Source organism: Chionomys nivalis, chromosome 24, assembly GCF_950005125.1.
Source record: "Chionomys nivalis chromosome 24, mChiNiv1.1, whole genome shotgun sequence".
In the NCBI taxonomy this organism is placed as follows: Eukaryota; Metazoa; Chordata; class Mammalia; order Rodentia; family Cricetidae; genus Chionomys; species Chionomys nivalis.
In genome coordinates, this window is record NC_080109.1 from 23238228 (window position 1) to 23467035 (window position 228808).

Sequence of the window (228808 nt, forward strand, 5' to 3'; positions counted from 1 at the left end):
AAAGCCTGGTCTATCAAGGTGAGGCAAGACCAAGCCCTTCCCCCTGCATCAAGGCTAAACACGGCATCACACCACAGGGAATAGGTTCCAAAAGGCCAGCTCATGCAGCACAGATAGATGCCAGGTCCCACTGCCAGCACCATCCACAAACAGACCAAGCCACACGATTGCCACCCATGTGCAGAGGTCCTAGGTCCATCAGGTGCATGTGTACCAGCTGTCCAGCCAGAGTCTGTGGGCTACCACTACCCTGGGCGAGCTGTCTCTGTGGGTTTCCCATTATGCTCCTGACCACCCTTGCTCATATAATTATTCCTCCCTCTCTTTGACTGGACTCCCAGAGCTCAGCCCGGTGCTTGGCTATGGTTCTCTGCATCTGCTTCCATCAGTTACTGGATGAAGGTTCTATGATGACAGTTAGGGTAGTCATCAATCTGGTTACAGAAGGCCAATTCAGGCACCCTCTTTACTATTACTAGGAATCTTGGCTTGGGTCTTCCTTCTGGATTCCTGGGAATTTCCCTAGCACCAGGTTTCTCCTTAATCCCATAATGGCTCCCTCTGTTAAGATATCTCTTTCATTGCTCTCCCTTTCTGCCCCTCCCCCAACTCAACCATCCCATTCCCTCACCTTCTCATCCCCCATCCACTAGAAGATCTTATCTATTTACCCTTCCTAGGGCAATCCATGCATCCCTCTTAGGGTCCTCCCTATGATCTCACTTCTCTGGGACTATGTATTGCAGTCTGGCTATCCTTTGCTTTACAACTAAAACCTACTTATGAGTAAGTGCATACCGTGTTTGTCTTTCTAAATCTGGGTTACTTCACTCAGGTTTTTTTTTTCTACTTCCATCCATTTATCTGCAAATTTTATGATGTTATAATTTTTTCTTTTTTTTAAAAAAATACCAATTCAAATTCCCACTCCCTCTCCTTCTCCCATTCCCTCCATACACCCTCTCACCCCAACCCATCTAATCCTAAGAGAGGGTAAGGCACTTTGCTTTGTGGAAGGTCCAAGTTCCTCCCTACTACATCTAGGCTGAGCAAGGCATAATTTTTTAGAGCTGAGTAATATTCCATTGTGTAAATGTACCACATTTTCTTTATCCATTCTTAAGTTGAGGGGCATCTAGGTTGTTTCCAGGTTCTGGCTATTATGAATAATGCTGCTATAAACATGGTTGAGTGTTATTATGGTATGATTGTGTATTCTTTGGGTATATGCCCAAGAGTGGTATTGCTGGGTCTTGAGATAGATCGATCCCAAATTTTCTGAGAAATTATCATGCTGATTTCCAAAGTGACTGTACAAGTTTGAACCCCCACCATCAGTGGAGGAGTGTTCCCCTCACTCCACATCCTCTCCATCATAAGGTGTCATCGGTATTTTTGCTCTTAACCATTCTGACAGGTGTAAGATGGTATCTCAGAGTCGTTTTAATTTGCATTTCCCTCATGACTAAGGATGTTGAGCAATTTCTTAAATGTTTTTTTGACCATTTGAGATTCTTCTGTTGAGAATTCTCTGTTTAGATATGTATCCCATTTTTAATTGGATTTTTGGTACTTTAATGTCTAGGCTGTAGAGTTCTTTATTTATTTTAGAGATCAGCCCACTGTCAGATGTAGGGTTGGTAAAGACCTTTTCCCATTCTGTAGGCTGCTGTTTTGTCTTATTGACCATGTCCTCTGCCTTACAGAAGCTTTTCATTTTCAGGAGGTCCCATTTATTGATTGTTGCTCTCAGTGTCTGTGCTACTGGTGTTATATTTACGAAGTGGTCTCCTGTGCCAATGCAGTCAAGATTACTTTCCACTTTCTCTTCTGTCAGGTTCAGTGTAATTGGATTTATGTTGAGGTCGTTGATACACTTGGACATGAGTTTTGTGCATGACAATACATATGAATCTATTTGCATTCTTCTACATGTCAACATCCAATTATGCCAAAACCATTTGTTGAAGATGCTTTCTTTTTCCACTATACACTTTTGGCTTCTTTGTCAAAAATCAGGTGTTCATAGATGTGTGGATTAATGTCGGGGTGTTTGATTTGATTCTATTGATCCAGATGTCTGTTTTTTATGCCGATTACAAGCTGTTTTTTATTACTACGACTCTATAATAGAGCTTCAAGTCAGCAATGGGGATACCTCCAGAAGTTTCTCCATTCTATAAGATTGTTTTAGCTCTCCTGGGTTTTTTTGTTTTTCCATATGAAGTTAAGTATTGTTCTTTTGAGGTCTGTGGAGAATTATGTTCAAATTTTGATGGGGATTGCATTGAATCTGCAGATTGCTTTTGGTAGTATTGCCATTTTTACTATGTTGATCCTACCTGTCCAAGAGTGTATTTTGCCATTTTCTGATATCTTCTTTAATTTCTTTCTTTAAAAATTTAAAGTTCTTCTCATATAGGTTTTCCACTTGTTTGGTTAGAGTTAGCTCAAGATATTTTATGTTGTTTGTGCTATTGTGAAGGGTGATATTTCTCTGATTTTTTTCTCATCCAAATTATTATTTGTATATGAGAGTCACTGAGTTTTTTTGGGGGGGGGGTTAGTCTTTTATCTTGCCACATTACTGAAGGTGTTTATTAGCTGTAGGAGTTCTCTGGTAGAATTTGGGTGGTCACTTCTGTATACTATCATAACATCTACAAATAGCAAAAGTTTGGTTTCTTTCCAGTTTGCATACCCTTGGTCTTTTTTTGCTGTCTTATTGCTCTAGCTAGAACTTCAAGAACTATGTTGAATAGATACCGAGAGAGTGGGCAGCCTTGTCTTGTTCCTGGTATTAGTGGAATCCCTTTGAGTTTCTCTCCATTTAATTTGATATTGGCTTTTGGCTTGCTGTATATTGCTTTTATTACGTTTAGATATGTTCCTTGTATGCCTTATTTCTCTAAGACTTTTATCTTGAAGAGGTGTTGGATCTTATCAATGACTTTTTCAGCATCTAATGAGATGATCATGTAGGGGCTTTTTCTTTCAGTTTGTTTATATGGTAGATTACATAGACAGATTTCTGTATGTTTAACCAACACTGCATCTCTGGGAATGAAGCCTACTTGATAATGGTAGATGATTTTTTGATGTGTTCTTAGACTCAGTTTGCCAGTATTTCATTGAATATTTTTGCATCATTGTTCATGAGGGAGATTGGTCTTTAATTCTCTTTCTTTGTTGCATCTTTGTGTGGTTTGGGTATCAGGGCAATGGTGACCTCATAAAAAGAGTCTGGCAATGTTTCTTCTATTATCTAGAACAATATGAGGAGTACTGATATTAACTCTTCTTTGGGTTCTGGTAGTATTCTGAAGAATAAAACCATCTGGCCCTGGGCGGTTTTTGATTGGGAGACTTTTAATGACTGTTTCTATTTCCTTAAGGGTTATATATATAGTCAGGGTCTCTCCTAAACCCTGAGCTTTCCAATTCAGTGAGGCTGTGTAAAAGTGGCTCTAGTGATCTTCCTTATTTTTGCCTCCCCAACACTAGGATTACCACACCTGCCTGGTGTTTTAATGGCTTCTAGGGATCTGAACCCAGGTCCTCATGTGAGAATGGTCAGTGCTTTACTGACAGCTATCTCCTTGGCCTCTACATTTCTTTTTTCTGAATTACAAGTTCTGTGCTGAATATGCCCAAGTGTTGTCAAAGCCCTTCAACTCAGTACACACAATACACAAGCATCAAGATTGAGTCTATGGTATAATTCTGCAGTTCAGTTCTGTAAAGATGCCATACAGGCTTAAGGCATGGAACCCAATAAGATCGTGTGTATGTATATGTATGTATATATGTATATATATATGTGTGTGTGTGTGTGTGTGTGTATGGCAGACAGCAATAAAGGAGCAAATAGTGTAAGACACCTGTAAACCTCTGGCTTATATATACAAGTGCATATACTACACACACACACGTGCACACGCACATGCACACACAGAGGACAAAATTTGAACTTGAGGACTACATTATTCATCTTGCAATAGATTAGAAAAATAACGTTGACATTGCCAATGGCAAAGCTGAGCTGGGAGTTCCGGGAGGAAAGATCACTGTCCCATCCAGCAAGTTCTTTCCTCAGGAGCAGCAGTGGGCATCAGTAAATGGTGGCTCCTCCTAACCTGCTGGTGATAATAGTCATGATGTCTGCAGATTGGCCAAAAGTACAAATGCATTCAAAGCTAAAGTTATCAAACTAGATTATCATGACTAATAATCATAATAATGACTATCATGATTATTATAATTAGTTCAGTCACTGATTTCATGAAACTTATCCAAGTGTAGTGGCTTAGTGATATATAAAGGGATAGCCACTGAGAAAACAGTGTCAGAGATTTAGAAGAAACCCAAGAAATAACAAGCTAATTTTTCAGAATTTGACTATCTCCCAGAAGTATATAAAATACTTCCCTTGACAGGGAAATTAGTAAAAGCCATGGGTTGGATATATTTTAACACCATCTCCACATGGTCCAGTGGAACTGGAACTGGGCAAGGCCTTCTAGAAAGGGATGTGATAAGAAACCTCAAGCTATTGTGGGGGTCTAGGCTGTTTGGATGCTCACCTTACTAGATTTGGAAGGAGGTGGGAGGTCCTTGGACTTCCCACAGGGCAGGGAACCCTGACTGCTCTTCAGGCTGATGAGGGAAGGGGACTTGATTGGGGGAGGGGGAGGGAAATGGGAGGCAGTGGCAGGGAGGAGGCAGAAATCTTTAATAAATAAATAAATTAATTAAATTAAAAAAAAAAAAGAAACCTCAAGCTATTTTATCACAGGCTCAAGCCCTGATGATCCTCTATTTTGCATTTGACTGAGCACTGAGAGGCTTCTTCAGTAAGGAACCACCCCAGAATTCCATGGCCTAGCTTTACCCTGTGAATTAGCAAATGGACACCAACTGCTTGCATCTCCCCAGCTTCAGGCTGCTAGTTTACTAGAAATAATGTAGGAAGTCCTACAGCGAAGTTGCTGAGACTGACTGGCATCCTCAACAGACAAGTTGGAGTAACTTGGAAAATACTGTATTTAACTGATATTTGTTTATTCTTTTAACATCATCCAGAACTGTTTTCCTTACCAAGAGTAACAGTATTCCTGAAGGTCTGTTTGCTGGATGCTAACTAACTTAGCTTCAAATTTCAAAATCGCAATTCTTCACTGAATTATGGCCAAGGGCAACATAAGGCTAAGTGGATGATCTTTGGAAAAAATAATTGGTATGAAATGCAAAAACAACCATTTGATATTCCTGGATATTTCTTCAAGAGTAAATAACAAGTGAAAATATTTAATCTAATTACAAAATCTTGATATGAATACTTTCGCATTTGAGTCATGGCTGTCTCCAACACTCCACTCTTACTCTAGTTCCAGCTGATCAGAGAATGACTCCAGGGGACACAGGCAAGAAGATGGTGTCTCCTGCTCTCCTCAGCCTCTAGACTAAGGCTGTAATTTCACCTTTCAAAGAACAGGCAACTAGGGCACCAAGTTTTATAAGCAGAGACTGCTTGTTCCATTTCCCAGCTGCCCAGACCTGAATAATAACACAGAAACCATATTAATTACATCATTGCTTGGCCTATTAGCACTGGCTTCTTATTGGCTGCTCTTACATCTTAAATTAACCCATTTCTATTCATTTCTGTGTCACCACAAAGCTTATGGTTTACTGATAAGGTTCTCCTGTGTCTGTCAGCTACATGGCATCTCTTTGACTCTGCCTACTTTCTCTCTATATCTCTGTTCAGATTTCCTACTTGGCTTTATTCTACCCTGCCATAGGCCCAAAGCAGCTTCTTTATTAACCTTTGGTAATAAAACATATTCACAGCATACAGAGGGGAATCCCACATCAATTCTTTAGCACAACCTCATATTGTAAAACCTCTGTTCCAAGCAGGAGTACCAGTGGGAGCCGGGATGCCTTTCCCCATCATCCCATCTCACTTTTGCAGGGTGAGAGCTGAGGCCCATGTTCTGTAAGCTGAGCACCGATGGTCTCAACTATGGCCTGCTCATGGGAACAGTTTCTCCATCAGTGAGGCAAGCCAACACAGCAAAATGATGGCTGTATTAATAGAGATGGGGTGATACATGGTTAGTTTTGAGGTGCTATCCCACTCCCTACTCTGGTACAGGAGCTCTGAGTCCTCCCAGGTCAAGACACACAGAATAAGAATGAAGATGTCGACAGTTCTGTATGAACATGGATTTGTTGTCTGGTATTGTGAAGAGTGATGCTGATATTGGGACAAATAACTTAGAGGTGGCTCCATGTCGCTCGCTCCATGATTGCAGAGCATCCAAGGGACAAAAGGAGTTGGTTGGGATCAGGGTCAGTCTTGATGTAATTTTTTAAAAAGTTACTCCTAATTGCCTGCAAGGCTGTGTGAGTGCTCTTGTCTGTACGAACTCAGGAATCAATTAAAGGACTAGTGGAGATTACATCTATCAGCAAAAGGAGTTGAGCTTTATAAAGCAAAAGGTTTAATACAATGTCTGATCAAATGCTGCTTGAAAATAGGCTTCTCTGACCCAGAGGACCTTCTAGGGGTAAGGCTTCAAAAGAAAACCACAATGCCTTTCCAGTGTACCCGGGTGTGAATGGGTAAGCAACAGCATGCCCCTATGCAGAGAGCTAGAAAGAGAAAGGATCCAGCCCTAGATGGGTGAAGAATGCAACTATCAATTCCCATAAATGTGGAAATGCTCTTCAAACCACACACACAAGAAATCTGTGCCGACAGACTGAGAGCTGCCTGGAAAAGGCTTCCCCACAGGTTGGGCAAAAAAAAACAGCTTTGTGAAGACTTAGAGGGGATCCCTAGGAAACAGAGAAACAGGTGAAAATCAGAAAATACCTGAGCAAGACATCAGAGGCAGAATCCTTCACAGACTTAGAAATGGCACAGATCAATACCGTGATAATAGATTAGCTAAATGCCTAGTATTTAATAAAAACGAGCAGGTACGCAGAGAAAAAGCATATAACTCCTACACAGAAAAGGCAGAAAAATATTTCTGAATAGAATAAAAGCAGCTATCAAATATGATCCAAGAATGGAAGGGAATCATGGTGAAAGGAGAAAGGAAGGTCTAATAATGAGGGTTCAACAAAGAGAGTATTAATACAGACATGAGCGTGGTCAGCTTTATTTGTGTTGACACGACTAGGCTAGGTGATGCCTAGGTAGCTCAAGATGCATTAGTCCTGGGCATGTATTTTGGAGGAGATTATCACGTGGAACATGACCGTGAAGGAAGACTCCCTCACTAGTGTGGGTGGACATCATCCATCCTACAGAGGACGGATAGGATGGAGAGGCAGAGAAAGTTGCTTTGCCCTATCTTGCCTTTTCCTTCTTAAGACATTGCACCCATGGTTCTCTGGCCTTTGGTTGAAGACCAGAACTCTACCCTGGGCCTTTGTGCAGGTGGCAGATCTTAGGGCTTCCCAGCCCTAAGTGTGAGTGTGAGCTGAACCTTTTCATAGTCACAGATCCCTACGGATTCTGTTTATCTGGAGTGTCTGAATTCTCTCTCTCTCTCTCTCTCTCTCTCTCTCTCTCTCTCTCTCTCTCTCTCTCTCTCTCTCTCTCTCACACACACACACACACACACACACACACACCAGAGCATCCATTTGTTCAGAAAGAACTAAGAGGAAATTCTGATATTGAAAAGCACAAATGGGGATTGGATAAACAGTTTAGTATTTAAGAGTATTTATTGCTTTTGCAGAGTTCCTGCAAATCACAGCTCAGAACTATGTACAAATCTAGTTCCAGGAGATTTAAAGTCTTCTTATGACCTTCAAAGTCTTCTTGTGACCTCTGCCAGCCCCGGGCATTAATATACAGTGATACACACACACACACACACACACACACACACACACACACACACTCATATACAGGAAAACACTCATACATATAAAACAAATCGTTTTTTGAAAATGAGAGTACAAACGTGGAGCAATGGGACATGATTCATTGGTGAAGTTTTGCTGAGTATATACGAGTCCCTGAATTTGATTTCTAAGACCACGTTCTGACTATACCTATCTATGTATCTATCTATCTATCTATGGAGAAAGCATGAATGTTTACTTTAGGAATTCAATCATATATATGAGGTAGAGAATGGACCATCAAAGTTGGAGAGAAGTCAACAGAAATAGTGAACTCTGAAGACTAGCAAGGCTGTAGAAGAATGAGGACGAGAAGACCAGCCTCACAGAAATCTAACTGTTAAACACAAGCGTGGTAGAGATATCAGAGGGAGAGGGGAAAGAGAAAGGAAGAGAGGAGAGCACAGACTCATTCCTCAGGGGCTGGCACTGCTTACTCCACCCTGTGCCTCCTATCACGCTGGCTTTCCTGTCCCAGCACACAATCTTTGCACTCACTGTGCCTGCTTTTGGGTGTCCCCTCACATCCATCCAGCAAATATATATCCATGCTTGTTAACGAGAAAGTTTTTATCAATATATGTTACCAAGTAGTCAGTACCTTCTGTGTCATTTCATCTAGTTGTGAACAAACACATTAAACAGCTACGTTTGATGGGGTTAAGTTGGGCACTAAGGGTGGTGATGTAGCCTGAGACTCCCAAGCCTCCTGCCCGAGCTGAATTCAGCCTTGGGGCTTGGAAAATTATTTCTTATGGTTCCTAAAGTCATGTTTAACTTTTTTTTTTTTTTTGGTTTTTCGAGACAGGGTTTCTCTGTGGTTTTGGAGCCTGTCCTGGAACTAGCTCTTGTAGACCAGGCTGGTCTCGAACTCACAGAGATCCGCCTGCCTCTGCCTCTCAAGTGCTGGGATTAAAGGCGTGCGCCACCACTGCCCGGCTAAAGTCATGTTTAAAAATTCTTGACCGATTTCTGTGTGTGCTCCTGCACACGTGCGCGATTATAAAACATCCGACAAGCATTTGATTCAATGACTGTTTTTCTTTAATAAGAACAAAGATCGAGTGAGACTGCCCTACACAGCCCTGCCTCACAGACCCAATGGGAGGACTGCTCCCTCCTCTCCTCCTCAGGCCACCGAGCAAGCATCTGTGGTCAAAGCTGGACTTGTGGACATGGCTGTCTCCACACCAGGCAGAACTCTGGTTTGTAGCCTAGTGTGTCCTCCCACAAAGCACAATTGGATGGGTCATGTCCCTTCGAAAGAGGATACTAGAGAACAGGAAGAAGAAAGGGAAAAGGAGGGATGGGGCTGATAGGAAAGGGAGAGAAGGAGAAGAAGGGGGAATTTGAGTATAGCATCTTTCAAAAGATATGCTATGTTGTTCTTTATTTAATGAACACTATTAACTGAGATTTTCTGTTTTGTTGGAACTTTTGGTAGTGACCAGTTGAACCCCCACACAACATGTTATACACAGAAATCATTAAAATACAACCATCTAATTATTTTGTGGGGTCAAACATATTTTTTTCACTTAGTTCTTTCTTCCACACATTTTAGCCATTTATTTTAAAAAGCTAACTAAATAGCTCAAAAAAAAATTCCTAGAGACAGGAAAAAACAGACAAAAAACAAGATCCTAAAATGTCTGCCTCTCTATTGGGTCATATTCAGAGAAAAGAAGAGAAGGAATTCTTGAAACTTTTCTTGGTGGCCAGGACTCCCTGGGAATGGCTGACTGGAACATCTGCCTGTCACATCTAGAGGCAGAGAAGGGCTGGGCCTGGCATTAGCCATTAGCTCTTTGATCTCAAAAGCAATGAATATTCCTGGGTTGTGCTGAATGTGGTTTGTCTACATTCTAGAACATTCTACCATGTAACCGCAGTGGGAACTTTTTGTGTGGCTGGTTCTTGGACAGTGTGTAGGGTTTCTCTTCCAATTTCCTGTTCATCTGTCCTGCAGCTGCTCCTGTGTACAGAGCCCTTCCTCCAGATCCTGACTGGATGCAGTTAGGTCTGAGCTATTGCTTATTCACATGGGAGATGCAGGCAAGATGGTACATTGTCATAAGATGATGATGGGAGATGGTACATAAGGAGATAGGTGTTACACAGTCCTTCACTAAATAAGAGTGTAAGGTGTCTAGACTTTCAGTATCCCTGACAGGACAAGTCCAGAACACTTCCTAGGCTTTAGCCTGCTCTCCAAGGAAGCCAGGTGCATCAGAAGCAGAATGGGCAACAGCACAGATAACCAAATAAGACTCTTAACCTATGGCAGAGGGGGTCTTAAGGTTGAGGATGTAGCTCAGAGTAACACTACATACCCATTCCTGAAGCTCTGGATTCAGTACCCCCATACTGACCACTCCCCTTATTACCAAGAAAGGTCAAAACAGAGCATTAGAACTCTATAATGTTAAAGTATTAAATAAGAATGGCATCATTCAATGAGCACTCGGTATGTGGCACATATTGTGTTGAGGGTGTCCCTTGGGTAAGAACTATCATTTTCTAAAAGATGAGGGTAAGTTACCAGGTGGCAGCCCTTGTCCAGGCAGGAATGGGACCCCACCCTAAGCCTGGTTTACACGGACAGATGCAGTTAATATTCTGTGGCTTTAAACTCCAAGCTGAAACAGAGTTCCAAACGGAACAAGAACAAAAGAATGATTTCATCCTAAAAGGAGCCAACCAAGCCAAATAAAAGAAAGGTCAGTGCTGTCCTGCACAGTTCACCAAGAGGGCAAGCGGGTCAAAGAAGAAGGTTCTACAGAAATGGCACACAGAGCCAGCCCTAACCTGGTGCCACATCCCAAACCACAAAGGAGCAAACAGACCAGACAGATTTGCAGGCCCTCGTGGATGTGTAGGAAGCAGAATCGAGCACTCAGCTTTGTATTATTGGTTTGCCTTTGTGACTCACGCTAGTAAAATTGTCATTCCATTCTCTGAGCCTTCTGGTGTTACTTTGCCCTGAGAAAATCCACACAGAGACTGGAGCTTTGTGTCAGAATTTCCAGCAAGCCACTGGCTTCTGCTCTCAGCCTCACGGTGCTAGTATCCGTGTATACGTTCCATTATTACCTCCAAATTCAGTTCTGAAGCTTAGCTCACATCTAGTCCATATTTTATCGCCATCTTTGTAAGAATCAGCTGTTTAGAATGATCCCTTCTCTGCCATCCCTTCCTGTCTCAGCTGGATTGCAAAGGGGGGCAGTGGTATTTACGTACTGACTTCTATTATACTCATTACTGACTTGCTACCCTTTCTGAAAATGTATTTAGTTAATTGGGTCTTCAGGTAAAATTGTAGAAAATATCAATTTCCTTTGCTTTGCAATCTTATTGTATGAAACGAGGACTCTGAGCAGCCTCACCCCGTTTGCTCTCAATAGTTCTGTTCCCCTGAGAATCCTTAGTTCTCCTGAGAGTATGGGATCCTAGAGCGAACCCAAGAGTCTCGCGGTCTGAACTACATCCCGGAGGCCTCCAAATCATACCTGATAAGGTGGATATTTGGATTATTTTGGTGGGGGGCAATGGGGTTGGCTCCGGACTGCTTTTCTCAGCCTACGTCCCCACCAAACTCACCTTACGTTTCTGTGTTACTTCTCCATACCAACATGGTGTGAAACACCCACAAGATCATATTAATTTTCCAGAAAGGCCAACTGAGTAAGGTTTCATTCTTTTTATTTGGAAGTAGATTTATAAGGAGAGCTATCTTGTGAATCTGAGGTTTCCTGGAGAAGCGTTGAGTGGGAACACCGTGGGAATATTTACATAGTGAATGTACTAGAGGAGCATATTCTTTGCTTTATTACCCTGGAAGGAAAGAGCAGTCTCCTCTCAACCATTGTTCACGGAGCTCTACACATGTGCCATTCTATGTGTTCAGACAAACACACACATATGCAGAAACACACATACACACACACAAGCGCACATGCACACACATAGAGGCACACACATACATAAACACTACATGTGTTAGTGAATAGGACTGAAAGGGAATTGTATCTTTTCCTTCAAGAAAGAAAAAAGAAACTACCTGTTTATTTTTAAAAAGATACTTTTATTTTGTGTATGTGTGTGTTCCTAGATGTTTGGTATGTGTAAGAAGGGCCCTATGAGGTCAGAAGGAAGAATTGAGTCACCTGGAAGTGGAGTTACAGTGGATATGAGTCTCCATATGGCTTCCGGGAACTGAGCACAGGTCCTCTGCAAGGGCGGCCAGTGCTCTCGACACCTTGGTGACTTCTCCAGTCTTAATTACCTGCTTTCTATTCTTTCCCTTGGAAACGATAGTCCATCAGTACGTAAATTATCTCTCCCACTGCCCCCGAGACATCGTGAAATAAAATCATAAAAGAAACCCAATCCTTGCAATTTAAGCAAACCTATTTCTAGTGTGGGTTTGCTGGAGCAAACTGGCAAATACTCTCAGTGCTTTGTAGTATTTTCCCACGCTGAATCAGCTCAGGGCATTGCCTCCAACTTAGGCTGTGGGCAATCCTCCTGCTGTTATTTTCTAGATTTTTTCATGCCACCTTGACTCCTGCTACACCTTCCTTAGAAGACCCCGAGGAAGGGGCAAGGAGACTTTTTCTAGACATGATACACGCAGCAGCAGCAGCAGCAGCAGCAGCAGCAGCAGCAGCAGCAGCAGCAGCAGCAGCAGCAGCAGCAGCAGCTTTCTGTCTTCATTCTTGCCCTGAACGTTGTTTTTACTTTCCAAAGGTTGTTAGGAGCCATCAGACGAGGAGGGTTTAGGATTTATGTTTCAAAGGTCATAAAGTATGTATCTTCTGTGTGTATTCAGTTTGAGTAATCAAGTGTCTTGTCATATCATTTAAATGTCTGTCCAAGCAGATGCAACCAGAAAGCTGGTTTTTGTTGCAATAGGAAACAAAATACATGCATGTGGCTGAGATTCCTCAGACAAAACACAGCCATAACTCACTCAGGCATGAAGCAGAAACTGAAGGCTGGGATATGGGCCAACAGAGTAAAGGAGACAGTACATAAGCCTTGTCCTTGTAACTATAAGGACCAAGTATGGAAATGAATATTTTGCAAGTTAGCATTTGTGACTTTGTTCAAGGAAGGCTCTATTAGGAAGCCATCTGGACTGAGGTGAGGGGGAGGCAGGTGTGCTTTCTAAGGCTGAAATGGGACCTATTTCTTTAATGTCTGTAAGCTGTGACCTTAATCATGCACGGAGTCCAGTAAGACCAAGAGAGGTGGAGAAGGACAGGCATGCATGTGCACAATAAAAAAAAAGGTCCTGGCGACTGAAGGAACATAGATAGGATGGCAGAGAACAAAGTCACAGCCAGACCAGTCAGGAGAGACAACTGGGTTCCTGATGACAGCCACGCTTCACCAATGTATGGTTAGAGGAGAAATGAACAGGCAGAAAGATGAGTCTGGAAGATGTAGGGATGGGATATACCTTCAAAGAATATAAAATATGACACTTAAATTCATGTAGTTATAGATATACGCAGGTATCGCATACACGACTACATGCAAATCCTTGTCAATCTTTGTAATCTTTATTTTTTGAGATGGTAACTTCATGGTCGATATACACTCATCAGATGGAACTGCTCCAACAAATGGCCTCAAATATTAGCAACGAATCTTTGATTGGCATAAAAAATGTCAGCTAGAGTGTTTCATTAGTAACATAAGTGGCTTTCAAAATTAATGAGTTGACTCTGGTCCATTATGCAGACACTCATGGGACTGCGTGAATAGATTTTGAGAATCTGAGGAGCCAGAAGCCTCTCACCTCCAGGAGGGATAATTCAAACCTAGAATCATCTGTTTTGCAACTTCACAGAAGGCTTGAGACCGGATGGACTGAATGTCCCTGCTTGAAAGCACTGCTTTCACCCTGAGTGCCTTCTGAAGGCTTGAGTACTCATCAATGGAGCTGACCACAGGGCAGCTTTTGTACTTCTCTCCAGACAATGACTGTCCAAGACAGAATCAGGTTGAAGGCTGCCTTCAGTTGTAACCGCCCAGCAAGTGGCAGATTTGTGATGGTGGTGCTTATGATTTTTTACCTTTTCTGAGCCTCCTAGCAATGGGTAACAGGTCCAACAAGAACCTGAAGTTGAGTTTAGTTTGGATCAATTATAATCACTGAATGAAAGTCATATAAATATGTGAGAACCAGGGAAGCGCTAAGGATAACGGGTTTCTGGTGTTAGTAACATCTTCCACAGAAGTGTGATAGACTGACAAGGAACTGGAGACACCTGGTTTAGATGTGAAATGATGGATTGGGTTTAGAAGCTGTGTGTGAGTTTGCGAGGTCTAGATGCTACATTTGTGCTTCAGGAGGCTTTGGTAAAGGATGTCATCAAGGGCCATGACCTCTACGAGACTGTCTAGGTAATGAGTGATGGAGAAAGGACCTAAATGCTGTGGGATGTCAGTGCTCAGTACTGGAGCACACAAGTCAATCATGAGTATGATGTTATTTTAGTATTTATATAGATTTTTAAAAATTTAAGGTCTAACACCAAAAGTCCTTGTCAGGTTAGTTGTCTTTATTGGGGACACTTGATGTACAAACTGAGATGGAGAAGTTCTGAGGGGTGCACTAGGGGAACCCCTGGGTGGTGAAATGGGGTCACAGGACACTGTGCATGAGAGAAGAGTTGCATTGCTGCTATTCAGAGGGAAGAAGAACGCAGAGTAGTTAGCTCAGTGTCGCGGTGAGGTCAGGAAAGGGGTTCCGTCTGTTCATCTATGCTCGTTCAGGGTGTTGCGCTGTAACTGAAGTGGCCGAAGGTGCCACGAAAAGCATCTCCCCCGAGAATATGCATAAAGTTGCAAGCTAGTTTTGAACATGAGTTGTGTTTATTTTTCATAGATGTTGAGGGATAAGAATAACTCTCACATTATAACCAAGTTATACATTTTGATGACCGTATGGCATTATTTTAGAATAACTATGTTTTAATTAATAAAATTTGTTTATTGATAGTTTCATGCGTGTATCTAATGAATTCCACACTCTCATTCCTCCACCCTCTCCCATCTCCCTCCCACCCTTGCCACTCTTCTTCCTCCCTACAAGTCCCTTTTCCACATTCATGTCACTTTTTTGGTTTGACCCCTGAGTTTAACCAAGGTAGTCCCTGCAACCATGGTCACAAAACTACCCATGGAAGCTGGTGGGCTCACATATGGGCGTATCACTGATGATAGTGACTCTCTAGCCCACACACCCATCAACAATCAATAGTTCCCCCAGGGAAGGGTAACTCAGCAGCCCCTCCCCATTCACAACAAACTGCCATCCAGTCTTGTGCAAGCCCAGTGAAGATAACCAGAATGGCTATGACTTCACGGTTGTGAAGGCTACGGAATGCTCCAAAGATAGTGTTGTACAGCTTGTCTCCCTGTCATTTGGCTCAAATGTTCTCCCTGCCCTCTCTTCGGCAATGTCCCTCGTGTCTTAGAGGGGGTGGTATAGATGTCCTTAATCATGCACGGAGTCCAGTGACACCAAGAGAGGCGGGGAAAGAAGCTCAGCATTTGGTTATTTATTCTCTGAACCTCGAGCAACTGCAGATCTCTGCACTCATCCCAGTCTACTGCAAAGAGAAACTTCAAGGCTGAACGTAGCTTTTATCTATGGCTATAAACGTAATTATTTAGAAAGCAGTTTGGTACCATGTCAAAATTAGCAAAACCATAGTACTCCACCTCCTCTCTTAGGTCTATATCATCTTGGTTGCTAGGCACAACTGTATAGTAAGACCCTCTTGCTGAAGATACCACACACTTGGTGGGAGGACATAAAAGAAACCATGCTGGACCTGGCCTGGAAGCTTCCTTCCTGCTGACCAATGTACACAGTCTGAAAAGTGCTACGTAGGCTGCTGGGAGAGAAAAGACATTTGCTGCCTATGTGTCTGGGAGCTATGAGAACTACATAACAACACAGTGTGCTGTTTCTTCAGCAATAGAGTCTTAATGTATCATTCTGGGGGGGACATCCAAGAGCATAACCATAGCCTGTGTTGTTTTGGAGGCCGCTGGGACCTTTCTGGTCAATACTCCCAGGGAGGTTATCTCGTAATCCTTGGCATCATGCTTGGAGCCATGCATCCTTCTTTAGCATTAGTCAAAATTCTGGGGCCCAGATTAAAGAAGCCATACTATAATGACAATAATAAAAAGTGTATGTATCATGCTTATCATATGTTAAGTGCCATAAAGAGTTCTCCATTGATTGTTTTATATTATCCCCCTCTTAAAACTTTATTAGGAAAATAATATTAGAGCCTAGCCTGGTGGCCCAGGCTTGTAATTCCAGGTAATAAAGAGGTTGAGGCAGGAGAATTGTGTAGGAGCCCACTCCTACAAGGTCAGCTAGGGTTCTTGGAGAGGGGATCCTCAAGGCCAAAGAAAAGTCAAAAGAAACAGAAGACAGGATAGAATAGGGAGGTCTGTCTGGTCATGCTGAAGCAGCCAAACAGTCCAGAGTTTATTTCAGAACTTGCTTCTTTACAAAAGCACAACAAAGCACAGCACTGATGGTCAGTATCTAACCACAAGACCATCCCTGTCCTTGACTGAGCAGCCTCCTCTCCAACACATGCTTGCTGCTCGGAAGCAGCCTTACTTTCTATCTTGATGTTCCTGAGGTTTGTCATCAGCAGTATACTGTCTACTAGACAGAGTGTTCTTTTCTCACAGGCTAAATCAGAAGTCTCTCACAACCCTCAAGTTTATAAGAAAAAGTAGAGCAGGCAAGCTTGAACTCAAATGACTTCTTTAAGTCAGAAATGACTCCAGATGGAAACTGAGTCACACATAGGCTCCCACAGAATCGCCAGTTCGTGGCCACCCTAGGCAACTTAGTGTAACTGTGTTTCAAAATAAAATAAATGTAGAAGTTAGTGGTTTAGGTCTTTAGTAGAGTGTCTAGGATGTAGAAGGCCCTAGAGTCAATCTTCAGTACTAGAAAAAAAGGAGGGGATGGGAAGGAGGGAGGGAGGGAGGACAGAAGGGAGGAAGGGAGGAAGGGAGGAAGGGAGGAAGGGAGGAAGGGAGGAAGGGAGGAAGGGAGGAAGGGAGGAAGGAAGGAAGGAAGGAAGGAAGGAAGGAAGGAAGGAAGGAAGGAAGGAAGGAAGGAAGGAAGGACTTACTGTTCAGAATCTACAAATGAAGGAACCAGGATCAAGAAGCTTGTTCAAGCTTGCAGAGATGTTAAACAAGGCAGTGAAGACTCAAGTTCACCCGTTCTGAAGCTGAAGACCTCACTTGTATATGAGTTCATGGCTGATAACCTAACATATCCTATACATGGCTTTCTTTTGATATTGGACTCAACCCAGAGGTTCCCTTAAACACTTAAAAATGTTTTTCAGTAGAGTGTTTTGGAAGCTAATTCCTTCTTAACCTGCCTCAAGCAATTCTGACTCATCCCAGATAAATACAAGAAAACAGCCTGTTACAAGAATCCCTCCTTGGTAAAGCTTATTTCTACACATACTATAAGATGAACATGTATTACAAATATTATTAATATTTTTATTACTGATATCCTGGTCTAATATATTCCCTCTTAAAGATCTATTTTTATTTTATGTGTGTATGTATGTATGTGTGCCATGAACATGAAGCAGCCCACGGAGACCACAAGGTGTTGGATCCCTTGGAACTGGAGTTAACAAATGGTTGTGAGTGGCTGTGTGGTTGCTGGAAACCAAACCTGGGTCCTCTGCAAAAGCAACAAACGCTCTTGGAAGACACTTTTTAAGCTGTCTCTTTAGGCTCATTCACTCCTCTCCCCCATCCGTTTCTATGATAATTTTGTAATTATTCTGCAATTTCATTTCTGTCCCATCACATTCCTAAAACTCTTCTCAAGCAGTTGCTTGCTTTCTCTTTGGCAATTAATTAACTACGATAAACCTCCCCTCACGCACTTGCTATGATCACATCGTAGGTGTTACAGCCTTTTAATCTTCTCTTCCCTGCTATTGGCGTGGTATCATATCTTTTAGATTTCTTCTATGGTCCCCGATGGCTCCTTCAGCAAAGATGCCCATGGTATTTGTTTCAGTGATACCCTAAGGCTTCATCCGCATTTGCTTCATATTTTCTCCAGTCACAGGAATCCAGTGTGTCTCCTGGACTTCAGGCCTTGGTGTTCAACTGTTCCATGGGCCCTGTACCTGCTACCCTGCAGGTTCCACACCCAAGCACCTGAGTACCTGCTCCCTGTCCTCCCTTGCTCATTTCCTCCTCCCCTGCCTCCAGCAGTCTACTGAAAACACACAGGTGATTTAGAGCCCTCCCTCTCTGCTTCAAACCCTTCTACCTCTCCCACGGTCAATGTCAAATTGTATTTCTCACAGCATGGCACACAAAGCCCTTCCCACCCTTCTCCAGCCTCCTCTCTCTCCACACCTACTGTCCCATTACTGTAGCCATTCTAGATGGTTCTTTGTACTCGTAAACTCTAAGCTGCCCCTACCTCTCTTCTCATTAGAGTTCATTGCACAATAATGTGCAGATTTCAGGAGCTCAAATTCATGTGCTTTGGCAGGTGTGCGTACTGCCTCCCAAACAATATACAGAGTATTTCTGTCATTTAGGAAGTTTCCCATGTCCTCAACCCTGATACCCTGTTCTCCTTTCCATAGAAGGTAGAACCAGTTGTCATCTTTTGGTGTTTACCAATTTCATTTTTATTTATTTGTGTGTGTGTGTGAGTGTGAGTATGCACATACATACCATTACCTGAACAGGACAGAAGAGAGTGTCAGATCACATGTCCCTAGAGTTACAGGCAGTGTGAGCTGCCCAGTGTGGGTGCTGGGACTAGAACGCCAGTCCTTTGTAAGAGTAGCAAGTGCTTTAAACCACCCGGTCATCTCACCAGCTCCTGTTTGCTTGTATTTTTGAGACAAAATCTTGTATCTCAAGCTGGTTTTGAATTTCCTATATAGTCTTGAATTTCTGATCTCCTGTAACTATGTCCCCAAAGCTGAAATTACAGCTGTCACTACTCAACTTACCACTGTTTATTATTTTTTCCAGAATATTTCACAATTGTCCTATTTTATTTTTATTACTTTTCTCACAATATACACACGGATCACATTCACCTCTCTTCACCCTCTCTTCTGCCCCTGATGACCCCCTCCTTCCCAGTTAGCTCCCCTCTAACCTTCACGATCTTCTTTGAATGTGTGACCCAGTGAGTTTAACTGGGGTTGCTCGAATGACTGAGGGTCGGGGCTTATTCAGTGAGTGTCTCTCCATTCCCAGCTATGGTTGTAATTTCTGTCCGCATATAACCTTGTGTGTCTGCTATCTCTGATTCCATCATAATGTCTGTGAGCTTGAAACAGATTGCTTTATATACCAGGAGTTAACTCTCTCGTTGCTGAGTGCCGTGCTGCTGTTAATACACCATGTTGTGTTCATGCACTGGTAGACATTTGAGTTGATACCAGCTTAGGGCAAAACTGAATCACAATCTTTTACAGTTATTTTGTGGTCATAGTTTTTCTTTTTTCCCCCAGAGTACAGACACCCAAGAAGATATATATATATATATATATATTACTGTGGCTGACATAGTAGAAATTTGCCTACTGTTGTTTATCTATGACTCCACCCCACAACATTTAGAGTTGTCGCTATTCTTCCTTCTACTCAACGAGTATGTGTCATGTGATTCCATGGTGGTTCCGAGTCCATTTTCTTGTCATCCAACTTTGCTGAATAGCTTTTAATTGTTTAGAAATAACTTATTCAACGTTTTACTCTTTTAAAATACTAAATTTTAAAAATCACTCACTGCGATAGTTGTGATATATTCCGTTTGTAAGGTCTTTTATCAGACATGTAGCATTTCCCCGCCTTTGCCTTACCCTCTCGTTTTCTTTATGTTGGTTTGTAAAGATGATTTTTTTTTTGTTTGAAAATAAGTGTGCATACCTAATACTTTTGTGTGCTAAAGAGCGAGCCAGACACTGGGGATTGAACCTCTAGGGTGGTGTGTGCTAGATTTTGGACTGCAGAGTGTGTGTGCCAGGCAAGTGTTGAACCACTGAGATAACAGGTCCAGGCCCAATGTGCAAAATTTAGCTTTTGTTGGGTTTATTTTGTTTATTGCTATTATTGTTCGGGTGAGTGCCAGCATGCGTACGTAAGTCTGAGGACAACTTTTAGGAGCCAATTCTCTCTCATGGTTCCTGGGGACCAAACTGAAACAGCCAGGGCTTGTGTGGTAAGTGTTTTACCTGCTGGGCTCTCTCACAGGTGATGAGAGAGAGCAGTAAGAAACGGCCAAAATGGACGCTTCATTAGGAAAAGGTTTTTGCAGTGGATAAGAGAGAGAAGACATCCAGAGGCATCTGGAAGAGTCTAGAACAGAGAAAGAAACAGAGTGGGCATGGCCAGGGCGAGCCAAGTAGGGTGTGGGAAGATCACAGGGTGGAGGATGAGTAGCGGGGGTGGAGAAGGGCCAGGAGGCTGATGTGGAGTTTAAAATGCATAATGCTATTCAGGTTAAGTTGATAAATGTGTGCGCACTACAGAAAACGGTTCTAGGCATATATGGTAGGAATGCTCCATTTCTAAATACAATGTGTATGCAATTTTAAAACTGAATGGATTTGCTTTTTCCTGAAAATCAAGCCAAGCTAAAGTTTATTCAGAGAGGAACATTTTACTAAAGCGTAAGTGAAAACCCCCGGGGCAGGCAAGCTGCAAGTAAATCTCGGCAGCTGCCTGGAGGAGGAAAGCAGAAAAGCACCTGCAGGGTGGGAGAGGGGTGGGGCAGCCGAATGGTGGATCGGCATCCCCATGGTGAGGGTGGTGCTTTAGAGATATGCCACAATAATTAACCCATTATCTGGCATGCAACCTTTGCTCCTAAAGGGCTGGTTCTCTTAGGAAGACATTAATAAAGCCAAACCTTTCTCTTGCTGGGGGCCACTGTAGGGGACAGGTGCTGCTCAAGTGACCTGTGCTGGCGCAGGAGTCCAAAAGACACACAGCACCCTGTGGTCAGTGGGAAGCAGCCTATGGTACACCACTTGTGATGGTCCAGTCCATCTTGTAGTCCTGGATCATGTTGGAGCACGCTCTGTCTTCCCATGACATACCTCACAGTCCTGAAACTCTAAGAATCCATCACGTTTGAACTAAAAATGATCTGAAGGTGTCTTACCTTTCATGTGCTTATAAGACCTGGCCTTAGATGAAAACAATCTTATTAACGGGGTTGCCCACCGTGGTAGACAGGCTTTAAGAAAAGAAGGCTCCATGACTCGGTGAGCTATTGATCAAAGAGAGTTTATTCACAGAGCTTTTCAGATACAAACAAAATAGTACTTTTTTTCCCCTTTACAAAATGAATAGTGAAGTAATTGTGGTACAGCACAGTAGAATAATGGGCAAAAGAAAACAAGATCCAATAACTGGAGAGAGGCCTGCCTTCGCTCTCATACCTGCAACTGAATTCTCACCTACAGTGGACAAAAGCTGTCCTGTTTTTTTTTTTTTTTTTTTTTTTTTCCACAAGGGTACTGCAGCAGAAGCTAATCAGATCACTACCGTGTGTCTTTGAATAGCATTGAAATACAAAGGCTTACCCCTAAAGATCTGCAGAAACACTGCAGATGCGCGGCTGGCATAAAGCGTTTATGCGGTATATCAAAAATACTGCTAGAGTGGCTTGTTGGTCCATGGACTAGGCTTAATGTATGCTTTTATAAAGTGATGCTACTGTACCGATGTATATTTAAAAAGCCAGGAGCAATGATGCACAGCTGACCCCCTGTGCTGTGGTGTGATGACATGTGTATGCGCGTGCCTATGTGTGTGTGTGCATATGTGGATGACGTGTGCGTATGTATGCATGTGCTTTTATGTGCTTTCAGGCTCAGTCCTCATCTTCAGGGAATGTCTGCAGGGTACTTAACCCTGCTTTCTAAGATAATACTCTTTCTATTAGCCCTTTGGACTCCCCTAGTCCTCGTCTTTTTGAAGGAGAACAAAAATGAGATCCTCGTTTGCATATATAGATTTGCTGTGTGTGTGATATACATTAACAATACTCTGTGGAATAGAAACACCCAATGTCCTGCAGTGTTTTTAGCCTTTGGTCCATTTTCCTTCACGGTCCCATATTCTCCATGCTTCTGACAACTTCCCCACCACCCTCCCTTCCTATAGAACGTTCCAGATTCAGTCAAATTGCATTATATTGACATTGTACTGGCTAGAACCACTATTCCATCTTGTGAAAGTAGCTGATGCTTTGGCCCCTTCAGTCCCCCGTGGTCCATCCTCTCCTCCGCTTGCTCCCGACGGCCTGGTCTCAGTAGGGGTAGTGCTTCTGCTTCTTGCCTGAGAAGCAAGCCAGCCACGTGCACAGCAGCATGGCGGTCGCAGCACCTGCACCAGTGCAGTAGTAGGCCCAGCCGATTTCACACTTGCCTGGGGACAAAAGAAAAGCAGACAAGGATGAGTATGACTTGGAGGAGGCGTGGTTTACATCTTCCAGTGTGCCCACCATGGGAATGAAGAATGAAAGAATGACTGTGTGCATCTCCACAGGTCCCGGGTCTCTGTCTCATGTCAGCTATGAGAACCAGAGAATCTTTATGCCCTTCTAGGCATGTCCACACTCATGGCTGCAGCAAAGGAGGAATGGCAACCACAAGGACATGAAAGATGATGACTATATCTGTTCTCACCTTTGTGCCAGACTTGCATGCATGTTAAGGCAAAAAAGGACAAAATACAGGAACAGTCCTCCTACAGAGGGGACCCGTTTGAGGGACAACAGTGCAGGGGACACTTTGACACATGTGGAATGTGTCAAGTGGCCTGTACTCTATGATGTAAACTGGAGAACAAGACCTCCCAGCTTGTCCTGGGGCTGAAATCCACTTTCAATTCAAAGACCATTTAATAAAGAACACAATGACCAGGTCCAAACAGGTCCTAACTGCCCAGAGTAATGACCCACTTGAAACTAGAAAAATGTTGATTTTTTTTTCCCCCATATGCTCGCTCATTGGGTTGATTCTTCTAACAGTACTGGGAGGTGGGATGTTGCTCACAAGGAAATTTACTGAACTAGGTGTGTCCTTTAAGTTCATATAATTATTCAGAAATGGGGGCAGGGTTCAAACCAGTAACAATCAAAGTCTTTCATTCTAAATTGTCTGTCCGGGTTGGTGGAGTGGGGCTCTATGTTCCTGAACTTTGGCGAAGGGCTATTCATAGAACAGTCTTAGTCTGTAGGCCCTAATGTCACTCAGCTCAGAGCCTTTCTAGTTTAGTCTCCATGGTGCTGGAGGTGTGAGGTGCCATGTCTGGCTATCTTGTTTTGCAGTGACATCCGAGTTACTCTTTTTATATGCATGGCTCATGAGCCCTCTGTCTATTCCATCGGTTTCTGCCCTTTTAGTTCTTAGTTCCAGTTATTCCTGTTTAGAACCCATTTTTTTCTGCATTTTTTTGTGGGGGACAGTGTTGGGGTGGACTCCAGAGCCTTGCGCATGCTAGACAAGTACTGAGCTGCATAGCCGGAACACTAACCCTTCTTTCCTCTCATTTTATCATCTTCCAACAGCAGCCGGTTTCTTCCTGTCTTTTATTCTTGCTTACATGTTATGTTAGACACCAACACACCTGTATCTAACAGGGACTGAATGTACCAACCACAGAAAACCATGCCTCCTTTTTTCTCTAAGTTAGTCATTTTTTGCTTTGTTCATTTGTAAGATAATAACAATAATGATAATACTCACTACCAAAATATCAAGAGTGTAGATCTATCAGGATACCTGAACTATTTTAACTAGACCTTTTCAGTTGCATGTTTAACGTGCTCCACATACAGACACAGCTGTGCGAGCTACTGGCTTGTATTGGCACTGCAAATAGAGGTGTGGTAATGAACAAAGGCAGAGATCACCCCCATTTCTTGAAACTTCCATTCTAGAGAGAGACTGAATTGAATATGCATACATAGATGGCATTTTAAGCTATAGAAAGTTCTAGGGAGGAAACAAAGACAGGAGGCATCAAGAGCGGCACAGCTGGCTGGAGAGCCTGCACACCGTAGAAGCAGTCTCGGACATGACCCGGGCACACAGATGACACCACACTATCCAATCCCTGTCTCTAGTGCCATCCTTGATTTCCTCCTTCTCCATCCAAAGATGATGGAAGAACAGTAACCATGTAGTTATTACTTTTGCACAAAATCATTACACATTCGTTCTTCATGGGAATAAATAATAATGTGTTTGGTCCTCAGAGGAATGCAACACACAGGGTACCTAGGTATCATTCAGGCAGGAAACCAAGGTCAAGAAAAGCTGGATGACGACACAGCTAGAGGCTCCCTGTTTGCCTCTGTATAAACGCACACTTCTGGTTCTATATGGCTGAGGCACCCAGCCTTGAATGCCAGAGGGCTTCCCTGCCTCTCCCTCTCCACTACAAATTGACCAACAGTAGAACAGTTGAGAATGAGAGGCAAAGTGAAAGAAAACCAGAAAGGAAGGAAGCAAAGCTGACAGGCATCCAGGCTCCCGAAGAGCGAGTCTGGCGGTATAACTCTAGTCCAGTTTTGGCACTGGACTTTAAAGGGAAGTTTTCTAATCCCATTTCCAACGTTGCTGCCTCCCACAGGCTGTGCTGCATTTAACAAAATAATAGATTCGGAAGGATCACGTCTCCAGCTCAGGGTGTGTCCCCAGGCACAATGACCTCCCCAATACTAGTCAACTGGAGAAGTGTTTTTCAAGGATGACAGCATTCCTGTTTCATGGCCACATTTGCTGACAAGCACAAGCTGTGAGTCTTGGGAACCATCATCACTGTGAATTATTCGTTAGCCGAATTAAATACATCTAGAAGGACGAATTAGCAGGCAGCTAAGAGTAGCCAGTGGCTTAGAACCTTTCAAAGAGTCAGCAAAATGTGTGGTCTCTCTGTCCCACACAGGGCTCATAACGTGGAAGGCCACCCGTCGCTCATTATTAACAGATATTGACCTACGCACAGCCCCCTGACCTAATGCAGAAGGCAGAGTATATTAATTATTGGACACATTCTCAAGAAAGAGTAGCTGTCCTGGATAATTGCTGGAGAATGTACGTGTCGCTGTAGCTGAGTCTCTTAAAGATGATAAAAAGAGCTACGGAAGGGCCGGCAATCACAGAGCCAAGGTGAGAGGGATATCACCTGCACCATTTACTGCAGGGGTGTCAGAAGTTTCAAGTCTAGGGGTCCTTAACTCTCAAGTCTAGGGGTCCTTAACTGTGGAGAGCTGCAGCTGATGACCCTGTGCTCTACCCAGCCCTCTGGGTCCCTTTTCTGGCTCTGGGCATTAGTCACAGCTTCTGTTTGTATTTTTGTGAGGGACCCACAGTTGTGAGCCTGTTCCACCTTGACTGGAGGTCAGAGAGTTGGAACTTATTTTTGCTTTTTCAAAGTTGATGACAGCGGGTGTGGCTATGAGAGATTCTGACCCAGGGTGTGGTTAATAAGTATTTGGGGTATAGGGTGGATCCGCTCCGCCTGGACCAAAGGTTGGAGAATTCAAGTCTATTCCTTATATCATGATAATGAAGGCTGTTGCATCCCCCCTCTCCTTTTGGAGTGAAGTATATAGGCGTGTAGAAAACAAACGAGGTGAGTTCAGTATTCATTAAATATCCCTCCCGATGCTGTTCTGTGTCTCTGTCTCTCATTTCTCTCATATCTCTGTTCCTTTTGCTTAATAATTCTAATCCTCACATTCCTACCCTGTAACATACTAGTCATGTTGAAGCTTGTCTTCAACAATATTTGACCTCTAACAGTTTATACTGCAGCTCTCTCCCCTCGCAGGGTCCATGAGAGATTAGAGACAACTTTCCTCCCCTTTGATAGCTATAGTTCCCTCTGGCATGGCTGTAGTTGATGGTAGACTTAGGACTGGTGTGCCATTGTCAACACTGATGGCTTCTTTCCTCCTACGTGGACATATTCTGCAGCATAAAGAAGCTTCCAGATCATCTGAGAGTTCAGGCTGGTCCTACATTAAGCTGTCCCGCGGCTTGGTGTTTGCTACCTTGATGTCTGTTGAAGGAGGCCACTTGTTTGTTTCCCGGCCGCCCGGCAGCTCAGACCAGAAATAGTCACACAGAAACTACATTATTTAAAACACTACTTGGCCCATTAGCTCTAGCTTCTTATTGGCTAACTCATATATTAATTTAACCCATTTCTATTAATCTGTGTGTTACTACGAGGCTGTGGCTTACTGGGTAAAGTTCAGGCGTTTGTCTTCTGCAACGCTTACATGGCTTCTCTCTTATTTTCGAGACAGGGTTTCTCCGTAGCTTTTGGTTCATGGCTTCTCTCTTACTCCACCCTTCTTTCTCCCAGCATTCAGTTTGGTTTTCCCCACCTACCTAAGTTCTGCCCTATCAACAGGCCGAGGCACTTTCTTTATTTACCAATGGTATTTCTACACACACACACAGGGGAATCTCACATCAGATGTCTTCCTTCCTTCCTGGTTTCTCCTAGGTACATTTCATGTGTGTGCACATGTGTGTTCATGTGTATCGGTATAGGTATGTGTATATGGAAGCCAAAGGTCAGCCTTAATACTCTTGAGGAGCTGTCTACCTTGTTTGTGAAGGTGGGCTCTCTCATTTGCCTGGATCTCACAAGGAGGCAGGGAGGGTTCATCAGCAGCCCCAGAGGGATCTGTGTGGCTCTACCAGGGCAGGCCCTTCACATGGTTTCTGGTTCTCATACTTGCACGGCGAGCACTACTGACAACCATCTTCCCAGGCCACCTTGACACATTCCCTTGAACACAACTTTCATTTAAAGGTCTGCTCTGATGACCTAGATCCAAGACAGCCATGGGTGAAGCAGGCTTTTCTCATCTGACTTTATCAGAGACCCGTGAAGTGTCTTCAGTTGTTGAAGGTTTGCCTTCCTTACTCACCATGCACCCACTCGCATCTTGCCATCTTTGAAAGACTAAGGAGAGAATATCGGGAGTGGGGCTATGGAGAGTACAGTATCTGTCTGCATTACCAGCTTCCTGGGGCAAACACTGTTCTTTGTTTTGGCCTGTGTGTACTTACCATTGCCGTATCTTAAAACCTACAGTCAACCCAGGAGACCAGGTGGATGAATAGTGGGTGGACACTAAATAAAGATTCTCAAAGTGTTTGAGGATGTAAGAAAATATGTCCCCTGACTAACCACATGCCATACAATTTCCGTGATTAAAATTCAGCAACTGGCTAAGAGTCAGTATGAACATCTTAAATTGTTTGCTTTAAAAAAAAAATCCCATTATTTCAGACACAAAGAACTCCATTGACTCACAAAATCTCGTTAAGCTGGCCTCAAACATATACATATGTGCACATGCATGAACATATTCATGCATGGATGCATGCAAGCACTTGCAAGTGTTTGTGAATACTATATGGATACATGTCTGTACACACGTACATGAATGTATATGTTCTCACACACTTTTTGAGAAGCAAACCATAGCCTGGATCAGACATGAGCCCATCTGAAGAAATGCTAACAGGTCAACCCCTGATTTGTTTGCCTCTATGGGTGTGTGCAGTCCTGAGGAGGCCAGAACAGGGTGCTCGATGCCTCGGAACTAGAGTTACAGGCAGTTGTGAGCTACAAGCGCTCTCAACCACTGAAGAGTTTCTCCACCCCCAATTGGGGAATTCTTGACCCTTCCTCTATAGTGATCTATTTCTCCCTGGCTTGCCCTTCCCGTCTTCATGTTTCTGCCCTTTTCAGCTTTCAGCACCTCATTCATTGATCCAACAGATGTTTATTGAGCGATGGCTGTTTCAAGTCGGGTGCTGTGGACTTGGCTGACTATGGTGAATACAACCTCTGCTTTCAGAGAAGTGGCCGCCTAGTCTAGAAGACAGCCATTAAATAGGACTCACACAATTACATAATGGCAACTGTGAGATGGGCTTGGAGAAACACTCCAGGATGCTGAGACAGCAAAGCTGGGGACACCTGCAGAGCGTGGTCAGTGAGCTGAAGGGGTGCATGGCCTAACTCAGAAGTGACATTGAAGCAGAGCTCTGGCAGCTGAGGAAGGGCACACCAGGCACACATGAGGCCAGAGAAGAGTATATGCATGAATTAGGTTGTCACAGAGAAATGGGGATAGAGTTAGGGCTTGCGAACACATTATTCAACATGACGTATGGGTACCACGTGCTTGCACAACTACCAGGGACGGGCAAGAGGAGAGCTTCACTCTCACCCAGTGCGCCTCTGAATTTTTACTTCTGCTATAAGACAGATACATGAGATACTCTACGTTCATAAAATAACCCTGATTCTCCAATTATTTTTAAAAACTGGCCAGGAACTGGAAATATCATGGTAAATACTACTACACAGTCTCCTGAAGCCTGCTTTCTGTTGGATGTTCACATCAGTTAAAAACATATACATACATATAGAACATGCCTCCTATAAGAAATATGCCAGCTCCTCAAAGTAGCCTCAAACGTACACAGAAATGCACACAGGTATGTGTGTACATGCATATATATACACACATGCACCCACATAGCCACGGACCCCTTTGGTGAAGCAAGATCAGCCTGAGGTGTCAAGACTTAGGCCTGTCTGAGGAGATTGAAGTACGAGTTTCCCTAGGCATTCTCAATTCTTGATTCTTTCTCATAGTGGCAAACTAGACCTAGGAGGACATTTTTTGTTGTTGTTATTACCTCACGAAAAGCTGAATGCAGAGGTGAACTGTCTGAACTGATGGGACTGGATCTGCTGGCCAGAGACGTGACACTACAGTCCAGACCTCTTCAAAGGAAAAGAAAAGCAGAAGAATCTACTCTGAACTCGGTTTCCTGCCTAGAACCCAACACTCGATACTAGAGACGCAAAAATTAGCAACGTGTCTTACAGCTGCAGAATTAAAAACGTCTTCCAGGATACATTAGGCCACTAGCAAAGAGGAGGTCTCTACATTCCTATGTTTTAAAGAGCAAGATATGCTATGAGTTGTAAAGGAGCTAAATTAAACCAGGAAACAGGGGCCCCTCTCTCTTGGCCTCCCCCCTCCTCGTGTCAAGGCAATAATGCTTGTTATTATAAAGCAAACAGAAAGCATTTTACCAGAGGGCGAGTTTGGTCTGTGATCTTTCAGGAAATTAGAGAGGCAAATCTGTTTAAACTTTCCCTTCTGCACCCCGTGACGCTTCGTCAAACAGGACTCCAAGCCTGCCTGCTTGGCAAATTGCTGCTTTCAACATCGGGGAATACTCTTCTTGACAGCTAAAATAGAGGTTAATGGGACAGAGAGCCGTGCACCACAGCCACCTGCCAAGTCCGCAGACAAAGGCTCCCTGGCAGTATTCCAGGGCCGTACCCGGTGGCGGGGTGCAGGGTGAAGTGAGGTGTGGCTGGCTTTTGAGGGTGATTCAATTTAGTTTTATTGTGCTGCTTTTGGAAGTAATAAGAGACAAGGGAGGGATGAAAAGGACCCTACAGCAGATCCAACTCACTGATGCTCCCCCTGCCCCCCATCTTCTTGTCTTTGACCTTGTAATAGAACCTCCAGTTTTTCATTAATTAGTTCAATTCATATTTCATACTCTAGATGTGATTGCACTGGCCTGCTTCTTTCTCTACGCTGGTGCTCAATACCATACACAATGCCTGGACCCCCAAAGGCAATCGATACCCATTTGTGCCATGAGTGGATATCAGACCTTATGCCAGAACTGTAAATAGAAATTCAACATTTATAATTTTTTAATAGCTGTCAGCTGAAGACTGCAAGGAAGGGGTTCAGTGGGGAGGGGCCCTTCATTTAATTGCTTTTTCGCAAGATTTTTTTAGGAAATTAGAGATACAAATCCATTTGTATCTTCTTGATTCCTCAACTCGATTCTCGCTTTTCAGAAGTATCTAGCTCCCCAGAGGATGAGTAATTTGTCCCATAGCTCTAGTAAACATCAAACTTGATCATGAACTTCCTCTTGGGTTCAGCTATTGTATAAGGAAGGTCTAGGTTGACTCTACTTTTCTTGTGAGATACAGATGCTTCATTGGAACCTATGTGGCAGAGGGAAAATGTCATATTTTCTCTTACTCTTTGATTTTTAAAGTCTTTTTAGAAGATTCTCCCCTGTCCACTTTGACTGTTTCTAGTTACACGAAGGATCTGCCTTTTGAAGATTTAGCACCTGGTCACCGAGCCAGTCACAAGGCGCTGGGCACTCTCTCGGCAACCTGTTGTAGGGAGGTACCGTACTAGCTTTCCTTGGGGAGACATCAGTGGCTGTTCCTGCTGTGATCTGTGAGTCTATTCCTAAATAAACAACCCTTTATTATACCAGTTCTGAGCTAGTGTGGGATTTCTTTTTAGCATTCGTCTTCTCATTAGCATACCAATATATAAATGTAAAGTTTAGATAAGGAAGAAGCAGGCATGTCTGACCTTATTCTTTCTGCTGTACAAAGAACAAAGGCAAGAAAGCAAAGGATCAATAGAAAGAGGAAAAAATTCTATAGACTTAAATACCACAGAAAGTCAGGCCCTTCCTACAGCTTCATAGTCTGACCCTTATGTATGTTAACCAAAGCATAAGGCTATTGTCTACAGAATAATGTCAAAACCAAAGTTAAGCAAATTTCAATAAGCAAATAAGATACAGATGCATATACACACACATACACACACAAAATGGAGGGGCATGCTTCCAAGTCTATGGAAACAGAAATTAATAATATGGTTGGGAGGATAGTTCCATCCGTAAAGAGCCTGCCACACAAATACTAGATCTGAGTTCAGCTCTCCAGCATACACCTAAAAGCATTGTGTGCTCGTGACCCCAGGTTTGGGGTTAGAGCAGGGGAGTGTAGACAGGCAGATCACTGGAGTTCACTGCCCAGCAGGTCCAGCCAAATCTAGTACCAGGTTCAGGGAGAGACCCTTCTCCCCAGATAGGTGGAGAGTTATTGAGGAAGATATCTGATATCACTCTCTGTCCGCCACACATGCTTGCACGTGCGCACACACACATACACACATACATATACACATTAATAAACGTGAATGGTATGCAAAATGAAAAACTGATATCATGACCACTCCCTCTCCAAAGTGGAAGGTCAAATCTGAGGACTTAGAGTACTTGGGTGGCAGGCATAACCTACTATTAAACAACCGCTATAGCCTATTGATCCTTCTTATTCTAAAACTTTCTGAATCAAAATATTGATCTTCTTTTATGGTCCACCTGCAAGTGTGGCAGTGTAGGAGCGAGACCACGGGGCAGCTCTGCAGTCTGGGCACTCTGACTGCATCCTACTAAGGGAGTCACAGCTAACTATGCCAACTGAGCAAACAGCCTACAAATTAAGTCACTGACAATTAAGAAGACATGCTCCCTTTAGTCCTGTGATCGGTTGTGAATCGACAGGTAAATTAGACATGTGTGCAGGCTCTCAGTGTGCAGGGAGAAGGGGACAGAGTGTCAATCCAGACCCCTGGGAGGAGCCATGAAGTGTGCCAGGGCAACACTCGGGGGCACAGGTGGCCCATATTCCTCAACAAACATCTCCAATCCTGAAAGATGAAGTAGGTTTATACTCCGCGTGGGAGACGCTTTCCACAGAATGAAAGGAGTTTTTCTAGCTGATATAGTTGAAAGATGAGGAAATGGTAAGCTCCACAGAGAATGACTACAGGGCTTTTAGTGCCACCAAAGAGGTCCCCAGGCAGGAGTGCCAATGCTTCAGGCAAGACAGGAAAGCAGGAGGAAGGAGGGAGGGTGTTGTGAAGGTGCTGAACCTGAATGCAACAGAGCTTCCTTTCAATTCAGGACTCGCCCAGAACCAGGGCGTCTTTCCTCTGTTTTCCTGGCCTTTGTCTTCCCTCGCCTCTGCCACCGAGGGAGTGTATCACAGGGTCATAGACTTCGGCACTGGAGGAATTTTTTAAAAGAATGGCACAGGTCAAGATTGGTGATCTTATTCGGAAAAGGGCCTGACAGTAAATATTTTAGTTAAAAAGCAATCACAGATACCAACTATGTCAGTGAGCATTGCTGCCTGCCAATGAAATCTAATTTACAGAAACATGGAGAGCAAATTTGGCTCATAGCTTGCCAGCCCTGGATCTGGGCCATCTCCTGTGTTTTATACACGAACATAGTTGTCCAGGACACTGGTGACTGTCCCAGATCTCTCAGAAGTGGTCTCCTCAGCATGCCACTGGTCTGCTGGATTTGTTTATGATATATAACGTCCTGATTCACATACAAAAGAAGGCTAGTGTTGCTGCCAATCACAGCCACTCAATGTTGACTCTTTGCCTATATACTATATACAACCTGTAATGACCTGCTGTGTCCGTTACTATTCTCTTGTCTATGACAGACTACCTGACCAAGGAGATGTAGAGGAAGGAGAATCATGTGGGCTCCTAGTTTTAGGATTGTTCAGCCCAATGGGTGGGGACGGTGTGGCTGAGCAGTGCCTTGGCAGACTGAGCCTATAGCAGAGCTGCTTAAGGGGGCCAGAAAAGGAAGGTGAGACAAAGAAACTAGAATTAGGGTGGGCTGTAACTTCAAAGGCCTGCCTTCAGCAACCTATCCATGCCAGCTGGCCAGGCCCCACCTCCTAAAGGTCTCTGAACCCTCTCAAAACAGCACATAGTCTAAGAATGTGTTCCAACACACGAGCTTGGGTTGGGTGACGTGGGACATTTAACAGAATCATGACACCGGCCTTCTTTTTTAAAAAGAAAGAATTATTTTTATTTTATGTGTGTGGGTTTTGCCTGCATGTATATACGGGCATCACATGTAGGCGATTACTACCGAGGCCAGAAAAGGGCATTGGTTCCCTGGAACTGGAGTTACAGAAGATTGTGAGCTACCACATGGGAGCTGAGAGCTGAACTTGGGTCCTCTGTAAGAGCAGCAGGCATTCCTTCTTTCTTGGACACCTTCATTCTTTAATTTCACATGCTCAAAGAAAAAGCATAGAGTTGTTTAAGAAAAATAAAGCAGGGTCATATTTCATCAGCAAACTACCACACCTGGGCACATCATCAGGTCTTTAGGATCGACTGATTTTAGAATCACAGGTTTGACTTGGCTGAAAACCAAAGTACTCTTCCCTGCAGCATGGTATCTACAGTGTGCAAACGTGTACACACATGTGTTCACAATGTTCCTGGTTCTTATCCCCCTCAGAGTGAGCTAGCATATCTATGTACAATGGAGCGGGTATTAAAAGTCGTCTGGAGATGAAATAAAATATAGAGGAAAATATAGGGAGGCTATATGAAAATACTGCAGTGTTTTTAATAGGGATCTGGACAGACTTTGAGACTGGTGTCTTCAGGGAACCCTGGAATCATTCCTTCTTTGAGTGCTAAAGACGACTATGTGTCAAGCCAACATAAATTACTTATAGTCTTATGTGGCGGTGTGAAAGAAAATGGCCCCCAAAGGGAGTGGCACTATTAAGACGTGTGGCTTTGTTGGAGTAGTTGTATTCTCGTTAGAGGAAGAATGTCACTGTGGAGGTAGGCTTTGGGGTCTCATATATGCTCAAGATACTGTCCAATGTCTCAGAGCACTTCTTGTTACTTGTGAGTCAAGCTGAAAGAACTCTCAGCTCCTTCTCCAGCACCATGTCTGCCTGCACGCTGTTGTGTTTTCCACCATGACAATAATGGACTGAACCTCTGAACGTAAGTGAGCCACCACAATGAAATGCTTTCCTTTATAAGAGTTGTCACGGTCATAGTATCTCTTCACAGCAATAGAAACCCTAACTAAAACAGCTTACTTGAAGAGTAACGGGTGGAGGGAGGTTACAGGCAGGAGTGTGGATGGTCTCAAAGGGGCCACGCTAGACGGTCTGAACCCAGCAGAGACGCTAGCTCCTTTTTAGCTAAGTGAATGAAAATTCCTGGGGAAAAGTTGTTTCTGAAAAGGCATGACTAGTTAGAAGAAGAAACAGTGGTGTGGGAAGACTGGAAGGTTGCAGGACCAGAGGCTACTTGCCTAGCTTGGGCTATATTTAAGGCCTCTGAGGAGCCATTCCTGGCCTACATCTATCTGTGTTGTGACTAATATCCATTGACTAATAGACAGAACCCTTTAGGAATCTGCTAACATAGCAGATGATGAACTTCCACCAACCCAAAAGTCAAGAATGTCATCAGAGAGCAAATTGCTTTATTCATAACTTTCTGTGTTCTGCAGTTTAAAGCTTCATGAAACTGCTTCCACATGTGAGTATGGAACCTGGAGTGACCTAGCTGTGTATTTTCCAGGCCTCAGTCACTCAAATTTGGCTGTAGAATAAACTATCCCTCATTGCCTTATGACCTGAGAACCGCGCGTTTGTATCAACAGCTGCTCAGTTGGAGCTCCTCCTGGGCCTTCCCAGTCAATATACTCTAGCCTCTCACTGAGGCCGTGTGCACTTAGGGAAGCAGTACATACATATGGTTTGGAGGAGTGGCTTGACACTCTAGTAAAAATGCTATGACCATTCCAGCTCCTCCTTCTAGGAGGCAACATTAGCAATCAACAGATCTAGCTGTGGTAATCCTCCATAACATGGAGACGGTGGTGGCATTTTGGCTCGGGAGAGAGTTGTGCACAACAAGAAGTAAACCATGAGTGGGAGGCAGATACTGATAGAACAAAAGGAGCAAGGAACACTGTGAGGATGGTCTAGCACCCGGGTGACCAGGTGATGCTGAGGGCATGGCTGCACAGAGAGATGCTACTCAATCCATCAAACGTCTCCGACCCCTGAGGTTTCCACTTTCACATCGCAACACGCCTATTCATTTTTCCTTGGTGTCAGATCGACCCAGGGCCCTTCCTCCACACTTTACACTGAACGCAGGTTCTGCATCCCTCCGTCCTGGCATGGCAGGAAGACACACATAACCACCAGATGGAAGTTAAAGATGCTTTTACCCACCCAACCTTCTCTCGGTCCATATGCCAAAGAACTCCAAACACCAGGTTCCTTTAAAAATACAGTGACATTAGGACGGGTGAAATGGCTCCCACAATCCCCAGACACATCTATTGATATACGTCTTTGCACCGTCTGTGTGAAAAGCAGTTTCCCCTTTGTCATATCGATTAGCTGAGTATCTGGCAGCCCAGGCACTATTAGTCTTTACCCCTTAACACTGAAGTCAACTTAAAAGCTTTACTAGAGATATCTACCGTTTGGGAGACACTGTCGCATGAACAGAGGTGGCCTTTGTGGCCACACCATGAAGCGACACAGAAATGGATCATCTTTGGGGATGACTAAAATAACCAGCAAGGCTTTATCCAGTTTACTGACCAAAGACCACCAAGGTCATCGTTAGTTTCTGTCCGGGGCTGCTTTTAATAAAGACAAAGACTTCCTGGGAAACTCGGCTCTTTGGTTTCTGGGTGGCCCTAAAGAAAGAGTCAAAACCCCAAGTCTGTCTCCCAGTGCTGTTGCTCGGTGAGGTCCAGGGCAGTTTTGTCCCAGCCCATGTGGAGATGGACAGCATTCAACTGTGATGGTGTTGGTCCCTCACTCCGTCTGATACTGTCACATTTCCACTGAACACCGAGCAGAGTCTGCACACTCTCTGCTGGCCCTGAGCTATATGGAACCCTGTGGCTGTAGGCAGGACTTTGACGCTGGTTAGCTGGTCCTCTCTGGGAGTTTTTCCTCAACAGTCTCACCATGCTTGGAAGGAAAGTCAAAGAAATATAGTTAAGCCAAATCTAGTCAGGCCCAATCTTCTGATTCCTTCTGGTAAATTCCAATACCCTCTGTAAAATTATGACAGATGGTGAGTGGTGAGACACTTTTTCGAAGACCTCACTTCCAAGATATAAATAAAAGCAAGCCTCATATCAAATCCCAGTGTACACATACTTATTCAACAAACAGTTATCAGAAAGCAGGAACGAAACAACTCAAGGCATGGTGCCATGTGTTTGTAACACCAGGGTTTGGAAGGCAGAAAGGCAGGAAGATCCCAGGTTCAAAGCCAGCCTGTGCTACACAGACTGTGAATCCAAACAAACCAAAGAAAACAAAAGATACACACAAGTCTCGCTTATCAAACTGTTTTTCTCTCTGTGTGTGGACCACCAATGTGTGAAGAGACCACTACAGGCAAATGCTGCAGGCTCAAGCAGGGCTATGTTGCCCTTGGCAATGCCCACTTATACATCCTTCAAGCCAAAGACTAAAACTGATCCTTTGAGAATGATCCGATGGTGGATACAATTCTAAGCACAAGGCCAAACCTGACTCCATCACTAAACATGGACCAGTTATCAGAGTACTCCTGTGTGTTCCCTGGTAAGGAAACTGCCTTCTACAAAGTCCTCCAAATATTCCATTGTTTCTTGCTTCCCTTGAGAATGGCGGAGAGTCCCAGCTTCATTTGCCACAAACCAGAGATGATGCCTTGGAGCAGGAAGTTTCCATTTGAGCCTGTTTCCCCACTGTAGCTACATGTGTTGGGGTTTGGACTGCTCAGAACCTAGGCCATACGGGCTGATAAATCTTTAAACATCACACATGGTTGCAATAATGGTCTGTTCCTAGATGGATGCTAGCATCCTCTCAAGAAAGGATGGGGAGATTCTCTGTGATCGTAGGCAGCGTTCACTCTCAAGTATCTTTAACATCAGTGAAAGTTCATTTGAAAAGATCCAGTGTGCTAGTTAAGAAGACACAAATTTCAGCAATCAAAACCCATCTCTGGCAACTGCTGTGCTCATTAATAAAGCTTCTGGCGTTAATGAGATCTGTATGACAGCAGTACTTACACTGCAGTGTAGACGAGGCCCTTGAGCTGGGTTTTCTCTGTGTAGCAAAGTGATGCCACTGTCTACGCAGAGGTGTTTTGAAGTATTAGAACAGTATTGTAAAAGGAGGCTAACAGCAAAGGAGTTATCCTACTTGTGAGCTATCATATTACACCAACATGGGGACAATATTACAGCATAGCAAGCACAATGAGCTTCATGTTTTCTCTTGCCTCCTACAGCCCACTAAGACTGAAACTCAGTAGTGCAGACAGATACAGCCAGCACAGTGGGTTTGTGTCACGACGGAGAAGCTCCAGGCTTAGGAAAACCAAACCTTCTATATTGAGCTGCAAGAAAACATGCCTAACTTTTACCCCAGAGGGAAATCATTTTATTATATGGGCATATGACAGCCTCCCCTGTGATGTCTCCTAAGTCTGTTGACTATAAAGATATATGAGTTACCATTCAGTTGCTGTGATGAAAAAGCACAGCCAAAGCAGCTTAAGGAAGAAAGGGTTTGTTTTGGCTTATGGTCTCAGAGTGATTGAGTCCACCATAGTGGGGAGGGCATGATGACAATGCGGCAGCAGGCATGGGAAGCCGGGGATCACATTTTCATCTGCACACAGGAAGGAGAGAGGATAGAAGGCGGGTGAGGTTATAAGCCCACCTCGAGTGATATACTTTCCCCGACGAGTCTCCATCTCCAATGGTTACAGAAACTCCCTAAAAAGTGCCACCAACTGGGGACTAAATGCTCAAATATGTGACCATAAAGGGGACATTATTCAATCAAATCACCACAGCAGACGTCTTTGAGATGGCAGTCAAGAATAAAGTGCCTCAACTCACAAGTCAGGAGAAACATGGAAACACTGTGGTACCCAAGGGGCTAGGTCCAGGCTGTGGAAATAAACTGGACCAGATCTAAGTGGACATATAGTCTACTCACTGGGAAGACAGGTCACATTTTCATAGATGGGACTTAAGATCAGAACTGGACATGAGCTGTGTCTGCACAATGCATACTGTAAGTAAGGATGTTTTCCCTCACAGCAGTCCTTGCAAGCACTTTCACAGACCATGAATCAGGTCCAATTCCAGTCTTCCTGGGGAGACCTGTGGCTCCTGAGAAGTCTTAAGTTTCGAGTTCAGGTCATTACACTTTCTGAGGTCCGATATCCAATGCTGTTTGCCAGAAGTGATAAACCTTCAGAGATCAAGACTGCCTTTGGCCAAAGTGTAAAGTTATGATACTCTCTTGAAATTAAGTTCATGAATAAATTTTTAAAAGCACATAACACATAAAAATCACACAAAACTTCAGGAGTTTTCTGAAACCTATGTAAATGAACTGTGGCCTCTTGTTGTCTAGAGGCCTCAAGCTGAACTCCACCTATGGGTCAAACCCTCCTACAACACTGAACTCATCCGTAGCACCACGGATTGGGATATCCAGCTGTTCAGCCCAATGAGTGCATTCAACACACAATAAATAAATGAATGTAGAAAATAGCATTTTAAAGAAACAGAGTACATAGGAACAGAAACAAGGTGATATTCCTATAACACTCAATTCTAAAACGATTTATGATGATGAGAAAAGATATTATTGAAACGATAGGACAAGGATGAGGAACACAATTGATAAACAGCAATCAATAAAGATGACAGTGTGTGATAAAAGCAGAACAAGGTAACAACAAAACCAGAAAGAACAGTGGGATTCCTTTAACCTCTGATATGTTTCTGTGGTTCATTATTTCTTGCCACTTGAAGAAGGTCAAGTTCTGAGAGATAACCCAAACCTCAAAAATACTGCCCCCTGGACCAGTTCAATTTAAAATGTTTTTTGAGCAAACTTTAATATCCAAGCAGAAGACAGAAGGAAGCCATCAATGAGATAAAAAAAAAAAATCAGGGCAGCACTGTTCAGTTTCCATAGGTGCTGCTTAAGGAGTCTGGAAAGGGTGCACCCCCAGCAGGTGCCACAGGAAATGAAGACCTTTGGAATAGGGATTAGCGTAATCCAAGCACCTGTTTGGTGACAGGACTTCAAAACATCTTCCTTCAAGCCGGGCGGTGGTGGCGCACGCCTTTTCGCAGCACTCGGGAGGCAGAGGCAGGCGGATCTCTGTGAGTTCGAGACCAGCCTGGTCTACAAGAGCTAGTTCCAGGACAGGCTCCAAAGTCACAGAAAAACCCTGTCTCAAAAAACCGAAAAAAAAAAAAAAAAAAAAAAAAAAAAAAAAAACTTCCTTCACACCGATTTGCTAAAAAATTTTCTTTCTTTTTTTTCCAATTGCTGAATTTCATTGCCAGAAATTGCTGCAAGGAACTGGGTGAAGCTTTAAAAAGAGCCACAGTCTTCCAGCCCAGAGAAGGCTGCAACAAGAAAAAAATTAATTTTTCAAAACCGATTACCTGGGTCTTTAAATTATGACTGTGATCTTGACTTCCCTCTGAGTAGTGACTGAGCCTAAATCCCTCAGGGAGTCATGCTCTAACTCTTACCTGTGTGTCAGATACCAGAATCTATAGAAGCAGGATGAATGCTAACAGCTTTTGTAGCTGGCCAAAATTAGCAGGCAGCTGTCCCCACCTCCCACGTATACTTCTTAAGTGCTTCCTTTCCCCGGTTCCTTTTCCTGCTTTGAGCATGACGGACATATGGCACATGGGATATTTCCTTATCTACATGTGGCATAGCTTGCGACCTTGAACATGCATGTCTGCACTTGCAGGTGAGATGAACTTGCAAAGGTGTGTTTAGGGAACCAGACAGGAGTAGGTACACACTGTACAAAGTGCAGCAACTTTTCTTTCTAGAGAGACTAGAGGCATTTACTAAGTGATTGCTTGAAGTGGCAATGTCCCCACGCTAATTTCATGACCATGGGAACCACTGTCCTTCATATTATTCAAAAGATAACTTGCAAATTATAAGTTATAATTTGCACGCTGCATGAATGTTCCAGAAATAAATCTGTAGATCTTCCCTTTTCTAAGGCGTATGCAGAGGTCACCAGGAAGCATGAATAACCAGAGAGCTGGTAGGTTGTTGTTGGTTTTTGTTTGTTTTGTCTTGGTGATGACTGAGTGCTTTGCCCAATCAGGTATCACTGGCCTGAGTTCTCCAAAATTCCTTGGAACACACAGTTTAGGTCTCAGTTGAACTCCCAGCAGCTACCTGATTTCATGCTAATATTCTCTTGCACTGGAGCCTTTGTTGAGAGAATCCAGGCCCATGAAGGAACCCCTAGATGGCATCCAGTAACTTGGTCTTAAGATTCAAAAGTTTGGGGACAGGTCCAGTGAATAGCCCACGTACAGCACATAAATGGGGTGCCAACAGAGGCCAGAAGAGGTCGTCAGAATGCTCAGAGCTGGAGTTACAGGCAGCTACGACTCACTAAATGTGGGTGCTGGGAAACAAACTCCAGGCCTCTGCAAGAGCATTAGAAACTGTGAACCACTGAGCCGTCTCTCCAGCCTTTCTGGCTAAATCCTGACGTGTGTTCAGATCTTACCAGTCGCTAGCCTCACAAAATAGCCATCTCACAAAGGGGTTATACCTTTATTTTCCATGCCCAGTGCATTGGATGAGAGGAGTCTCCTGCTAAACTGAGGGATGGGGAGCTCATTCTACTTGGGAGAAGAAAAATACGAAAACAGAAACAAAACAACAATGAGAAAACAACCAACACCCGACTGCAGCAAGACAGTCAGAAGCAGGAGCAGCTGCATACGAAGCAGCCAGGACAGCCTCAAAATTGTAGGAGCCTTATGAATATAGTCAAAATGATATGTGTCATAGTAAATGTCACAGAGGCCAATAGAGTTGTTTCTGTCATTGTCTCTACTCATGGAGGTTTCTGTATATCAGCCAGAAAACAGGCTGCCAGGAATACCAGGCTGGGAAAAGCTCAAAACTGTTTAAGAGAGGATTGAAGAGGCGGGTGTAGGAGGAAGTGTTTTCTCCTCATCTTTACCCAACTGTCCTTAATATAACTTGCAAGTTATCTTTTGCATAATAAGTTGTAATTTGTAGATCAAGTGCGGTTAGATTTAAGGATGGAACGCATGACTCAGGGGTCAGACATCATCGGAAGGAGACATGTTTAGAGGCATGTCTTTAAATGGCAGCAGGAAGGGTTTTTCCTTGGCTTGAAAATGCAAAGACAGACCCTCATCTTCTCACTGCTAGGATGCTGGAGTTTAGTCCATGGTGCTGTTCCTAGGACACCAGCTGCACAATTTCAAGATATGATGAAAGCAATAATTACTCAAATTTACTTGGCAAATTAGCAAGACAAATTAATTGAAATGTTACTTTTTATCATAAGGATATAATTATAAAAGTCTTCGATGGCTAAAGACTCTGAGGCATGAATTAAATCAATTGGCCAACCTGATTATGGAGACCGTATGTTTAATACAAAAAAAAGGAAGACTAACGACTGATTGAAAACACACATTAAAAATGGCCTTGGTGCCATTTTTTTTTTAAGATGCCAGCACTCAGGAGGCAGAAGCAGGCAGATCCCCGAGTTCAAGGTCAGCCTGGTCTACAGAGCGAGTTCCAGGACAGCCTAGCTACACAAGAGTGAGCCCACGGCTCACACTCCCTGGAGAGCCAGGACCCAGAGTCCTAGGATGGACCAAACACGACTGGAAAAATAAACGTCAACGTGATAATGCCTAATGATATTCTGCTGTACTTATAGATTGCTGCTCAGCCCAGTAGTCATCAGAGAGGCTTCATCCAGCAACTGATGGAAACAGATGCAGAGACCCACAACCAAACATTAGGCTAAGCTCAGAGAAGCTAAGAGAGGAAGGAAGGATTGCAGGAGCCAGATGGGTCAAGGACTCCACAAGAAAAGCCACAGAATCAACTAACCTGGGATGATAGGGATTCACACAGACGGAACCGACAGCCAGGGAGGCAGAATGGGAACGACGTAAGCCCTCTGCATACACGTGACAGTCATATGCTTGATCCTCTTGTGGAACTCCGAACAGCGGGAGCAGTCTCTGACTCCTTTAAGGAATTTTGGGACCCTATTCCTTATACTGGGCCGTCTTACTACAACTTGATATGCCATATTTTGTTGATCTTCATGAGAATAGAAACAAAGAGGAAGAGTGAATGGGGGTGGCGGTGGGGGGTAGCAGGAGGGACAGGGAGGAGAGGAAAGGAAACTGTAGTCAGGATATAAATAAATAAATAAATAGGCCTTATCCACGTTGCAAATCTCTACCAAATGGAAATCTTGAATTCTATGTAATATGCACTCCGTTAGAAACCACGGAGGCTGCAGGGTGGGGAAGATGCACCTAGCTACAAGTGGAGAGCAACCGAACCTGTGCATGAGCACAGTCATGAAGGGGTCTTCACACACATGCAGAATCCCACACACACATCCCATCTGAGGAGTGACGGCTCACTGCTCCTGCTGTGGGATTCTCTGACAGACTCTTCCCTCCAGCTCCCTCTGCTGCGATGGGTTTCCTGCCCGCCAGGAGCATCCATCTGCGGTTGGTGATCACACATATGCCCTGCTGCAGCTCTGCCCCCCCCCTTGTGCTCCATACCCCACAGAGAAACTGCTCTGCCCTCCTTGCAATTTCCTTGATTATTTTGTTTGCCTGAGAAGTCCCCAGAGATGTTTTCAGCATGTATAACAAGTAATAAATATATGATTTTGAACAAAGTAATCAGAATATAAATGCTCGAGAGCAGGGTCATTCTATTTTCTTTGAGTCTGAAATATAAATCAAAGTGCTGGCAAACAGTAGGGTATTAATGACTTTTCATTAGACAAATAAATGTATGAACATGTGTATGTATGTATGTACGTACACATGCACATATGTACACCATCATACATGATGACTAGCCGAATACAGCCCCATACTGTCCTCCTTCTAGGAAGCAGTGATTAAGCCCTTTTTCTAGAAAGGATGGCACAAACTTACCCAAGTCAAACTGGCCAGAAATGTAACCACAAGTCTGCCGGACTTCCTCGCTGTCCCAGCCCAAGGGGTAGAGGGCACAGCCAGAGCCAATCAACAAGCCTGTGGAGAGGTAAAACAAGAAGACTTTACAAACCAAAACTGAGAACATGACAGGCCACGGTGCCTGCCCTTTGAAAACATTGTGTTAAATTCCTTTAAGCAATCTCAAGTCAGTTAGATTCCAAAAACAATACCGAGTCTGCTTAAAATAATAGTGAAAATAGACACAACTCAATTTGTTTCCAACTTTGCCTTTTAAATGCACTAAAAACCTTGGAAATCCTGTTAAGGAAATAAAATCAAGACTCTCTTAATCCCACTCACCAAAAGCCAACCAATTCCATTAATCCCATGGAGAATTCATTCCAGAGCAAGAGACGTTACTAGGTTATACTTCATAATTCATCGAAGTTTGTTTCCAATATAAGAACCAACACCAAAGGTTGCCCTGTTGTGAAATTTCAGCAGGAGCAGAAGAAACAAGAACCATGTCAGCCCATCCCTTGAGCCTGTGAACTGTACTGTCTGCTCTTGCTATGCTGAAACTCACCCAGCATCCACACAGCTCAGGAATATTCTAGAAGGCAGATGCATGAACGTCTAAATCCTCTTCACACACATGTAAAACCAAAGTGTCTGAGAATTAGACGGAAGAAAGTGGCTTCATTTTAATATAAATCCGCTATCTTGGCAGCAGCCAGTGCTAACTGCTTTCTGTGCATCTTAAATTCTATGTATGGGTTTACAAGAACCTGATAGGGATTGAAGCCCATGCCACTGGATTCTGTGAGCTAATCTGAAAGTAAGATATGGTCACACCAATCTGTGAGTATCATTACCACTCACGATGCAGATACGCTGAGACAGCAGCACCGACCGAGCCACTGTCTGATGGGTGAGAATGTCAGTTATCAGCCCCGCATGGGAACACCCTTCAATACAGTAACACGGATGAGAAACGCCCTAACAGGAGAGCTTTGTCACTGACATATCGAATGCTTTCTGTATCCAGCCTTTCTCTAGCCAGCCTTTGTTCTGCTTTGCACCCCAGAGAGTGGCAGTGAGGGGTAAAACCATATGCCCCTATCAGTCATCTAGGGCAGAACGGGTCGTGCCCTCCCTAAACACTGATAAGCTACGAAGAGAGTCTCCTCAGTGAGATCCTCATCTCCTGCCCTGGTGCTCCTCCATGTGATCGGAGGGTCTGATCTGAGAGTTCAGGATCCTCAGAATAAATCACTGACTGCAGGTGGACCTGACTGCAGTGCAGAATTGGGAGTCAGGTTCTGGCTGGGACGCCATCCACAAAACAGTAAGGCAGGGTTTGCTGACTGGGCAAGTGCCCACTGGTCAGTTTCCTCAGGCTTTTCCCATTGGGGAAGTTTTTTTCTGAGCTAGGATTCCCCACCATTAGATAAAAAGATGTTGACGATGTCAGAGTTTATTTAATATGTATGGGATTAAATTTGCATAATCTATGTAAGAGCATTACACGATACTTAGTTCTTAGTAGGTAACACCCGTTTTTGAGATTTTGTTAGTAATTTTTTTTTTTTTTTGAGACAGGGTTTCTCTGTAGTTTTGGAGCTTGCCCTGGAACTAGCTCTTGTAGTGATTTTTAAAGGGTAACAAATACAGAAATGTTTGGGATAGAATTTGTTCAAGTGCCAAATTAAAACAAAAAGTGGTAATACGTAAGCCATCAACAGCTTTCCTGTCTAATTTGGAAAGAAATATTCTAATTTACTAATCATGAAGTCCCAAAAGTACCTTCTTGGTCCCGCAGTACTCTCTAGCTGGGCTTGGGCCCTGAACAGGAAGGAGCTGACCCATGCTAAGTTACACAGGCAGGAAGGAGAGCAGCAATTCCCTAGAGTAAAAAACACTTGGGAATCAGTTCCTTTGCAAAATCCGGGGTTATCTTTGTGAAACCACGAAAAGCCGACTCAGCCATGTAAATTAACAACAATTTTATACACAGGAAACTCGCACTGTGTATGTGAAGTTTAGGTAAACTTCCTACCTCTAAGCTTCTGGCCCTGAGCGGGACCCTTAGAAAGCAACTACAAACACATGCTCACGTTTAAAAATTAGCTGTTTCGTGGAGTGGACAAGTTCATGTGAATTTTTCTATTAATCTTTACGGAGACTGTGTTTTGTCATCTACTACTGTCTGCTCGTGGGAAGGACACTAAAGATTCTGAGAAACATTTCTAGAAGACAAGTGTATGTACCTTTAGGGGGCTAACTGGTGGCCGCACGTTTTAGGATCTGCAGGTGAACATCAACGGTCAGTAAATGTCTGTGTTAGCGGGTGAGAACCAAGAACAGTCAGGAAATCAGTTCCACTTCACAATGAGGGACCCTGGCGACTCCATCAAAGCCGGCACCTTATTAGTATTGCAACACATATCAAACATGGCGAGTATCAGACTGGAGACTCAGAAAACTTCAGGTCGTATCAGACAACGCTTATCTCCTAGTCAAGGAAAATGTTATCGAATTTGGCACCTGTGTCCCAAGCCAGGTCCAGCCACCCATTCCCAACAAACCAATTAGAACAGCCAAATTAATTATGGAAAGAAGAAAAATAAGATTTATTCAGTGTGGTCACACTGGAAGAGAGAGAGATAAGGACTCACTGCCATTTTAGACATCCCGAGGAAAGACTGAGGTTTAAGCAGTGGGCCATGGATGAGTACATTTAAGGGGTATGATCAGGCGTGATGCTGCCCGCTATTAACTCATCACTGCCTGGCTCCAGTCTTGTTCCACGAGGGGGTGTGACAAATTGTTAGAGCTATGTGACATCTCTTTTTGGAAGCCAAGTTCCTCCTTTGGTGCGGCCATTTCCTCCTGCCAGCATCAGATTCCGATTCCCATTAATTTGGGATCTGTTGTTTCCATAGCCTGATAGGTTGAGAGCCATAAGTGTCTCTTTAGAATAGCTTTGCTTCTGCCGCACCCATTACAGACGGGTGGGGCGCCAAAGAGTTGCCGTACTGCACAGTACAAATATTGACCATTTTCATAGCTTTGGAAAACTCCAGTGGAGAGTTCTGCTCTAAGGACAAACTTCAAGAGGGTGCCGGCTTTCCAGACTCATACCCAGGGCCTGGTATTCTTTTGCAATAATTAAAGTTCACGCCTGCTCTTCAGTCTTCTTTCTCCGACTCTAAAACCTGTTCTCTAAACCGTCCTGCTAGCCGGAGCTTTGTGTCACGGTCTGTCTGGGAGACATTTCTGTGTGGAACTCAGAAGATGAGACTGGAGTAACCTGGTACTTGCTACAAGTCTTTCTGCAGATAGCAGACTTGAGATCTGGGGAGGACCTTCCAGACATCCATCCCCTCCACATTACCTAGAAAAAGTGGTCGGACATCAGTTTCTTTTGATCCCTGGACTTCTGGTTTCTGGAATTCCTCAAGTCAGCTCTTCCGACCTTCACTTTCCCAGACCTTCCAGCAAGCCTGCAAAACTTCAAGTCTAGAGGCGTTCTACTCAAGGGACCTAGTGCGGTCAAGTCCCGGGCTGGTCCCATGTGTCACTCATATAAGATACGGGATATAAATTTTTTCTATTCTTTCATACTGCTCAAATATTATGCATATATTTAATTAAACATCACCTTGAAACAGGTGTAAGCTAATTTTTAATGCTCTGGGTGGTAAGGGCAGATATGTATGTATGTATGTATGTGGGTGTATATAAATACATATATGTGTGTGTGTGTACACATACATCAGAAGGGTTAGCCTTTAGCCATTTCTGTGACATCCTCTCAGGCTAAGGAATTTAACACGCTAATTAACCTCTCTAGAAGTATGGGTGTCTTGAGTGGGTGCCTCAAATGCCAACTCACTGCCCTTAAGGTACGGATGGGAGTTAACACGCATTTTATGATCTCCACTGAATGTACTGTATTGTAAAAGGAAAGTCATTAAATGCGAAAGTGAGAACATCTTTCTGAATGAAAGGACTTGCCCCCATCCTGCTGCAGCCCTGCCACACCTCAGTCCGTGGTATAGCACCATTTGGAAGTCCATGACTTACTCTCCACGTAGGCCTTACACTACACACGGCAGTGGAGGTCACAGGAGCTGAGGTACCCACTCAAGTGGCGTCTCAGTGATCCAATAAGTCTGGGCCGTTCCGGCTGCTTACTCTGTTCATCAGGAATAAATGGCTCCAGAGACCCTCTCGCTTCAAACTTTAATATTATTTATAGAGATTTTCTTTATTGTAGTTATAGACCTTGTTACCATCCAGGCTTCATTTTAATTAAGTTCCTTTGCCAGTGCATCAAAAAAAAAATCATGAAAAAGCCACATGATAACACGTTTTTGCAGAAAACTGTGCAGTCAGGAGAGAAAGTGAAGAAGGGTGCTGGCTGGGGGGGGGGGGCAGCCTGAAGGATGTACTGATGGAGGTGAGATTCTGGGAAGGTGTGAGATTCAGGCTCACTTGGGATTAAGGAAGAATCTATTTTTGCAATCTGGGAGACTCTGTGACTTTTACAAGGTCACAAGTAAATCACAAATTGCCAATTAGAAGACTCTCTCCTTTCCACCTCTCCTCACCCCTGCAAGCCACTGTCGGGGGCGAGAGCGACACATCACCAATAAGGACATTTTGTAGATTGAGGGGAGATGTTGCCTTCTAAAAGAGAATAAAAAAAGAAACTTGGTGACTCAGTAATCCTTCAATTTAACAAGTTCACTTTAGTAATATGTTGCTGATTAGGCCTTCCATCCTGACTACCTAGGGCCCGAGGCTCATTCTGCTCAAGAACAACGAAACTGTCTGAAGAGCCACGTCAGGGGGCTGATCTTTCTGAAGAAGCCAATGTTCACGGGGAAAAGACCTCTGTCTGATAAATGCAAAGAGGCAGATGCTCCAGAGCCGTGCTCGGTAAAGTTAAGTCTACTTTCAGGGCTGGGGAGATGGCTCAGTGAGTGGGTAAATGCTCTTGTTGCTCTTGCAGAGGACCTGGTCTTGGTTCCCAGCACCTACATGGTGGCCCAGATCCATGTACAACTCCAGTTCCAGGGGATCTAATACCCTTTTCTGGTCTCTCTGGGCATTATACACACATGTAGGCAAAAACACTCATTCACGTAGAATAAATATATATATATATATATATATATCAACTAATAAAGATTTAAAGAGTCTATTGTTTAGCTCAGTGAGTCCCTCAGCATGGATACTTCATCCATTCTCATACTCCTACAGGAGACTTTCTACCAGTTCTTTCTAGTGTCCAGAAAAGACTAGCAATGTCTGCCAAAATATTATTTCTTAGCGTTTGAATGGGAAGCCTAACCGCTGAAGAGTTCAGAGGTTCGAGAACAGACCTGGGGCTGGGAATTTTCCTTTCTGTAAAACTCTTTCCTTTCAAACTCAGCACTGAGCACTTGGCCTGCAGAATATTAACATAACAATTCAACTCCTGCCAAGAAAGCAGAACAAACCCCCAGTCAGCCAGAGCCAACTGCTCTCCCCAGGTGGGAAGGACCGAGTCCTCCTGCTAAGCTCATAAAGCCTTATATTTTTTTCCAGATGACTCTTGAAATTCAAGTTTTTGATGCGTTCTCTTTTTCCACGACTATTGAGCCATTTTTTTCATCACTTTTTTTAAATAGTGTGACTTTTCCCACCCATCACCCCTTCAGTGGTCACATTCGCCTTTTTCCCATCAATTCATCTTTTATGTTTTTTTTTGGAGACTTTAATCCATCCTCCAGCCCCTTTATCTCCCTTTCTGTGGCAAGCACTGAGGGAAAGTGTTCTCTTTACTGTTCTCATGAAGGCTGCTCCATCTTACAGCTGGTTATCTGGACTTTCCTTTGGAGTGGGTTGGCAAGCTTCCATCTCATTGCCTCCATATGCTAACTGGTGTAGGAGATAGTCTCCATTTCCACACTCGATAAGGACACCTTACGAAATATAACAGGATAAAGAGCCAAGGAGAGGAAGCCCCTGCAAGTGCTGGTATTATAACTCTTCAGACCCCAAAATGCGGTTAAAAGCAAATGCTATACTGTGTAGCGCGGAGGGTTGGTTAGGCTCCAGGAAGCTGTGTTCTGAGTCCTGACGTGATATTGAAGTTTAAATGGATGGCTAAGCATATGCACATGTAAGTGGCCATGGTCAAGTTGCGCTCCCGTCCGCCATTGACCCGCCGTTATCTGGGCTTCAGTCTCACCCTGTGAGGTGGTGTGACAGGTTGTTAGAGCTGTGTCACATCTCTTTCTGGGGGGACAATTCCATTCCTCCTCCTCTGCTGGTACTCTCCTAGGATCCGATTCCGGGAGAAATTCCCATTCCTTCCGGGTCTGTGGTAAGATTGAGAGACACATATGTCTTTTTGGAATATCTTCATTTCTACCAGGCCAGTTTGGTTTTCATGCCTTAAGTTCATGCTCAAACTCCATCATGAAAATACCTGCTGTTTAGGTTTAGAGATGAAGGCATTTAGACTCCCCAGGCCACGCAGCGATGAGCTACATGAGTCACCCCTCCCAGGAGCTCCCGCATGCACGAAGGCTTATTTGAGGTTGCATTGTCTTGCAGTTATTTCTGTATTATATCTCTTGTATATGCGATTACTTCCATTCAATGCACTCATTCACAATATTTGTTAAATAGTCAGTCACTGTAGTATTATTTGGCATTTTTAGAAGCCTTGGGAAATTATGTAACAGTTCATAATTAACAAATAACACGAGACATATTATTGCCTCTATTTAATACAAAAGCTTATCAAAACAGGCCTGTACTTCCAAACGCGCCGCAGCGTTTCCAGGAGACACATTCAGCATTCTGAGTACTGTGTGATCGCTCCCAACCTCTATCTTCCAGAGACCCCACCAAGAGCCACATGCTCTCTGACCCACCCTCAACACATCTGCACTTGTAATAGCCCTGTTAACCTGAGCCAGTTAGCTGCCTGCAATCAAAGACCAGGGACAGGGCCCTCCGAAACCTGCCAATCTCTGCCTTGCTGGGTGCCAATGACACTGGCATGAATTCTAAGGCACAGAGGGTCTCTGTCTAGAAAGTGCACCTGCAGGCATCACGGTCAGCAACGGCCTCTCTGCTCTCACAAGTAACTGCCCAGCGCTGCGATACGAAGTAAAACCTGGTCATTTCTATATGGACAATGGTGTTTTATGGAATCACAGGCAGATTCTTGTCTTTGCTTAATCATCCTGCAGATGACTTCGGGTTTTCTTAAACTGTTTTTCAAAATAGTCTGTCAACCCTCATTTCTTTTTCTTTTCCAGCTCATGGGACAAAAGACACAAAAGACAGATACAGTGTATTAGGCCCCAGAAGGGCTTCCTGGCTCACAGAAAACCTCACAAACTAATTTCAGCCATGAGTGGCTTGTCATCTTTTCTCTTTCTCGGGTCTCAGGCAATTGTTACAGCTGATCATATCCCACCACTCGCATGCGACAGCTCTCAGGCAAATGCACCGGCATGAAGGCCTCATCTTCCCAGCCCAGGGGCACAAAATTTGGCAGCCCCATCACTTTGGTTCTTCAGGGTGCCTGGTTTTCTCGTCTGTAAAGTGAGGGAAATACCTTCTCCCTGGGCTCCTGCAAGGGTTAAAGGTGATGGTGTTTGTGGAGAAGCGGCAAAGCACTTCAGATCGAGGGCCAGTGAGAGGTCTTCGCTGGAATCCTTCTATCTGGTGCCACAGGCAGGAGGTGGAGGGCGATGCGCTTTCATAGAAGTCGGCAGTGTACTGATGGTGTCCTTTTCTCTCCAGGAAGCATCTCTTCATAGATGGGAAAGTAAGGAGGGCCCTAGGAAGAGGATTCCTACAACTTTGAGCACTGAACTCTTGACCTAGATGTCATTATCAACCACACATACCTCAGTTAGTGCAAATGGCATCTTCGTAGCCTGACAACCCTCCCCTGTGAGCAGAGGCCGAACACCCTGATGTTTTTCCTTTTGGCTTATTTTTTTTTTCTTGCTACTGTTTTACTTTTAGAGGCACCGTTTGTATGAGCCAAGTAGAGCCAGAACTAATGAAGTGGAGACATCCACGTGCCATCCGCCACAGGGATGACCAGAAGCAGAGGCGGTGCACGGCTGCGGCTGCTTGACACGCTTGGTTCATGGTTTTCACGATGAGTCTTCTGGACAACGCTCAACACGCCCAATGCTGCATTCACACCTCTGAGACAAAAGCGAGGGTCATTTTCACTGACCCAACGGTGTCCCTCATCTGTGTCAGAAGTCAAAGCAAAGTCGCAGCAGCTTTGAATTTCCAGAGTGGGGAAGAATACTGCCCAGCACTGTGTGCACGGGAGTCAGCTTTGGGTGGGGGGTGCCGGTTAAAACGCAGTTTCTGCTTGGCAGCTCCTGCTGAGGCTGAGACCGCTGACTTGGGCGCACATGGATCAGCCAGGGCCTTTCAAGGTTGTTCTGCCGGGTCTGAATCTGATACCTCCCTAATTAGCTACGTGACCCTGAGGCTTTGACCTCCCTGAGCTCAGACTTTCATGCGCCAAGTAGGGCTAATAATTTCTCTCTCTTAGCACGGTGCCTAAATCTGCAGCATTAATGTCAGAAATAAACTAAAGACAGTGTCTCATTTGGAGCATGGCGTACACCAGTGCCTTGGTAGGAACATTGTATTTGAAGTGACTGTGTCGATGATCGTGCCTCCACAGGAGAGGTGCAAGCATTTCAGCTCATACCCGTCAATATCAGTTCCTTCAGGAGCAGCTACTGAACTATAGGTGTTTGTGAGTTGAAAATGAGCACGTAGCAAGCACAGAACCTCTTCACAAGCAGAAATGCTCTATCACTCACTTATGTCGTCACAATAGACACAGTTTCTAGATCCCAACCTATGTCTGTAGCTAGGAATTGTTGCACCCCATCTAACATGGATCATGAAAAGTTTGCAGCACTTAGGAGCATTGGAGGCAATGCATGGCTAGTGTCTACTTGCCGACCATCATGGGTATAAGATTGATAAAGCTTTAGAATTTGCTTACTTGTTTGTTTATTGCCTACCAAGTCATTTTGCCATTTCTCTATGGATCTGGATAATCCATACCTTTTGAGGGGGTTGGGTGGGTAAGACTATATATTACAATAGATACCAAGCCTCAACTAATATATTTCTTGCCATCTCTGATACCCCACCATCTTGCAGTATGCAAAAAAGTTTGTCATTATCCATATACCATCTTCTAACCTTTGACCCAGAAGGGGCTGAAACTGGGACCCACCAACTTTGGAAAGTGATTTAGGCACAAATCTCAAGCAAGGACACTTCTAACCTTTTCACATTTCTCAAACAACTCTCCTGCAAACTAAAATAGAAACAGCTGGCTTTGGCTCTCTGACCCAGAAATACCAACGGGAGCCCATTGAGACACTTCAGAAAGCCCAGAATGACAGCAGAGCCCAGCAGAGCTGCTCACTTTTAAGTACAAGTATTCTCCCTTAAGGTTCATGCTGCTTTGTGCAAAAGGAATTATCCTCAAAATGATAAAACAACAACACCAAAAACAAAAACCCCACTACCACCACCAAAAATATCCTCAAACAACCATCGAGTTTTTCTTCCATCCTTCCTTCCTTCTTTCTTTCTTTCTTTCTTTCTTTCTTTCTTTCTTTCTTTCTTTCTTTCTTTCTTTCTTTCTTTCTGTTTTTGTAAAGCAGGGCTGGGTTTTAACAATAGCCTTTCAGAAACTAAACAAAAACAAAAGCTGAACTCTTAAGTACACTTCAGACTCTGGGCTTCACTCTCTCCTTGCTTGGCAAATGCCGATTTGATTCCAGCAAGGTTCCTGGCAGTGTGTGCTCAGCCTCAGAAACCGTTTCCAGTGGAAAAACTGTCGGGACAAAGGCTTTGCAGCCTGACAACCTTGCATTCAAATATTTGGTCTGCTGCTTGCTAGATACTGGCTGAGCAAGTCTTAAACATGAGCTCAGGGAGTTTCTTCAGAAAATGGATGCACCAATGCCTCGTATAGTCACTGTGAGGGCTAGATAAAATGTCTAAAGCCCTGGCATACTACAAGACATACAGTTCCCATCTCTTGACATTCTGAGAAAGTGGAAGGAGCACTGGGCTGTGAAGACTGAGTTTTATTTGTACAACAGTGGCTATACAAAAGGGAAGTGCACTACCTTCGGGGTACATTGTCTTATAGAACAGGTTGGCAAACGCTGGTATTCAAGGGCAGATAATACCGTGTGTCTGCTCTCACAGACGGCACAGCTCAGCATCATGAAACACAATGCTGTCCCCAGCCCCTCCCAGCCTGATAAGCATCCAGATCTTTGCTTTGATTTCCGATAAACAACCAGTTCAGTTTCCTTGGCCAGGGGCTCCCCTCTGAGCGTGGGAAGCAGCCTCACTCATGTCTGACGTACTCATCTTGAATCTTCCCAGGATCCCTGGGGGAACTGACACCAGGGACCTCGGTGGTGGGATCGAGGGCCAGACAGTGCACAGACTGTAACTATATAACGGGACAGTTCTTGTCACAGTGCCTCTTGTAAGAACTGGGGCAGATTTAGGATTTGTGTCCTGTTTGAATGGAAATAGACATAAGACCTAGAAGCTCTGATTCTTAGCAGGACATACAAAGTATGTTGTCCTGATAATACACAGAGGACTCGTGGACCCTGTGCCCTCTGAAAAGTGCCAACTGGCTTGGGAACCAGTGGATTTGAGTAATCAAGTTCCCTAGGAAGAAAGGAGAAGTGGGGGTGTGCGCTACAGACAAGAAGACATGGATTGAACCCTATGTGGCTGCAATAAGCATTATTTCATCAACTATTATCTAAGGGTGAATGAAGGGGGCGTGGCCAGATTTTATTTCAAAGAGATCCTGAGCTGAAAGATAATGGGGTACGGGAGGGCTGTTAGCTGTGGAATCTGAGGGCCAGGGGTGTGACCAGGATCTTAGACTTATCAATGCTTTGAGTCTCAAGATTGCTCTCAAGGCCAGGGGGATAGGCTGCCTGGACCACTTGGAGCTGGCGTGACATCAGAGCAATGTATGTGCATGCAATTGCACAGCACGTACTAGATGCACCGCAGCTGGTTGCCTGTCATGTTTGCATGGGGCAAGGGAGAGGAAAATCTATTAGTATAGCACTCAGGAGAGGACCAACAAGTGAAGGAAAATACCTCCCCTTTCCTGGATCTTTTCTTTTCAGTCATGGCAACTGAACCCTGAGCCTTGTGCACGCCACACAGTGTTTTACCAATGCCCTCACTCCAGTCTTGATACCCTAACAGCACAAAATCCCCAAACACAGCAGAGGAATCGGTACAAGGATCTACTAAGGGGGTGCCAGTCCCTGAGATACTTGTTTGAGTTTTCTGGAATCTGAATTCCATGGCAGAAGCTTGTTTCAGTTTTGACATGACCTTGAGCCTGAAGAGCAAAACTCCCTCCTCACTACCCACGCATCAAGTGCCACAATGTTACAGCTCCGAGGTCTCCATCAGGTCCATTTTTCTCCATCAGGTCCATTTTCTCCACCAAGCCAAGAATTAAGGTCAGGAAAGAAACCTCAGACTCAGCAATTAGAAACAGCTAACAAACTTGATTACATAGTAGCCAGGACTGCATAAGCCATATAAGGCATTTATAACAGATTTCAGCTTAAAATATTTCACCATCAATATCTGTGTCTATTCTTGTCACCCATGGACTATCAGAAAATCTGAGCAACCCACAAAACCACTGCTGTGCACCATCAGTAAGGCACATGGGTGGTCAACACAATCAAATACTTTAAACACTCAGAACACACACGTATGTGCGCGCGCGCACACACACACGCATACACCTGCTTATAAGACTTCTGAAAGTAAGAGCCCCATCTGTCTTCCTCAGGTCCTTTAAAAATACACTATCAGTACCACGAAGACACAGCACAGCCATCTGGAAGAGCTGAGAGTCAGCAACTGGGAAGAAATATCTTTCGGGACCTCTAGAGTGATTTTTCTTCTGTTTTCTTTCCCTCCTGAAATGTCAAGAGTGACTGGAGCTCTCAACTTTCCATCTGAGATCTTATGATCAGTCCTAAGTAAGTTTTAAAAGTGATTTGAGAATTTTGTTTCCATTGGGTTCAATTTTTTAAACTTTAATAGAATTTTTCTTAGTTAACACACTGCCTTTAGTAATTTTTGAATATTTTAATATAAAATGTATATTAAGAATGTATGTGTGTCTCCCAAGTAGATCCCAGTGAGGAAAAAAAAAAAAAACACAATTTAAATCCTGTGACAGGCAGTCACAATGAAACTGCTCATAACTTTAAAAACATTATCCTAAACTGCATAATCCAATAATACTAGGAACAAACTTTAAAATGAGTAAATGCCACACTTGAAGAACTGACAGAAAGCAGAACTAGAACCAAGACTTACAAACATTTCTTTTTTTTATTTTATATGCATGAGTGTTTGCTTGCATACATATATGTGCACTCCTTGCATGCCTGGTGCCTTCTGGAGGCCAGAAGAGTGTGAAACTGGAGTTACAGATGTGAACAAACACATCTGGACTGGAAACTGGACTTCGATCCTCTGCAACAGCAGCCAGTGCTCTTAGCTGCTGAGCCATCATCTCTCCAGCCCCAGAATCAATCAGGAGCCCCAAATCTAAACATCTAAATATGAATTTTACACAGAGAAAAACCTAAACACCAGATACAGGCTTAAGATTCAAACATATGTGTGTGTGTGTGTATGTGTGTGTATATATATGTGTGTGTGTGTGTGTTTCATGGTATGAATATGTATATGTATATATATATATATGTATTCACACATGTAATACATCAAAGAGGAAGGAAACAGTTCATTTTTTGATAAGAATGGCAGTGTCCATCAGAAAATTAGTGGGTTTCAATATGCAGATTTCGTGGGTAAAAGGAATATGTCCCAGGCTGGAAGTTCACACAACCAAACAGAGCAAGTTGGGAGCCAAAGGAGTATAGGAAAATAGCAGCCAAATGGCACAGATGGGGGGGAGGGGGGTTGGTCAGTAACATTTACAGAGTTCATTCATTCTGAGCCAGAAAAGTTGGCTGCCACTTAGTAGGCAGAGGGACACTGTACTATCTATCAAGGTGACTATAACAAACTACTACTGACTAGATGGCTTCAACAACAGAATTTTATTTTCTTATAATTCTAGATGCTAAGAGTCAGAGATGAAAGTGTAGACAGGCTGGTTTCTTCTGAGGCCTGTTTCTGTCGCGCCATCTTGCCTCGTCCTCTCATGGAGTTCCCGTGTTACAAAGGCAGCAGATGGGCTAGGTCTCACCTTAGTGACTTCATTTTCTTCATGGCTGTTTTATGGGCTTACGTATAAATGCGGGCATACCCTAAGATACTGAGAATTAGAATTACAACATGTAAATTTTGGGGTGCATAATGCAGCTCCAAACAATTCAGTTTGGGGATTAAATTCCCAAATGCAAGAGCTGAAAGGAATCCTCAAAATGATCTAATAGTTCTTTTTAAAGTTTGCCACCAAAATATTACTAAAGAAAAAGAGAATGAACCATTTGTTTTTCTTATATCTATTGGGAAATCATAGGGAAATTTCTTATCTCACAACAGAAATTTTTTAAATATATAAAAATACTTTCCCCCAAATGTTAAATTTGATATCCCAGTAAGATATTTTGGGTTCAGTGAGATATTATTGCTTCCTGTATATGAAACACCCCACCTGCTTTTCTATAATTATATACGTTATGTTTGATGTTAGTAAAAGGATGCTAAGCTTCAACCTGAAGGGATTAAATGACAGTCTCCAATCACAGGCAGTAAAAAACAAAACAACAGCAGGAGCAGTAATAACAATGAAACACATCAAAAGCAGAGTGAACTCATATTCTTTCTCCAAAGCTTGTGTTTTGTGACGTCACGATGTCACAGAGAAAAGACAGAAGCAGCCGGTGTGACTGGCACAGGCCACATCCTACTTAAAGAGATTTAAAGTCACACATGGCTACCCCAAAGGCCCAGACAACCTCATGGGCACACCAGCTGGCCAGTCAGCACCCCACTGCAAGACCTTAGAGAGAGCCCTCCCCAGGTGTGGCAAGGTGGCTCAGTCTAGGTTTCCTCCAGCCGAGGTGTTCTCAATGGTACATCCCCACATCTCATTCATGAATGGACAAGAGCACCTGAGAGAAATGCCCCTGCCTCTGAGGAGAACCCAGAAGCTGCTAATCAGAGCCTCTGTCAAGTGAGCTGTGTACTGTACAGGGCTTCACGGGAGGCATAAAACGAGAGATTGCCGCAGCGAGTTGATCTCCCTTTCTCTGCTGTTTCTGGCAGTGGTAGTACAGTCAAGCAGGCTGAGTCAAAACAATTTTCTAAAAATATGGATCAGCCGAGACCACTTAAAGCCTCGTTTTAAGGAGTTACTGTTAGGACTCCCCCATGGGATCTTTCGTGGACTCCTTCCCGGAGTCTTCTCCTGCAGGATCTAAGAATATGAATGATACCATTCTTTTTCCCTGCCTTCCCATGACTGATAAATGAGCCTGCGCTTTTGTTCCCCTCAGGAACTTGCGCGGTTCCCCTAAGGGCCTCATCGCTGGATGAACACAGCACAGAGCTCCAGCGAGGCTCTTCCTGAGGAGCAACTGCTTTTGTTGGCAGACTTGCCTGCTGTCACCCAACAAACAGGACGGCTGTGAACTTCATTCTTTCTAAGAATGAGGTTCCAACTCCCTCAGCTGTCACGCAAGGAGTGAGGTAGGGTCTACAGGGCGGGCTGTGTGTCACAGCCCTGTGTGAATGGTAGATGGTAGAGATGAGGGGATGTACCCCAGTGGCAGAGAGCTTGTCTAGCACACATGACCCCCCGAGATTGGTCCTCAACTCTCAATCTGTATTTCTCTTCTCACCAAGAGAAAGGGACGTAGAGGAAGGAGAACAGAATTCTGCTGCCCCATTGGAAGAACTGGGGGTTCTTGAAAAGCACATATTGGTTGGAATTCATAGGGGGATGGATGGAGGAAGGAAATAGAGTTGCTGTAGGTGTCATTTGTTAAGACGACATCATACAGGAGGAAATGAACCCTTAGTATAGCATGAACAATGTCCCGATACCAAAGCAGTCAGATGGGAAGACAGAAACAGAGGAAGATGGAGGTAGTTTAAAGTCATGCCTACAGAAGAAGCCAGACGAAGCGCATCTCTAGACTGGGCAGAGGCATGTGCCTCTCCAGTCTGTTTTTAGACTCTGAGATTCCAGAACTGCAAGGGAACTCATTTCCCCTGTTTGAGGCCACAGAGTTGGTAGTCCTGTCTTACACAAGCCTTGGGAAATCTAAACACTTCCTGGAAAATACAATCTTCACTCATTGCTTAATACATTCCTTCTCTTAGGTGAAAAGTTAATACATCAAATTGAAAGATTAAAAAAAAAAATGAAAACCATCTTCTAAGTTTACCAAATCCTGATCCTCATGCCCAACCCTACCCACCCCGTATGCAAACACCACAGCCAAGAGGGATATATGGAATCTCTCGTTTCCCTAAGCACAGTTCAAAGAGGCAGCCTGTCCTCAAACACCACATAGCACTGTAAATCTCCTTACCACCAGGTCAAAGAGGGAATGTCAAGCTGGGATGTTCATCTTGACCGGCTGAAAGAAGCATAATTTACACACAAGACACCGCTAACCATGCGTGCCTGACGTGAGATACAAACGGCAGTGCCATAATTTATATTTAAATGGCTCTTTTCACCAAAGAGCTTGAAGCAATTTATGGACTTTTACTTAATTAATCCTTGCAAGCCATGCATGGCGAAGGGGAAGTAAGGTCATACACCCCTCTTTCTTCTGGCACCTCAAGGTTTGGCTGTTTGTTCTTCTCTTTCTTCTTGTTTGCAGGATTGTTTGAGTATCCCCTTTCCCAATACACATTTTCATTTGCAGAGTTGGTATTTACATTTCCATTCAACTGTTTCTGGGAGTTCCTGGTTGGTAGAAGAAAACTGTCTTCATCTATTCCTCCTTCGGGGACATTGGCGCTTCTCCAGAAAGGCCCTGTGCACTTTGAAATGGCATTAACATGTTTTTAAGGTGGAGGCAGTCTCTCAGATACTACACTCTTTGATCAGCCTTCAGAACGGTTGCCCTCCAAGAACTGATTGATGGAACCAGTGGTGAAGAAATGGAGGAGAAGACTCTGGTCCCGGCCCGAGGATGTTGGGAAACAGCGAGCTCTTGGCTCTGAGCTGGGAGGCTCTTCTTTGTATTTACTGAACGGCAAGAACTGTTCCAATAAGGTGCAAACACCACAGCATTCATCCTGCCTCAGGTTTAGGGCTCTTCTGCTAGGCAGAGCAGAGAAAACACTTCCGTGGTGGCTGGCTTGCATTTGGATGGCTCTGCGGAGCTGGCATATCTCACCAGGCTTGGTGACCTTCATAGCACTAGTTCACCATCCTGAATACTTTTCAGTGAGCGACTTTACCGAGCACCACTATACCGTGATCCAGTCTAACACTTCTGGTGATGTTGGGCATCACACTCAGGATCTCAAACATGCTAGGACAGGCCTCTATGAGGGAGCTCCTACTCTCCAGGTCTACCGTTCTTACAGGCAACTAGCATGTCTATGACCAGCCAACCCACCAATATAATAAGGGCCGTAGGAACCCAATTTTTTAAAACCCTGTGGTTACTCAGAAACTATAAGAATTTCAACAATGGCCTTTCGAAATTTCAACACAAAGAAGTTTTTGTAAGCAAAAAGAAGTTAATCCTCAATCTGATTTACTCTATTTGTATTAAAGTTAAGATTTTATGTATTATTTTTAGCTGTCCTGTTGTCAGCAACATTACAGAAACAATAATCTAAAATGCTATATATATATGGATATATATATATATATATATATATATATATATCCTCAAAATGGTCTGAAGGGATCAGGGAAAAATTAAGTTTAGTTTTTCTTGTTAAACATTAGGCCTGAAACAAGCAAGGAAAAGCTATTAGCTATTAGCATTTACTACAAGAAGAAAGTGATTACTGACAAAGAGACAAAGCTGGGAGGGGTGAGCAGGTCACTGTAAACTGCCATCAAAGCTCATGCAGGTAGCTGGAATTTTGGATATCAAAACTGGGAAAACAGAACAGGAGTTTGTGGAAGAAAGAACAGGGATGCTTGCGTTGCTATTATTCTGTGAAGAAAGCAAAGAGATTGGAAGGTAAAATTGTGGCCACTGGTACTGCCTAATGCATCAAGTGCATTGTGAGCTAAGCATAAAGTATATTTTGACCCGAGAAAGCAAATCCATGGTGAGGCAGAAATGACAAATAGCCACATTTGCGAAAGAGAACAACAGTGGGCCTCTGAGCATGATTCTTTTTAGTATTTTCTATTAACCTGTAATAATAATAATAACTGAGTTAAATCCAAACGTGAATTCCTAGGATATACGTTTTTGGAGTTTTAGTCATGCCAAGCAAGGGTCACAGGTTCCGTATCTCGGTGTGATTCGCGACTACCATGCTGGACATTACAGACACAGCACATGCCCGTCACTTATGCCCAGCAGCGTTGGAAAGCAATGCTCCTGACTGCACACTATTCGTGCTTTTCAGATCACCACAAGGCTGGCACTGGAGCTCTGGAGTACCTGCCAGCATGCTCCGGTTTATCCCAAACTTTCTTCCTTTCCTTTCTTGACTGTGTGCCAATTTCATCTCTATCCAAGCTTAACCACTACAGAAACAAACACCGAGGATTATAGAACATGGTCATTTCAATGTATCCTTAATATGCAGAAAGCTGACTTCAGCTATTCTTCATTCATTGAGCTCTTCGAGAGACTATGCGATAACATGAATCCCTCACTGAGCTCCTGTCTCACCCTTGTGCTGAGTATAAGTGCACACATTTACAGGAGATATGCTGGGATTCTAGGGAAGCACATGCAGCCTGTCCCCGCCCCCATTACTTCAACTTTACAGCATTTGCTTGGCTTTTGGAAATGGGCACCCAGCCGGCAGCGTCACTTACTTGAGCCCTCTCCAATAAGCAACAACAAAAACAGAGGCTAGACAGGAAGAAGGAAGTACCATTGCTTGTCTCGCCTTTCTTGGGAGAATTTGCTCTTTTCGCATAAGAGGGGGAACACTTCAGCTTCATGATGACACCGGGGAGGGAATCATCAGAGGCAGAGATGGCTTCACTATCCCTTCTGGTTGGATGCAGTGAGGTGCATAGAGAGGCCAGTTTCCATTTGCATCCGCGCTCTCTGGAAGTGATGATCAGGTTGGTGCTGAGGCAGAAAGAAAGTCAGCAATATGAAGGTCTATGAGCTTTGGCGCATCATTTGCTGAGCCTTCTTCTTCAGTTACCATGAGCGTCTCTCCTTGGCCACTCTCACAGCTTCCCGGCTGGTTGAAATGGTCACCACCACAAGTCATTAGCTTTCATGTATATATCATGTGACTAATGACTAACCCAAAGAGTGAGAGTGTGAAATTTAAGATGTTAGGGTTACATGCTTTATATCCAGTCTCTTGATGCTATTTTGAAGTATACTGAAGGGTAGTATCCTTTAAATTAAGGAACATCAGTCAATAAACCCAAGAAATAGAGAGTAGGCAGAGTCAAAGAGTCGTCATGTAGCTGCCGAGGGAGACAGATGCCCCAGAAACTTAACAGTAGGCCACAGCCTCATAGTAATACACAGATTAACAGAAATGGTTAATTCAATATGTAAGAGCTAGCAAGGAATATGACTAAGCTATTGGCCAAATAGTGTTGTAATTAATGTAGCTTCTGTGTAATTATTCGGGTCTGGGCAGTTAAGAAACAAACAAGTAATTTCCACCTATAAATACACTTCAAAAAATCAATCCAAAGCAGTAAAGGAATTGAATAACAGATCACTGAGACTGTAAGTGTTTTAGTATAGACTATCCAAAATGGAAGCCAGTAACTCTATTGGTACTTGGCTATTAAACATTGGAAATGCGCTTATTAAAATTTGAATGAATTTAAATTCAAGGAATTCATAGGGAAAATTTATATAAAATGCAAAGTTAATCTTTTAAATATTAATTACAGGTGAAAATGACATTTTTAATATATTGGGTTACCAAATGTTATTACAGTTAGTTTCACTTTTCTCTTTGCTTTTTGAAATATAGCAGCTAGAGAATCTTAAATGTCATATATGCAGCCCACAAGATTCTATTGACAAAACCTATAAGCACCAGGATTAGCCTGTCTGTAATGCCAAGGTGTTTGAAAATGCTGACTCATGAAAAACAACCCCCAAACCTACCTGCAGTAAAGGCAAAAGGATCCTTTGGCCAACAAAAGCAGAAGCCTGCTTGAAACGGAAGTCAACATTGCAAATATCTCTGCTACTAAGAGTTCCATAAAGAGCTAGCCAGCACCCAAAGCTGCAATATCAAAAAGAAATAAGACACAGATCTCGAAATTCATGCTTTGGCTTTCGAACTAGCAGTGAGAGGGTCAGGACTGACTCCCACTGCACAGAAACCTTCACTGATTTTTCTCTTGATCGAAGATGGTAATGGAAAACAGCAAGCCAAAGGTCCTGGGGAGAAATTCCCCAGCAAGACATACAAAGGCCCAGAGGGTTAGCAAGATAATTTAATAACCACATCAAGAGTTTTCAGACTGGCTTTTAAATCTCCAGCTGTCGAACAATAAGGGAAAACAGCAATCAACACATCGTGTGAGAAACAGCAGAAACAGCTTTTCCCAAGTGGCAATTCGAGTCACCAGAGAGCTAGGCAATGAAGCCATCGACCAGGCTTGCTAAGGGAACATCCCAGCAATCCCTCCCTCACTTCCTCTCTTCCCTATCGAGTCTCTTCGTATAGACAGGAAGCAAAGTCACTGTCTGTCATCCTGGCTCCTTTCAAACCTATCCAAGCTCAGAGATATCCATTAGTTCCTTGATGCCAAGTCTGATCTATGTGATCCATTACACATACCAGTTGGTTTAAACTTTCTTGCCCTGAAACTTTTTTGTCCTTCATAGCTACCACACTATGAAGGACGCCAGGCCGGGGTAAGAAGGTCACAGCCAGAGACGTACTCCAGAGCAGCCACAGCAAACTCTTCTCTGTCTACCTATCAATCAAGAGCAGAAACTGGGCCAAAAGCAAACAAACATCAAGAGGTTTTATTGGTGAAAGTCATGTTCTGTTAACTAGCATGATAATTGCAAAGCCAGGATCTCATTAGGTGGCATTTACGATATGCAAAATATACGCACGAAGAAAATGCTAGACATACCCTACCATTGTCTGCGGGTGTAAAGATCCAGCAAGGCCTGTGCCCTATACTTCTTGGAGAAATGGTGTTTGTGCTTGATCCCTAGAGCTGGATCTGGGCCCAGCCATGGGTTTGGGATGATTTCTGGCTTTCATTGCCAAGTAGAAGACTTGGACTCCTGCCTGGCGAATGCTGCTGCTTTTGCCTCAACTGAACTTCTCACAAGGCAAGGTTGCCGTACCTACAAATACAGATAGCCGAAACCGTTATCTAACTAGATGGACAGACGGCAAGTTCTGTTCTGTGCTTGCAGGGGTCCAGGCTTCTCTTAAATAAGCATGTGATGGAAGTGTTTGAAATGTGAAGGTTTTAGGACCTGGTGACCAGCTGGTCATAGAGTGGCCTTCTCCGAACTCCTTTCAATGTCCTGCAGTGGGTCAGTCTCCCGTGCTGCGCATGACCAGGGTGCCTTAGGCCAGGGAACCATAGTTCCAGCCTCCATTTGGATGCCACAGAGCTTCCTTCATCCCCTGGGTGTATAAAATCCTTTCAACTTCAAGGAGCCTGTGACATTCCCGCTGCCTTCTTCACCGCGTCAATCAATTCTGATTCACATTTTAGGTGTCAGCCGATGGCCCCAGCTCTTAAACCTCACTGTACCTACCTCTGACTCCCCGAGATTCTGAAACCCCTACCGTCCAGGGTATGCTCCATGCAAATCCACAGTTAAGACAGTTAGAACATCTGGGGGTGGAAGGCCAGCATGAGTTTTATTTGTTTGTTTTTTGTTTGTTGGTTTGTTTGTTTTTTAATGATTTCCTAGGGGCCAACAAGATGACTCAGTGGGTGACAGTGATTGCTAGCAAGCCTGATCCTTTGAGATTGATCCCTGAAACCACATGGAAAGAGAGCCAACTCCTGTAAGTGGTCTCTGATTTCTACACATATGTGTGGCACAGGGCACACGTGTGCGAGTCACACACACACACACACACGAATGAATGAATAAACAAATGTAAAAATTTTAAAAGAGTTCCTAATTGTACAGTTTCCATTGTGCAACAAAATCTGGGAGCCACCATCTTCATTGCCATTTTTTTTGCAGCAAAGACTTCACAAATAAATTTAGGTTTCTCTGTGCCCACAGAAGTCAGAAGAGGGCATCAATCACATCCTCTGAAACCAAGGATGGTTGTGAGCTGCCAAGTAGGTGCTGGGCAATGAACTCTGGTCCTCCACAAGTGCAGTCAGTATTCTTAACCATCTCTCCATCCCCCCCCCCCCCGTCCCCTGGCAACCCCCACGCACCCCTTAGACTTCACTTCACTCTCAGCAAATCTGCCTGAACGTTGTGCTTCTTGCCTAAGTCACTGGCCTTTTGCTTCCCCAAGTCAGCAAAGCAGAATCACCTGCAGCATATAAAGAAATGGCTCCTGCTCTGAACTGCCTGTCATCCTGTTTGATTTCTATCAAGCATTTGCGGTGGTGTTTAAATGATCAGCCTGCTCTTGGAAGTATTTACTCTCTTCCCAGCCTGCCTTGCCACTCAAATCCCTGGCCGCGCAAACATTTTCGGGGCTCTCCATCCTATCAACTGGGCCTGCGCCTGGCATGAGCAGGAGAAGCTAGGATGGTAGGCATACCTGCCAACGCTGAGGCAGTCACACCAACCAACCGACAGAAGGAAGCTCCAGGGCACATTCGTCTTCCCACTACAAACAGGTGCAGCAAATTAAGGTAATGTTCCCAGGCCACAACAGAGAAACAGGAGGAATAAATTCCAAAGAGCTCCAGGGTGAAAGGAGTCGCATGATAAAGGTGCTAATGAAGGGCAGGCGAGATTAGTCTTAGCTGCTGGAGGGCAGCAACAGCCCCTTTCCCTAGAAATCTGACTTAATGGCTGGGCTCACACTATTAAAGCGAAGGAAGGAATTTGTCTGGTTTTCGCCAATGGGAGACATTAAAGTAGCCCCGTGGGTGTGACTGACATGGATTTATGACTCGGTGTGGTAACCGAGTGAATGGAAGCTACAATTAGTGATTCACGTTGTATTTTCTCGCCTCGGTCTGGCTCAGCCCTGTGCCTTCCAAAGCAAGACTGACAGTCTTTCCCAGCCAGGGCTTGACACTGTCTGGCTGTGGCCTTTCTTTTTCAATCGGGAAGGCACTGTCTGGGGGAAGACTTGTGCCCCAGCAGAATGGAGATGTGGGGTTTTGTGCACGGCGAAAACTTCTCAAGAGTTGCTGTTTTTCAAATGAAGTTTCACATTCTAACTTTCAAAACTGTTACGATCCTCTTTTGCAGTTTGGCAAGGGTCAACAGGTCCCTTTGGGTCATCTCTGTTTAACAGCTGGCTACATTTCTTAATTTTACCAAACTCCTCAACCATTTTAAAACTGCATCGACATTTACTGTTTCATTTCCCAATCTCCTCAGTTGCTTCAATTCGAACAAACCCCATTATAAAAATAAATAATTCTTAAAAAGATACAACAAATTCAAGTTTAAAAACAGTAAATCTTAGGTTCTCAAATGGTCCCATGTTGTTTATAAATTTATTAGGATTTCAACTTCCAATGCACTGTGCATAAGATCAAAGTACATTATATACACATATAAAAATGTCCTGATGAGACTCATTATTTTGTACGACTAATGAAAACCTCTCAAAATTTTTCTTTAAATTAAAAAATGTTTTTATTGAAGAGGCTGCTGGGATCTAGCACTGTCACTGCTAAGGGCAGATGTTTGAGAGTCAGGTCAGTCCCCACATGAAAATAAACCAAAGTATCCTTTTAATGTAACTGAGAATTTCATGTCTGTAAGAATCAGATACCCACTTAAAATTTAATCACAACGCTCGGCAAAGACACTCAAAACTTCAGATGTCATGGGGATTAATTTATATAAAAGTATTTGATCAACTAGAATAGTTTTCTGACGTATTTGTACTTTAATCCGATAGAAGTGAATCAATCATGTAAGTATTTGTGATCATGTAGACAAGGGACTGAGGTCGTCGTCTGCTGGGGAGGCTGGACACCACCTGGAGATCTTAGCACACAGGGAAATTCAGAGATGAGAAGTGACTCTCACTAATGTCCTCAGCATCACTGGTACCCTTCCCTGAGCCACTGGACCAACACAGCTCCCAGGGCTTCCCCACAGCATGGTCCTGGCCAGGCTGCGTGACTAACTTGCTTCTACTAACAGAATTTTGCAGCCCACAATGAGGCTCTTAGCCATTTCCCTTCACTGCGTCAATTGCATGCATTTGCATCCATTTGTGATGCACACAACCACTGGATCTCACAGACTCCTCTCTCCCCTTTCCTCTGGTGTCTACTGACCAAGCAGTGAAGGATTTTCCTAATCTCTCAGTGTTGCTGTAGCTCCTCTGCCTGAGAACAATTCCTGGAGACTAAGGCTTCCCAACCGTGTCCCTCCACTAACCCCTTCTTCCGGCCACATCCCCGTGTGAAGCTCGCGCTGATGCTAGCTGAGGCATTTACCAACAGCAAGCAGTTTTCCAGTTTGCAGAGTTTTCGCTGTAAATATTTTCACTAACTTTTCTTGACCTCCAGGTCAAGTGCCAAACAAACCAAAGGCCACAGAGCTCAGAAAATGGAAACCGGAAGAATTAGGCCATGCCATCAAAACTTGGTATTTGCTAAAGAAGATGACTTTGGAAGGTGTCCACCTTGCACTGGGGAAAGAATCCAGGACACAAACAGGAGGCAGCGGTGATGTGCTTGGAAAGCAAGCTTTTCCACATAAGAAAGGTTTGCATAAAAGCTGCTGCGCTGTACCACCCACCAAGGAATTACAGACAGAGCCTGTAAGAGCATCCGTCTATTTTGGCCCATGACAATCGAATGCACACACAGCTGATCAAGTTTTTCTTTAGGCACTTATTATGAAGTTGATTTATTTACTTGACAATTAGTGACTGTTTAATTAAAGAAGCAAGTGCTAACATTAGATAAACAGCACATTCCCTTGGGAAGAAACAGGGACCCTTCCTCTTCTGAGAGGTCCTGGTGTTCAGGACCTGTGGAGGACACACGGCGCTGCGCTCTGCTGCCCACCGCCTCACACTCCACAGCTGCGACAGCGACCACTCGCCGGTCTTAATTAAAGGAGTAAACACACATCCATAAAAGCACCACAAACATTTGAATAAAGGATTCAATTATGTTAAGAAACAGCCATGCTTTAGATGAGCAAAGTAACAGCACGAGTACATAAATTACAGTTGCTATTTTGTTTGTGACAGTATCTTGGTGGTCTAACTTATTAGGCTTTAGCTAAATGTGTTAAAGCAGGCAGAGCAGTAACCAAATTGTGTGGCCGGAAGGCAGGGAATTATTGTATAGTAATGAAGATATTATTTCACGTTCAAATAAAAATATAAAAAACCAGTGTCACAAAGTTCCCGGTATAATCACTTTAATTAAGCACAATTCATTTGATCCTTACCCAGACCTTCTAAGATTACTGCATGCACACAGCCAATTATAAATATCAAGAGAAATCCCCATTCTCATTACAAGAAACTAAAGCAACTAATAATTCATGTCCTCATGATCTGGATCCATTCGATCTTGAGTATGGTGCATGCCTCTGTTTTTACCAAACACACAATACACATCTCTTTCTTTGCTCAGGAAAATAGGGAGAGGGAAGCTGGAGAGATGGCTCAGTGGTTAAGTGCACTTTATGCTCTTGCAGAGGACCAGGTTCAGTTCCCAGCACCTGGTTGTGATCTGCCATGTGGGTGCTGAGAACCAAACCTGGGTCTTCTATAAAAGCAAAAAAAAAAAAAAAAAAATGCTTTTAACCACAGAGTCATCTCTCCAGCCCCCATTTAGGGAAATTTTTAATAGTAATGGAATGGGTAAAGAGGTTTGTATTCTTAGTAGTTTTGTTTAACTGGCTAATCTGGTCACCTAAAAGAAAATAAAAATTCCCCCCTAGTTTTTCTATGTTCTATCCAAGCCAAGAGAATGTCTTGTAAGGAGATATCACACCGTGGAAGGAGCAGCCTGCTGTTCATTGCACATGGTGGGAACGTGGCTGCCTTAGAGGCCAAACTGAAATTCACTAAGATATGATGAAGGTTGGGCATCCCTAGGAGCATAGGCACATCCTTGGACCATGCTGGATTTCTGACTCCAAGGGTATAGTTAGCAGCTCACCCTGAGTGGTAACTCTATTTTCTACAGTAATTATTCTATTATTTACATAAAATTTACTAGGAAGTCTTCAAGTAACAGGAAAATAATGTTTAAAATTGCTACTTGGTTATTAGAAAAGAGATAATATAGGGAAGAAAGGGAGAAATTAATTCAAAAGAATTTGTTCTATAATAGGCCCCATCCAGTTTCAGCCTCTTTCAGAGAAAAGAATAATTCAATAACATTTATAGATATTGGTCCAAGTTCTAGGGGCCTTATTATTTTTGTTCTGGACACAATAATTCTGTGCTACATCTTGCTTAACATGAAATGTCAGAGAAGTATTTTAAAAAGAAAGTTTTAATTTAAGCTAAAATTTCTTAAAAGAGTAACTAGCCCCTAGAAGACACTGCTGAGGCATTTATGTGGTAGAATTTTCTATCTGAATTATACATCACATTTTGGATAACAAGGACATCATCTGAAGAGGGGAAAAGGCGTTCTAACTGCGATTTAAGGGGGGGGGGAGCCAAGAACAAAAACTCTTTCACAACAGCTCAAAAATCCAGAGACCAAATTTATTCATTCATTTGGCTTTCAGTAGGCAACTGCTTTGTCCTTGCCGTATTATGCAAGCCCACTTTAAAAAAGAGCAGAACACAGAGGACTGAAAATTCTATTCCCATTGCCATGGTGAAAACAGGGCAGCTAGGACAGCAAGCCCCTCCGCCCACTCCCCACACGAGTCGGGTGGTCTCCTGTATTCTTTTGTAACCCCACCACTGAGCTTGAAAACAATATTAGAAACTAGATATGAGCCCTCTGTCTAGGATCTAAAAAGATGCTTCAGATACCAATTCAAGAGCTAGAAAGGAAAGCAGATCATGAGAGTAGAGAAGAGATCTTAAGGCGCACACGTGTGTGTGTGTGTGTGTGTGTGTGTGTGTGTGTTTGAATGCATGCTTTTCACATGAAAGCAGAGGGGGGCATATTGGGAGGGGGAATAGGCCAGAGGGGGATGAAAGGGGCATGGGAGAGGGCAGTGAGTGAGGGAAGTCAGATCAGAGCAAAGGATAATGACTCATAGGCATAAAATGTCATGGTGTAACCCAACATTTTGTAGGATAACTTCAAAAAGGAGAACCTTTTAAAATCCAAGTATTATTTCATGGAAACAGCTCCTCTTTCTCTCCACTCAACAGACAAGGATATAAAACTAACAAAAAATCATGGAGACAAATAGAAAATTTCCAGGACCACAACCCCCACCCAACATGTTAGTCAGACTCGCAATAACTATTCCCACATCTTGGGAAGGGTTGGCTCCTTCCAGAAGAATCTAAACAAAAAATTTTAATGCAAAACCACCCAAAGGAAAGATGATCAGTCTTCCATAGTTACAAGAGGAGTTCCTCAAGCAAAGTCTATGGAAATGTTACCATTTCCCTACTTCCATTTCGAAGGGCTGTTAAGATCAGGGGATCATTGCCACATATCTATCTTTTCAGCGGGAAAGACAATGACATTACAACTTCTGATGGCTAAGCTCAGTGGCTTGCTTACCAATCAGCATTCTATACTATGAGGAATTACATGTCAGATCACCATAGTGAGTGAGCATGTGGGTCAAGAGATATTTGAATGGAGGGTTGAATTTACTGCCTATAATATGGTGGCAGGATACATACATGTGGCTAGTCTGATTATAACCTGGGAGTGGTTTTCCTAACTAAAACACACTTCAACTTCAGCTAGGCAGAATTCCATTAGAAAGCCACATCCCAAATGGCTATTGCAGACGGACTGCAGTTATTTTTATCTCTGTTGCCCTGGAAATTTTTATAAGTGGAGAAATGGAATAAGGATGAGGTGTTGCAAGATAATTTTTTAATGCTCAAGATATTTGCATGAACTAGAACCTAAAGATGTTTCTTGTTCTTCCGTAATATATGCAAGGTATCAAGAGGAACCCAGTGAGCTATGGAGGGTGCACCCTTGGAAACAATTCCTGAGATTGATTCTAAAGTAGTGATGCATTTAGACATGATTCAAGGGACTTCAGGCGCCAGAATGCATCTCTAGGGTTTAGTGACATCCCAAGGCTGCTGTGGGTCTCAGAGTGATGTCCGTCCCCAGATCTCAGGAAGGTGACCACGACCACTGGGGCTGTGAACTAGTTAATGATCTGAGGGCACTTCTGTGCTCCAGCAGTCCTCCCTTTTCTCAAAAAAGGGCAGACACGAAAGTCAATTTCATCTTCAAAGACGCATCCCGGAAATTTGCTTCCCAGTTGTTCCTCAGTCTGATGAGGGGAGTAACTGAAGTTTGGTTCAGTGATACAAGAGGGACGGCCATTCACATGGCGACAGGTGCATTGACCTCCTGAGCCACCTCACTTGCTCAGTTCTATGTGTTGTGTACTGTTTTGGATTGCTGCTTACTCCTGGGTCTGTTACATTATTGGCTTCCTTTTATCTTTTTGGGAATCCCAGTGACACCACAATGGTGACCAAAAGTAGGGATTGTTGAGCATTTCCCATGTGTGTCAGACCTGTCCTCAGAGCTTTATACCTTAATCCACTTTCCCTGCAGCGGGGTGTCCCTTTGTCCCCATTTAAAGAGATAAGGGAACTTAAGAACAAAGGCTAAACTTTCATCCAAAGTAAACAAACTATAAGAAGTAACACAGAGCCTGAACCCAGGCTGTCTAGCACCTATACACACTATTGCAACTGTGTCATTATGTCGTCCACCTGTCACCAAAGAGTGAGTGATGAACAGACTTGAGCTTACCCCTAGGAAGTTTACAAAATCACATGCCAGTCAAAGTGATACTGTATACACCACTAAGCGGAAACAACACTAAGGCCTTTGAAAAAAGAAAGAAACACTAACTAACAAAAGATGTGAAATAACTTATGCAGAAACATAAGTTAATCATTGTAATTCAATTGAGCATTCCTTTACTGAGAACAATTTCATGCCAAGTCTTCAGAAACTCCACATGCAAATAGTAACTGTAATATGTAAGCACGGCGCCACACACGCAGGGAAAGATGTTGGCTTTAAAGCAGGGAAATAAATTTGAGTATTCATAAACTATGTTTCTATTTAAACTTCAAACAGGAGCTGGATTTTTCTGAAGCAAGCATATTTCAAGCGAGTTTTTTTTGCTGTCCCTTTGGCTAGTAAGTGAGCATGCATTTGCGTTTGTACCAGTGATTTTAATCTGGCACAAACACCGCCATAAGCATCCATAAGGGCAGGGCTCAGCATGTTCTTAAGTCAGATGCACGTGTGACCTTTACACAGATTAAAAAAAAACAAATTGTGACCAGTGCCCAGCAGCCATCCTTCAGCTCCCTTTGAATCAGGTCCCCTTCCCCAGGGTGACTCCTCTGCCATCTGCCCGTCTTTGTTCTTACACAAGCGGAGAAGAAATCACCCACTTTATCAGTGCCAAATGTGATTATTATTGGCTTGTTTTCATTGTATCACAGCATTCTTTTGTAAGAATATGCCAGGGTCTATCAGATGTTAGCCACAGTTCAGTGGCAGTTTGACATAGAAACTGATTTTGTCATTTTCCTCAAAGCTGAGCTACATCTGAAGGTCTTCATGGTAAATTTTGGTTAGAAGGTGGGCTACCTAGGCTCTCCTGCATATAGCTACATGAGTCCCCCCAGGAATCTCCTTGGGTCACTTATTCTCCCTATTTCTGGCTCATACTAACAAATTTTAGCGATAATGCTTCAGGTTCCTATTGCTGTGGGTTCAGTTTTGACCTCTTGTGTTAAAACGCGCTGTGAATGCCTGGCATATGAAACTTTGGCAGAAAAGATAATCCCGCCAAGTATCTATTTTATCCATGCCTAGCCACGTAAATGCATAGTAGTGATTAAAGTCTCCGTACCTATTGGCATTTAAACCCTTGAGAGTACTAGAAAGATGGAAGGAAATTAAACAGAGAAAATTAGCATGTTCACTCAGTTAAAAACATAAATAATTCACCAGAACCAGGTCAAATCAATGTCTTTGTGAAGCTACGGGGCCCTGGGTAAAATCCACGGGCCAAGATGGTCCTTTTCCTTGAGAACATAATTCAAAGTATCCCTTCGATGAGTCCGGTCGCTCCTTTCCTAACCTGAATGCCGAATGTAGCAGATGGCCCGTGCATTTGGTGGAGTCCACATTCCTCAGCCCCAGGGGCAGGCCAGCTTGGCTTGTGCGGGACCTTTTTTTTTTTTTTTTTTTTGGTAATAGTAACCCATGATAGAAACATCTGGGAAAATACCATGACTGAGCTGGTGGGATCAAAGACCAAAGTGAAACGGCCAATTTTGAATTTTTGGAGACTAATATAGACTAAAGAATGCAGATGGGCATATATCCCGCCAGGCTTAGGAATACTTGTCTATCACTATACAGCTTCACCAGATAGCGGAAGGAAAAAGAGATCAGCAGCACTGAGGAGAAGTCAAGTTTATGTATACACAAATATGCACATATCTGGACCCTTAAATGTGTTTTCAACATGTTAACAGTGTGAGCCTCTCAGGCAAAGGGCGATTTGCCCATCAGAGTCCCTCTGCGTCATATGTAATAATCATGGAGACAGAAAGGATTCAAATGGAAGGAGACCAAGCACAGTGTTTGCAGGGAGCAAACAAAGGCAGAGGACTGGGCACCCAGAAGCTGCAGCGAGAGCGGGAAGTCAGGTACGAACTGAACCACAGAGAAGGTTCTCTGACTTGGACAAAGGTCACACCCTTGAGGAACACCCAGGGGAGCTGGGCGTATTCTTTATGTTCATCCATGTAGCCCAGGATCTAGAACAACACGGGGAACAGTGTCAGAGACTGGCACCTGATGGTTGGAGAAAACTATAAAACAGTGAGGGCCTTAGTCTCCCGCCTTATGGAGTGCTACAATGAGACTTACAACTTGCATTTAAAAGGACAGGGGATCAAAGGTCCCCCTTTTTTCCCCATGTAGACTCTTGAATATTTGGGCAATAAAATCACATGTTTGCTGCTGGAGAGAAACAGAATCGGATTTACCTACTTGATGCACGAATGCATTATTTAGTTCTAAGGGAGGAGATAAAGTGCTGGCTTTGTTTTGCAGTTTATGCGAACATAAATCAAACACAGGGAAGTGGTAAAGTCACTGCGCAGCTTTTTAAACTTTTGCAGCTCTGCTCTAAGAGGTGAAAGAAATAATTTATACACGGCTGGCAACTCAGACACCCCTCCAAGAGCAGCTTGCTAGCCCTGATGCCTACTTTCATCTTCTTGCCTGCCCGGGACAGCCACATGGATTTGTCACGGGCGTTCAATGATGGTGTCATACATGGTCACACAAGGTGGCTTTCTCCAGCATGAATGCAGCTTTGTTTTAAAGTACCGCCACATGAAGGCTGTGACGAGTTTAGAAATTCCCAATGACGGAGAGAGATGTCGAACTCCGGGAAGAAGAAAAGGTAGACGAAACCATGACGCTTTTATTACATGTCTCATGGAAGACCCTTCTCGCCAGTGGGCCGTCCATGCTGCTACATGCTAAGCTTGAGACGGTCACCACATCCTGGCTACTCTGGCTTTTGGCCCCAGGTGCTGTTGGAAGACATGGTACAAAATCCTTGAGAAGCCTCTAGTGCCTGACCCAAGAGCTATGGATTGACCAGGCCAAATGCCGTCATAGCAGTTCTTAGTAGAATACAAGCCTACAACAGCTCCAACAAACCCACCAGACACCTCCATTCCTCAAAGCTGGAAGTGGAAGCCAAGGTGGGAGTTTTTCTTTTTGAAGATGCATTTTTGCATTTTCCTCTAGGGTGTCACCAACAGCCTTTAACTCTCTTCCCTCTCAAAAGAGCAAAAAGAAGGGAAAGAAGACATATCCGATCACTGCCCGCCTTCTGCAAGATTCTCCCTCATTCTGAAAAAGTTCATTAGCTGAACAAACCATTCACCCAGACCTCATCTGTAGTCGTCCATCCCCGCCCTTCCCCCTCCTTCCTTTTTAAGCTTTCAGTATAGAATTAAATCTTTGTGATATTCAGCACATTAAGGAACCCTCACACAGCTAGGCCTGGGGCCCTGGCAGGACTGACTTTGTGGGCTGCATTCCAGTTCAGTGAGGTGGCAACAAGGAGGCCCTCCAACACAGGCCCTGTGTCTGCCTGTGAGTCACACCACAGACATGCCCAAGAAATGAAGAGAAGAGCAAAGAGGCACAGGGCTAGGGGTCCCCAAGTTGCCGTCAATCAAGATCTGGGGCATTCTGAGGAGAAAGACAGTAGTCTGCAATGCCACAGCCTCTCTGTGAGCAGAGCTGTGCCAAGAGAACGGACCAGAGGAAGGACATTTCACAGCATCTTACGAGATGGTCTCGAACTCAAACACTATGGACTCAGTCCCTCAGCCCCTCAGTCCCTCACCACACCCCTGTCCTGGAAGAATAAATGAACGAATGGGTGAATGGCAGAATGAACGAGAGGATAAAAGAAACAAGGCCCCCCCTTTTTTTTTTTTACTATAGCCAATCATACCTAGATTTTTTTTTTAAGGGATCTGAAAAAAGGCTGCAATTATATTTAACTCTTCACTTAAAAGTTCATTTACACACATAAGTCTACATAGAGAGCACAGTAGATTCAGAGTGAATTCATTATACACAGAAGTCCACACAGAAAGCACAGTAGATGCGGAGGTAAATAATTGGTTGGCTGGCAATATGCTCTGATATATACAAGAATATTTTAAGGAAAAGAGAACAGAACTTTTTATTTATTTTCTTAGGGGCCAGGGAACTAATACCCGCAACATAGCAGGTCATTTTTCCATTGAGAACCACCCTCGTGTTTTAGAAGAACTACATTCATTTTACATTTTATGAGGAATCTACGTACAACCCACTCAGCAGCTGGGGCAGTAGACACGATTAAAGCCAAGGCAGAAGCCTTGCCAGTCAGACTGTGTGCCACTAGGGCCATCATCATGCCTCAGCTGAGAGACACCTGTGAGGCCCCTCATTAGGGCGGGAGCCTTGCAGCCCCAAGCCGCGCTCTACCCCCTACAGTTACAAAAGGAAAGGCTCAATTTGGTGACAGCAAACTCTCCGTATTGTCATTTTTTTTTTGTTAATGGCTGGAGAGATGGCTCAGCAGCTAAGAGCACTGACGGCTCCTGCAGAGGACCCAGGTTTGGTTCCCAGCGCCCACATGGTTGCTCACCACCACCCGTGACTCAAAATAAATAACAAACAGGCTTTCTACTCCATGAGTGGCTATTCATTCTGTGGCCAGGAAGAATTGTGTTAGTCTTTTGAAATTACTAAAATGCTTCAACTTCTACTATAACCCGCTATACTCCTAATTATGGAAACTAGTTCCTACTTCCTTCTAAATAGCATTCTTTAATCACTGTAATTACTGCACATGCTCATCCCCAACAAAAATTACGGTTCATAAAATATTTTCCTATTTTTTCCCTGAAAGGGTCTTTTCCTAAGGTAAATCTTAGGAAATTCAGGTTGGCACTTAACATTTTTTTCTAGAAATACTTTAAAAGTTCAAGTAAAAACACTGAGCATGATACTTTTCAGTAATGTGACTAAAGGCACAAGAAGACTTTGGAGAAGACAGCTTGGGAGCCCAGAGATCCAGAAGATCTGACTCACCAGCCCCATGTCCTACCTGGTCCCCTGACTGTCATGTCTCATACAGGCCTTGTTAGGCAGCCTCCCTCACTGGACCCAGGATCTGAGATAATTAGCCTACGAGGGAAAGGTTGTTAAGATGGGACCCACGGTCTCTGCTTCTCGCTGGAGGCAAGGCCTATGATGGAGGGAACAGGGGAAGGAATGAAACTGCTCATCTCATAGCCTGGAGCAAGAAAGACTAGGGACTCACAGTCTCCTGTTAGGGAGAGCCCTAATTATGGGAAGACTTCTCGTTAGGTCCCACGCTCTCCCAGTAATGTCAACCCGGTGAGCAAGGCTGCTACACACAGGCCTGTGGAGAGGATGGAGCCCCACTTACAGCCCACCAACAGCTGCCCTTCTCCCACCACGTGTTTTCGACTGGAGCACACAGCAGCCGTAGAAGTAAAACTTATTTTCCAGAGATTTTTAGGATTCTACTTTCCATGAACATCCAAGGAACTTATACTTCAATTTGAACTCCTTAAGCAGGTTTGCTTAAGAAAGCGCTGACGCTTTGTGTCTTCCTTTTCCAAGTAGCCGTCAATATTGCCAGCGTTATGAGGAAAGCCTTAAGTGGGCATTTAAAATAACCATGGGCAGAATTGTGGCCACTAGATAGCAGTCCAGGAAATGAAGAAGGAGTTAGATGAGGGATTACTAAAAATAGCCCAATATGAGGAATTCCTTCTGGCTTCCTGTATCAGATAGGGTTAAGTACTGGCTGTAACAACCTAGGACCCATTTCGCCATCCCTATGAGGCTATGCTAATTCCCAGCACCACAGGAATGGTTACTGTTGGAGGACATGGCAGTAATTTTTAACCTTAATTTGACCAATGTAAATTGTATATGTATCCTCAATTATCCTACCATATCCAATCCACACATAAATGTTATGTCTCAATAAAAATTTTAAGCCAAAGGACTGTTAAAGAAATTCCTCCTCATCTGCCAGAAACCACCACAGCAGCGGTAACAGCAAAATCACAAGTTATCACAGCTGAGTGTTTCCTGAGTTCCTCAGGATGGGCCTTGAGGGTACCAAGGTTGCGGATCCCTGAGACTCTCGGGCACAAAATCAATACCTCAAGACTTTAAGTAGGGAAAGGGCTTATTCTCAGGGAGCTCTCAAAAGAATGTTGCAGGAGCTTGAACAGATTACATTTCATTGAATGTGAGAGACCCTTGGGGTAGATGAGCAGCAAGGCGAGAAAGAGGATCTTCTGGGGAAGGCCTTGCAAACCACAAGCAAGACACAAACGGTTGCAAATTCTCCCGCCTCTCTTTGCCCCTCATCCTTTCCATTTGTTTTCTTACACGGGAAATTATTTGCCCTGGGAAGATATCTCTTTATTCCTACAGCGGAATCTCACAAGTAGCAATATCATGTGACGTTTTTATTTTCCTCCCAACTAGGAAAGAGTTCTGTGATGCAATTGAAAAGGCTCTGGGCTTCATCATTTCTGCTTGCCAAGGAGGCGCATTTTTATTCCTGGTGGTCACACTATCTAATAACTGTCTATCAGGTCAGACTGACAGACGGGCAAACAGAAAAAGTATGGACCTATCAGTATGTTTGCCCAATATTCTATTTGTCCCCCAAGGACAGGCTGTCAATCACAGAGCTCAAAAAACTAAAATTAAAAGCTTAGCTGGCTAAATTGCTCAGTTTGGGAAACCTTAGGCTGAAAAACACGCTTCAAGGTACGACGGTATTCTTATATCATGATACTCACTTTGTTTAAATTCCTGTTATAAACAATGCTTCCTTGCAAATACTTTACAAAATACAAATGATAATTTAACTTGCGGAGAAGATTACTAAATACTGAATCCCATACCTTAATACCATGGGCTCACGGTACCCTAACGGCACACAGCCTGCAGTGAGCAGCAGCGTCTAGCATTCTAACCATGCCTACATAAGAAATCATTTCAAAACCATTTTCAATATCATTTAGATTTCACTGACAAGGTGTTGTTGCATTTTTTGTTTGAAGAAGTATAACAATCAGATGTTTCATTCTAAACATCATCATTTCCAAATGAAGAAGAGTCACGTGGCATGCTTTCCTGTCAACAGAATCCACGTTCGACCCCACTGTAAACAACGAGGTCATTAATGGAAGCTTCCAGCTGTTGGTGTGTCCCCCACCCAGTGCAGCCCAGCAAGGAGAGCATTTCCAAAGAATAGGGAAAGGCGGAAATGGTCTCAGCTGACATAGTCTGAAGGCTGACTGTACATTTCAACCCTCTCACATAACACATTTGAATGCCTGGAACCTGGCAAAACAGACACATGGAAAAGCAACCAGATGCAGGGAAACACAGAGAGGAGCCTGGCAGCCTTCTCGCTACAATACTGCAGTAAAGCTAAGTCTCGGCTGAACGCGAATGCCTGGATTAGAGGTTTTGCTGTCACTTTATTAAGAGATTGTATATTAAACACTTACCCAGACTCTAGTTCCCCCTGCAGTAGCACATGCATTAAGATGAAAACAGGACCACAATTATGAGAAAAGACACAATAAAGTGAAAATCTTTTAATGGATGTTTCAATGAATATTTGAAAAATTAGATTTCCTCTTTAGAATCAACATCACTAATGATGAGAGAGAAGAATGTTTTTCTTCTGCTTTGTTGTGGTTTTTTAATGGTGTATAGGGTATGCACATTGTGTGTGTACGTATGTGTGCTTGCACACGTGCACGAATGTGTGCTGTATGTACTTGTTAGTCTGCATGCAGGTGCACACATACGTGTGTGTGTGTGTGTGTGTGTGTGTGTATAGAGGCTAGGGGTCAAATCCAGTGTTTTTCCTTGACCGCTCTCTGCCTTTGTTTTCTCAGACAGGGTCTTTTACCAACTGGCTGGCCAATGTGCTCCAGAGATCTGCCTGTCTCTGCTCCTTTCCAAAGAACAGAGGTTGCAGACAGCTACCATCACACAGGGCGCATACGTGGGTGCAGGGATCCAAACGCAGGTCCTCACGCTTACACAACAAACACCTGGCTGACTAAGACAGGGCCTGGCTTCTAGCTCTGGCTCCTTTGCTACTATGTAGGCCCATTTAGCTCAGACCGGTAGCAATCCTCCTGCCTCAGCATCCCGAGTGCTGCAATACAGGCATCTGCCACTGAGGCCAGGAAGAATAAAATTATAAGAAGGCATAAATAAGGAAACTTGCACAAATGATAAACACTGAGGGTGGGAAATAAATCACAGTTATCAGCAAGCGACTTGGGTATCACATTGAGACTCCTAGCGCCGGTGATGAAATCCCATCACACTGCATGAATGCGGAGACCAAGGCTGGCGAGCGGGGCACACTGCCAAGTGGGCTAAAGAAAACTTATCACCTGATTATGTGCCACTCTGTATTCACATAAATAGTTGCAAGATAACATCCAATTTAATATCATGGAGATTTTTATGAAGCTGAAATGGTGTGGCTCCAATTTTTCAGGCTAATGAAAATAGCTGGGTATAATTTCAGAGATCTGGAACCTGTGTGACTATCATGTCTTAGAGGGCATTATAAATTCCCAGAACACTTCTGAGAACTCAGAAGTAACAGAGGAGAATCTCTCAGCTGATTTGAATACTGGAACCCTGGCTTTACTCTTTGTGCTCCTAAGTCGCTGTAGACAGATTTACTAGGGAGGATCGACACACAGCAAAACACACAGGTTTACAGCGTATAATCTTGTAACTTTAGGCAGATATACACCCGTGAAAGCAATCAAGGCCGCAATCAAGACAGTGAGCATGTCCTGCCGCTTCTCCAAAGTTCTTTGTCTCTACCTGTAACCCATCTCCTTCCCCTGCCAGAATCCCTTACTGTGTCTGCACCTTTCTTCCTCCCTATCCCCTTCCCACCCCTAGCCCAACTCACCCCTACCCCTGACCCACGCTTCTCCCCCTCCCAAACCTCTCCATCCTCCATGAACAAACACTGGTATGTTTCCAATCATTACACACTAGTTTGTATCCTGGAGTCGAGAGAGGAGAGAGTGCCAATGAAGCAATGCAGTACATAATGCTGGCCCTCCATCACAGAGCCAGTTACCTTGGAAGTTCCCCAGCTTGCGTATGTCAAGAGTTCATTCAGCCATAACTCGGTAAAAGCCCAAGATATGGCTATGCCAGAACTGGCTCATGCATTCGTCTGCCGCTAGCACGCATCAGGTTTTAGCTATCATGAACAAAGTCGCAATAAATGTTTGTATATAAATCTACACACGGGCAGATATTTTCTTTATTATGGGACTACACCCAGAATTTCTAGCATGAAATTGTACTTAATTGCATGGTGCTTAACTTCTGGATTGCATGGTATTTAACTTCTGAGGTTAGTCCAAAACTGCTTTCCAAAGGGGCTTTACCACTTTGAGAACAGACTTCAAGAAGATCTTCTAAGACTCACAAAAATGCTCTTCACAACCCCTCACACACACACACTCACACACACACACACAAAAAAAAAACAAACCCTGGGGAAAAAAGAAATTAGATGTAACTTTCAGTTAAATATAGTGGTTTTCAAAGTGAGGTCCGGGGAGAAACTTACTTTCATAATTACCATAGAGGGTTGATCCTATTTTTCACTACCCTGACATCCTGGGTAGTGCCAAGATCCTCTCTTATTAGGAGTCTCCCGCCTCCTCCGTGCGTGCAGAGAACCAAAGAAAATGCAATGACTTAAGAAAACCCTCATGAAACATATAAAACTATACTTATCAGTGTCAACCCTGAAATATGTCTGTTTTTTGTTTTGTTTTGGTTTTTTTGAGACAGGGTTTCTCTGTAGCTTTGGAACCTGTCCTGGAACTCACTCTTGTAGACCAGACTAGCCTCTAACTTGCAGAGATCCGCCTGTCTCTGCCTCCTGAATTGATGGAGGAAGGTCATTTGTCAATAAACAAACTGCCTTGGCCCATTTGATAGGCTACCCCTTAGGTGGGTGGAGTAGACAGAATAGAATGCTGGGAGGAAGAGGAAGTGAGCTCAGATGCAAGGCAGCTCCTCTCAGAGACAGATGCCATGCTCTCTTCTCCAGAGCAGACACGATGAAGCTCTGACCCAGGATGGACGTAGGCTAGAATCTTCCCGGTAAGCGCACCTTGGGGTGCTACATACATGAACAGAAATGGGCCAAGCAGTGTTTAAAAGAATAGAGTTTGTGTGTCTTTATTTTGGGGTATAAGCTAGCCAGGCAACCATGAGCCGGGCTGTGGGAAGAGGCCCGCAGCTCCCTACTACAGATGGCGCCCAACGTGGGGCACTGAATCTACAGAAAGCTTGAGAAAGCTTGGGAAAGAATAGAGTAAAGCATGTTTTCTTGGTAGCAGCAATTTCTTGGGTCTGCTCTGCTTGCTAGATGCAAGCAAGTACTCTCATCTAAGAGAGGCTTCCTGACTCAGCTTCAGCTGTGAGACCTTGCAGCTCATTTAAGAGGTCCTGCCACGAAATACTTAAAACGGTGTTGGTGAAAAGCTGAAGGCATGCTTTTCGGTTTTCAGCCATAGCAGGAAAAAAATTGTGCTGTTTTAAAATGCCGGCTTTCTGGGCCATCCTGCCAGGGCAAACTCTGACTGTTTGAGGCAGGAGGGCTGACTACAGAGAGAGGACTTGAATGTTGTCTGTGGATATAGTATTGCAGCTTGTTTGCTGGCAAGGACCTTGAAACGCCACAGAGTTGTGGTGATAAACATGGCTACAGCCGGTACCTCAGCCATGAGGCTGGAAAGCTGAGGAATGTGCTGGATCCAGCCGTCAAAGCCACGGCTTTCGTCCTACTGATATTGCTTGGTAAATTAAAGACTCATGTGGTCAGAAAAAGAGAGATATACAGTAAAGAGAGATTCAAAGACAAAGAAAATTTCTAAATTGTTTACAGTGTGTTAAAAGTATATGCAGGCTAAAAGTTCTTAAAAAAATAAGGAAGAAAGCAGTTGGGTGTGGTAGTACACACCTTTAATCCCAACACTTAGGAGACAGAGGGAGATTGACCTCTGTGACTTCAAGGTGTGGTAGCACAGGCCTTTAATCCCAATGCCTGGGAGGCAGAGACAGAGAGATCTCTGAGAGTTCAAGGACAGCCTGGTCTAAAGAGTTATTCCAGGACAAAGATATACAGAAAATATAAAACAAAAGTAAAAATAAACAAAATAGAGTTAAAATAAAGCCGCACAAAGATGGAAAGTACACAGAAAATCTTGATACTGTATGTTATTATGCTCTCTTTGAATTGTTTGAATGCTGAGGAAAGAGCAACATCTGCTAAAAGATATTTGTTTATAAATGCTGCTGAACTAATCCAAGATAGATATTTTCAAAATACCTTGACTTCAGAATTTGGATCTAAGGATATGATACTTTGGAAAAGAGTTTCTTCTTTTGTTTTCACAGAAGATGAGACTCTTTGGATTGCTTCTTCGATCCCAATATGGTATGATAGACCACGTCCTCCTGAAGGGTTGCTGTGAACACCTTCAAAAAATTACTTTGCTCAACTGCCGACTGAGAGGAACCTAGCACACAGGTTATACCATGAAAGACCTGATTAACAGCGCCCCCATTCAGCAGGAAGCAGTTTGGAGAGAAAAAACTGCGCCCATGTTCCCATATATTGTTTATAAATGTTCTTTTACATTTAAAGGGGGAGATAATATAGATGTGAATAATTTGCATTGATATGAATCTTGGTTTACTGATATTAATTTAAGGTCAATTTTATTATATGTATATGTATTTCTGATATTGATTAAGGTATTGTGATTGTGTAGTTCACTTAAAAATGTAATGTCTATAGGTTGTTAATGGATAATTATCAATAATAGTCAAGTTTGTAGTCATGTTAGTTAGATTTTCTAGATGTGCATGGATATATTTCAGATAGGCATTCATCATATCTTTCAAAGGCTAGAGAATATGGTATTTTAAGTGTTTTAATAACTTAGGGTTTTTCATGACAATGAGACACTCTGCTCCTGGCAGCACCAATCTACTTCAAGAAGAAGATGGGCATCGAAGAGGATCCTTATGGAGTTTGATAGCCATTTGGGCAAGAAACTGCTCTTGCCTGGACTATTTTATAAACTGGACACAAAGAACCCGCAGAGAGAGGACTGCTGAACTTGCCTAAAGGTGAGATGATCTTTCGGGGTTCCTGATTCATGAAAGAGTCTGCGAGACATTCTGCAGGACACAGCAGATAGTGACTGAACTGCCTTTAAATTTCCTGCTTCATGGAAACGTCTCTGGATACTATGTACCTTTAGGCCGAAGATGGATGCCCCAACGGTACAGAGGAACTTTGGGTGACTGTCCAGGCAGTGAGATGTCTCTGTCATTTCTAGAGTTTAGAAGTTGCTTACTTTTTGTTTGCTTAGGTAATATTGTATTCTTCTGGAGTCTTTGATGGAGTTGAATAATAGATAGATAGTTATAGTTATAGTTTTCCTTAGTTATGATAAAGATAAAATAGATGTAAATATTGTAATTTTTACTTGATAACTGTTTTGTTATATGTAATTTTGCTATGTTAATGTTAAAGCCTTCCTTTTTTTTTTTTGTTTAAACAGAAAAAAGGGAAGTGATGGAGGAAGGTCATTTGTCAATAAACAAACTGCCTTGGCCCATTTGATAGGCTACCCCTTAGGTGGGTGGAGTAGACAGAATAGAATGCTGGGAGGAAGAGGAAGTGAGCTCAGATGCAAGGCAGCTCCTCTCAGAGACAGATGCCATGCTCTCTTCTCCAGAGCAGACACGATGAAGCTCTGACCCAGGATGGACGTAGGCTAGAATCTTCCCGGTAAGCGCACCTTGGGGTGCTACATACATGAACAGAAATGGGCCAAGCAGTGTTTAAAAGAATAGAGTTTGTGTGTCTTTATTTTGGGGCATAAGCTAGCCAGGCAACCATGAGCCGGGCTGTGGGAAGAGGCCCGCAGCTCCCTACTACACTGAATGCTGGAATTAAAGGCAAGTGCCACCACCGCCCGGCGAAATATGTCTGTTTAAAACGTTCCGATAGAATGGGAACTTTGCATTTTTCCTCTTAGGATGAGGCAGCTGTGCCATGAGCTTTGCCTGTCTTGTTGCTTTCTGCCGTCCAGTTTCCGCCCACAGAACATCTTTTTCCTTTGAGGAGCACACATAATGTGTTGTTGTTCAGACCTGAGCATTCGGCAAACACTTCCTCTAAAGTGAGGAAAAGTGGGCACAGGGCTGACAGCTGTTTGTTGCCGAGAATAAAATCAGAGTTTTCAAGCAAAAACTGAGATTTTTCTATACACTGTGTTTGGCCACTAATCTATCCTGAAGGCTGCTATGAAGAGGTTATCAGTGGTACTGATAAACATAATTTTGTGTTATGAAGTGACATGTGTCAATACTGGGAAACTTGATACCATTCAGTAAATCAAGACTTTCCCAGGTGACTGACACATGGCATTATAAAACCACAGGTGGGTAAAGCTTCCTCCTGAAGGTGAGTTGGGCCGTCTGTTCTTGGTGCCATACACAGTACATGCCCTGTGTATTACCACAACTGGAGGAAACAGACCACGGGTGCATCGTTCATCAAACTTTAAGGGAGAACCACCTGTCGAATTTTCCAGTGGTATCATTAGTGTTGAATTATTTGAAAGTATTATTAAAATCTGCAATTTCAGATATGTGTAAGGTCTTATTTCCCTCATCTAGAATGAGGTAAGATTTCAAGAAAAGGGACATTATCTGTCATGTGAGTGGTACTACCCTTCATTGCATGATGGCATAGAAAGGAGAGATATTAGACAGATGTGATAGATATATACATAATAGATAGATAAATAATAGATAATTGATAGATGATAGATGATTGGTGGAAGATAATTAGATATACAGATAGATAGATAGATAGATAGATAGATAGATAGATAGATAGATAGATAATAGGTAGATAGATGACAGGTAATAGTGAAATTTTATTTTGTCAGCTTTTTTTTAAAAGTAAGCAGGCTATAACATACATATGCCTGAGTTTTTCAAAGTCTTCAATAATTTCTAAGTATACAAAACAGTCGTGAACACAAACTGTTTGGAAACCCAGTGATATACAAAACCTTATGTAGTTAAATATCCTGAGAAATATTTCCAGGAATATCTCAAAAATTAATAGAAAAAAAAAAAAAAGACTGAGGAGAGACGTCTGATGTTCACAGGATCTGCAAAGTTGCGAAGTCAGACGTAATGTTATTTCTGGCATTTCGTTACAGTTTTATAAAATGAGCCCAGCTTGTTGAAATCAACAGACGAACTTCGGAAGTGCGTCAGTCAGAGGTGAGCGAGGGGAGAAACTGTTATGTATGTCCACTGCATTGTCAGTTGATTCCTGCCACTCTTCTCTCCCTGCCAAAGCGTCTCAACATGCCCATGTCTGCTCCACAGCCCTGCCTCCGGTTCAAGGCTTCCGAGCATCATCTGACAGAAAAGGCATTGGCTCTCCGCAAGCATTTAGCAATTATTTATTAGCGGGCACGGCAATGTTCCGCTTTGCAAAAATCACATCTGTAGCTGGTTACACATCAAATTAAGTTGATTCTTGCCATTTCCTGTGTGAGTCTGGATTTTCAGTATCCCTACTGCACAGCCAGCGAGAGCTGTGACATGTCGCCATGTGGAGAGTGACAGATTAGAATAACTTGTATTCTAGAAGCACACAGACAGGGACCGTCTGGTGTGTAAGCTATCAGTGTGCAACAGACCTGGGGTATAATCCACAGCTAAATGCCTGCACGTGCTGCTGCAGGACATTTAAATCATCACTTCATCAACGAAGCGTAATTGGGAAAAGTCCATCAAACACCTCCCTTGACTCTTAGCATATCACGTAAGAGCCAAAGGACTCTTCTGTAAAGATGGATTTAGTTCTGGAAGGAAACTGCACCCTGCTTCTCCTATGGTCATACCTACATCCTCAGCCCCACCAAGTTCACAACCAAGCCTGCATCCCCAGGCGCCTCCATTCCCAGGTGACCTGCATGCCCAGCCCTGTTTCTCTCCTTCTTAGTTACTGACAGTTTTTAGGATCTTCATCTGTCCCCTTGTGTTGATGATTTGCATATCTCTATTTGTATGTAGACTGCATGATGTCAGAACTCCACAATGAGAGGAACAGGTACATGAGCTTTAGTGGCCTGCAGAGAGGACTGATAGACAGGCGTTAATGAAGATCTACTGGAAAATAACTACTATTACAAACTTCACAACTTGGGATGAGTCTCTGACTCAATACTAACAGAATCACTGGGAGAGTACAGTCCTGCTACCAGTGAACAGATTTCCAATAAACTTCTGTTAGCAAATATTTTTGGGAATCCCTGCTAAGTAGAGGATTTCAAATGCCAAACAGGGGCTTGTGGGGACTGAGGGCTTGCTGTTGATAATTTATTTAACGGCTCTTTTCAAGTAATTATTCAAGCATCCATTAAGCAGGCTATTCCGTGTGGCCCACATCCTTGCTGCAGAATAAATCGAACCCAAACCAGTAGTTGCGAGAGACCAACCTTCTGCAAACGGCAGCTCAGAATCTCTCAGGTAGATGTGCCACCTTAAAGGTCATCAAAGTTTGCTTGAGATGGAAATAGCCTCTCCGAGCTACATCTTCAAAGATGACGAGGAACTGAAGAGAAGCTTTCTGCTCCCTCCCTCCCCCGGCACCTTAAGTCTAACAGATGGATCTTCGTAATTAGCGCCGCATTTGCATTTTTCTCTCCACAAGATGAGCTAATAATTTTAGAAGGAGGATTTAAAAGCACCAATCCATCATATTTTTATTGATCTTATTTATAATTTGTATGCCAGGCCTTTTTTTTTTTATGGTGCCTATTACTACCACGCCTTTCTGAGGAGAGGAACAAACTTACAAATGAGGAGACCAGGGCCAGAGTGACTCAGGGACACTGGTGTGAAAATGAGTTCAGGACAAGGACTAACTGGATGGCCCCCATGATATGGAAGACACATGGACACCCCAATACACCTCGGGGCCCATCGGGGCACTATCCTCCAATCTAACAGGCCCGCGTATCTTCTGTGCACTTATCTGTGAGGGTCTCGTCTTCTCTTCATGCCAGGTGACTCCCCGAATCGCCCTCTCCTGGTGTGTGACTGGAGGGGGCAGCCGCATGATACAGAACAACGAGAGGGCTAAGCAGCCAGCTCTGACAGAGCACAGAGGGGTGAGGATATCTGCATGCTGAGCATGGGGACCCGCCCCAGGGCTGGCCAATGCTGATCAATGCTGAGCACGGGGATCAGTTCCCAGAACTGGTCAATGCTGAGCATGGGGACCCAGCCCCAGGGCTGGTCAGTTAAACACAAGGATCGACTCCATCCTGGGTTGGACACGTGCCAGCATTCTCTTCAGCTGTTACAGTGTCCTCGTGAGCTGACAACATCTTCATTTGGCAGACTGACACTGAGACTTAACCAGTGAATTGTTTCACTTAGAGAATTCTAATAAAGTGGTAAAGCCAGAGTTTTCAGGCAGGTTCCATCCAATGGCAAACTTCTCTAACCTTAGAAGCACGCCATTCTGACTGGTTATACACAGTGATTTTGCTCTGGTAATGGCTTGGCTTTAATTCACCCCCCACTCTGTTCTCTACCTTTAATCATGTAACATTACAAGTCACCTGAATTGGGATGAGGGCTTCATCAATGACTGTCTACAGAGGAAGCTCACTCTTGACCTTGGGCTCTCTGGTGCTGACTTCTAACTACTTGTTAATTAACTACAGACTATCAGAGCAGCTAATCAGACTCAGAACCCTTTAAGCCACAAGTCTGAGTCAGCCCATTCTCAGTGCACACTTATAACGCCGGTTTGACCGCTCCACGATTTGAGCACCAGAGCCGTGCGTTCTCTATCCTATATGCCACAGTCACACGCATACATGATCCCTTTCTCTCCCCCTTTCTTTCTATTTCTTCTTTTCTGTCTGTTTCAAAATGATTAGTTTACAGAGTATGGGAAGAGCCATGATTAAAATGCCACACATAATCTTTTTTTTTTTTTTATCACAGTAATACAGCTTGTACCTGTTACATAGTGGCGGGGAAGTCATGGAAATAACTCATTGTATCTAGGAATACTTAAAAGAATCTGCGCTTTAAAAAAAGCATCAAACAAACAATTGACTTTCTACCAGACTTATAAAGCTTCTGGGATCACTGAGACAGACAGTATCCCATGAGCAATGAGTGTCCTGAGTGGAAGACAGCCCTGCTGCACTTAGATACGGCATGGCCAACTACCACACTTAGATATGGTATGGTCAATTACCACAGTTAGATACGGTATGGTCAAACCCATATCCCTAACTTGGGGCCCAGACCCCATGGCTCTTCAACAACACCAAGCATATTCTCCACACCAGGCCCAGCATCATCCACCCGCTTCTCACCCCAGTTGAGTAATTCCAGGCCCGAGTTCTTAAAGTCAGAACAAAGAAGCAAGAGGAGGGAGAGTCTGTCCTTCACAAAGACTGGTGCTCTGGGCATTGCTCTTCTCACCCTCTGAGAACTATTAATGCTTTCCAACAGGATGGAAAATAAGAGACACAAAGGTAAGGAGGGAGATGGGGTATTGCTTAAGAATATCGTCGGAGATAAAGCAGTCCATCTTGAAGGAAACTGGTTGAAGACACAGGATGTTCTAAGGGAGGTGAAACACTTCATCCTACAGGAAAGCTCCTTAAGTTCAGGAGGTAAACAACTCAAAACCTTCAGGAAGTCCCTAAAACTGACAAGACTCACTAGCCCCTTCCCTCCCCAGCATATATAAGCAGAAAGGAGGGCAGAGTGAAACTCATAGACAAGCCCAGCTGCCCAGAAGAGGTGCAAGCCAGGATAGCTTCCTGAAATGGGCAGAGACCTTCCTGTGACTGGCAGAGACCATCTGAGCTACCTGAAAGACTCTGCAACTTAGCAGAAAGCTGTGCAGAGCACATTCCAGGATTGCAGATTTCGAGAGCTGCCCCCCTTGCTGGGTGGGCTTTGATGACTCAGCTGCCTTGAGTCATTTCTGTTCCATAATAAGACTCTGGTTTGGTCACCAAATTGGACCTCAGTGGGATCCTTATTTTGGTCTGTCCTAGGTTCCCTACTGGGGTGAGTGCATGTTTGACTCACCTGTCCAAAGAATAGTGTCACATGACAGGAAGTGTGTGGGGGGGAGTACAGAGGCCATTCTTTTGTTCCTTATTCCTCGAACTGTACCGCCTCACAGAACTTCCTGTATCCATCCTAATTTCTTAAATCAAAATACTCACACCACCTTACTCTAAATCCCTCGTCTTCATTATAGTAAGATGCATGCCAGATGATCAGACTTGTGACAGTCATCTCCACACCTCTTTTTCTTTTTTTCCACACCTCAAGAGAAGCAGAGGACACAGAACCCACAGCTCTGGAATTTCAGGAAGGGCATACTTTGTGGGTTGCATTTAATATACAAGCCAGACTCCTTTTTTTTTTTTTTAAAAAAAAAAAATCTTATTTTACATACCATTTCCAGTTCCCTCTCCCTCTCGATCTCCAGTTCTCCCCACTTCCTCCCCACTCCACCCCCCATTCACTCCTCAGAGAGGATGAGGCCTCCCATGGGGAGTCAACAAAGTCTGTCACATCACGTGAGTCAGGGCCAAGGCCCTCCCCCCTGTATCTAGGCTGAGCAAGGTATCCCTCCATAGGGAATGGGCTCCAAAGAGCCAGTTCATACACTAGGGATAAATACTGGTTCCACCACTAGTGGCCCCACAAATTGTCTATGCTATACAACTGTCACCCACATTCAGAGGGCCTAGTTCGGTCTTATGCAGGTTCCCCAGCTGTCAGTCCAGAGTCAGTGAGTTTCGACTTGCTCAGGTCAGCTGTTTCTGTGGGTTTCCCCACCATGGTCTTGACCCCTTTGCTCATATTATCACTCCTCCCTCTCTATGACTGGACTCCAGGAGTTCAGCCAGTGCTTAACTGTAGATCTCTGCCTTTGACAAACCAGACTCTTTATGGAAATAACATTCTCCAAATTACAAAGCTACACAGGGCTCTTATTTAGGGCACATCTTGAGTTAAACAGGTTGACCTGTGGGCACTCCATCCTGAATATCATCCAGTATGGTCTTTAGTTTCAAGCAAATGCATCTTGAAGCTCCACCCACTCCTTTTGTGGGAGCATTGCTGTACCGAGGTTCATGCATGTACTCGTGAAGTGGAAGGACAGGGAACTGTGAAAAACAGAAGCACAGACTCCGAGACAGAAGGAGCATTGCTATTTAAAGAATCTGGCTCGTTAGATGTTTTCTATAATTATGAAAAGCGAGACCAGGCATTAGACACCATGGAAATTATTGTTCTTCCGAGTATCTCTGCTTTCATTATCTATAAGCAAAGTACAATAAAATGGTTAAAATTACTATGATTATGTCTGGTAGGAGCTAAGATTTAAGCTATGTGAAAGGGGGCTGGCTATGGCAGCATCTGCAATCACAGCTGCTTGGGAAACTACGTGGGGTGTTTTGAATTTGAGGTCAGTGTGGACAACATGGACAGACCCTGCTTCAGAAAGAAAAAAAATATAAACATGAGAGATGGTCACTAAGACACAGTTATAGTTATTTTTAGTTGAATTTTAAATTGTTCAAGATATAATTCATAACACTAAATCCAGAAAAGTGAAATATTTTGTTTGTTTTTAGACAGTAATCCAGCAAGATTGCTAGAGATACTTAAAATGCCTTTAACAGAAATGACTTACTGAAAAACGTATAATGAATTGAATATTTTTTGCAAGGCAAAAAATAAGAGTAAATTTTTGTTAGCAGGGAAAGAACTGATAGGGTTAGATTTTCAGAGAAGTCAGAATGAGAGGGGCATCTTGGCCAAGAAGCTGGACACACATGGCAGGGACAGGCACATTCTGTGAGAAGCTGGCCCCAATGGGGGCACAGCTCCTTAAACTGACCTAATCAGGTACACATACAAAGGGACCCATGTTCCTAGTCTGCAGTTTTCGTAGAATCAAAGGAGGTCTGTGCAGCTCCCATGGGGACACAGCTTTCAAGACCCCTTTATATCTGTGTCCTTCACGTGTATAGAACTAGAAGCCAGCTAGAATGAATGAGCAGCTATGTTACCTTACTGTGTTTCCGATAGCTGCAACGAAATGTCTATGAAGTTCATATATGCTTGAAATATGCTTTAGCGGGAGGCCAAGGAAACTCACATGCAATTCTAAGGCAGGCAAAGTACAAGTTTTACTTATAGAGTTATAAAGATTTAGAGTTGTAATAACTTTATTAATGTAAAATGGGCCAGAGTAGAAATGAACGTACTATTAATAACTGCTGGAAAGTAGTGTTGAAAGGGAAAAATATCGAGGCCAAAGTCATTTTTCTGTAATTACATACAAATGTTGATTTATGACTTCCCTTTTAAAATATTGTGACATGAAAAATTAACATTCCCCTCAAAATCTATCTAGAAACAAGCCTAGATATATGCAACACACTGTCGTGCCTTTGATTTCTATGATGAGATTTTCCAAGGATGGAGGATTACATATATAATAAACAAATTTCTATAAGCAGTGAATATTTTATTAAGAAAGGCAACAATGGATCCTATAAAGAAACTTAAATGGAATTATGTTCACCTAAAATCCATAACACTGTCCGGCTCACTGCCAAGTCGCCCAAGGTCAATGGTTAAAGTGCTCTGATGGAGGAGGAGGAGGAGAAGAAAGAAGAAGAAGAAGAAGAAGAAGAAGAAGAAGAAGAAGAAGAAGAAGAAGAAGAAGAAGAAGAAGAAGAAGAAGAAATAATTTCAGACTAAAATTGAAAAATTAGGTCATTCGCACCAGCTTTGCATCAGACTGGCCACTGTGGGTTCTGTATTGTGATGTCTCACGAATTTCTAGCTATCAGTTTTGTATGTTCCGAACACAATTTAGAAACAAGCTGGTGACACTGGAGCCGAGCAATCAGAGTCTTCACGGTGTCTTCAGGGGGAGATCCTTACCACCAACCTCAAATGTTATTTCCTCTTAGGCCTTGTCTAAAAACGTGGCAAACTTGCTGGCCTTATGTTAAGTCCAAGGAATTCCAGAAGCCATGAGAAAATGAGTTTAAGGCCTGACAGAGAGCCTACGAGAAAAAAAAAATGATGGCCAGCAACAGTAGAGAAAATTGAAATGAACAATAACTTGAAGACTATAATGCTCCAACAAGCCAGCATCAAGGCCCAACAACACAGAAGAATGCAGGGAAACCAGGTTAGAAGGTTGGGAGAGAACTGATACCTAGTCTTTAAAAAAGTATTTTATTAGCTGGGCACTGGTAATGCATGACTTTAATTCCGGCACTCAGGAGGCAGAGACAGGTGGATCTCTGAGTTATAGGCCAACCTGGTATACAAAGCAAGTTCCAGGACAGCCAGAGCTATACAGAGAAACCCTGTCTTGAGGGGAAAAAAAGGAATAGAGAAGAAAGAAAAAAATATATTACAGTGTGTGCTTGTGCGTGTACATGTATGTGTGCCACAGCACACACGCAGAGACCAGAGGACAATTTGGAGGAGTTGGATCTTTCCTTTTCACTACATGTGCCCTGGCGGTGAAATTTAAGTCCTTAGATTTGGCAGCAAGTACCTTTACCTGCTGAGCTCTCTCTAGGCCCCTCAAACCTAGTTGCATGTTAGACTTATTCTGTTCACTGCGCTCAGCTTCTTATGGATTTTTAAAAGGCATCCATTTGAAAGGTTCAGAAGAGTATTCATAAGTGTGATGGTTAATCTCCACTGTCAACTTGACAGAGTCTAGATCCCCTTAGGAGACATGTTTCTGGGAATGTCTGGGGGTGTTCTACAGAGAGGCTAGCAGAGGAGACAAGACCCACTGAATGTGCTTAGTATCAACACACATGCCAGGATCCCAGACTAAACAAAGCGGAGATGGGAAGAGCCAACAGCAGGCGTGCTCATTGTCCCTGACTGTGGCTATGGTGTGATCAGCTACTGCATTTTGATACTGTCATTCCTTCACCACTGTCACAGATAGCATCCCTCAAACTTAAGAAACCAGAATGGCCCCATCCCCCTTAAGTCACTGTTGGCCAGCAATGGAGAAAGGAACCAGTAAGGTAGGTGTGTGTGTGCATGTGCCTAAGTGTGAGCTAGCTGTATATACAGATGCATGAAAAAAACCCTTACATATCTACACTTCTAGCTATAGAGGCATTCTTGGAGTCAAAGAACTTGAAGATAATTTTGCCTGTACTCAAGAGTGCTGGCTAGCACACTCAGTGAGAGTCAGTGGTGGCTTCTGGATCTCAACCAAGAAGGACTGGCTTTTGTCAGGTTTAAGCTAAGCAGATGTTCTTCTGTTGGTCCAGACGTGTTAAACATTAGTCTTTATAGGTGACCGTAGCTAATCTTATATACTTCAAAACATCATGGGCCATCTTAAGATTTGTGTCTTTTCCTGTGTTGTATTTTACTGCACCTAAATATAAAAATTCTATTAGATTATAAATATATAATAATTGTATAGTAAGGACTCAGTCGTGGCATGAAAATTATGATTAATGTTCTAATGGAAACCAGAGTGAGAAAAAAATGCTGACATTTGAAATGGAATACATTAAGGCCCTCGACCTTACAAACTCACTGTGGAATGTTCGTTCCCAATCCACTGAACACTGGGCAGCATTTTCCTTCCACCTCTCAGGAGACAGCAGGGCATCAAAGCTAGGTGCTGGCTCATAGGTCTCCCAGGAAGTACAATAAAGCAGATGTGGAAGTGAGTGTTTTCTCCCAGGCATGAGATCCACTTTGTTTGGCAAGGAGCAAGAGGTAGTTAATTAAATTTGTGAGTCAATGGAAGAAATTATTAAGCCTGTTCATATTTCTTGCAAAATAAAGCTTAATCAACTGTTCTATTTTTTTCCCATGGTGACTAAGAACACTGGGGATTAGCAATGGACAAAAGGAAAACAGCAACTGGCATTATGACTTCTTTGTAAGGAAATTCCTCTTGTAGGCGAGTGTGAGGCTCTGTTTAAGAAGGTTGGGGTTAGTTACTGATAATCTCTCCTAGGAACCAGTGTGGAATCTTTTACATGACCTCACTAAAGAAACCAACTCACAACAAAAGCCACGAGCGAATATGCACAGTATCTTGCACCGATGGAAGGAGATTGCTTTGCTTGTCTGCATGTAGTCAGAAGATGAAAGAGGCAAACTCCGAAGCACACCAAGGCTGTTTATGGCCCACCATTATATTAGAACCATTTTGAATTCAAGTTCTATTAGCATATGGCTTGGCTACTGATAGTTTCCTTCCAGCAATGCTCGCAAAGTAAGGGTTAGCCAAGTGAGGTTCATTTTCTTATTTTCTCAGCTAACACCCTTCACTAATATTCCAAAAGACTACAACATATTCAGACCACATCTTCTAATTATTGGGAGTAAGATTCTATCTTGGCATGGCACAAAACTGTAGAAAACAGAAATGAAAGGCTACGGAGGAGATCAGTGGATTTGTGCACGGCTGTTTTGAGAACCGGCGGGCTGGAGAAACGTTCTTTGGACAAGGGCCATGAACAGAGTGAACATGGACCTCACGGTGCCCTGAGAGGATCCTGGCTTGTTAAAGGAACAGAATGTTTCTATAGAAAATGTCTAATGTACAGCTCTATCGAGTTAAAAAAGAAAAGAACATAAGACAGCTTAAAAGAGGTCGGTAGAACGACACCAGCTGATCCCATCCTTGTTGGGCTACAGAGGGACAGGAGGGTAACACATGGGATACCTGAGGTTTAATCTAGATTAAAGCTTCATGGGAAAAGAAAAACGGCAAAGAAACTTGCCTGAAAAGCCATTCTCGGCCCTCAAAAGTCACAGAGTATTCACAGAACTGAACAAATAAGGCTTGCCCATCAAAGAGAAACGCTTGCACATAAACCAGCTGAGCCTGGGTAGCCCAGTTCGGAAGTGCAGCCTTTGGCTTAGACAAGAAGAAGGAAGTTACACACTTGATGACAGCTGTCGCTCTCACAGCAAAGTTCCAAGACTCTGAAGATCAGTAGCGGGGCAATGAGCCTGTACTTCTCTGCCTGTGGGGTCTCATCTTTGTTACAGTGGGAGGTGACAGAAGACTGTGCACAGACACCAATATGGATCGAATTATGTTGACAACGGATGATGGACACTTCACACACCTCTGCCATCCGCTGCCTCTTTTAAATCTCTCCTTCAAACACTGAGGTTTGAATACCACAGACATGGGTCAAGGCCAAGGAAGCTTAGTAGGACCAGTACCAATTGGCAAATATAGAGGTCAAAGCACACATAGCATTAAGTGTATTGACTAGGACAGCTAGTCGATAAAGGGCCATCCTATTGTAGGATGCCTATGCCTTGCCTAGCTGGGCTGTTCTCTGTTCTACTGGTCCACCCTAGGCTTTTTCCATCTAGTGCCCTTCTCTTGGGAGGTTGACAGCATTGCTACGCTACAAAAAAGTAATACATGGGTATGGCAGGGGCAGCCTGTGACAAACTGAGATGCCAGGGATAAAGAGTCTCCCTGGAACCCTGACCTTCCCAGGCTTTTTACAGACTGCAGCCTGCTGACTTCACTCAACTATGTATACCAGACAGAAAAACATAAAGCTGTTCTTATTTTAGCCTTACCCTGGGAGTTGAGTCTTTTTTTCTTTCATTAAAAAGAATCCATTTCTACCAACTTTTCTCGAAAAACAGAATCCAAGTGGGCACGGTGATTCTAACTTGAACAAGACTACTTTGTTCAACTAAAATATCAAAGCTGCATATCACTGAATATGCATGCAGAAAAAAAATAGGCAAATTAAGGAAGGTTAAATAGGCCACATCAATTTTAGGTTTATGCAATGTTTGTAGTTTTATTGTAAATAAGTCTGGAGTACAGAATGATTCACATTTAAATCCATGCCTTTCATCTTTAAAAAAAAATACAGAGTCCTTTATCTTAAAAAAGCAAAGAAATTTCGGGTATCATTTTTATGGTGCTCAATTTTTAAAAAATCTTATAGTAATAATATTTGATTTTCATTAAGTAATTGGAAATTGGGAATCTAAGTTACCTCTGCTGTGGACTCGAAACTGGTATTTGAAGAAGTGAAAATCAAGCATGCATCGGATAATGAACTCAGTTTCTAACTCACTGGTAATGACCTTACGCGAAGTGAGTTCCTTCTCTCTGCCAGGGCAGATGAACCTTCATTCAGTCTTCAACCCCCGGGACTACAGAACACAGACTAACCACCAAGACATATTTAGCACGGCTAGATATAGACCCTGCAAGTAAACCATGATATGACTGAAGAAAAAAAAAAATCCAACTTCCTTTTTAGTAACCAGACCATCAACTATGAGATAACTGGAGGAGGAGACTGAGTTCAAGGTCAGGCCTAGGAGTTTTGGGGGTCCATATGTGTTGCCTGAATGTAGTTCTCTTGGGTTCTTTTCCTTTATCCCTCAAGCAAATGCAATAGATTTCATAAATATTCACTGTGTTGAATGGTACAGTCTACATCCTTGGTTATGATTTTAGAGACGCTTAAGTTGGGAAACTAAGGAACATTTGCCCTCAAACCACCATATTGTAACTTTAAAAATTATTATTATTGCTTATGTGTATCTGTTCGAGGTATAGGCACACGGGTATGAGGGTGCCCAGGCTGTGCGTGTGGGTGAAGGCCAGACGATCATGGGTGTCCTGCTCTATCACTGTCTAACTTATTCTTTGAGATGGGGTCTCCTGATGAACCTGGAGCCTAGCTGGCAGTCAGTAAGCCCCAGTAATGGTCTCTGCCCCTCCCAGCGCTTGAGTACACACACGTGCACAGTACAGTCACACACACTTTTCTTGTTGGTGGAAAACTGAACTCAGGTCCTTCTGATTTGCAGCAAGTGCTCTTACCCACTGAGCCCTCTTTCCATTCCTCCTCACGATAGCTTCTAATGGGTCTTCGCTGTAATTATCTTATCTCTGAAGGGCAAGCTGAAGAGCTAGCAAAAGGAGACTAGGATTATTGGATGCAGTAGTTTTAGTATTTCAGAAACACCATTTGTTTTAGGTGGGGCTCTCATTTCCTTTCTCAGTAACATGGCCTTCAGGATTGTAATCAAGGGACTTTAGAGACGATTCAATGGTTAAGAGCACTCGATGCTCTTGTAGAAGATGCAAGTTCAAGTCCCAGCACCCATAAGGTGGGTCACATTGCCTGGAACTACAGTTCCAGAGGATCCAAGGCCTCTTCCGGCCTCTGCCTGCACACAGTGCACGTACGTACGTGTAGGCAAAACAGTCACACACCTTTTTGTTTTGGTTTGGTTTTTATTTGTTTTGTTTCATTTTTGGTTTTTGATTTTTTGCTGTTTGTTTGGTTTTTTTTTTTTTTTTTTTTGAGACTGGGTCTCCCTGCAAAGCCCTGGCTGTTCAGGAACTCACTCTGTAGACTGGGCTAGCCTTGAACTCAGAGATCCACCTGCCCAAGTGCTGGGATTAAAAATGTGGGCCACCATGCCCGGTTAAAATAAATCTTAAAAAAAGAAAGCAATGAATTATAATCAAGAACTACTCAAGTAAGAGTTGGCTTTACTTAAAGTGCAAACTCAAATCCTACTTTAAAATTCCATCTTAACATTACCAAACAACACGTAATAACTGGCATTTGTAGGGCGAATGAATGTATAATTATATATGTTCATCGCTTTTAGTTTCCAGTGATACTATTTTAAAAGATAGAATATTTTCACCTAATAGGTCACAATGTACATAATTGCTGGCATTTTGACTCATTTGGAAAAATAATGTTCTAGTATTTTTATCCAGTGTTCGTTACTTCTCTCTGTGTATTTTCACTTTGAAGAAGTTGCTAATAGGAGTCAAGAGGTTTTCAGTTGTTTCATGTCTAAACCATTGAATAAAATGTGTTGAGCACCCAGCATGCACGGCACAGGCCCCCTGGAATGGCTGCAAATGTCAGCAGCAGCAGCAGCAGCAGCAGCTCCCCAGAGCTGCAATCTGGGCTAGTCATTGAAGAACACAGGATGTGGGCTGGTCTCCACAGCACACTCTGAACCAACTCAACATAAAAACAATCCCTCTTCCCACACATACAAAGTGGCTTTTCCAGAGATCAGTAATGCTTACAATGTAAGAATGCTTATATTGTTTTAATAACACATTATTTTTATCTTTTTTTTTATCCAAAAAGAATGACCCAAATCCTAAATTTCCAGAAGTTTCATTATTTCTAGAAAAAGCAGACATGCTTAGCCCAGCAGCAAGCCTGGGGAAGAAAGATGGTTTATGGGAATAATAACCTGGTTTTATTTCACTGGGGAAAAGCTTTGAAGTCTCCTGTTACTTTTTGAGGTTACTGTAATGTATTTATCAAACTTTAGAAGCAGCTACTTCATTGGCTCTAATCATCACTGGCAGTGTGAGAGATGAGAGAAAAACACAACTTTCTAAAACTTAGAACTATCCATCCATAAACAGAATACACTCAAAAAATAAAGAAATTGTTGAAAATTCATAGCATTTCTGATGATCTCTAGCATTTATAGAAACACAGCCACTTGGCCCTGAAACCCACATCACGATTCCCTAAACACTCAAGATGAAACACAGTCACACTGATTCTTAGATGATTGACTTTAAGGTTGAAGGTTATAAAAGCTGCAGAGTGTCCCCCAGGCACTCAGCAATGCAAGAAGAGGCCAAGAGCCACCAAGGGATGGACACATGCTTCCTGAGGGCGTCCACCCTCGGTGACATATCTCGAGTCACATCTAGACAAGTGTCAATTTCCTCAAATTGCTCAGTAACCAATCCCAGCCAAACCTTCTTGGATAACTTTCTGAATGGGAGAACTAGAGGTCCATTCCTGCGTGTCCAGACTTCAGACTACAAAGAAGATGCCTACTTATGATTTCACCCCATTCTTGCCTCTGTAGAAGGCTGACACCACAAGACAGATGTGAAAATGAACAGGCAACAAAGAAGGCATCCCAGATATTTCCTTTCCTAAAAGCATCTCAATGACTGTGGTGGTTTGGATAGGAACGGCCCCCATCGACTCACCTTGGCCATAGGGAGTAACACTATTAGAAAGTGTGACCTTGTTAAAGTAGGTGTGGCTATGTGTACCACTAGGGGGTGGGCTTTGAGGTCCCAGAAGCCTCAAACTACACCCAGTGTGGCATTCTCTTTCTACTGCCTGCAGATCCAGATATAGAACTCAGCTCCTTCTCTAGCATCAAGTCTGCCTGCATGCCACCATGCTTCCTACCAAGACAATAATGAACTAAAATCTAAACTGTAAGCCAGCCCCAGTTAAGTGTTTTCCTTTATAAGAGTTGCTGAGGTCATGACGTCTCTTCACAGCAATAGAACACTGGCTAAGACAAACATTAGTGTATTAATGAAAACACCAGCCTCAGAACCTCAGGCAAGACAAGAGGTACAAAGGTCTGAAAGAATCCTAGTGTTTCTTAAACACTAGTAACTTTTTAAATTACTGAATTTTATATCTGCATCTCAAGAGTAAATTTAGAAATAACAGCAATCCTAGGAGCTTCTTCCAGAAGCAGAAAGAGAGGGAAGATACACAGCTCATGTTTGGAGTACATCACAAAGAACAGCCTCAAAGGTCGGAGGCCTCAGATACCAATAAACACAAAAAATTGAAAATGAAACCTTAACAAGTTAAGGTCAGCACCATATAATTGGGAAAACATTCTGTACAATTCTGTACACGACAACTCAGTACTTTGCTGCTATTTTACTTCTGCTGTCAAGGTAGTCCAGTGGGAAACAGGTCAGACATCTCAATAAATGGGCCTGGATCAACCACACCAGAACACAAACGAACAAATATAACTCATACTATGGTCAAAGATGTATTCTAAGTGGATTAGGGATCTCCATGTAAGAATGAAACTATAATAGAAATACCCGTGCTGTTTGGTTAGACATGGATTGCTTAGGCACAAATTATCAAAGAAAGAATTGTTTGAGTAGGCTTAATCCAAATGAAAAAGTTTTTATATTGAAAGACAGCTGGGAAAACAAGAGCTTACTCAGCAGATTTGTAGGGATATTTATGGTGTGGTGCCCCATATAGAGCTTAAATTCCCAGTGTATATGGAAGTCTTACAACGCAGGGAACGAAAACAAATAAGGAGAGAGATGTCCAAATAGGGCCATCAGATGGGCCCTGGAGACACAGAAAGAAGTTCAACCCTACTGGTTAGGAGGGAAGCAGAAGCCAAAGTCACTTGGTGTGGGCGGTCCTTCTATCTATGTGTTGCTTTTATTGGTTAATGAGTAAAGAAAACTGGCCTATAGCATGGGAGGAGGAAGAAGGCAGAGTTAGAAGAAGCCATGGATCCACAGCCTAAGACAGACGCTGGGAACTTTAGCTGGTAAGCCACAGCCATGTGGCGATATATATATTAATAGAAATGGGTTAGATTAATAGAATAGTGAGCCAATAAGAAGTTAGAGCTAATGGGCCAAGCAGTAATTTAATGAATACAGTTTTCTGTGTGATTACTTCGGGTCTAACCTAGCCGAATGGCCGGGAACCAACAAGCAGCTCCTTCCTCCAACAGCCACTGCCACGCAGTTACAGGCAGATTATATTTCACGAAGCCTGGCAGTGTAGGTTCTGGGAAGGACTTGGGGTACGCAACACTCTTAGACATTTCTGATGCGGATGTAAAATTATAAGCTTATTTCAGAAATGGGAATGGTAAATTCTTATAAAATTATAGATACAACCCAGAGATTCATCCTTAAGAATTTACTCAAGGAAGGTAAAAAGCTTACATTTGCATAAAGAGAAAACCACAAGATAAAATGAACACAAAGGGGCTGGAGAGATGGCTCAGAGGTTCAGAGCACTGGCTGCTCTTCCAGAGGTCTTGAGTTCAATTCCCAGCAACCACATGGTGGCTCACAACCATCTGTAATGAGATCTGGCACTGTCTCCTGGAAAGTGTATATATAATAAATAAAATTTTAAAAGATGCACACAAAAGAGAAAATGTGACAGGGTGACCTAGCACGAGGGAGGTGACTCATCTAGTGAGCATTGCACGCTTTGGTAGATCTCAAGTCACACCATAATCTGAGTGCATCCCATTGCATCAAATAATGCCTTAGTGATTCAAAGTCCAGTTCAACAAAGACCCCTCTTTAGTCAGTGCTTATGGGTATAGAAAATAGGAAAGTACTATAGACTAGCAGTTAGGAGCAGGAGGCTAGTAATCAGAAGTTCAGACTCCGAAACGGAAAATTTAAGACAGACATACCACCTTCATACACTGTGAGCTTTTATCTTACAGAAAAGTGTTCACCAAGAGAAAAACTAAAATCAGTGGTAGTGGCTGTTGCTGTGTACACCCAACTGAATAACACAGAAACAGCGAGTCCTGCCACAGAGTCCTCGTGACGGTCTGCATCTGTAATCTTTGGAGAAAGCGAAAGAGCAGGAGGGAGCAGGATGGGAGAAAGACATCAACAGAGAAAAAGAAAGGGGTGCCAACTAGGAAAACAGATTCCATGATCTGTAGAGAAAATATCTGGCACAAAGAGTTTCCAGGACTGAGCGAGCAAGTGGAAATACTGAAAGAAAATACAAGGGTTTGAGAAAGGACGCGAGGGCCAGGGGGAGAGAAGGCAAAGCCAAGACGAGCCAACAGAAAGGAAAGAAATGAAGAAAGCAAACCAGATTGAAAGTCAAGAGGGTGAAGACATCTATGTTTGGATGCAAATGTGAGATATGAAAAATGCCTGCAGATTGTGTCCCTGTAAAAATAAAAAGGACATACCAAAGAAGTAACACGAAGAATTTTTTTTCAGATGTTTTCAGTATAATTTTGTGCCATCTATGAAATGTAGCCTTTGGAAGATTTTTTAAAAGATCATTTAGCTGTCTTAAACACAAACAAAAAAAAAATACAATAACAACGAAAGCAGCTTGAGTCATGGTTTCCTTCCAAGGGCTTTAAATTTTAATAATTTTTTTCAAGAATTTTAAAAACGTTTGCAAATGACGTTGCGCTAAAAAGCAGAGAAAGAGCAGGAGGAAGCCAGCTGGTGGCCCCGTCTGTGCTCCAGTCCTCCTGCTGTTAGGAACCCCACGATGGGTGCACACTGGAAGGTGTGTGCTACAGAAACACTCGCCAGCTTCCTTCTCTCCCTCTCAGATCTTCCTATTTTTCTTCCTTCCCATAATCCTCTTCATCACCTCCCTTCTCCTCCCCTCATCCCCTGTCTCTTTGTTCCAACAGATGATGCCTGCATAGGCCAGGCTGAGTGCTCCGCTGCTGCCAAGGACACAAACCACAATCCGCTCAGCGCTGCACAGGACGTGGACTTGCTGGAAGCCGGCTCGAACATCCGCTGCTTTGACGTAAGAGAGAAGTAAGTATTGAACATTCTGTCCTAAATATTAATCCTCTCAGAGATAAAAGCATGCTTTTCTTTCCTACGGGAACTTCAGTCTTTTTGTACACATTTCTCGAGTTTCAAGCTCTTATTTATCTCCACACATCCTAAATGACATGTCTTCCATTTCAGTTTGGAAGTTTCAAACTCATCCTGACAAGAGAGCCTGGGGGTCCTTTTGTACTCGAGGCTGTAAACACAATCACGAGAATTTAAGGGCAATCATTCCTGACATCAACAAAAGCCCCACAGCCTAACTATAGATGCTTTCAGAAAAGCACACTTCTACAAACAATGTGATGTATGAGAAATCACTTAACGTGGGTTTGAAAATATCCTAATTGGTGTTGGCATCACAGCGCCCTTTTATTTTTCCTAGATGCCTATCATCAGAAAGAACATGGAATAAGATTGTTTTAACATAATAAATACTGTATCTTTACATATCTTAATCTCTTCTCTTAACTTTACGCCATTCAACTCATCCCTTGAGGATCGGCAGAAGTTTCTATTTTTGTCCTGTGGCCAGTGGCTCTCTGCCAATTAGCAGGTGTTCAATGAAAACTTCATATAAGATACACGGGGAGTCACGCGATATACTTACAACAGCTGCTAACCTTAAGAAATAGCAAAGCTCTTTGTACAACTCGAGGTCCATGGACTCACGGTTGCTTAGCTAAAGGGAGGCCATGGAGACTCCTCTGAGTGAAAGAAAAAGAAACTCCAACCTTTCTCCTGTGGGGTCTGCCCTAGAAGCCTGGGCTCAGTTTTAAGAGGAGACACCGCAGTTGGATCCACAGAAACAGGATAAGCAGCTTGTCTAAGATGCTCAGCCTCTCTCCCAGTGGTTCCTGATTCTACATAGGAACTGACTCTCTCAAATCACTTAGCCCAGAGGCTGAGGGAGCATCTGTGGGTAACCAGTGAACAGAGTTTGGTGATAATAAGGTTGTGACTACTGGTACTTTCTGGAGTAGGGGCCTGAGAAGTGACCTCCTGACGCATGTCTGCGGAGAGTCCTACAAGTAGATGTCTGATCTCTCAGATGCCCATGAGGAGACACGACTCCGTGTGTGAGCCTGCCACTTTAAAGCAAGGTGACCTCTTACCTGGATACCACACAGGGTATGCGTTTAAAGCTATTTGTGTAAGGCCAAGGGACAAGAATGATTTCATAATCCACAGCCCATCTGCAGAACCTAAACACTGTCCCAAGTCTCTAGCCCTGATGGGCCTGGAGGAGCAGGCCTGTAACCCAGTAAGGATGAAGCAGGAGGATTGAAAGTTTGACACCACCCTGGGCTCCACAGAGAGGCCCTGTCTCACAGCAAACAACAATGTAACAAAGTCACTGTGTCTTAAGTAAGTTTTTTCCTATGCTGTGACGTCATCAAGAGATTTCCATCCTCTTCAGAGTCAGCCTGATTACTGGTAGGTACTCAGGGTAGGAGAGAGTAGATCTGACTCCAACTGATGCAAGAAAAGGGAGAGAGAGGGGTGTGGCAGAGGGGTGTGGCTAACTCCTGGGCTTTCACAGGCTTCAGGAGTTCTATCTAGTGCTTTATTCTAAGAGAGGGTGATCTTTTTAGGAAGTTAGGCTGACTGCATGGGATTTGGGTCCCTAGAAGCATTGCTCGGGAGGAGGATTCCTGTACTGGGGTCTGAGAGAAGGCTGACTAAAGAGCCTGGCTGGTTCCAGGGCTTCCTCCTTAGGGATACCACCCTCCACCAGACCCGAGGCCAAACGAATAAAGGATGGATCTTGGACTTCCCATCTCCAAAACTGAGCTAAATGAGTCTCCCTTTTTTGTACTTCCCAGCCTCGCTACTGTGTTACAGCAACAGAGAAGCAAACAACAACCAGACAATCAAAACTAACAACTGCAGAAACCAAGATAAAAATCTACTTAGAAACTTGCTGCTGGAGCATTTGCCCCTAAGCAAGGCCTCAGCTCTGCTTACAATGATTGTGCTCTTTCCTAAACTGACTACAAGGTTTTGCCAGCCATTCATTATTGCTTTTCAGACACTCCACCATAGATAGATTTGAAATGAGAAAAGAAGCCTCATGGCTGGCTCCTAGGAGACAGAGAAGTCAGTAAGCGCCTATCTCGGTCCACAGCTGGACAGAGGTGCAGCTGACTACAGTGAGCCTCCTTCCTCAGTCAATGAAAAAGCGCCTTGAGAGGTCTATGCTATCTCTCTAGCTCTCTGTGGATGAGAGTGGACCCTCAGTGACTGATTTTCCTTCGTTATCTTTTCTCTTCAGAAAGCCTGGGGATTGGGGATGGCAGTATCTTAACACCATCATTACAGGGAGAAGAGGTGGCTCAACATTTAGCTTCAGACCCCAGGCCCCCAGAGGCTTATATATCCATACTATTAAGTTAGGCCCTGAACCTCCAAAGCCCTATTCCCTCAGCAGGGCTGCTTTTAGAGTATGCCATAATCCCTATGCTTTGGTGATTGTTTTGTTTAACGTGTGTGCTACTGTGTACCCCATATCAAGTCTCTGGGAATGTTTAGCAAACTCCAGATGTTTGGCTTTTGCTCTCAGACACATCATTGTCAAACGTTTTAATGTCACTCCCCTCTGTAAACATTCCTGAATTCCACCATCCAAAGACTTTCAGGGAAAGCGAACTAGCCCTATTAGGTAACAAATAAATGTGACATACTGTGTTGTGCACTTTCTATTACAGCCGCTGCAAAATAGAGAGTAGATATTGCTGTCAAGAGTTTCTATATAAAGACATAAATTCAGACAAGCCACAAGCTAGCTCTGTAGAAGCAGTCTTTCTCTACAGCACCCGCAAATAGTGAAAAAAAAAAACTCCAGAAAACAGGTGTTATCATTATTGTCAACGCACACTGATAGACTTCCAAGAGTGATAGGCTCTAAGGACTCGTTTATGACAACCGCACGCAGTCCCATCAGCACATGCTCACTGCAGTTCATGCATTGATGTGCCTGGTACGAATCTGACCAAGAAATTACAACCTTGTATGACCCCCAGTCTCCTATTCTATCAAGCCTATAGTCATCCCTCAACTATAAAATCCCCTTTCTCACAGCGAGTTCACACACTTAAACAGCTTGGCTATAAGGATAAAATTAGTAGAAAGGCATCAGTAGCCGGCTCGGTAGAGTACTTGCCATCCTAAGACTAGTCAACACAGCCGAGGCATAGCCTGTACAAAATGCTCTTGTCCTCTCCCAATTTCCATACTAACACACACATTGCATACCCACATTTATTGAGCAGGGATAAAGGTCGTGTTTCACATTGCCTTACCCTCTAAGTAAATGTCAGCAGCAGTTCATGAATCAAATTCCCTTGTAGAGACACCCTGCTGTTGGATTGTTGGCAAAGGTTTCTGTCCTGCCTGGACCTGCAACTGTTCCATCCCAAAGAAACACACAGAGGTCTACATTAATCATAAAATGGTTGGCCTATTAGCTCAGGCTTCTTATCAACTCTTATAACTTACATTAACTCATTATTGTTGTCTGGGTACCTTTTATCAGCGAGGCATTTTTATCTTGCTTCCTCTGCATCTGGGTGACAAATTCAGACTGAGTCTTTCCTCTTCCTAGAATTTTGTTCTCATCGCCCTGCCTCTACTTCCTGCTGGGTCGCCCGCCTATACTTCCTGCCTTGCTACTGGCCAATCAACATTTTATTAAAACAATACAATATAAGTGACAGGGTAAAAGACCATTGTCCCACAGCATTGAATAAATGTCTGAATACTTCTGCTAGGAATTTTCAACCAAGCAAATTAGGATAGAGAAGAGAAAGGAGGTGTGGCTTCTCATAGTTCTTTGGTGTAGAAATTCTCTTGAAGCAACTGATATATTAAGGATCTGTTGTACTATACCCAAAACATATGTAAGTAAACAAATCCTGTCATGGATTGTAGATATGACACTGTGTTCAATCTGATCTTCCTAACCATTAACCTACATGCTTTCCAGATATGCAAACTGATACAGCATCATCTGCTGATGCTAACTAAATGCAAAGGCCTTCCTTTTGATGAGAAAATTCTGTTGGCATTGGCAAGGCTCTGCTGGAAGTGGTACTTGCACCACATGCTCTACAGAGTTAATCCTGCCAGGCACAGAGAGAGCCCTGAACTGGGCACATGCTCAGAAAGGTGAATCTTCCGAGATGGAACAGATCATCCATCAGGACTCAAAGGAGTGATGCAGTTAAAGAGTCTCCAGTTCAACACAGCAACACCGGTGAGAAAAAGAGGCTTACAGCAAACTGGAAGGGTTATTTTGGTGCCAATTAGCTCTGTCCGGTGGTAAACCTGACATATATCAGCGAATTGACAGGCTGATGCTAGGAAACTCACAAAGGTTAATCACCATTGCACATTTACCCTACCTACACCCATGAGATAAAAATAGCAAGCTGGAGATGGAGGCTGATTGAAACTGAAGGTAAACCCATAATCATAATGGTTGCTAAGGTCTGCACATATTGAATTTATAGTGATCTATAGTCATTGGGTCTCTGTGAGAGAATGCATGGAGAACATGTGGACTATGACTAAGCTGCTCTTATACACACAGACATACAATATATGTAATTTATACATACCCAATCTAAATTCTTTTTATTCCATAAGCCTATTAATTAATAGAGACGTAGCTAAATATGGTTTTTATTAGTATATTATTTGGCAAACTCAATGTAAATAAATTCAAATACCAGGAAAAATATGTATTTTCTCTTGGACCTCACCTCATGTCTCCTTTAAAATTTATTTTTATGTGTATAGATGTTTTGCCGGCATGGGTGCCTGTGTACATAGATACACATGCATGCCTGGTGAGACTGAAGGCCAGAAGGAGTCAGATCCCCTGGAACTGGAGTTACAGATAGTGGTGAACTGCCACATGGGTGCTGGGACTTGAATCCAGATCCTCTGAAAGAGCAACCAGAGGACTTAACTCCTGAGCCATCTCTCCAGCCCTCAGACTTCATATCTTAATTTGGGGTGTAAATATCTGGACAGTATGGAAAATAAAGCATGTGACTTATCTCAGAAAACTTGCTTCCATCCTTAAGCAATGACATACATGCAAGAAATTGTGCCCTTTGCTGGTATTCAGTGATTAGCCTGCTCTAAGGTCTCAGGCTCACGCACCAAAGGAGCCTTTCAGGCTGCTGTATTTGACCTGGGAATTACTGTCTTGAAACAGGGGCTCTCATTAGCTATCAAAGAATGAAGACTCAATGATCTTCAGGGATAGTTGCTGTCAAACATCATAAATCAAAGACCACTATTGATTAACTAATTTAAGCAGTATAAGCAGACTTTGTTGCTATGGCAATAACAGCAGTTAAAAATGTGATCCCCCAAGAGATTTCTGATTCTCACAGGATTTCACGCAAGGCAGAAACACACAGAGAAAACCTCCACTCAGTTACAAACTGTAGCTATAAAATAATAATTCTTTGCAAAGTTATTATCACCCCAAAAATGCTTTTACTGATGCCAGTTCTTAAGGTGACCTGAAAGAAATTGTCACATTAACAAGACATTCAGCAGGGCAACTTCTACACAGAACATGGGGTGGAGCTCAAAAATCTAATCTGTGAAGCCCAGAGAGCTGACTCCCTGATTTAGCAACTTCTCAAAATTTTCCAAATTTTACCTTACCACTACCCAATTAGTTAACGAAAAGTGTCTTGCTGTTCGCACATCATATCCCACCAAACTGCCGTCTGTGGCCTGGGATCCCAATTCCAGGAGGAAAAGTTGGAGGTAGTGCACAGAATGACACAGAGAGAGTCACTCGGAAAGGAAAAACTGGAAAATGACTTAATAATTCTTTTCTGGACATAGCTGAAGCTTCCACCTGTCAGAAGAGCAACAAGAAAACACCCCAGTCTGTGTCCCACACTGGCTTGCAGCTGCAGAATTTCCATGTGACCTCAGAGGGCAGAATGGGGTCCATTATAATGACCCCAGTTTTGAATCAACTGTATCAAGACAAGGAGGGAGCTCCTAGTCTGAGTGAGAGGGCAGCAATGACCGACTGAGGTGTGTGTTTGTAGCCATCCCCCTGTGATGCAGTGTTGGCTTGTCATGGGACCCTGTGCACACATCCCAAGTGTCTTGCTTCTGGGTTGAGTGCTCATGGTCTTCCCTGGAGCATTGCTCTCTCTCTACCTTTTGGGGAAATGTTCCTTTCTGAAGACCCATCTTTGAGCATGGAGAGCTCAGTGATGGGGAAACCTACTCTTTACATTCTTCAGCTCCATCTCTATTTTGAGGAGGAGAGATGTGGAGACACAGTTCAGTGATATTTAAAATGTGCAGCTGATTTTCTAAAATCCTGTTAATATTTGGTCATATGGAACACTTAGGCTTAGCATTACAGGCAGAAGATGCCTCCTTAGCCACATCTCTACTGAATATCAACATAAATGAGTTGAAGAATGCTAGTTGTCCCCTGGACAGAGTGTTGTATATGTGAAAAAACCATGGCTGTTTGGAGATGGAAGTTCCTGTCCTGTAGCCATTCTGTCCCAAAGAAATAGACACTTATATTAATTATAAGCTCTTTGGCCTATTAGCTCAGGCTTATTAACTATTATTAACTATCTCTTACAAATTAAATTAATCCATAATTCCTGTCTATGTTTAGCCACATGACTTGGTAACTTTTCTCAGTAAGGCATCCTCATCTTGCCTTGTCTATGTCTGGCTGGTGATTGATTCTCTGCCTTTCCTCTTCCCAGAATTCTTAGTCTGGTTGCCCTGCCTATACTTCTTGCCTGGTTACTGGCCAATCAGCATTTTACTAAACTAATACAAGTGACAAATCTTTACAGTGTACAAGAGCATTATCCTACAACAGATGTTGCTGTCAGGCTGTGATAACTGTCTTTCCTGAATGAGAACAAAGGGACTGGTTTTATCTCTCACACTCTGGTGACCGGCCAGATAATCTGATACTGAACATTTTCTGGGAGGGAAGGAAGGAAGGAAGGAAACAAGAGGGAGGGAAGGAGGAGAAGAGAAACAGAGTCAGACAGAGAGACTGGTTGAATTTTGTAACTGAGTCACGAACCATGAAATTCTTTGACATTTTAGTCAAGCATATCATACCTCTATGATACTCTTCATCTTTGACTACGTTCCAAAAATAGTGTCATGATTTGTACTATAAAAGCCCATCAAGACATAGTCAGAAGGACTAGCTGAAAATATTTCCTGATTAGAAACATCCAGCCACCTCATTATGCTGTCATTACCAATCACTCGCAACTTCCCTATCTGTAATAAAAAATCTCAGAGGAAGCTGAACTGAATTGTTTTTCCCTCATCAAAAACTCAACCCTGGTTTTACAAGGGAAGCAATGCCATGACTAGTTTGTAGGTTTCACATTTATACGGATCCAAAAGTGCTCAAATTAAAAAAAAAAGTGTGTAATGGGCTCAGATTCCAATATTCCATAAAGAAAATGCCTCTACATGAATTATTTCCCAGAGAAGGAATATTTTAGTCAACTTAATATACCTCAGAATGATCATTCCTATTGATATCCTAGGAGAAAAGCCCTCCCCATGAGATTTTAACTTTAAATTTCTATAGTAAGACATTTCTTTCTTTTTTTTACTTAATTCATTTATTTTCATTTATGTTTATGTTTGTACCTGCTAGTCTATATATCCACCAATTGCTCTTGGGTATCAGAAGAGGGAATTGGATCACCTGGAACTAGAGTTACAGACAGTTGTGAGCCACCATGTAGGTGCTGGGGACCAAACCCAGGTCCTCTGGAAGAGCAGCCAGTGCTCCTAACTGCCTATCCAGCTGGAAGACAGTTCTTAACTCGTGACAGGAAGTCTATCCTCAAAGTTCTTCCAGTCAGACTGGCCTCTCTAGCAGATTCTTGCCCCTTCTTCCCACCCCCCTCATGCCCTCCACCTTGCAACACACTGTCTTCTTCAACAACAGCTCAGAAGGCAGTGTTTCAAACACTCTTGAGATTCAGGCCCTTGTGGAAATTTTGTTTATGGCTCCTTTGTCACAAGGAACCAGTGATTATTGCTCTCCCTCTTAATCCATCCAGCTCTTGGTCCCTTGGTGCCTTTCTTTCTTTTCCTAACTTGGTTTCACGCCTACAAAATCTGGAAGATAAGGGATTCCCAGTGTGTCTCTTCCTGAGATGAGCTCTACATCACCAGTCTGCTCAAGCAACAAAGTTTTGCTGTCTTGCTCTTCTTGAGTCAAGTAATCAGGTGACATAGTCAAGGCCAAAACTAAGCCACGGGAAAATCATCAGAAATATATAAAATACTATTTAATGAAGATGCAATCGGTTAATAGAATGGATCACTAGTGAACATCGGTAGGTTTGACTGCATAGGCCCCATCTCTCTCCTTGTCAAAGTAAAGCATAGTATTATGGGATAACTCAGTAAGTTCAGCTGAATGTCTCTGAGGGTTTGAGGCCAGCCTGGACTCCATAGTGAATTCCAAGTTAGCTAAGGCTCTATAGTGAGACCCTGTTTCTAAAATAAATGCTTAAATAAATAAGAAATACAGGGTCAAAATAGGTTAGCTAGAATGAAAAAGTCCTTTGATAAAACAGAGGCCACATGCAGTCTCCATGGCTCCTATTATCCTAGAGCCATGTTGATAGCTTTGGCTTGTGCTGTCCTCTGTGCTAAGGCAGAGAGCTGTGTTGAAGTCCGTGGGTATGTATTGCCAACAGAAACCATGCTGAGGTCCGTGGAATATGCTGACACTGGAGACCATGTGGATGAAGTCTATGATCTGCACTCTGCTGACTATAAAGGACAAACAAGCCTCCTTTGCATAGGTATCAAAGACTGTAAACTTACAACTGAGAAAGAGGGACATGGAAGCCTTCTGCGACAACCCCTACCCTCACCGCATCTCACTGAAAAATAAAACACTAAATAAAAATTTTAAGAACTCTTAAAAATTGTGGTAAGGTAGAATCTGAAGTGTAGGTCTCCACTTCTGGTGGGTGGGGGAAGGACTCAGTTTTCTTTAAGGGTTTGTCTGTCCACCAGGAATTTGATTATACTCCTGAGTTTTCCAGTGAGTATATGGGCAACACAAATTAGACTCTTCTTCTTCCTCTTCCTCCTCCTTTTTTCTCTTCTTCTTCATCATTGGCATGTCATCATCTTCGTCATCTTCTTTATAATCTTCTTGGTCTTTTCTAGGGGTAAGATCACTAGGGTGGGGGAGAAGACATGGGAGGACTGGGAAATAAGTATAATCAGGGTACACAATGTGAAATTCCTAATGGATCAATAAACAAATTATGTTGGAAAAAACTAAGTAAGATACCGCTCCTTTAATACCTTTCCTCTATCAGTTATAATATTGCATACTGGGTATGTTCAAAGACATGACAAAAACGGCCTTTGAGATGGCTCAGTTAATGAAGTGCTTGCCACAGTACATGAGGACCTAAGTTCCATCCCTGGTACCTGTGTAAAAAGAGGGGCACAGCGCATGCATCTGTGATCCCAAAGCTAGGTAGGCAGAGACAGAAGGATCCCCACAGATTACCGACCAGCTAGTGCAGGTGGAATTTTCTGTCCCAACGGGTCCTGAAGCCATTCAGTCCCCAAAAACCATTGAGGCTTCTTATATTATACCTGTTTGTCGTAGTAGCTCAGGATTATTATTATTTACTAGCTCTTACAACTTAAATTAACCCATAATTCTTGACCATGTGGCTTGGTGCCTTTTATCAGTAAGGCATTCTCATCTTGCTTCCTCTGTGTCTGGCTGGTAACTGACTCTGACTTTTTTCTTCCCAGAATTGTCTTAGTCTGATTAATCCACCTATACTTCCTGCCTGGCTACTGGCCAATCAGCGTTTTATTAAACTAATAGGAGTAACAAATCTTTACCGTGTACAAGAGCATTATCACATAGCAAGCTAGTCTAGAAAAAAAATCAATGAGCTTCAAGCTCAGTGGAAGACCCTGTCTCAAAACACTAAGATAGGGAACCATTGAGGAAGATACTCAAAATTGACCTCTGTGACCAATGTGTGTACAGTCCTCAGTACACACAAGTTCATATACACATAAACATGTATACATACATACATATACTCTAATACATAAAATTAAAAGAATGAAGATAAGGAAAAGAATACCATCCACTATGCTGAATTTGTTAAGAACTTATCAAGGTTAGAAGAAGGAGCTCCACTCCCATTTTGGTAACATTAACAATTTATCTTCAGTTCATCTGCCGTTTCTTCATGCAGTGTATCCTCTCCTATGTGGTAATGAGGCATCAGTTGCAAAGATCCAAATTAAAAGGGAAAGTTCTCTGTGACAAACATAGACTTTGAAAAAAAATCTTCATCAATCAAAATGAAATTCTCTTTTCTTTTGGGATAAAATAGATTATAACTTATCCACATACACATGTTCCTAACCTAACACGCAGAAGAACTGGCGCTCCTATAAATTGGTTGTCCATGATATATGGATCCATTATTCACAATAAATTGCTAATCCTATAGATAAACATGTCAAGCTATGGAGAAGATTCTTTCTGCATCTACAAACTTGGTAAACTTGGAAGTTAACTTTAAGGGGACAGTGAATGGTTCTTAAAAAAACGTTGATTTAAAACAGATTTCATAGGGACCCAGATCTATAAGGTGATGCTTATAGATCATGTTCACATTTGCCCACCTCAACAAGCAGAGCTCTACTCTAGCCACTATGAGCCACAAAGTTAAACGCAAAGGATGCTTCTGAAAGAACATAGAGGCGGGTCAGAGAGGCGGCCAAGCAACAACTCCCAGCATGCAATATGACAGGCATGGCAGTGGGCGCAACAGGGTTACCCAGGTTATCTGGGAAGGGTTTTCTTGGAGCAAAAGATGCCTGTGACGAATTTTCAAAGACTGAAGGATGCAGACAGCCTGGCAAGAAGGGGACATGAATTTCTATCATTTGTACTTTTGTGCCTTGAACACAGTTGAGGTTGGCCATCCTCTCTGTCTTTCCTGCCACCGCTTCATATCAGACCCCAATATCTACCCTGGAGGCCTGGAGGTGCTATGAAGACTTGATGCCTTTTGAAGGTGGATTTGAGAGGTTCATTCCCTTTTGACAAGAGAGTCCCCACGACTGAACAGTCCTTTAACTAAACACAGTTCATCCAGGAAGTCCTGAAAAATTGATCATCATATAGGCTTTGATTCTCTCTTCAGGCCTCTACCTCCCAGCCCCAACTCAAATCCTCTGCATACAGTCCTTTCAGATCTACTGACTTGCTGACTTGGCCTTAAGCTATATATTATTACTTATGCATGTACAGTTTTTATGTGCACTGTAACAGCAAGACCCAAGATGGCCAGCTGATTTGTGTGCACCAGACATTATTCTTATAAACGTAAAGCTTTAAGCCAACCTAACCATGGTTGTCATCCCCACTCATTGTCATCCTTCAAAGTCCAAAGTTTGAAGTTTCAAAGAGAAAGGAAGTGACTTTAGACCGCTGCAGGGATACAGATGTGTGGCCTGGGCTGAAGGGTGGTGGCAGAGATTCCCATAGAGCCTTCTTCTCAAGCAAGTTCTAAGATGGTCTCTGTTCTCTTTGTAGTCGTGATCCATAATGCAAAGGGCTTGATGACACTCCCCTGCCCCATTTGAATAGGTACACATTAAGAATTACAGGTATCTAGGGAAATGGCCACTTATTACAAACTAAGAACAGGAAAATAAAGACCTCTTTCTCAAACATACAAATAACACACACACACACACACACACCAGGTTTTTATTAACCATCAAATATTCTAGGCTGCAGTGTGTGCTGCACTGAGCTCACGAGGTTCTCCAGAGTGAGAGAATGAAAGCCAGCCACAAAAAAGATCATCATATCAGTCTTGGTAACTCTTCACTATCAACCTAAATGGATTTAGAATCTCCCAGGAGACACCTCTCTGCGCATCTGTGAGGTTATCTGGAGAGGTTTAACCAAGGAGAGAAGACCTAACCTGAACATGGGTGGCATCATCTCATGGGATAGAGCCCAAGATTGGAAAAAAAAAAAACTGTACAAAAGAGAGCCTGAGCTAAGCCCTAATGCTTTCGAACAACAGGTACAGTATAACCAGCTGCCTCCCTCTCCCGCTACCGTCCTTTCCTTCCAGGACAGACTGTAGCTTCTCAAACTGTGAGTCAAACCCTTTGCTCCTTGGAGTTGCCTCTGTCAAGTATTTTGCCATAGCAACAAGAAAACAATAATTAATCCAACTCTCAAGTTCAGTTAATTAAATTACTGATCCTGACTGTCAAGCCCACCAACACTTTATTTCATCCCTGAGGACTCAGTCCCCTCTGACAGTGTTTGCTCAGGTCCTGCTTGGATCATTTTTTTAAAGGATCCACTACAACACACCCACATCCAACAATAAAATAACTTTTCCACGGGTATGGGTAGAAAGCACAGATAGGGAAACATTCGTTATTTAAAACATATTAGTGCCAAACACTGGTCCAGGAGAGGTGAAAATGGTTTGCCAAAAGAACATTTCAAATGGCTGAGTGGCCCAAGTGAGGGTGGCCCAGAACAAGAAAGAACATTTCTGTGGCTTGCAAAAATGGCAGGTAACCTTGCTGCCTGTGACTGAAAACTTACACCAACTCCCCCAGAGAAAGATTTATAATCAAACAATGTGCAGCATGGAGTCTTGGGAAAGAGCAATATACTTAAATCAATTTAAAACTGAATGAAACGATCACTATGATGTTGGGGTCACCTTTATTCTTTCTGGAGGACTACAGAGGACATGATGTCTGATTTCTCTCTGCTTGCTCCTGCAGAAAAATAGACAAATGAGGAAGAACTTTCCAGAACTAGATGGTCATTCTGTAAGCTTCTAGTTACACAAAATGTCCTCACCATGTCGTGGTTGAGACTGGAACAAGTTACCTATGTAAACACGCAGCCATTGGTCCCAGAGCAACAGCAGACACTTTTAGCTCCTGAATAAGATTGCAATTGAAACACCAGGAGAATTCTGCCTCAAAGCCTCTGTTTCGAGGTACGTTGTGGAGATGCCTCCTTCGAGACACAGTAGGGAACATTCTATACCTTGCAGTTTGTGGGAATGAAATACGAAAAGGGTTATGTTGTATTACTGCAGAGAGAAAGGAACCATAGGCCTGTGGTAATGATCCAGCTTCGCTATTTTGTAGGTCTATTTAAATGACCTCACAACTAATTTTCCAGGTTCATTAAGAACTGTATTTATCTTCTCATTGTCTTTGATCTCACTCAAGATCACTTTTCACGAGAAGAAACTTGGCATGATGAATTGGTAGCGGCTTTTTATAACTGTGTTTGGCTTCTAATTCATAATTTAAAATGCAGTATTATAGCTTTCCCTCCAATTGCTTAAGCCGGCGCTCTTTTCATCCAGAAAACAGTACTTCTTTCTTTTCTTTCTCACCCTCCTAGAATCAAACTATTAAGATACGGTGACTTTTCCAAAGCATTCTTAGGTTTGTTTAACACCACTCGACACAGAGGCTAAGTTGGCCCTGAACAAAACGCCTACTGAGCTGGGTCACTTGAGGCCTTGAGATAAGTATTAGTCAGAGAACACTGCAAGGTGATGTCCCTGCTCACACGGAGCTGTGGACAGGTGACAGGGACAGGGACTTGCTCAAACAGCAGCACATTTCTCCTGACACAGAGTGTAGAAACAGCGGGTGGGAAGGAGAGGCCGGAGAGCCTGCAAGGCGCAGATGAGGGCCTCCTGCACGCCCAGGGAAGAACTGATCCTTGAGAGAATGAATTCACTGTACAGCTCACTGCTCCTCACATTTTGCATTGACCTTATTAAAAATAGAGCTGTCAGAGAGACCCGTATACAATATATCTCAGATGTGACCCAGAAATCTGGGCTTCCAATGTGCTTTGCGTCTGACCCTGATCCAAATGGTCCCAGGATTCTGCTCAGAGAACTACACAGCAGATGGGATGGGTGGGTAGTAGGGGTGGGGTGACATATCAGGCAGAAAGGACCATCTGTGAGATGAGAAGTAGGGCACACATGCACAGAATGTCTGGGAAGCCAGAGTGAAGAAGTCAGCCGCCTGGATAGCCACCCGCTCATGGACGCCACGTGCGGGCGCTTGAATACAATCCTAAGCAATGCAGGGGTAAATGAGAAATAAGATCGCATGTGGCTAATAACCTTTTACCATTTATTTTAGCTGATCTACAAAGATGTAAACACTTAGCCGATATGTCTACGATCCCAGCATTCAGGAGAGTGAGGCAAGTGGATCACAGTTTTCAGGCCAGCTTAGACTACATAGAAAAACAGCAAGATTCTTATCTCAAAACAAAGGGGGAAAAACCCAAGCAATTGATATAAAAACTGAAAGCAAGCCACCGTAAAAATGTCCTTATCCACGGGGCCCCAAATGATGGTTTGATATAAGCATGGATCCCTTAATGGTTAAGTCAAGGTAAACATAGCTAAAACCTCAGACTACTATCACATATGGTGAAAACATTCAAAATACTTACTTATAATCTTATGAAATGTAGATTATTATTATCTGTATTGCCCAGATGTGCACTTACACATTGGTACCACTTACTGCTAACTGTAGCTTGGTACCTGAAGACCAGCCTTGCCCTCTCCTCCCGTCTCTGCTCTTCCCAGCCCTTGCTGATCCCTCTACCGTGTTTCTTCTTGGATGAAGTCAAGTCTTTTAGGTACCAAATATGAATGAGATTGCTTATTGCAACTGGCTGTGTCATGTAACATAGAGATCTGCAGGCATACCCACTACCCACTCTGTCACGGATGACAGAAATTTACTCTTTTTAGTGCTGAATAGTATTCCATGCTGTATGTACACTACTGTTCATAGTCAAAAGGATGTACTTTGGGTGTCTATATTGTCAGTATATCTGGCTCTATTGCATAAATGTCAATCTTACTGGCCGAGGATGTACTTAAGCATTCTTTTTCTGAGTGTGTCAATGGGTGTGTGTTTCCAGGTCAGATTAGCATTTGAACTCTTGGGTTTAGAGCAGAAGACCCTCCTAGTGTGAGCAAGCATGCTACCATCCTGGACAGATGGAAGAGGAACTCACAGCCTCACTTCGAGCTGCCTGCTGCAGCATGAGTGTGTGCTGCCCTGGGACCTGTTTTTTACACCATGGCTCCATGAGTCCTTAGGCTCCGGAGAGGAGTAGGCGTGGAGTAGATCTATGCTCATCTACATGGGGGACTGCGGTACTTCTCGGTCCTACAATAGTGCGAGACCGTTATTCATATAACAGAGACCCAATAGATGGCATCTCTATCTGCATTAATAGATGATAGGCAGATAGATAGATGACAGATTTTTTTTATGTGCATACATTATATATAGAGAGAACAATCCAATATCTGGGATTATTATTGAATTTTATTTTATTGCTATATCGCTTTTTGTTTTCAAATGTTTTGTATTATGAACATATATTCATAATTTGAACACTGTTTATTGAATGAAACTTACAGTCATACTGGAAACACATCTGAAAACTGTGGAAATATTTGAACACCCACTGGAAGGTGGGATGATTTTGGTGGCGTCACCTCTGCCCTGTTCCAGTCCTCAAGCTGTCTGTGTGACCTTGCTTTCCGCCTTTCTCTTGGGGTTACATTTGGGGCAGAGAACTGAGAAACTGCTCTAGCTGTTGTGACTTTGGAGCTCAACCAGAACATGAAACCTTTCTGTGCCCCTAACTCATGTCTAACATTAAAATCCTTTTTACACACACACACACACACACACACACACACACACACCTACCTCCAAACCCCTGTCTTCCTGGTTACATTTTTTAAAAATTTTTTTCTTTAAAAGTATTCTTTTTCACTTTACATACCAACCACAGATCACCCTCCTTCCCCTCCTCCTGCTCCCTCTCTTACATTCCCCCCACCTAACCCCCCATTCACTCTTCAGAAGGAGTAAGACTTCCCATGGGAAGTCAGCAAAGTCTGGCATTTCAAGTTGAGGCAGGACCAAGCCTCTCTCCCTTGTATCTAGGCTGAACAAGGTATTCCTCCATAGGGAATGGGCTCCAAAAAGCCAGTTCATGCAATAGGGATAAATCCTGGTCCTACTGGCAGCGTTAACTTTTTTTTTTTTTTTTTTTTTTTTTTTTTTTTTTTTTTTTTAGGAAACTGCATCTCATCCAATTCTGCCTCAGGCAAAGGCATTTGATGACATCATCGTATAGATCCCATTTCCTTTTTTTTTTTTTTTTTTTTTTTTTTTAAAAGAAGGAATACTGATGCAGTTTTCCTCTTTGGTTTCAGAATCCAAGTGGACCCAATTTAGTAGTTTACAGAAGCATCAAAAAATCAATGAGCAGAGAAAGAAGATGGAGACGCCAATGTAAATAGCTATTGAGCGAGAAACGGGAAGTGATTACAATATTCACCCGGCACATCGGGTCTTCTCTTTAATATTATAGGACAGACTTCAGGTAGCTTTAAAATCTTACATCCCAGATTACTGAGTCACAAGAAATATCACTGCCCTCTTTAGTTAAATGACTGGGTTTTTGTTGTTTTGTTTTGTTTTCATTTAAAACCATTCACTGGAAAGAAGACCAATATAAAATTGGCTGTTTTAGAATGTGGTTTCTTTGTGGTCGTTAACTATGGGATTTCATCAGAGATATGGTTTCAGCATCACTTCCATGCCCACAATCCCCATCCTTTTTGCCAACCCAAGCCTGTTCACCAAGCTGCAGATTCATCTAACCTATTGCGGCCTAAGCCTTTCACATAAGAAACAACACGATTCCAGCTCACGTATTCCTCGTGTGAGTATAGCGGGTGCTTCCCTCTTAGCGGCTAACCCAGTCTGACTCCACCACCACACACTGGTTTCAGCTCTTGTGCTGATATCTTAGTTGATATCACTTGTTTGCTATAATTGTTAGAAGAAATCTGATGAGAAAAACACTTTCTTCACTCAATCCCCATTTATAGGCAATATTGATGCTACCAGGGAAATCAAGTATGGACAGAATTTTTTTTTTTTTTTTTTTTTGGTTTTTCGACACAGGGTTTCTCTGTAGCTTTGGTGCCCATCCCGGAACTAGCTCTTATAGACCAGACTGGCCTCGAACTCCCAGAGATCCGCCTGCCTCTGCCTCCCGAGTGCTGGGATTAAAGGCGTGCGCCACCACCGCCCGGCATATGGACAGAAATTAAAGATCCATCTCTGCTGCCCCCATTTCCTCTCCATGTCTTTCTCTCCCCTCATGAACAAGACGATGATGTAGTTTTCTTTGTGAACCCCTATTCATTAATTCAGACTACCTTTAACAAAAGTGGGTGTTTCCAGACTGGACCTAAACGACATTTGCAATCAGCCATTCTCAGGGTCATCTTTCATTATATGCAGAGGGTCTCATGTCGGGGAAAGGGGAGAATACCAAACTGAAAAGGTTACAGCCTCTGTGTGGTAGGCACGTTCCCTCCTAGAGAGACTCATACATCTGCCTGCCTTCCACTGCCACGGCCTTCAGGATGACTGATGGACTTCCTCCCTTCCCTTGTTTAGCCCGAGGGTACTCACTGATATTTACAACGACAAACAAATGACCAAACACAGCCACTCGCCTCTGTAGACAAGTCACAATTATCCATTTAGAAACCTCTGGCATTTCGCATGGCCTCTTTCCCATTCCTGAAATGTTTGTGATGATACCTTGTGTGCTTCAGGCTCCCTCTCCCTCTTTGTCAGTGATGACTATGGGGATACAAACCATGTTTGCTATCAGATTAGGCAAAACATGAAGGATGATGAATCATCGAAAAAGATTACGTGGCATATGAATACAAACAGAGATGTTTCTAGATGCATCCCACAATCTTTATTATCAGTATCACCATTCTCTAATAGAACAATGCCTTGGGGATATTTTAATACCTTCCAGAAATGTCATTTGTAAGTCAGATTCAAAGAATAAGGTTCAGGCACTTTTTTTTTTTTTTTAAAAAAAAAAGAAGGTATTCTAAAATTACTTAATTCCAAAAGGGTTCAGTGGGAAGCCTTCCTTTTCCTAGCTCATAGCCAGCTTCTAGTCATTAATTGCACACGTTACGACTGGCCCCACAGGTCAATGGGGCAGAATAGAGAGAAGATAAAAACAAGCCTGTTTTGCTGCTTGCTAGGTTTCCAGCAAATGCATGATCAGAGTAGAAAACAGAACAATGGAGCATTCTCGGTGCCTTTCAATGAAGAACCTTGGACTCTGAACTATTTCTGTGTTCCTTCTCACGGCATACACAAGAGCTAGTCACTATGGAGGTGGCTATGAACATGAGGACATGCTTAGGAACGGGAGGGAGTCAGGACAGAACTTAAAGCAATTATGTAAGAGTCCAAATTTTAAAATCTAGAAATTGTAGCTGGGTGTGGTGGTGCACGCCTTTAATCCCAGCGTTCAGGAGGCAGAGGCAGACAGATTTCTGTGTGTTCAAAGCCAGTCTGGTCTACAAAGTGAGTTCCAGAACAGCTGGGGTTGTTACCCTGTCTCAGAAATAAAAAAGAAAATCTAGAGATTACAATGAAGGAAATTGACTTGACTTTGGTGGTCCGTAGCATTTATACCTACCCCAGGGATGGGCATTTAGAACTAACTTACTGTTAGAATGATGGCCAGCATGATGGTGGCAGTGGTGATGGTGGCGGTGGTGGTGATGATGATGATGGTGGCGGCGGTGGTGATGATGATGATGGTGGCGGCGGTGGTGATGATGATGATGGTGATGATGATGATGATGACAGGGATTTCCTGATCCTGTTCTAAGCTCTAGGCTATGTGAAATACAGTGTTTCTAATCCTTGCAACAAATGCCAAGGTAAGTATTACCCTTCCTGTTTTGCTGAGAAGAAAATTTGCACTCAGGGATGAACAACCTGCTCAAGGTTGTAAAGACTATTGGGTCCACAAGAGCTGGAACCAAATCTTGCCCTGGCTGACCCCTTACACTAATCACCTATGCTTGGTGCAACCTCTCCAGGTCTCAATCTCTCAGTGAAACTGGAAATATTCATTGCCAGGTGGGTGTGGGCTGTTTCTGGGAGAAAGCGCAAGACTTCCATGTCTTTATACTACTCCACTGTGGCTTGAGAAACACTTTAGACAGTCTCCCTTTAGGTAGAGAATGTCCACCTGCTATAGTGCTTTCTAGTTCCCACCGAAGGCCTACCCGAGGCAAGACAGTTGCTCTTAGGAGAGTAGAATGTTTGCTGTCAACAGTATAGATCAGATCAGCTAAATGCATTTCAACCCTATGCAATTGTGTTTAGGCAGGGGGTAGATATACACAGTCTTCGCAGACATCTTGGAGGCAGACTCAAACTATTGCCAGCCTAATGGGCACTGGAGTAGGGGTATAAACCATATCATTTAAAGAGGTTTACTAATAAGTAAGTAAGAGTATGTGTATTCTTTCCAGATACAGAGTTGCCAATAAGAGAGGCATTGCAATCAGTTCCTCCGGAGGGAAGGTACAATCTTGCCAGCATTAAAAGTAGAAGCCTCCTTGAGTCCCTATGATAGACTAAAACAAAATGCTAGCATATTAAGGCAGCATCCTTGCTGGGATTTTCTGCCTCAGTCATTCCAAATGAGGGGTAGCCCTAAATCAAAGCCTGGAATTGTGCCTTTGTTTACTTTTTTAAATCTACAAAAATAAAATATGTGAATGTCCTTATTTCATCCAATCGTACTTAATGAGCACACGACAGAGACCAGAGGACAAATTCCACTATCCTTTGAGGCTCTGGCATATCATGCTGTGTCAAAGCTCAACTTCATGAATAGAAATAAAGAAGTCATTAGTACAGGAGATGGGCGCTGCTTCTCAAATGAAGGACAATACTGGACGCTTGCAGACTGTCACAAACACAAGGGTGCACTCTGGGAGGCAGCTTGGTAAAAGTGCTCAATGGGCCAACCAGGCAAAGCTGTGCTTATCTTGTACTGTTCAAGACAGCGCAGGAGGACTAGATTCTCCAAATCTCAAAATTAATGACACCTTCTTCCTCTTTTCTTCCTTCTCTTCTTCTTCTTCCTTCTCTTCATCTTCTTCCTTTTCTTCTTCCTTTTCTTCTTCCTTTTCTTCATCTTTGTCTTCTTACTTTATAGTTAGATTAAAAAACGGCAAGAAAAAAAGAAGAGCTGAAGCAATAACTCAGCAGTTAAGAGCACAGGCTGCTCTTGCAGAGGACCTGAATTCAGTTTCCAGAACCTCTATGGTGGCAATATCACCTGTAACTTCGGTTCCTGTGGATCCAATGCCCTCTTCTAACCTCTATGGGTTCAGGCACACATGTGTTGCCTAAACATTCAAACAGGCAAACACTCATACATATAAAATAAAATAACGCTAAAAACAGAAAAGCACAAAAGAACATCTTCCTCATGTTTAGTACACAGAACAGTGCTTCCGGCCTGGGGTGCTTTCATTTTTCAGACTGAACCACTGATCCTCTAAATGACCTTAAGCAAAGCACTTAACTCTCCTGCATTTTCATATGTCCGACTGTACAACAAGACAATGACTGTAAGGTTTTATGCCTATAAACCTCACTGAAGTGTTTTATGAATTAATCATAGTCTCGGAAAGTGCTTCTATGTTTTAAAAGCTTTTAACGACAGTTAACAAAATCCCACACTGATATAATCTACATGGTCCACAGAGTTACATCCTGGACTGTGAGTGATAAAGTACATTTGGGTTATTTGTGGGCAAGGCCTTCCTTGTGACATTTGAAGAAATACATTGCTTAATTGATTTTGCTATTTATTCTAGTGAAGAAAAGGGAAAAGTCCAGCTAAAAATCTTATTCAGTACTATGGTTGAATGCACCTACCTCCCAGTTAGTGTAGACGATTCTATCTTCCAAATTGTGGTAACTTGGTGGATGACCAGCATAAGGGTTTTACTGATGAGTAGATTAGTACTCAGGGAAGCAAAACTCAAGGAAATTCTGCTGTGGAACAATCTTTGTTTCCTATAAATATGTATTGGTCTCATTGTTAATTAAAAGCTGATTGGCCAATGGTTAGGCAGGATTTTCAGGGCAGAAAGAATGCTGGGAAGAAGGAGGGGGAGTCAGAGGAATCACCAGAGAAACAGAGAGGAAACAGGGGTGCAAAATGGAAGAGAGGCAATGCCACATGGCAGAATGTAGATTAAAAGAAATTGGTTAAGTCATAGGAGTTAGATAGTAATAAGCCTGAGCTATTGACAGAGGATTTATAATTCACATTAAGTCTCCATGTTGGTTATTTGGGAACTGGTGGGTGGGAAGGAAAACTCTGCCTACAAAACTCCTTTATTTTTCCAATAATACAATGTTCTAAGAAGGTGCAGTCATTGGGAACCAAGCTCCACCAGACTCTATGACATACAGGGTCTTGATGTGGGGCTTTGTAGACTCTAGGACCACCAGAGATAAACATTTAGAGTAACTTTATTTCAGAAACCAATTCATGGAGAACCATGAGGTGTCTATGATCAGCCTTCAGCAGTTCTTAGGCTAACTCTGAAGATGGGGCTGTATGACTGGCAAGGTGATTTCCACCCTGTCCCAGAAGTCTGTTCCTTTCCTGAAACCACCGTTCATGATGCCTCTCCCCTCAGTCTCCAACATCTTCAGTCCTTTGCTTCCAGCAGAGATGCAAAGCTTTGGGATGACTTTAGACAAGCTCTCCTAGCCACATAAATGGAATCTTAACTACACACTGAAGGCATGATCGCACCCTTTTCAATCACACAATACATAGTTCGCTGCAATGTACTTTATGTCGGCATTTGTCCCTATAGACTCATTCTAGGCGTCAAACCATGACTCCCATTACCTGAGTGGTAACACAAAGGCAGTTCTCTCAGGTTCCTGGTCATGCAGTGAATGGTGCTGATCCATGTTAAAGCAATCTTAGATATTTATCACAGCTCAAGCTCCAAACAAGGCACAGGCGCACGTCAGATGCCACACGCGTGGGTCTGTAGGCACTCTTTGTGGTCTGTGTCCTTTACCAGGAAACTGGAAGGGATGAACAGAAAGGACCACAGTAGAAGTGTGTGCTGTTTCCATGGCTTCTTTTCCTTCCTGTGTTCGCTCCATCTCTGTACAGAGTCAAAGATTTGTGCCTGCAGCCTCCTGTAAGAACAGGCCTGCCTGCAAATTGTTCAGTCCCGATATAGTTGTTGCTGCACCATGTTCTGTGACATCTCATTAAGTAGTTGCTTAATGTCCACATCCAAACAGGTGCACAAAGGTCCTTAGTAGAGCCTGAGTTCCGGCCATGGGTAGGTCTAAGACCTTTGAGGCAAAGCTGCTGGCGGAATTCCTCTGCAAGGCTGATGATTTCTTCTCTTTGTAGAACTGAGAAGTCTCTTAACACAGCGCTAGCCTGGAGGCCAGGTGGCCTTAGGGCAAGCAAGATACTTCAGTTTATGAAGCAGTGTGTCCTCAGAAACACTGTTTTCATGATCTGTCAGTGTATACACAGAGCTTTCATACAGGTCAAAGCAGTGAAGACGTGTGCAGCCGCTTCCCGACTGACCAATTCCGAGCTTGCTATACGACATTCAGACACCTGGGGTTTAGAGACCCACAGCAGCAAGAGTCCATATCAACAATAAAAGCAGCAGACATGAAATCAAAAGCAAGCACCATCGAAATCAAACACAAATGTCTTTCTTCATTTGTAGCTGAAACCTGGAGAGAGGTGGCATCCGCCAACAACAGAGAAAAGTGTGAGCCTCTGATGGTTCGGGTACCCCCTCTACTTCTCTTCTCCTTCCCTGATCATGACCAGGGTCAAGACTTGGAAAAGTTACACTGAGTAAAATAAACAGGCCTTTAGAAGACATGCCCCAAAGAGGGACAATCCTAATTTCACAGTGACAAGGACATTCGAAAAGGATCCCTCTTTGATAGTGCTAGCTGACCTGACAGCATCTAGAGCCACCTGAGAGAAGGGTCTCTGGCTTGCCGGTATGGGATCATCTTGCGCCTGACTGGTGTGGGAAGACTCATCATGAGTAGGCATTGGATAGAGTTGAGCGGCAGCAGCATCCTGTCAATCTTCCTTCTCTTCTGTCTGGTGCTGATGCAATGACCAGCTGCATCCAGCACCAGCAGTTTTGACTCCCCTGCTACCACGGACTGTACCTTGAAATATGAGTTGAAATAAACCCTTCCTTCCTTCAGTTGCTTCCAGCAGAGAATCTCATCACATGATCAGAGAAACAGGACTGGGACAGTCTACTTCCACTCAGAAAAGCGGTCGTGTGGGGTACAACGGATGCCCATTACCGGGGTGTTCTGAGAACAAGTCAGCCCTTGCTAAGGCTGTATGTACTCAGAGCTACACCTGTGGCTGTGTAATTAGCTGTGCAGCTAAGCATCTGCCATAAAACCACAGCTCCAATCAATACGCGAGCTGGTAACGAGCCCAATTAAAACAATAAGGCCACAAGCCAAAGAAGCTGTGAGGATGTATGCACTCTGAAGAGTAAAGCTGAGGAGGACAGCTGCTAAGATATGGCTTTTCTTTAGCCACTCTTCCTCGTTTGGCTCGGAGCTTTTCTCTTGTCATGTTAATTCTCTTCCATATTTAGTGAACTGCGATTTTCTTGGGAGTCCTCCTAGAGGATCGGTGTTATATCCTGGCGCTTCCAATCATACCAGGCAGGTGGGCAAGATAACAGCCCTCTAAAATGGACAATCAACTACAATCCCGCTGGAAAGGGGCTGACTCCGCTGTGCAGTCAGCTCCAGCAGCGCAATAAAAAGAATATGACCACGGCCTCTAGATTTGGTCAGCAACAACTTGTGAGTCCAATCACATGTATAAACCCTGCCAGGGTGTTAGACATAGCAAGGAAACAGGATATACAAGGTAAATAAAACACAGCATGGTGGACAATAAAGCCTTGTAGGTACAGATTTGGAGTCATCAGCAGAAAGAAGAAAAGAGGATTTACTTATTTTTACTTTATGTATGTTTTTTTTTTTTGCCTGCATGTTTGTATGCATGTCACATGTGTGTAGTGTCCAGGAAGGCCAGAAGAGGGCATCAGATCTGGAACTGGAGTTACAAAATGGTTGTGAGCTGTGGTGTGGGGGCTGAGAACCTATCCCATATCCCCTACCAGAGCAACCAGTGCTCGTGATAGCTGAGCCAAGTCTCCAGCCCCTTTATTAAATGATTTATAATGGTCAATTTTTACGCCCAAATTTAAACACAAGGACAGGAAGCTAGGAAAGGTGCAAAATATGACTAATACTTGCCCTTAGCTAATAAATTATAATTTTGTTTGCTTTTACCTCTTAATCTTTCCACATATTAAGAGTTTGGTAAAAGTCACATTTTCTGTTAGTGAATTTACTCTTAACAGAGTGTTCTGGTCGAGAACACAGGGTCCTTGAGAAAGATATCACAACCCATGGTAATCTCCAGTAACTCATGACTATTCAGGACACTGTGAACACAGTTTTTCACTGATCTACAGAAATCAGAAAAAAATTAAGTTAAAAAATTAATTACCACACAATATATTAGATTTCCTGATAGCATTTTCAAACAAAACTTGTTTTCATCTATTCTCCTCCTCTGCTTTCTCCCTCCTGCCCCTCCCTGCCTCATGCTCTTCCACCCCCAGTACCTCCTTCCCGACAAGATTGATTTCTAAGCAAAGGAAAACTTCGTGGAGATCAGGGACACAGGACATAATTCCATCCCTTTTCTGAGAAGGTGCGAGGACTCGGTGACCCAACTCTAAACCTTAGACATCAAAGGGCTGTCTTAACTTCAGTGGATTCACCTTGAAAAGATGTATTTGTTTTGTTAGTATGTCAAAGTGGCTTAGTCCCTTTGTGTCGGGGATCCTGTCAAGGGTCCCCCACGACATCTTTCCGACACTCTGAGCAGGTGTTGCTTGTGTCCAGCATTGACTCTGTGCACAGGAAGGAAGCGCCATGGCCCCTAGATCCGCAGCTGTGCTTGCAAGACAAAGGCTGGTGGGGGCACGGTTTTAGCATCGCCTCCTTCGCAGCTCCCATCATTCAGCTCATTCCCTCATTTTCCACCCTGAGTTCCCACTCTAGGAGAAGCCATACTGAGGGCTGGCATTTTCCTCACTGTTGAAGACGGCAGAGGTAACTTCTGCCACATGAGAGTCCTCCAGTCAGGTTCCAGGCCTGGCTCTTACATCCTTCATCTCTACACAGCTGCACTGTGCTCTGAATATGACTTCCATACTCTGATTATAGCCTATAGCTTGATTTTAGGCACATGATTTTGGTGTAGTGGGGGTGGGGTGGGGGAAGCCTCCAAATAATATTAGTATTTTTAAATATCCATACAGAGCCTGTAGGACGGACGGCGCAACAGGTAAAGCTACTCGCTGCCAAGCCTGAAGACCTGAGTTTGATCCCCAGGACCCACAAAGTGGCAGGAGAAAACTGACTCCCACGAATTATCCTGTGACTTCCACATGCACACGTACGCACATCCTCACATACTAAAGGAAGAAATAAAAGTAATCTTAAAAACCCAGGGAAACATCTTTCCATGGCTATAGTTCAATAACCATAGATTCATTAGTATATTTAATTGGAATTAAGTTCAACAGTTATTTATGACTTAATTTCAATAAAATGAGCTACATTTAGCTGCACGTCTGTACTCAGGGGAGAGCAGAGCAAAGCTGCCAAAAGAAATGTTTCCCTGACTGAGACCATGAGTGTTCCACGTCTAATTAATTAGCTAGCTCAGAATTTTCCATTTCTACTGACAGTTCGCTCGTGTTATTGGTCACAGCGCCGAAAAGAGCATTCTAACTATGCACGGTGGTGGCCCTGCACTTACTGGGTCAGACTTGGCGCCTCCTTACAACACGAAAGCTCTCCCTGCTCTCCACAGTTGTGTCCACCAGCAGAGTGATGGAAGTACTACTCAATCACTGTAGAAGCCAGGCCTTCCGAAACAGACGTGTGTCACACGGGGAAAAGTCCATGTTCTAAGGAGACATACCAGGTAGCGCCTCTAGGCTTTGCAGTACGCCTCATATATCCCAGCCTGATGGGATCACTCGGATTTCAGGCATCTGTCTTCAAGAACCTCTTTGCTAGGTTACACTCCAGTTTTCCTCCTCTTTCACCACGGCCTGTGATTACACGGAGCGGGAGTCGGTGAGTGATGTCAGTCAAGTACGGAATTTAGCTTTGATTCACTTGGCCATACCTTTCCTTTGTACTGCATTGGACACTTCTGCAATCATTCACTGGGTGGCCGTAGTAGATCAGCGATATGTGTGGGAAAGTATTGCACCCACTTTGTAGAGGAGGAGGGGAAAGACAAGAGCGGTGCTACCACAGGAGAAGAAATTCAGTTAATACACATGCAGACACCTTCTTCCTGTGACTACACTGGCTAAAACAGGCACCTTTCAGCGCCTGGGGGAGGGGCTGGCTCCAGATCCCCTAGGTACCCAAGTCCTGAACTATCTAAATACCTCCCATAACGGTACAATGCTTGCATAGAGCCTATGCACACCCCCATATACTTTGAATTATTTCTAAATAATAATAGCTAATAAAACATATACATGCAAACCATTGTGAAACTACCTATTGCCTTGGGAATAATGACAAAGATTATTTATACATGTGTAGCAATTTGGAGGAGGAATGTCTTTGTGGTTGTTTGAATCCACAAATACAGAACCCGTGGCTATGGAAGGGGCCAGCTGTACTGCTAGGATCAATATTTATTAAATGTCTTCTAAGTGTCGGTACCTAGCTTGAGGCTGAGAATATGAGAAACTGGGGACATAACTAAATGATTGGGGTGGGGTGGGGTAATTCGTTAGGTCGTGCTTCTGGGAAGCCTGTGTTGGGACCACTGTGGGATCACAGCAAGGCCATGGGAGGGCTTCCGGCTTTAGACCTGGGACTCACCTGTCTCAACTGATAACAAGGTGACCTTGGGAGACATTTCACCTCTCTGTGCTTCGGCTTCTTCAAGTTAAACCAAAATAATAAAATGAGATATTGGCTATAAAGGTCTGGTACTAACTAATGGTCCCCCTTTGGAAAAAGATTTGTAAAGAAGGAAGAGGGGAAGCCAGTCAGCTCCATCGCTTAGGTCTACATACGCTGCAACTGGAATTTCTAAATCACAGAAATCACTTCTCCAAATCGGGAATGTCCGGGGTCGGGTGAATTTGTGAGCTGGTGAGGACCCAGCTTCTGACCATGTCTTCCCATGTAGAAGAGACACGGCAGCCTTCTGGGCCTCTTTAATAAAGCATTAGTTTCTATGAACTAGTCACCCCCAGCACCCTTTTCTACCCCACCCCCCAGAGGGGCTCAGATTTCAACAGTGCAACACTTGCAATTTTGATGAGGCCAATGTAATGAACTACGATGTTTTCGATCCCGAAGGAAGCTCTTTCAAAACTCAGTACTTCAGACATCCGGGAACTCTCTGACATTTATACATCTCAAAATCAGAAAGGGGTGCCAGAAGGAGACTGAACAGACCTGACCAAGTAACTCATCAGAATAGAAATATAGATAGGGGGAAAAAAAAGCACAATTTCAAGAGTGACCAGACCAAAAATAGTCACCTCAGGATGGCAGGCAATCTGTCACCAGCGAAAAGACTAATTCCGTCCCATTTGAGAAAATGCTCGCTCTATGACCACCAGAAAAATCCAGGGGTTGCCTGTGCCAGAGACAGTTCCAATGACCAGCTGGGAGGAAAGAGCCATCATCACTTCCCACAAAACCCTAGGTGTTGCCCTGTTGCCAGAGAAGAGCCCAGTACTGGCAGCCTCCCTGGTGTGTGGGCTGCAGGTGGCTCCATGAAACCTCTGTGTTAAAATCGCAGCACCGGGCTAGCCAAAGGGCAGAAGCCCATCCCGCACTAAGTGCCGGCTGTGCACTGGATGGAACCAGAAAAAGAAATTTCAACCACGACTGTCAGGAGCGGCACGGTTGCAGCGGCAAATCTCTTCGCTCTGTATTTCGGAATCTTCTAATGGGTTTTAAGCCATGCCCCCACTTACTGCAGCTGTCACGAGCATCAGACAGGGGCACAGAGTCAGATTTTATGGTAATGTTTAGCAAAAAGTGAACGGAAAACCAGGCAATCGCAGAACCACCAGGGTTTTAGTTTTAGACTCAGACCCAGATGGGAAGGTCAAGGCGAGAGAAGTCTGAAGGAACACAGCTTCTCTGCACAGGATTCCAACTTTACCATCTACAGTGAAGGAACGAAGAGAGTTAGGAGACCTTACCCAACTGTCAGCACAGAAACAGGAGGACCAAGGTCCTGAGAACAAAGTATGTATTAAAGAAAAAAGGAAAAAAAAAAAAAAAAAAAAAAAACACTTTGGGGGAAGCTGGAGAGATGGCTCCGGAGAGGGGCATTTGCAGCCTCATAGAAGACCCAGGCTTATTTCCCAGCACCCAGTGATGCCTCCCAGCCAGCCTTAATGCCAGCTCCAGGGACACCCTCTTCTAGGCTCCAAAGCTACCATCCGTGCATGCAAAATATTCATACCCCCAAAATAAAAACAAATGAAATCGTAATCTTTTTTTTTTATAAAAAAAAATTCAAAAATTACTAGAACATACTTCTCTTGAACAGTAGGAAATCCGTTTTTCCTTTGTACCACCCTGGAGGAAGATTACTTTGTAACTAATGAATTTGTAATGTTAATAATGTTTCAATCAGTAAGAAGCCTTCTTGCTTTGATTTCGTATTTAATCTCCTGAATTATGACAGCAAACCCAAAGACAGGGGCAGCCCCCCCAGCTGTTTAAATCGGGGCTTACTTCCTCCACTCTCTTTAGTGCCGAGAGTGCCAGAGATGACAGTAATGGTATTATCTGATTTGATTTGAGTGGCAATCTTTTCAATTTAATAACTCTGGTGTCAGCTTCTCTTGTCATGTTGCCAGGCCTCATTCCCACTTCTCCCATGATTAATACTCTAATGAAGACACTCTCTAATGTTAGTGCTAGCACACACTCCTGAGACTCTGCTCTTCTAGGCTGGAACTGGAGCCTCAGTAGTGAAGACCATGATAGCCACGCCCACCTAGAACATCTGCCAATCATGAGACTGAAACTCACTAGTTAGTTCTTTAGCACTATGTAGCACATTTAGCGATTTAGTTCCATTCTTTTCCTCTCTCTCCTCTCCTTTCCTCCTCTCCCCTCTCCTCCCCTCCCCTCCCTCTCTTTTATCCCCAGCTATTCCAGATGAGGTAAGTGTCTGATTTCTAGTTCAGACGTCTAGAACACAAGCAGTTTGTACAAGATCAGTTATTCTGTGTCCATCTCAGAACCGCCTGGGGCTCACTTGTTTCCTGGTCAGCTGATGCATGAAACATTTATTCGGCTTTGTGGATGCTAAGCAAAGCCTGGCTAATTAAGAGTTAAGACTGCCCTGCCTGTTAAAGTGTTTTCAGTGACTTACATATTTTCAGATTACATATCGAGTAGCAGAGGTGCCTATTTATTTCAAAGATTAAAATCAGTCAGTAGAGAAGAGCCCAAAGAACCAGAACATGCTGGGAAGTGTATAACAGCTCTACAGTTGAAGCGGACAGCAACACTGGGTAAAAGTGCATGAGCCCCCAGACATCTAACCCAAAAAGGTAACAAAAAGGTGCAGGCAGTTCTCTGTGATAAAAATTCAAGAACAAAGGATTCATGAGTGAATCCCACATCTCTGGCCACTGCCACCCTCGTTTTTTCTCCCATCTCTCCCATGACTGTGGGGTCCCACTCAACCTCGCCACGGCTCTAACAGCACCACTTAGCCCCTCTCCTGTGCTCCAGGTGTGACAGGAAGCTGGGTGTTTCTCCTACTCCTGTGCAAGGTCACAGGTGTTATTTTTTACAACGCGGTTGCGGTAGTTTGAATATAATTGGTCCCCATAAGCTCACAGGGAGTGGCACTAATAGGAGGCGTGGCTTTGTTGGAGTCCATATGGCCTTGTTGGAAGTGCGTCACTGTGAAAGGGGCTTGAGGTCTCATATATACTCTAGTCATACCTAGTATATCAGTTCATTTCGTGTGGCCTGCAGGTCAAGATGTAGGACTCTCAGCTTCAGCAATCATGTCTGCCTGCAGGCTGCCAGGTCACCCCCATGATGATAATGGACTAAATCTCTGAAACTGTAAGCTGCCCCATTAAGTGCTTTCCTTTATAAGAGTTGCTGTGGTCATGGTGTCTCTTCACAGCAATTGAAACCCCAAGATAGTGGTCAAAGATGGGTAGCTTGTAGGCATCAGATCTCACTCTTGAGATCAAACATAAGCCATAAGCAAGTTGAGGGGAGGAGAAGCCCGCTGGTATCTTCAGAGGCTTTAGTCCAATGGTGAAAATGGTGTAGGGTCACACAAGTAGCAGCCATAAGGATACAGGAAGGAGTCACAGCAAGATACAGCTCTAAGAACTTTCCCCAGTTTCTTCCCAACTTGGCCTCACACCTTCCCACTTCCCAGTAATGGCATCATTTTACCAATATATTGGCTAGGTCTATGGACTTGGAATCCAATCACCTGTCCAAAGCCAATCAGCTTGAAGCAGAAGCCCGTGTGGCTCTGAAGGAACATTATATGATCACACACTACCAGACTCCATCAGTCTGTTCCCAGGTCACCGTGGTTTCCTTACAGGCCTTCCTGAGTCCTTGCCTCCTGTCACGGTCATTCCAGAGGACACACTTGAAAGTTCAGCTATCTTGGACCACGTTCCTAGAATCCAAGTCCAGGTTATATGAAACCAGGGCACGGCCACCCCCAGTCGTGAGCTATCATTAGCCCCATCTGCCATCCTTCTTCAGAAGGGATGAAGACCAGGTCCAGCCTGTTGGCAACCACAGGCTCAATCCTAGCATGTCGCTGGAACTTCTGAGGACTCCGAGTAGATCAGAAGCATAGTGCCTCAGAAATGCTACATCCCTGAAGAGGGGTTAGCCCAGAGACGGCAAGAAAGAACTGACCTCGCTGGAGCTCCTGGATCCAGCTGTCCTGCAGCCCGTCTACCCTTGACATGACATGAGCCAATAGTCTTTTTTCATTTTCCAACTTTGAATTCGGTTTCTGTCCCTTGTGGCTGAGCCATCGCGGTGGATACAGATGTGCATTTTTTTCTGATATGCCAATCCAACTACAGAAACATTTTAAAGAATTTTGTCCTGCTCCAGATGCTAGCAGGCTTTTGTACAAAATCCAGAGCATTTCTTTCTTTCTAAACCCCCTTTCTTTCAATTCATTCCTTTAACCTTCAGACAAAGCAGTTGCTCCCTGGCTTGACCTTCGGGTCATGCCTTGGCATGTTTCCCCAAAGTTCTTTTCTGGGTCTCTTCCTAAGGCCCTTTTGCAGCACCCAGTGCAGCTCTCAAAACATACCTCAGTCCTTCACTCTGGCTCCTGTCAGCACGCGTTCATTTGCCGCATTCTTTTCTGTGCACCCAATGATGGATTAATGCAAGTGCCGCTTCCTCCAGTAAATGGGAATTTCCTAGGGAAAGGACTTTGTGCTGTATAATCAGTATTCTTAAACCCTTTGAATGTGTGCTTTTATTTTTAATAACTGGGAAGATTCTGTGCCAGTTTTAATATGATCTGAAGCTGTAGAAACAAATACTCTGATTAAAATTCAGCCTAATATTTATTATAATATTAATTTGTTTGTAAGCTGGGAGAATTCTGGATTGTGGTCCCTCAGATCAATGGTTCTTGGATATGAGAGAGTATCAGAATCACCCACAATGCTTGGGAAAATGCAGATGTCGGGGCAATACCCACAGAGCTAGTGTTTCGGCAGATCTAAAGTGGGGCTAGGGAATGAACTTCCAGCACATTCCAAACGGATTCCGGTGCACACACTGTCACTGTAGCTATCTTTTCTCCTATCTGCATTAAGTGTCTTCTTAAAATATTTAAAGTCAAGATGCAGAACATCACAGAGCTGTCCTCAGCTCTGACTATGGGAAGCTGTGAGTCACACCGAAGAAGTTGTCACGCCAGTTCCACTCCGTTATTGGGTGTCCTTGACCAGGCTGGGGCGGAGGGGGAGTTCAGAGGTAGAATACTTGCCTAACATATATTAGACACTGGCTTTGACCCCAAGCTCCAGCACCAAGAAGGAGAGACAAGGTTTTGAAACACTTTGTGTTTCTTCATGTGAAGCATGAAGCAGCAGCAGGACCGAAGTCATTGTGAGGGCTTCTCACAATGTAGCAGGTGGTAAGAGCCCTGTCAGTTCCCCAGGACTGCTGGTATCAACACTGCCAACAATGCTGTTGGCAAGGGGGAATCCATGCCAGAGGGAGCACTCATTCCCATGTCTTCTGATTGCCAGTCCAGAGTTCCTATAGCTCAGCTCCGGCACCTCTTGTGTGTGCCCGCCTTCCCTTACCGTATGAGACTCTATGTCTGCTTCCATGTTCTGTTGCAGTCAAATTCTGAGGAGCAAGAATGCTTCTTCTTGTTTCTGAGAACCTGTTTTCCCCTCTGCTTTCTGAATTCAACTTTCAAAAAGCTTGTGCATTAGAAGTAATTAAGTACTAGGCTGAAAGTCGTCCCAATCTGTCTCCCCCTAGGAGTTCTTAAAGTTTTCCTACTAAATAGATTGAAGCTTCCTGTAGGGCAGTGTGTATTTGTGGCATTTTATGATCTGGAGGGCTAGAGAAGAAGTAGAAATATAAGAAACATAAGGAGGGTGAAAGAGGAGAAAGAAAGGGGCGGGAAAGGGGGAGGGGAAAGAGGAGGAGGAACAGGAGGAGATTCCCTAGTTTCTCTTGCCATTTGCCCCATCAAACCACAGGCCTGACCCCTTGATGTTGGCCATGGAAATGCTGAGAAGGTGTCAGCTATGTGTCCAAACTCTTGACAATGGGCTGGGCGGGGAAGCAGAATGCTAAGAGGCAGAGCCAAGAGTCAGACAATTAACATTTTTTCCATGCCTCGCTATAATTAGCTGGATCAAAGGGGACCTGGGTTTACAGATTTCATCAAGTCAATGACTCTCAGAACAGACAGCAAACTGCCCAGTGGGCCTGGAGGACACCTAACAGTTCTCAGGCAGAACTGGTTTCTAGTAGGACACTCTTACGGGAATCTATTCTAGACTGTTCCTAGACTGCTCTGAAGTGCTAGGTGTGAAACCACTCTTACTTTCTGAGTTGGATCTATTTACCATGCAATCAGGCACACCGGTCCCAGATGTTTTCACACGGCCTTATGAGGTGGGCACTGAGGCTCCAGGTTAAGTAACTGTCACTGCTCTGTCGAGAGCATCCCATCAGCCTATAGGAGAAATCGAAGATTTCTGCGCTATTGATAGCCTCAGGGTCAGCCTTTCTAGTTTGCTGCATATGGTATGATTCACGCGGCCCATCTGGATAGAGAAACACTCCTCCCCCATTCATAAGACTGTTAGCCCTGACTGGAGGTGCGGTGGGAAGGTGACCTCTCATGTAGTATAGATGGTATAGACAAAAGATTGGCAGCTGACGGGGGGGAGTAAAGGAGGTAAGGGGGTGGATGGGGGCACTCTTGCACCCCATATTGTAGAAAGCAATCAGCACATGTATGTTATTAACAGATTGGTGTGTATGCACTGTTCACGGCTTGCTTATGCTGAGAAAACTCGACTCCAGATGGCCCTAGAGGTTGCTCTCAGCAGACAGTAAACAGACAGTGTTTAAAGAAGTTCCTGAGCTTAAATGTACAGAGACTGAGTGAGACAGCAGTGAAAGAGATAAGAACAAAAGAGGCTCAGACAACAAAAGACTCAGAAGTGTGGCTGAGCACCTGACTAGAGAGTGAGACTGAGCTCTGGAACGATCTGTCTCTCACTCTCTCACTCATCCTCTCCAAACATGCAGGCTGTAGAACAAAGCAAGGGCTCTCTCTCTCTCTCTCTCTCTCTCTCTCTCTCTCTCTCTCTCTCTCTCTCTCTCTCTCTCCATCTCTCTATCTCTTTCACTGTGTAAAATTACTGGGTTCTCAGATCACTAAATAAAGTACAACTTAAAGGTTCAGTTCCTAAGGGCTGCAAAGTTAGCTCTATGCTCTTGCAGAAGACCTGGGTTCAGTTCCCAACATCCACGTGGTGCTTCACAGCTGTCTGTAACTCCAGTTTCAGGGGTTCTGGTGCCCTCTTCTGGCTCCATGGGTACTGCATGCACATAGGTGTGTGTGTGTGTGTGTGTGTGTGTGTGTGTGTGTGTGTGTACATACAGGCAAACAAATAAATCTTAAATAAAAGCAAAGGTCCGATCCTGATGAGCAGCTCTGTGTTCTAGCTACACACCTTCCTCACTAGCTTGTTGTTAGGAGGTAGCAGTGATTGAATTTAGATTTTTCAAATGTTACTACGAATAAGAATGTCCACAGCGGTTCTTAAGGACACACATGGCCAGAGTAAAGCTGGGAAATGGGATCTCCAACAAGTTCTACGGGATTCTGATTCCAAGTTTGTAGACCAGTTCCAAAAACTAGGAGGCCATGTGTAGTGCTTCCTGTTTACTCCCAACACATTAAAAAGAGAAATTGCAGTTCACCCAGGTTTTAAAGCACTCCTGGCCTCATGGCATTGTCTAGTCCCCCACCCTACTGTGCAGGGACTCAGGTGCATTGTCTGTCACCACAGTCCACACATGAATCTTCAGTCTAGAAACCAGTGATTCCCAGCTGTGCTCAACCTAGCAGCCAGGATGCTCACTAGTAAAGTACTGTGCCCTGGCCGACTCTCACCGCTTGGGAGCATCAATCATTCTTCTTCAGATGCCCCAAACTTTCTGCCTGTCTCAATAATTTAAGAGTCTCAACCTGCCTGAGTCCTCTGCCTAGAACCCTCTTTCATCAGTCATCCTGGCAACTCCCCTGCCTCTTATCTGTGCTCAGACCATAGCTCCAGCCGCCTACCCTAACTATACTTAAGATTACAATCAACCTGACCACCGTAAACTCCTAATTCACTTTCTCTTCACTTTTGCTTAACAAACCACAGAATTTAGTTACTAGGTTTATTTATTATTTATCTTCTTCCATAAGAGAGCAGGCTCCAGGAGATCAGGGGCTTTGTCTACTATTGGAGCAGTGTTTGGTGGTGCTCAATAAATGTATGTTGAATGAAGACATATAACTGAACCAGTAGCAATACCTAACCTTAACATGTCAAGAACAAGTATCAGTGTATATGGTATTATTTGCCCACTTCAATTCTGGTTTACATTATTAAAGTGTTGGGAGCAATTAAATAACTGGTGGCGTACAGATAAAAGAGCTAGTGACCACTGGGTACCTGTCAGTAACCATCAGGTTGATTTCCCACAATGTATATTTTAGATTGTGTGTGTGTGTGTGTGTGTTATGCCTACATATATGTTTGTGTACCATGTGCACAGAAAGAATAGAAAAGAACATTGGATCCCTGAGAATTGGGGTTACAGATGTTTGTAAGCCTCCATGAGAGTGATGGGAACTGAACTCTGGAAGCCAATGCTCCTGCCTGCTGAGCCATCTCTCCAGCACCCCCACAATGCATCTTTTTTAGCAGACTAATACAAAAAGTATCCTGTAAACATCCTTGAAGAGATTTTGGGTCAGGAGATTCTCGCATGGCCTGGCATCCAAGTCCCTAAGGAGACTGAAGAAGGAGGGTTGCGTGTTTGAGGCCAGCCTGGGCTAGGGCCAGCTTAAGACCAACCTGGCAACGTTTTGAAACAGGAAGTAACCATGCAGCTCGGCACTAGGACACACCTGGCTTGTATGAAGCCCCAGATTTATTCCAGGGAGGGAGGGAGGACAGAGAGAAGGATTGGGTGAGGGGAAGAAGGGAGGTCCTTCAGGAGGCTTACAACAAGGCGGGACAGACCATAGCAAAATAAGAAAGATGACAAAGAGATACAGTTACAAGTTTGACTTACAATTCCTTTGGGAAAAGATTAGCATTGGTGAACACAGCAAAGTTGTGATAAAGATGGGAGTCTAGAACCACAATGCATCACTTTCCCACCAGGGCCACGGACATATTTCACTTATGTTCACTTAGTTAGAGCAGAGAATGTGTTCAAGTGTAGCTTAATCACCATGTTTCGGAGACTTGCCTTTTGGCACTGCAGGTTTTATTTTTGGATTAATAAAGTCAGGATCTATCCGAGACCTATCATCATCACTACTGGCCTACTATTTGCAGTTTCAGCCTAGGAGATCTTACATCCTCTGTCTTCTTTCATCTCTATTTGCCTTCACGGCTCACAACTTAGACAGTCAGCATTTCCTAGGGGGAGCAGCTCACGGGAGCTCCTGTAACAATGTTACCATAAGCTGCACAATTTGAAGAGTTAAGATTTATCTTCTTACGATTCTGGAGCCTGAAAGATTAATATGGTGGAGTAGGAAGGGGTGGCTTCTGCTGAGCTGCACTCGGAGGCTTGCAGAGTCTCCTCACACAGACTCCATAACATTTGGGGTTCTAATCTCTCCCCCTCGCCTGCGAGCACCAGCCATGCTACATTAGATGCCGCTCTAAAACTTTCAGCAGAATGTAATCACAGCTTCCAAGACTTTCTCCAGATAAAATTACATTCCACGATCTTAGAGGGTAATTCTGCAACACATGAATGGGGGTACTGCTCATAATGCTAATTTTAGTATTTAGAGCTTACTTGGAGATTACCATAATCCCTTTACATATTTATCTGCTATCATCTATGCAGACAAAACGCCAAGAGAAAAAAAATACACAATTTCCTAATGAATGGATGTATGACCTTCCTTGAACAAAGAGAAATGAACTAGCCAATTACAGAAGTGAAATCATTAAATTAATGGCCACTAAAATCTTTACTTGCTGTTATCAGAATAAACTCTTATATTTCCCTCCATATTCAGCTTTCCCTCCTGTGTCTCTTGTTCTCCCTCAGTTTGCCCAGACTTGCCTTTTTCTTCCTTCGCATTCTCCTATGGGCACTGGCACAAATTAAAGTAAGAAAGGAAAGGAGGGGGTTTCATTAACCAATAGAACAGGAAACACGAAGTCAAACAAATGGTTTAAAACCAACCTTCTGATGACATCAGCAGGGAGCTATCTCAGGAATTGCCGCTATTTCCACATCTGATGGGACAGAACCTTCTATGAATGCAGTTGGGAGAAGAATTATGATGGAATTCAGAGTATGATTGGTGTCAGGCCTCAGCCAAGTCATTCACTGAGCGAGCTTCCTATACACAAGGAGTGAGGCCAAATCCTCAAGATTTAGACAGAAAGTATTGAAAGGAGTGAGGAGCAGCTCACATGCAGTTGAAGTTTAGCAGAGAGGAGCAAACTGCCTGCAGAGGCTGAAGAGCTTCCAGGCCGAAGGTGAGTTGCTTTATCCTAGGCTACATAATGTCCAACTGTATCAAATGTTGCAAGGCTTTTCCTAACAGAAAAAACAGAATCAAGCAGGTGCTCCTGGTCGCTGCACCTTCTCTTAGCTCCTTTGTCAAGTTCTTAACAACAGTGAGAGTCACAGTGGTACTGAGCCACAAACACCATGATTTAAGACGGGAGCCCCAGGATCAGAGAGCAGCAGGAACAGGACTGAGAAGGGAGGAGAAAACATTTGTCAAAGTTGAATTCCATCTGATTTCATGCGATGCTGAGCAGTGGGAACCCAAATCACCTACCTTGCTACCCAGCCACGCCAGGCTGAGGGAGCCGCAGCGAGGCAACACCTCGCGAGCAGTCATTTATTTCATTTTGTTTTATTTTTCGCCTGTCACTCCGAAATTAATAAGGGCCACCACTGTTCACCGTCTTATTCAACAGAACTCCATCATTCTGCCAGGCCCTTAAGCAGTAAGCACAGGGATGAAAGTGGAGGTGGGGGAGGGGCGGGTGGCATGGACCGAAGGAGGCAGAGCCAGGAGCGGGGAGGAAAGACGTGGAAAAATAATGTGAGATCGTACATATTATCTGAAGGCGAGGCAGCCGTGTAATTATAAAGCTAGCTGTTCTCTCACTTGACAACACAAGAAAAGGAGGTGAGGAGCGGCTTCTAAATGAAACATGACATCCCTTATTAAAGTCTGATTTAGATTTTAAATGGCTTAATGCTTGGCGCCTCCTTCCCTGCGCTGGGCTCGCCAAGAAGTAGATGTCTAATGGAAACAGAAACTGCAATTTTTTTTTTTGAACAATGCATGCACTTTTCAAATAATTCTCTATATAAACATTTTTCATGCTTGGAAGAGATTTTCTTTAATTATCCAGCCAATGGTCGCCTACCTTTTGGTAAATAGGAACATATTCCAACACATATGGTATGCTTCGTGTTTAAAAATAACGCGGGCGTAATATGTGCAATGCATCAAGAATTTACTGCCTGGTTTCGCTTCATTTCCTTGCTCGCTGTTGGGGGTAGCCCACGGAAACTGCCTGTCCTTACAAGTAATGCTCAGTGGCCCATATTAAATTGCACCATTGCATGCTGGGACCTGCAGACTGCAAACCGAATGGCAGCTGCCGTGCATTTCTGTTCCACTTAGAAGTCTGGCAAGTTTCGTTCTCCTCCAGTCCACAGAAAAGCCTCTTCTCTCCAGTGTGCGGGCCATGCTAACATCTACCTCAAAGGGCTCCAGACATTTCTCCTCAGTGTGGGAAAGAAATGCTAGGACCTTGGCAGTGTCTCTTGTGAGATGTCATCAGTAACAGCCACAATAATGACCCTAAGTGTTGAGCATTTTAGACAATAAACATTTAACATATATTATCTATCTCTATATACAATGACAATGTTCTACATACATTATCTCTCTATAAAGTGGATAGAAGTAGCTTCATCTCATAAACGGTAATGCTGAGCTCTGAGGTGCTGCAGAGTGTACCACAGGTACCCAGCAAGTAAGTAGAGATTGTCAATCTCAATCCAGGTCTCTGAATTCAAGCACAGCCCTTTCCTTTCATCCGCGGTCCCTTTTTCTCTCATTAGAAAGAAAAGGAAATACTATTTTTGCCTGAATTTTAGTTCAATTCTGGAGCCAGAATTTTTTAAGACCAAGTTTCCCTCGATCAGGAACTAACTTTGTGTCTTTCTATGTCTGTTTTATTTTCAGAAAGGTTCTCTCAATGGAGCCCTGGCTGGCCTCAGTCTCATGATCCTCTTGCCTCAACCTCAAATACTGGAACACCAGCTGGAGGAGATTTTACCTTGCGTTGTAGAATACAAACACACACAGAATTTTCCTCAGGAAGCACCCTTGATAGCATTAGGAAGTCCCTCCCATCATTCATTCATAGTTTTGGAATTTTCTGGAAGCTGTATTTCTCACCATGACAGTCCAGATCTAATAAAAAAAAGCCTTAATAATTAGTGACTCTCGGGTCTCCCTGAGGCCACCTACTAGCTAGCACCCATGGTTTTCTGATTCTGAAGTGAGGTGGGCAATTAAAAGTTTATTTTTTAATTGGAAGATTTTTTGTAAGTAATTAAGTCCTAAATATTTATTTACGGTTTCAAATTTTCCTAATAACTTACTTCAGCATGCTTAAAGTCATGCGAATATGTGTGTGTGCTTCTTTGTGTGTTTTGCCTGCACGTATGTCTGTGCACCACACACATGCCTGTCACCTGTGGACATCAGAAGAGAACATTAGATCCCTTGGAACTGGAGTTGCAGACAGTTGTGAGCTGCTATGTGGATGCTGGGAATCGAACCCCTGGTCCTTTGGAAGAGCAGCCAGTGCTCTAAACCATGGATCCGTCTCCCCAGACCCGTGCTTAAAGTCTCAAGGATGAGCATCTTTATGATGCCTCTATGTTCACCCTACTTATACAGTTGTATGTGTATGCAGCATCTGTGTCTTCTTGACCCAAAACCAAGGCATACCCCTCAAGAGTATGTAAAATATGTAAAATATAATGTCGTTTCTTGGCTACCAGTTGTAAAATGGACTAAATCAACCCTCTAATATTCTGCTCTGCACAGTTGTTTTGGAAAATATTCTTATCTTTAGATTACTCTTCAGTTCTAAGGGGGCCTGTCATGTCTGGAATCTGGCAGAAGATGAGATGGGGGCCCAGGCTCTCCCTGGCACCTTCATTCTACAGACTGTTCCCAACCCTTACTGGATGGGATGCCAGCAGCGTCTAAAGGCCTGGGTGGCAGCTGCCCTGTCCTTTGACTTCTCTAGTTCAGGCAGCCAGAAAGACCAGCTATATCAAGACTTAACGCCAAGATGACCCGAGCATCTGTAAAGAAACACTCCCAGCATCTGCTGATCATGTAACTTGCTCGTCTCTCACCCCAGTTCCCACTCTTTGGGAATGTCTAAAAGTGTTTTCTGAATAACAATGGATAACCTTAATTACCCTTTGTTGTGAGCTCCCCTATACATGTGCACACACACCCAAGGTGGACCGCCAGCTCTCATACACACATGCACACACATAGAACTGTCCAAGAAGAGCACTGTTATTTGCCTCAGCCGTGCGTTGTGTTGCTGTGTCAAATCGCTGAGAAAAATGGGTATTTAGCTGATGGTCAATGACTGACTTCATTGCTATGGACCTGAGATGAAACTGAGATGAACAGTGGGAAGCATGTGAGACAGAAGGCTGCTGAGCTCACGGTGGGCACCCCTGCCAGAGAGGCAGGAATCAGGACAAGATGCATCCTTCAAAGCCACCTGCAATGACTCCCTCCAATCAGGCCCCACCTCCTGAGAGCTCATTCAGTATGAGAACTGGATTAAGACATTGGTGGAGTTAGTGCTTCCGTAATCCAATTGCTTCTCAGTGATTGGATCCATTAGCTGGAGACTATGCCTTCAATACATGAACCTTTTAGGGGACCATTCATACATGTGCCATAACTTGTTTCTTATAGCATTGCATGGACTTTTGTGCTAACCACCTGTGTTATCAGTCCTTGTCACTGATGCCCCATATCTGTGTATCATCTATACTCGCTTTTGCCTGGGGCTTTTGTTTTCGTTCTTTATCTTCCCATGGCCTTCTAAACTGAATTACTTTCTCAGGATAATGTACCACAAATCTTGAGAGCTAAACACATTAAAAAAAAAAATAAAATGTTCTCTGTGTGTGTGTGTGTTCTCGTCAAGTGTTTAGTAAAGTTAAGTTAAGGGAAAGAGGGAAAATAAATGCAGGCTGGAGAGGCTGAAGCAGGGGCAGGAAGCTTGTGAGTCTGTGGCCAGCCTAGGATACACAATGAATTGTAGACCAGTCCGACTACACAGCTGTGGTTCAACAGGCTGTGAGGCAAGAGGAAGAAAAACAGAGTAGACAACATGCGTCTCTTGACTAATTACAAAGAACGTTGCAAGTCAGATTTTCCAAGCAAAATTGAAAGATGCCTTGAAGGATAACATTTGGACCTTGGTGACATTCAGGGGCTGCCACCTCCTTTGCCATTCTAAAGATAGTTTTAGAGAGACAGAGACAGACAGACAGACAGAGAGAGAGAGAGAGAGAGAGAGAGAGAGAGAGATAGCGCTGGAACTCACCTTAGGCTCAGACTTTACAGCCAGATATTTGAAATTCAATAATTAACCTTTCTAAGATCTGCACTAACATTTATGGTCTCCATCTCATCAAAAGCTGAGTGAGAGGGTATAAGAGAATTTGAGACAGGTTTCAGAAGATCCACACCCTGGCCCTGCCTCAGGCAGGGTTAATTTAAATATTCAGATCAATGTAGCAGGGTTCTTCCCTTCATATATAAAGAAAATAGATGGTTTTGAAGGCTCTTGAAACTCTATCTAGCTTCTGGTAATCCTTTCTTAGTTCCTTGCCTAGGAAGGAGCCAGAAGGGTGGAGAAGCAAAGCCACAAATGGAAAAGCTCTAACTGCCAGGGCTATTTCTGAAAGCAGAGAAGGACAATCCTAACCATTCCCTGTACCTGAAGCTCAGAAGTCTATTTTCTTGGACCCTGGTTGATCTACACTGCAGAGAGAAGAAGTTACCCTCAAATGCACAGGGCACCACGTGTGCGCCTGCCCTGTGAAGCAAGCTGTTAGTCTCACTTAGATACAAAGGAAACTTTGTAGCAGTCTCAAGAACACCAGGCTAGGTGCAAAAAATAAGATTTAGCAAAGAAACGGCAGCCCCACAGCCTGCCTGTACCGCTCATCAGCTCATCCTTATTCAGTCAAGGTTAACTGGGTGCCGAGGGATGAGACAGAAAGAAAAGGCACCTGCCACCCTCAAGAGCACTCAAAAAACAGGGGCAGGGAAGGGGCAGTAAATTGCAGAATTAAAATGTAAATGCATTTCTGAGCTTGCACAGGAAGGGAAAGGTATACTCCCAAAGCTGAAGGAGTCAGGCAAGGACACGTTGATTGATGTAAACTTTTTAACTCCAACCCTCCAGAATTCCGAGGAAAATGACAAAGCGCCCACGATCAGAAACTGCTACTGCCCATGTAATGTCACATAGCAGAAAAAAAAAAAAAAAGCTCAAAGAACCTGTAAGAGCCCTTGAGCTTTCTAGGCATTTACAGGAATAGATCAAATCGATAAATAGCAACCAGCTCAAACCCACATACTCTTTAGAAGCATCTGCTCCCTCACTGCTCGCCTGGTCCTCTTTGATCCTGATGAGACCCGAATCCCCTCTAAGTGGAGTACCTCTGACAGCTCTGTCCATTTGACCCAGTGAAGAACCTCATTCTGCTTTACACTTAATGCTATTTCTGACAAAATGCTTTCCCTATTACTTCCACTCACATAGCTATGTCAGTGTCGCCTTCAAGAAGCGACATGTCCGCGAACTTCCACACCTACTACAAGTTTGCTATTCTTCTACCAAGGATTGAGATTTTTTTTTCTCCAGGAATAAAAAGAAAAAGCCCAAAGCACAGAGCCATAAATCAGCCGCAGGAAACACGGTCATGCATTTTACAGCGTATGATCCAAACACACGCGGTGCCAAATTGGCCTTTAGTCGCTCAAACTGACAGGAATGGTGCCTGGGCTGACACTGTATTTTACCATTTGCCCTTCTGGCAAGATAAAGGCCATCCCTTTCTCCTTCCTGGGGATTTCTCTTTCTTGTAACAGCTCACTAAATGCTGGCCTTTGTTTGAGAATCTTTTTAAGGCATCCTTTGAAATCACACCTTTCCCCTCTGCTGGCCCACATGGCAGCCCTGTGCTGAGCTAGGTGATGAACTGGCTCACTGAGGTCTCTGTGTTAACTTTGCCAGCATCTTCCCAGTCACACTGATAGGCGAGTGGTGATGAGGGAAGGGAGGAAGAGACATTGTGAAAAGAAAGACTTAAAATAAATAGCATTTTTCACTAAAGGGGAAACCAAGATTTTTTTTTTCAATGTCTTCATAAAACAAAAGTAATTTACTATGAGGGGAACAGTTTCCCTAGGGTGACAAAAAATAAAAATATAGTCTGAGTATGGTTTTAGATGATTTCATTCCTCAAAAGTTATATAATTACAGTATACCTGTCATTATGTTCACAGCATGTAACTTACTTTCATCAATTAAATTAGAGTCAAGGAATCTTCTAGGTGTTTTGCATTCTAGCAAATTCTAGACCAGTCAAGAAGAAGAGGGCAAATTACAGGGTCCGGTTGTCTAATGCTTCTGGAATCATCTCTTAGCTGGATTCCTGTGAGCTCCGTGTTTATATCTGTGGACGATGCCCTTCCCCGGTATTAACATAACAGCTATGCCACACTTCCAGCAGGCTTGGGAAATGAATGCAGAATATGTGTGTCCTGGCAGACTTCATGCCCCTGGAATGAAGAAATTCATTCGCAGGCCTCCCCACCTTCTACCATGCCAGCTTCAAATACCAGACACTGTATGACTTATCATTCAACTCCCTGCAAGGGCCCAAGCAGCTCCTTGTTGGTTTTGCTGGCAAGGGTTAACAAGTCCCTTGAGATACCCCCCTTCCAGCATACCAGAAATTATCATAATTGATCTCTATATGTTTCTCATTTTCCAGATAAAAGATAATTCATGGGCCTACAGATTTCCCATCAACCCCACTGGGTGCTGAGAGCCCTTGAACAGCCAGTTCACAAGCTGAGCAACACGGATGCAGAGGTTCTAATTAACAGACAGACGAATGCATAATGCCGGAATCAACAGGGACTAAGGGAAAACTCATCTGAGTGCAGACATTAACACGCTAGCCGACCTTGGCCAAGGCACTTGACCTCGCTAAGCCTCAATTCCCTCGCCCAGTAAAATTGGATAAAAAGGAAAACCTTGATGAAAATTGGATGTTGAATTTAATTGACTGTGATGAGCCTACCTAAGTAATTTACAATCCCAGAGACAACAGTCAAAACACAGAGCAAACCCCCGAAGTGCCAGCACAGAGGGGGAGCCGTTTCAATGCTGCTGTCCAACCTAGCACGCCAAACCTCTTCTGTCAGCCCATGCGCTATCATATTAATTTAATTCATACCACAGGACGGTAATTTTTGTCTTTTATATTGGAAATAAGAATATGCCTGGCGTTTTAGAAGATTTGTTTTTGTTTTTGTTTTTTTTTTAAACCTCTCATCTCCCTACATGGTTCCCAAACAAACACTTTCTGGAAAAGGACTTAAAGGAACCCTACCATGATGGCAAAGCGAAAGGCTTGCCAACTGCTCTAAAAGAAAAACTCCAAAGACAAACACGGTAGACGGTAGGGGGGTAATGAGAACATTTACACTTCTAAATTATATCATTAGTTCCAGCCTACCCAAGACTGCTTAAAATGCAGTTTGCTGATTGGAAAGGAAACAATGAAGAACGAAGAGAATAGGAGATAACACTTGTAACCCCCTCCCCATGGCATATATGCAGGCTAGAAGCACGTTAGATTTTTCAGGTTGGGGGCAGTCAGATGAAACACGTACTTTCCTCCTCTGGTTTTAAAAATAGATACAGGATCCTAGCTCCTCTGCTTTATATCCAAGGTTGGAGATAAAGCTCAAGGCCTTTGGCATCATCTTTTATTAGCATCATCACTACCAAAGACCCCGAGTATAGCACCTGCAGCTCCAGCCAGACATTTCCCCTCCTGTTCTAGACACAGCTCTCTATTCCCCTCCATTATCTGTTGGCAGTTGTCTGAGGCGCTTTCAGTCTGTGCTCATACATGGTCCTGGGGACCTTATTAAAATGTTCTTTGGCTGTGGGTGGTCTAGAGAGGGAAAGTGGATTACATGGTCAACATTTCCACTTTTCCAGCATCCTCTATATTCACCTCCTGCATTGCCAAGTCTGTCTCACTCTCTTTACCTCCAAACGCTGAACCAGTCTCTTGGCTGGACTTCTAGTCTCTGTGGCACCCTTCCTGTCTTCCTACGCATCCTTTCCCCCCAAGGCAAGCTTCTTAAAAGAAAAATCTACCAGCATTCCTCCCTCCTTCGGGGGCTTCTTCAACATTCACAGTAAAGTTGAAATGTTTTAGGGTCATGGAATTCAAAGGCCTCCATGTTTTACATTATTCAGTAAATTCTCATTATCTGTTCGTTGACTTCAGCTGCACTGAAAGTTGTAATTAATAGTAATACTGGAGTACTTAATACTTCTTTTCTAAGTTACTGCAACACTGAAGTATAGATATTTCCAATTTTCTGGTAAACAATTCAAGATCCAAGATATCTTTTTGAAAAATTGTTTGCAAATAATATATCTTACAACAATCCATATGGTCAGCCAACATGTTTTGAATGTATAACAGAAGCTTTTTATTTAAATTAGCCCTTATAGAAATATTTTTAAATCATAAGAGTATGATATTGCATAGATACATACACACACACATATATATATCACTTCATTACCTTCATATTCTCTGCTTTCTTTCCTAAGATTTTCTGACAGCTCACACTGACCAACCTGTAAGAAATCTCAGGATTGATAGTGCCTCTCCAGGTAACTTGTTTCATGCTCGAATCCTCTTATGGCTTTTTGATATTCAAAGTAACTGGAGAGAGAAAGGGTTTTTTTTTTTTTTTTTTTTTTTAAAGCCAGATGCTCAGAAACACCACCGGTAACTTAGGAATCAAAACAGATGTGTCCTTACAGCTGGGTAGTGCTAAGTCACATCTCACCCTAGACAAGATGCCCAGAACACAAGCAGATCCATGTTTATTTGGTGTCAGAATGAGAACAAAATCGATAGACCAGACATGAAGCTGAGGCTGCTTGGAAAGTCGGAGCCTAAATATGGTAGAAGCTTTAAAACTTCTGAAGCATCCCAAGAGTTCCTTCATTGGCTCTGTCTTCATGCCATCCAGACTAGCCAACTTTTGCATAAATGGAAGCTATGTTTACACAAAGAACCAAGCAGAGGTAAGCATGGTATAATGTCCACAGTTAAAGAGAAGCTGGGTCTGCGGTTCAGACTGACTTTCTCTGCTGCTTCTCCAGGTTTTCCAACGATACCTGCAGCTTTATGCATTACACGGCTTGTGATACAACTGATAGAGGTGGCTTAAAAGATTCATTCATAACTTTGGGTTCTATCCTAGTAACAGATGCTCATTAACCGATATAACACAGCAGGCAAAAGTACTTCAACTGTATGTTAGTTATTATATTATTGCCCTAACAGCATTTCTATATACCTTAGGGATAAGAGTTAACATAAAAATAGAACCCTATAAGAACGCAAAAATATAAAATGTTAGATATGCCAGTAGCTACAAAGCCAGTTTCTCAACAGCACTTCCTGGTCGCCAAGAAGTAAAAACAGCTACCCCAAACCAAAATACTACTGAAACAGTGTTTAAAATATTTTTTTAAAAAAAATTAAAAATAAAGCCAGACAGCTCGCCCTTATTCAGTCAGCTTTTAGAGAGCCCTAAGCGTTCCATCATGAGTTAGGACTTTTTGCTTTGTTTTATCTTTGATTTTGTTTTCTGAGACAGGGTTTCTCTATATAACAGTCCTGGCTGAACTGGAACTCACTCTGTAGACCAGGCTGACCTTGAACTCAGAGATCCATCTGCCTCTGCCTCTTCCTCCCAAGCACTGGGTCACCCAGCAGATTTAGAACTTTCTCATTCATATTCAACTTAGTCTTTTCTCTTAGGGTGACAAGATTTGCCAAGTCAATGCATTTCATGTATATTGAGACATTGGTCAACAAGGGCCAAATGACAGAAAAATAGTACTCAAAGCATTTTAAATAGAGAACACTAGCCAGCTCCAATTCCTGCCAAGCAGTAACAAAATCAGCCTACTCAAAAGAACTATTTTAACAAAAACAAACATCTCTGAAAACTGGCAACACTCTAGCAAAATGAGAAATATTTTCATTAAAATAACTCTTTGTACTCTGGTGCCTCAAGACCAGAAATTATAAACCTGTCTACAGAAACATGACACTGTAAATACCACAAAATTGACAAGCCTAATCCAAATAGAAATTTACTTGGGGAATTTGATAAGGGCAGAACCGCTATGATGCCTTTCTCCTTTAAAGAGTTGCTAATGTGTTTGACCTTAGTTTGACTTTTGAACACATCAGTTTTTCAAGAGAGCTAGAAGAAAGTACTTCTTCAAATTACTGATGGGGTTAATTAGCATCACAGTCTTAGCGGGGGCTGAGGGCTAGGAGACTTTCAGGGATGACTGGAGAGTCCTTTTCATCTTGCCCTCCAGAGTGCGGGTGAGCCAAATAGTGATTACACTGAGGAATTTTCTCATTTCATAACTTTAATAACAAAATATTCACTGAGCATTCATATATATGCATATGAATATACATGGTTTATATAGTGCTAGTGTATACACACATTGTAAGGTTTAACAAGACATATGAACTGTGTCAATAAAGCTGAGAATAGAAATTCTGCTGCTCTATCTTTACTCCTCTGGCTATCAGTGAGCCCCATGCATAATACCACCTTTTTCAAAAGTGCAAGATGGGGGAATCTCCTAGGTTTCTGAAGGGTAAAGAAAGTGATACTGGTTGTTTTTTAACAGAGAGCAAAAGGTAATTTGAACTAAGAAAGACTACAAGTGAAAGAGCTGGGTGGTGGTGGCGCTCGCCTTTAATCCCAGAATTTGGGAGGCAGAGGCAGGAGGATCTCTGTGAGTTCGAGACCAGCCTGGTCTACAAGAGCTAGTTCCAGGACAGGCTCCAAAGCTACAAGAAACTTTGCCTGAGACACACACACACACATACACACAAGACTACAAGTGAGTCATAAGTAGCATGGCTTTGGAGAATTGGCCGCCAAGATGCCAGCACCCAGCATGACTTGAAAGCAAACGCCCATGGTCAAACTCTATATAATCCTGGAATGGTGTCTACAAAGATACCAGCTTCTACAGCATCTGTCTTAAGTCTCTCCTGTAGCTAACATAGTTCAGACTCAGTTTCTAGGGGTAGCACTGCTGGGGGTGGTAGGAGTTTTAACAGATAGGGCCTCCTGGGAGATTCTCCATGTTATTGGATGGCATATTCTCAAGGAGGATTGTGGAGCCCAGCTCCTCTCTCCTTTCTTCTTTCCTGATCATGAGGTGGGTTTTGCATGGGTCCACCATGAAGAGGTGCTTCATCACAGGCTCCAAATCAGCGACCACACCCATCTATGGACTGGCACTTCTGAACTATGAGCCAAATATGTGTGTGTGTGTGTGTGTGTGTGTGTATCTCCTTCTCTTTATAAGTTAATTGACTCAAGTACTCTGCCACAGCAGTAGACAGCTGATCATACTATTGTTTTCTTCTTTTACCAGCTGTCTTACCTTTATAGGACTAAGGGAGCATAAGCTCCCTGCATCCTTTCAGACAGACCATTTAGATCAATCAGAGACAAAAAGCCCTTGCTCTCAGCTTCAATCAATACTTCTTCCAAGTTTGAAGTAAAGATCGCCTATTTTTAAATCACATACTACCCAGGGCTACACGGTACAATATCTATGTGATCCATTTCTCTTGAATTGAATTTTAGCAAGGAGGACTTCAGAGTACCCTAAAATATCAAAGGTACATAAAACCAAGTTGTACTGCTAGCCTGCAATCTTCTGCACATGTGTTTCATGTGCATTCTGTGTAGCAGAAAGGATTATAAGAGGTTAAAATGAGGATTCGATGTCTCTACAATATCTGAAGATTCTCTTGCTTCATTATTGGGTTCGTGTTATTTGACTAATAGAAGATAGAGGATCTAACACATCAGAGGGCGTATTCACAAAATGTGCTGTGTGTCAGGTCTGTCCTATATACACATGTTTGTTTGTGGACCACATCTACAGGGACCACAACAAACTGGCTGTTTCTCTCACATCATAAAGACGTGGTTATCATAAAAGGTCTTTGTCATCTAGATATTAGCAATACACCTTACTGTGCCCACTGTAGAGAAGTTGACAGTCTTGATTAGTGACTTGTTGGCTCATAACTTTGTTTTTTCAAAGGGTGGAAAAAAGCAAAAGAAACCTTGTGATTTGAGGTCTATTCTAATCAACCAAAAAGTATAGACTAATTAATGAAGGAAATGGTAATGGAATCACGAAAAGTAGGAGGAGGTCACTATTCTCTTTTACAACTTCCTTCCCTGTTTCTTGACCATTATATTGACTTTCTGTTTGCTTCCCTCACAACTACCAATTCATCCCAACCCCTCTGCACATACATGTGTATACACACACACAGAGAGAGAAATTTATAGCAAATTTGCAACCACTATACGTAAGAAAACCTCATATAGCAACCTACACTTATTGTGATAAGTAGGAAATAGGAAACAGTCACCTTGATATGAAGGAATGGAAACTCTGTGTTCCTGCTCCTGCCTTGACAAATACTTTTTATTAATAAATTATAAGCAGAGATGTCATGACTATTTCTCAAATACTGAAGAACACAAACCTGTAAGCACAGTGGCAAACTGAAAACATGATAAAAAATTAGCTTGAAAGAATGGGTTATAATCCACATAATTCAACTATTATATGACTTGGTATCTGGCATTAGCAACCATAGAATATAGGATAATGGAAATTCAATTTCAGGAGAGGGTTGCAGAAAAATAAAAGCCTACTGTGACCCTTAATGAATCCATGATGTTGGACAGTTTATATACTTATTTGGGGATTTTATTTCCTCCTCTACTTAATCTTATATTTTAAAACCAATACATATATAAATGTGTCTGCTATGTAGAAACTAAGTGTCCCCTAGTAGCCTTTATGTATTACTATGACAAGGATCTAGTAGTCTAGAAACTAGGTAGACATCAATGCTCTGGGACAATGATCTTGTACTTTGTAAAGATTTGTTACTTGTATTTTAATAAAGTAACAAGTGGTTAAGAGCTGATTGGCCAGTAGCCAGACATGAAGTAGAGGTAGGGCAGCAAGAACTGGAGAATTCTGGAAAGAGGAAAGACACAGTCTGAAGTCGTGGCCCAGCCGTAGAGGAAGCAAGATGAGAATGCCTCATTGATAAAGGTTAACATGTGGCTAACACAGACAAGAATTATGGGTTAATTTAAGATGTAAAAATTAGTTAATAAGAAGCTGAGCTAATAGTCTAACCAGTTTATGATTAATGTAGACCTTGATATGTTTCTTTGGGACTGAAAGGCTGTGGGACCAGGCAGGACAGAAACCTCTGCCAACTCACCAACAGAGTCACATGACAACTGAAATGGAAAGGAAGACCCAGATTCTAAGAGGATTGACTCAATTGGACTTTTTATTGGTAAAGAACTTTACCAATAGAGTTGAATTATGGAGAACATTCTAGAAAGACTTAAAAATTAAATGTTAGGGGGCTGGAGAGATGGCTCAGTGGTTAAGAGCATTGTCTGCTCTTCCAAAGGTCCTGAGTTCAATTCCTGGCAACCACATGGTGGCTCACAACCATCTGTAATGAAGTCTGGTGCCCTCTTCTGGCCTGCAGACATACACACAGACAGAATATTATATACATAATAAATAAATTTAAAAAATTAAAAATTAAAAAAATAAAAAAATTAAATGTTAAAGGTCTAAGGTTTACTTGAGGTCTGTAGTTTACTTTTGTATCATTTTATAATCTACTTTGTTTGTTGCCTAAATAGATACACTAACACAATATGCATTTACTTTACAAAAGATGAAATATAAACAAACGCTCCAGATTCTAGGCTGGCACTAAAATAAGTTAGAGTGTGACAGAAGGGAGATTTTTCTTTTCTTTTTGAAATTTTTGATTTGTTGACACAGAGACTCACTTTGTAGACCTGGCTACATATGTAGATCAGGAAGGCTTCAGACTTGCCATTATTCCCTTACCTCAGTCTACGGAGCGTGGTGACACCAGGCATGGGTCACTACTTGTCACTTTAAAAAGGGCTTAAATGGAGTAGAGAGGGCAAGCTACAGGAGGAAGGGAAGAAGAAGGGGGAAGGGGAGAGATGGGAAATAGAGAGAGAGAGAAGGCAATAGAATGGAAAGACTTTCTAGGCAAATTGGATAAATGTCAAAGGAGGATTACCATGATCTTAACACTGACAAGGACTGTTGAGACAGTTATATTATGGAGGCACAGGAGAAGATAGCATGAGTACAGGAAAAAGCCATGTCAAGCGGAGGTCAATGACAAGAGTTGAAATATAGCAGGCTGTGCTCTTTGGATGTAAAGAAGCTAATAGCCATCTGGAATACAAAATGGCAGCTTAGCTAATGGGCAGGAAGAAGCTCCAGGGCTGTTGCCGTCTTGAGAATGAGATACAACTGACCCTTGCTGCGTGGGACTTGGTTCTAGCACACCACTCATTTACCAAATCCACAGGTAGAAAGTCCCTTTCATAAGAGGGACGGCATGTTCCATCCCCCACGGGAATCTGCACATACGTTTAACATCTCTAGACTACTTACAATACTATATACTGTGTAAAGGCTACATGGATTGAGGTGACTCAGCTTAGGAAACAATGACAAGGAAAAGCTGTCTCATGTTAAGAGCTGATAGAATATTTTTCTGGATATTTTTGATGTGTAGTTAATCTAACGATGAAGAACCTGGATATAGAAAGGGTGGTCTGCATCCAACAGATGTCAAGAATGCAGAGGGGTGGGGAGAAGAGAGAGAGTATATAAGAGAGAGACAAAGTAGGGGAGTCAGAAAGAAATGCTGAGAAAGCTTGGGTTTGCCTCAACATAAACATGATTGAATCAGAGATTTTATTTTCTTTTTAAAACTTTTTGGTTTTGTTTTTATTTGTATTATTATTATTTTAGGAAGGATGCAACTCCCAGATAAGTCCTGGGACTGGGGTTGGGAGAGATATTTATTTACACATCTTTTATGCTTCACTACAATCTTCTATCACACGGTTCCTAGGAACTGGGCATATTCAGGGCTGGTACCACTGCCTGGCTCAATAAAGGTACAAGAACGTGATTTAATCTTCTGAGATATTTTGCACTTAATCTATTTTGATCAGTAGAAGGTGGGTTGTGGGGGAGGGGAGAGGAAGATGTCTGGGCTCCTATATTAAACTCCTGTGTTCTTCTAGCTGAAAGTGCTCTGAAGAATAAATAATTATCTACCACCCTCGCTGTCTCCTCCACACCCACTGGGTAGCAGTGGACTTGGTCGGGAAAGAGAAGACACAGCGGCGATAGTGGAGCACGGAGGCCATTAGGGCAATGAGCCTTAAAACAATTCAGGTGTAGGAACAACTCACTACTTTTATGGTAAATGGTAGAAGGAAGTAGAAAAGGTACAAAAACTACATCCCACTAAGGTTTCTAAGGCTGAAGCACATAGGATGATTCAAATACAAAATCAGAAAAGGCAATAAAACTTCAGGACTAATTTTGTTACCCGCCAGGAAGGGGTAACTTTGCCGCCAACACTGAGGAAATAACACCCAGAAAGCAAGTTCAAATGCAAGTGAGAGACCCTGGCACGCAGGAAGGAAATGTGGATCCGAGGACCTCCCTGCCACCGAGGCTGCTTGGGCATCTCAGGTCTACACAAGGGACCACGATGACTATCAAAGCAGCTATGGTAGAGCAAAAGAGGGGCGAGGAGGTGCTGTGCCTGCTGGCTTCCCAGGTAGCTCAAGTAGCCCTGTGAATGACATGCGTTTGTCTTTGATTTTCAGGACTTTTTTTCTTTTTAAGTTCTGAATTATAATTCTCCCTCTCAGATCCAGGTAAGAGTCATTTTCATCACAATCCCTCATCACGGGCTTGTGGATGGGTCACTACCTGGGGAAAGGTATTATCTGTTTTTCTTGACGTGCTGATTTCAGAAATGAATGACGCTGTGGCGCAGCTCTCTCCTCACTTAAAACTGATATTGAGCAGATAACGACACAACTAATTTCCACACGAATGTCTTTCATCATAGCATTGTATTTCTGGAGGAATTTTATCCAGTGCAGCAATGGATCTCCCTGTATTTAATATTATTTTTAGTCTGCATGTCAGCCATAATAAATTCACTGTTGCATGCTCACTTGACAAACCACTCAATAGTTAACTTCAAGTTTCCAAGAAGAGACAGTAACTGGTAAGTGTAACTTAAGAACATCCATAGCCTTGCATCTTCCATATGCACTTTAACACAGAGAAACAGATAAAAAAAATACTGAGGATGGCCGGGCCAAGGCAACGGAATTTTGTGTATACGCATGCATGTGTGTGTGTGTTCTGTGAGCAGAGGGGTGTGTGCACACCTATGTGCATGCGTATGAAAGCTAGAGGAGGACACAGGTGACCTGCTCTATTATTCTAGACTTAGACTGGTCATCAGCAGGCCCCAGTGATCCCCCTAACTCTGCCCACATGACAGTGCACATATGTGACCATGCCTGGCTTTTTCTGGGGGTGCTAGGATCCAAGCCCGGGTCCTCACACTTAGAAACCAGGGCCCTTGACCACTGGGCCCCCTTTCCTGCCCCAGCTTTGCCTCTCTGTGAGCTGATTCATTAGGAAATGTTCATAACTGTGTGACAGAAGCAAGCGCACTCGAAGGGCATTTATGATAAGCAATGCAGCAGGCGTATAATTGTCTAAAAAGACTCAAGGTTACACAGTCATTACAATAATCTTTCCTCTTCCCTAACAAATGGTGGCTCCAGAGGACAACATGGTACGGCACAGGTGCTAACCCTTAAGAAATCAATATTCTAGATGGCACCAAGTCTTGTCAATTAAAATGGAAGCCTTCATTTTCCGTACTAAAATGGTTTCAGATTATCCGCATCATGGCTAGAAATGAACACATGCATAATCATCTTCTCACACAGGAAGAAATCTAACAAAACGATCTTATCAAGTAGAAAATGTCCCGCGTTGACAAATGAAGGCTGGGCTCAAGATCTGATTCATCAGTATAAAACCAGCCCCTAGGACGGAGACGAGCATGGGGATATTAACATATAACAACGAAGTCCCGAAATGGACTGAACGCACTTTAAGTCACTGGTGTCTGTAGCAAACATGTGGACACTGATGAAGAGCTAAGTGGCGCAGATGCACGGATGCAAGAGGGGCTGGAGGCAGAGCGTGATTTTATACTTCAACAACAACAAAACCAAAGCTTCGGAATAAGCAGCATAAATGTTATTGTTCCGAAATGTTTGGATCCATTCCCGCCATAACAATCGCTTCAAAATTTTGTGATTGCAACCAGTAATAAAGGTAAATAACTTGGTGGCCAGGGAGATGGCTAGGTCAGTACAGTGCTTGCTGCACAAACACGAGGCCCAGAGTTCTGGTCCTGTATATCCGTGTAAAGAGCCAGACATGGCGGCGTGTACCTGTCCTCCAGCACTAGGGAACTGCCAACAGGAGGGTCCCTTAGCCTTTCTTCTAGTAATAAGAGTGGCGGGGCTGCGTCGTCCCCCCCCCCCCCCCCCCCCCCCCGGCACCTGGCCGCCCGCATGGCTTTACCCAAAATAATTACACGGAAACTGTATTCTTTTAATCACTGCCTGGCCCATTAGTTCCAGCCTCTTATTGGCTAGCTCTTACATATTGATCTAACACATTTCTAATATTCTGTGTAGTACCACGAGCTGGCTTACCAGGAAAGATCTTAACCTGCGTCTGTCTGGAGTGGGAGAATCATGGCGACTCCTCACTTGGCTTCTTTCTCCCAGCATTCTGTTCTGTCTACTCCGCCTACCTAATTTTCTGTCCTATTAAAGGGGCCAAGGCAGTTTCTTTATTACTTAACCAATGAAACAACAGATAGAAAGATGACCCACCTCCATCATTTCCCCTTTTTCTGTTTAAACAAAAAAAAGGCATTCACTTTGACATAGTAAAATTACATATAACAAAACAGTTATCAAGCAAGAATTACAGTTACAATATTTATATCTATTTTATCTCATCATAACTAAGGAAAATTATAACTATCTATCCATTCTTCAACTCCATCAAAGACTCCAGAAGGATATAATATTACCTAAGCAAACAAGAGATCCAAAACTCTAGAAATGACAGAGACATCTCGCTGCCTGGACAGTCACCCAAAGTTCTTTTGTACTGTTGGGGCATCCATCTTCAGCCTTCAGGCCCATAGTATCCAGCAGACATTTTCATCAAGCAGGAAATTCCAAAGACAGTTCAGTCACTTTTTGCTGTGTCCTGCAGAATGTCTCGCAGACTCTTTTATGAGTCAGGAACCCCGAAAAACCATCTCACCTTTAGGCAAGTTCAGCAGTCCTCTTTCTGTGGGTTCTCTGTGTCCAGTTTATGCAACAGTCCAGGCAAGAGCAGTTTCTTGCCCAAATGGCTATCAAACTCCATAAGGAGCCTCTTCGATGCCCATCTTCCTGGTGGCAGATTGGTGCTGCCAGGAGCAGACGTGTCTCATTGTCATGAAAAGCCCTAAGTTATTAAAACATTAAATGCCATATTCTGCAGTCTTTGAAAGATATGAAGAATACTTATCTAGCTTAACTATATCTATGCACATCTAGAAAATCTAACTAACATGACTAAAAGCTTGACAATTATCGATGATTATCCATTAACAACCTATATACATTACATTTTTAAATGAACTATACAATCACATTACCTTAATCAAGATTAGAAATATGCATATACATATAACAAAATTGACCTTCAAATCCACACCAATGCAAATTATTCATATCTATATCATATCCCCCTTTAAATGTAAAAGAACATTTATAAACAATATTTGGGAATATGGGCGCAGTTTTTTCTCTCCAAACTGCTTCCTGCTGAATGGGGGCGCTGTATTCAGATCTTTCATGGTGTAACCTGTGTGTCAGGGTCATCTCAGTCGGCAGTTGAGTGAAGTAATTTTCTGAAGGTGTTCACAGCAACCTTTCAGGAGGGCGTGGTCTATCATACCACATTGGGATAGACGCAATCCACAGAGTCTCATCCTCTGTGAAAACAAAAGAAGACCCTCTCCAAAGCATCATATCCTTAGACCCATATTCTGAAATCATAATACCCTTGTATCCATTCTGGTTTAGCTTGGCAGCCCATATAATGAAATGTCTCTCTGCACTTAGCTCCTTTACAGTCAAAAATTTTAAAGAAAACACAATAATACAAAGAATCCAGACTCTCTGTGAATTTTCCATTTTTACGTGGCCTATTTTTCTTTATTTCTTTTAATCTATAACTATCTGTACTCTGTCTCTTTAAAGACTTTACCCTTTTTTTAAGACATTAACTTTATTCTTTATATATATATATATTTTTTTTTCTCTCTCTCAAGCCTACGTACATTCATCCAACAGTGTCTGAATCAGTTCTATTGTAAATCTGTAATTTTTTTACTATCCAGGAGCATTTCTTAAAATGTTAAGCAGTTCTTAAAAACTTAAGTTGCACCATGTACAGGTAATACAGTACCGCCTGTGTCCTGCCCAGTCTAAACCTTAACTGCGCTGCTATTATGGTAATTACGGTAGTTCCTGCCTGGAGAAAGCGGCATTTTAAAACAGCCAGTTTTTTCCTGCTGCTGAGTCAGGACAATTTCTTTGCGGCACGCAACCCAGAAACAGCAAAAAGCTGTCTTAAATTCTCTCTCTGTCCTTTTTAAGCCCTCTCAGGTTTTACGTGGAGTTCATTAGCACGTTGGGTGCCAGTCTGTTAGAACTAATTCAGACACTGTTGGATGAATGTACGTAGGCTTGAGAGAGAAAAATATATATATATATAAAGAATAAAGTTAATGTCTTAAAAAAAGGGTAAAGTCTTTAAAGAGACAGAGTACAGATAGTTATAGATTAAAAGAAATAAAGAAAAATAAGCCACGTAAAAATGGAAAATTCACAGAGAGTCTGGATTCTTTGTATTATTGTGTTTTCTTTAAAATTTTTGACTGTAAAGGAGCTAAGTGCAGAGAGACATTTCATTATATGGGCTGCCAAGCTAAACCAGAATGGATACAAGGGTATTATGATTTCAGAATATGGGTCTAAGGATATGATGCTTTGGAGAGGGCCTTCTTTTGTTTTCACAGAGGATGAGACTCTGTGGATTGCGTCTATCCCAATGTGGTATGATAGACCACGCCCTCCTGAAAGGTTGCTGTGAACACCTTCAGAAAATTACTTCACTCAACTGCCGACTGAGATGACCCTGACACACAGGTTACACCATGAAAGATCTGAATACAGCGCCCCCATTCAGCAGGAAGCAGTTTGGAGAGAAAAAACTGCGCCCATATTCCCAAATATTGTTTATAAATGTTCTTTTACATTTAAAGGGGGATATGATATAGATATGAATAATTTGCATTGGTGTGGATTTGAAGGTCAATTTTGTTATATGTATATGCATATTTCTAATCTTGATTAAGGTATTGTGATTGTATAGTTCATTTAAAAATGTAATGTATATAGGTTGTTAATGGATAATCATCGATAATTGTCAAGCTTTTAGTCATGTTAGTTAGATTTTCTAGATGTGCATAGATATAGTTAAGCTAGATAAGTATTCTTCATATCTTTCAAAGACTGCAGAATATGGCATTTAATGTTTTAATAACTTAGGGCTTTTCATGACAATGAGACACGTCTGCTCCTGGCAGCACCAATCTGCCACCAGGAAGATGGGCATCGAAGAGGCTCCTTATGGAGTTTGATAGCCATTTGGGCAAGAAACTGCTCTTGCCTGGACTGTTGCATAAACTGGACACAGAGAACCCACAGAAAGAGGACTGCTGAACTTGCCTAAAGGTGAGATGGTTTTTCGGGGTTCCTGACTCATAAAAGAGTCTGCGAGACATTCTGCAGGACACAGCAAAAAGTGACTGAACTGTCTTTGGAATTTCCTGCTTGATGAAAATGTCTGCTGGATACTATGGGCCTGAAGGCTGAAGATGGATGCCCCAACAGTACAAAAGAACTTTGGGTGACTGTCCAGGCAGCGAGATGTCTCTGTCATTTCTAGAGTTTTGGATCTCTTGTTTGCTTAGGTAATATTATATCCTTCTGGAGTCTTTGATGGAGTTGAAGAATGGATAGATAGTTATAATTTTCCTTAGTTATGATGAGATAAAATAGATATAAATATTGTAACTGTAATTCTTGCTTGATAACTGTTTTGTTATATGTAATTTTACTATGTCAAAGTGAACGCTTTTTTTTTGTTTAAACAGAAAAAGGGGAAATGATGGAGGAGTTAATTTCATTGCTTAAATAAAGAAACTGCCTTTGCCCTTTAATAGGACAGAAAATTAGGTGGGCGGAGTAGACAGAACAGGATGCTGGGAGAAAGAAGCTGAGTCAGGAGTCGCCATGATTCTCCCACTCCAGACAGACGCAGGTTAAGATCTTTCCTGGTAAGCCAGCTCGTGGTACTACACAGAATTATTAGAAATGGGTTAGATCAATATGTAAGAGCTAGCCAATAAGAGGCCGGAACTAATGGGCCAGGCAGTGTTTAAAAGAATACAGTTTCCGTGTAATTATTTCGGGGCATAAGCTAGCCATGCGGGCGGCCGGGTGCCGGGGACGCAGCCCTGCCGCTCCTATTACAACACTTTCTGACCAGCTAGTCTATACAATCAGCGAGTTCTCTATCCAGTGAGAGACCCCGCCTCAACAAGGAAGGCAGCTAGCAAGAAGCCACCAGGAATCAACTTCTGCTTTGACATGCACACACATGTATGCCCACCTGTACACGCATAGATATGCACACAAGCATATGTCACACCCTAAAAATAAAAGTAAATATAAAAATTTTAAAGTAAATAAATTTGCGACTAAACAAATGAGAGTGGAGAAAATCACCTATGTTTTCCTCTAGGACCTTTTCTGCCTGCCTGGCACTCTGGTATATTACTCGGTACACAGCACCGCCCGGCGCTCTGGTGTTACTGGTTCGTACACAGCACTGCCAGCTCTCTGGTGGGTGGGTTACTCGGTGCTTAGCACCGCCCAGCGCTCTGGTGTTACTCGGTGCTCAGCTGTCACTCCAGGTGAATGTTCCTGTGCTGAGTCCACAGGACAAAAGGAAAGCCTAGAACAGCGGCTCTTGGGAAGTCCTTACACCCCAGCTCACTTTACCTTCAGACGCATGAATCTTAGCATCGAGGTAGTAATTGACACCACTGAAATGACAGCAATCCTGTTTTGCAGCTGTAATTTTGAAGGCTTTAAGTGACTCCTCTGGCAGAAGCAGAGATGCTGAAATGTACCTTCAAGTCTCAAACAGCAGACCCCGAGTCCCTTTCTCCTAGAAACGCTCAGCTGAATTCATTTCTAAGGTATATATTTAATCAAATTTCAAAATGACATTGTTTGTTCAAAAATCTGTTAAATTACACTACGGGTTATATATATATTCCATTTTAAATGACAGTCTTTTCGCTCATCCTCAGTAAGTGCTGGCACTTAAAAGTTTTAACAACTTTTGATGGACTAAAATGCTAAGTCGCTAGAACTTTCTCTTCCAGTTTGATAATAGTTTGCTTTCCCTTTTTCCACCAGTCGTAAAGATTTTGCACTTAATACTGACGCTCTGAGGCTTGTGTGCTTCTGTGTTTCCTCAATGTCCTCTGACCTGTGAGCTGTCACCTACATTCCCAGCAAAGCCTTTTAACTGCCTGCGATGACCTGACTAGACAGAAGCCACCTGTATCAAATACAGATAGCACTAATACAGCTATCAAGCAGCCTCCCGGAGTAGACTTCATGTTGAAAGGCTCCTGTCTGCTTTCCCTCTGAGCTGTCGACAACGTAACTCTACCCACTGTGTTCCACAACCCAGCCAACCTAGGCTTACCCTTAAGCAGAGGACAACATGTTGGGGTTGTGTCTTTCTTCTTTCTTACAGCAGGCTTGTGCTGGGATCCTTGAACCTGGCATGACTGGCCAGGGGTCACCTGTCAGGGCCACTGATGTGGGATTCTCCTCTGTATGCTTTGAACATGTTTTATTACCATTGGTTAATAATAAAGCTCTTTCGGTCAATGGCTTAGCGGAATATAGACAGACTGGAAGAGAGAGAGAGAGAGAGAGAGAGAGAGAGAGAGAGAGAGAGAGAGAGAGAGAGAGAGAGAAGGCAGAGTCTGAGATGGCATGTAGCTGCCAAAGGAGAAAGAGATGCCGGAACCTAGGAAACTTACCAGTCAGCCACAGCCTCATGGCGATACACAGATTATTAGAAATAGGTTAATTCAAGATATAAGAGCTACCTAGAAATATGCCTGAGTCATTGGCCAAGCAGTGTTGTAATTAATATAGTCTCTGGGTGATTATTTGGGTCTGGGCGGCCGGGAACAAACAAGCAGCCTCCATTTATGGGCCACACCAGGGTCCCAATACCAGAACAATGACCCTCTTCTCCATCACAGCAGAGAGTGAGGTTTAAAGGCTTACTCTAAGCCAAGGACTTCCCAAGGCTGGTAGCAAATGAAGGCTCCTTTTGGTTGTGTGTGCCTTGTTTTCCTGTATCTCTGGCTCTTTGGTTTTATATCTGCTCTTAACCTTTCCAAGGAGAACATGAATACAGTAAAGCGGGAGTCAGCGTTCACACTTCCCTTGATTTTCATGGCAGAAACGTCTCTGCATACGCTTGGCACTGGCCAAGTTGTCAAAGACAAGGCCTTAGTAATAGCCAATGATTTCTATCTCTAATTGCACTTAAATTATAAATTAATCTTTTCTATGAGAGTTACGAACATAAAATTTAAGCCAAAAAATGTTTTATCTGACTGGTCTCCTATTTGATGCAGCTTTGCTAGTCCATGATCTTGTTAGCTCACACAGGCAAGCAGCTGCTTTTAATTAAGAATCCCATGTGAAGAGAGTAGATACCATTTTGACTTCTGGTTCCCAGTACAAGGCAAGCCAGAATCTAAACAGATGAACTGTTTGGTCCACTCCCTGCCCTCAGCCTCAGAGTCTAGGCCAGCTCTACATGTGTGAATATACTCTAATCCTGGCCTGACCCCCTAGCCCAGACTAAATATGCTGCTAACAGACATAGAAGCCCTCATTCCTTATTCACACTGCCTCCCCTAATCTGACTGAAAAGAACTAGACCTTTGGATAGTGTGTAAGCTGAGCAAGAAAGGGAAGTTGGAACACTTCTAACTTCTAATCAGGACCCACTGTCCCCTTCTGGAGACCCCAAGAGAACAATGGTCGTGGCAGGCCCTGGCGCATGCTGATGGCCATCCCACTGCCTCTGACGTTGAGTCCATCTGCTGAAACAGCCCGGCAGCCCTGCGAGCCTCCACTTACCACGCTGCCACTTTGCAAATGAAAACGCAGCTTTCCTACCATTCTCTGTGATATTAAAATTGTTTCCATTTTAGGGAAAGTGACAGGCAAGATAAAGCATCGTGGGACATGGAATTTATGGGGTGCTTCCCGCACTCCTGGGCCACAATTCTTGCACTTGTCACCCCTGTTGACAAGCTTAAAATAAAACCAGGATTTTTATTTTTAGGTCTCTAGATAGTCTTCCTGGAATTTCTTAAAAATTCATTTTTCCCCTTTGGCAAGAAGAATTAACACAACATGGAATGAATAATAACTGTTTACTCTGTTGCTTAGGTTTTTTTTTGGACTGGGAAAATCCTGCATGACTTGATTTTCAGAAAATTACTTCATTTTTTATAGAGTACAAAAGTGACTGTCAAGGCAGCAAGTGGTAGCATCTGTAATGGCTGTTTCAGGGAGACCTTACTGTCTCCCAGAAACCAATCAGCAGAAGTGGCATGGCCAAGCACAGACACCCTATAATACCTTTGTCTGGTACCCATATCTAGCCCATAATACCCTTGTCCAGTACCCATTCCTACCCCATGATACCTTTGTCCAGTACCCATACTTACCCCATGATACTTTTGTCCAGTATCCCTAACTACCCCACGATACCCTTGTCCAATACCCATACCTACCCCATGATACCTTTGTCCAGTACCCATACCTACCCCACGATACTTTTGTCCAGTAGCCCTAACTACCCCACGATACCCTTGTCCAGTACCCATACCTACCCCACAATACCCTTGTCCAGTACCCATCCCTACCCCACAATACCCTAGTCCAGTACCCATACCTACCCTATGATACCCTTTTTCAGTATCTATACCTATCCTATGATATCCTTGTCTGGTACCCATACCTACCCCATGATACCCTTTTTCAGTATCTATACCTATCCCATGATATCCTTGTCTGGTACCCACACCTACCCCATGATACCTTTGTCCAGTACCCATACCTACCCCACAATACTTTTGTCCAGTATCCCTAACTACCCCATGATGCCCTTGTTCAGTACCCATACCTACCCCACAATACCCTTGTCCAGTACCCATCCCTACCCCACAATACCCTAGTCCAGTACCCATAACTACCCTATGATACCCTTTTTCAGTATCTATACCTATCCCATGATATCCTTGTCTGGTACCCATACCTACTCCACGATACCCTTGTTCAGTACCCATCCCTACCCACATGATACCCTTGTCCAGCACCCATCCCTACCCCATGATACCCTTGTATAATACCCATACCTACCCCACGATACCCGTGTCAAGTACCATGCTTTAGTAATTTGAATATGAGCCCCATAGACTTGTGTGTTTGAATGCTTGTCTCATAGGAAGTGGCACAATTAGGAGGTGTGGCCTTGTTGGAGGAAGTGTGTCATAGTGGGGGTGGGTGGCCTTTGAATTCTCATATACACTCAAACTATGCTCAGCACACAAACTCCTGTGCTTTTCGTGAATCAATATGTAGAACTCTCAGTTCCTTCTCCAGAACCATGTCTGTCTATATGCCAATATGGCCTGCCAAGATAACAACGCACTGAACCTCTGAACTGTAAGCCTTTATAAGGGTTGCTGTGGTCACGGTATCTTATAACATGAGTGGTCTGCTTGTTTGGGTTTCTGTCTGGCCCAATAACCCCCAACTGTTTAGCCCCAAAGAAAATCACACATAGGTCTCCATAAATTATAAGCTGATTGGCCCATTAGCTCTAGCCTCTCACTGACTAACTCTCACATCTTGATTAACCCATTTTTCTGATCTATGTTAGCCATGTGGCTCAGTACCTTTTTTCAGTGGGGCAGCTCACATCCCGCTGCTTCAGTGGTCAGGGCAGGAGTGGGAGTAATCAACTTCCTCCTTCTCAGAATTCTCCTGTTCTCATTACATCATTTCTACTTCCTGTCTGGTTTTCCCACCTATATTTCCTACCTGGCCAATAAGTGTTTATTTATAACATGATTGACAGAATACAGACAATTCTCCCGCACCAGTATCTCTTCACAGCAACAGCACTCTCTAAAACAATGCACCTACCCCACAATACCCCTGTCAGTACCATGCCTACCAAAAGCCATGTTCATTCACAGAGCCCATGGGCAACAATCATTCACAATTTCCTACTAGGTGAGAAGTCCAAGAAGGAGGGGAAGACAAAACTATTGATAGAAGCACGTATCAATATACATATAACATGTAAGGGATGCTCTTGGTCGTGTGACATATAAGGGACACTCATGGTCATGTGACATGTAAGATGCTCATGGCCATATGACATATAAGAGATGCTTGTGGTCATATGACATGTAAGAGGTGGCACTGTAATAAAATGTGTTCTCAGCTAAAGTCCAAGGAAAGAGGAAAAGTGAAGAATAGACTATGTTGAGTTGACCTAGTTGGGTGTTCTTATCCCTAACGCATAAACTGGAAAGCCAGGTTTAAGGTTTAATTTAACAACTAAGAAGTAGAGTTGAGATCCCAATGAATCCCATTCCACTCTCACCTACGTGCTTCAATGCACTGAGCAGTTCTAGTCGAAGAAAATAAATAATATTCATGCACTCAGAACATTGATGGGGGGTTAGCCAGATGAAATAAGCAATTATAACATGATGCAATCAGGAAAAAAAGTAATAATGTAAATAGTTTTGCACAAAATGACAGGGAGAACAAAATTACACGAAAGAAGCAATCTTATGCTGAGATTTTCCCGAAGATTAATCTACCTAAACCAATATAATTGAAAGTTTTCTATGTATTTCTTCTATGTACATTGGCACTGTCTATAGTAGATGCTCAATAAATACTAAATAAATGTTAAATACTAAATTAATAGGACTTAACAGGTGAGCATAGAATGGAGTCAGTTAAAGAAGGCAGGTATCTAGGTAACCGCATGCTGTTGTCTGATAAGCTACGTCCCACCCAGGAGCTACAGTGAGAAGGAGGGAAGAAGAAAAAAAGGTGTCTGGAGGCGAGGGCATGCTGAGCTGAGCAACACATGTGTCTGTACTTTGTGGGATGAAGAGACACTCTGTCATTGTAAAGGTCCCGGTGTGTGCCATCAAGATCGGTGTCCTCACACTACATTTCTAGTGAACAGCATCCCTTGGAATGGGGCCATTTGGAAGCCTTGACAAGGAAAACGAGAGATGCTCCAGATGTGTGACTGAACCTGGGAAATGGCGTATGGAAGGAAGAACGGATTCTCTGCAACATTACAAACCCTAACCACATTCCGCTGGAGACAAAGCTCCAGCCGGCTGCTTAGTGTTGTGAGTACTAGCTAGAGAATGAAGTGAACCCCCCTGGAAGGAAGCACCCCCGCTTCCGTGGACAGAGGAGATCACCAGCTAATTAAACACGGTTAACAAGAATGGCACGCACGGGCAACTGCAATGGTACAAGCAAGACACACTGAACCCCTTCAGCTTTCCACTGAGCTATGTCCTAGCCAGGCCAGGAGGGTGTGTCACAACTGACACAAACTACAGCTTTGTCTGGTGATGTTTGAGAGGAAAACATGTTAGCAAACAGGCCCAACACAATCTGGACACGGCCCTTACCCCAGGGACATGCTCAAGTGAAAAACATCTTTCTGAACATATGATGAGCTATTTCTAACAGAAAAATGGGCAGCACAGGTGGAGACAGGTTGGGTTTGAGGAGGGCACAGACGAGGCTTTGTGTAAAATGCCATTCCTTCACTTTGTTCCTCTTTGAGAATATAATATTTTTTAAAATGGTAAAAGTTTTAGGCACACTCAGGAAAATGAGAGATGTAGTTTTTTAATTAACAAATTTTTACCATGATGCCCTGTTTAGATTCCAGGCAACTCAAAGTCAAAACATGTTTCCAAGGCTAAAGTATATACACTTAGACAAATAAGTGTACAGAAATAATATATTTAAATCAAGAACTTAAAACAGCTAAACATTAGGGCAAAGTCTCCTTAGCACTCAACTAAGCTCCTTTTGGGCACTTCCATTCCTAATCCATGCCCGAGAAATAGGGATTGTAGCCCCAAGGTGCTGCAAACCTCCCCTCCAAACTTCAGCTATCACGAAAGGAGCATGGGGTAGTCAACTAAAAGACAAACAACTCTTGCTAAACAAATAACAATTTCACCATTCAACCCCCAGCCACAGGTACACTCAAGAAAGGAGAGTGCGGGCTGGAGAAGTGGCACCGTTGGCGGTGTTCGTCACAAGCAAACCACCTGATGTCAACCCAAGTTTCATTCCTAGAATTCCAACTTTAAAAGGAAAAGGAAAAAAAAAAGATGGACAGCAAAGTGACACCTAAGTTGGCCTCCCCCCCCCCCCGCCCCACACACACAGAAGAAAAGAGACTTGTGCGGCACAGGGCTGACGGCATAAGCGACACTCATCAAGGTCCTTTGTCAGCCTACTCTGCCAAAGCTGCCAGGAGCCGTGGTGAGGCCAGGCCCGGCTCACACGGTTTCCAGTGTCCTTTGGACACTTTGGATCTTCTGCTCTTGCTTTGTGGTTCTTCAAAGTCACAAGTCAGATCTGCTCAGAATGCATTGCCAACTTGTGTCGCTATGGATGATGGGAAGTGTGGAAGTTACCCACAACCATCTTCCCATCAAAACCATCTGCTAGCTATCACACCCTGGATGGCTAGAAACTTCCTGTCTGGTAACATTTCCCCCCTTCACTCCAGCCTGGACCACTTTTTGTTCTGATGAAACATCAGGGGCATAAATGATGCTGACCTTATTCCTGCCCTGCTCCAAAAACCCTCAGTGGCTTCCAAGAGGAAGTTCCATCACATCTAAATTCATTGCACTCCACAGTTCAGCACAGCGGATGTTTTCCAATACAACGACCGTCACTGCTCAACAAATACCAGCAAAGGTTTATTGACTTTTTTGTTAACAGTAGGATCTTTTCCAGAAAAATCTGAAACATAACCCAAATCTTATAAAACAAATAAAAATAGACATCATCATTGCAATGTTATATCGTGATTAGAACCTGCATCTGCTCCTTTCTATAAAGCCCTGTGCCTTTTGCTGGTCCTCATGTATATACTCCCTAAGATCAAAAGTGAAGGAAAATAAAGGTCCTTTCTATATTTGAAAACAAAATGTGTAAGATGCATAGTCATCTTTAATAGGGATGAAGTGCTTTATAGACCTGTAACGAAGGTACAATTGTAACCCCAAATGCTCTTATCCTGAGCCATATGTTGGAAAAATATAGGGTTCCACAGAACATCACCAGGTGTTTCAAAGAGAGAGCTCACAGCTAAATGACACTGGGGCACATCACAAGCCATTTTTCCCAGTGAAAAAGTAAGTGTAGCTGATCCTCATTGAGTACCTCGAAAAAAATTGGCTAACGTCACTTGATCATGACTTTTTCAAACCTACTATCTTAAATCACCCTCTCACAGTTTTTTTTTTTTTTTTGTAGGAGTAGTCATGAATATAAGGTTTCTGAAAAGCAGTTTGGAAAATATCGCTATAACTAACATGATAATGGCCAGGATTATCTTAAGCCATCGATATGTCTGAAGCACCAAACTGAATATATAAAAGAAGAAAATACATTAGTCTTAGGCTGTAGGCTGATTTTGAAGAAAACAGCCATTTCATGTTCAATACTTGATTCCAGAGGAGTTACAGTTGTGAGTAGGTTGGGTCCCCATCAATATCTGGGCACGTGGGTGGGTTAATCGGGGCATGAGCTCGGTTGCTGAAAAAAAGAATGGCCCCCACTCCAAAGGTGGGCGCTTTAATAAGAGGACTAGCACCCAGGTTTTGAGGTGACTGTCCTGCACGTGACTATTCAACATGTGGCTTTCCTACTGAACTCAAGGCAGCAACTCCTGTTCCCATGATTACACGTGTATCCCCACCATCGTCCCGACACAACCAAAGATATGCGTTCCCTTGAGACAGAGCAATGCCTGCATGATTTCCACCTACATCCCATTAGCGCAAACTTGGTCACCTCCCATGCAGAGCTGCAAAGGAGGCAGAAACAATCTCCCTAGCCAGGACACCCATGGTGTTTCAGCAGAGACAGGACTGAGTGAAACCAGAGTTCTTTCCTCCGCTGGAGGCTACCAGAGAGCAGTGGTCTTTGATGTGCTCTGCAGCCACCAAACCATCCCCGAAGGGCACACTGCCTTCTGTGTGCCCTTATGTGCCTTAGGGTAGTAACGCCACAGTGACCCTGTCCCTTCCTTCACTGCCATAGACAATGCATACAAGTGGCGGTCAGCTTCCCGCTGTTGTGACAGAGCAATGTGAAAGGCAGGTGGGCAGGTTCACTTGTGTTCATCTCTTCAGAGGTTTCAGCCCACGGTTCTGCTCACGGTGGGAAGGACAGGAAGTAGCAAAGTGGTCACCACAGTGGCCAGGAAGCAGCATGAGGGGTCAGCACAGGACTCAGAGCAGAAGGATATGACCCACTGACATACTTCCTCCTGCTATGCCTTACCTCCCCCAATAGCACCACCAACTAGAGACCAACCATCCGATATGTGAACCTTGGGAGGAAGGGTTGGGAACACTTCATTCTAAACCCTAACACGTCCTCCCTGTTGCCTGCTCTCAAGTCTCCAAACAGGGCTGGCAGAGACGGTCATGATATTATGGGGTCAATACATGAGTTGTGCCTGTCATGGGCGCACAACCTCAGTACGAAACATATATGTTTTCTTGCTGTCTTGAGCCTACTCAGAACATTCAGTGTTATTAAAATCGGGTTTTTCTTTTCTGAGAATAACCTCTGTACACGGGATAATTAGATTTATGACACCAAAGAAATATGTTTTTCAGGAACGACAAGTAAAAGACAAGAGATAAGTATTTTAGCAGGAAACTCACCTCGAGGCAATTTGGCATTAATCACAACTACTTATAAAATTGCCAGTCTTCATTCTTTTCAGGAGCCTACAGCGCAAATAGAAGTTGATCCGGTTCCAATCGCAAATCCGTCTTTTATGCTCGTTAAGGCCTGGAAATTGGCGCTCTCTTGTTGCTCCCCCCGCTGCCACCCAGTAACAGGTTAGAGAAAGCAATGCAAACGGCTTTGCATAGTTCCTGGTGCATGACGGTTATATTTGAATGTGGAGTGGCCCCGCCATATGCACACACACAAGCACATGGGTTTGAACACTTGGTCCTCTGCCAGCGGAGTGTTTTGGAGAGGCTGTGGCGTCTTTTGGATACAGGGGTCTAGCTAACAGGCATAGGACAATAGCAGCAGGCTTTCAGGGCTATTGGACTAGTGGTCCTTCCGAGACTCTCTCAGCCTCCTGGTCTGTTGGGATGTGAGATGTACGGTTCAGCCACATTCTCCCTCTGCCTTGAATCCTTACCACCATGGACCACGCCCTCTCAAACAAGGATCCCAAATAAACCCTTCCTCCCTTAAGCTGCTTCTTTCATGCACTCGATCACCATGACAAGAAGAAAAGTAGCTGATACACACTCTGCAAAGCTTGGTGGCATTAAGCATTCTTATGTGACTGCGTGTGCTGAGCGACAGTAACAGAAAGCAAATGAAGAAAACCCCTGGGACTTGTACACAGATAAGAATTTAAAATCCCTTCATGTATAACTCCATAAATGTTGGTATTCGACAATTTCAAAATATCATGTTAAAGACTTACTTTTATTTTCAGTGTTTATGTTAGTGACCGTATGTATGTATGTGCCCCCAGATGTATGTCTGGTACCTGCAAAGGCCAGAACAGGCCATCAGACCTCTGGGAACTGGAGTTATAGGCAATTGTGAGCTGCCTCATGTGGGTGCTGGGAACAGAACCCCAGGACCTCTGCAAGAGCAGAGAGCACTCCCTCTTAACCACTGAGCTATCTCTGCAGTCCTCAAAACACCTTATAAATGAGAAAGTTAGGATTTCAAATATGTAAGTGGTAGACTGCCATTCGCTGAGTGGAAAGAAAAGTATGTATATATTCTGTTATGCATATGTGAATGACACCCAAGAAAATGGGAACAGCAGATGTGCTCTGGGGAGACCTGAGGAGGGAGGGAGAGATACGTTTATGTCATTAATAATGCTATAATGTATAGCAACCCATGTCTTACCAGTTCAAATAAATCAGAAGTGATAATTACATGTTTTCAGCTTGCTACTATATTATTGCCACCTGAAATATTACCCACATTATTTTCCTCTGGCTAGCATAACTGGCATCATAAAAGAAGAAGAATTGGTTCCATCACAGGTCTAGAGGCTAGAGAAGCTCAAGGTTCGGGAAGGACTGTGCTGAAAGTCAGGGCTCTAGGGATGAACCCTCCTTTGTCTCTTCCACCTTCTTGTAGCACAACTCTTCCTTGACTTGCGGTAGCTGGATGTGCGACCTCTGTGTGTGTGTGTGTGTGTGTGCATCTGTGTGTTGATTATTTTCTGTGTGTCTCTGTCCAAAATTTCCTATCATTCCAGAGGCCCCAGTCAGATTAGATTAGACCCCATCCTAGACTGCATCTTAGCCCAACCGTGTCTATGAGACATTTATAAACAAGGTCATACTCCTAAGTACCTGAAACCTGACTTCAGCATCTTTTCAGGAGACAGTACAGTATCTACTATAATCATACCATTGCACACCAGGTCCCATGTATCTCCTTTCTTTGCCCCTTCATTTTGGTCTGAACACAATACATCTGGGTGACTGGGTGACCTTAATGGTCGCCTACCTGCCTTTAGAGATTTAGTCAACATCAAAAATAGTGAAAATTAATTTCTTATTGGAAGAAATTTTGATGAAAAATTAAGGAGAGAGCGAACGTTCCTATCCATTTTTGTAAGAAATCAGCTCGTTCATGTAAAGCACTGAGTGGAAATTTCAGAGGCTTGACGAGGCTACTTAATGAATTCAGAGCTAGTATATATTCTCTGCTTGACTTAACTGCCAGTTTTTATCTGGCTGAAGTTGTTCTATATATATACATACTATGTTAAATTTTATAACTAAATTAAATAACATAGAAAAAAAACCTTGGCTTATTAAATAGAGAACTATCAGTCTTATGCAGGAATTTTACCTTTTTCTGAGGGTCACAATCACCTGGTTCTTAGTCATTAAAGTGAATAAGCAATCAAGCTCTGGACACAAGAAAGAAGAGGCTTGAGATTTCACCGAGACCATTAACAATCCAAATTTAAAAAAAAAAATCAAGTAATAAATGAGAGGAATAAACGTATTTAACCATCCATGAAGAGTACTTGATTACTGACTTTGGCTCTGTGTTTGATGTTTTGTCGAAGAGGAAGGAGGTGGGGTAATCGCATCCCACTGTCTTTGTATGTTATGTGTCTTTTCAACTTCCTGGCAGAAGATCTGCGTGCATGTCAGGTGACAGCCCTGCATGCACACAAGCCAGCAGCAAACTTCTATTATTCGGAAAACATGCTTGCCACGAAGCAAACTGTAAGAGTTAAGGAAATATCCATCGCTGCATCTCTTTGGCACTCTTGAGCTCGTGTTCAGAACAGTTACACAACCAGGTGATGACCGGGACGCTATGGAGACCATGGTGGAAGGGAAGGAGGCATGATCCTGGTTATTTTTGTGGATGACCTGTGGCAGCCATAGAGTTGAGCCACTCAGCTTCAAGAGCCACTTCAAGAGTGGTGGAGAATCCACAGATACGTTGCAACATCTTCAGCCCTCCTCTTCCAAGGCACCCAACCGATGAGCATCACCTATGCCTACCCAACTCAAGGTTCTTCTAACAGTTAATGCTTATTCAGAGAGACCTACTCGGCCTGGCTGAGACCTTCACAGAACTGCAACGGACTCTGATGTCCTACTGTCTAACCTGTCTTCCTTCTTCAGCCACTTCAGAGAGGCCAAACTCCAGCCCAGTTTGCAAATCTCTGCCCTCTTCCTCTCTTCTCCCTTTATCATTCACCAGCATTTTCTATCACTCATCCAAATCGTGTGCATCTCACGAGCAGAATGGGGTTAAAGACTCTACTTTGAGCAGTGAAATAATAATGGATTCAGTTCTGGTTCCCCCCTGTCTACCTACAACCTCACAGGCCAACCATGGTCCATGCCCTCTGCAACTGCTATTTCAGTTAACTGTCTTCCTAGTCATGGGTCTCTTTGGGCCTTTTAAAGTCCATTCACCGTCTACAGTGTCTCCCTCCCTCTCATTCAGGCCCACTGCTTGCTTTAAATGAATTCCTGCTTGACAATAATGGAGCAGATTAGGTCACTGGCAACTGTGAGTTCATGGTCCTAAACACATCAAACTCTCAAACGCGACCATGTGGTTCTAAAGAACATGCGATCAAAACTATACTTGGCTGTAATATACAAATTCTTGACCATATATGTGTGTGTGTGTGTGTGTATCAAAATAAAAAACTTAGACCAACACAATAGAAGTCCATTTGAAAAGGTCACACACAGGTTTGAGCACCTATATTCTCCTATGCTTGATATATTTCATGCTAAGGAAGACTGAAGTTCTATACCCTGGTGTGCTAGGGGATTTCAGAGCTCTAACACTATTCAAAGTTCTTATCTGTTGTAATTAACTAAGTATAACTGTTACAGCTTGTCTTTTCTCAATAACCATATTTTTATTCTACCTTATCGAGGTTTATAATCTTTAATCATTTGGTTGCATTTCTAGGACATTCCTTCACTGAAAAAGAAATACAACAACAACAACAACAACAAAAAATGAAGTCCTGACCAACTGCAGGGCACATGCCTAAAATCCTAGCACTTGGGAGGGAGCCACATGAAGGGGGCGCTTATGGGCAGCCTGGGCTATGTGAGACCCTATCTGCAATAGCAACACGGAGGTCCATATTAGCTCCAAGTATTTCTTTACACAGCTAGTCTTGTTCCCACCAGGTATCCTTGGGACCTTTGAAAACAATCTCTAATTAAATGAAGCAAACATTAAGCAGGAAATTTAGCTCTTGAGAAGGTTCTTCTAGCTCATGGGTCACAAATACCGGGGATCTAAGGCCTGGCCCTGACCACTACTTGACCACGGTGTCAGTTTCTTCCCTGGTACTCTAAGGAAAATCTGAAACAAGTCTTACTAAAAGGTTGACAGCTGTGGAGGTTGACAGTTGTGGAGGTTGACAGCTGTGGAGGTTGACAGCTGTGGAGGTTTCACCCACTCACTCCGTTATTTGTGGCACTGTATATCAAAGCAGGGACATGGGAGGAGGGCCTCTCACCCCGTTAGGGAATAAAGGACTAGGCAGAGCCTGGGATCCCACAATCCCCTCTGAGAGCTTCTCTCCAATCACCTAGTTCTCTTCCACTAGGCTCCAGTTTGGCCACCACTTCCTGATCTTACAAACCTGGAGGCCAAGACTTCAACACATGGACCCTTGGGGGGAATGTCAGAGCTGGGCTAGAGCAACCAGATAACTTATGAAGACAAGCAGAAAAGTCAACAGTTCCTTTCTCTGAACTTAACCCCTGGAACCAACACCCTCTTCCAGGTCTGCTAGACAATGGCTACTCAGAGAGTCATTGTTTTCTTCTTCTTTTCTTTTCTTTTCCTTTATGATATGTTTCTGGTTTCTCTGGCTGGGGAGAATGGATGCAGTCCCCACTGGTTTTGAGGAAACCAGCCTCAATCTGAATGCTGCATAGGCGGGGCAGTACTTCATACCAAACATACACAGATATGATTAAAATATTCTTGTCTATGTCTCTGGGTTCCCATAAATGAATTATCTTCAAGAATGACCCTCACAAACTCAGACTGTTCTTCAAAATGACATTAGAAATATAGAACTCGGCATTAAATATTTAGAGAGTTAATTAAGTTACACCATCGGTTCAGACTGCCCATTAAGGGCTCACCTAACGTCAGAGGCTCTAGTCTATTCAACTCTGCTATTAAAACCAAAAGTAATAAACTTTTATAGGATGGGACACATTAGGAAAGTTAAATAGAATTCATTTCTGAAGGGATGTCAACCAAAGAGTGAAAACTAAGGCATGGGCCTGGAGATGTGGCTCAGTGGTTAAGAGTGCTGGCTAGCCTTTCAGAGAATCCGAGTTCAGGTCTCAGCTCCTACACAGGGACTCACTACATACAGTCTGTAACTCCAGTTCCTGGGGATACAACACCCTCCTCAGGTACTGAATGCCCATGGTGCAGAAACATACATGCAGGTAAATATACACTTAAAATAAAAAGAAATAGATGTATTTTTTAAACTGAGAGAAAAGACATGTTATATAGACTCACTATTAATAAAAAAGAAAGTCAAAACCAAGTGGTGGTGGCACATGTCTTTAATCCCAGCACTCAGGGGGCAGAGGCAGGCAGATGTCTGCGAGTTCAAGGTCAGCTTGGTCTACAAGAGCTAGTTCCAGGACAGGCTCCAAAGCTACAGAGAATCCCTGCCTCAAGAAAGAGAGAGAGAGAGAGAGAGAGGGAGGGAGGGAGGGAGGGAGGGAGGGAGGGAGGGAAGGAAGGAAGGAAGGAAGGAAGGAAGGAAGGAAGGAAGGAAGGAAGGAAGGAAGGAAATCAAGCCAAATCATAATTTAGCTAGTTCCAGGACAGGAACCAAAAGCTACAGAGAAACCCTGTCTTGAAAAATCAAAAAAAAAAAAAAATTTTTTTAAAAGTCCACAGAGTTAAGATGGCAAATAAATTCTTTGTAAACAAAATGAGGGTTGGGGATCAAATCCCTGCCAAGTTTCAAAGTCATAAAAGTAGATGAACTATAATACAAACCCAGACACACAGGATCATATTTTTCATATTGATATTCCTTGTAGATCAAATTGGGCAGTAAAGTAGGAGACTTATAAAAAGATACTATATTATAGACTACTAATTAATCCTATGCATTGTTTAAGGAGTCACTTAAATTGACAGATAAATAAAAAAATTAATACTTTTAAGTCTTGTTTAAAAGCTGTTTATAATCATGTTAATTATTTTTTAAACCTGCTTCCGAGGACCCCACCCAACCAGAACACGATCCATACATTATTAGAAACACTGCTATAATTCTTACACTAATTGGTACCTTGAAACATATGTCAGAGTTGTCAAGAGGAAAGGGAGATTTATCTCCACCCTAACCTATTAAAAGCATTTTTTTGGCAGGGACTGGTGCCTATACTGCCAGCTACACCAGAGGCTACGGTGGGAGGACTCTAAGTTCAAGGCCACTCTGGGCAACTCAGTGAGATTTTAATCACAATCTTTAAAAGGGAGCATTCGGTGACAAGGAACTTGATCAGTGGGAACAAGAAACTGGGTTCAACTCTTCCTATGAGGAAAAAAACTTTTGAGAGAAAATAAGGTCATTAAGGACATCTATAGTCTGTTTAGTAGAAGTCTGAAACCATTGTGGGAGTCTTTGGAGTGGCTAATTAGTATTATGAATACAAAATAGTTTTACCCTACCACAAAACAAGCGCACATTGGTCAATACTTGCCTAAGAATTTAAACCACTGTGCTAATGAGGCACGAATGGAACCACACTCTTCTCCACATATTTTCAACCATTAAGCCTCCGATTTGTGTCTCGAATAGAGGTTGGAGGTGGACCAGGGGAGCTGTGACAAGTTCGCTGGCACGGAGGAGCAACCATACAGACATGTCCTGGCGGAGACGCACCAGCCTGGCAGGCTTGGCAATGGTTTCCTTCTCCGGTCCTTTGCCGCGTTGTTTCAACGGCAGCCACTGTGGCACACCACTTGGGAACAGAGGCGACTCAGGGCATCCCAGTCCTGCTCTCAAAAGTGTCTTCCATGCCCGTAGTCTCACTGAGTAAATGCATCATAGAGACAGCAACCCTGGGAAGGGCTTGCTTTGAGTCGCTTTAAAGCCACAGCGGGAAGATAAATTAAGCGCTGTCGTTTTTCTATATTTGTCCGTTAAGAAAAATTTTAGATAAAATAAATTCTGCAGACATATCTAACCATCATGGTGTCCCAGTCTTGGCACTGCCCTCTGTACCCTGTGACGTGACATCATCTGACCTCTTTAACTTCATGCTGCACCTTCTTCTAGGTCTCAGGCCTTATCTGAGAGCCTCAGACTCCAGTTCTGCTACCCTAACTCCTATCTAATACCCCTCATGACTCAAACACTCACTTCCAAGCACAGCCCTACCTAACAGCCCTTGGTACCTGTGCAGACCTCCCTGGATACCTAATGGTTCCGACTTCCTTCAGATACTTTTCAGATGTCCCGATTCTTCATATAACATGTGATGACATACATCCTCCTGTGTACCTCAGACCACCTCTAGATTAATAGACTACCTCCCTCAAAATAAATGCTGTGCAAATGCTTGCTGGACTGCTTTGCTTAGGGAATAATGCCAAGGAAGGAAGGCAGTACAGTCAGTATGGAAACTGTTTTACTCTTCTCAGATGTGGTTTTCTAAATCTGCAGTTGGTTGAATTGACAAACGTAGGCTCCAAAGATACAGAGGGCGGCTGTGGAAGTACAAGCAATGTGAACTGAGAGCGCAGAGCTGCTCTGGATTTCAGTCCAGCCTTGCATGCCACCACCAGTCCCTCAGGTCTCAGGAATCCACAGCTATCTAACCTAAATGAGGATTCTGAACAGGTCCTGTGTGGTTCTGACCTTCTCTGGTACCAGTTAGCATGACGACATGTGCGTATCGTGATGAAAAATTTCGCACATAGCAGGAGGATCTTTTAAGACTCCAAAGTGTTCTTGAGATCTATCTGCAAAAATAGTTTGCCTACAGATTCTTTAGCAATTACGCTCTACCACTTCCTGTTCAGTTCAAACACTTTGGAAAACTATCCAGAGTTCCATTCTCTGTGAGCAAGGACGCTATCCTTCCTAGCTGTAATACACCAGTTATCATTACTGACAACGGAAGGAAAGAGGAGAAATATCATTATTTTGACTGAAATCTTGAAGCATGACATACACCTGTTACCAAAAGAGGGTAAAATTGATAACAAAACATGGGTAAAAAAATGATTTGGCTGTTTCACCAGGACTGAATTATCACACTGTCAGCTTTGACACGTATGCCTTGCTGCTTTAGTATCTTTTCTTGTTCGACAACCTTTTATGCATGGAAGACCAAAGTGCTGAATCATTAGACCTCTTCCGTGTGCATCCAGAGCTATGTGAGTGTTTGAAGAGAGGAACTTGTGGTGCACAGAGGGTGAATCGGTGAATCAAAAACCAGAGGGCTGGGATCTCAAAAAATGGCTCCGAAGGCAAAGGCACCTGCTAACAAGTCTGATGACCTGAGTTTGATTCCAGACCCCACATGGAGCCCACGCAGGCAAGAAGATGTCATTGCTGGGAACCAAACCCAGGTCTTTAGCAAGAGGAGCGAGTGCTCCTAACCACTGAGCCATCTTTCCAGCCCCCACAGAAGTAACATCTTGATAAAGATGGCATTTAAAAACAATTTTATCTTCAATCAGAGAAGGAACAATCTTTAGTCTTGGGATTTTTTTTTTTTTTTTTTGGTTTTTCGAGACAGGGTTTCTCTGTGGTTTTGGAGCCTGTCCTGGAACTAGCTCTTGTAGACCAGGCTGGTCTCAAACTCACAGAGATCCGCCTGCCTCTGCCTCCCGAGTGCTGGGATTAAAGGCGTGCGCCACCATAGTCTTGGGATTTTAAATCTGTATATTGACTTGTAAACTGGTCACCTACCCCAGAAAGCTTGTTGGTCAATGGACCATCTCAGGCTTTATAGAGGATGTCCAGATATTTAGTTTGACTTTGCATTTTGATAACTAAAGTGGATCTAGTCTGCTCTGTAAGTTTCGAATAACCATGAGGTAATGTAATAATATGCATTTCCAGTAACAATATAAAGCTATTAACTAGACCTGTCTCTGTTGATTACTGTTTACGAATAAAATAAATTCGGTTTACATATGCTTATTAAGTTAGCAGTGAGCTTTGTTTCTTGAGAAGCAATTAGGGATTAAGGGAAATACTACAAATTGAATCACTTCAATTTCTGATACTTAGTATGTGAAACTTTTCTAAGAAAATAGAATTTTTATCAGAAAAGCCACATGCATAAAAGGACTTGCAAGAATAGCAATAGAATTACAAACATTATGTATCATTGCTATTGTTTGAATGTGGGATCTTTCCCCATAGGCTCATGTATTTTAACACTTGGTCGCCATCTGTGACTTCATTTTGAGATTTTTATAAAAACCTTAAAAGTTAAGATAAGGTTGGTGGAGGTGGATCGTCAGGGAAAAGCCTCTGAGGGGTTTAGCCTGTTTCTGATGAGAATATTCCATTCCTCAAAGCCGGGTTTATGCTCATTAATGAATACTCTTTGGACATGGCAACTATATCTACATATTTATATCTATAGACAGTTTATTATTAAGTTATTTACTTAATAATAAATAAGATAAATATGATAGTTCCCTGTACCTACAAATTTCTACCAAAGAAGAATTCAGAGTATCTTGACTAAATTTCTAAATTATATATGAGAGTTGCTCTGTGATGTGTTGAGAGCCAGAGGTTCTCTCATTGAACCTGGAGCTAGTTCATTTGGTTAGAATGGCCAGCGAGCCCCAGGATCCTCCTGCCCCTGCTTCTCCATCACTGGAAATACAGGCATACAGGGCTCTCCACCCAAATACTGGGGATTGAACTCAAGTCCTCACGCTTGCACGGCAAGTACTCTAGCAACTAAATCATCTTTCCAGGCTTCGAATTTTCATTAGAGCACATAATTATTTCAATGACAGAAAAAAATTCATGAGAACACAAAATTTGAATAACTGTGCCAAGCACATGTCATGTGCCTTCATGGGTCCATAACTGCATGCATTCATCTCGTTCATGAGTTTTTTTTTTTAACCAAAATTAATTAGGTACGTGGTCAGCCCAATCCTGATTATCAGCAGGGCATCTTAAACACGTCCCTTGAAGCCTGTAATGGAGGCAAAAAGCCGGCATTAATACCAGGAGAATCTACTAACTGAGAGGAACACACAGGAAGACAAAGACTATGATTATGACAGTAATTGGTAAATTGATTATTTTTCAAAAAGTCTCTTTGTTCTTCATGGCACAGAAGCTATTGTTGGGCTACCCTTGTTATGAGCGAACAGTAGAGAGGACTGGGGCATGTGAAGGATCAAAAGATGTGATGAAAGGGTCGGTAATTAATAATAATTGCTTCCCAAGTGTGTATTCCACATAAAGATTCTGCTTCATAAGGAATGCATTCAAGGCCACCGGATAGGCTTAATATTCTCACTGTGGGTGGTCTCTTCTGGAACAGCTATTCTCGGGCTCTGCTTGGGGCGGCTAAACATGATTAGTAAGACGAAAGTCAAGTCACTGAGACAGAGTCCACCTGGCCTACACTGCCAATTTGTGAGGCACCAGCAACATGGTAAGTCAGCCTGCACAACTTGTGAAGCCTGTGTGCTGAAGGCCTCCACCCAGGGTCTGCGCAGGCCCCTTGGCTTTCATATCCAAGCTTAGACATAATGGATGCCTCTTTGGAGAAGGTGGTCAAAAGTATCCATACACTTTGCTTTGAGAGACTGCACTGGCAGGATTGCTTGCATGCTATTGCTTTTCAGTATATTCTTCTACATAAAAGGGACTTTCAATCCCAATTAATGCAGCTAAATGCAGATTTATAAAGCCTAAGAAACCAGGACAGGAAAGCCAGAATAGTATTTCAATAAATCTAACCAAAGAAAAGAAAATTAAGTAAATGTTTCAATAATTTTATACCCACATGAAAACACCATTTATCTTAATATTTCACTGGGAAGCAGATGAATGGAATTAATGGAATATAATTTTTAAATTATTTTGGTAATCACCTAATAATTATGAGTCACTCTAGTAGATTGATTACAGCAGTAATCTTATCCATACTCCTTAACACATGAACTTGTAGTTTACACTTTAGTGTCTCCCAATGAAACTGGAATAGTCCAGTCACTTGTTTTGGCCAGGAGAATGTCCTGGATGTAATACTATCCCAGTGCAGAAACTCACCCTCCAAAGACCATTCTTATGTTTGGATCTTGCTTGGCAATCATGAAAACAAACCTGCACATGCCTGTTGTGTGATAAAATACAACCTGGAGGGAAACATGTCAGCTGAGGTCAGCCCAGGCCAGCCAGCCAGTCCCCACTCTCGTCCTTTGCATAGGATAGACTCATGAATGAACGGTGATTCTAACCTAAGCCAGCCCACATCAGAAGAACCACACTGTCAACTCATAAACTCCTGGGCATAATTATCAAATGATTGTTGTTTGAAGACACAAAATGTGGGGATAGCTTATTACACAAAGTGATTGGATCACTGTCAGTCCAAAGTTGCTCCTTGAAACTCGGAACTCATTCAGCATCTTCCTTTCCTCTTGTGTTTTCTGTTGTCACATTGCCATATGCTCTGACTCAAGATTGCTCAATAGACCCCAGCCTGTCCTCCTTCTGTTCTTCCCATTAAGGGTCATGTAGGTCATGGCTCTCCATCCTTTGTGCCTCGCATAGCCCTTCATCAGTTGCTCTCTAAAAGATCGCCTCTCCTTGTTCCTTGGCCCTTTTAGTTCATTCTTTAATCATCGCAGCAATTTCCCGCTAAATCAGAATCGTTATTTACTAAAATACATGTTAGAACACATCATCTTATAAGTACAAGTTGGGTACCTTAATAGCTCCCAAATTCCCATAGGACATTCTGAGGAGCTTAGCACAAATGCCAAGATGTTCCATTATCTGATGCCAACTTTCTCTTCTTGCTCTTTGCTAATGCCGCCCTCTGCGCTTCCTCAGCCTTGTCAGACTAGAGTTAGCACCAACGCATACCATGCTCTTTCATATCGCAGCCCTTTGAAGTGCTGTCCTCTTTCTGCCTCGGTTAATGAGCTTGCTACCAACAGATTGAACTAAGAACCCTCCTGCATAGGTATGCATTGCTCATCGCCACTCCCAGGCTCTTCTTTGCACCTTGGGTAGATCTGATTTTTCCCATAATGCCCTAACCATCCCTCCATTCCGGTAGGATCTTCACAGTAGCTTGATCTCTATTCAGCCAGGGTGCTAGAAGGTTGTAAATCCTTAGGGCACACAGCTCTTTGCTCTCTGCACCTTCATACACATAGCACAGGTTTCACATGCTAAGTTTAATGTGTTGTAATCTTGGCTTCCCAGAGGGAAGAGGAGCTGAACGGAAGGAATTTATGTTTGACTGAGAAGCATGCCAAGATCTGGGGGCAAATGAATACCTATGACCAAGATCAAAATGGGAAGTTCGGCACCAAATGAAGCTACTTCTGGCTCTTTCAAAACCCTCACTTTAATGTCACACTACAGATGTTCCACTCCTAATGCAGAGGCTGTCAACAACTGTTTTTGATTTCGATTAGATCCAAGACATTCCAGAAGTGTCTTTCTTGTCTCACCTAGGTCTGTCTGTCACATTTGGCAGAACTAAATATGTAAGAGATGTTTATACATGCAGTGAAACTTTGCAAAACAGAACTCTAGATTTTTTTCATTAAAAAAAGTTTTATATTTTGTTCTGAAAAGAAGAATGAAAATGACACATTAATACCAAGACTCATGGGATAGCTACTTTCAGGTACAAATAATTGTATTCAGCAGGGAGTTCTATAAACTTCTTATGCTGTTCCTTGAGGCAGCACCTCAATTACCTTCAGAAAAGGCTCAGAATTTCTGTAGGTAACCCTCTCCTTAATCTGTACAGTGATTGGCTGAGACAAACATAGCAATAGACTTAGTGAACTATTAAAACATTCAGTCTATTGAAACTGGTGTTCTCACCAATGAGCATAAGAGAACGCAAGATTTTTGTGACATGAATTTAGGGACTAAATTGTGCATAGTATAATATTCTTGTCACGATGATAATGGACACCCATGTACGTCTGAAAGATTTTTAAGGTTTACTTTATGTGTATGAATGTTTGCCTGCATATATGTATGTGCACCACATGCATGCAATACTCATAAAAGCCAGAAGAGGGCCTTATATCTGCTGTAACTAGAATTACAAACAGTTGTGAGCCATGATGGAAATGCTGGGTCACCAACTAGGATGCTCTGCCAAAGTAATAAATGCTTTAACGACTGAGCCAACTCTCCAGCCCCAAAAGATTCTTTTAAAGGTTTATTTTACATGTATGAGAGTTTGCCTGTATTTATGTCTGTGTGCCACATGTGTGTGGTACCCACAGAGGCCAGAAGAGGATGACAGTATCTATTACTTTCATTTTATTGATAAGAAAAATAAGGTCAGAACGCTAAAGCTTTTATCAGGGCTGTGTAACTATGTGTTGGCCTTTCTTGTCACGAAGACAAATGCCCAGAAAATCAACTAAAATCCAGAGAGGAGAGACTTAATTTGGCTCATGATTTCAGAGGTTTCAGTCTGTTCTCACAGAGTAAAAAAGCCCACATCATGGTAGCCAGGAAGCATGGAGGGAGAATGGTCATGCTAGGCAGAGTTTTCCTTTCTTCCTCGTCCTTTCCTCTGGACCCTGGGCCTATGTGACCCTGTTGCTGCTCACATTCAGGACAGATCTTCCCCCACTGCTAGTACAGGAAATGCTGCCCTCACAGACACACCCTACATGTGCTTTTATTATCTCCTAGGCATGTCTCAGTCTACCCAAGTTGAGAACCAAGATTTACCATAGCAAGCTAGAACACGGAAGGATTCAATCCCTGTTCCATGTGTCTCCCAAGCCTATGGAAATCTAAACATTTGTCTTTCATCTTAGTCTTACTCTTTCAAGGGCTTTTTCCACCCGCAAATACTGAGTATCCGAGCACAATCTACCTTGTGATAAAAATTTCCCAACAGTTTCATATATACCATGGAATGTTTCTACTGAACCTCATGCCTCGTAGTTAACTTCTACATTGATTCTCAGTCTCAGCCTTGAAAACAGAGGCAATCCTTGCTCATCCAGCTTTGAGAGAGCTTTCTATTCTCTTCTCTTACCTCCTCCTTCTTCTTCTTCTTCTTCTTCTTCTTCTTCTTCTTCTTCTTCTTCTTCTTCTTCTTCTTCTTCTTCTTCTTCTTCAGTTTTCCTTCTAGCTGGAGTTAGCTACAGTTTGCATCGGGATAGCCAAAAACGTTGTTTTTCTGCCTGAAAAATCACCAGGGCCCAGATAGCCCACTCCTAGGCAATGCACCCTGCCTTGTCTTTCTAGCTTTGATTTTTCATCCTTATGCTTCCCAGTGCTGAGAATCGGACCCAGCCTCATTTGTGCTAAGCATATGGTTGAGCCCCACTTTCAGTCCCTACTGTTCCCTTGGAAGGCTGCTACAGCCCTTCCCACCCTGCGCTATTGCTTGCTGTGGTGGTCCAAAAGAGAATGCCCCCCATAGACTCATAGGAAGTAGCATTTTTCGAAGATTTATTCTTGTTGGAGTAAATGTCGCATTGTTAGAGGGGGTGTGTCACTGGGGGTGGACTTTGAAGTCTTAGATGCTCAAGCCAGGTCCAGTGTGGCATTCTCCTTTTGCTGCTTGACGATCTGAATGGAAAACTCTCAGCTCTGTCTCCAGCACCATGCCTGTGCCTGCATGCTTCCCACCATGATGGTAACGGACTAAACTTCAGAATCTATAAGACAGCCTCGATTAAATGTTTCCCTTTGTAAGAGTTGCTATGGCATGTCTGTGAAGCAGTTCTTTGATTAATGGTTGATATGGTCAGTCCACTGTAGGGGTGCCATCCCTGGGCTGGTGGACCCGGACTGCATAAGAAAAATAGCTGAGAAGGCCAGTAAATGATTCTTTCCTGTGGTCTCCGCTTCAGTTCCGCAACCACTTTCCTGTCTTGAGCTCCTATTCTGGATTTCCTTGATGATGGAATATGCAACCTGTTATCTGGAACAAACCCTTTCTTCACACACACACACACACACACACACACACACACATGGGGGGGGAGTTGCCATGGTCATGGTCTCTTCACAGCAATAGAAACCTTAACTAAGACACTTGCTAAACTTTCCTTAGGGCCTTTCTAGTCAAGTCATGCTCCATGGACCAGCAGCATCAGAGCTTCCCAGGAATCTCAGGCAACCCCAAAACCTAGAACAGGAGATCTCACATTGACAAAGTCTCATGGGGTATGTGTAGACTACAAATTTTGATGAGAATCCCTTTTCACAACCTTTGAAACCAGGATGAAAAGAGTGGGGTCTTGTTTATCTTTCAATATAGCTCAGGAGGCCAGGACTCCATGGCAGCTCTGGGAATCAATGAGAAAACACTTTCATGGGCTTCTCCCGGCAGTCCTCAGAGCCGGAGATGAGAAAGCTCGAGGTTAAAGACTTGAGAGAAATTCCCCAAAACTCAGTCCGTGGTCACCAAGATGAACTCCGAACTTAGCTAATTTTGATTTTTGAATCCTTATCATTTCCCTACAGGTGTGCACAATGTATAATGTGCATCTGCTCCTTGCCCCTTCCAGTCTTTATCTTAGCGTTAGGATCATGGCCAGGCACGGGAGGCACCCACTTCAATGTTCACGCACTCTTTCACTCCTGTGCTCGTAAAACCTTATTGAGCTCCCACTATTAGCATAACGTTGTGTTCAATACTGAACATGGAGAGAACAGAGAGAGCCACATCAGTTCTCACTCTCATGGGGATACCAAGCAATAAGAGCCAATCTTCACTCAGAGAGAGAAGTGCTACATCTGTGTGTGTGTGTGTGTGTGTGTGTGTGTGTGTGTGTGTGTGTGTGTGTGTGCACGCTGTGTGTTGTGCACTTTACACAACCTACTGTCCATGCTGCCAAACAAAATCCGGTAAGGCAAGATAGAGAAAAAGACCCACCAGGGCACCGTTTGGTTTTCCATGCATCAAAGATTTATATACTCTTCCCATTACCATTAATGACTGTTATGAACGTAATCTGTCCCCACGCACCAAGGGGAGGATAAATTCCACACAGAGGGGAAATAGAGGGTATTCAAAGGAAAAAAAAATGTATTTTATGTGTAAGGATAACTGATGACTGATAATGACTACGGTGGGGGTGATAGTAATTTTTAAAAATTCCTTATTATGAGTCATAAAGACATAGGTCAATATGGAGAGTGTATATATATACATATATATATTATTATAATATATTTTATATATTATATATAAAATCTATCCTAGTACTGCGTTCTTAGTTGACTGCAGTGAGTGGATCCAGGGGGTTGATAAGTGACTTACACAGGTCAAAACAGATGTTAGGGAAGGAGATAAGAGAGTAAAGCTTGCCAGTCAGCAGTACATTCTCCAGAGCAGCGCCGTGACATACTTTAATGTCTTCATGGCTAATAAGAATAAAAATGACAAGCAAGCGCAGGTATGGGACTTGGGCCATAATTTCTGCTGCCCTGGGAACAGCATTTCATAGAGTGATCGGGAGATTTTTGCTCCTCGTCAGATCTTTATTAATCGACTGTCATGTCTCTGTATTTTATTATTCCTGCCAGGGTAACAGATTATATTAATAATTTGAGGTCATAAAATACAAAGGCTAACCGAGGGAACAGGGAACAAAATAAAGAATGAGGTCTGGCGGGATCCTTTTCTTCCCAGATCCTCTGCTTGTCTCTGTATGAGGAAGTTAATAGATAGCATCCCCAGGGCTGTCTGTCACACAAAGGAGCAGACACTCGTGTAGTCCCCAAAGGCAATCAGAATTCTGCAACGTGCATGCAAGTCTCCTAGTATAAAAGGCAAGTGAGACTTTTTCTAAAATGTACTGGCTTATCACTTGGACTCTTGGGATCTGGGCTTTTACCTTAAAATTCAAGTTACCTAATACCCTGCCAGACCCATAGGCCCCTGGTGAACACCAGGCACACGGGATACCATGCCAGGCTCATGGTGAACACCAGGCACACGGGATACCACACCAGGCTCACGGTGAACACCAGGCACACAGAAAACCATGCCAGGCTCACGGTGAACACCAAGCACACAGGACACCACGCCAGGCTCATGGTGAACACCAGGCATACAGGATACCATGCCAGGCTCATGGTGAACACCAGGCACACAGGATACCATGCCAGGATCATGGTGAACACACAGGAACTGCTAGCACTGGGCTGGAAGGGCTCCTACTGCCCAAATCCACTAAATCAAGGAGTTTATGAACTGGTTTTCTCTGGAGAGGTTTTGTTTTGTAATAAAAGGAAACACATTACAGATTTGGTCAGATTAACATGCAAATCGCCAAGGCCAGTTTCTAATTCTAGTTAGTATACTCTGCATATAACATCTAATACCATGATAAATACCGAGTGCTTAGTGAGGAGTATTTGCTAAAACGTGATCAACACTGCCAGGACAGAATGCAGTGAACTCTTGGGCTCCTTCCCTGTGGAAGGGGGAAAGTAACCATGACTATCAGATGTTCATCTATCTACATCGAAGCCACCAATAGCAACAAACACCTGTGCACCTCTACGTGCAACCCAAGACCAAGAAGAGATATAGTCTTTGATTCTGTTTATAAGACATCACATGCAGGCAAGCAGCACACCAAAAACAACCAGTCCCCAACCCCCCTTATACTGCGTAGCAACACCACATGATTTGGGTTATATAAGCTGAAACCATCAAGCTATGGCCTGAGAGTTGAGTGTGGACATGAGGTCATAGAAACACTGGGTGGAAGATTAAATGTGCAGACTTAAACCAAGAGTCTCACGTTCACAATTAGTCAAGGTGGTGTCTCTCATCCCCAGACCACCTAATTCTTACCTGGAAGTTGAGGTACTGTACTAAGTAAGAAGAATTTTAAAATCTCATGAGACAAGAGTCTGTAAGGCCTGTCTATTCCTTACTCTAGCTTGATATTGTGGTATGAACACCCTTCCATGACAAGCAAAAGGAATTTTTATTTCATATGGAGAAGCACGCCAGATGAGTGGTACCCTATAGTCCATGTGCCTCTCCGACACTACGACATTCCAAGGGTATTTGCAGAAATGACCAAAGCTGTTTTTAAAAGGCGCCACTTAGAGATGGAGGGTCTAGAGCTCAGAGGGAGATCACTCAACCGACATGCTGCCCGGGATCTAGGCTGCATCCTCAGCAAGGCAGTATAGAGACATGGAAGGATAAAACAGACCTTTGGTTTAGACTCAAACCAAACTGTCTCCCAATAAACTTGCTACCCAACTCATATATATAAAAAAGGAAAAGAAGCTGGAAGGTTATAAAAGAGGTTACAATTGCATTTATAAAAGAATTCTTTAAAAAGAATAAAACCCAGTGTATATCAGAGAGAAGATCAATTCTAAACACTACAGACAAGAAGGAGGTTTAGAATTTAACTGTGTTCAAGTTCACTGCCGGCTACACATGACAATACAGTTCTTACCGCAAACCGTAGCTTTGGCAACAATTTTAATACTGGGGTTTTTATATTTAGGTGGCTGTTAAAATAAGACGGGATGCTGGCAGACTGTCGCAGGAGAGAAGATGAGCCACCAAATGAGGAGGAAGCCGTCAAAGGAACACAGCGGAGGGGAGACTAACAGTATGCAGGAGACTGTGTGGGCGGTGGGAAGTTTTAGCCCTCACTGCTGGGGACTTTCTCAAGGAACACTGGCTTATTAGAAAACTACATTCCACATAAAATTTAGTCCAAGTGTAAATTCCTGGCAGAGTATCTTCCTAAGTATAAAGCTGGAAGCCATTCTTTTGAAATTTTAAGAATTTCTTGCATGAGCATCATCCCTCTGGAGTTCCCAGATTCCAAGGCACTGACTCACAGCCTTAGCCACCAACCACTCTGAGCTGGGTGAGAACAGGTCCCACCCTCCGTCCCTCCTCTGGGCCAAGCATCCCGGGAAATCATATGGAGAATAACACCACGAGGAGAAAGGTTGCTGCCACATAAAAGGCCCCGGATGAAGAGAAAAGCAATGGAGGTCATTTTGTTTAGATTTTAACTCAGTCTGTAACTGATGGTGCCCTCGGGTGCAGCTGAAGGATAAAGGCAAGCAAACACAGAAATGACTTCTGGGGGCTTGAGAGACAATGCTGAAAGGCCAGTTACTCCTCTGGAGTGCCAGGCACCATGGGCATGCTTTTTGTCACGTTGGAAAGGCCGAAGGGGACAGGATTGTGTCTTCAAGGCGAGCTCTCACCCACATCTGAGGAGGTAGAAGTGGGATTTAGCTTCCGGGAGCACGGGAGCCGGACACCGCTAATTTTTCTAGTTGTTTTGGTTTTCTTGCTAAATTCTATGTAGGTTAGTCAGAGGTTTTCTGCTTGCTAGAATGTCAAGCATCACTCTGAAATATTAATATGTCTATATGTAGCAGAAAAAGGCTCCTGATGAAGTGCGTGGTCTGTGCCTGTAGCGTCACTTTCAGAAGGTTACTGAGGTTAAAGTCTTGGCGGGGAAGAGCAGCTGGGCAGTGGGGGAGGTGAAGGAAAACGGAAAGGAAGGGTTTCTGGCTGCTGCTTCAGACTTAGTCACTTAATCTCCTCTAGAACTGGGGATTCGATAGAATGAGGAGATGTTGATTAAATACTTGGTGCCTTTTACATGGGAACCATGGAACGAGCATGCGTCAACTCATGTTGTTTTGTGCCTCACATCTAGAATATTCCAGCTATTGTGACAGCCTTGGTGTCCCAGTTACAGCCTAAGAGACTGCATTTCACGCACAGAACTTGTAATGCTTGTTAGCGGTCTCACCTAGAGACAGGCTTTTCAGGATAAGACAGTATTAGACATTTGTTTCATGTCTTATAAAAAGGCTGGAGAGGTGGCTCACTGGCTCTTTCTCCAGAGGACCTGAGCTCAGTCCCTGGCTCCCACATGGCAACCATCTGGAATTCCAGTTCCAGGGGATCTGATGCCCTCTTCTGACCTCCACAGGCACTACACTTGTTGGTGACCACACACATGCAGGCAAAATATACAAAATAAAAATAAATCTTTAAATTTTTCATAAAACATTGAATTACAAAACAAAGAAGTGACAAAAGAAAACTATCAGTTTATTTTTCTCTCATATCCAATATCAAAATTTTAAAGGCTACATTTTCTCTAATACATTCTCTTATTCTCCATTATTGAATTTAAAATTGAGGCAAATAGGCAGCCCCAAATCCAACCATAGCTTGAGATTATTAAGAAAGAATATTATTAAGTAATAATCTTTTAGAGTCACAACAAATTATTCCAAAAAATTTGAAACACAGATTTCAGGCCTTGTAGACCACATGAGGCCTGTTCCTTTCTTCACGCCCTCCTCTGCCGTCCTCCTCCCCATTCCTTCCACTATCCTCCCTCTGACAAAGCTTTAAAACCTAACAAAAACAAAGAAACAAATAAATAAAACCTCTAAAGGCTCTGGCCAGATAAAAACAGGCTTCCAAACTGGATTTGCTGATAGGAGTCAGCAAACTACACAACAGAGGCCAAATGTTGCCTGCAGCCTGATTTTTAAATAAAGTTTTATTCAACACAACCTTCACTCATCCACAAACCGCCTCCAGATGCTTTCTCATACAGGAGAATCCTTTCCATAGAGGCACTGTGGCCCACAAAGCCCCAAATACTATTTATTGGCTGGCTCTTAAGGGAGACCACATCTTCTGCTCCAGAGCAACAAAAACACCTCATTCTTATCAGCACTTTCTCCATCGCTCTCAACTACAGGAAGAGCTTGAGCAAATGGCCCCAGTTGTTTGGCTGAGATTTTCTTTTTTGCCAATGTTTATATATATATATATATATATATATATATATATATATATATATATATATATATATATCATAAAAGTCAAAGCATGATAAATTTTATACATGAAGCCAGTGTGAGGTAAGAATTTGTTCCTTAAAATGGGTGGCATATAATTTCATAGTTTGTAACAGCAGAGAATGAGAGATAGTGCCTTTTGTGAAATGTTTTATGAAAGGTTGAAATGGCCTGTTAAAAGCCCAAAGGAGGATATATGGGATATACTTGGGCAGAAAGACATCCTTCCGAGGAAGATGAGTTTTTGGTGAGCTGAAGTAGAGCTAGTGAACACAATCACTCGCGTTACCCAGAACAATGACCTGCTCCCATCTAAAATGCTTCTTCTATGGATCGATTTCAATTCAAATCTATAAAAAGATATAAAGCTAGATAAATAAAGCAAAATGCTGTGTGTGCCGCTCTCTCTCTCTCTCACACACACACACACACACACACACGAGAGAGAGAGAGAGAGAGAGAGAGAGAGAGAGAGAGAGAGAGAGAGAGAGAGAGAATTAACATCAATAGCCATAGTTAGGCAAGAGGCCTAGATTTCTCAGCCTCAATAACACCACATGCACACGAGAGAGAGAGAGAGAGAGAGAGAGAGAGAGAGAGAGAGAGAGAGAGAGAGAGAGAGAGAGAGAGAGAGAGAGAGAGAGAGAGAGAGAGGAGAGAAAGAGGAGAGAGAGAGGAGAGAGAGAGGAGAGAAAGAGGAGAGAGAGAGAATGAATATTAGCATAAATAGACATAGTTTTAGGGCAAGAGACCCAGATTCCTCAGCCTCAACAACACACACATGCACACTCGCAAACATGCACATGCATCCACAGGTGCGCACACACACAAACACACACACAACATAACATTGACTTCTCTTTGCGTCTCCAGCCTCAGAGGGGTTGGTATAGTTCAGGTAGACAGACACTCCTCAGGAGCTACCACACATATGCAAAGTCAAGCAAGAGACTGTCCAAAAGTCAGTAGTGAAGGTGGAGATTCCATGCTCCCAGCCTGCATGGAGTTACTTCATGGGTTCCCCTGAGGAGTGAAGACAGTTTCCAAGTGCCTGCTATACCAACCAAGAATCTGACCCAAGTAAAACCAGTTCCAAACTGAAAAGTGTACAAGCTCTTATATGTTTCACAAAATATAATGACAATATATCTTTGCTGTATTTTACCCCACAAAAGAAATACTGGAAATCATCTTGCAGTCTAGGAGTTAGTGATTTTGCAACTTTATAGATAAGACATAAGAAATGAAGTTTGAAATATTCTTTTTATATTTCTGCTACAAACCATAGATGATTGATGGCCACAAGCAGCAGTTTAAAAAAAGAAGAAAAAAAGAAAAAAAAGGAAAGAAAAAAATACTTGATCAACGTGGCTAAAATGGAAAAAGGATTGAATAAAGGGATCCAGTGACTCAGCCCAAATCAATTTTTTTGAATAGTTGTCCCGTCCCGCCCCCCCCTGCCCCGTTAGATAAACCTAAACATTAAGATAAACCTAAATTTAATGTTTGAGTTTAAACAAAAAAAGGTATGCATAAATAATGGCCCTGGTCAGGATGTGACCCTGCCTATCACTGACCTCAGTTCTGGTCTATCTCACAAGGTGATCTGATGGTTTAACTTTCCTAGAAGGCAAGTGCCTCCCCTGGTGGGAAGCAGGATTTCATTTCCTTCTCTCTCCTCAGCAGGGTATTCCTGGAAACTTCCTAGCCCTTTGGGATCCATCACCACAGGTAGTCTGTTGGGTGAAGGGAAGAGCGCAAGCTTCTCTTCAGTCATAGCATCTCACGGACTCACTGCTAAAGTCTCTGTGACCAGGAATGAAAGCGTCCAAGTGGCCACGGTTGATTTCAGTTTCATTTGAAGTCCACAAGACCTACCTCTTTGAAGCAAGGGACAGGGGACAAGCAACTAGCACAAAGATAAGAAGCAGCAAGAAACAGGGGCCACAACCTACTCTTTAGCAAGTTCCAAATGCCTACATGGTAGGACGATGGATAGCTGGGGGCTGAACTGCTCATACTTCGTGAAGGTAGGCTCCCTTCTAGTGATGTGCACCATTTGTTGTGGGGTAGCCCCGTGCAGGATGCTTGCTTCCTGTGCTCGCTAGGTTTTTGTCTTTGACAACTTGACACGAGATAGGGTCATCTGGGAAGAAGGACCCACAACTGAGAAAATGACTCATCAGACTGGTCTATAGGCAAGTCTATGGGCCATTTTTAAATTAATGATTGATGTGGGACAGTCCAGCCCATTGTGGGTGGTCCTGGATGTTATTAAAAAGCAGGTTTAGCAAGCAAAAAGGAGGAAGCTAGTAAGCAGCATTCCTCCATGGCTTCTGCTGAGTTCTTGTCTCTAGGTTCCTGCCCTAATTTCCTTTCGTGATAGAGTGTGACTGGAATGTATAAACCAAATAAAGTATTTCCTTTTTATCACAGCAATAGAAAGCAAACAAAAAGTTACAGATCTTGAGATTGATTTCTGGGGGCCAAAAGATAATCAGTATGACAGGGCAGACAAGCAATCCTATTTACCTCAAGTCTGTGGAGATCACAGAGTGGCCAGCATTTACTTTCAAGTTTATATACTGTGCAGGAGCCCTGAAGGAGACATCACCTCCATCTGCTTTATTACAATTCAATTTCTTGTGTAAACTAAACCTCCTCCAGGGGATTTCCTCAACAGGAAGCTCTCTTTCCTGATCTTGGAACTAGAGACTCTGATGATCTCATTTAGACTTACACTTATGTTTCCAAAATTAGAGTGGAACTCAGCTCCCTTCCCACTATTCTGATCTGTAATCATTTTCCCAGAGTTCACACAGACAAGAGCTGAGTCAATGATTTACCTGTGCAGTACCGCTAAAGCCTATAAAAATACTAGGCTGTGGATAAGAACAGGCTGCTCAGATGGGTAGGGTGTACCACCTTAGATTTTGTGCGGATGCAAGGCACATTTCAAAGACGGTAAATTAAGCATTAGTTCCAATTTGTGCCTTGACAGGTAGGAACATAAGCACCCATTCTCTCCATTTCAGAAGAAGTATCAGCAGGAAGGCTCTCTTACCGTTACCTAGAAATAAAACCACAGCACAGACTCATTTCTCCATATAGAGGGCTGGTGAGGTGTATCCGTGGTCCTAGCGCTTGCTGTGTGGGATGAGGATCTGAGTTCAGATCTCCAGCAACTGCGTGAAAAGCCTCCACAAGCTGCCTGGACCTCAGCACCATAGGGAGTGGACAAAAGAACTGGCAGGCTTTACTGGTTGCCAACTTAGCTCTAGGTTCAGTGGAAAAGCCTGCTGCAGAGAAATAAAATAATGGCGATTGATAAAAGAAGATGCGCAACATCTTCCTCTGTTTTCTGCATACACTTGCACAATGTGCACAACACGCACACACGTTGCTAACCCAAGCCTCACTCTCCTTTCTATATTACAGAAGAGTAGAAAGGTGCCCAACAGGCTCACTCTTAATTTTTAAGGCTTTTCCAATGCCTTTTGAAAATCTCAATAATTGGAGACCTGTGTGTTCATTTGGACTATTCTATTTTTCAAATTATGTCACTTGTCCTATGTTAGAGATACAAATGTATCTAGTCAATCACTCTTAGGTTTTAAATAATAGAATTAAAGTTATTGTTTCTTGTCCTGTTACGTAGGACAAGCTGGCTATAAACTTGCCATGTGGCTAAAGCTGGCTTCAAATTCCTGAACCTTATACCACAACATCCAGAGTGCTGAAATCACAGACATGTGCTACCATGCTATTTCAAAGGGTGTTTGTTCATTAATGCAGCAACCAATCAATAATGAAATCTCAGTAAATTAGATGTGTTACAGGCACAAGAAAATTCAGTTTGACAGGACATACTCCCTACCTTGAATCAAACAGGCAAAAGAAAAAATAAACAGTGGAACTTGAACAAGAGACACACAAAGCAGAGATGTATTCCTAAAGTAGTACACAACTTAGCTGATCCCCTGGTCCCCAATGAGCAGGCACCCAAGAGCCTGCCCAATCCCTGTCCCACCCATATGGGATGATACAGTGGAGTTATTTCCAAGAAAAACTGAAGCAGTAAACACTTGAGAGTCAACTGTAGCCAGCTGCAAGAAAATTATTTCTAAGTTTGGAAAAGTTTGTATTTTAGAGAGAAAGTGAAGAGCTTCACAGAACAAGTAAAAGATTTAGTGAGGTGCACAGCCCACAGTCAGGAGTTCCATTTGTCTCAGAAGTACCAACCTCCAAGCAACACGACAAGCTACAGATTGTTCTGTGAAACACCTTTTGGCCAGCCAGGCATGGTGGTGCAAGCCTTATTCTCTGCATTCTGTGAGTTTGAGGCTAGTGTGGTCTAGATATTAATTTCCAGACCAGTCAAGACTACATAGTAAGACACTGTCTCAATAGATAGATTAGATAGACAGACAGACAGACAGACAGACAGACAGACAGACAGATAGACAGACAGACAGACAGACAAACAGATAGATGGATGTCTTTTGGCTTTTGGTCACCTTCCAAAGGTGAGTCCTGATGTAGGAGGGTCTTCTATATATCTGTTGCTTCATTGGTTAATTAATAAAGGAAACTGCTTGGCCTGATAGGTCAGAACATAGGTAGGCGGGGAAGACAGAACAGAATGCTGGGAGAAAAAAAGCAGAGTCAGGCCACCACCATGAAGCTCCAGCCTGAGATGGACGTGGGTTAGAATCTTCCCAGTAAGCCACAACCCCGTGGTGATACACAGATTATGTATCTTTTAACCCGTATATAATATGGGTTAAAGCAAGATATGAGAGTTAGCCAAGAAGAGGCTAGATATAATGGGCCAGGCAGTGTTTAAATGAATACAATTTGTGTGTTGTTATTTCAGGTGTAAAGCTAGCTGTGCGGGAGCCGGGCAGGACAAAAAGCAGGCCTGCTCACCTCATCACTACAGAGTCCAATGAAAAGTACAATACCCGAGGTATTTACTAGAGGTTTTTGTTTGGAGGAACTCTGTATCCATCAATCCACTCCACATGGGTGGGACAGGGACTGGGCAGACACTTGAGCAGATCAGGATCAACTAATGGCTTCCTTCTACAACCTAATACTAGCTCTTGAGTTGATTAATTCTTTCAAATAGAAATATTGTGTAACACAGAACTAAGAATGCCTTGGCAGCCTGACAAAAGAAAATATTTATCCACAAAGACTAAGTAAAGAAAAGGCTTCTGAAGAGGCCTACTGCCTTTACTGTGTGTGTGTGTGTGTGTGCGCGCGCGCGCACACACACACACACACACACACACGGCAACCTCTCCTTTTTCCTTTTCAATCATGTTGGACTAAGACAAAAGCACCCTGCCCACTTAGATATCCTGACAGCATCACCAGGAAGCAATAGCCCTGAAGGGTTCCAAAGGAACAGTTATGCCATTGAGTCCATCCTTGTTGGCCATTGGTAGGAATGCAAACAAAATGAGAATGCAAAAAGGGCCATCTTCAGATCCTGAGTATTTCTCTGTGTAACAACAGCCCTGGGTGTCATGGAACTCACTTTGCAGACCAGACTGGCCTTGAATTCATACAGATCTACCTGCCTCTGCCTCCCATGTGCCGGTATTAAAGGCTTGTGCCACTACCACCAAACAATACTTTTACAGTGAATTCCCATGACCCATCTCTAGCATCGATCTCAAAATATTTTTATCTTTCTCTTACACTGTACTTGTTACAGTTTTTAAATGCACACAAACACACACATACACACACACACACACACAAACACACACGTATCTTCAGTTCCCCTGAGGATCAGAAATGAAAGCTCCTTAAACCCCTGAACTGAGCACTAATCTTCACAACACTGCACTAGACACCTGAAAACACCATTACCAGCGTCCCTCTGTGAAGAAGGAGTAGCAGTCCAACCCCACAACAGTGCTGGAGCTTTCTGTTGTAGAATAACAGTAGTGTGTTCCTACAGGAAAGACGGAGCAGTCAAAGCAAGGATTTGCAGCCTTCTCAGAGTTACGCCCTGAATTAGATATGCTTCTATTACTCCACCCATCACAGCTGCAAGCAGAAGGTGATATAGCATTTCGGATCACATGAGAAAACGTGGGAAATAATCTAGCGCATGACAAACTTGTTATGTTAAAAGTGTGACACCGGTGATTTTGAATTCAAGAATACAAGCAAGCTGTTATCGAGCTAAAAATACATGGGGGTGTTCTGGCAGGGAGATGGGGAGTGCTACAGGTGTGTCTCAGGGTAAAGCATTTGTGCAGCAAATATGAAGTCCTGACTTCTGTGCCCAGAAGCAAGCAAGCCTCTCAGATGAAACAGATAAGACTAAAAAGTATACCATAAGCAAGAAAATGGGCAACAATGTACAGATGCAAAACACATTGTCTGGATGCTGAGAACATCTACAGATCCCCACAGGGCTTTTTTGAACTTGGGAAGACAACCAGCAGGTAAAGTGCTTGACTCACCTACCGGAGTACCCACATAGATCCAGATGGCTATGGTGATGCCATGTAACCCCAGTGCATGGGAGACAGAATCAGGGACTCACCGAAGAGCAGTCAGAAAGAAAACCACCAGCTCATCAAGAGATCTACCTCAATCTATATGGTAGAGAGTGATCCAATAAGATAACCAATGTCAACTCTGGCCTCCACGTGTGTGCACACATGCACACACACACATGCCTGCACATGTGTACATACATACATACATACAAAAAGAGTAGCTTCTATGTCTTTAATTTGAAAAAAATTACCTGATAGAATACTAATGCTAAGCAAACCAACAGAAGAACTGCAGTGTGTAGCAATAGCAAACTTAATAATAAATGAAGATGTAATCCTTCCTTCCGTCTTTCTTTCTTTTCCTCCTTCATTGTCACTGCTGCGGATCTGCATTCCTCTCATATGCTGTGCTCTTAGCCTTGGCTGTTGCTTTCCCTTAACATCAGGAATGCAGCTAGCACCCAGTAGCGGTCAGTGAGCATTTACTTAGAGGCCTATCAATAACAGACATCATTTACGAAAAATCTATTTTAGAAGTATATAGTAAATATACTTAAAAGTAACAAAAAATTCAGTGACTTAGTATTTTGTAAGCACTAACTGGAGGACGGAGGGGAGGGTCAAGAAACAAGACTGATGAAAGTGTCCTGAGTCTACTTAGTTCCCACAAGATCCCACGAACAGTGAGCAGTACCTTAAGGACTGCTAACACACACACACACACACACACACAAATACTAATATTTAATTTTACTTAAGAACTCAAGGAGGAGCCGGGCGGTGGTGGCGCACGTCTTTAATCCCAGCACTCGGGAGGCAGAGGCAGGTGGATCTCTGTGAGTTCGAGGCCAGCCTGGTCTTCAAAGGGAGTTCCAGGACAGGCTCCAAAGCTACAGAGAAACCCTGTCTCGAAAAACCAAAAATAAATAAATAAATAAATAAATAAATAAATAAATAAATAAATAGAACTCAAGGAGGCTGTGATTTCGAATCCAACTCCATGTAAATTCTGAAATACCTCACACGAGGAAAAATATTAGCTGGCATTTAGGCTGTAAGCAATGCCACAAAAACAATCTGCCAAAAAGCCACAAGCTAAGTAGCAAAGTACAGAGAAATGTAAACATTTCTTCTGAGCAGTTTCTACTGTCTTCAGATTCCTTCAGATCCCCACCTCTGGGCTCACCCTAACTGGACCCGAAGATTATTGTGGTGAGGCCAGTCCGCACAGAGCGCAATTGTCTGGAATTACAGCAAAGTCAGATGTGTATCAAAAGGTGCCACCCAGGGAAGAAGAAGTCACCGCTGTGCCATTTAATGAAACCCACTGAGCACGGAGGGCATGGGCAGCCAGATTGAATTTTAAACGGCTCCTACAAGAGGGTATAATCAGGATTGCCACCAGCTGAGATGAGATAAATGACCTGACTTTTCTCCACCAGGGGATCAAAATAGAACAACATCTTTATGCATGAGGCCACACACACTCACACACAAGGTAGTCACCTTTCTTCTTTTGTCCAGCATGTTCTAGACTCTATCTCCCCCAAGGCAGCTTTTTGTTAACGAACATTATGCAAAAGGATTTTATCCCACCTTGATGTCCATTGCACTTCAGGCAGAAAAATCAACTCCCATAGAGTGAAAACTTCTCCATGATCCTGAGCTATATCATAACAACCGCCGTGCAGCTGGCACTCTCTGGGGGAAGCTTAACAACTATGGTTAAGTCAGAGGCAGCGAGGTGGTCAAACAGTCCATCAGCCAGTACCGTCAAATGGTAGGAGGCATGAGCTGCAAACGCTGTGACTTTTGGAGACTAAATGAAGTAAGTTCTTCTTACAAGAAGTTTCAAAACCACTACAGTTCTATATATTCTAATCCTGATCATTCCTATAAGCTCTAAGCTCAGTGTTCCCAACTTCCCCACTTGACCTTCAGCCTTGAAATCCTGCCAGAACTGAAACCACACAATGTCCAGAACTGAGCTGATGGCCTTGCTGCCCAAATCTGTAGACATCTTCCTCTCCGTGAATGATAGTGTCCTTCCAGGTGTCACTTAGACTAGAAACTAGAATGACCATTGCTGCTTTATCTCATCCTTGACAACTCCTCTTCCCCCTCCTCTCCCTCCTTCCTTCTGCTTCTGCTCCTCCCTCCCTTCCTCTTCCTCTCTGCCTCATACAAGTCCACAGAGTCCACTTCAAAAGAATCGCCAGCCAAGGGTACCACAGTCCGGTGAGAACTCTGACCGGTGGATTGGAAGATCTAGTAAGCAGAGCAGTGAAAACAGAGACAGTCCTCCTCAAGGCATGAAGAGAAGATAGAAACACAACAGTCATAGTAATTCTGAAGAACGTTACAAAGTGAGCCTTGGACCAGCAATAAAGTCTTCAGAGTTCCTAAGGTGTAGCCTGCCTGCCTGTCTGCCCCTACCTCTCTCTTATAGGAATACTGAATATTTAATACTCCGGATCAGAAGCTAAGTTTGATCACAATGGGCTGATCTTCTTTCATTTCTACCCAAGGGGTGTGTGCAAAGGATCTTGGGGAAACTGAAGCTTAACATTTTCATCACAGCTGTTTGCACAGTTTCTGGAGTTTGGACATCTTGATGGCAGATGCTAACATCAATATTCAACACAAGGCTAGCATCTGCCATGCTGAAAAAAAAAAACTTTCAAAGAGCCCATATTATAGAGTTTGGAGCAGATAGCAAATTATTATCACAGATCTCTTGGACATTTTGTTGGACTCCAAATATAAGGTCTTATTTTTAACATTTTGACTTTGTTCTCTCCCTTCCTAAAATTTATGTGTAAAGATATTTTGCAATTAGGAGTATAATGTCTTTCTTCTGTGATTGATTGTAACTTTGAGGATAGAGTGCAAATGGAAACGGTTACATTTGCCTAATCAGACAGATAGGTAGATAAATGATGATAGATAGATAGATAGATAGATAGATAGATAGATAGATAGATAGATAGATAGATAGATAGAATTAGACAGTCACACTAAAGACCTCTCAGGGGCTATAGTAATGGCTCAGTCAGGAAGGCACTGACCTCACGAACAAGAGGATTATTATCACAAACCTGCAATGCATATTTGGGGAAGGTTATTGTATAATACCACTATCCAGTTTCTGCCAGACTCATAAACTGAGGCCAACAGAGACAATAAAATATTCACCCGGGGGCAGGAGAGACAGTTCAGTGTTTACAAGCACTTGTTGGTCTTACGGAGGACCTGAGTTTGGTTCCTAGCACCCACGTGGCAGCTCACAACCAATACAACTCCAGTTCCAGAGGAGCTGATGCCCTTTTCAGCCTCTGAGGGCACTGCACACACATAATGCACAGACACACAGGCTGACAGAACACCCATACATACAAAGTAAAAACAAATATGTTTAAACAGTGTCACCTGTGTTAGAGATTCACTACCCATCATGGTCAGAAACTTTGAATTCATGCTCATGGTGTGCTTAACCAAACTTAGCTTCTGATCCTGAGTATTACAACATAAAATAGCTTGCAAAAAGAATTTATTTTATTTTTAACTATATGTATGTTTATGTGTCTATGTGTGTGAGCACATGCAAGAGGGTACCCTCACACATGAGAGGCCAGAGGAGACAACTGGATCTCCAGAAGATGGAGTTACAGGTGGTTGTATGCTTCCCTACGTGGGTGCAAATAAGCAAACTTGGGTCTTCCACAAGGGTATCAAGTGCTCTTAACTGTTGAACCATCTCCCCAGCCCCATAAGGTAGCATCTGATTGACACTTTAATAGTATAGTGATAGTATTTGTAGCCTAATCAATAAAAAAAGGGGGACATCATTGACATCATTGGTCTCACTCTAGAATTTAGTGTTCTCATCTATAAAAAGTGTTTCACGAAGTGAAAATTGAACCATGGGTCTCTCCATGGTGTTGGACCTGAGAAGGTGAAGGGGATGCTTAATTGGACTATAGTCCAATCCATTCTCCCAAAGCCTGCCTGTATGGCTCAACACCCCAAGGACCTGTAAAGACCCTTGTAATGTAAGCTGATAATTTTCACAGCTAGCCACGCTGAACTCTTCCTGCTCATGCTAATTAGGTTATTCTTGGTAACACATCTTAGTACACACAGGAATTAATGTTCCTCAGACCACCTTGAAGATGCTATTTGGTGAGCAACAAGGTCAATTCTGAAGGCACCAGAAATGAATTTTTATGACTAGCACAATATTTTTTTTTTCTCATTCTAACCCGCACACACCTACAGAGCCACTCTGGCTATGCTGGAAGGTTCGAGTCCTGGTGGCAGACAATGACGCCCCCGTGTAGCATGAAAACATCAAGCATCTTCTGATGCTATGCAGAAACAATGGAAGGATCTCAATTGTTTTCCTTAAGTGCTTTCTAGCAAACATTTATTAGTTCACACTCCTCAGTCAGTGCACTCTGTGACGAGCCAGTTTGCGGCCTCTATACTAGTGAGGGTAACTAGTCCGTTATTGACCCCCGCCTCTGTAGTCTCCAGCTATGGGTGGATTAACTGATGGTAACAAGGGGAGTAAGAGAAAAATAACTTGGCTCCCCACCCTGAAAAAAGATGGAGGAAGTGAGGCAGCTCAGGAATCTCCGTAACTGAAGGGAGAATTGCCACGGGCTGCTAACTAGCTGGCTATGTCATTTTTATATTATTTTATTTTAAGAATAATTAACATTATAATTATTATTTAGTTCAGAGAGGTAATGTTAGGAAGAAAACCAGAAACAATAACACCAACCGGGGATGGCGGGGAGGTGGAGCTGAGTACAGTTTCACAGCAAAGAAACCAAGACCCTAAGGACGCCAACAGAATATAAGATTGTATCACATGAAGGACTCAAAAACTGCACTCAGAATAGAATCTTTCTCAAAATATAGCATGGAAAATAACAGTTGGTTCTCCTTTGCTTTATAATGGCAGGTGGTAGGGTAAATACCACCTGAGGTAAACAGGCTACTATAAAGGAGAAGCCAGTATCTGAATTAACAAGGTTGCTTCCACAGCACCAATTCTGATGTTCTTTACCTCAAATCTTATAATCCCCAAATAAAAAGTCTGATGGCTTCATCTAGGATTGGCACCTGTGTAAGTCTACACGGTGACCTAAACAGCATGACTTAGAACAGAGGGTGAGGTCTAAGTGAGTAGCGCTGGCTTGTGGTTCAAAAAGGGTTCTGTGCACCAACTGGGCCAGTCTTCTCTGGGAAAGTTCATTCAGCCTTGTCCACCTGGTCTCCACCTAGCCCTGCTCAACACCTTCTGGGACAGAACTCTGGAGACTCTATGGACACTAAATAACCAAACAATGGAAAAAGTCCTACATCAAGACTCAGAAAAGATCTTTAAGTGAATAGTAAAGACTGACATCAATGGCTACCTGAAACACGCCATTCAAAACCGTTGCTAGGTACGAATACATAAACTTTGATGTTACAGATTTTGTGAATTATTGGCTGATTTGTCATCCTTCCTGCCTCTAAGAGACCTAGAACTTGGAGCAGGCAGCGTCTGTCAGGCATTGTCAATGTCACGTCGGACTATAACTCTTCCTGCTCACACCGAAGATGGTCTATGTCTCCTGCTCAATCTTATTCCTTGTGTGCTATCAGTACACACGATAGGAATGAAAGGCAAGGCTTTTAGAATTTGAGGGTCCCTACCATTGAGCAAGAGTGTATCAGGAAACAGTTTACTAACCAAAGCTAGTTCCCCAAGTGCCCTCCCCATCTAATCATTTGGCATTAAAAGGGTGTACATCGTGGTATGGAGTTGACCTGGAGCTGCCTGGGACCATCCCAGTAAAAAGTTCCTTACTGGACACCCAAATCCATTAAATGCCAACCACAGAGGCTAAAATGTGGTCTTGCTTTTAGTTTTCCTCCTATAAAATCTTGTGTCTGGTACAGGAGAATGACAAATGAAGGGAAATTTTATATAACACAGATATCACAAACAATATGAAATGCATTTAATAGATATCTAAAGCTAATTCTAGGAAAAGATGACAAGAACAAGGCAAATGTGACCAAGATATACCCAAAATAGCAAACTACAAAGGTGGGGACACTTTTATAGCTGGATTAGGGAAGTTTATACAAGATCATGGCTCAACTAACTAAGTCTTAGAAGTCATCTGCCATCCTAATATGAAATGCTTTTCTTAAAGCAGCATTTTAAACTGTGGCCTCAGAAGCAACAGCAGTGCTAGGCCTTGAACTTGGCAGGAATGCAAATATCAGGTCCCCTCTAAATTGTGTGTGTGTGTGTGTGTGTGAGAGAGAGAGAGAGAGAGAGAGAGAGAGAAGTTGTTTATGAGTGAGTGTGTAAATGTTTGCTATCTGGTCAAAGACCACTTATCTAGTATAAATTGTGCCCCAGTATGCATAGACTGACTGGCTGGCTGAATCTCTCTCTCTCTCTCTCTCTCTCTCTCTCTCTCTCTCTCTCTCTCTCTCTGTATTTAATGACTACAGAATTTGAGAGGACATAATCTTATACTGGACAAGAAAGACAGAAGTCAAACATTTATTTTTTACAGAGTACCCTAACCATATTCCACAAATGTTTTTATGACACACTCTATTTTCCAAAGCCTTTCTATAGGCTTTTTAAAAACTCAAGAAAGAGCAAAACTCAAAGCTCACTATTTTTAAATTATGATGCAAGCATGCCTCTTAATAAAGACAGCAGCAATAAAGCTCACCCACAAGTTACCTTGGGGAAAGGAGCATTCATTGGTTTCTGTCCCTAAGACAGAAGGCCTCCATACTTACGTTGTTTGACTGGTTGAAAGGTGACATGTCAACCTCTCGTCAGTCATCATGAGACTATTCCAATTCGAGGTTGACAGTCTGTCCTTTACTTTGCTCCAAACTGCTACAGGGGTCGTACTGCCCGATGTTACACCATATGGGCAGACTCCAGATCCAGCAGGCGGGGGTAAGCAAGATGTCTCTGTATCTTGCCATTCCTCTGCTTCCTGTTGTTTTTGGAACAAGCCTCACTTTAGCTAAACATAACCCTTCTGGGTGATTCATTTTTAGTAAGAGAATCTGCCTCCCGGCAGAGCCTCCTAAATGCTGATTACATTCTGACACTGAGCTAAAGCCTCTCAAAACTCACTGATCTGGCATCTTCTGGTCTTTAAAAATACTCGACCGCTTTATGAAAACTCAAATGGAAGAGAACTACTAACCACGTAAGTTTTGTGGGTAAAAAGAGAAACAGCTATGTAGTGAACAACTGGAGAAGTTCGTCAGAAGGCACTGTGTTTTATCATCTGTCCTCTTATTAGCTGGTGATGAGCAACAACAGATTTTCAAAATCTCTCTCCATGGTCCAAGTTATTTTCTTAACTCTAAGTTCACTATTATCTGTGGTAATGGGCATGTCTGTTCAAGAGCTGGAATTTTTAATAAACCTCTTGGGTTTTTACTGCCAGAATTATTTCCACCTGACCTAAGAAACATGTAAAGGAAATAAGCTAATGCCAACCGTTGGGGACTGTTGAGATGGGCAAGAATATTTGTGCTGTATAAGCGTGAATGCTCGGGTTCAAATCCCCAGTGCCCGTGTGCAAAGTCAGGCTTTGCTGTGCCTATACCTGAAACCCCAACACCGTTGGGGGTAGAAATGAAGGACTCCTTGGCTTGCAGGCAGCCAGTGTAACTCCAGATTCAGTGAGAGACTCTGTCTCATGGGAACAAGGAGGAGAGTGACAGCAGAACACCTGATGTCCATCTCTAGCGTCTGCGTGCACCTACACATGCGCATATGTGCTCATACTACACAGAGGAACACAAGCACACACAAGGAAAAGTGGTAAGAATGGAGAAAGAGAGGGAAGGAAGAAGGGAAGGGTGAAGGAAGGGGCAACTATATCAAAGATATCTATCCCTATTTATATTAGTAACTCTTACCAAACAGAGGATCATGAAGCATATATACAAAGAAAAGCATGGTTATTTTAAAATGTATATAACTTTCTCAATTGTCTTTCCCCTTGGGTAGTCTAAGAGAAGGGTTGGCTCCATATAATTCAAAAAAAATCTATACATAGCTTAGAGAGGGGAGGATAAATCTCCAGGGTCTCGGATTCACTTCTGGTTGCCTTCCTTCATTACACGTTTAGAGATAATCAATAAAAGCTGATTTCTCTTTGTAAGCATTTTCCTATTCTGCCAGAAATAATAGCAGTCTCTGCTCCAAAATGAAAAAAAAAATGGAAAGTAATATTTACCATAAGAGGAGAAAAATGGAACTGCCTAAGCATTTTTCCAGAGCCAAGTAAAATAACAGCAAGCCCAGTTCATTCTCAAAGAAAAAAAAATTCCTCTCAATATTCCCAGCATTGGTTTTGCTCTAAATATCTCTGACAAAAACAAGTTTCTGAACTCTGTATTTATATTTCCAGTTTCAATGACAACTTCCTTATGTTTCTCCTAAAAGTTTTACTATATTTCTGTGTAAACATCTGTGTTAGACAGTAAGCACCAGTGGTGAACAGAGAAGCAGACAGGGGGGATTGTCAGGCCCCCAAAACACCTCCCAGCGCAGATGAAGATGCAAAACCCAGGGGAATTTATTCTGGATGAGAAAATAAAGGACTGCACATCAGTCTGAGTCTTGCCTGGACACACAAAGCTGCCTTGCTGTACCCATTTTCAGCATCCCTACTTACAAAGTTTTACAGTAAATAATGTGCAAATAAGGCGCTGGGGTCTTCTAATCTGTACCAGACACCACAAAACGGTCGCTTTTAAGGCCTTTTCTTCTTCTGGGTTCTTCACAAAAGACTGTAAGAAAACGTCACATGGAAGAATAATAGACTTTTACTTTGTTATGAAGTTACACATGCAGTTTTACAGGTCTTCCAGGCTTCCTGTTTTCCCCTTCAGTCTGTGCCATCGAGGGAAGCTGTCATATTTCACCAGGGCGTATTGTAAATCAGACAAGTCCAGCCAGTCGGGTTGAAGGATGGAGGTGGAAAAGCCCAGTGGAAAATATATAAAGTGCAATTAGAACCATATGACCAGAAATATTGGAGCAATACTTGCTGGAAGAGCGCCAAGTGAAAAATCAGACCCTGTCTGGTGTTAGTGAGACTGTCCAGTTCATTTGGGACAGCTCACACCGTTCTCTAAACACTGTATTCTTTTCTTTCCTCCACAGAAAAAGTTACCCGGGGAACTTAAGATCTCACGCCATAATCAGTCTAGAACTGTATCTGTAACACAGTGAGAAGCACAGCAGCCAAGATGACATGGTAACGTACCTAAAACCCACGTCTAATGTAGTGTAAAATTAAACAATGGTCCGTGTGATATCTGCCAGGCGTCTTCAAGGCTTACCATGATCACAATATTGAACCAAACACCTTTTGCATTTTTCTATGAAATATTTGCCTCAAAAGACCTCAAGCGTCTACCAAGGCAAAGACAATTCATGGGTCTACTGTTGGACAAAACAGCAAGAAGCTATAAGACATAAACTATCTCCCCAGTACATATGTTATAAATAGCCTACATATGCATGTCTCACATAGATGGTACCCAGCGGGCCAAGCGCGTGTGCCTGTGTGTGTGTGTGTGTGTACGAGGATGAACAGGCATGAAGAACCCTGACACTAAAAGAATTTCAGTAAAAATCTTTTGACTCTACTGCATCTATAACCATGGTCATATCAGATCTGTTTCTCCTTGCATTGCATGTGTCAATCACACTTGCATCAGCAGTCAAACAAAACATAATTTTCAATACTTAGAAACGACTCAAGTTTAGCTAAGCCACTCACCTCCCAGGAACTGTATCCCTCCGGCCACTCTCCCTACTGTCCTGGAGATGAGCTCCGACACACAGCAGCCCATAAGGGCGGTAAGCGCTACCAGGAGGAGCAGGCCACAGCCCAGGCCCGTCACGATGGTACAGATCCTCCACTCTGCGCTCGGGATGCCCTGGAAGGAGGCATAGCGCCCACATTCCTCCACCATCACCATCATTTGCCGACTCTCATCGTGCACGGGATAGGAGCACCTCCGGAAAGTGCCGAAGGACACAGGCTTGCCCAGCTGAGATCCCCAGAGCCAATAAGGCATGAAGAACCCCACACAAGAGGTGGCAGCACAGAGGAAGGAGAGCAAAGCCCAGATCATTCCAGTACAAGTAAGGCTGGATGCCATCTTGGAGCAGGCAATACAATGGGCAACCCAATGTGATCGTCCTGAAGGTGGGAACGGAGGCTTGTGGTCACTAGACGCTCTCAGGTAATCCACGCTCCTTCAAGAAGGATGCAGCTACCAGCAGTAACAAATCTTCAGTCTGACAGGGTATTAGCCTCTCAGACTTTGCAGTACTGATGGTGGCCCCTAGTAAAACAGCAACAGGAAACAGTGAAAGTTAAGTACTTCTAGCTCATTTATAGGGCTCTAGAAGCGCTACAATTTTCACTTAAGTCAAGCTACCTTCAAAAGCAGGAAGAACTAATTCTCTCCATAGGCAACTCTACACAAGTTTGCCAAACTAGCTCAAAGATTTCCCATGTCTTTATCTCCTGGAAAACACTCCCAAATTAACTCTGACAGCTATTTACTTAAAGAAATGAATGGCTTCTATTTGCCAAGCTAGTGAATTCATTTCACATACTCACATTAAAAGCAATGTAGCATTTTTTTTAATAGCAGTAGACATAACTCAGGATATTAAAATAAAATGAACCATACTGCTATTTGTTTATTTGGCTTCCAAGTTCACACTTAGTTTCTAAGCAATTTCTCTGCAACTCTTGATGGGTGTGACAACCAAGCGAAATGATGGTAGCTTCTTACAATTACACAGAGAGTACTGTAAGCTTAACTAACATCACTTGCCACCCAGGTGTACGCACTGGGTAGAACCATGGTCACAGACTCCCACTACTCAACACTGAGAATTCCTTCGGTCTTAATCTTCCGGGGTAAATGCAAGCCTCTATTATTTTCCCAGCTCCTATTTTGACTCAGTGGCTTCAGTGATTTCAGCTGCTGCCCATTTCATCTGTGTTTAACGGGGTAGGCACCCGTACTTCTCCGATACCAAGTGTCAAACATCAGCTATTCAAAGGTTTCCACGATGTGGGTTGATTTGCACACCTGAACACACTCGCCACAAGTAATGCAAAAGTACACCCACCCTGGGGTTCCATCTGCAAACTGCTTTCTAACTCCAGCTTCTGAGCTTTCAAGCAAACTTCTCTCACCCTCAGTTTTGGATTCCAAAGGGAGCTCCCTCTGGCTACAGTTTTTAAAATCTTGTCAGCTGTGAATAGAGGCTGGAGTTGAGTTGCTCTGGGGGTGACCAGCAACTGAGAGGAGTAGGAGGAAGGAGGGCCTCTTCTTCAGCTGGAGTGAGGTGCCCTAATCCAGATCAATTCAGAGCCAAGATCCCCCAACCCTCGCAAACTGCTCCGCACACCCACCGCACACTGGGGCACCAGGGACACACACAATGATCTCTGGATGCTAAGCGGCACGGGGAAGTTCTTGCAACCGGCTCCGAGAAAGGGGCGGATAAGGATGGGAAGGCAGCACCCCCCGGAGGCCAACACCGACCACAGCTGAACCACGCTGCTCAGGAAGTCAGCGGGGACCCGGGTGCCGGGCTCGGGGCCGCCGGGCGCGCTACTTACCCGGCCGGGCGGCGGCCACGGTCCCTAGCGGGTCCCGAGCTAAGCACAACTTGCTGTCTTTTCCTGGCGGAGACAGGGCGACAAGAAAGACTGTCCTTCTCGCCTTTGCCACTATCGCGACGGAGATCGGGACGACTCTGGGGAGCCCGGGTGGAGGGTCAGGAGGACCCGCTCGGAGAGCCCGCCGGCTGTGGCCGTGCGGCCCGGGAGCACCGTGGATGCCGGCTCCAGCTTTGGCAGGCGAGGCACGCGCCGCCTCCTCCCCGCCCTCCCCTTTCCGCTGTCCCCTCCCCTTGGCCCCGCCGCGCAGTCCTGAACGCGCGAGAGTGGGGGCGGCAGACAGACCGAGAAATCTGGGAGAAAGTTGCTCGCCTTCTCCGCAGCTCCTCGGGGGCGCCGAGGCCACACCCTACCCCTGTATTCTTTTCTGGGCCACACATTGGGGTCTGGCAGCCTTTACGGAGACGAGGGTGGGAAGTAGCCTCGGAAGAGTGGGTAGAGTGATGTCTGTGAGCTTTAAAGGGCTCTGAGAAGTGATCACTTTGGAGGACAGAGACTGTGGAAGGGTGAGGACGTAAGAATAAGAAGGCTGGGCACGCCACGTGAGACTGCTGGGTTCAGGGAGGGACAAGTCAGGGAGACGGCAAGCGACTCCTTTAGCCAGCCTCTCCCAACAGCTGCACACCTTCGGGAACCTCCTTGGAGACATTTTTCTTCCTCTTCCCGGTCTTCCCCTTCCCGCCCCTCCCCCGCTTTTCCTCTCACCCAATCCCCCCCTCCTCTTTCCTCCACCTTCCTATCTCCTTCCCTTCCTCTTACTCTCTCCATTCCCCTCCCATAATCAATCTTATAATCTACACAGCCTTTGGATTTCCTTTCTGAAAACCAGCTCCTTTTGATTTCCCCTCCGGACCTTCCCGGGTTCTGACTTGCCGGCAGCATTTGAACCCTTTGGAAGCCTCAGCGGTGTTCTGTAGGGAACTGACTGACCCCGGGAGCCTCCACTGAGGACGGCTATTTTTAGGAAGCTGCCATCTGGGAACGGCAACTTTTGAGGTGGTGCTGGCTTTTCCCAGATACAGTTTTTGTGATGTGCCTTGCCAAAGTAGGTGGAAGTAATAAACGGGTGAGAATATATTTCGTAATAAAATTTCAAGTGCACCGTTTAATTAGGGAGCATCAGCCGGAGACATAGGATGTTTCTTGATTGGTCGAAAGGATTTAAGGGATTGATTCCAAGCCTGTCCTTTGTAAGAATATAATGCAGGTGGTGAGCCGCCCGTGAAAACAATGGAGCACACATTATGCTCTCTCACAAAATTCCTCAGAAGGGCAAAAAAATAGTTCCCAGGAGACACTGGGCAAAGTCTGGGATGTTTTTGGTAAGCATGACCCATGACTGGGAAGACACTACTGGCCACTAGTCCATAAAAGCCTGGGATCTGACTCCTTACAGTACACAGGGCCCATCCAGAAGCTAGAAGTGAGAACAGGGCCATGACTGGGGAGGAGGTCTAGAAGTTTTCCCTCGTTAACTTGTTTGAATTCTTCATGCGCAAATCACCGGTTGCTGAGTGTGGGTAGTAGCCATATGACTGATCTGCTGTCCAGCTAAGTGCCACCCCCACCATCCCCCACCCCCAGTTATCACACATCCATCTGTGTAATGTGGAGGTAGCAGACACCAGCACAGACAAAATTATATAGTGGCAGCCAGACTCACCCACACACTCACACACTGGAGAACGTGTCCAGGACACTTTCTCAGGCTTAGACAGTGACCGGGATTGCCAGGGAGGCATTAGCAGTGATGAGATCAAGTGCAGATTTTCATTACTGAATGTCGGTACCCTAGGTTTATGGGTAGATGGCTTCATCGAATTCTCAACAAAAGGGAGGGAGACGCAGTAGTTATTATTTTACGGAGAAACAAGCGATTTACTTGAAAGCACATGGTTAAAACATGGGCTTATAAAAATTATCTCAATATTTGCATTCTATTAAGTGGTGTAACTGTTATCAGAGAGGTTTGGGCTGATACAAAAAAGATAGGAAATGAAGGCGACAAAAAACAGTCATTCCTACCAGACTGAAGTATGAATGATATGTGGAGTCATTGTGTGCTGTGTTTCCTGGGACTCAACACTCCAACCTAAGAGAGAGAGTTCAGGCAAACAATGACCTGCTTGCCTGAGTCTGCTACCTTGTTTGTAAAACAGAGCTTGAAACCAATTACATTTAATGTTTCTGATCATCAGGCTGCCAGCATGATGATGCTACGGGTTCTCCAATCTTGGAGCTGGGCGTAAGGAGTCATCTTACTCTTGTTCAAGCGCATGGCTTTACAGACGGGCTCAGAATCCTTCCAACATCTCACTCAAAGCCGAGTGGAGAATCCCAGCTCTTACTTACTTTTTCATACCACCATATAATTATCTTCCCAAACTATAAAATCTTCTGAGTTACCCTCCAGGATCTGGCAGGGATACTTTATGAGCACATGCATTATAATGTATGGAAAGACGTTTACATTCGATTTACATCTTCAGAGGCTCTTGAAGTTACTTCGCAGCCAGAAGTTCCCACATGGCAGATGCTGCTGTACCCCCTATTCCAGGTTCCAGAGCAGAGCATTTGGCTAGCAGTCCTATGGAGTTGCCAGATGAGATCATGAAGGTAAAAAGCGTATGGAAGACTGTAGGCACTCGTGACAGCACTTCCGGTTGGCTGTTCACTATCATTCCCAATCCCACATCCCTTGCTCAACAGATGCTTTTCTGGCATCCCTTAAATTTAGGGGTGACTATTTGACTCCCTTTTAGCCCATGAATCTAAGAGGGACTTGGGAAAACTATTCTTTGCTCAAGTAGGGATGCTTGGGAGAAAATTTCTCCCACCTTCCTGGCTGGCTTTGCTCACATTCTTAAAGCACAAGATGTTTGGCCTGACAACGATCCCGTATCCATGAGGATGGGGAAGGCCACAGAGACAGGACCCAACACTGTCAGCTGTCTGCCTCCTTTTCAGTTTTCTGTCTGCTGGAATCATGGTCATGTGCCACCTTGCCCAGGTCCTCGTGAGTATTTTTAATTAAGCAATATGGTCTAAGTCACCATAAGTTGCATCTTTTCTTCTACTAGCTGTATCTCTAAGCCCTATAGATCACACATGTGCTCAATGACAAGCAGTACACATTAGTCAACACGGTACTGCCGTGCTTGGTATAGAGGGTAGAGGTGCAATAGCTGAACATGAAGGGGAGAATTAATGTATAAATCAACATTCTGTGATTATTGTACTTGCTGTAGCACAAACGGAACTTCCTTTTAAACAAGGTCTGCTATGTGAAGTCACTAATGTAGGGTTGGAACACAGGCAACAGAACCAAGCATTCTGGCCACTGGGGAGAGGAAGAGGAGATTTCTTTCATTTATATCTGTTGGAATAGCCCTGTCTAGCAGGTTCAACTTCGTTTCCTGTTCCTATTTTCCCTGTCTTTCTTTCTTCAGGAAGCTGTAAAAGCTAAAATCTGTTTCCAGCCTGTACTTAGGGTTGGGTGGCCACGTCACAGTTCTGAGAAGTGGTGGTGATAGACCCATACATGTGTTCTTCTCTGGGCCAGAAATGGGTTTGGTGGCATCTTAGTCATGCAGCAACCGTGTTTCAGTCATGAGGTGACAGGCATGATGACAAAATTCAACACAGTGGGAATCAGGATGCAGAATGTGGAAAAAAATGGGGATTCTTGATGCCTTCAGCAGAACACTGGACTATGTCTGTCTGGAGGCCTTCAGTAAGCTTCTCCTGACTCAGTCACTTTTAGTGAGTTCTTTGAGTCAAGCAGTTGGCACTAGAACAAAGTGGGTTAGACAAAGCCCTAAGACAGAGGGAGGCCCAAGCATTATAGGGAGTCGGTAAGTTCTGAGCAAATGTGAAGGAGCATGGTAGATAGTCATTGTCTTCAGCATGTATATGAAAGACAAGCCTTTTCTGAAGAGCACGGCAATAGAAATTTGAATAGCATTAAAACAGTTTGTAAACGTCAGACCTGCGAACGCTGTAGAGACAGAAGTTCTCAGTACTATAGTGCCGCGCACCGCGCCCCGGTGTCTGTGCTCTGTGTGCTGGCACACAGCGAGCTTCAGGCAAGGAGGCTGGAGGTTAAAATACACAAACACACACAGACAGAGAGACAACGACACAGGTCATCGTTGAATTCCCCAAAAATGCCCCCTTTATTGTGTTCAGGGGCAGATTATATAGAGATAGCCACGCCCCAGCCAAACTCATCAGAAACCACTCTCCTGCCATCAGGAACTCCTGAAGGTCTCGTGCTCAGAGCAGCTGTAGGCACTCAGATCAGGGGATTACAAGAAATTCAGGATCTGGGGTCTCACTGCTCCTAACACTATAGAATTGTCTGATACAAAAACTTTGCCGTGAAGAGCAGGCAGGAAGACTGTAGGTACCAAAGAAAACTGTAGACAGGAGTGGTGCTGACAGGACCAGAAAAGACAGGTTACTCCCTACCATAGACCCCAACAGTGAGAAAACACACTGTATTCCGGAACAGTGCTGTGGGATAGCCCCTCGGATATCCCATGGCTGGACAAGGGCAGCCATAGTTTTCAGTAGATGCGCTGACCAAGCTTTAAAATACAGGCTTTGAGCTTACATCAGCCCTTTCTTTTCTTCATTCTGAAATAATCCTGCGCCCAGATCCTGTGAAGCTATCTTATTCCATTTTGTCTATCTTGTACACAAGGAACAGAGTTCCTGGTCCCTGTGTGACGTCATGTGTGCAATACTAATAAGCCATGCATACCCTTACCATGGTTATACAAACTGGGGATGCCCATTCCACTTCCTGTGGACCCTCTTTAATGCTTTTCTAGACTCAAAGTCACCTTACCCCAGAGGAGTTGTGTTTGTCTAGTTACGTACAATTCCTAAACATAGCAGTTATGTGACTATATTCCCTGGGAACTTTCATGGAAACAGTGTGTGTACCGTTCTCTGACCTGCTCCCGGCGGAGCTGTCTCCATTATTCATTTAAGGTTTGCAAATTACCTTGGAAAATGTAAAATGTCATGTAGTTTCTATATATTATTCCTTTATACATTAAAGTAGCGCACCAATTTTAAATCAATAATTTATTCATAAGTTGGAAAACATGAAGTATTAAATCACATTTAATATACTAAGGGCTGCACACTGAGCTGTCAAAGGGGGAAATGACCACAATACATATTTGAGCTACATGGCCAGTCTGCATGGTACACAGTTAGGTTTTGAAAGAATCAGCACTCTGTGATTCTTTAAAGTTCTTACTCTGTCATTGTCATTTCTGGTGCTCTCTGTTCTCTGGTTTTTGTTTTTTTACGTTAAGGAATGCATTTTATGATTGACAGTTGATGGAGATAAGAATTGCCGCTGCATCTGTTGAGTTTTAAGGCAGTGTATTGTTAAATATCGTAGGCTGGCTTTGAACTCACAGCAGTTCTGCCTCAGCATAAAAGGCACCATTCTCTGAAAGAACTGATTTTTATGTATAATAATATAGACTATCAATTAGTCATAATGCCTGAGAATTTTGAAATCTTAATTCCGCCAACACAGAAATAAAGGACGTTGTGTGGACCAATGTTAGTAGGCTTATCTAATGAAGGAAAGGTCCAACTGAAAGCTTGGTGTTGTAATTCCCCAAAGGACTCATTTTCCTTAAGGAAATAGTTGCTTGATTTAGCTGAAATGAAATGGAAAAGTTCTACCCAGCTCTGATCTCCTTCAAACCCTGGCCCCTCTACTCAAGCCTGTCACCTGAACAGATGGAAGAGTCAGGAGAGGCAAGGCACCTAGTGACTCTCCTGGTCCTTCTCTGATCACACTGCAGAGACCGAGCAGAGTGAACATGCCTGCCATGCTCAGGGTTCAGGTCAAAGTCACGTTTGCTCCTCACCGAGTGACAGGTCTCCGTTAGCTACCAACCGTGAGATGCTTTGGGTTCTACCTATGACTTTATCGTCCTTCAGTTTGTTCAAATTTCAGTGGCAGAAGATTACTATTTACTGCCCGCTTTCAGAGACCCCATGAGAATGACAACAAAATCGTTATTAGCACATTAGTTAAACTGTGACTTTTTGGTGACCAGTTTGCTGGGAGCACCAGAGCAGGGCTAGAGAGACACAGAGGAAATAAGGGAATTAGCGAATCAGCTCTCTAAGCCAACACCTGGCTGAACTGCCAAAGATTGAATCTCAGATGTTGTACGTGGTTGACTTGCCAACTCAGGTGGACGAGGGAACGGACATGGAATGGCATTTGGGTAGCTATGCCTCAGAAGATCAATAGCTCTACGCGCTGAAAGCTAAAGGGTGCAAGCAATGTGACAAGAGCAAGAGACACAAGGATAGCAAGAGAGTTTGGAGCAGGATGCGGCCTCCAAAGTGTCAGCAGCAGACACTGGGGTGGGCAAGAGAGAGCAGACACAAGAAGAAGGGACAAGAAAACAGAGGTGACTGAGAGGGACCCACAGTTTCTTTTTCTACATTAAACATATTTGGGACTCATAGGACCCAAAGGCCTCACTTTAAGAAAATTGCTCTGAACCCCAGGAGGCCTATGTTGGCCTCCTAGCTCAGGTCTTCATTGACGGAGGTACCCACATTGCTACTTTATTGGAGAAACGTCTCATTGGCTGTGGGTCTCAGATCTGTCTCACACTGACTCCAAAATGGGAAACGGCTTCAGCTCAGAAGACCACAGGCGGCAATCATTTTAGAAAATGACAAGGGAGAAGGTCCCGCCTCATAACCTCATTAAAACCCCTTCAAAAGAAAGCCCAGGCCTCAGCAGCCTACAGGCCCTCCCTGCAGAATGGCCCGTACTGACGGCTAATGAAAAAGCGCCACCTGCTGGTCTGCTGCCTTTGAGCACAGCCAGGTCTATTCATATTCCTCTCCCCAGACCCTCCTTTATCTTGCCCCTCTTGCCCAGGCTGCCTTTGGAAGTGGAGTCTTGGTTCTAGTCTATGGGAATTTTCAGCTTTTCCCACTTTTTATCAATGTTGTTAACTCTCATCCTTAGGGAGAAGGCATGGGCAAGGGTACGATAAAAGTCTCTTCCCTGCCATTTCTCAAACAAAGAAACATTTCTCAGGGTGACAGATCATGCGTCTTCCTCAATATTAACTGACTGCAACACCTACATGGTGTGTGGAGGTCCTTCTGTCTATGTGTGGCTTTTATTGGTTAATGAATAAAGAACTGGCTTGGCCTATAGCATGGGAGGAGAAAGGCGGAGTGAGAGAGACGCCATGAAGCCACGGCCAGAACCAGACATGCTGAAACTTTACTGGTAGGCCATTGCCACGTGGCGATAAACAAATTAATGAAGATGGGTTAAATTAATATGAAAGAGTTAGCCAATAAGAAGTTAGAGCTAATTGGCCAAGCATTGATTTAAATTATATGGTTTCTGTGTGATTATTCGGGATCTAAGCTAGCCGGGCAGCTGGGGACCAACAAGAGACCCTCTCCAACACCTACATGGTAGCGCAACCATCTGTAACTCCAGTCCAAGGAGATCTGATCCCTGTGATGCACAGACATCATGCAAGAAAAACACCTACATACATATATGTGCATGCATGTGTATATGTATGTGTGCATGGATATGCATCTCCAGCTTTATTCTGAGCTAGAAAAAGTGGCTTAGTCAATAAAGTGCTTACTGCACAAGCATGAAATACCCACTTAAAAAGAGCAGTGAGCCAGGGCTTGGTGCTGAGTGGAGAGAGGAAGCTTCCTAGGGCTTGCTGGCTGTAGCCACAAATAATGAGCTCCAGGCTGGGTGAAAAAGTTAGAGATGCGGAGAAAGACACTTAACATTTATATCTGCCATGTGTGCATGCACACACACATACATACATATGTACATATATATATATATATATATACACACACATACACACATATACACACACATACACATGCTCAGAGGAAAAATACTTCTTTAAAAATAATACCTTTTGTCTATTTAGCATGCCTCTTATCTCATCTTAGAGAAATATGTAAAGCTAAAATATAAAAAATAGGAAATCCACATAATGAAATTTTAAGAGAGAACACATAAAACTATCATTTTGTAAAACCAGAACCAACTTCTGACCAGTGTAATCAAAACAGAGAATGTTTGGGGGAAAGAATACCATATGGGTGTCCAACTTCAGGGTCTGGTCCTAAAACAAACTGATAATGGCTCAGAAACCAGCTGTAATTTCTTTATTATTTATTCAGTTTTTATGTTGGTCAATACATTTAGCTCATCAAACCATCAGCAAGCATGGCCTGTTGCTTTTGGGAGAGATGGTCACGTCCTTGGTTTGTTTTAGTTCGCAGAGAAGGCTGCCAAGAATGCTGGTAGGGGGTTAGAGAGAGTTTCCCCACAGTGCTGTGTGCCTGTTTCCTAGTACTAGAAGCCCCCTAGTGTCCAAAGTGCAGCAAAGGGGGATTAAATCCCCCTCTAGGGAGGGAGGTAGGACGGAGGACTGCAGTTTAGTGACTGTTCGGGTAGTAACAGATTAAGCCTCCCAAAGGCCTTGCCACTGAAACACTTTAAGCCGAGATGTGCAGCTTAGTATAGAAGTGTGGACAATACCGATAAGCCAAAGAGTCACCAGCCCCTTCTCTGTTATAAATGCGCTCTTTTTGTCCTGAATCTCTCCATGTAGATCAGCCTGGCTTCAAACTCAGAGATCCACTTGCTTCTGCCTCCAGAGTGCTGGGATTAAAGGTGTCTGTGTCACCACACCCAGTTTACAAATGCATCTAATTACCATTCTTATTCTTTTGTTTTTGTTTTAACCTGGGTGGGCTATTCTTTCAGAACTGTGATGCTCAACCAGAAATTACACATATTATGCTTACTGATAAATTGTTACATTCTGCTGGGTGGCGGTGGCGCAGGCCTTTAATCCCAGCACTCGAGAGGTAGAGGCAGGTGGATCTCTGTGAGTTCGAGGCCAGCCTGGTCTACAGAGCGAGTTCCAGAACTGGCTCCATAGCTACTGAGAAACCCTGTCTTGAAAAACAAAACAAAACAAAAAAAAGTTATGTTATTTACATACCATCTGTTGCATAGGTTAGAAACCATCACAGGGCTTATTTGAACATGGGTGTAGCTCAGAAAGACAGGGAAGGGAAGAAACCCAGTTTCCTTTGGTTGAAAAATGCCTTGAATCTGGTTAAATGGAAGAGACAGAGGGTAAACATCTACTGCTTGAGTGTTGCCCTCCGACTTGCATCTTTAACTGTAAAGAAGAAAAGAGGAAGACACAAAAAAGATCCTGATTAGATTTAAGGATAGTTAAGAGTCAGAGACACACAGTCCTCAGCTTGATTTAGCTGCCAAATTGCTGTCTGACCTTGGACAAGTAACACTGGAAAATGAGGATCCAATTATCCTGTTTCCTCCTCCAAGCAGGAGGATGGCATTCGGAGAGCCACTGGCCTCAAGTAACAAAATCCAAGAACTCCTGAGACAGCTTAACGACAATGGAAGTATCTCTCTCATAGTTCGAGTGGGCGTGAAGTCTATCAGAAGACTTCACATCTACCGAGGCCAGCTTCCTGGTGCACAGACAGCAGCCATCCTATCTATTTCTGCTTTACCTTATCTGACAGAGGGAATCAATCAACCTTCCTTCCTTCCTTCCTTCCTTCCTTCCTTCCTTCCTTCCTTCCTTCCTTCCTCCCTCCCTCCCTCCCTCCCTCCCTCCCTCCCTCCCTCCCTCCCTTCCTTCCTCTAGTTGTGTCTCTGCAGTGCAGAAAGAGCTAGGGAGCTCTCTGGCCTTTTATTTTTCTTTTTAATAAACCCTGATTATAAAAAATATTTCCCTCACGCTTGTTCATCTCCTAAATGACCTGCTCCTAAATGCCAGTGAGTTCAGGACAATTAGACCATGTCATGAGATGGATACCGTGATTGCCGATGGCCCATCAGGCTGGTATCAGATTTCTTGCCTTAGTATGTCAGTAAAGTCATATGAGAAAGCCTTGAAAGTTCAAAACACCCAGTAGAGATCCTGGTGCCGGGTGCCATGGAAGAGACTTTGACCCCTGAGATATCTCAGTGGCCCTCCATGATTTAAAGAGAGACACATTCAGACAGGGGATGTAGCTGAGTCGGTAGGACTCATGGAAAGCCATGGGTTTGAATCCCAATACCACATAAATCAGGCTTAATCCTACACACGCATAATCCGGCCTGAAGGAGACAAAGACAGCTGGACAGCGGATCAGAAGTCCCAGGGAAGCCCAGGCTACATGAAAGCCTTCTCCAAGCAAATGAAAACCTTCCAACCACATAAAAATAATCAGAATGCCTCCCAATTTTCATCTATTATTGAGTTTGCAATATTAGGATGATGGCCAGGAAAGAATTTCCCTGTAATTGGCCTTCTTAGAGATTATTGGGCATATGGAATAAGGAGGAATAGACCTGGCCCCTGAGCTCCTGAGATCTGAGTGAAGGCTTTGGAAGGCTGTACTCTAATGAGGCTTTGTTTCTCCATGTTATCTCTGAACCCATCCTGTCAATCCGGTTGAGCCCTTACCTAAAGCATGCTCCTTTGTTATCTGAGGACCAAACGGTCACCGAAGTAACCTAGAAAAGCAAAAGGAGTTTGGGTCCACAAAGAAAACACATCCTTATGATCCCAAAAGTCCTTACAAAATGGCGTTAGGTCAAAAAACAATAGCTCTTACCTATATTTATCAGTTCTAATAATTGTTCTTGAAAATGACCATTGTATTAGATGTAAAATAATCTGCAAAAAAATCAATGATCTTCAATTCCTTTGTTTTTTATTTTAAATTATAGTATAAAAAGTCATATATTAACAAAAAGCTCACACACTGAAGTTAATCAGACCTAGTACCACAAATCAATGAACTTCTCTGTAGCTAGAGTAGCATTCAGAACAGAAGCTGTGGGGCGTCACAGTAGATGTTTCAATTTCAGTGCCAAACACATTTTTATGCACCATTCTGTTGTCCATGTTCACTATTTCTAGACTAAAGATAGGTCTGAGTTCTGAACATGAGGAAGTCTGCTAAAACAGTACTAACTTTGAAACTGATATAGATTTCATATTGATCATTTCAATATGATCTCATATTGATTGTTTGAGAAACTTAATGTTGTTTATTCTTATATGCTTCAAAAAGAAATCTTTCCTGGAAGAATGATAATAATGGATAAGGTACCTCACTTCAAGTATTAGTGTTCAGACAAAGGCAGAGAGACGAAATGTCTGTTTCTGTTTCTCAATAGCGACACCTGCTGGGTATAGTTTAGCACTTCAAGAAGCAACTCAAGATTGGCAGGACTGGAAGGCACGGGAACGCCAGGCTTCAAGAGCCTTAAAATAGGAGTCTTCAACTCTCACCTGCTCTCTGCTTGCAGATTAAAGGTTATATTTCTCATTATCACCAAAACAGAAAAAAGAGGCAAAAAATAGGAGAAGAAACCTCAAGTCTAATAACTTGGTTTCCATTATTTGATAGCTTAAAAACATATTGATTTTCTTGGGACAGAATAATTCCAATTAGTACATGTAGATATATCCCCCCAACACACACACACATACACACACACACGCACCTATTGATGTCTGCTGTCTACTCTTCCCCGTGGGTATAAATTTATCCCTTTGGTCCTTGAAGGTGGGCTGGACTGAGTGACCCATACCCACACTGGTATATAAAAAGGGCAATAGAGTAACAGATGTGGCCTCCCCTAGGTGAATAAGTGAACATTACCAATGATCTTCTGTAGACACCAGGCATCATTGATGCCACACTGTTACAACAAACCTAAGCTAACCAGACAGCGTCAATAAAGACTGAGGCCAATTTACTGAACACCTGTAAAAGTCTGCCCCTGTCAATCTAGGAAAAATAAAATGGAATTTGGAGAATTACTGCACTGGATAGTTTTATGTCAAGTTGACACAAAATGAAGTCATCTGAGAAGAGGAAATGCCTCCATAAGATCAGGCACCAGACAAGCCTGTGAGGCAGTTTCTTAATTAGTGATCAATGAAGTAGGGCCCGGTGCATTGTGGGTGGTGCCATCACTGGGCTAGTGGTCCTGGGTTTAATAATAATAATAATAACAATAACAACAACAACAACAATAATAATAATAGCAGACTGAGCAAGCCTTGGGGGGGGGGAGCCAGTACACAGCACTCCTCCATGGCTTCTGCATCAGCTCCTGCTCCCAGGTTCCTGCCTTGTTGAGTTCCTCTTCTGACTTCTTTCAGAGATGACCATAACATGGAAGTATAAGCTAAACAAACCCTTTCTCCCCAAGTAGCTTTCGGTCACAGTGTTTCATCCCTAAGATATTTGCCCAAGGATTATGAGGTTCAAATTCAGTATCCTGCATGGATCTTTGTGCTGCAATGGGCCGTAGAAACCAAAACCAAAACCAAAAATATCTAGGAAAACCAGTTTGGTGAAAGCTTGATATTACTTAATAAAACACCAATGCCAGCTTCTTGATGTGAACAAACGTACCACAGGAATACTAGATTGGTTTGAGGGCACACCAACATGGACCAAGGGCAAAGGAGAGCCCACTGTGTTCTCTTTGTAACTCCCATACATTTACAAATACTCCAAAATGAAACTTTTGCTTCAGAAATATTACTTTCTCTATTTCCACCCACCAATGAGGAAACAGACTCAGGGGTTTTATTCTGCCTGACTGTTGCTATGCCAGGAGTAAGGACGAGAGCCCAGCCTCGGGGTTCTTACGTGCCATTGTGGGTTCTAAGAGAAGTGATCGTCCTGGCAATGACCAACTCTGCCACGGGGCTGCTGGATGTCATGTGTCTCTAACCTCGCGTCTTAACCCACAGATTCAAGGGCTGAAAACAGGATGGATGTTGAGACAGAAAAAAAATGAAATGAAAAAAATGAGTCAAAACTTGAGCACTTGTTCTCAGACTTCTCTCTGAAACCATACGGTCCTCGGGCATCTAAAATATCTCTGCCATCCTTCTAGGCTCAACTGAAATGTTTCTGTGGCTTCTTCCTCTCCACTTGGACCACTTTCCTTCATGCCTGCATATCCACAGCAATGTTGAGTCACGACAGAAGGGGAGTACAGACTGGACATATACAATTCATGTTTAATTACATATAAAAAATTCCTCTCCTTAACAATTCCTTTTTCTGCTCAAATGTAATTGTCAAGCATATTTTAGTGAAAATGATTCAGTGTGGATGGCTAGGTTAAATTACTTAGAAACCTCAAATTATATAGTGCTTTCCCAGACCAGCTACAGAAGCATGAAGTCACTCTCTACATTTTGAGAAAAGCGAGTCTCCTCTGCTCCAGTGTGAGATAGCCTGGTTTCATTCTGTTGGCTTTAGAGAGTAGGTCTGACCTTGGGAACCTGTGGCCCATCTCCCGTCAGGCCCCTCAGTGGGAGCCTGGGACCTCACAAAGGCCAGTCTATGGCCACTCTCTTCTCAGGCTCTTCCCTCTACTGACTGAGAGGCAGTGCTCATGACCCAATGAGTGAATTACTTGCCCATAATGAACCAGTCCATTGCAGACACCAGGCAGCTCTTTAAGCAGACTGGCCTCAGACTGCAAACCAAATCAGCTATGTACAATGAGTATGTAAATCATCCTAAGTCACCTGCCCGTGGCTGGAAAATGATTGACATTTGCTAAGCAGTCACTGCTGATTGATGCTTTGCTCTCAAATCTAGGAGCGCCTCCCCAGACTGAGGTCTTGCTGCTTCTGGACAATTATTTCCTTAAGCTGACAGAATTGTGTCACATTAATATTTAAATGAAAATCAACGATTGCTCTAGCACAGTGACAGAATGCTGCTGTTGAGTGTCATCGGATTGCTCGTTAATATTAATTTGCAGTTGTGGAGAAATGGCTTAACGACTGAGCTACACATATATAATTTAAATATTGATTAACTGCGTCATAAATCTGTACTCATGAAACAAATTGTTTTTAGCCATCTGTGTTTGATTTTTGTGGCCCTCCTTAGCATTTTTAAAACTCACAATATTTTAGTAACAATGTGTACATTTTTAGTAGCTTCATTGTTACCGGATATTTGCCAGTTTTCTGATCCACCTAAATTTGTTTAGGAGTGATAAGTGCCATAAAATTCTTTGTTAAATTCCTTCCCTAAAATACATCACATATCAATACCCTTGGTATCAATAGCATCCTTACCACCTGTAGTTCATTGGATATGTTTTAGGAATCTGAGGTTGACCTAAGAATTTGATTTTACTTAGCATAGAATAATGAAGCTAATTTAGTCCAGGTTAGTAGGATATTTGGTGTGAAATATTTCTTCTTTCCCGTGATCATAGTCAACAACTTGCAGTGTGTTTATAATATTAACATGCATAGCCTGCCATGTTTGTAACACCACAGGAATGTGTAACACAAAGCAATGACCGCTGGAATCCTAAAGAAGTGAAGTCAAAGCAACAGGCTAGAGGAACTGGTCAGGGAGAGGGAGGGCAGGCAAGGAAAGAGCAAATGCTCCCTTCTTCCACCTCATTTTAAGTGGGCTGTCACCAGAAGGTGTAAGATAGAGTTAGGGTGTGTCCAGCTGCTTCAGAAAATCTGTTTAAGCAATTCCTTTACTAGAATGTCCAGCTGCTTGGGTTCTGGTTGATTCCAGACATGGTCAAGTAAACAATCAAGATTAGCCATCACAGGTTTCTTGTGCATGTGTCAGTCAAAACGAAGTCTGTGGATGTAGAAAATCACATATATAGAACTTTGTACTAGCCGCAATTTCAGATGTCTACCAGAGATTATACAAGTTACCCACTGCAGATAAAGTGGTAGCTACTATACTGTCCAAATGTGCCTATTAATGCTGTACCTTTTAAACTGAAATGAAAACCTTAACTTAAGAGCTGAAATAGCAAGTTCAATGTGCCAAGTTTCAAAACAAAATCATTCACTTTATTGAGACAAACAGATGTACTGTTAAATTTTCTTCTTTTCCTTTCCATGTACTGTCTGTGTTGTGAGTCCTGTTGTTGCCTTCTTCTTTCTAAATTTGGTACAGGAAGATTTAGATTCCCAGGATTTGATTCAATACTTGTCTTCATCTGTGCATATCTTCATACCACTCAGAAACTAAGTTATCTATCCTCCATCTGTTCAAAAACTTCGATGTGGTTCTTAGAGATTCTGGACAAAGACCTAGGCCCTACTTTCTCCAGCAAGTTTGACTTAGGCTGTGTGTTATACATTGGATTCATTAGTGCTGAAAAGAGGCTTTTCAATTCCGTACCTTTTCTTGCAAGTGGCCTCAGCTGCCTATTTTACCTTTACCACAACTTCCAACTCTAACCCATTGCATAAATCTAATTGCCTAATTTGGGTCCCTGACATCTTACTGCTAACTCGCCCCCTCCCAATTACAATCAATCTCCACTGACTGCTGAAGTTAATTGTTCTTACCCTTCTACTCCCACGCTAGTGCTGTGACTAATATCTTCACTACCTAGCTGGATTTTGCACTTTTCTTCTATGGATTACTTTCTTACCTGTCTCACAAACCACAAATTTATAGTTATTACATTGACTAGAAATAACTCTCTTGAGTTGTATGCTGTCAGGTTGGGTCTGTAAATCACGCTGTCTTGATCAATAGATGGGCATACAGCCAAGGTGAGCTTGTATCCAGACTCTGAATGTTGTGCAAAAAACGTTCTGCAAAAGCAGAAAAATGGACGGTGGTCCTAAAATCTGTCCAGTGGCTCCTCTCCCAAAGCCCCACACTGTCGGGTGATTTTCGTCCATGTTCTCAGCCTGCAGTTCTATGACCTGCCTTCTCATGTAGCCAGTAAATTAATCTAGGGATCAGGGCACAAGCACAAAAAAAAAAAATCATTTGTGATTCCTAGGAATGCTTGTATATCAAAGGCCCCATTACAATGCTTGCTCTTGGTAACAAGATTAGCATGCCACCAATTCTGTGTCAGCTATCCTTCTTCCTAGCTACCCATCTGAGCCCAGGAAGGAAGTAAAATAGTGTTAAGACCATGGATTCAACAACAGGCATTTCCTTACACTAACTATTGAGCACCCACTTTGCCGAGGGAGGGCAGCCAATGCAGAGCCTCTGAATATCCATACACCCCAGGAGGAGTGGATGCATGGGATAATTCGACTTCTTCCCTTGGGAAGAAAGGAATATTTCATTCTTTCCAGCTAAAGTCATACTGGAAGGAGCTTGATTTTCTGCTCCTCACCAATTACCGAACACTGTCTACATCCCCATAATATCACATACAGCTTGCTTCTTACATCAAACTTCTTTACACTGAAAGAAAGAATAAACATGTGGACTTCATTAGTCTTGGTAGACATTTCACTTTGAAGAAGGGGCGGCCTATAATATAGAAACTATGCACAACCTGCTATAGAACAGTCAGGAGATGGTATCTTATTAGTTTAGGGCCCGTACTTAAACTAGATTTCATTACCTTTATTCATTACCTTCCATTATATATAATCTAGAAACAAAGTGTGTTGTGTGTGTTCTCTCTCTCTTTCTCTCTCTCTCTCTCTCCCTCTCTCCGTGTATGTGTGTATGTGTGTGTGTATGTGTGTGTAGAATGGGACCTTTCATCATAGTACTCTCTGTATTAAAAAAAAAACCCTATAATCATCTTAACACCAATATTGGAACTTCAACCTGCTCAGACATCTTGCTACTTACAATTGACAAAGACGAGGTCTCGCATTGAAAGATATTAGGACCTTAAGACAGAGTATCTGCAGGGGCTGAGAGCACCTTATGATACTGGGTGAATAGACCAAAAGAGGCCTAGGTAGATGTGTGACAGACCCTAAGGAGAACTGGAGTTAGCTGTGGAGTGTGGGGGGAAGTTGGGGACCTAGAGAACCGCCGTGCTCTAGGGCAAAATGAAAAGCAAACTGAGGAAGCCTCATGCAGCAGATCCATCAAGGGCTCTGCTTCTCTTTGTGCGACCATGTAGGTCACCCCGCCGGATAGCAAACTTTGGTCAGCTTGGGGACAGTTGGTGGAATGAGAACTATAGCATTTGCCCCTTTGTCTTCTATCTTTTCTCTCTTAAGTAACAGCTTCTATGAGACTGGTAATTGACAGTTACCTTTCCATGCAGACTGCAGCATATGCTAAGAGGCTAGCTGTGACAAAGGGGGGAAGCACAGCAAAAGCCTCACTTGAGTGGAATACGAAGCCAGATTAGACTGAGGGTCTCCTTCGTGCAAGTAGTGACCCAAAACATAATGTTTTCTTTATAAATCATGAGGGAATTATAATAGGAGTTATGTTTTTATTGCTATGGACTTTGCATGGGAGAGTAATAAATTCTTTTTAAGAAGTGGTGGGAAAAGAGTTATTTGAGAGGAATATGAAAGATATATAGAGGTTGATAAAGGTCACAGGTCTGACATCCTTGGAAGAGTGGGCTGTGGGCTGAATGCTTGTGTCTCTTTAAAAATTCAGACACTGACTTCCTGACCTCCAAAAAAGTTTGGAGGCTGAACCTGGAGATATGATTACATCACGAGGACCTGTGACCTTATAAGAGACCTCAGAGAGCCAGCTTAGCCTCCTTTCTATCAGATGAGTCAGGCAGCACCAGTATGTTCATCTGTGGATACCGGCAAGGGATGCCCAGCAGACTCCAGGTCTGTTGGTGCCTTGATCCTGGACCGCTCATCCTCCAGAACAATGAGAAATAAGTTTCTCTTGTTTCTAAGATAACAAGTATAGTATTTTTGCTAAAACATCTGTGAAAGACTAAAGTAGGCTGCAGGGATTAGTACGTGGAGAGTTGAAATTTGCGATGTGTTTGTGCCCAGTAACACATTATAGCGAGAGTGTTGCTGTCATGGAGCAAATGCCTAGGAATAAGACCAGGGTGATAATGTGAATCTGAACATGTAGGTCGAATTGAAAAGGTTCATTAACACCATCCCAATATAGCCATTATTAATAAATTATGTTATTTAAATCAAAAAGTGATAGCGGAAGCTGGAGAAATTGCTCACGGGTTAAGAGCACTGGCTGCTCTTGCACAGGCTCTGGGTTCAGTTCTCAGCACCCACGTGGTGCTCGCAACCATCTGTAACTCCAGTTCCTGGGGATGTGATGCCCTCTTCTGGCTTCAACAGGTATTGCATGTATACAGTGAAAAAATACATACAGGCAAAACAGTTTCTTGTTCAAGGTTTTCCAGCTACACTGGCTTTTTTCAGT

At 43.2% G+C, this 228808-nt stretch overlaps 1 protein-coding gene across 1 annotated transcript; it reads right to left on the reverse strand.

Annotated features, from left to right (window-relative positions):
* Nucleotides 1–21269: 21269 nt before the first annotated feature.
* Nucleotides 21270–210735, reverse strand: Lhfpl6 (LHFPL tetraspan subfamily member 6). The gene is made up of 4 exons (XM_057756697.1): nt 210482–210735; nt 208613–209183; nt 42816–42914; nt 21270–22431 (listed from the first exon to the last, which is right to left on the reverse strand). The coding sequence occupies exons 2-4, from the start codon at nt 208995–208997 to the stop codon at nt 22313–22315; spliced, it is 603 nt and encodes a 200-aa protein (XP_057612680.1). The 5' UTR covers nt 208998–209183; nt 210482–210735; the 3' UTR covers nt 21270–22312.
* Nucleotides 210736–228808: the final 18073 nt, after the last annotated feature.

Excerpts from the sequence above, each read along its gene's own strand:
- Lhfpl6 (XM_057756697.1), bottom strand. The coding sequence starts at position 208,997 with ATGGCATCCAGCCTTACTTGTACTGGAATGATCTGGGCTTTGCTCTCC. Across the intron at positions 42,915-208,612 it reads AGGGATACAGTTCCTGGGAG|GCTTGTTGATTGGCTCTGGC; the intron begins GTGAGTGGCTTA and ends ACCTCTCCACAG. Across the intron at positions 22,432-42,815 it reads TTCTGGCCAGTTTGACTTGG|GCAAGTGTGAAATCGGCTGG; the intron begins GTAAGTTTGTGC and ends TTTTGTCCCCAG.